This window comes from Hakea prostrata, chromosome 4, assembly GCF_041222555.1.
Source record: "Hakea prostrata isolate BN-2017 chromosome 4, UWA_Hpros_2, whole genome shotgun sequence".
NCBI lineage: Eukaryota > Viridiplantae > Streptophyta > Magnoliopsida > Proteales > Proteaceae > Hakea > Hakea prostrata.
The window spans coordinates 5,741,176-6,014,467 of record NC_142603.1 but is presented as its reverse complement, the minus strand read 5'-3'; the positions used below and the strand labels follow the sequence as shown (position 1 = coordinate 6,014,467).

Sequence of the window (273,292 nt, the reverse complement as noted above, 5' to 3'; positions counted from 1 at the left end):
AGACTATCAACTGACAAAGCAAGGAAGAACTAGAGCTGTGACGCTCAGTTATACCACCAGTACCTATATGAAAACTATAGACGCATCCTATGGTGTATGAGTTGGTTATTGAAAATTAGGCCCCAATAGGCTCATCAAGTAGATTTAACACTTGCTATACCACGGCAGAACACATTTGGTCGTGCTCAACAGCAAAGAATACATGAGATCTTCCAAGAACTCGTATGATAACTTGAACAGAAGCTGATAATACAAAGCAATATGAAAATAGAACCTTTCTACAATGTTTAGTCATTTTTGTCCTCCATATGGAAAGTATCCATTCGATGTCATTGCCAATCTATTGCTGCGGTGACTCTTCCGGCGATGACAATGAGAAATGATGCTCCAGGAAACAGCGCATGCAATTGACCAGAGGATAGAAATCATTAATGGAATGAAACTATTTGTGAGGGGAAATACAAGCCAGGACAGGACAGAATACCCCCCATCCCCCTTTCCTCGTCCCTCAAGAACTTCAAGACCCATACAGAGATGCTTGAAATGAGGTATATCATAGAAGGAGCATAAGAAGAGTAAGAGAGTGGTTCTAGCAACAGTCTTTATTCTTTTGTGTTCTCCATATAAAGAGAATAACATCCACTGGGCAAACCCCTCAAAAACACCCCAGAGACCATCTAATCTAGGCAATCTTGTCAACCGACTTTTCCCAGAGATCGGAATGACTGGAAGTGATGATCTAGAGAAACACCGACGGACATGAGCCAGTAAACTACAAGACTGGGAGATGGACCAATCATACACTGATGATACACTTGTAAAAAAAAAAAGAACAAGTGGTGTTGAACCCTATTTCATTTTAAGACGCAACATCTAGTGAAATGCTAAATGTCGATACACAAGAGACCTTTCTAGCAGACATCTTGAATTACACACTGAAAGGAGCTACTTCACCTAGTTTGCAATCTTAGGGGTCTCAATGTAAAATCATCAAAAAATAAATAAAATAAATTCCAAGTAACATACCAGGGAAACCACCATGCCTCATGTATTGGAATGTACATCCACATTGGAGCACACACAGGACACAGCTGAGCTGGTATCCTCATTGTCACTCAGTATCTAGGGCTCACATACGCTCAGAAATCCATAAACCGGTTCTCTTAAGTTCAAAAATAAAAAATTGAAGACGATCATTATATATCCTTCGAATTTCGACAATGGTCTTCTAATTCTTACAGACAAATACTCGACACACTCTTTTCAAGGCTTGAAGCTTGCTTCTTCGAAGCCTCTTGGGAGCATTATTCTACAGTGCCAAATGAACACAGTGACCTATATGATTGACATGTAATGGACTGCTGATCCATCAGGTACCGAGTGTAACCCTGCTTTCCCCTTAGCATGTCCAGTGGTCTCCATGGTGCACTAGCACCTCAATCACCCCATATGAGAACAGGCACACCCTTCCTTTACAGTAAGTTATAGACAATGAACCAAATGTGCATCCATACAGAAACAACAAATAAATAGTCATGTGGGAGGCAACAAGAACCCTTTCTTCTTTCCAAAGTGAAATTATCTTCATCCTCTCTGCCACAGTGCGGCTCCCAAGTGAAATTATCTTCATCCTCTCTGCCACAGTGCGGCTCCCATTCTACGCATAAACAATATAAACCTAAGTAATGTTACAGAAAATTAGATGAGTCTTCTTTAAAGATACAATACGGAAAGAAAGTGTTTGACTCTCACCATTCAGGCAAGTCAGGAGAATTCATGAAACTAGATGGCAAAGTTGATGCACTCACGGTGGAAGATGATTAGACTGGCACCAAAAAGATCAACCCAGATTCAACAAACATGCTCAAGAACATCATCAGATTTGCAATCAAGTCCATTGCCTGTCCCATTTGAATATAGCATAACGTTCCACATTACTTGATGCAACAATAAAAAAATCTAGGAAGATCAACTGAGAACCCGAGATACTATCATTATAATATCTTTCAGCAACCTAGCTCAACTACAAGTATTTTCCTTTTAATGCAAGCAAGAAGCAAGACCGATAAATATTCTAATGTAACTAACAATGTGATACTTCGTAGACTACAACATTTAATTCCCACCGATGAAAGAAGATCCCCAGCACTCCACTCTTGTTCCTACCAAGTTTCTGGATAAAATTATGATTCCAAGTGGTATCAGATCTTACAAAGAATTAAGTGCAAATTTAATTGGCAGTGCATATCATCTTCTAGATCTAATAAAACATACTTGATTTACCAGACAGAAAGCTCTAAAAGAAAATGCAAAAACCAGAAGGAAGAATGATTTGAGTAGAGCAAGGAAAATTAATCATACTTGAGACAGAAAGAACTTGTAAAAATGAGTGAGCTAAAGTATTTAATTTTATTCAAAATACTTGGTGAAACATTATTGAAACAGGACGTCCTATTATATGACTAAAGATGAATAAGTGAAGCTGTCAACCAACATATTAAGATAATACCAACAAAAAAAATGGTAGAGTGAGACCATGCAAAGAAAGAGCTATAGATGCAACTACTGATGCAGGCATCAAAAATTCATTATTAACTTTAAAAAATAAAAATAATAATACCTTGCAACATGAAGAAAACTTTGTCCTATCTCATCTTTTAAAAGAAGGCCACAGAGAACAACACTCCAGGAGAATCACAAGTAGGGCCAAGGGAGCAGCTAAACCATCCTCTTGTGAAATCCAGCAGATTATGTATTACTCAAACATGTACCAGGGGAAGGCAAAGTCAGTCATCTGTTATGATTTGTCCTGCCATAAAAACTGCATTCCATGATTACAGCAGGTCTTTCGCTTCTATGGCCCTCGGAGAAGGTTCAATCCTATACATGGGTTGAAGCTTTACTTCCAGCTAGTACAAAACTGTGACCCTCCATGCCAAACTCGAGCATGTATTCTAGAGAACAAAATTGTTACCCAGTATCTTCCCAGTAGTCAGGCAAGTCATTTTTCGGGGATTTTAAACTTGATATATTTCCTTGACCCCAGCCCTTCTGTACCCTTTTAAGAACTTTCAATGCTATTCCACTCCCATCATCTCTGCAAAAATAAAGTAGATATTCAAGAATTTAGGAGTGAAAAAAGAACCTACAACCATTCTTTTAAAGTAGAGAATGTGGATATATCCAATATATAAATGATAAGAAATGCTTGAAATAGCATAAGTATCTTCATTATCACAAATGCAAGGTTCTCCTTCCTAGAAAGATCATAAGCATAATTGTCCTTAAATGCCAATGTTGGATGATCAGAAAAGAATATGATGAGTTTCTGAAATGAAGTTACCTATGAATGGACATTTAGTCTAATTTAAGGAGGTCCATTTTTGGCTTTGGAGATACGCTAGGCATAAATCTTCCCGCAATGGGCCATGATAAATACTACCAAAGTTGTGTGTCATTCTTTGGTTCCATATTATAGGAACCTTAATATTCCTCTCAACTTTATTAAAACAAGACGTCTGAATGCCTATGGGAACCAATTAACAGAAAAGCTTAAATTTCCAAGAGAATAAGTGATTCAAAAAATGCAAGGAAACTACAAAATGCATCAAAAGAAATATAAATATGCAAAGAAACCTAGAATTAGTAATACCAAAACAGGAAAAACAAATGGAAATAATCATAAGAACATTCAAACAGCTGTACCTGTGTAAAATAGTACGCCAATCACTTCCAGAAAAACTGCCTTCTTTTGTTTTCCAACGGTTAAATTTCCTCTCATTAAATCCTTTTCTATTAACCTTGTTTGCCACTCTTCCTTCTGTGGCCAACTCCATCATCCTCTCTGCAAGTACATCAGCTTCATGTTTGTTCCCATCTCTACCCATACCGTCAATCACTGGCATGAATGATGCAGGGTCAAACCCATATCCTTTATCAATCATCTGATGAAGAATGTGACAAGCTTCCTCTAACTTCTCTTCCTTGCAGAGCTCCTCGATCAGATCTTTGTATGAGAAAGTTTCAACATCAAAACCTTTATCTATTGAAACATCAAACAGTTTCCTAGCCTCTGAAATTTTCCCTCCAATAAGAAATTCATTAAACAGTAAGCTATATAGCTCTCCCTTATGGCCACATACGCTTACAGCAATTTCAAACACCTCTTGAGCTGAAGCAAAGTCAGAGGACTTGCAAAAAGATTTTATCAACAACCTGAATGAAGAAATATTAGGGAAGATACCCTCCCGCAACATTTCATCCAACAGAGAAGTAGCATCCTTTGTCCTCCCTCCTTCACAAAGAGAACTAATCAGGTTATTATAAGTGAAAACATTGGGAGGAACCCCTCGTTCTCTCATATCATTCATCAGAGTGTAGATTTCATCAATTTGTTGTTTTCTCCCAAGGGCCCATATCAGTGAATTGTATGTCCGGATACTCAAATTGCAACCAGTTTTTTCCATGTCTTGAAGAACCCGAAATGCAGATGACAGCTTACCGTGCTGACAAAAGCCATGTATAAAAGTATTGTAGATAACCGAATCAGGCTGCATGTTTTTCCCTATCATCTCTTTGAATTTCCTTTTAGCTTCATCTAGTCTCCCAGCCTTGCATAAACCATCAATTATGATTGAGTACGTAACTAAATCAGGGACACATTTTTTCCTACTATTGGTATCATCTACAAGACCGAGAAACGAGTTTCCTAGATCACCAAGGGCGGCACTTCCATGCATCCACATTCCACTCACAATCTCAATTGCCTTATCTAATCTCCCATTCTTGCAGAGACCATCAATCACAATATTACAGGTCACAATATCTAACTCGTATCCTTTCTTGTTCATCTTCTGCAGCAACTTTTCTGCTTCCAAGATATTCCCCTCTTTCCATAAACTCTGCAACAAGATATTGCTAGTACAAGTGTTTGGATAACACCCATTCCTCATCATCTCGTGGAGTATGTTATTGGCTTCAGAAACCTTACCTTTACTGCAATATCCATGGAGCAAAGTACTATAAGTTACTGTATCTGGTGAAATCTCATTTCTAATCATGAAGCCCATAACCATTCTAGCATCCAGCATCATTCCATTCTTGCACAACCCATCAATCATGATGTTGTATGAATAAATATTTGGGGTTATGCCTTCCACCAACATCTCTTTAAACACTAACTGTGATTCTAATAGTTTTCCATTTCTCACTAGACCCATCAACCATATATTGTAACTCTCCACTTGTGTAAAGGAATTATTTCTTTTCATAGATTCGATCAGGACTTCAGCCTCTTGCAGCATTCCTTCCTTGTAGAACCCTTGCAGCATTAAATTGAAGGTAATTATATTAGGCCTAGGCAAACCCAAACTGTCATCTGTCTGCATGTCTCTGAAAATTCTAGCAGCTTCTAGAATCTTCCCTGCACCACAGAGAGCTGAAATCCTGGCATTGAAAGTAACAACATTGGGAAAGAGACCTTCCTCTCTCATCTTCTCTACCAATTTCTCAGCTTCATCAACCTTACCCTCCTTGCAGAAACTGGAAATCAGAGTGTTGTAAATCACACTATTAGGAGAACACCCATAACTCGGCATCGCATTAAAGAGCTCCAAACCACTGAGACCAAGTCCATCTCTGCAATACCCACGAACCAGAATACCAAAACTGAACTCATTAGGTTCACATCCTTTGTCACGCATTTTATCGAACACCTTTTGAGCTTCCTTCACACGACCAGAATCACAAAGGGCCGAGATCAAAAGGTTGAAAGTGTAAGTTTCCGGCCTGGCCCCAGCAAGAAGCATGTCTTTGTACAACATAGATACACATTCGAGCCTATTTTCACGAAGGGAGGATTCGAGCAGCACGTTGTATAGGCGAACTGGTGGAGTTTCCGCCGGAAAGTGATTCCGAAGGAATTGAAATTCTGAAATAGCCTGGTCAAGGAGACCACATTTGACAAGCGCTTGAGACAGAGATATAAGAGAAAGGCGGGCTGTTTCAGGAGGCTGAACGAGGAGAAGTTTATGGAGTTGATCGATTTCTGTGATCATTTTGGCGCGAACAAGAGCGCCTGCAATGGCGGGAATAAACTGAAGTATAGAGGATGTGGAAGAAGAAGGAGATGAGAGGAAATCTTTGAATTGGTTCCATGAGAGGAGAGGATTGTGAGTGTTCCTGATGAAGGCTTTGGCCAGAATGGAGATTTGGTCCATTAATTCAACTGAAAAAATACAAATAACGGTTCTCGGTTTGAATTGTTTGAACGGTTTGAATGATTATAATTCTCATCTTGGAGATCAGGCTTTTTTTATTTGGCGGGAGAAGGCACGATGAGTGCACATTGGAGAGTCCCACGTCAAACCCACACGAATCAAAAGTCCCCAGTAAAAACGACGCTACTACGAGGCATACACTAGGGCATGGCTTCTAGAGCATCCCGTGCATGTAAATCACGGTGGGATTTTTTTTTTTTTTTTTTTGATACAAAGGCGCTTTTAATATATAAGGATGGGGATATGTCCCCGGAAGGAGTTGAATTACCTCTCCACTGAAAAGTAGGTTCTTAACCATCCTACTACTCCTCCATTGGCTGCGACTGGAGCTGCTGGCAGTAGGGATTCTGCCACATGTAAATATCAATCGAACGATGTGAGATCAAAGACAGGGGTTTAATTGTAAATATAATTATTTTTTTAATTTTACATTTAAGGATTTTATAAGTTCTTAAATTTACAAAATGAGCCCCTCACCCTACCGGACTGATCCCTTTAATCGTTTCACCCTAGTTGGAGCGTGTCGGGTTCGGAGTCAACGATTCTCCAAATGAAGCAACTTCGAAAATAATAAGGAAATGCATAGAAATGATATCCACCCTTTTTTTTTATATCACACCTTCATTCACGGGATTGACAGGGTCCTCCTTGCAAGAGCATCCGCAACTGCATTTATCGCTTTTGGAACAAAACAAAATGAACATGAGAGAAAAAATGAGCATAACTCCCTAATATCCTCCACCAGAGGAGCTAAGCATAGGGGAGGGGAGCTGGAAGCACTGTTTATGTATTGGACCAGTATTTTACAATCTGACTCTACGAGAAGATGATTACAATCTTCTGAAAGTGCAAATATCAATCCAGCTCTCATGGCGAGAGGCCGAGAGCCCTCGTACATTCAAACCTACTTAAACGGATGCAAATAGTTTTGAAACACAAAACCTGAATTTGTCTAGTCCTGTAATTTCGAGTGGATCATGCGGTTTTTTTATTTCTACTGACAACAAAATTCAAGGTTTGATTTACCAAATCACTTAGTCAATTATTTTTTTTAAGTAAACCATCTCTTCTCCCTCTTCCTATCCTAGGGCCAACGACCCCGTCCAAACCAACAAAAAAAAAAAAATAAAAATAAAATTAAAAAAAAATAATCACAAACATTATTGAGAGCTACAAGATTCCTTTAGAAGCAAAGAACCCAATACAAATTAAGCATTGTCACACAATGCTAAGGCATGTAATATGGCCAACTATAATTTCCAATTTGAAAAAGAAAAAAAAAAACATGGCCAACTACAAAGCCCAAGCTTACCATGAGGGCCAAATCAACTACCCAGGGTTCTAAAATTGAATTATTGGAAGTCAAAATTTCGAATTACTTTTATGCACACTGGGTTTATTGTTGGAATGAAAAATATGATCTTAGCTCGATGGTTCACTTTTGATTCAATCCTTGCTCTCGATACCAAAACAAAGTGAAAGTAGGCCACCTCTAAGGACAAGAAGCCACCTCTGACGATCGAGTTAGTTCAGACCAGTAAATCAAAAACTCTATTGAAAAGTAAAACCCAAAGAGATGAAGAAGATCATGCTCTTCAAGGGTTAGAAAGCAATAGAATGGTGTTTGAAGTGTTTAGAGCTTATTTCATTCAAGGCTTCAAGCATGATGATGGGTTTATATATTTGATCCATGCCTAAAAGATAGTGGATGCTTCACAGCCATCAGATGCTTACTTGATGAGATGGAGGGTGGAGATGACCTATTTGAGTGACTTGTTCAACAAGCTAGCTTGTTTGACCTTCGTGTCAATTAAGGGCGGCCCGCCAGGCGGCCACGGAAAGAAACAAGGGAAAACAAAAAGGATAAAAGAAAAAAAAAGAAACAACAACGCAGCGAAACAAACCAAAGCGCCAGGGCCCCACCACCAAAGGGGGACCAAGACGAACGGAGTGGAACCCCCCCACGCCCGCAACACCACCGGCAACACGGAACCGAAAAAGAAAACGACGAACAGAGAACCCAAAAGGGCAAGAGGCGGAAAAGAGGGAGGGGGGGGGGGGGACGGGAAGAGGGGGGAGGGGAACGAACAACGAGAGGGAAGGGAGGGACGGGGAGGGGGAGGGGAACAGTACCGAAAAGAAGGGGGGGAGAGGAGGGAGGGCGAGGGGGAACAGCACAACCGACCCAACACCGGACAAGGGGGTAAACAGTTTATGAGCCCAACACCCGACAAAGAGGAATAGGCGGTGAGAAAGGACAACACGCGGGAAGGAAGAAACGGGGTTATTTGAAATTTATAAAAGAACCATGAAGTAAAAAGAAAATTTTGCACCACTCCCCAACCGTGGATTTTCTTCGTGGCAAGTCCCGTTGGTGGGCTGCTCCCGCAGCAATAAAACCTTAAAAGCTTTGTTGGTGAATTGAAATGTCAACATCAGCTTTAGCTTTGATGTGACATGTGTCCATAATTGAAGGGACAATATAATGAATGCAATATTAAAGACAAGCTTAGGCTATATGAAGAGCTCATTTGTCAATAAGAGCATTTAATATTATCGGGACCTTTAATGTTGAGTTGAGAGCCTTGTCAGGGCATTCAATGTTGAGTGGACAATTTGGGCAGAGATATGTTGAGTATCATATTTGTTCTACTTTCTGCTGATAAGTCATATGAAGCCAACAGAAGTGGCAAGTCTGAGAAGTGCCGGACGGATCCTCTTGGCCTAGATTTTAGATTGGTCTTAGCCCAATAATCTGGTCTGATCCTTGGTTTGAACCATCGGTTTTTACCACAAACTTTATAAAATCTTACTTCTAGGCGTCTTTTATTTTATTTTTCTATTATATTTACGCTCTTATATTTTAGAATTTTTATATTATTCTCCTCTACTTATTTTATAAATAAAATTAAAATTATAGATTTTTACCCAGTTCATTTATGATATGGAAATGGACTATCCATTATTTGTGGATGAAGTACACTTATGATTAGATTTAAGAGTTGAGGTCAAATTTTGAATTGTTATAGCAGCTGCAACCTGTAGCTAACAGTGTCGATTATGCCAAATGTCCGGAAAATATTCCAGTTGTCTTAAATAAACTGACAGGGATACATATGTAAATATAATTTTTTTTTGTTTAACATTTAAATATTTAATATTTTGCAAATTCACAAAACGAAACCCCTACTCTACTCAATCCTAAACCACCTAAACTTCAAAGTCCCCTGAAAAACTAAGCCCTCTCCTTTTGCTCCCCTTCCTCTCTCTCTTTCTCTCTCCCTGTGGCTCCTTGATGGTGTGATTGTCTATCATAATTCCAAAACTCCATCGACCTTTATAATAGAGAATGATAAAAACCACAATTTTTTCTTGGGTTCTGCTCTATCTAAATCCGCCCGATTGGTAGCAAGTAACATTTCTTCTACTTTTTTCACTCCATAGCTTATTCACTAAAAATGCATAAATTCAACTAGAAATAATGTCACACATTTATCCATTCCTTTTATATTTTGTGTCTTATGTAGCAACACCCTTTTTTTTTTTTTTGGGTACGAGCAAAAGCCCATATCACCAACATGGAATCATCAACAATAATCATTAGCTTCCCACCTCCATTGCCATAAGCTATTGGGGTAGCACAATTTGATGATAGATCGCACACTAGTGGCAAAATTACCACAGCCTGAGACTGCACTACAGTGTTTAAGATGCGAATCAACTAACACAAAATTTTGCTACTTCAATTGTTAAAATTTCTCAAAGCCTCGCCACTTGTACATTACTTGTTTACGAACTTGCGTAGTTGAGAATCAGGGGTTTCATTTGTGAATTTTAAAAATATTAAAAACTATAATATAAATATATAAAGTTAAATTTATATATGTATCATTGTTGATACTATTGAATTGGTTTTCATACATGTAGCATAATTGTCACCATTAGCTGTAGACTGCATCAAATAAAAATAAAAAATCATTCAATTTAAAAGATAAAAAGTGAATTTAATTTAATTTTAATAGGATGGCGATTTCCATATCGGAAATAGACAAAATAAAAATACGTAAAAAAAATTTACAGCCTCTAACTCTAATTGAAAAAAAGAAAATAAAAAAAAATCGAATATCAGTGTATAATAGGACAAACCAAATCTCACACTTTTCCACGCGGACTACCCAAACGGCAACATGCTTTGTTTATTCATTTCGTACACCACGCGACAGTAAAAAACGAAGAAATAAAAAAAAAAAAAAAAAAAAGGAGAAAACACACAGAAGCAAAACCGCTTCGGTTACCATTTCCCGCTCATTCCCCCAAATATTATAATCGGGGAAAACCAATCAAATCAAACACACTACTTCAGAAAAGCAGTTGCAGACTTGCATTTCTTTCTTATTGGAACACATCCGTAGAAAAGATCTGCTACTCAACTTTGCTTCTTCCCAAGCTCGCAGCGCCTGCAACAGGTATCCATTTTCTATTTTTGGTTCCCACTCTCTTCCTCTCTCGAGACCATGCTCGATGACTGTAGTAATCATATATGGTGAGTATCATTAACTTATTGATCGCCTTCTTTGATCGTTGGACTTCGAAAGTGGCTTAACATTGTTGCGAAGGAGATCTGAAGATGAGCCGGTGGTTGGAGACTTATGAATAATGTGGTGTTGTACTGAAACACCATTCTTCTAAGTCTTGATTTCTCCGTGGATCAGCTGTTATTACCGCATCTGTAACCCTATCTCTATAGAGTTTGTATCTTAGGAAACGAGTTCACAGCCTCATTTAGCGTTTCCGTCTGGAAAGTGTTGATAACAGAACTCTCAGGCAGATTTAGTAAAACTTCGACGAAGTTTTAAGGTTTTCAGTTACGAACTATGTTGTTTATCCCCATCATCTATTTTCTTTGCGGTTTAGTTGAACGAGGCCTTATGTGGTTGGATATCTTTTCAAACTGCAACACCTGAAATTGGAAAATGGAGAGCCAGGTTAGCCTTATTCATGTGACATGGCCGAAGATCTCTGGCCACAGAAGTCCTTTGTTACCTACAGCAGAAGGATAAGCATAGTGTGGGTGTTCCGTCATTTTTTTTTTTTTTTTGGCCAAATGGTGTGGTTGTGGGTGTGGGTGCTCCGTCATTTCACCTATGGCAGAGTTACATCCCGCACTGGTTGGCAGGCACGATGCCGGGATGGTAATAAAGATGAAATATGAAATGAAAGATGCAAAGAAACAATTTATGTGGTTTGGCACGGTAGCCTACATCCATGAGGCAATCACACAAACTGTTTTAGTAATCAGGGAAAAATACCCTCACTGCCCTTAGCACAATTGTAGAAAATACAAGGAGGTGATACACCGAGGAGACCCTACTAGCAATAATCCGCCTAAGTCAGAAAATCCACTCAGCCTGAGATCCCGTTTTCTAACTATACCTTACACCCTTTGACACTTTAGTTTAGGGAGATGTGTGTGTTGTATTTTGGAAGCCAAATTCCTCCTCTATTTATAGGTGTAGAGGTTGAGGAGTGGTGAATCTTATCTCATGTTTTGGCACATTTTTTTCCCCGGTAACAGCACCATGGAAGGTGCTGTCTGTGAATGATGTAGTCCATGAGTACCATTTGTTAAACACAGTGGAAGTGTGAGTTGCTGTGTAATTACTACTTTCATATTTTCAACAAGCCATTTTCACGTCACCTTCTTCTCAAAACTCAAAAAGTTGTCTGGTCATTATGAAATGAAGGGATGTGATATCTGCAGTTTAACACCCATATACTCTTCCTAGATCATTGACACAAACCTTAGGAGGAGAATTGATGTGGAATTGGCACCATATGACTGACACGGGGTTATATGCAGTGGCAGAGGCTATACTGTGTGGTATTGACAGTTGACACCCACATACTGAACTACTTCAATATTACGATGTGGACTTTGGGAGAAGTTGCCACTTAAAAATTGGCTTCTAAAGGGAGGAAACCCAATAGCATGTCAATCCCCCCCCCCCCCCCCCCCCCCCCCAAAAAAAAAAAAAAAAAATCCTTTACTGAACGACTTGGAGTTAGTCCCCATGTGATTGATAGGGAATCACTACATCATGGTTTTAATGGATTCGGAAAAAAAAAATTCTCTTTCTTGTTTTGCTTCTTACATTTGCAATAGTCATTCTATTATCTCTTAATTTGACAAGCTATTGTTTGTGGGAATTAGTTGAAGAAAACTGGTATATGTCCAAAGCTCTTGTTTCAGGTTCCTTCATTTATATGTGCAATTTTTCCATGTCATTATTGCAGTGTTCTAAATCCTTCTTTTATTTGTTTTGTTGATGTCGTTCTTTAATAAGTAGTTTTTAAGCTGGACATAGAAACTCTTAAAACTTTAGTTATGATATAGTCTGTCAAAAATATGCATGACTGTCAGTCTGTCATCTTAATCTCTATTTGCAGTTTCTGCCTCCGTTTATCAAGGAAAAGGCCATGATGAATGAAGAATTAGATGAGGTTTATTCTTATATTTTATCATCATGCTTTTAAGTTTCCTTTATTTTTTTCTTATTACTGCTTCTCTTGTTGAATCCTCATTCTTTATCTCAATTAAAATGTTGTTGTTGCAGGATCTTCTGCTTGATTTTGATGAGACAGAATTTAAGATTGATGAAGACATGGGCCTGTTTGACCATGTTTGTGCCTTCTGTGACAATGGCGGAGAAGTTCTATGGTATGTTATTTATAATCTTATGCTGAATACAATGTAGGGAACAACGAACTCACAATATTCTAAATTTTCATTGACATAAGTAACAAAATGTCCCCATTTACAAATACTTCTATTTACTTTTGCTTCTCAATACAGTTGTGAAGGGCCTTGCATGAGGTCTTTTCATCCAACAAAAGCTTCAGGTGCTGAATCATTCTGTGAATCTTTAGATTTTTCTGATGCTGAAGTAGAGGTGTGCTGGTTATTTCTTATACTTCCTTGTCCTTCCGCTTGCATAGTTAGATTTTGGTTCATACTGTTTTGCTCTTGTATTCTATTGTTGTATGTGCAGGCAATGCCCATCTTTTTGTGTGACAATTGTAAATATAAGCAGCATCAATGCTTTGCTTGTGGGAGGTTGGGCTCTTCGGATAAATCTTCTGCTTCTGAGGTATTTATGTTTTATCGACCCATTGCCTTTCTTGTGGAGGAAAGGGAAAGGGTTGTGTTGTATATTACTGCTTGAGCAGTACAATTTTTTTGAGATAAATAGTTGTGAAGCATGTGGGTCCTAAGTTTGATTCTGTGTGCACTTGGGGCCACTCACATGGGTTTTTAGTGCTCTTCATTGCTTTTGAGGAAAGTTGAACGGTTCTCATTTTACCTCGATATGACCATTGGTGCGGGTGTGGGGTCAGTATGGACCTGCAGGAGTAGTCTGACAAAGGCTTGGACAACCATATTGCCAAAAACAATGTCATGAGGGTAAAATGCACTTTAATGTAGGGAATTTGGGCAGAATTCATTGTTCAACTTAACTTCTTTTTATTTGAAAAATACTGCTTGTATCTCTTCTACTTTGGTTACGATGATACATTACAACTCCAAGGATTGAAGATAGACTGGTATTTGTTGCATATGTAAATCTGCTAATCTCAAAGCAGTGAGATCCAAAGGGTGATCAGCTTGCAATGGGAGTTGTGTTGAGTTTGAACCATATCAGGAGAAAAATTAACTATTAAACAGAAGAAATCTTATGCGCATAAATTGTGGTGAATTGCTCTAGTCAGTCAATAAAATAGTGAGGTAAGTCACAAAACCTACCCCAATAAGAGTCCCAAGGCCTGAAAGAAGTCCTAGGCCTGCTGCCTAGCAGTATAAGAAGCACAATCAATTCCAGGGGTAGTTTGGTAATTTTGACAGTCCTACTTGAGCCCAACTAGGGCATGATTGTAATTAAGAGTTTGTTAGGAGTTGTTTTAAGCTTATTATGTGAGTCAGACTGGGTTTAGATAAGGAGTCTTAAGAATAAAAGCAGAAGTCCTACTTGACATAGAAATCCTATTTGAATTCTAATTGGATCTTTGGTACAGTTTGGCGTCATTACTAAAGGCTATAAATAGACAGCCTATGCCTGTAAGGAGACATAGATTTGAGAGTACAATAACTGAGAACTTTGTTGGAACCAGGATCAAGGTGTTGAGCATCCTGGGTTTCAGATTGAAGGAATTCCCTTTGGAATGCATAGTTTTGCCTCATAACAGCCCTAAAATGGTCGCAAACATACGAAAAAGGTGGAAATCATTTGACATGCGGAAATAAATAGATTACGTTGTACGTAGTAAACAAATTTCTATTACCCCTAATCCATAAAGTTCCTGCAATGACAAACCCTTCAGGCTAAAGGACTCCCCATCTGAAATGAGCACAATAGGCTGTAGTGGAATACAAACGCAAGTAACCAAATCATAAAAAAGAAAAGAAAACAGGAATCTTTCCTGTACTTCCATTTGCGTAGCTGAACTGAAAAATAAATAAATAAATAAATAAATAAACAAATATATACTTATATATATATGTATATATTTGTTTATTTATTTATTTTTTCCCCAAAGAAAATATGTCTTTGATAGTTAAGAGTTCTATTAGACTAGTGAAAAAACACCTGAAGTGTAAAATTTGGGACCATTTGCATGAACTTTTTTTTTCCCCACTATTTTATGAATTTGCAAATATCTTCCAGATTTGATACTCTCTATTATATTTGATTGAGTTTTATGTAATTTATCAAAAAAAAAAAAAAAAAAAAAAAAAAAAGAAGAAGAAGAAGAAGAAGAAGAAGAAGAAGAAGAAGAAGAAAGAAAGAAAAGAAAAGAAAGAGAGGATGAAATCTGGTACTTTTTCTTATGATTGACATCCAGTGAATTTATCCTTTTTATGCACATGTTTTGTTGCAGGACTCTCTTCCTGTATGCTCCAAATAGTCATGTCTCTTTTATTCCAAAATGATAATTTGGCATAAAACTTGTGTCTTTTGGACTAGCAATTTCACTGTTATCACATGCTTTATCCATGAATGAAGCAAATATAGGTATTTCAAGTAATAGTTTTAAATCTTGTTTTGTCTTGGTATCTCGATCGATACCACCAAGATATCAAAATTTCGGCTGAAACTGAAATCTCGTACAATTTCTGCCAGGTTTCAGTGGGTTTATGCATTTTTTGGTCTGGTTCTTCTTGGACAACATACTTTTAAGGCCTGTAAACATATACCCATGGTTAGTTTGACCAAAAACAATTCATAATGTTCTTCTGGGGTTTACACTCTTACTTGGCTCTCAGCAGTCAAAACTTAATTTTTTTTTATTTTTCACACATAAACATGGTTGAAATGTAAATTGACATAAATGGTAACTAGTTTCAATTATAATAAAGTAAAATGCTAAACCTACACTAAAATCTGCATAAGATATAAATAAAACATGCACACCTTCTGCATCAATGGTCAATACAAAATACAACTTTGATTAATTGATTCATAGGAAATACAAAACCAAAGAAATTCCTCTAGAGTATAGACAAAAATAAAAAAATAATACATTTATAAAAAATTAATGCATTGAATTCATATATTGGCCCTTGGTGTTCAACATATATTAATTTCTACATTATGAAACAACTTTTGAACATCCATTTTCTAAGATAGTAGTTTACAGAAAAATGCACCTCAAATTAAAGAAATCACTTTAATCTTGATGTTAGGAGCTTCAAGCCACTGCAGTCATGAGTCTGCAGCGTTTTTCGAGTTTTCCCCTTGATTTGAAAGTATATTTTGCTTAAAATGGTCAAAAACCGTACTTGAGGGGTTTTCTATCAAAACCAGAGACAAAATGAGGTCTATGTCGAGATCTTGGTTAAGATTTCAATGAGACCTGGTTTTGTTTTTGTTAAAAAACAAGCTTTAAACGATCTAAACAGTAGCTGAACGTGAAAAGAAAATAGAGAAGAAGAATAAAGAGGAAGTGAAGAACCAACAGGAATGTCTTGCGATTCTAGCTAAATAACCTAGAATCGCAGGATGTCTCTATTTATAGCTTTAAAGAGTGCATATACAACTTAAGAGACAAGAAAACTGTCCTCTAGAAAAAGGAATACAACTTAAGGACAAAACTTACTAATTTTCTTTGCAAGCATGTAAACACGAACAGTTTGTGACCAAAGCAAATAATTTTAACTACCTTTGAGTTTAATGGAGGTAATCTGAACATTCACTGGATCAGCTTGTGATCCCTTGGAATCAACAGTGCTAGTAATCGAAGCACCAGTAATTGAAGGCATAATTTGTAGAAGTGGAGGTCACACGATCACAATCCAGCAGCCCAGAACTTGAAGATAAGTGATAAAAAAAACTGCAGTGTAGAATCGAAACTGAAATTTTAGACTAGAAAGTCAGAGGAATAAATTTCGGAGAATGCAGAAAAATAACGTTGGAAAAAAATCTATCAAATTCTGGGATATAAGGGATTAAAAAGTATAGAAGATCAGCTTAGATTATCATCTGATCTAATTGTAGATTAAGTGCAGCAGTAGGTGGCTGTGCACCAAAGAAAGGAGCACTGAAAGAGAACACTAAGAACAACACTGTTTTGATTAAAAAAAGCTTTGATGCCATGTTAGAAAACAAGCTTTAAACAATCAAATCAGTAGCTGAACTTGAAAAGAAAATAGAGAAGAAGAAGAAAGAGAAGAGAAGAGAAGAGAAGTGAAGAACCAGCAGCAATGCCTTGCAATTCTAGCTAAAGAACCTAGAATCACAGGGTTTCTCTATTTACAGCTTTAAAGGGTGCAAATACAACTTGAGAGACAAGAAAACTGTCCTCTAGAAAAAGGAAATAAAAAGTACAACTTAAGGACAGAACTTGCTAATTTTCTAACTTTTAAAATCTGTCCAAAATAGAAAGCGTTCTAAAAATAGTTAGTTCTGAAAATAGTAACTTATAGAAAAATAGAAATATCCACTCTAACTCTTCTAAGCTTTGTGTACCAAGATTCCTTCACCAAAAGATAGAAAGGCAGCACCAAAATAGAAGGTAAAGTAAAAAGGAAATTGCTGCCAAGGCTTGTGCACTAGAGTCTCTGCACAACTTTCAAGATTTTTTTTACACTAGTTCGTCGAATTTTTAAAATCTAAATGAAGGACCAAAATTTTGAGACACTTGAGATATAAATTTGGTATAATTTCGTTTTGAACTCCCATCTGGTCTCGAGGGGGTTGAGATTCTCAAAATAAAGATTTTGTGGGATTTCTTGCCATGTTTCTGGTTCTATGCTTAATCTGCTATTGTATCTTCTATTTATTTGATGATTATATCTGCATCTCAGTGTTCTGTGGTCAAATATTTCAGGTCTTTCTATGTTCTTCTGGAACTTGTGGCCATTTCTATCATCCCACCTGTGTTGTAGAAATGCTCCATTTGGAGGATAGAACTCATGGGAAGGAGCTTCAGAGACGGATTGCTGCGGGTGAATCATTTACATGTCCTATTCATAAATGCATTATTTGTGGACAGGTAGAAAATAAGGAGGTGGATGACCTGCAGTTTGCAATTTGTAGACGTTGTCCAACTGCTTACCATAGGAAATGCTTGCCTAGGTACTCCTCAAATCTTATTTACCCCCTGTATTTTGTTTTTGAGAAATTTGAGTAGAAAAAAAAGTTTGATTTACAGGAAAATAGGGGTTTAGTGCCTTGTGATATATTTGATATTTAGATTTTCATGGACATGGGAATTTTAGCAAAGGGGTACTATTTTAGGGATTGTTGGTTGTGCATCTAATTTAAGAAGAATGTAAGGTCGGTAATAGAGTAAATATTGTAAACATTGAAACGAAACAATGTGATGCAGATAACTCATAGTTTATGAATCTCGCATGCAAAGTGTTTCCCTAATTACGTACATAACTAAAAAAATGGCGAACCCAGTGCCGAACGCTTTTGAACAAGCAAAGTTGTGGAGAGGGGGGGGGGCAATTTTCCTACATGGCTAATAACGAATCTTAACAGTTGGGTAGTCTGAATGGAGCCTTGAAATTTTATTTTCTTCATCCAACCATAAGTTACTCTATGGATAAGATTGCTCTATTTGACCAAGTGATCATGGGTTTTGCTCTGCGAAAAGCCTCTTCATGAAAGGATAAGGTGTCAGACATTGTAGCATAAAATGAAATATAAAAGGTAAGAAGCATAGATTTTAGGATCAGTAAAAGGGGGAAGTAGGGAAGGTGCATGAGCTGGATATGCTCTATAATACTAACATTGATCTTCAAAATTGTACTTACTCTATAATTCTACTTCAAGCTCCAAATTCTGGTGGTTCAATAAACTTTATTGCTTTATTGGGCTAAACAGAGGATATCTCAACCGGTAAGGGATAATTGGTAAATTCCCATATGAACAAATATGCCAAGCAAGTTGTGATGTATGTCCAACACCCTATAGAAAATTTGCAATATATGTCAACTCAAATTCCATCTTCTCCTCCAGTAGTACGAAAAGGGACTTTTGTAAGACTAATAGGCATTAAATGAAATAAAAGGGGGCTGATTCTTATACTTCACTTTGATACAGAAATGTAAGAATATATTGCCTTTAGAGTATTGCCGTTCAGTGTTATTTGTCCATAGATTGCAAAGTTCGTGGAGAGGAGACCGAATGAAGAAAGGATATTCTTTTGAATAGGTTATTCAAATGATGAGCAAGTATCGACGCATTTTCTCATAGAGAGAGGGCCAACTACAATATGTATTGGTCCTTACGGATCATAACAGATCAGCTTCTTGTTTTCCCTGCCTGTTCCATTAATACCAAAGGAATGGGATAAATATTGATCCTGCTCCAAAATAATTCAGTGAAAAGTGAGGTCCATGGCATTGGTCTTTACCAGTGCTACAGAATTGCATGGTGTCTACTTTCTTTTTTTTCCTTTTTGATAAGGGGGTATTTACATGGGGTTTATGCTGGTAGTTCCCTTATTTACTGTTCATATAACAGATACCGATTTAGTTTCTGGTTGCATCAGTTCAGTGGCTGTATCTGAGTTAGCAACTTCTTCTTCTTTTTTTCTTTTTCTTCTATACACCCATTATGCTTTTCATGGCTTGGTTAGGAATAACCTATGCATTTGGGAGGGGACATGGTGTAGCATACCATTTAATTAGAACAAAAAAAATTTAAACATGGAGAAACAATTTGGCTGAAGAACTGATGTGAACCAGATCCTAGGGTTTAATTGTTTGAATATTGCCCTAGAACCAAACTTACTTTAGGATCCTCTTCCCTGAGAATCCAGCAGACTTCTAGGGCTTAAAGTACATACTGTGGATGGGTTTTGGGTGGATTTAGGGTAGGGCTAGGGTAGTTTTGGCAGTGCTAAGGGGTCTAAGGTTTTAGGTTTTCAAGCTTTACACCTTGCTATAAATGAAATTTCAGAACTGAATTTTATAGCTTAGGATTTTGAAATATAGCGTTTTGGATCAAGCTAGGGCTAAGGTCGAGTGTCATTTAGGGTTTAATAAACCTAATTCTAAAAGGGTTTAAGATTTGGGTGAAAGGTTGAAGAGATTTAAGAAATTGAAAAATTCTAGGATTAGGATTTCTAATGAAGGTCTAATTTGCAGAAAATTCTAGAGCTCGAGTGGAAGAATGGTCTTGTCTTTTTGGTTGAAAGTAGGGTAAGGGAAGGGATTCTAGTTCCTATTAGGGGTAGGTAAGGGGTAAGGGTATCCTAAGGTTTTAGGTTAAGTTTATCTTCTGGTTTTGAAATTTCTGGAAAAATATTTAACTGGCGCAGGTTAGCGTAGAAGAAAAGGGTAAGGGGGTGGGGGCTGTGAGCATGGTTTAGGGTTAGGGAAGGGCTGGGGTTAACTGACAGAGAAGTGGAAGGGATCCTGAAGCTGCTGCAGGTTTGGAAAGGGGTTGGGGGATGTCCGCGATGGGGGAGGTTGCTGGAATTGCAGAAAACTAGGTTTGGGAGGTAGGGGAAGCTTTTGGGTGGACTAGAAGAAGGGGGAATGGGTTTGGATGAAGGGTAGGGAGCTGGTAGTTACTTGGAGTTGAAGAAAGCTTGCTGGAATTCAAAACCTTCTGCAAATATCACGCTTTTAGAAGCTGCAGCAGGCTTTCACTAGGGAAACCACGGCTACTGGATGTCTTCAGCACTCAATTGCAATTTCATTTATCAGTTTAACTTGCTGACTACAAAGTATGAAGGCTTATCTAGCCTGAAAAAGGAAAACACAACAGGAGTCAACTTAATAAACTAACTGGGATTCTTGTCTGCAATCCAATTCTAATTTAAACTCCTACTGACAAAAGACTCTTACTTATTCAAGGATTCTATCATATCTCACTCTAGATGGATCCAAATTGGAATCTAAGAGTAGATATGGAATCCCTGCAAGAAGTGGACAACTTAGGAATCCTGACTTAACAAGGAAAATACAAGAGCACAAGGGGACAAAGCCCTGACAAAGTGAGAAAGAGGCCTCAACTAACAAGCAACTAAGAATTATTTAATCATCGCCCCCCCCAAAAAAAAAGGGACTCTTCAATAACTCAGCAAGTAATGACTCGATTTCAAAGATAAACGTAGATCTAAGGTCCCATATACATGCTGGACCTTATGAAAACCTAAGTGGACTTAACTGAAAAATAGTAAAATTTCCAAAATACCTCTATACTTGGACTAATTGCCTGGGTTACTGGTAGGGCTGCAAGATGCTGGTACACCCCCTTGGGCCCTCATAAGGTGGTCCTGGATATAGTTCACATCAAGAAAAAAGCACAAAATTGATATTAAGTTACATATGAGACAGTGGAAAAGAAGAAAATGGATTGAAGAGATGCTGGCCTTATGCTACTGTGAAAATTACAAGTGAAAAGTAAAAAGGGTGGGAGAGAAAAGCTCAGCTCAACTGTATAATCTGGTATGGTCTGTCTGAAAAAGGTATACAACCACCAAGTAACACATGGGGTTTAATCAATAATATGGATTAGGTTAGCATTAAGTAGACAACTCTGAATAAACTACTGGACCAAAACTTTTTTGTCTCCAACACTAAGAAGTTCCACATATTAGAATACTAGTTTAAAATACTGAATTCATTTACTCATTATGGATCTATTTAAATCTTAAATTGCAGCCATTGTAAATAAAAGCATTTAAACAAATGCCCTAAGAAGTACTTTAAAATCCTAGTTGCACCATAACTTACATGCCAAAAAGAAGGCGACCATGTGGCTAGGTTTCATTAACATTAAAGAAAGAGATTGAAAGATAATTAGTAAAATGACCTTAATGGTTGCAAAAGATGAAATATCATTAATGAGCTAATAGAAACGCCCCAGCTCTGTAATTGCTATGGTACCATGGACAGTGACACTACAATACAATTAACTGGATTAGATGTAATGGAAGTTCAAGGGGTGGGTTTCTTGACAGCATGTGATGTTCTGACTGGTTCTCTTCATTCTGGAAAATAGCTTGTAATTCACTTGCAGTACAATTCCCCCCCCCCCCAAAAAAAAAAAAAAAAAAAAAAAAGGTGAAAAATTCTTCTTTTCCACAGGGATCGATCTTCACGTCAAGAATCCACATTGCAAAAACATCAAACTGGAAAACCCTTTGTTTTTGGGTGCTTGCCTTCTATGGACTTTCCTATTATCTTTTCTATTATTCTTTTTCAGCTTTTCTTTGTTAGCAAGCTCTACGTCCGTTGGTTGTATTCCTATGTTTTACAATGAAAATTAACAAAAGCAGTGGTTTATAAGACAATGATTAGGTTCCCAACGATTTATAAGGCTTCAACCTATAGCATCATCACTGATATACCAGTGACCATCAGTCAATTCTGAAAATTATTGAGAAGAAAGCATTTGGTAACCTATTTTGTCAGCCAAGCACTCCACTCTGACATTTATTGGACCTGAAATAAAACCAGAAGTCAACTCTTTCCCCTTCTCTCCTTTGGAAGTCATTTTTCTTCTCAAATTTTGGTTTCTCCCCGTGTTCCTGATCCCAGCATTTTGTCAGGGAAATATCTTTTGAAGCTATGGAGGAAGAAAACATCATGCAAAGGGCTTGGGAAGATCTGCTTCCATATCGCATTCTGATATACTGTTTGTAAGTATTAACTTCCATATGTAGGTCTATATAGCCTTTTTTACCCCCTCCGGAACTTTTGATTGCTTACTTGCAACTGTCTTGACTAGGAAGCATGAAATCCAGCATGACATTCTTACTCCAAATAGAAACCACCTTTTATTTCCTCACTCTGAAGAAAGGGATAGAAAATGTTCACAAAACTTTCATTTAAGTAAAGGGAAAGTTGTGGCAGTGGAAGGAAATGTGGCTTTTGAGGTCCCGGCAGAAGGAAGAATTTCTGGAATGAAACGAAAACATGTTGGTAATGTCTACTCTGCCTTAAATAAAGGATTTGTCAAAGAGGGTGAGAAATTATCTTATGGACGATGGATTGATTGCTTGAAGAAAACTGAAGTAGCTGATGCCTCTCGAATAATGTCCTTGGGAGAAAAAAATAAGTGTGTCCCAACAGTCCCAGTGAGTGTTGGCAAAAAAATTTCAGATGTTCAAAGCAGTATCTCAAGAGAAAAGCAGTCAAATTTATTGTTGAAGAGGAAGTCAGAATCAGCAAAGCAAATGCAGCAAGAATTACCAAGGGGTTTACTTGGGGATCATTTTACTACTGAGCCTGTAATCAGAAATTACAGTACTTCTAAGTTAAATTTATTGCCAAAGAAGCAGTCAAAAGAAATTAAGGGAAAGATGCAAGGAGTAAGCTTTTGTGAACTTGGAAAACCAAGTCCCAGATCCAGTAGCTCAATGCCATTAGTTGATGATGACATGAAAAAAAGGTAAAGCTACTTGCTTTGATCATGATTTGACAGTAATCTTCTTTTTCCTTAACGGAAATCCGCAAGAAACGGTGCTTAGATCTTATAGTTGGAAAAAGCCGGGTACACTGCCTGCCTACAGCAAGCTAGTGCTTCCTGTATGTATATCTCTTCCCCCATTTGAAATAACCCCATGCTTCATCCTGCACCCCATATTGGTGCCTGCCCATGAGCAGTGTTCCGGTCCCTCTTCCTTACTTTTTAATGCTTATGATGTCGGTGTCCTTTTTATATTCTGAATATATGTGTTTTAATGCAGAATTATGGCCATAAAACTACAAGCAACAGCCTCTGTAACACCCAGTATAATCAGGGGAAAGCTTAAATGTCTAACTTCTACTTACACCTCAAGCTATGACGCTTGCAAGTTAATTACACAGGGAAGGGTGGAGGCTTTGGTTCGGGTACATCATTCTTATTTCTAGTGGGAACTACAAGTATTACTAAATACTCTCTTATTGTGGATTTATAGTATTCTATCTGTTGCAGGCTGTTCAACATGGTGTAGAGACATTAGAAAAGGGTGGCAGTATTGAAGATGCAAAAGCTGTTTGTGGCCCACAGATTATTGGCCAGCTAATTAAGTGGAAGGTATTCGCTAACTTTCAATTGTTTCATAGTTGTCAAGGCAACCCAAATCAGAAGGGTACTTGAGCAACAAGGCACCCTAAGCGTGCAGTAATGCCTATATGTATTATAACAATGATCAATTTATATTATAAAAGCTTTATGCAACCGAAAAATCGTATAAATGAAATATGATACTGTTAGAATGAACACCAAGAAATCACGAACATAAAACAGAGACCACATTGAAGGAAGACAGAGATTTAACGTGGTTCACACCAATTTGGTGTGCTCTGCTTGTGGGTGAGGAAGGGACTTTCACTATGTAGGAATAAGATTATAGTTGAGATCTCTTAATCAATTGCCAAAAATGGCGTTACGGAACTCTAGCCCAAAATCCTAAGACAAAAATCTCAAATCTCACAACTCTGTAGGAGAATAGAGGATATATATTTATAGTGTTTAATCAGGAAAATGGTCGACCTTCGTAAGTCCTTTGCTTCTATCATAGATCTCACAAATCAAGTCATCAGATAGCCCACCAAAATATGTCAGTGCGGGTCAATCTTCGCCAGGAACAAGAATTCAGGTAAGACACAACAAATACTCTGGGCCTTATATGAGAAAACCCACGTGTAATAAGCAAATTGTTGGATATTGATCAAGCATAAACTCATGGAGTGCCAAAAAATCATGTTATCACCTTGGACCCAAGAAAGAGCCCTGATGTGGGCAACACCTCCTTTATGTTCCATCTGTCCAAATGAGTCATCAATGTCAAATTTATTTCACATTAGGTAGTCTTTTTCTCAAGTGTCTGTTGCTGCTCAAGAAACTTCAATTGTCTCGATAGCTAGACATCATTTTGTTCTATTGAGAGGTAGAGCCTTTAACTCGTGCTGATGAGGCCAATTTGTAAAAATGGTGTTATACCATATGGAGAAGACTGCATCTCCTAGATGATACCTCATGTTTTAGCCGTGTAAAGTAATGAGTTTCCGAATTTGGATATCCCGTCTAATTGATCACGTCTTGGACTAAGCATGCCAATAAATTTTTTTTTTGGATGAATAAAAAATTATATTAAAGAACCCGAATCAAAGAGGAATACAAAGAGCGGAGAGAAAGGAGGGGGGGGGGGGCAAAGCAAACAATCAAGTGGATGACTGAAGTGTGGATCTAAGACTCCAAGAACTAACAATCAACCTATTCCTTGGAGAGTCAGAAATAGAGGGGTGGAGAAAAGTAGAGAGCCTAGTGAAAACATCAAAATAGATGGCATTATCAAGCTTCGGGATCTAGATTTGGAGGACCATCTTCTCATGTTGCGTTCCCACCACAAGTGATGGACAGTAGCAGCAAAGACTAGTTTCCCTACTTGGTCACAAGTCGAGGAGCCAGAGAAAGTTCTTAGGATCCAGTTTCAATCTCTAGCAAAACCATAAGCACGTCTTGATCTAGGCCAAATAGAAGCAAGGGCTAAACTCTAGATAGATCTAGAGAGGGGACAAGGAGAAAAAAGGTGGCCGAGATCTTCAACACCATTCCAACAGAGGGTACAATTTGGATTGGCAAGGATATGGCAACTGATAAGGAAAGACTGGGTGGGGAGGGCTAGGTTGAGGAGTCTCCAAAGGGTGAGGGAGTGGCGGGGGGTGTGGCCTTTAAACCAAACTAGAGGGGGCCAAGGGACAGGGGGAGGTGGATCTGAGGAGGTTCCAAGCGGAGGAGGTGGTGAAGGTATTGGTAATTGGTATGGGACGGAGACCAAATAGGGGTGTTTGAGTTAGCAGATGAGAGGGGAAGGAGGGAGTTCCAAACTTGTGTGAGACTAGGATGGGGGGAGGGGGACCAAGTGTCCTTAGAGATGAAAGAGGAGAGAAGGATAGTTTTGGGAATGCGGGAGTCATAAACAGCTCAGGGACCAATAAAGGAGAACAAAATATCCATCGGATGCTAAGGATCAAGCCAAAAAGAAGTGGAGGATCCAGAAGAGATTTGATTAGAGATAGCAGAAAGAGCACGCGGTTGCAGAGATAGAGCTTTTTCCAAATCCAAGACAAGGTGGAAAGGGTTGGGACAGTCCAGTAGGAATCCGATTTGAGGAGGTATGAGTGGATCTAGGAGACCCAAATGGAATCATGCTTGGAGGCAATTTTCCAAATGAGCTTGAGGAGACAAGCCAAGTTCACATCATAAATCCTACTGAGTCCTGAGCCCTCCTTCAGATTTAGGGCGGCAAATGGGGGACCAACTAATAGGGCGGAGAAAACGAGAGGTTTCTTGGCCCTTCCAAAGAAAAGTAGAGAAGAGGGATTCCATAGAGAGGATGGTGGATTTGGGAAGAGGCAAGATACCACACCAATAGAGATAGGAAGATTGGAGAATAGAGCGAATAAGGACCACACGACCCGCAAAGGAGAGGAGCTTGTCTTTCCAAAGTTGAAGTTTTTTCCAAATGTGGTCAAGCATAGCGAAACAATGATGACGGGTGAGCCTATTAGGGATGAGGGGGAGGCCTAGGTAGGTCACAGGAAAGGAGCCAAGTTTAAAACCTGAGAGCTGCAAGAGGGAAGCTCGGGAAGAATCAGAGATGCTTGAGAGAAAGATAGTGGATTTCTCTAAGTTGACCTTAAGGCCAAATAGGGATTCAAAGAAAGAGAGAGTGGAGAGAATGTTAGAGATAGAGGTATGGTCAGCTTTCGAGAAGATTATGAGATCATTAGCAAAAGCAAGGTGGGTGAGGTTGAGAGCTTTACAGTTGGGGATGGGAGCAATGAGAAGCTGATCAGTTTTGGATTGGAGGAGACGGGATAAGACTTCCAAAACAAGGGTGAAAATATAGGGGGAGAGCGGGCATCCTTGATGTATTCCCACTCGAGAAGGAAAATAGCCAGTGGGAGAGCCATTAGTGATAGTGGAGAAATGGGGAGAAGAGATGCAAATCTCAATCCAACGGACAAAGGAAGGGGGGAATCCCATAGAGGAGAGAACTTCACTAATAAAATTCCAGTGGATAGAATCTAAGGCTTTATGAAGGTCAACCTTAAGGAAAGCGGTCAGGGAGTGCAAAGAATTATTAAAACCCTTAACAATTTTCACATAGAGGAGAATATTGTCAGAGATACTACGGCCAGAAATAAAGGCTGATTGATTTGGGCTCACAAGAGAAGGCAAGACGACGAGCTTGATCTGATTGGCAAGGATTTTGAAGATGAATGTGTAGAGAAGATTACAAAGGGAGATGGGGTGGAAGTCAGAAATAGAGGAAGCTCCAGGCTTTTGGGGATGAGGCAAATGAAAGTTTGGCTAATGGAGGTAAGCTGAGAGGGATTGAGAAAGAAGCTACGGATGGCATGAACAAGATTGTTCTCAATGTAGTTCTAGGCAGCTAGGAAGAAGCCCATACTAAATCCATCAGGGCCAGGGGCACGATTAGATTTATGGGAGTGGATGGCAGAGATGATTTCCTCCGATGAGGGGATAGAGTGAAGGGAATCAAGGAAAGAGGGATCAATGAATTTATTTAAAGTGAGAAGGGGAAGGGAGGGCCTAGAGGGGAGGGAGGAGGGAGAGAGGATCCTAGAGAAATAGGAGACAACTTCAGTCTTAATACTAGGAGGGTCGTAGATCCAGGAGCTAGTACTAGTAAGAAGACAAGGAAAGGAGTTGAAATTGAGACAAACTTTGAGGGATCGATGAAAGTAAGCAGTATTCTTCTTGGGAAGCAAGGTTGAGAGAGAGGGATTTTTCTTCCTCCATCAGAGACGAGCTAAGAGGGTCATCTTGGAGGAGAGTCTGGGTCCTAGAGAGGTTCGCATGACAAGAGGAAACTCGGGATGAGATGTTGCCGAAAGTGGAGGAATTCCAAGATCGGAGGGCAATAGTTGATAGTTCCATCTTCAAAGTTAGATTTGCACCCCATGATGTATTAGACGGTATAGCTTAGAGTTTAGGGTTTAATGGAATTCAAGTCTGAACCATGCTGGAGTTAGATATTAGAACTGATTTTCCAGTCTAGGTCTAGGGAAAAGCTAGGTTTTATGTTTTTTTTTTTTTTGGGGGGGGGCATTTCTAGGGTCTAGAGGTGTTTTAGGGTCGAGAGTAGGGGAAGGGAAGACTATACTAAAGTGGATTCGGGTTTGGATGTAGGGTGTGAGAGTTAAGAATGAAAGTGCCAAGCTGCCACAAGAAGCAAGAAGACAAGGAGAAAAAGAAGAAGAAACTTTAAAGAGGGGCTGGGAATGAAGCGATTAGAACTGAGAATGGAAGGGGACTAAAGGAATCGGGGTGTGGGGTGAAGGAAAGGTTGCTTAGGGTTGGGGAAAGGGGAGGGCGGTGCTGGGTTTGGAGATGATCTAGGGTTTGGGGGATGGGGAAGGGTGCTGTCACAGCCAAAGGAGAAGGGGGAAGAGTGCTGCGAGTGAGAGAAAAAGAGGGGAGAGGGTAGAGCTGGGTGGGGCTTCTTGTACTTGTAGAAGAAGATGGGGGCTTAAGAACGTTCAAATCTGCAGGATTCGTAAACACAAAGCAACCACAAGCCTTCCCTCCTAGGGAAAACCCATGACTCCACTCCCTGCACCTTTAGTCTCAGATTTACTATTCATCAAACCTGTCTTTTACTGTTTTACAAGCTAGAGAGGCTTTATTTATAGCCTGACATGTGTGTTATCACATTAGGACTCAACATAAGAAGGTGACTCAAACTTGGACTCCAACTAGACTTAAGACACATTCAGACAAGAACTCTGTCAAAACTCATCCTAGGATGATCCAAATTGCAAATAAGATCTCGTGGAAACCGGGAAATTTAAGTTAAAGGATGGACCATCTGGTCGATAGCAGTAAGTTGGTTCAATTTGACCAAGACAAACTGTGTTTTGGCTCAAATTGTTCGCACAGGCAGTTTCGTCTTGGTATTCTAGCCAGCGGCGAAATTTTGGTCAAAATCGAAATATGAACAGTGGTAACTAGTAAGTAGAGAAAACAGCACCAAAAACTACGTAGGACTCTCAAATTTGCTAGAGAAAAATAGCAACCCAGTAATCAGATTAAGGCTTTGATACCATATGACTGTAACATAGTTTAGAAAACCAGAATCGAAGAGACAAGAAGAGAGGAATGAGAGAGAAGATGGAGAGGAGAATGAGGAAGGGGAGATTTCACAAGTGAAGCTCCCACTCACCCACAATATTCTTATCTCAAAGCAACCAAATACGGTCTAGGAAAACTTTCCTAAACTGGGTATATAGAAATAGAAACTGAATATTGCCCTCGAAACTAGAAAACATCCTAGTGACGGGATTGGTTGTCAACCAAGCTAAAAGGGGAAGGGGTAAAAAGTATCTATAGACTACAACTAATGTGTACATCACTCAAGTGTACCTCCAGGGTTCACTTGGTCATGTTTTCTTACACAGCATAATTATTAACATACTCTTAGTAGGGTGTAACTAAGAGTAACTTTAGTAATCTGTATAAAATGCTGCTTATGATAGAGGGGTTATTCCTCATTCGTCCTTTTTTCTCATCTGTCTTTGGTGATCTCAGATTTTGTTAGTATTTTACTGTTCACATTGTTTTTTTGGGAAGAGAACTGCTGAAAGTTACAACTTACAAGTGGAAATAGAATTAATGGAGTATCCATTTTAGGCTTCAATGTTCAATCTGACCTTTTGGTAGATTTCTCGGATAATTAATAGAAATTTCCTGGAGAAGTAGATACTTACAGGTAGCATAAAATTGGCACATATATATATATATATATATATATATATATATATATATATATATATATATATATGAGGGCGGCCGGCGCAGGGGAGCTCTCCAGGCGCTGGAGGCGCGGGTTCTCAGCCTCTTTGCAAAAGCGGGGTAGGCTGCCTGGTCCCTTCCCCGCCCCCCCACAGGGGGGGCCCCACTGGCGCCCTTTTTTATATATATATATATATATATATATATATTACTCAACCGCCTCTGTTCTGGTATGTTTACTCAATCCAGCTACCTGTAGTTGGATTCTTGTGCCAAGTCCCTGTAGTAATCTTGTTATTTGCTTTCTTGGAATCATTTAGTGATAGCTATTGCTTTCTTAAACATGATGAATGCAGCACGTTCTGCTGGTTGTTTGTTCATGTTGCTGTAGGCGATGCTCAACACATACATTGCTCCTTTTCTCCATGGTAGGCGCTATACATCATTTGGTCGTCATTTCACAAAATTGGACAAGCTTAAGCAGGTGCAGAGAGTATATTCTATTTGGAATTAAAAAAAAAAAAAGTTGACCACAGTTTTCCATTTATTCAGTACATGATTTTTGGTCAACTTGGTTACTACAGTTTTATGGTGTTCATTCCCAAAGAATTCCGCATAATCATTTTTTCCCCACTGGTTTTAGGGCTTTTATGATTTTTTAATTTTCTGTTTTATTCCTAGTTTAAGGTGTTATTGCATAGATATTCCAGCTGTTATTCTTTTCATACTGTAATTGATATCATGGTTTTGTATTTTCTCTTCCTATTTTTTCTTTATTGTATTTGAATGATCAGCTTAGTGTGGAACCGAGGGGTCTTAGTGACACTTTTCTTCTTAGCAGATTGTTGATAAGCTTCATTGGTATGTAGAAGGTGGTGACACGGTAAGAACTTATTCTCACTTTGCTTGTCTAGCCTCATCACCAATTCTGTTAATCAGTATTAAGCATATACCAGTTTTCTTCAATTCATTCTACAGAGAATCATTACTAGAAATGACAGTTTTCCCATTTTTTTCAAACCCCTAATTGTTAGTGTGCTAGGGAACTGATTGTTGGTTTATATTACTTTTATTGTTACAGTAATTTAGTTGATATTAATTTGATGTCATATTCTTTGTTATCATTTTGTCATTGTTTCCATCTAACTTTCAGAATTCTGAGTATGATTGGTCTCTTTTAAACAGGTTGTTGATTTTTGTTGTGGTGCTAATGATTTTAGTTGCTTAATGAGAGATAAGCTTGAAGCCTCTGGGAAAATTTGCTCTTTCCAAAACTATGATATTATACCACCTAAGGTAAAGTTTACCATTTCTTTTTACCTCTGAGCTTGTTGAGCACAGTTGCTTAAGTCTGTTGATCTAGTATTGTTACTTGGTAATTTGTTAGTTTGAGAAGTAGTCCTTTAGGATACTGGAAGGATAATAACTCTGCATTCAAGTGCATAAAATTATTTTTCTTTGGGAGGTTTGAGCTATGGATCCGTAATGACATCCTAAGCTGCAATGTTGATGCAACTTCACTGATGAAGTTATCTGGTTCTTTATTTTTGTTATTATGTATTTGTATTTTTTAGCAGCTCAGAGATAGTAGAAGATACCCGAAATATGAACACTTTGATTCAATTAATATAAAAAGCCTGGTCCCAAATTATTTGTCGGCAACATGATCCTGCCTTCTATTCTATAGCATATGGGTCCTGTCTTATGTAGAAGCAGACAAACAACTAGGTTTTCCTAACTGAAAACACCATAAAAGAGCACAGAAATCGGGAGAGGATTCAAGCAAAGATTAATTGTTTTACTAAAATTTGTGGACTAGAAAACTTAAAATCTTTACTCTTACAGGATTATAATTAGAAGGGCTAGTTTCTGTTGTTATTAAATGTCTATGAGCACACGGAGTTGCATAACAAACTACCTGAAACAATTAGGAACTGACCCTAATTACCAGCAATTGTTGAAGGTGCTACTTCTTGGCTGAATTTGGACTTGTCAACAGTTTTCATAGTCAAGGGTTCTGCTTTAGCACTGTTTCACATTGGCAGTTGTGGAGGTCTTGACAGAGCCTTCCCATTTTCCAGTGAAACCCTGGGTTGATCTCCTCTAAATTGGACTATCTGACCTGGCTTCTGTCTGGGATGGATAGAAGCAGATATCACAGCATACCCTCTGATCAACTCTTCTTGTTCTACAATCTCTTCTGGTTTTAAAAGTTTAGTGCCCCTCCTGTCTGTCTTCCCTTCACAAAATTCTAATCAGAGGGCCTCCTTGAAGCTTGACCAATTAAATTCTGGCCAACTTTTCTGGCAAATGCAATCCAATGTGTCTCCCTTCAGGTGTTGGAGAGCCAATCCCAGTAGGTGTTCATACTCAATCTGGTGTGTCCAACAAAAGCATATTACTTCAGCAATCCACTCCTGTGCATCCCCTTCACCGGAAAATGTGGACAATCCAGTCTCCAATCTCCATCTCTTCCCGTGGATCGAAATGCGCTCTGATAGCAGTTAATAAGAATCCGCGAATTGAACACAAAAATTATTAATATTTGATTACTGTAATAATGGAGAACAAACACAAATGAAAGATAGACTGGTTACAATAGTGTCAGTCACCCCCATAGAACATGTTGTCCCTCAGTCATAGGCTGCCCAAAACCTCTCTCATAAAATATTTTATACCCATTCCTTACACTTTCCCCTCTATTTATAGTCCTCCAATCACCTCTAACCCTCTCTCTCCTCCACACGGCATAATCTCGTGATCCTAGTGCCAACTTTTGCATACTACCTATTTCAAGCTAATAAAAACAATGGAACTAATATTTTGCTTAAAAAAAAAACCATTGAAAATTTATCATTCAAGTATACTAACAATTGACTGGTTCCGACAAATGCAAATTGTATTGCATACAGGTATAAAATCATTAGCATACATGAATTGTTTGGTAGAATGGTTACATATATAACAAGTCAACAAAATAAAATGACCGACTAGATCAAGTGATGGTGTCTCACATATATTAAGTTGAAGCCTATATATCATATATACATAAAATAAAAATACATAATTTTAGAAAATAATTATTAAATTTAGAAAATAAAAAAATGGTAGCAAATAATATAAAGATAAGTTTAACAAAACACAATTGTAGATCATAGTCCTAGGCTAAACATATATTAATTTCAAGGCAATACAAGATCATTTAAGGCATGAACAAATCAAAAATAAAAAAAGGGGAAGTTTGGAATTGTTGGGTATGGCTCATGCTTCACATTCTATTGTTGCCGGAGTTTCCTTTGTAGTTTTTGTGGCTTAGGAGGTGTTTGGAGGCAAAAAATGAGCAAAAGAGGTGTTTGAAGGCAAAGGGGTTGTGGAAATTAGGTGAAAATGGGTTAGTAATCAACAAAAACTGAGGAAAAACAAGTTGAAATTGTCGAAAATTCAGTCGAAACCTCCGAAATGGTCGAAAACTCCAAAAATTTCGGTCGAAATTTGACACTTCTGAAATAATTGGAATTTCATTTCGTTTTCGAAAAAATGCAGACAATATAAGGTTTGATGATTAATAAAATAGATTGAGAGAGAGATATCAAGTGGAGAGTTTGTGGGTTTCCAAAACTTTGCGGTAGCCTTGTGTGGTGTTCTTCAGCAAAGCTTTCATACCCCTATCCCTACAACCACTAAGTGATCACAACCCCCCCCCCCCCCCCAACTCCTCTATTTCCCCCTCCCCAAGCCTGTGGTCATCCCTTTCTTTCCCCAAGACCCTGATCCTCTTATTTCTCCCATCCCCTTCTCCCTCTAGGACCATAACCCCTTTCCCCCATCTAGCACTCAACTCCTACCCCTGCCCTAATCACCCCCCCCCCCCCCCAAAAAAAAAAAAAAAAAATCTAGAACCTGAAATCCCATTTCTTTCCCCAAAACGTTAGTTTCTAGATCTCCGAATTTATTCCACCAAAATACCTCCTCTCTTAGGATTATCTTCCCCTCCCTCCCCCTTGCTCTCGATCCCTAGTAGCAACTCTAACTTCCTCTAGAAACCCTAAAATCTGAAACCATAAATTTAACACTTATAAACCCTAGAAATTGAATCTGAATTTGAAGATGAATAGGTTCAGATTTATTTTCCTTCAACCCTAAGTTTGAAAACCCTAGTTGCACCTAATCCACCCTCTGTCTAAACTACCTCTAGAAACCCTAAAATCTGAAACCGTAAATTTAACACTTGTAAACCCTAGAAATTGAATCTGAATTTGAAGATGAATAGGTTCAGATTTATTTTACTTCAACCCTAAGTTTGAAAACCCGAGCCGCACCTAATCCACCCTCTGTCTACAAGCCCTAGGACCCCTCTTCAACCCCTAAAACACCAACTGCAGGGTCTAGAAACCCTAAATGCCTGCCGATTTCCTTTACTAGATCCTGGTTATTGGCCCCATCCTTTGGGGTTGCATCATTTTAGATATAAAATATACTACAGAAGCCTAGACTAAAATAGGATTTGAACCCAGTGCTTGTCCTAAGAAATTTCAAAATGAACCTGACTTGTCATGAACAAGCCCAAGTTGTATCCCGATCTCCTCTGGAGATCAGCTATTGATGGTTAATCTGGAGTATCTGAGAAAATTTTAATGTTATGGTTATTTCAGCTGGGACACTTAACTTTTTGATTAGTCTATAGTCTATGAGCTATAATTCTTTTCATCCAATGATGTACATGACTGATACATTGTGGATGTATCTTTGAAAGAGGAACCACAATGAAATGCATATAATATTTTTATTGCCTCTTCGTGATACATTGAATTAAAATGTAACGGAAGTCTGGGTTCATGTGTCTTTTCGGCTTTTTTTCTGATGTTCTATGTTCTTCAGATAATGCCTAGGAGATTGACTTTTTTAACAAATTTTAAAGTGTCATCAACCTTGGTAAAAGTCAAATTGGTGTCAAAACTATGTCCACAAAATTTGTGCTCCAAGGATTAATGCCATGAGGCAAAATATGTTGTTCATGTCAATGGTTTTACAGTTCTCAGAAATGCACTCCCTGTTTCAAATGCAACCAAAATCCAACGTAGTCTGCTTTAAGCTGGACCCCATCCCTACTTGGTTGGGATCTAAGAAATCTGAATTTTCCTTAGCCTTGGGTTGGTACCTTGGATTCAATGCCAGGGTTTGGTTTTGGCGCTGCTCCGTTCTGATCTTGTGAAGCTTCCCATCTACATTGCTGCAATTATGGCTACTGGCTGGTAGTAGATCAAAGTAGGTAGCTGATTCATTTTTGTTGTTATATTCCTGCTACTAAACCTTCAAGTCACCATTTGGGGGTTCCACGCCTCGGGGAGGGTGCGCTGTCAAAAATGACGTAAAATCTAGTTCATGAATTGAAGAGTTTAACTAATTACTTCTCAACAGAGATAGTTTTTGCCTTTCTTTGAATTTCTCAATTTCTCTGTTTTTTTTTCTCTCTTTGTTAATTTAATCTCTTATTGCCATCAACATTTTATACAGCGAATTGCCTTTGGTTCCCATGATTGGTTGAGAACCAATCATGATTAGGGTCCTCTGAACCAATCATGATTTTAATAATAAGTTGTTGTCAATATTCCATTGGCTTTTGACGTGGCATTGGATGTGTTTTCGTTTGCAATATTTGAATACTGAGTAAAAATCTTTGGGTTGTTTAGTCTGTATTTCTTCCCAAATAAAAATCATGGTTTCTCACCAACTTTACTGTGTCCATGTAGAACGCTTGAAAAAATACAGTTGTCTTTGCATGTTTGCTGTGATTAAAGAATGTGTGTTTGTAATTTTGTGGTAATTTCTATGATGCAAATTTATTTCTTCCCAGAATGATTTTTGTTTTGAAAGAAGAGATTGGTTTACAGTGAGCCCAGCAGATCTACCTACAGGGTCTAAGTTGGTAAGAAACTTTTTGACTGAGCTAGTTATCGTTGACAGAAGCAGTGCATGTACAGTTAGGTTATGTATTGCCAAAAAGAACTTAGTAGGTTCTTTTTTTATTACTATTTGACATTTTGAGTAGATCATGGGGCTTAATCCTCCTTTTGGGTTCAAAGCGACCCTGGCAAACAAGTTTATTGTCAAGGCTCTCAAGTTCAAGCCGAAGCTCCTCATTCTCATTGTTCCAAAGGAAACAAGAAGGTATGTTCTCACATCCATATAAGGTGTCTCTTGTCATTGACAATGGTCAGTGGACTAAAGTTGTAGCCTGAGGTAAAACGCATCAAGACAGCCTCTCAACATAACTTGCTGTGGTAAAGGCTGCTTAGGTAGTTGCCTCAGGACTTGCCTGTGCAGAAGCCCTGGCCATCAGGTTCGCCCTTTTCTGTTTATCATGACTAGTGTATATCTTCTCATTTCATATTGACCAGGTTGGATGAGAGAGGATTGGGATATGATCTGATATGGGAGGATAAGAAAGAGCTCTCAGGCAAGGTATGACCACAGTTGGAGCAATTCGCGTAATTTATATTATATGAAATGATGTGCTTTGCAGCTAAAACAATAAAAAAATCTTCCTTTGAAGTCCTTTTATCTACCTGGGTCCATCGATGTGAATGATAAGCAAATGGACCAATGGAACTTGAAGCCACCACCGCTTTATCTTTGGAGCCACCCTAAGTGGACTCAGAAGCATCGCATTATTGCTCATAGACATGGACATACATGTAACATGGATCCTGAGGTACGAGGGCCCAGGCCTGGATTCAATGCTGATGCAGTTGGCAACATGAATAGACCAGAACACCCTCTTGGCCCTGAATGGACAAAGCAGCAACAGGTTCTAGCTCTGCAGGGAGGCCATAGATATAAAATACATCCTGAGGTGCAAGGACCTAGCCCTGGATTCCATGACAATACATTGGACTTCATGTTCGGATCAGGATATCCTATCCACTCTGATTGGACTGATGAGAATCAGGTTTTAGCTCATGGAGGGGATCCATGTCACATGAATCCTGAGATGTGGAATCCTGATGCAGTTGGCTTCATGAGTAGATCAGAACACTCTCTCTGCCCTGACTGGACTAAGCAGCAAGAGATTGTAGCTCAGGGAGGCCACACATATAACATACATCATGATACTGATGGGATTCCTGAGGTTGAAGGATCTAGTACTGGATTCCGTGCTAATACAATGGGCTTCATGAGAGGATCAGGACACCCTATTCGCTCTGATTGGACCAATGAGAGTCAGGTTTTAGCTCATGGAGGTGATGCATATAACATGAATCCTGATGTGCAAGGACCCAGGCCTGGATTCGATTTTGATTCAATGGGCCCCATGGTTGGATCTGTATACCAAAACTATACTCACAATGGTACTTAGTCGAGGATAGTGAATGGACCATGTCAGCAGAGAAGCCAGAGTCGACAAGGTAAATTCCTGATTTGTGTTTCTTATATGGTGAACCAGCGTTGGCATAAAATCCCCTTGGAACCCCTTCTTTTCAGCCCCGGAAGGCTAATTCCTCATTTTGAACTATGACGGTGATAGTTAATTGTATATCTTATAGCTTGCTATGATCATTTGAAGTTGTCAAGTGTAACTAAATTTAAGCAACAAGCTACAACCTAGGAGAGCTATTAAGGTAGATGCTCAAAAACCGTTAACATGCATAAACCTCGCTTAGATTTTCCTGTTGCTGTCTGGTCTCCCGAGACAGCGTTCGTAATCCTTTTTATCCTTGAGCACAATAGTTGAATAGGTCACATTTGGTCTGAATAAGTTTTGAGTTGAATCGTTTATCCTCAGAGCTCAATGGTTGAACGGGTCAAACCAGTTTTTTTTTTTGTTTTTTTTTTGTTATTGTTTCCTACCAAGAAACAGAACACATTTGGTTTATGAACCTTATTCATTTGTGTCATGTGGTCTACGGTCAACCTAGCCCAATCCATTATTCTACTGAGTCAGGAGTCGGTGACTACTGACCACCCAGTAATCACGCTACTGCAGACTTCAAGCCCAAGTCCACCTGCCACTTGACTGTGCAGATGCTTTCAACATTTGGACCTGGCCTTGTTTGTGAGAGACAAGAAAAAAGAAAAACCTGAACAAAATGATAAAAGAATATAATAGTGATTTCTTTCAACTACCAGCTCATCTTTCAATTTATTATTCCGCACCAACCAAGTCCAAGAAAGATGATGAGATTGATAACCCATCACACAAAGATCACGCAACCAGATGTTTCTCCTTTCTTCCCCTCTAGACATTTATAAGCCCCTTCATCCCTCTTTGTTTCCATCTTGTTTTACTTCACTAAAAAAAAGGAAGGGAAAAAAGAATAAAAAAAGTAATGACGACCATCACAAGTAGTAGCAGTGGAATACTGGAAAATTTAGGGAGCTTCTTCACAAAATGCATTTTCCGGATACTATCTGTGGGTCAAATCCCCAAACACGTAGCCTTCATCATGGATGGCAACCGCAGGTGAGAATGTCCACTGGTATGATCTAGTCTAGAATTTGACAATGCGCAAATTATCCACCTTGCTTCAATCCTGCGTTTTGTTTTAAATACACGAGACGGTCATGTTTTTCATGTTGGCTATCTCGATCTTGATCGAAATTTCAACATCCGATGGCTGGCTGTACCATTCTGAGCTATTATGGTGCTAGTCTAAAGCAAATTTGGCAAATTATACCCAACCAAGTCAAAGATGAAGCACACGACATGACCTAACCTCCTCTTTGTTGGTCATCCTTTCCTCCGGTTCGCTAAGCATTAATATCTTTTGTGACATTTGGGTCTTGTCTGAGACTTCTAGGCGCCAATAAAAGGTGTGTTCATTGTCAACTAAGTCAATCTTTCGCCAATCTTTTCTCTCATTTGAATTGTTTTTTTTTTTTTTTCTTTCTCCTGAGAGTACAAGCGAGCTTCTACTTAAAAAGAGGGGTGGGACCACTATTATAAAGTTGAAAGTTAAACCCATGCCATGACGTCTTCATTAAAAAGTGTAAAAAATATCAAACCCATGACCTCTTCATAAGGGGAATTGAACAGCTGAACCAACCTTTTAGTGGGTTTTCTTTTCTTTCATTTTTGGGTATAACTCGGTTCGATTCATCGATTTGGCTTCACTGCTGCTAATGATCAGATTTAAAATGGTAGTTGAGATAAAAAATAAAAATTAAAAAAACTAAAAATTAAATCTCTGACCACCAGAATTCATCCACACCATTAGCAGCTCAGTGCTGAAGCAAAATTAATGCAGAACACTGAAGCAATTTCGTCAATTCAGTCCAAAGTAAAGTGTGAAGCTCCATTTTGACAACCTTAACCGCAGGTATGCAAAGAAGCAGAATCTGAGCCTCGAGGCGGGTTACAGAGCAGGTTACATGGCTCTCACGTCCATCCTCAAGTACTGTTACGAGCTCGGCATCAACCATGTCTCCATCTACGCCTTCAGCATCGACAATTTCAAACGTTCCCCACTTGAGGTCAAGCTCGTCATGGGCTTAATGCAAGACAAGCTTCAAGCTGTACTCCATGAACAGACAATCCTCTGCAGCTATGGCATCAGGGTTCTTGTCCTTGGAGACCTCAAGCTTCTCGATGAACCTCTCCGAGTTCTTGCACTAGAAGCCATGGCAGCCACTGCAAATAACAAAAAGTTCTTTCTCTACGTCTGGGTTGCCTATACTTCCACCAATGACATAGTTCATGCTGTTTATCAGTCTTGCAGAGAGAAGAAGAAGAATATGGAAAAAGATCCACCAGATGATGATGGTGATGAAATCATGAGTAGTTGTAGTGTTAGCATGGAAGATCTAGAGAGGCACATGTATTCGGTTGTGTGTCCTGAACCAGATATCTTGGTCCGCACTTCTGGAGAGTCTCGGCTCAGCAATTTTTTACTTTGGGAGACTAGCTACTGCTACTTGTATTCTCCAGCCGCACTTTGGCCTGAAATCTCTCTATGGCATCTCGTGTGGGTGGTGTTGAATTTCCAGCGCGTCTACCCTTATTTGGAGAATCAGAAGAAGAAGAAGCAACAGCAGCAGAAGATGAATAAAGAAGACTAATTTGCTGTGTAACTGCAAAATCAGAATTCTGGTATGCAAAATCCAACACCATGAAACAACAGCAAAAGGTGTGAACCGGATGACATGGTTATGAATTAGTTTTGACTGATCAATTCAAATCCCAGATTGCGGGTTAACGACTGGCATTAGGGTTTTTTCCCCAAAAGATTCATAAGACTTAAATATAAATACAGAAGACTTTCAGGATAGTTTGCTCAAGTCATCCTCCCTTCTTCAAGCTATTGTTTGGAATTAACATTTCATCAAGAAATAAATGTTCAAAAAATAATCTCCCTTTTTGATGGACTATAATACAGTCAGACTATTACGGTTCACCACGAAGGTACTGAGTATAAAACCATGTACTACTTCAAGGTGCAACTATGAGGGGGAGAAAAAAATGGAGATCCTTCTAATATTGGGAAACAATTTCACAGATGTGAGCGTCCGTGGGTGGTTGGAGAATGTGATCTTGGGCTCATGTGCATGCGACCTCTACCAATGCCATCATGCTTCTGGTGAAGCGGGGAACGATGCTGCTGACCTGCATGGTGATGAGCAGTACTAGTTTGTCTGGAGCTGGTTCTGGACTCTGGCCTGGGTTTCAACTTAACAGCTTCAACCTGTTCTAATTTCTCCACAACTTCTTTCATGGATGGGCGATTTCTAGGATCATTTTCAAGACAATGGAGACTCAGTTTTGCAGCTATTAATGCACCTTTGACTGGGTATTGATCTTCCATCCGAGAATCCATTATCGCTTTTAACTTTCTTCTGTCAGACAGTTGTGGCTTTGCCCACTCAATCAAATTTTGCTGCCCATTAGGACGGCTTGGATCAAGTGCTCGTAGCCCCGTTAACATCTCAAGAAGCACCACGCCAAAGCCATAAACATCGCTCTTAACATAAAGATGACCTGCTCATAAGTGCACATGTTTGTCTTTTGTTTAGGTCAAAAGCATCTTGATTAATTGAAGAATACATCATAACATTTGAGCTTCATATTCTGCAACCAAAAGTGATAGATTTCTGACAGTTTATTACTTCATAATTTACGTAGTCTATGTTCAATTTCACAGGGGTACACACCTAGATGGACCAGAAAAGCTTGAATTCCATCTTTTAACGTTTTATTTATTGAATGAATTCAACAATTCTATCAACTGAATTACTATTGAAAGCATATACAGACTCACTTGTTGGAATTACAGTTTATAATCAACAGCTTTTCTTTTATGTCCAAAAGAATGAATTACTTTTGAAACTAGTTTTACCTGATACAACTAGAAATTAGCCCATCTAGCCACAGAAAAGTCAAGCAGGCTGAGAGAGATGTGCTTCATTTTCATTTCATAAGCCAAATGATCAACCTTTGGATAACTTAAGAGCCACAAAACTTGATATTGTTGTCCATTAAGATTATAAATTGGGAGTTGTCTAACTTGTCTTAGTCAAGTTCGTTCAGTCTATTCCATTGGAATTTGATTTTACAAGTTTGCCTACAGCATGTCTTACTTCATTGGTCTATTCATGTTATGTGAAGGAAAGCTTAGCAAGACTGGGGAAAAAGAAGGTCCAAAGACAAGTCATGGTATTACCTGTGGCAACGTACTCAGGTGCAGCGTAGCCAAACGTGCCGATAATCCTTGTTGTCACATGTGATTCACCTGCCGAGGGCCCAAGTTTTGCCAACCCAAAATCTGAAAGTTTTGCATCATAATTCTGAACAAAAAGAAGAAAAAGATGAAGATCACAGTTTAACACTGTTCCTCATTCATAAGTAAAATCAACCCCCATAACTAATAGTTATACATTTTGAAGCACGAGGTTTTACCCCATCAAGTAGTATATTGGATGCCTTGAAGTCTCTATAAATGACTTGTCTCTCTGAAGCATGCAAGAAAGCCAAGCCTCGAGCAGCCCCTAGTACTATTTTAAGCCTTATACTCCAAGAAAGAGGCTGGACAGCTGAACGACCTGCATCAGAATCGTGTAACTTTTAGTTAGTCTAACGGGATAAGTTTGCTAGTGAAGGAATTCCCTGCATTTACAGCTCCCCAGCAACCAAATTTAGATCTACGATCAAAGAATAGTCCAAAAGCTTGACTGGTTTCTGGATCAATAAATAAAGATAGTGTGACCCAAAAGAGGACCAGGGATCAGAAGGGCTTCTTACTTCTGAAGAGGTGGTTCTCCAAGCTCCCCTTTTGCATGAACTCGTAAACAAGCAAGAGTTCTTTATCTTCCACACAGTAGCCCAGAAGCTTTACGAGGTTAGGATGAGAAAGGCCCCCCAAAAAATTCACTTCTGACTGAACAATCAAAAGCATATCAATAAACACAATGAACAAGATGAATCTCCAAATAAGTACAGTGAAAAGTGATCTGATCTTAATCTCCTCCCCGTTGCCAGTGCATGTGTCAACCAAAACTTCAAATAGTAATGATGGTAAACATTCAAACTGAATTGATGCTAAAAGTATTGACACTGCCAAGGAAATGGATATTAAACAAACTTATAACATACTAGAAGGGATTGATTTCTCTACTCCAAAAGCCTTGGAACATCAGAAGGTTAATGCATTTTAAGTGCCAATATGTTATTTTCCTTTTTCTAAAGGGCATACCAATGCACAATGCTCCCATCACTATGGGGTCGGAGGAGGATCATAATGTATAAAGCCTTGCCTCAGCTTTCACATAGAGGCTATTTCAGGGTCGAACCTATGACCACTTGGTCTCAAGGGATCAACCTTTACCACTGCACCAAATAACAAACATATCCCTAGGAAAAGTGAGAAAAGGTGAAAGAAGAAACTAGCAGGTTTGATAATCCAGATGCAATACATTCACAGGAAATCTAAGTTTGAAAATCAGGGGAACCATATTCCTGCTAGGATGTTGAATTTGTCATTTATGCAACTAATGGATGACCTTCTAATCACAGAAACACCTTCATAAACGAATCCTAACATTGGATTTCCAAGTTTTTTTTAGTTAGTATTCCTTTCTCCAATCGGGCTATGTGAGTTCTTAGAAGAGTGTAGCTCTCTCAAAGGATGTTTCCATTAAATAACTATTCAGACACAAGTTTCTTTCCGAATGGCTGATCCAACTGGGGTAGCTTGATATGGAACTGCCCATTGAATACCGTATGTTTTACCAAGTGAAGCAGCCACCTGTACATTCATCCTGCTCCAACGATAATCAAGTGTAGTTTGGTGTGAGAACACTCCCATTTTCAATCTTTTACCCTTAGGCCGTCTACAATTTAAGACTCAATTCCTGAAGGAAAAAGTTACCTATAATATTATTCTGAAGGGGCTATAAAGCTTAAGCAAAAGAAATAAACTTTGAAAGATCAAACACACAGGTAAGAGAAAGGACTCTTGAACTTTGATTCTATGAAAAAAAGTGTTAAGCAGAGAAATTGTCCCAATAGGGGAATGCTAAATAATTAAGAAGCCTAGATAAGCACATCTCATCAACATGAACAAATATGCACATTAGATTAAAATTTGAGAACAAAACATCATAATAGTAAATTTTAATTAGAATGGAGAATGAAATGAGAGAATCTGCAATGGCCGGTTGAATTACAAGAAGATGACTGAAGTTCTGAAAATAGTTGGGGGGGGAAGGCTTACCTGCCATTCTTGCAATCCTTGCATGCTCTCCGGATTCAATTTCTTTACTGCCACAACCATTCCACTACCAATCCTAGAAGGCGTGTAGGTCTTCTCATCAAGCCAACCCTTGAAAACTCTCCCAAAACCACCCTCTCCAAGCATCGAATCAGGTTTGAAGTTTCTTGTGGCGGACTTGAGCTCAGCATAGCTGAAAATTCTCAAGTTATGTGTGTTTGGAATGGGCAAGACATGACCAAACGATTCATCCAGGCTTGCGGACGGAGATAGTCGGCCCTGATTAGCAGTGCTGCCCGAAAACCCAATATCGCTGTTGCTGTTATTGTTTGATGTAACTGTTCCAGAAAACAAGAAAAGAGAAACCCAGAATCAATTTAAACTGCAAACCACAAATAGAAATTGTTTTTGCCGAATTGGGTCTGTGAAATTTGAGCAGAGAAGCAACCCATTTGAGACAGGAATCAAATTTTAAACACTCAAAATTGAGGAAACCCAGTTTTGGAGCTCAAAAGTTTTCAAGACCTCGAGAAACACGAATAATTCATGAGCTTACAAGGGGTAAAAGTTCCGATTGTGCTTGAGCATCGGTTATCAACCTGAGCTTGAATTTTTGCTTGATCTGCCCAGCAATTCCCCATAATATCAACAATCTAGATCCCCTCTGAATGGGTTAAGAGAGAAAGCAACAAAGGTGACGAGAGAGAGAAAGAGAACGGGAGAGGAAGGGACGAGGAGACAAAGACACAATATATAGCTTGGATTGTCTTCTTAATGATGTAGTTTTGGTTCTGAATTACATTTTCTTTTTCCTGTTTTCTGATCTTCCATTGATTTAATTTTACTTCAGTAGTTGCAGTTAACAAGATTTAAAAATAACATTTTGAAGACTTTTCGTTGGTTTTCTAGTCAACACCCATGGAACACACATGAGTCTCTCCACCTCTACTGTTCAAGAAAACAGCATCACCCATTCAACCCCTCTCTGAGAGAGAGAGAGAGAGAGAGAGAGAGAGAGAGTTAACTAAAAAATAAAAGTGAAGAAAGAGTCTAAAAACCTGAGAGTTAACTAAAATAAAAGTGACGAAAGAGTCTAAAAGGTAAAACCTGACCTCGTCTTCTGCCTTCTAGTCGTATCCAGAAATCGTATCTCGTAGTCCCATTTTTCCACAAGTCGCAAGTCCTAAACCATTTCTACCTTTTAATACCGCAAGTGGAAGTGGGAACTGTGGAAGTAAGCGGGACCCACTTGAATACCATTTGTGGCTTCCCCTGAATTTCTTAACATGGCAATAATTCTCGTTAGCAACAAAATGAGAATGACCCAAAAAAAAAAAAAAAAAAAAAAAAACACTCCCAAATTGCTGGGATATATTTCTACCAAAAAAAGAAGTTGGAGGGATATTTGATTTGATTATTTTTCATGGTGAACATTCGAAAAACAAATGTGGGTATTCATAATTATGTATATCAAATTTGATCTCTTGAAGCTTTAGAATGGATTATTGTCGGAAAAAAGAACATATTAATATTAGTGAACAATTGAAACGTCAAGCAATCATAGACTCACGACACTGACAATTAGTTTAGGCCAAGAAGAATTTGTTGTGTTTACCAAGTCATATGATAATTATTTGGTCAATTACATTCTAGTAATAAGAAAAATTAATTGAAAACAAAAGTCAAAAGACACAATTGAATTTTTGTAAATAGCAATCTTAATTCGAAAAGGCTTTAATAATAATTTGATCTGTATTAATTCAGGTGAGTAGTTAAATATCATATAATTTTATCTTTGTTTTTTTGCGATGATAGACAAAATTGGTCATATGTTCTTGTGGTTGTTATTATATGTGTTAATGGAAATGATGATTCTAGACATTAATAGAGTCTTATTAAATGCATTGAAAATAATATTCTAATTAATGATTTACGATATGAATCCCCAAGATCAGAGATTTGGTTTACTAAAAGTAGAGTCTTCATTGAGTATATACTAATGTATTTCATTTCCAAGCTTTATAATAGTAATACATGTACTCTAGTAGGAAGAGTTTGTTAGGCATGCTTGGCTGGTCTCGGAGATTAGAGGAAGGTTGCGATCAGTGAATCATCCAGTGTTACATCATGTATTTAAATATGTTAATTTTGCTTTCTGAAATGTCAAGACTCTAACTTGATAAACAGTAGGAAGTTGTGTTTTTTTAAGATCTTTGAGTTAATCTTATGGATAAGGTAAAATTGTGTCTGAGACTGGAATAGTAGTTGCTAGTTATTTTCTTTGAACCTTTCACTCTGTCCATGGGCCTAGAAATAAAGTTAATTGTAAGTAAAACATACGTTGAGTAAAAAATACAGAGAACATTTTTTCCCTCATAAGTAATATAAGGTTCAAACAATCTAATCAAGTGTTTTTCCATAGGAGTGGCAAAATGATGGAAAATTTAAAATTTTCCTTCTTCTCTATTTGTATGATAGGAATAAAAAAGGAATTCTTGACTTGATAAAATAAACTAAACTAAACTGATGGACAATGGTGGGTGCCACGTATACATAAAATTGGAATTATGATTGCTCCACTTTTATGGCCCACATATCCTTAAAAGTCCATTTACCTTTTGAAAAGGGGGAGTTGTTTAAAAGTGAGGATTTTATATCCATGTGTTTGGTAGGAAAAAGAAGTATAAATTTAACATTAAGAATGGGTTCAAGATTAATATCTTAGATTTTTTTAGCATTAAGACAAAAAATTTACTATATATTTGGATAAATATATAGTTACTTTTGACACATTTCCCTATAAAGATGTTTTTGATACATTTGGGGCGGTAACTCTTTTTGTCATATTTTTTAGTGTAACTTGTCAATTTAGTTTACCCGAAACATGGGGGAAGAAAAACTCAAATCATCTTTTCGGCAAAAGCATTTTGCCGAAAAATAATAACACTTAATTTTGCCGAAAAATAATAACACTTATAGAATAAAAGTTAGAAATCTTTTATGTATTAAAGAAACAAAACATAAAAGCTAAAAAGTGACACCCACTAGGATTAATTAAGTAAAAAGTCTTAGTCACTAAAATCAACTAACCAAATTCATTGGTCAAGGGTTTAAGGAGAAGAGTTTGTGAGCCATAAAATCTTAGCCCTAAGAGTGTTTAGTTGATAAAAAAAATTAATACTTCTCTTAGGTAAGGAGGTCAGGGTTCGAAACCCCTCGTGCCGGCCGGGGCCGGGGTTGAACCCCGCCTTATATGATGTTATATTATAGGGATAATTATTGTTGCTCCATTGTACTATGATTTTATTACTACTTTATCCCCTCTACTATTTAAAATTGTTAATCAAAACCTTTAACTTTGTTTAAAATTACTAATGCCCCTTTCCGTTAAGCTCAGTTAGTTTACTGATGATGTGGCATCTATATATTTTTTTAAAAACCTAAAAATAACTCTACAATTATCTCTTTACTTATTTACTCTTTTGCAAGTTATAATACTATCCTTAATTAACTATGGAGAAAAATTAACTTTAAATTATTTTTTAAAAATAAACTACCGAATTAAAAATAAACTACCGAATAAAGAAAATACTTGATTTTTCTTCTCTAAAAAGAATTCGCCGACTAAAGGAAATATGTGATTAAATAAAATTTAAAATAGAAACTAGAATATTAAGAAATATCAAATGTAATTTAAAGTTGAAAATTGAAAATCTCCTAATATGCTAACTATTGTACAAAGTGTGTGGTCCCACAAAGCCAAAATTTATTGTAAAATATAAGATTTTAAGGATATAATTGATATTCATTATAGTTTCTAAAAATGGAGGTAATATAATATTTTTAATTTCTTAATTTTAATGAAGGGCAAAATAGACATTACATATTTGATGTTAACAACCACTTAACACCATTAGAAGTGAGGGAGGCAACAGTAATTTCATAAAAAAAGAGGTTTGATTAGTAATAAAACCAAAGTATAAGAGGGCAATAGTAATTATCCTTATGTTATATTATTATATAATAACAAAAGAAAAAAAAAAATCCGTATATGATTGGATTCCGTTGAAAATTATTTTAGTCATAGTGGTTTGGAAATGAGATTTGACTTTTGGGTGTTTGGAGGAATAGAAAAGGAAAAAATAAAAACGAAGAGAGAAATTCACGAAATCCATGCTGCTTGGTCGCCTTCAAACAGGGGAGAAGAAGAGACAGAGAGACCGAGACCCACCTGACTTACGATATGGGCAACATCCAAACACACTCGAATCCAAATTCCCATTGGAATTTGAATTTTTTCTTTCTTTCCTTTCTTTCTTCGAATGTCCTATTCTATAACCAATTAACGATCAGAGTCAACCCGGAATCTGATTGTGAAAATTCCAATTTTGAAAATTTATTACAAATTTGGTAATGGAACACAAAACATCTCGGCTCGTCTCCGTTCGGCTAAGGATAAGATTACGTTTACGCCCAAGGTCAAGGCCAACTCGTGAATTGTGTTGAGAAAAACTCAATTGAATCTTTACTCCATGTAAACAGAGTCCAACTTTAGAGTCCGGATCAGCTATCCGTCACTGTCCCGACGGCTTTACTACCATAAATACAGGGGGACCAGGGGTTGGGAGATGGAAGGGTTTTTTTATTTTTTATTTTATTATTTTTTACAGGTGGGTCCTACTGAATTTGTGGTGGTAAATCCATCGGAGAGCACAGAGTGCTTCCCGTCAGGGGTGATGATTCGGATTCCCAACTTCACTGCACCACATTCAATGCGCAGTACTGAAGTGTGCATAGTCATCATCAAATCAAGGTCAAAATTTCAACCATATAGATAGATATATCCCTGGTATCAGAGCCATGAACATTAAGTCCTTGATGAGGGTCAAGATTTTGATCTCGACCACTCATTCCGCTCTCATCATGGGCAGTACTAAAGCTCTATCCATATAAACATGTTCCCTTTCACTCACAGGTGAATCATGGGTTTTTATGAATCATGATTCTAGTGTTGTCCATTGATATCAAATGAATTGGTGATATCAAACAGATTTATCTTTAATTTCATTTTTAAGAAGAAAAAAATAATATTTTATTTTATCTTTAATCTCATATAAATTTGTTATCGCATTTCTTGTATATTTTGTTTAGATTCGTCGAAATACATGATCTAGTTTTGACTGTATTGGTTGAGTTACACCTTCAACGAGCTTGTCAGTAAACAAGAGAAGACCTTGTTGATCAAGAAAACCTCACACAGACTTTTTCCTCAGAGTGAATCACCTTAGAAAGCTTACCTTGTGGTAATACAATATGTGTTTTTTATAGTCGAGGGGATGTGGTGATTGATTTCCACTGGAATACTTTCATTAGATCCTCGTTTGGATGCAAGGAAAGAATTGTATTCGAATTGTGATGATTGAGTTTTGCTAGAAGTCTATTACAAGTTTGGCTAGTTTATCTTGACTGAAATACTTACTCCTTATTCTGAGGAAAGTAGTCATTGCTTAAGGTTGCTATTCCAACCGTGGTTCGACCATGTTTGGTTTGGTTTTATCTTGGTTTTGGTCAGTCCAAGTATATTCGCTAGATTCCATCCACATCAGCCTGCATATAGTCGGGCATGTCTAATATAAGAATATAGCTGGTGCTAGGTTTTAATTAAAAAATAAATAAATAAAAGTATCATTATATTTATTAGTTTCATTTTAAATTGTACACAAAAAAATCTGACTTAAAAACCATCTAAACATGATACACCATTTTACCATGTTTCGTCAAAATTTCAAGCAATGTCTTACTGTTTCGACCAGACGAGATTTTAAGCTTTGATTAAAAGATAGGGCCATCATCATCATTACAAATGTGGAAGCTCTTCTCATTCATTTGAATGCTATTTAGGGTTTACTATTTTTTGGTTCTCTAGTTTCTTTATGGGGCTTTACCAAACAAAAAGTCTCCTTAAGGGGAACAAAAAGTTGAATTGAATTGGTTTTTTGGATGTTTAGTTGAAAAAGGATCACCTTCCACACATAATGTGAGACATGTGATACTTGGCTTCTAAGAATTTGAGTGTCTATTTTTCAACACCCCATGCGCGTTCCCTTTTCTTACTCCTACTTGTCTTGTGCTTTTCTCAAAAGTCCAATTAATCGACTCAACATTCTTAAATATACAAACCAGTTTATGCATATTGGCATATCATATTAGATACAGTGATACATATCGATACGTCTTTGTATTGAATTGCACTTAAATATATTAGTCAGTATGATGTATTCGCTACGAGACAATACGTTCTTTAAAATCACCTAATCAGTAGGATATTCAATACCGATACGTTAAACCTTGAAAATGGGTCTAACAGTCACTCATCAAATCTACCTGGTGACAAAAAGTTTAAGCCAACATTTCTAGCAGAAAGCTTCTACCACTCCAAAAGACAGAAATCCTAAAACCTCAAGGTGACTTCAGTGCAATTATTTTGTATGAGTTGCAGGAACTTGAGAAATGGGTAGGTATTTATTTATCGCCTAGGTCAATAGCCTAAAGGAAGGGCATTCAATATATAAAAAGATCCATGGCCCAGATGACTTCAGAGACTCACTCAGAAGATCATGAAAGAGGAAAAGAAGAACTAGTCGTCAATTTTTAAGCTATGAGAGAAAAGCTTCATGACCTTGCAGTTGGGCTACATATGTCAACTATTGGGTTACTTGTGCAATATGATTTAAATTCTTGTCCACTTTGCAGTTTGTTCAGGACATACTGGGACAATTCCACATCTAACAGGATCATGAGCTATAATGTTGCAGACCTGCAGCTTATATCTCAGTAGTTCATTTTTCCAACATAGCAGAAAGAGTATCAGAGTTATAAATGACTTCAACCTTTCAAGGCAAAGCATTATACTGATACAGGCCAAATTTTCTCTCTACCTGCTTCTCTCCATTACAAGTAATAGTTTGATAAAGGAAATATTATGAATGTCCCTGTACCTAATTGAGAAATAAAAGATGTTCTTCTTGTTTCCCTCAAAAAGAAAAAAGCACTTTGAAACCACAGATTCATGCAGTGAGATAGCTAAATCTTTTGAACATGCACAACATTTTTTTTTTTTTTTTTTTTTTTTTTTGGGGGGGGTGGTGGTGGAGGTGATTGTCATTGTTGTAAGATCTCAATCAAACTTTAATAAATGTTGATCATGAGGAAAAAGTTTCTCTGCATGGCACTGACATGCTGTCCACCCTCATGGACATCACAGTCCATCGAAATACGAATAAGATGTCAAGTATTCACCTTTGGTAGAGTTAAAAATGGTAAGAAGTAACAGGACCAAAGCACAAAATCCTACTAAATTATATTAGTGCCTCAAAATCAGTTACATAGAGGTGTGTATTCTCACTTTACTTCTCCTTTCCTTTCTTGTCTATCCCTTCTCCCACCTTACCCTTTCCAGTCTCTCTCTTGCAATGATAATCAATGCATGAATACAAGCATATAGGATGACAGGAACTCTTATTACCTTATACTTATGCATCCTTTGAACAGCAACAGGGCTACATTCTCTGCTTCATCTTAATGTAGGAAGACCATCCTGTACAAACTGAAGCGGAAAAGAAAAATATTATATATATTACATGGCACCCCCAGATAAGATCTCTCATTCTTCTGCTTCATGACCTTCAACAAGACTTTCTAAGATCTGATCCCCGAGAAAACCTTCTAGTCGCTTGCCGTGGAGGTGATGGAGGACTGTATTTCACATTGCTGTTTGCCTCTTGTTTTTCAGGTTGAGAGGCCAAGTATTCCAAAGCAACAACGATATCCCCCATCAGAGGTCGAAATTTTGGCAGCTCTTGAAGGCACATCGCAGTCATGGAAATTGCATGGTGCAAAGAGCGAATGGGAAAACAGCCTTGCAGCAAGGGATCAACCAACTTAACAAACTTCTTTGGGTCTTTGAGGTAGGGACGAGACTGACGGAGGATTCAGATAACAGTAAGCAGATAAGAGTTAGGAAGTATATACCAAGTAGATGCAATTATATTCAATAATCTATCTTCCTGATGTCATTTGACATTTATAACTAACTCCATGGAGGTTTAAGTATTACAATCGGCAATCCTGAGGAGATCATGGACTGCTCAAGATTCAAAGGGGTTAGGCCTAATTGGAACTTATTATACATGAGGATATTGACATCTTATTTTATTCAATCCCTTAAGGTTCAAGTAAAATGACTGATCGGTCTTGAGAAAGTTGCTGACTATACTTCTGGTCCAGTTTCCTGAATAGGAAGTGGAAACATGCCCTAGATGAAGCATATTATCATAACAAAAGTTAAATAAAACATTAATAGTTTTAAAAGGATGAAAAGCCCACTAATTCAGAAGATAGCTGAAAAATCCATCCATCAGTACATATCAATTCCCTTGTTTGAGTATCTCTACAAGAGTACTGTTATAGAAATAGCAAATAAGCATTTAAAAGACATAGTTCCTGTAAGAAGGAACAAATTTGTGCAAGCTAAGAAGGGTAAGTTCTTTCTTACCAAAAAAAGAAGAAGGGTAATTCAATATATACCCATTTTGAGTTAGTTCTCATTCTACTTTGTGGACACATTATGTCACATTCTTTTGCAGGTCTCTGATTATATAGAAATGGATACTCACTTTGAAAAGATGAAGTGAAAGTGCAAGATAAAATACAAGAAGGTGCTTAGAACCGATGATCATGTATGGCCTAAACAGAGAAAGCCATATAGACTGTATAACCTTTTCTTTTCAGGGACGAAGTGTATAAATCTCACTGGCCATAAGTGTGGTCTCCAACCAGACCTAAAATCATATTTTTTATTGCCATTAGAGTAGAAGCTGTAGAACTGAAATCTAAAGAGGAATATTATACATATTCACACTTTCCCAGTGGCAGTTCGAGATTTACTACATATGTTAACCATTGATAAATTTTAGAACTTGGGCTGATATACAATCGCTCAAATATAACTAGTCCAACAACTAATAATTCCCCACACATTCTAATAAGGATATAATGAAAAAGGAAGAAAAAAAAGGTGGGGTAACTCACCCATGCAATCAGGTTCTGCTCTCCATGTGCCTTGGTGCTGTCAATTGCCTTCCTTCCTGTGATCAACTCCAACATAACCACACCAAACCCATAAACATCAGACTTGAGTGTTAGCTTCCCACTCATGGCATATTCTGGGGCACAGTAGCCATATGTCCCCATCACCCTTGTTGTAACATGACTTTTGTCACCGACAGGACCCAATTTGGCAAGACCAAAATCAGACAGCTTGGGGTTAAAGTCATCATCCAATAAAATATTTGAAGACTTCAAATCACGGTATATAACAGGTGGATTTGCCTTGCAGTGCAGATACTCAAGGCCCCGAGCAGCTCCATAGGCAATCTTCATTCTTGTATTCCAATCCAGTGCCTTTTCACCAGGTTCCAGATCTGAAATCAAAGCAGAAGTGGTTGTTTGATGGAAGGATATGATAGAGGCACCATTTCATCAAAAGAAAAGCTTAAAAACTCATACCACCAGAACTTCTTTCTCTGAAGTGATTCTATGAGCACATCAAGCTATGTTCTAACCACGATTTTTCAACACAAGGCAGTTTACAGGACACTTTAAAACCTTTTGCACATTATTGTACTTTCATTTTTATCTTTACCCAACTTCAAAACATGGGAATATCCCTGTTGATAGAACCTAGAAGTAAACTACAATGATTTAAATTGCCCAACTTAATCAAGGTATAAAGCAATGATTTTGGTCTTCCATTTGGTTTTGTACATACACCAAGCATATGACCACCAAAAAATAATCATTAAAAGAATTAAAGCAAAAAATAAATAGACATAACCACAAGTAAGTTCATATATAGGGAAATATTAAAGCATAAGAATAGAATAATGCTGTGTTTTACAGTTATAATACCTATCCATATATCTTCCATGAAAATATATACATACTTTTTTAGTCTTTTGAGCAAAGTGGTTGTGAAGAGCTAAAAGCTTCAATATAACTTGAATATACACCAAGATTGAGTTGATTTCCCTCGTGGATAGTTTTATTACCAGAATTCAGAACTTCCGTAGATAAGTGCTTTCTAGCCATAGGAAGAAGGCCTTCAATTAGAAATTGAGTATAAAGGTCCAATCAAACCCTTGTTATAATCCATAACAGTCTGTTTGTAACCCAAAAACACAGTTTGTAAATAAAGTGAAGGCATGGACCAAGTGCTTACAGGAAGACAAGGAAAAAGAGCATCCCAGCACATAAGGCTCCCATTACTGCAGGGTGTGGAAGGGACTAATGTATTCAGACTTAACCCATACTTTGCAGGAAAGGCTAAAGGCTGTTTAGAACCCACAACCTACGGCTCAACTACAAATTATAAAGAGAAAGATACAACCACAGTAGATTTAGGGACTGGAAAGATATGCCAGGTGACAGCTCAAATGGAGCCAAATTCTGGGGACAAAAGGTAAAAGCTAAGAGTCAAAATAGCAAAGAAATTTGCTGTTTTGCCCCCTCTGACCATCTAATGACTCTTAAAGTGTCTGATTAAGCACTTGACTGGGTTGCAGTGATATTTTATATCTAACAACTCTGTGCGTGTCTCTTATGTATGTGCATGTATTTGTGCATGTGTGAGCTTTTTTTCTTTGGGGGTGGGGTAGGGTCTGTAGAAGTGGAAAGCAAGGAGAGAACCACAATTCTTTGACTCTGAACGGAATCAATCAAGAACATCAAATGAAGAATAAATGAATACATCAATCTAGGATTTCACAAAGTTGGATACATAATTCGACGGATTTTCTTCACTTGAATGTTTAATGTATGAGAGTAAAGACTGCTCAACAAACACAACAGTTATAAATCCAGTAATATAAAGAAGAAATTTAGCAAAAGTGGAAGTCTATTTGCGCTTACCGAACAGATGATATTCTAAACTTCCCATTGACATGTACTCATAAACTAAGAGCCTTTGATCTCCATCTGTACAATAACCAATCAAGTTGACAAGATTGGGATGGTGCAGAAGACTCAACATAAGAACCTCCACAATGAATTCCTGATTCCCTTGAAGGCCATCTTGATCAAGTTGCTTGACAGCAACAATCTGCTCAACACATACTGGACTCAGAATAACATCCATTACCCATAAATTCCAAAAAAGAAAGAATCAATTTCAATCTCAAAGCGTCACGAGAATCTGCATTTCTAAGGATTGCATTCATTTAAATAAATTGTCTCCAAACTTTCCAGTGATGAAAAATGAAGAATGAAGGATGAAGAAGTGGCATAAAGTTGATAAACTTGCCTGTCCTGTATCTAAGCGTCCCTTATAAACCCTTCCGAATCCCCCTTCCCCGAGAAAATTATTAGGCTTGAAGTTACGCGTCGCGGTTGCAAGTTCACGAAATGTGAAGCTACGAGCATTTGAATGTAAGTTGTTGTCTTTACCACTTGAGTAGCTTCCTTCTCTGCTACCTTCTGCATATGCAAGAAGAATCAAGATAAATGAAATCTCCAAAAAACATGTTTTCGGAAACAATGTGGCACGAGAAGAGAACACAGATACCAGAAAAATCAACCGAAGAGCGAGATTTGGGTCGAAGGCCGTTACTATCTTGAAGTTTGTTAAGAAGCTTCCGGCTAGGACTCATGCAAGAAAAGCAACTCATTTGTGTAGCAGAAATTCCAATAAAAATTCAAAAACCCAATATGCTGCTGCTGCTGCAAGGACAATGAGAAGCTCTGGTAATCCAAACCGGACAAAATAGAGTCTCTATTTTGTCCGTGGAAACCAGAGATCGAAAAACAAAGAGGAAAGGAAATTCATATTTCAAATTTGATATTTCCTAACCCTGTATAAGAAGAATTAAGTATGAGAAAATAGATAATCACCCCAGAAAAAAAGGAGAAAAAAAAACCAATCTTTTAAAGTGAAATTTTACAGAAATCAAACTGAAATAGCGCAGAAGGAGAAACCGCGTTTGTTAGATTCTAAGTTAACACACATTCAGATTCAGAAATGGCGGTAATAAAGGGTGAATGACGGTTTTCCACGCATGGCTTTGTACTATTTTTGGGGACGGTTTCAAACTCCATTTTTTATGCCAGATTCATCAACAATCTCTATCTCTCTCTTTCCTCCTCCTCCTCCTCCTCCTTCTTCTTCTTCTTCTTCTTCTTCTTCTTCTCTTTCTATGGTTCTCTCATCTTTCTTTTGTGGGCCTTTTTTCCTAACTAACATGATTGTTGCAGGTCGCTCTCCATCACCCTCTCTCTCTCTCTCTTTCTGTCTCGTTTTCTCTTTCCCTTCTCATCAGAAATTTAAACATTTCCGTTTGACGTTTCCAAATTACCTTGTTGCCCTCTGTTCATCATTTTTGCTGGTCCAATCTCACACAAACCCTCAAAACTCTGGCCGGTTCTAGACCAAACCTAGACATAAATTTTCATGAATCAAAGAGTTTAAGGAGTAACTCCTCGACCCAAAAGAGAAGAGCCAATAAGAAATTATTTAAAAAATTCGACAACAAAGAAAAGGCTAAGTGTGGATATTTCACACTGAAAAAAAGACGGTTTTAAAAAAAGAAGCAGGAAGGGGGGCATGGCCGCCCTTAGCCCTCAAGGTGTGTGGACTCCCCTGACAGCCTTAAAACCACAAATTATGTGGGGCCCACAAGTAAAAAATAATAAAATAAAATAAAAACTCCATCACCCTAATCATGTGGTGCTCTCTATTATTCGCAGTCAGATCCCCCAGAATCTCATCGCTCTGCTTTATTAAGTAGGAGGTCATTTCATCCCTCACACTCTTTCGCGAGAAACTTTTTCTCCATTTTTCACCCACAATGATGTTGGCACATATTCTCACTTAAGGAATGATGATATCACATTAATATAATTATTTTATAATGATAATAGTGACTTTAATTTGTAAAAGTAAAATATGGCAACTATACAAAATTCTAATGGGTAGCCAAAAAATTTCTTTTAGATCCAAGCTTAAAAGGTGGAGGGACCATTGGACCTAGGGAATCATTATTTCTTCCAATCCAAACCAATAATTTAGTTTTAAAAATTTATTATCAAAAATTCTCTACGTATCTCTCTTGTTTTGTATACGAAAATAACCTTCCAAAACAGTTCTAAAAATTAGAAACAGAACCAAATGGTGCCTGGGAGAAATTCTATTTTCTACCTACCCATTTGAGGCATTAATAGTATAACTGAATCTTTTTCCTTCCTGCGCTTCATGTTTCAAAGGAATTATATGCCAAGATGTGACTATCTCTTCCTAGTACAAACCTTGAAATAGATGAAGTAGTGAATGTGATGTAGTTGTGGGCCCAATTTGATTGACAGGCCCACACTGGGTCCACTTCCTGATGTATAGACATTGACATGGGCTTTTTATCTGCCAATGCCAGCTCTAACTGGGCCACCTTTGGACCTATAAAGGGTGGGTTGTTCAAACGAATCATTTCCAATGGTAAGTGTCAAGATCAATTTGGGGCCCATGGTTCTCGGCATCAGAATCTGGTATGGAATCCGCTCTGGATCTCTCGTATCGGTCTTCTTAGTGTCAGTTTATCCTAAACCCAAGCAATTGGGGATCCGCTGAGAATCGGGTGTCGGGGATTGCCGAAACGCACCACCCGATCCACTACCGATCACTAAAATTGTAGATGGACTTAGAGTTTCATGAAATGGGCCCTAGTATTCACTTTCTCGTCACGTTATGGTTCAAGACCTGATTCCTGAAGAGTGACTTTCATGTATGGGCCTCCTCTCGAGTTGGCCCAAAAGTTTTATTCCTGCTTTACGTGTCACGTGCTGATTCGTTTGATCTAAATTTGTATGGTGCAAAGTCTATCAGGTAGGACTTTTGCTTATTGGCTTGAGGAGTCAGATCTCTCTCAAGCCTTTTTATGGTGACAAATAGGTCAATGTGGGCCCGCGTGATGGAGGTAGCACATGTGAGATGGCCCTCTTATACTAATTTTATCTTCAATCTAAGATTTGCTAAAAATATTCCTGAGAGGTAAATGTATATTTTGTAGTTTTCAGTAAAATAAATTTACCAAAAACATAAGAGACTCATGATGTAATAATTTTTTGTTGTTATGGGCTTTCGGGGTGCTAGGAAATGGGCCTGTCCAATCCAAATGTTATCCACCAGATAGGGATGTCAAAATCTAACCCAATAACTTACGTTATGGGCCTGTGAAATCCAAGTCTCTGAATTGCACAACTTGATCAAGATAAATTTTTTCAGAAATTTCTCCCTAATCTAGATTTTTTGTTTTTTTTGGGGGTCAATGTCTAGATTCTCAATGGTCTATAATCTATATTTAATATATTTAACAGATGCTAAGAAAATATTTAATAATATGTCATCATCCTTATAGAACTACTTTTCCATTTTTAGAGCTGGAGGTCCAAATTAAAACCCAATAAGAGGTTTAGGTTTGTGTTCTAATTTGTCAATTTGGATATTGTTAGAAATTTTATATTAAATATAGGCATAAATATAGCTGAACAGATGTGTAAATAAATTTTACCATTAAATCTATTGAATTAAAGATGATCTAGATTTAATCATACTAAATTTAATGGTAAAATTTTTAGAACCGTTCAACTAAGCAATTTACATGGCGTTCAGCCACCGTTTTTTCCGCCCATTTCAGATTTAGCAAACCAACAAATGTTTGATAGTCTATAAATGTGAAAACTCACTAAAATAGGGTCCAAGATCCAATTGGATCAGACCCAACAGGAATAAACTAAACAATAATGGGGTTAACACCAACACCATGTATGCTTTTAGAATATCTGGAAGGAATGTCAAATGATTCATCAATCACAACGGCATATTTGACATGCAGTCACTAGAATGATTTATTTAATTTTGTTAATGCAGGGTTGGTAGAGTGGTAAGATCCATACTTCTCAGTGGAGAGGTCATGGGTTTGACTCGTGCGGACGATAAGCATCTGCTGAGGATGTAATCAAGGTGCGCGCAAGCTGTCCCGAATGAACCTCAGATACCCAAAAAAAAATTTATTTAATTTTTAAAAACACATAAATTTTCCCTTTGGGAGACTCAACAAAAGGCATTTTCTAGACTTGCATTTAGGAAAAATATATTAGATAGAATGTTATAAGTCTATTATATGAATTTATCACTGGTTTTGTTTCAAATCATTTCCACTTAATTTATACATATTTATAAATCTATGTTCAGGAAAACGGCAAGGAACTTGTTTCAACAATAGTCAATAATTATATAAATCATCACCAAAGGATTGGCTCAATTGGTAATAATTAATGCCTTTCAGTGAAAATGTTAGGATTTGATTCGTCCTTGTAGTATATGCAGTGGTCCACACCCTCAATATTATATAGCAGGGTGTCTCTCCTGCATCAACACCCCTCCAATTGCAAAGTCCGATGCATCTGTGTGCACCTCGAAGGGCTTGCTATAGTCTGGCAAGGCAAGCACCGCTTCCTCCATTACCGCCTTCTTGAGGTCCTCAAAGACTTGTTGGCACCACTCTTTGACTTTTAAAATAGCTCCGGGGACCGGTTACAACACTTTTAATACAGGTTAAGTGGAAGACCATTGCCGCACCTTAGTAATGTATATGTATATGGTATAAAAAAATGTCTTCATTGGCCATTATTAATGCAATACTTGAAATCATTTCTTCTAACTTATTATCTTTATTTGTTAGAATGAGATTTATCTGGCCAGTTTACATGTGTCTTGACTGCACTTCAAGAATAATCTTAGAATTATTTAAAGGGATAATTATTATTGCATTTATGTACTTTGGTTTTATTACTAATCAAACCCTATTATTAATGGATTAATTACTTTTGCCCCTCTCACTTCTAACTGTGTTAGTAGTTGAAGTAGTTGTTAACATTGAATATGTAATGTCTATTTTGCCCTTCATTAAAATTAAGAACTCAAAAATATGACATTATCTTCATTTATAGAAACCATATTGAATGTCAATTATATCCTTAAAATCTTATATTTTAAAATCAATTTTAGATTTAAAAGAGTATATCCAGATCATCCCTAACTTCATCAAAATGTGCATCAAATTGATGGAAGTTTTACAGACAAAAGGGACCCAACATTAGTTAATAATCCACTAAAGGAATTCACACATAAAAAACTCTGATACTAAATTAGAATTTCTTTTGATAGTTAGAATTTCGTTTGAGAGATAATTCAATTGAGAGTGAATTCTTCCACACTCAAATCATGAGTAGGAGATGTATATTAATATTATTTGAATTACAATTCAAATATTTGAAGTTGCGTTACAACGTGTTTACAATCTTAAATATATTCCACTCTAATTCCAAATAAATTAAAAGTCTTAAACTCTTTTTTTTTTTTACAAAATAGGGTCAAAACAAAGCACAACTCTTGTGAAAAGTCATTTCATGTGGGGATTATTGAAAAAGACCACTCTCTCCTCCAATTAGCCCCTTCTTAGACAACCAATCAGCAGCCATGTAATTTTGACAACTCAAATGACCAAATCTAACATGGCCTTGAGAAGCATATAGACAATAAATTTCAGCAACTAATCTTCCCATCAATCCTTGCTCGTTAACTTCTGGGTCCACTAACCTTATCGCCTTCAGTGAGTCTATTTCTATTTGGAGTGACCATGCTCCCATATCCAGCATATCCAACGCTACCTTTACCCTTTCTTTGAAGGGGTGCATTTCCGCCTCTACTACATCGCATAGAGGAATCTTGATAGCAAATCCTCCTCTGGACAAGCCTACTTGATCCCGGATCACCCCAACTAATTGAGCATAGCACTCCTTCACATTCACAGCACATCCGTGTTGCACTTAAACCATCATCTTCTAAGGCATGTCCACCCTAAAACTTTCAACTCTTTACTCGGTTCAAGAACAAAACTTCGGCATGCTGTCCAAACTTCCTTATAAGAGGGCTTCGGCATGTTGTCCAAGTTTCCTTATAAGAAATTGTAGGGTACATACAAATCGGCCAATCTTTGCTCCATTTGGCAGCAAACCCGCAGATATTGATATTGGCATAAATCCATTCCACCTTTGTACCTAAAAAATCATATTTAAACTCTCTTTACTTATTTTCAATTTGTACATTTCTTCCAAAATAAAACAAATTAAACTAAATAAATAAAATCAACTCTACACATGTTGTGTTATGATTGAAACTTGAAAGCAACAACAATTATATTCCAAAAACATCATCTCTCTTAATAAGGGGAAAAAAAAACAAACCTGCCACGAACCACATAAATTTTTTTTTCTTCCAATTTTTGGGGTCAACAGGTCGAACCATATTAACGTGTGAGGCACGAAGCGTACCTGGTATTACGTTTTCTCCATTTTACTGATTCTCCAACGCCGCCTACACGCCCCGGGGCCCCGTGGGGGCCCCCCGCAGCCCACCCAACCCCCCCCCCCCCCCCCCCCCCCCCCCCCCCCCCCCCCCCCCCCCCTTCCCCCCCCCTTTCTCCTTTTTTTTCCCTCCCCCCCCCCCCCCCCCCCCCCCCCCCCCCCCCCCCCCCCCCCCCCGCCCGGAGGCGTTGGTGCGTGAGGTCGGCAGCCGGACCGGAAAAAATCTAGCCAGAACCTCCTTTCTGGCTTCGACCTTGAAAGCAGCGGGCGCCGACAAGAAGGGGCCACAGGCCGGGGGGATAGGGGCAAGGGGCAGGGGCCCCGAGCGACGACGCGCGCACGGGCCGGAGGGGAAGAGGCAAGGGCCGCGCGGGACGGGGGGAAGAAGCGCCAAAGCAAGGAAGATGGCACGGAACAGGACTCTAACGGTAAGAGCTTGAATGATAGATGTTATGAGGAGAAGAAGGATAAGAGCTGCACAGAGACAGATGGAGGGGTAAAAGCCAAAGAGTTGGATGACTTTAACGGACGGGAAACAAAAAAATGGAGTGGGTAAAAGTGGATAAAGTTTAAAAATGATGTGGTGGATGTTAAAGAGGGGTGATAGGATTATGCTACAAGCTTGTAAGGAGAAAGAGTGAAATAAGGCAAGCACCCAAGGGACAGATGAAAGCAAGCAGAATTTGGGAAAAAGGGTGGAGGAAATGCAAGGAGAAAGATACAAGGAGGTGATTAATGGACATATTGGAAAAGACAAGAGGATATGAGAGTGTCATGGAGGTATGGTTTGGAGAAAGGAATGGAGGGATTTCAGTTTTGGTTCTGCTACTGCTTTTGATCTATCTATCTATAAATACTCCTACTTCAAAGGAGATGAGCATTAATTACTCAAAGTGGGTGAAGCCAAAAGATTCTCCAACGAAGGAGTGATTGGGCAAGGATGCAGGTGATACGGGGAAAGCACGCCAACATGACTTGTGGTCTTGGATATGTGCTTAGTCCCAAGAACACATAAAAGGTCTAAGGTAAACATCCGAATAAGATGGTGGAATTTGAAAGGAGAGTACCTAAACCCGAATGAAGTAGTCAAACAGGAAATGGGATTTTAAGGGGTACCAATGCAATGTGGAATGAGATGGCATGTGTTTAGAAGGTGGCTAAGGATGTTCTAGGTGAACAAAGGAAGATCCATCTTATGAGAGACGTGGGGTGGGATAGTGAGGCAAGCGCCATTAGGAATAAAGGCTAGTTTTAGACATGGCAAGAACTAAGGATGTTGAGGATCTTCAAAGGTATAGGTTGATAGAAATGAAGCTAGAAAACGGGAAGCAGGGAAAGAAAGTTGAAGAGTTTACAATAGTTGGGCACAAAGGAGGGGAAAACTATTTAAAGATGCTAAGATGAGGGATAGGCAGAGTAGAGATCTTGACCATGTTAGATGTATTAAAAATGGAGATGGTAAAGTATTAGTTTGTGAGGAGGATATTAGAAAGATGGGAAACCTATTCTCTAGTTTACAAATGAGCATTCTCAAGCACTATGTTTGGACGATTACACTTCCCAAGGCACGGTGCCGAACAATACGAGAATTTCGATGTCCGAGGTAAGAAGCTAGGAGGATGAAACGCAAGACACAAGGTCCCGATGAAACCCAATTGAAGTATGGAAGAGCTTGGAACCCATGGACTAGTTTGGTTGACTAAGTTGTTTAATAAGATTATGAGCACGGGGAAAGCGGATGATTGGAGGAGAAGTGTTGTGGTTCCAATTTACAAAATAAAGGAGATATTCAAAGTTGTAATAACTATAGAGGCATTAAATGATGAGCCATACGATGAAATTTGGGAGAGAATAATTGAAACCCGGGAGACACAACTCGCGGAGAACCAATGGGTAGCGGGAGACCAACGGAGGCTATTTACTTAATTAGGAGACTTATGGAAAGGTATAGAAAATGTAGGAAAGACCTTCATATGGTATTTATTGACCTAGAAAAAGCATGATAGAGTCCCAGGCGTTAATTTGCAAGTACTAGAGAAAGAAGTGTTGCAAGTAAATATGTAGATATAGTTAAGGATATGTATGATGGTTCGGTGACTGTGTTGACGTGGGGGGACAAAGTAAGGAATTCCGATAACGGGGCCATCAAGGGTCAACTTTAGCCCATATCTATTTGCACGGTAATGGATGAATTAACCAAAGACATCAAGATGAGGTCCCGGTGTATGCTTTTTGCGGATGATATTGTGTTGATTGATGAGACCCAAGTGGGGATTAATACCAAATTAGAATCATGGAGAGTAGCTGGAATCAAAGGCTTAAACTAGTAGATCGAAGACGAATATCTAGTTTGTAACTTAGCATGATCGGGATGATGAAGTGGTGATACTGACGATAAAGAGATTCCTCGAGTGATTGTTTTAGGTACCAGGTTCAATCATAAGTAAAGAGGTGATTTGAAGATGAGGTTTCCCAAAGAATTAAATAGGGTGGATGAAGTGGAGAGGTGCACCGGGTCTTATGTGATCGGATTCCATTAAAGCAAGGAAAATTATAGGACCGGACCGTATGATGTACGGTGCGAGTGGGGAAAGACAATAGATAAACGAGGAATGAGAGCTAAGATGGATGAGTGGCAAAACTGGATGGATAGATAAGAAACGATCATATTAGAGTTGGTCGGGAGTTGCCCCATAAGTGATAAGCTAGAGAAAGTCGTTGGTGGCACGGCCACGTCAACGGAGACCTATAAAGCTCGTGAGAGTGATATAATCCAATGAGGACGAAGAGCGGGTGACCAGATAACCGGAGAGTGGTGAAAGGATATGTTAGCTGCCGTCTGCTGGCCGACACCGATTGGAGGGCAAGAATCCATGTGCCGACCCCATTAGTCGGGAAAAGCTTATTGTTGTTGTTGTTTGTTGTTGATCTCAAAATTCTCCACTTTGGGGGGGGGGGGGGGGGGGGGACATTTTTTTGTGTTTTTTTAAAAAAAAAAAAAAAAAAAAAAATTTTTTTTTTTTTTGTAGAGAAAAAAAAAAAAAAAAAAAAGAAGAAGGGGTGGATAAAATCACAAGCAAATTAGTAGCAACAAACAAAGACTGGGTAAATCAGAGACTCAATGTTTCTCCAAAAGCCTGAAGTGAAAACTCAAGAATACTTACTTTATTTACCATGATCTGAGTTGGGTATATATAATAGGTGAATTAGGATGGAGTTTGATTTGAAATCTATATTCCAATATGTTTAAGAAAAAATGTTTGATTTGTATTGTAACTAATGAGTCTGTTTTGGACTCTCAATGAAGTAATTCGACGATATCTTGGTTTGTTAGTGGTTCGACCAAATGAAGGTTGACCACCTTCGACCGAGTCGTGATTATCGATCTGATTTGGTTCTAACAATATCAAATATATTAGTCACGTCTATACATTATAAAATGTGACATTGATCAGTGATTTTAAGAGAATTATTGTACCGTACTTGTTAATGTAATTTAGTACAATCTAGTAGATAAACAGTTGTATTCACTATAGATATGTATTGACTAGTATCATATGGTATTATATTTTAAACCATTTTGTGAGAAAATAAAAAGGCGAATACTGATTATTTACTAATCAGATTCAAATCTTTATTAGATATTTTATGGGTAGGTTAAATGTTTAATCTGACACCGACATAGTCTTCCAAGCTTTCTTGGCATAATATGATTCGTTAACAGCAAATCACTGATCTCCAAATCTGAGTTAACCTGTATAGATTACACGTTTTCATCAAGGTGAAGACCAAACAACACAAATCCTTCCTTAATAAATCCTTCATTTATGATCTTTGTTTAAATACAAATTCAGTTTTATATGCCATACGTTTTGTTTTCCATTTATGTTTTCTTAATTACTGAGTTCCAATTCGTCTTCGTTTCCTGAATTGGAGACTCTGTTTTTGTAATTTCTGATTTCTTCAGTTCTGTAGAACTCCGATGGAAGATCACTGAATCTGACTCGAATTCTATTGGAGTCATATCATCACCAACACATACACTACCTAAGGATTACAATTCATTTCCTTCATTCTCTAAAATTTCTCTGAAAACAATGATTCGCCGGCAGACCAGAACGGCTGTTCTGTTCATGCTGATTACCATTGTTCTGTCTGCTTCTTTTCTATTCTCTATACACTATTCATTACCCATTAAAGAAATTCGTCCAAACTCGGTGGTGATCCGCAGGAACCACCATTCTTCAAAGAATACCCACTTGGCAATCTCTACAGAAAACGAAATAAACAGAGTTCGCCCGTCCATTTCTGATCCCATTACTGTCTCTGTTCTCTTACCAGACTGGGAAGTCCTCCTCGCTCATTTCGCCGGATAGTTCGTCATCGTTTCAGGCGGCCGGCGGCGGGCACTATTGCCTCTTCCACAACAACGAGACTTCTCCGGCGAAACCAGCCGGAATATTACCTTCCACCAAACTCGCCACCTTCCAGTGTCATCTCCCCAGAAACGTCCGCCGTAACCGTTCCCTGTTGCAACCGATTCTAACGAAGCAGCGAGAGGTTTCGCGAGTGAACTCGTCGGAATCGCCCAAGTTGCTTCGATGGAGTTCACTTGCATACGAATCGATCTCGACGGAAAAAGACGTCATCTTGTTCGCCAAAGGCGTTAACTACCGTCAGGGCTCAAGCCGTTCTCCGGCGGAGCTCCGCTGCCTATTCGGCGGCGATGACTTCGGCAACGGCGGCGTGTTAACCAACGTCACCAGCTCCTTGCAAGAAGTGTTTCGGTGTCACCACCCTGACGAAAATGCCCTCGCTTACTTGTCCAATGGCGGGAACCAGAAAGAGATTAAAGTTTCTCTCCAGTTCCAGTCAGAGGAGAAGGAGAAGGTGTTAGTGTTACCATCCGTGGCGTACTACACACACTGGCGCAAGCCAGCAGAAGCAGCTCTTCGAGAGAAGTCGCTAATTTGCGCATGTACGATGGTGTACAACGTGGGCAAGTTTTTGAAAGAGTGGGTTCTGTATCATTCCAAGCTCGGCGTCGAGAAGTTCTTCTTGTACGACAACGGGAGCGGCGACGCTTTAGAAGAAGTGGTTGCAGAGCTTCTCCTCCGCCGTGAATCATACAATAACGTGACGATCGAGATATTATCATGGCCATGGCCGAAGACACAAGAAGCTGGATTTTCACATTGTGCATTGCATGCTAGAGACTCGTGTTCATGGATGGCTTACATCGATGTGGATGAATTCATCTTCTCTCCTTCATGGATCAATTCTTCAGAACCATCCACTAAAATGCTGAAATCCTTGTTGCCTTCTCCATCACCATCGTTTTCAAACTCTTCAGACCTGCAAGTAGGGCAAATAGGAATACAGTGCCTTGAGTTCGGTCCATCGAACCAGATATCGAACCCGGTTCAAGGAGTGACCCAGGGTTATACCTGTCGGAGAAGGGCGGACCAGAGACATAAATCCATGGTTCTATTAGAAGCGGTGGATGAATCCTTAATGACCGTGATCCACCATTTCCGGTTGAAGGAAGGTTATGGATCGAAGTGGTTGAGTTTGAGAGAAGGAGTGGTGAACCACTATAAGTACCAGGTGTGGCCGGAATTTAAGAATAAGTTCCGGCGGCGGGTTTCGGCTTATGTGGCGGATTGGAGAGACGAGACCAACCCTAATTCTAAGGATAGGACACCCGGATTGGGTTTTCTACCGGTCCAACCAGATGGGTGGGCCAACAAGTTCTGTGAGGTGAATGATACGAGATTAAAGGAGCTTACAAAGAGATGGTTTGGGTTGAAGTCGAGAACCGGGTTCAAGATGGCTTGGCAGGATGGGTGAGAAACAGTAGGGAGGTCTAGCTGGGTAACGTAGACATACTGCACATACAAAGATGAATAGAAGTAATTGGAATTGTTTTTTTAACCCATTTTTTACACCCTTTATGTCATAATTATCAGGATTAGATTTGGGTTCATTGTATTAGATCGTAGTTGATATATGTCAATTTGCATTAGATCCTAGGATTAGGAAATATATCAGCCGATTTTGTCAATGTTCCTCTATTCTTAATATCATCTCTTTAGTTGTAAAAGAAGGGATACTTATGGGGATAATAATTGAAAGAAATAGATTTTTTTTTCCTCTTGGAAGAAACATTTTGGTCCGTAAATTTAGGAAACACATCCTATGCACGGTTGTGTAGTGCACATATATGCTAAATAACTGGCTAAGAAAACAAAGAAACTACAAGGCTATTATGGACATCTTAAATTTGAAATCAAGTTATAAATCTCATCTAGTTATTTGGTACATATGTGCACTTTGTGCACAACACAACAAAGAACTTTGTGTCTCATAAAAGATGGAAAATCCACTTAGTTATGGTCTGATCCTTGGTTGGATGGAGGGACGCACATGATAGTATGCCAATTACCCAAGCTTTGGGAGGAAGGATCTGTAGACCCTATGATTATGGAGCATTGGGATGAAATTACGAGCATTTGTCTCTATCCTCGCCTTCTTGTGACTCAGTGGTGTGGACGCCTAGTCCAAATGGTATTTTCTCTCTACAAACGACCTGGAACAGCATTAGAAAGAGGGCAATGAAAGTGGCATGGGCATCATTAGTTTGGTCCAAGAAAAATCATCCACAATTCTCCTTTCTGACCTAGATGGCTTGTCGTGGCCATCTCTCAACCAGGGCTCAATTGAGAAGCTAGGGTTGATTCCTCCTTTGTACTTTGCAATAATGGGGATGAAGATATGGATCATTTATTTTTTTCTTGCACTTTTTCAGCAGAATTATGGCACCAAGTTTTGTGGCTTAATGGTTTCTCACGTGGGCCTCTAAACTCCTGGAATGCTGAGCTTGAATGGGCATGTTCTCATATGACAGGATCTTCACCAAGAGCAAACGTTCGTTGCTTTGCTGTAACAGCAATAATTTATAGAATATGGGAAGAGTGCAACAATCGTATCTTCAAAGGAACCACTTTTGGAGCACAAGCAGTTTATGAGAAGATTCGAACCGACACATGGTCTCGCTTTGTGCACCCGCCCCTTAGGGTCATAGATACAGAGGGGAACAAGAACTTCTTTGCTCAATGGCACCTTCTAGTCACTTTCCACATATCTAAGGTCGTGTGTCTTAGATGGCCAAGGTCGGCACTGAACTGGATTGCTCTCAATTGTGATGGATCTTGTAGAGAAAATATTGGTGGATATGGATCCATAGCTCGGAATCAACATGGCATGATTCTTTTTGCACTGGCAGGTAGGATTCTTGAGGATAATATTACCCATTTGGAACTATTTGCTATCAAGCGTGGGTTGGAGACCACAATAAAAATGAGCTTCGACCGAATTCGGTTAGATTCGATGGTGGCAATCCAATCAATCCAATCAATACAAGGACATTTCTCTACATCTTGAAAGATCATTGACTTGATCATGGAGATTGGGAAGCTTAAGAGGAATTTTAATATTTTGTTATTTTGTCCATCATGTTCGAGAGATTAATACATGTGTTGATTTCCTAGCTAGATATGTAAATTCCTCCCATGAAATATTATTTTCTATAGATGTTATCCCGTCGATGTTGTCCTCCCTTGCTAAGAACAATATCAACGGTAAGAAGTTCTACAAACTGTAATTTTTTTTTCTTTCTTTTTTCCCTTCTTCAATAAAAAGCTCCATTTTCTTCGTAAAAATATATACATTTATATATATAAATGTACATGAGTACTGTAATTTATTGCATCTTCTTTTGAAAAACAAGTGGAATAGCATTTTCTTCATAAAAGTTACCTAATGGTACCTATTAATGAACTAATACAAGGACAAAACATGGCTCTAATAACACGAAACCCATCAGTGAATCAGCCAGCTAGATAAAAATCGATGGTAACTTGGCAACCAATCAACCAATGACCGATCACAATTCAAACCAAAAGTGGGAAGATAAACCTTGAAAGGGAAAATATATACTTATTTCTATACCACCAGAACAATGATACATACATTGAAATTCCATCACATATATTATGTATTAGGATTAGTCAATATGTCAATCGGTCAGAAGCAAAAACCTTGATTCAACATGAACTCTGTAAAATGTGAAAATAATACAATGGAACTTCTCTTTTGGGGGCTTTACTCCTAAATTAGAACCCATAAAAATTAGAATACATTAATCTGTACAAAACCTCCCCTACTCTTCTACAACACAATTTGGTGTGACTATGCCTACCAGCTTTTCCAGAGAGACCTGCTATGCCTCTCTCCTATTCCCAGGAGCATTCAACTCCCGACTAATTGCCGAACGAAGAATTAACTAAATGATCCTCAGAGCTGTAATGCTAAATCTGGCTGAGGTGAATCAACCGGCACACTGGAACTTGGAGATCCTGGTGATTGAAATCTAACATTTAGGTCTGGTGGAACTGAATCTGTTTTCTGGTGCAATGACAATCCACCCCATGATGTTTTACAGTGTGCTACTCCAGGTACCAACTGCGAGTGCTTGCTGGAATCTGGCAATGCACCCCCTGGATTCATTGTATTTGAACTCACTGACAACTTGTGATCCTCTGAGTTTGAATGGCCAACCGGTGTTGAATGGGAAAAGTTATTGCTTCTGGCAACCATGCCAAGCATTCCTGGAGTAACAGTAGCCTCTGAACCAAAGGTACCTGCTGGCGTGCCTGGCCTTACCAGCTTCCCCATTTGAGCTGAACCATTAAGCCCAATTCCACCAATAAAACCATTCATAGTGTTCATTGGAGGACTCTGATGAATCTGGAAGGGAGGCCTAGGCTTGATTGTATTATTCAATAAACTGAACCCACTGTCAAAATTTAATCCTCCAGCAGCTTCTGCTACTGTAGTTGGCTCAGGAGTTTTAATATGGACCGCAGAAGAGACAGCAGCAGATGGTGGAGGCGACTTGCTATGGATGCCATCTGATGGAGACTTATTTGAAGAGTCTATTTCTGGAGTTCTTTCTGCTTTAGGCTCAACTGCATGAGAGGCTGCAGTTGATGTTAAGATATTTGGCAGGGAAGAGGGCTGTGGTGGCAGCTGTAACAATGGAGGTGGCACTTGTACTTGTGGCTGTGACTGTGGCTGTGGCTGTGGTGCGTCATTTTCTACTACCCAACCAGGACCAAACTTCACTCCAGAAGGCAATGCCCTTTCAATCTTCCGGGAGGCAACCTCCCAAGCAACAGGCCCAAGATTTGCAGCAAAACGAGCCAGACTCCTCGCATAACCAAATTCCACATGAAGTCCCACCTGACTCAGATGAAGCAAAGGCCACAATTCAGACATTCAGGTCATAATGAAATGTAAACTAGGAGATAGTGTAGAGCTGCACTAACAGGTACAGCTGTGAAATCTCATGTTTCAATAGGTCCTCTAACACAGTGTAACCAAGTTTTACAGTAACTAAAAGATCTAAAAACTCCCAAAACGAACAATCAGGTCTTTCCTGTAACTGTTTGTAATATCACTCTTAGTAATAGCAGTCCCAAGTGGTGCAGACTGGAGACACCAAATGTGATAAAATTTACATACGAAATCATCTGAGTGAGACCATGGCAGCTCCAAATACTCCACATAATGCCATGTGCACCGTGAACAACAATCTTATCAGTACTGGTGGATAGCCTTCATTTTTCATTTTGGAAAAAGTTTTTGACCAAAAAGGGAAACACTTACAGTCATTAGCTGCTTTGGCTCCCCATCAAAGACTGCAAATACTGATGGCTTGCATCCAACAGTTGATGGATGGAACTGCGTGTAGGTGTTGCGCCTGTTTTCATCCAGAACAAACTGCTTCTTCCCATACTTCACTGACATACCTTTCAACCCAGACCCTGCAAACAGAGAGAAACACATCAAGAGGTGTCTCCAGAAAGAAACTGGGACAAGACTGTACAAGAGGTTCAAAAGCTTCACACCTGGAAATTCAGCATTCTTCTCATATTTCCGCTCATTTAACCCACTAGTATAAGCATCACTTTTGTGGGATCCATGAAAAGCCCTCGCTGATGCATCAGAAAGCCCCATCCTGTCTGAAGGAAACCCTTTTCTTTGATTATTATAATTGTTCTGCCAGTTGGAATTGTCTCCCAAAGTAGCAAGAGTACCATCCGACAAAAATTCAGAGCCAGCACGCTCTAATGGTGGTCTTCCTAGTGGTTTTTTCAGGTGTTTGGTTGGTGGTCTACCTCTTCTCACTACTTTTGGTTCTGGATCATTATCTTCACTATCTTGCCTTAAATTTTCAAAATCCTTTTGTGCCAGCTCTAGCATTGATCGTGCCTGGAAAGGGAAACAATTTGGATATAAGGCTTTTAAATATATACATATTTAATTCCGTTCCACTAAGTTTTAGAGTTATACCTGTCGGTAGTAAATGGTATCCCGTGCATTATATGTCATTGCATTTGTACAGATCAAGAAGACATCCTTCTGCATGATAACATTCACAAGAAAAAAATATATGCCACATCAACTCGCTTTCTACACTTCACCAAAGAAAAGGAACTCATGCCCTTCAGCAGGGATTGGAAGGAAAATTATTAAAATAAACATTGAGCTCAACCTCAAAAAGTAAAATATTAAGACATCACAGTGAATATCATCCATTTCAAAGTAGCTGCAATCCATGCAAAACATCATCCAAAACATACCAGCGAGACACATCAACATTTTTATTATTAAATCACTGAACAAAACCCCAGAGGTGTATTTATACTGGAATATAACCAACTAAAGTCACAAAATACCCCCACAAAAGCACTCCCACCAATGAGAGTTTCATGGGTTGACCTCCATTGAAGCTCGTGGAGAATCATATCCAGGTAAAAGAAAACAAGCATCATAAATGGTTCAAGTTTCTAATCAACGTGCTAAATGGAAAAAGGAGAATGAAAGTAAAGCACTAATATACAGCCACTCTCCTGAATGTAACAACTTAGTATCAGATTTATGGTACATTAGCTAATCATAGTGTACAAGCTCAACCAAAGTTTCTAATTCAGTTATGAGGGAAACTTAAGGAAACAAAACTGGAGTACCTACAGGAAGTCAGATAAATCAGGCACAACAAATACACCAGGCAATTGTGTTTTACAAATCAAACATAAACACAACAGTTTGGTGCACAGTTTTCACTGGCCACAAACTAACAGTGGAAGAAAAGCTATTTCAAATTAATTCAAGTAGGGTTGATTTCATGAGCAAAATGCCAACAAGATATCAAGAACACTATGTATCCCCATCTTGCACTGCAGTCATTTCAAATCCCAAAAAATAAGGAACAACCCTAAACTACATTAAATAAAGGATCACACTTAAACAAAACGACCAAGAACTTAATATCTATATTCTTTGAACCAAGATGCAACAATATAGAACAACAATGACATAGAAGGGAAACAACAGAAAGTACACAAAGAAAAAAAGGAAAGGGAGGGGGGAAAAAGGCTATACAAGCATAATGGTATAAATGCATAATATATAATTGTTCGCAAAAAAAATCTTTATTCCCATATCCTCATAGCAGAAAAGATTATTATTGTTAATTAAAAAACACACACTCACTGATTGAAAAATATCTCTATGCAGACATGCAGAGACAATTATAAGTATTCGTTTGGTGGAGGTCTATCTCCAGAACTAAGTACAAAATCAAGAAATGAACAAACCCAAAACAGGATTATGTTCACAATCTCGCACAGTCGGAACTCATTTACTTGTTTAACCAGTTTCAATTTCCTCTGAATTTGCTGCCAGGGGGGTTCCAACTATATCATGGTCACTGTTAGTTCGAAGACTAAGTTTTCTATATGGGGATAGCCTTCAAATCCCTTCACATCTTCAGGTGAGTCAGAAAACTTTAAATTGGTTATAGAGAGCCTTTAGTTCCATCAAAGAGGAATACAACAGACCATAAACAATAAAAAGTGCAATGGTCTTCCAATCATATATTCAAGTGCAGCACGTAAATAGTGTTCTCCCTGAGTCCTTTACTAGGAATCTACTTGAGAGCAATAGCTGAGATTATCAATTGTAGAGAATCGAACAACTGTGCGAAGACAAAATGTACACACTCTGAATGATAGTCCAGTTAAGACACCTGTGCAAGGAGAGTGACCTCTCTCTCACACTCAAAACACACACAAACACACCCACACAGACATCTGCATATAGCATACACACGAAATGAAGGAAAGAAATAGTGGAGCACAGAGCTTCAGAAAAATTACCAGAAGAAAAGAAGGATTATACATTTGGATGCCAGTGAGGCGCATAACATAAACATAAAACCCAAAAATAAAAAGAAAATAAAAAAGCAGCAGAGCCAGGTTTCAGAGCAATTACTGAAGAAAGGATGGAAATAGCAGGAGTTATTCAAATCCCACCCTCCACAACCCCCCCCCTTTTTTTATCTTGGTCTTATAATGAAATTCACATTCTGTGCAATTTAAAACGTTCAGCAGCTGGCTACAATACTGCAAGGAGATGTTAACCTACCTCAAATTGTTCCAAGCACGCAAAGGCTCCTCCAGCCAATTTCTTCCTCAGAGTCCCAAAATCCATTGGATGCTGAATGATTTCATGGTAGTCTGGCAGCTGCAACCAGAATTCCCCGGTCATACAAAAGAACAAGAAAAACATACAGATGTGAAACAAATGCCATTTCTAGAACGCACTTCATCTGGGTTCACCGGTTCAGAGAACACTCCATAAGTGTCCTTCCTGCATGTAGGATGGCAAGCCTCAGTACATACAGAATCAACTGTCAAACGAGGATTGGTGAAAAAGAAGAAAATATCTGAGAAGCTACAACGCACTTTTGAAGCCTGTCAAGGATGAACAACAGCAACTTTTTGTCCGGTAAAGGTGTTGTGGGTCCGGATTCCAACGGTGACCCTGTTCACAAAATTAAATAAAAATAATAAATTGGAATTTCCAGCTTCCAATAACGTCCTTTTTTTTTTTTCTTAGGCGACGAAAACGAGATTGATACTTGATAGCGAACCTGACTCTTCCTCTTTTGAGGCAGACTTCGGATTTTCTCCCTGAAAGAATCAATCAACAATCAGGTAAAGAAATTAACAGAATATTTCTCTGCTAGTTGAATAATAGACCAGTAGCAAGATGAAAATATGTGGAGAAAAGACGAAGTCGAACTTTTTATGACAAGACAGTCAAATATTATCCAGTCTAGCAAGAAAAGTCGATTAAATGCAATCCACAATAAAATAAGAAGCAAAACACAGAGATTATAATAGGAAACACTGAAAGAGCTTATCACTCACCAGAGACTTCGAAAAAGGCAAAAAGAAACAAATTTTAAATCCACTACTTGACCTAGTCAGAAAAAAAGAAGTTCCGCCAGTTATGAAAACCAATGAAAGAAAAAAGGAGAAGTTTCAAACTAAATTCCCAAGTGAGTTTCAAATCCCATCGACTAAAATTCTACGGAAACGGGAATTTCAAAGTAATAAAAACAAATTCCACCAGATTTTACGGGATAAAAATGGAGCCTTCAAAATCGGAGACACTCGATCCCTAAAACCCACGAAACTCTAAATCCCCAAATCCAATTCAAACAAAACATATAATGAATTCGTCACCTTTTGGATATTTCCGGGACCAGATCCGTCCCCAACGGCATTAATCTTCCGCTTCTTATGAGGCGCTCCAGAGTCTTCATCTTCAGCATTGGAATCAGAAGCATAAGAACCAGAATTCAGTGAAGAATTCAAAGAAGATCTGGGTTGTTGACCCGTAGGCAGTCGAAGGACGAATTTGAGTTTCTTCTCTTTACGCTTACCGTTTGATTCTTCGTCGTCTTCGTCCTCTTCGTCGTCTTCCCCATTAACGGCAACTGCTCCATCTGAATCTGCGGCAGGAATTCCGTCAGGGTAGGGGTTACGGCGAGTTATTCGACGGTTAGGGTTAGGGTTAGTATTGGGGACTATTGGTTTTCTGTAAGTAGAATTGGAATATGGATTAGATCTAGGGTTTTCCTTTTGCTGCTCTTCTTCTTGTTGTTGTTGTTGTCTGAGATTTCGCTTTTGGAGATCTAAAAGAGATGGTCGTCCTTTCTTCTTCTTCTTCTTCTCCACTACCTTACCCATTGTGGCCTCTCTCTCTCTCTCTATCTCCCCTCTCTCCCCCTCTCTCTTCCCTCTCTCTCCTCTCTCTTCAAACAGGGGTCATTTTTTTACTTTTATTTTATTTTATTATTTTATTTTAATTCTACTTCGGATCCCTTTAGAAGTGAGCTTCGCACGAGTGAATCACACGAGTTTGGAAGCGTGACACCGGAGTATCTCACGCGCTTTGGACTATGGTTTTGAAATTCCTTGCCTCTTCTATTCTTCATATGCTAAGGGCTAAGGCTATGTTTGGTTGGCGGGAAATTAACCTTTTCGCTTTTCGAATTCCTTACTTTAATACTTCATATGCTAAGTATATGTTTGGTTGGTAAGAAATTTAATTTGATCAAGGTTTACGTCAGGGTTTTTTATCTAAGTTTTCTTTTTCTTTTGTTTTTTAATCAAGTTTGATGCAATCCATTTTAAATTTTATCTCTATAGTTAGGAAATCATTGGGAAATTTACAGATGATGATGGTTCAATTTGGTGCCATGTTTGGATGCCAACAAAATGAGAAAAAAAGTTGTCATTAATTTATTTAACTATGTATTTTGACTTGCTGCGAGGATTTCAATACATAGGTTGATTCTTTCTTACGATTTTGTGGAAACGTTATCAAAGTGTAATACATATGCATTGAGGATATAACTTAGCTCAATGACCCAAAATATAAGACTAACAAAGTTGCAAACCATACGTGTGATTGTGATTGTTCGATTCAATTTTGGTCCTATTTTTTTCTACCTAACTATAATCAAAGGCTAAAATTGTCCAATTTGGTTCATCTCATTCAATCCAATTATGATTTCAATTGTTACTTTCATTTATATTCCAATCAAGACTTTAGTTTTATTAAAGACGAGATTCATAAGAGCGATTTTCGTATCGATGGTTGAGAAGATACCAGATATTTCAATGGTTCAATAACTTATTTGAATCAAATAATATGGCCGACTAACTCAAAAGAAAGAAATCGACTGAGTTAAAAAAATTGGAGTAACTTAGAAATTTAAGAATTCTAAGAGAGAAGGAAAAGAAAGTTCGAATTTTTGGGGAATCAAATGCAAAAGTTTGATAGAAAAAATTTACTAAGTAAAACCTGAAATTTGCTCTAATAAAAAATATATAAAAAGAAACTATTCTAAACCTGAATCTTGAACATGTCACTTGCAATAATATTAATTGTTTTGAACAGGAAAATCCCTCCCTGAATAACCTGATTTTCTATTATGAACTTGATGCAAAGGAGTTCTAATTATACCAACACTAATGCACATAGATTCCCTTGGAATCTCATAAAGAACTTCCTTAGGCTTTATCAGTTGACTTAGAATATCTTTCTCCAGAAGAAATTTACGTCACAAATGTAAATTATTAACTTTCTACCATAAGAAAACCAGCATTAGAACATTTTTCAACTAATGAAATTTTACACATTGACTTTTTAAGAGTAAATTTTTTGTGGAAATTTTTCCGATAAAATTTTGCCACACAAAGACAACCCATCTGAAAATGTTAATTTATATTTTTTTTCTTCTATTTTATAGGTATAAATCCATTTATTTATCTCTCATCACATGCTTGTTTTTCTTTCCTTCTTAACATATTAAAGAATAGTAGTCGATAAAAATTTTATTATTCTTAGTTTCTTCAAAAATATAAATCTTCTTGTGGTTACAAGGAAGCTAAAGGAAAAAAGTAAGCTTTTTTTTTTTTTTTGGGAGGGGTGGGGAGAGAGTGTAATGAATTAAAAAACAACATTTACCCTCATGGTTTTACAAGTGCAATAAAAAATCACATGAGTGCATAACTTTCTTCCTGCCATGGTTTTCTCAACTTTGTATATTGACCACATTGACCCATCAAAACCAACAACTAGCAAAGATGTGGACTGGCAATTGAATTGAAAGTTAAGAAACATTGCTAAACTAGATTAGAACTACTATATCAAACTGTTTGAATAGCCAAATCAGTTAGAAAGTTAACAGCATCCCCACCCACAATCAACTCTAAAGTTTCTACCCAGATAGAAACCTCTCCACCTTGCACAATAAGTACTTCACCGCTTGATAAAGACTTCCAAAATGTCCAATGCATGGCCTCACAAACCTGTTAGGAGGACGAACGAGTGATGGTCACACAATTTGTAATGCTAACCACAATGCATGGACTCTAACTTGCCTTGCCTCGCCGGCAGTTGAAGGTAACAACTCAATATACCATGACCCAATTGTCATCATGTCATTGCACATTGCTTTCTTAGCCTCTGCAGCTGAAGCAAACTCCACATAGGCATCACCAGTTGCCTTACCATCTGGCCTGCAAGCAATGCGTATCTTGTTTTCTGTCAGCCCGAACTCACCAAAGAAGTCCAGGATCTGAGCTTTGGTTGCCGAGAAGGGGAGTCCTCTGAGCTTAAGGATTTCAGTGTACTTCAACTGGCCCTTGTCAACAGACCTCTTCACTCGAGAAGGAGCTGGGCTAACATGGTAACCACCATCATTAATGCCTTCAGAATTTACTGCTGCAGCTATAGCATTCTAGTAGTCTTGCTTCTTGTAGCTAAAGACTTCCACATATTGGTGCCTCTGAAGTGCAAGCTCGGCTTGCATGGGGCCTGCAAAGACAACAAATGCCTCTCCAGAGAAAAATCCACTCTAGTTCACCAGTAGCACGTCCTCAATATCCAACCCCAAGAAAAAATTAAAGATGTCAAAGTCGGCACAGTTGAAAGGGAGATCTCTGAGAAGGACCACCAGAAAAGGTGGGCGAAACCCACCACCATAACTGTAAGGCTGGAAGCTTGCAGAAGTAGTACTCACTGTCAAGTAAGGATTTGATTCCATCATTCTCAGTCTCTTTGAGCTACCAGTCCAAAATTCCCCCTGCTCCCTGACATTGCCCTTCAATTATTCAAACCCAAGAAAAGAAACAATCCCCACTCAACCCCGTTAAAAAAATTCAGACCCAACCCACAACTTCCTAAATTCAAGTTGTTTCCTCTCATAACATTGCAAGCATATCGAGTACTTTACCATCCAACATAATTATTTATACAAAACAAATCCATTACTGAGAAAGAATGAGGAACAGAGGAGACACACCATAGCCCATAGGCAGCACTCTGAGAATGATCAGTGTTGCAGATTCAAAGCTACAACCCAAGCATGAGAAGAACCAGACCAGAGAACAGAACCCCAATTACCCCTCCCTTCTCCCTTCTATTGCAATTCTGGCTCAAACTAAGCCAGGATCAGTGTGAGGACTATTCTCTTTATTTATCTAATCAATTAATTTCCTTAAATTAAAATCCTGGTAATAAACACCAGTCATTTTTCTGTTCTTTTCTATTTTGGTAAGTCCTAGAGCAATAGGAATACTCCGTTATATGGATTTCTGTTTCATGGTCAATTTGGGAGTTCTAGACAGTCTTCACTTCTATTTTCAGTTCATGTTCTGATGGAGATTGGCTCCAGCATTTCTTTTTCCGAGTTCACCTTTTAACCACTCTCTACAGAAGTCAGAAGGAGCTCCAGCATTGTGCACATCCCAGGGTGAGAATTGGGTTCAATTTTTGTTTATTATGTCAGTTTTTTCATTCCAGACTTACTCTAGTGATTTAGGGGCAGTTTGGTAACATGAATCCAGACATTTCAAATCTCTGGATTCATGAATGCGAGATTTAAACTTGTTTGCTTTTGAAAATCCCTAGATTCATGAATGCAAAATTTATACTTGTTTGCTTTTGAAAATCCCTGGATTCATGAAATCTAGAGATTCATCTTTTTACGCTAAAAACATGAATCTGTAGATTTATGGGTTTGGTGAAATCCAGAGATTTCACCTGTACTATAAAAGCATTAAACATTTGCGCATTCACAAAAATCACATCAACCAAACAGTTTTTCATAATGAAATTTTCACAAATTCAAGTTAACCAAACAGTTAATTTTATGAATTATGACTCCATACAACATTTGAAATCTCTAGATATTTAAAATCTCCAGACTTGTGTAACCAAACAGGCCCTCAGTAAATTAATTGGATTTTAGTAGTAGATCCAATCCAGGCTTTCTTCTTAATTCCAAAGACAATTCCAGTTTCTGATCTATACGTAATTGTTTGCTTTGGTTATTTTCTGGTCAGCACTTCCACTTATTCTTATTCATATGTTTGAATCAGCTCAGTAAAGTAACTGGATTCTGTTCTCTTATTCATATGTTTGAATCAGCTCGGCAAAGTAACTGGATTCTGTTCTATTGGGCTTCTTTGTTCAACTAGGACTCTAGGACTCAAAGGTATCATTAAATCTACCAATCAAAAATCTGCTGAAAATTCTGTTATATTCCTGTAACCTGAAGCACCCTTCAACCAGCCATTGATCTTCACCAAATTGTGCCTCGAAAGTTGTTCTCTCCCATTCTGATCATACAACTCTCAAGTGAATTTTGTTATCTTGTTTTCCACACTGAATAATCTCTCATCATTCTGAAAATCAGTATCTTGTTCTCCTGAAAATCAGTATCTTGTTCTCCTAGGACTCAAAGGTATCATTAAATCTACCAATCAAAAATCTGCTGAAAATTCTGTTATATTCCTGTAACCTGAAGCACCCTTCAACCAGCCATTGATCTTCACCAAATTGTGCCTCGAAAGTTGTTCTCTCCCATTCTGATCATACAACTCTCAAGTGAATTTTGTTATCTTGTTTTCCACACTGAATAATCTCTCATCATTCTGAAAATCAGTATCTTGTTCTCCTGTAATGAAATATCCTACTATCAGTGTCAGCCACATCTATGCTAAACCTACTTGGATTCAGTATCTATTGTCAAACTCATACTTGGGATCCCCTCCTTGTTAGCATTTCGGTGCAAATGCATCACAGGCCCAGCACATGTTCAAATCTAATAACTGCCCTACGCAAGTGAGCCTTAAGATGAAAAGGAAACCATCTCTCTTGAATATCGGGACAGAGGAAAATATCTACACCTATACCCAAATGAGTATACGTGGTTCCTTATACGTGCAAAGATATATTAATGCTCCTTAACAACTTCACAGACCGAATTTAATGATGGCCAAACTCATCTTCCACTTTGCCTCAATCACAACTCTTGAGTTCTTTTTCTCTTTTAAGACCTGAAATCTAAGCTCAATTTCTCAAAGCTCACAAGCACCATTTTCACAAGCACACTCAATAATGCATGTATGACGCCATTTCTTAAACCTGAAATGGATGAAGATGTTCCTGGTATGCAAGCAATGATGTCATACATGCATTATTGAGTGTACTTTTGATTTGCATTGATTTGAGTTTGTATTTGCCTTTATGGCATTTCATTTGAATTTTATATAAGTTATTGCCTATAAAAGGATGTAATGCGATAAATGAAACCACGGAATGTTATCTAACAATTTCATTCTGCTATTTGGTATCAGAGCCATACACTTCTTTCTCTTTGTTGGTTTATTTTGGTTCTTAATACTTCCGAAGTACATAACTGTGGTGGATGGATACAATCGTGCCTCTCCACTTGGTAACGGGTGCTATTTTCAGGTTTATTTTTATGTTCTAAGTTTCTCTTGCAGCTCTTAGGGTTGTGTTAGCAGCGTTCAGGCCTGTAGCATGCGATGATCTCTTTGGTTGTTGAAGTTACTCAATATACTCCTTAATAATCCCAATGGCTGATCCTATACCTCAAGAAATTAATGACAGGTCCTTGAGCGTTGATGGGCTTGTGTCGAGATCACTAGTAGCCCTGTATGAGCTTGGATGAATTGCCTTCCTTAAGCTATGAGTAGAAAACACACCGGGAACACCATAGTAGCATATTTTGGAACACCACCAGTCATGAGAGATCATACATTGCTCTAGATCTGACTCATTCAGCACAACCTTTCGACTGCCCCTTCTCTCCACCTCATCTTCATTCTCATCAACTACAATACCCCTTTCCTCTACCCAAAGCTCTAAGATTGATCTCCTCTACGAATTCAACTATGTTCCAGATCAGGAAATGATCCCTTCAGCAAATCAGATGCACCTTACCAATTTCCCTTTGCTGAACCCTTCCTCTGTTTCCCTAAACTTTCTGCATCTCAGACCATCCGGTCCTTTTGCTCAAACCCAAAAAGGCCCCCAACTATCAAGGAAATCCTCCAATTTAGTAGTTTCACAATTCCATGTGGACTCCTCCGGAAAAGAACAACATTTTGTCATCGACTTGGCCCACGAGCTCATCGATCAATGGATCATCCAAGGTTACACCCATCTCTATCAAGGTGCAATCAGGCTCTCCCTCACTTATCATGATAGAAGAGGAATACTTGCAGTCTACAGAATAGATCTGCTTGATTCACGGTTCCTTACATACCAACATGCTACCATTAGCCATCTCCAAACTACTTTGAATGCTGCTACCGTGTTCTAAACAAACCAGTTAAAACTACTTAAAATTAAAATATCATAAACTTAAACCCATGATTTTAGCTGCTCGCGTAGAGCCTTCCCCTTTAACTGACCTAGACCTAATGATGTGTAAGGAGGAATCCCTACACCTGAGGCTGTTTTTAGACAACCAAGCTGCACCATGTACTCAAGCAACTCCATTCGAGTGGTACAACTGTCCAAGGATATAATTCCAATGCCACTAAAGGGTAGAGAAGATTCTTAGATAAGACTGATCTGGGTGTCAAGTAGAAAAATGCCAGTATGGGAATTTGCAGCTCAACTGAGTGTGTTACATTTGTCCAGTTGTGGGATGTTGATTCAGTCAAGAATGCAAGTGTAATCCTATAAAATCAGGCTAAGTTCCTTCTCTGTCTTTCTGAATCAATTTTTTCCCTATTGTTTACACAATTTGCCTCAATCTGTAGGGGTGTCAATGGGCCAGGTTGTGTGGGCCTGGGCAGAACCCTAGCCCTACCCTAGGGTCTTAACCTAAAAGAAGCCATCACAACCCAATTTTCAGCCCGAAGGTAGGCTAGAAGTTTTAGTTGTTTTATATTTCCCTAAAGAATGGTGGGCAGATGGTTAGGGAGTAGGTAGGGTTTATTTCCTTTTCTGGTTCAGAATTTGTTACCAAGTAGTTAGTTAGGAGAGCTTTAATCATAATATGCTCATAAGTATTTTAAGCCATATAAGGTGCTCCATCATGGAAGACACCAAATGCAGTTCAATCATTCATAAAATTTTACAGACAAGATTCAGTTTTGAACTTATCCAAGCAATTAATCTAGGTGCTTCATGTCCAAGTACCCTAGGTTGTGGAATCAGTCTGTCATCTCCATAACTACTTCATTCCTGGTTCACAGAAAAGTAAGTTGCAAACGGATCATCTCTCACCCCCCTCTTTCCTTATTTTGACTTGCTTTGAGTCAAGGTGATACCTCAATTGATCCCTACATGCAGCCCTTCCGAACACATCCCCACAAAAACCCCATTAACCTTCCAAATAGAGCAGCCTGCAATTGCAGATTTTGGGGCCACTGAGACTTAGATTTGGATTCTTTTTCAGGGAGCTTCCACCCTCAAGACACCTCCCTTCAGTCCAAGTTACAGCCCAATAGTCCCCCTCTAATCCCTTTGACCTAGGATCCTAGACTCCCACAACCACCCCCTATTTTTTAAGAAACTTCCTAAACATCTGAAATTCACATCAACTGCAGACTAAACCCTTAAAGCCGCACCTCAATCTGCCTCGGCAAAACCTGGCAAAAATCTCTCACATGTCGCCAGCCCTTACCCAAAAGACCTATTTTTTATTCAGCTTTATTATAGCCTCGTATTCATGTTGCCTTGCTATTTTCCTACAACCACGGCTGCATCGCAAGGAATACATCAGCGGGCATAGGAAGAGTGACAGCCAAGCTGCCCAGGCTAAGAAACAAGTTAACTCAGTTCATTCTTCAACCAGTTCAATATGTCAAGAAGGCTGACAGTAATGGAAATATGGAATGTCATTGCGGATTGTAGTTCACACTAGGGCTGTTGGAGCTCGGACCCAGGAAACAACAAGTAGAGGGACCTCAAAAAAAAAAAAAGATCGAGAAGAAAAGAAAGCAGATGGAGGACATCAGACCTACAACAGCAGGCACTGCCGGAATTACTAAAACAGAGGTGAACCAGAAGCAGAGAAGTAGAAGGAAAATAGCGAGGAAAGAAAAGAATATGAAACTGCAGCTGAAAAGGTAGAGAGAGCAGAGACTAAAAAACAGCCTCAAGTCATTCTTCAAGAACAATTACATTTGGTCTTAAACATTTTTGGGCAGAGGGGAGAGAAAGAAATAAAGTCTCCTAATCAAACTCAAATTGACATAGAATCAAAATAAATTTCTTTCTCCTAATTGCTATGTACATATCCAACTTCCTGCCAAGAGAAAACAGGATAAACAAAATAATACATTAAAATATCAACTCAATTTAATGCCTAAACACCCAACTGACTCAAATCAGACTTTATCCCAGTTTTAATCTGGGATTTCAGAGAGATTCATCCTGGTCCCACATGAATGATACTGCATCACAGTAGCGATCACACTCCCTAGTCTCTACTGCAGTCCCATAAGCAAACAATTATCAAACCCCTAGAAACATCAACAATAGCAACTTTCCATGTTAAAAAAAGTAGTAATAAAAAATAATCTACCAGACATGCGTGAAAGACTACCAAAACATACAAGATGTGTAATGGACTGGGACTTTAGTTTAGTATACCATAGATGGGGAACCTGCTCAGTCAGCAATTTCTCCTCACTGCCCATTGGATACGAATCCATAACCAAATTAGATTCCATCAATCCAAGATAAATATCAATTAAGTTTCAAATGTTAGTCTCCATAACTCCTTAATCACAGTATGACAGACAAGATTTTAAAATCTTAAATCCAACAACCTTGAACTTCATCAATAAGAAAAACCTCAATATCTTCTAGGATATTGCCTAATCAATGTACACCATCTAATTTTAGTAGTGTTTTTCCAATGAACCCCTTAGAAAAACTGGCCATATCAAACAATCACCTTTAGGTCCTCTTTCTATAATGAGTTATAAAGCTAATTAGAAGCCTACGTATAACCCCCCCCCCAGAGAAAATAATAATATTGAGCCTGAATATTTGATTATTTCTCAGCTTATGCAGCTGCTCTTATAAATGTTTTGCTAATCCAGGCACAGACTAGTGTCAGCCTCAAGAAACCTCCAAGGTGAGATTATTCATAGGTTCTTGGCGAAGACAAGTCAAGACTCAAGATCATGATTTGGTTCGGGATTCAACCTACACTGATCTACACCAGGCTCCTCCACAGCACATAGAAGCCCCCCAAAACGTAAAAGGAAAGACAAGTGATCTTCAGCCCAGCATCCATTCCCCCCACCTTAGTAGCTTTTTTTATTTGCCTAAATTTTTTTGGATTCCCTAAAACCCGTTAAGCAAGAAACTTGATATCTTTCAATTTAGTGATCCAAATCCAACCAAACTTAGAAAATCATATCCTTATATCCTTACTTACATTCCCTCCAAGTTTCAGACTATTCTGACATCCCTAACTCCAGAAACCAGCAAGCTTCTTCAATTCCGTACTCCCTAAAACCCTAAAAGCGAGAACACATATCTAGCCCAATTTCCCATTAGAATGTCGCCAAAGTTGGAGAATCATCTCCTTACATCATTAACTACTTTCCCTCCAAGTTTCATCTCATCCTGAAACCTAGAAGTCCCCCAAATCCATCACTTACATATATATCAAGAATCTCCCCATAATCCTTTCGTTGTCCTAATCCTTCACCAACCCACTAAAAGTCACCTTTCTCAACAAAATAACTGCTACCCATTCCATCTAAGTTCGATAGACCCCATTTGGGATCACCCAATAAAAACACACCACACACCCTAACCAAAATACTCAAGAAACCCCTGGCTGTACCTATTTAAATTGGTTTTGATTAAGATCTTGGACAAAGAGGCTCTCAGTTGATATCTAGCAATCTAGGACTATATCAGAACCCTAATCCATCCTACCAAATACTTGACCCAGTTTTATAAAACTAAAATACGAACTGAAACTGAGTTGGCATAACATTTTTTATATCAATCATATCATAAGGAATAAGAAGTTCTAATTACTAATCCCATTAACAGTCCAAAAGCTCCTTCACTCATTCTCAAAAAACCAAGCTTCACCACCCAAAAATCCAATTCCTTCTGTGTCCAGATCAAGAATAGCTAGACCACTTGAATATGTCCAAGAATCAATTATTTTACATTTAAAAGAAAGTTACCCAACACATGACTCTCAAATCTCAATAAATCAGATATATGATGAATAAATGAGAAGGTGCCAACACAATGGGATTGATGAGTGGAAGGGTATGATAGTAGAAGGACTTGCATGAGCTTGAAACTTGGAAAGGATATGGAATTCTTCTAATTTTCTCAAACCTTTCTTTTGGGTGGTTGGTGAGGTGGGAAAGCATGTGGCTTTTAGATTCAGTAGAGAATAAAACTCCAAAGTCATGGTAATTAAAATTGATAATAATTTACCAAAAAAAAAAGTTAGGAAAGCAGAAATATCATGTGAAGGGATATGATACTATTTGGAAATTTTAATACTCGATCATAACCCTTGGATGATCAAAACCATTGGTTTAAACAATAAAAACCATAAAGGATAAGAAAACCACTATAATACTTCTTTCCTGCTCCTTATTTTCTTATTGTGGTGGAGGAAGAAGTAGATAATAACATTCTCATACAATGGTTTGCCCTTTCATTAGGGCATTGAAACAAAACAGCAGAAATATTTTATTCAAAACTCAACAACAAAGTAAAAGCATCAGTAACCTAAAATTGTCTACATGAACTTACCTGAAGTTCAGAGATCAAGTGTAAGACATCATTTGCTGATACTTTGAACTAATTGAAAAAATTAAAGCCAAAATAGGGAAGTAAATCAAGTAGTGCAAAAGAGAGAGCAGAAGAAACAATAGGTTTGCTTACCGCATTTGGGGAAAATAAAGTACTCCTTCATGTAGTCATTAAGAAGAACAGAAGAAAAATCTATTATTAATAAAAATATCAGAAGGTCAAATCAACTTTCTATTAAAATTAAAAATAAATAAATAACAACTGGGCATCACTGATTGACACCTTAATGGACTGAGATTCAAGTTTTAGCCAATCTGTCTTTAAGTATTCGCTGGAAACCTAAATTCGATACAAGCTACTAGACTTAAAACCCACGCGGGCGCTCAAGCAAGTGATAATACCGCATAATCAGCAACCTAAATCAATAATACATACAACCTCATCCTTTCATGATGAAAGAAGGTCAAGATGAGGAAGAGAGCCTTTTACCATTAATTGAACCTTTCCCCATTTTCCTCCTCTTCGAACAATATTCTGGTAGGACTAGAGGAATTCTCAACAGCAGCAGCAGCATACAGTATCACAAATCTAAAACCTAGCGACACCATTAACAGGACCCCTAAACGACGCCGACTCCAGAATCGTACAGCATAAAATAAAACCTTCCACGAGGACAAAGCATAATGATTCAAAACCTAATGTGACCATCTCTTCTCTTCCCTCCTCGAACCAACCCCCTCCCAGACCAAAAAAAAAAGGGGGATAACTATGGGAAGAACTCGGGATACTAAAATGTAATCACATATAAAGTATTCAGTCGAGAGTAACAATTATTCACAAGAGAAGAAGGGGGGGGGGGGGGGAATACATTCTGTTCCCCATTGACCATAATAAACCCACAAAAATTTGACAAAACCCAAATATATCCAGACATTTGTTCTACCAACAAAACTGAGATGATTAAAACTAACAAACTGATACTGTCTTTTTGTGAGAATTTAATAGAAACGTAGTTATGCAGAGATTGATACTTACTCTCTGGATGCGTACATGATGTAGATATTGGAAAGCTCCTTGTAAATCTCAGCAGGAATGACACAAGAACATACAAAATCGAAATTTCAAGGCTCGAAACAAATAAACCCTAACCCGCTGGCTCACAAAACCAAAATGAGACGACGATAACCAGAAACACTAGCTGCAGACACGGAGCTGAGCATATACTCGCGTTTTACAAGGATTTGGAAACAATGAGAAATTTTAAGCGCCACCCCAAGTTAACCCTTAAACCCTAATTTTTATTTTTATTTTTTTTTTTTGGTGGGGTTGAGGGGAGAATCCGGATCATCACCCCCAGGAGCACAGAATGCTCCCGGACCGTTTTACCACCACAAAATCGATGGTCCCACAGCTGAAAAATATTAAAAAATAAAAATTCCCATCACTCACCGGGTGGAAAAGCTATCAGTGCTTCCATTGTATGACACTTAGTGAATCCTTTGGCTAGAAAATACAAATATTAAAAATAGATAAATCAAAATTAATAGAGATTAATGGTAGTAGTATTAGGGGTTTGATTGAAATTTTTGGGTAATTCAGGGGATGATATTAATTGAGAGTGAATCAGGGAGTGTGAGTAAAAAGTTTCTCTTTATAGTAATATTTCATATGAACGTGAACTGCATACAAACATCCCAGGGGAGATAAAATTTTAGGTAATTTTAGAGATGATATTAATTTTGGAGATTGAATCAAGGAGTGTGAGTAAAAAGTTTCTCTTTATAGTAATATTTCATATGAACGTGAACAGGGGCGGACCTACTAAGGGGCCGGAGGGGGCCATGGCCCCCCCCCGGATTTTTCAAAATTTTGATTAATTTCCTTAAATTTTGAATTTTTTATATTAATCTTCTTCATTTTTTCACTTTTTTCTCTTGTTACATGTGAAATGTCACTATTTGGCCCCCCCCCAAAATATTGAGAATAACTTTAAATGTAAAATAATGGGTATAAAAGTCATCTCTAGTTAAAAACTAATTCCTCAATTCCTAACTATTCTCCCCACTTCTCTCTCACATCTTTTCTTCCTATTTATTCTCATCTCTTTCTATAAACGTGGATTAAAGGAAATTTTTGAAGAAAAAAATCTTATTAGATATTCAAAATATCATTTATAATTAGAAACTAACTCTTCAATTCTTATATTCTCTCATATCTCCTCTCTCCTCTCTCCTCTTTTTTCCTATTTATTCTCTTATGTTTCTTTCTTCCTATTTATTCTTCCTTTTTATAAGCGTAGGTTAAAGAAAATTTGAGAAAAAATCTTCCCCACAATTAAGTACTCTTTTATTTCTCAATTTATTTATTGTTTCTTTATATATATATATATATATATATATATATATATATATATATATATATATTATTTAATTTTATATTCTTTGTTTCTTTATTTTGTCTACAATTTTTGCTATTTGATTTTATATTATAAATAAAATGTCTATAGTTAGTAAAGTAACTAAGTACCATTGGTTGCATTCTTACCCTAAAAATTTTTTGGTTTGCATCGACATTTAGGGTTGAAGCCATGTTTTTTTTTTTTTTTTTGGGTATTGGTGGTTTAATTTATCACATCTTGTTGAAAAAAATCAAATAATTTACCTATTTCTATCAAATATGCAGGGCCCCACAAAAACATGGAGTTATCCTTAATATAATAAAATAATCATCGTGGGACCCCAATGGGTCTTAAGGACCCATATAATATGTGTGCGAAACCATTGGTGCTTTCCCAATCTGGACATCCAATCTTCGGTCCCCCCCATATTGAATCCTGGTTCCGCCCCTGAACGTGAACTGCACCGAACACCCCAGGGGAGATAAAATTACCTTGTTAATCCTTTTAACAAAACAAAATAAAAATAAACACACATTCACACATTATTGTATGATATTGTTATGTATATTCCCATTTATCTCGTTTATATAGTTGTCTATGCCTCATACACTAAACCACAACATATTTTTGATACGTAAGTGTTATTACACCCTACAACAATGACGCAAATGACCATTTCCCAACCAAAAAATGCATATTGGATCAGGATGGTAAATTGTTGCTAAGATGTGGGACCCATAAATAGGTTGGAGTCAATAATAAAACGCGTAAGAGTATCAACACGAATATTTATATTTTTAATTCGAAACTTATAATCTATTAATTTTACCAAACTTTTATTTTTTTTATGTAAAGGGGACATCTCATATGTAATGAATTGGAACATTATATATACCATCAACAAGGGAGGAAGAAGCTGCATTCTTTGGGACACTAATGGAACTTTTATTGCTGCTCACTGCAACCATGGCTTTGGACCTTCAACTTATTTGATGGAACTTCTTGTTGTGAGAGATGGCCTACTTCTTGCACTATCTTTAGGAATATCTCACATACAAGTGAACTTTGATTGCCTACCAGTCGTTTTCGCTCTCCAAGGCTTTAGCTCTTCTTTAGATTGGTTTAGTCTTAGTTTAGTTTCTGAAATTTTTAAGATTGTCATAGACTTTAATGTGGTTCTGTTTCATTTTGTTCCTAGGACTATCAATGTTTTTGCTGATTTTCTTGCTAGGGGGACTCATTGTCTTTCCCTCTATCGATCTTGGTGGAATATCCCACCTTTATTCATGGTTGATGTTTCTTTGTTGGCGTTCAGGTTTCCTAGCTTACACTATTTTTCTTAATGTTATGATTTATTTGTTGACCAAAAAAAAAAAAAGAGTTGAACCACGACCTATTATATTTAGTTGTACGATTTAGTCAACATGGCTAGTGTTTTTATGGTGCAACTCTCTTTAGCACTCTCCCCAACCCCGCTTCAATAACCATATATAGGGTTTCCCCTTAGATCTGCTGGTTCTGGTTTTTTTTTTTTTTTTTTACATAACAACTCCTTTGGTGATAGCGGTTCTTCGGTGCACATCGCAGAACAACTCCAACTTTGGGTACAAGTTCTTTTGTATCGAGCTTAACAAATAAGCCTATACAGCAGAGCCGGATGGCAAGTCCGAACCTGCTCCGCACTTTCGTTGCTACCATCGCTACAACTGTAGGAGTTTTGTATCCGCCCTTGAGGCGTGCTGTATGTCCCCCTTTGTAGGATGTTATCTGTATGTCCCCCTTTGTGGGTGTGGTGTTTTTGTACTAAGGGTTTTGTGGACGTGATCCATTTTGGGCTTGACCCAACCCTTACCCTGGATGACCCTGTCTATTGCATGCACGATAGTTTGGTCTTTTTCCATTCCTTGGTTCGTTTTGAGCCTTGTGTACTCATGCAATTGTGTTTGTACTTTTTTTAAATTTCTGAATGAAGTATTGTTTACCAAAAAAAAAAAAAAAACTCTCTTTAGCAACTTAATGGGCCATATTAGGTCGATTTATTGAGGTATCATTTTCACCCTGACCAAAGAAAATCACTTAAATTTATGTCACTCTGTTGGTTTATGCCAAACTTTTCACTTAACTATTATGTCCTTCATTAAAAATAAAAATTAATAAAAAACTAAAAAAAACTAAACTGTTATGTCCTTCACTTCTTTTAATTATTTTTCCTTTCACCTATCAAACTTTCGCTTCTTGTTTTCGAGCATTCTTTATATATTATTAGTTATTGTATTTACCATGCTCTAGATAGTTTAATTACCTTTACAAAAAAAAAAACTATTTTATGCCACCACACAATTTCAATTTCGTTTTCTTTTATGTAAATTGAAATTTAATCCTCTCCACCATGTAACTCAAAAAAATCCACATTGAGATTTTTAATTAACTTTACATAATTTCACATAGGAGTTCTTATATTTTAATACGTAGATTAAAGACCCTACGATTTACAATAATGGATATAATTAAAAGTATTTACCAATGTACACACATACGTGTACTTATATTTAAAGCATACTCCTATTGTAACTATGCATAACAAAATGTGACAACTATATGATAAGGGTTACATAGATCCAATTCATAGTCATTACTATCAATTTAGTAGCTTCTACCAACAAAATTTTATCATTTTAGTGGTTGTACATGAATATACATCACTTACAATGTTCAAATGGATTTATTAGATAAAAGAACATAAAATGTATAATTGCACATTATGGATAATGCAGAGACATATATTCATCAGAGTCATGTATTAATGTATTTCATTAGTATTTCACTATAATAATCATAACCATATTAATTAATATTGTAAGATATTCAGACTAGGTAGGATATCTATCGGGAGTCTACTTCTTATGTCTTTTTAAAGCGACACTCGCGTCATTCAGTTTTTGTAGAAAACCAAATTATTCAGCAATAACAAAATTTATGGAAAAGATAAAAGACTTCCACTATGGAGATAAATGGGGCCAATCTGTCGTGCATCCCATTGACAGAACCCTTTGAGCTAGACTGCCAGCACCTAGGTTAATCGATTTAGAAACATAAATAAATACACAGTAGGAGAAATATAACTCATAAGATATATCAAACTCACCATTATAACAAAAGCTGAGAGGAAGGGGAAATGCATACATTTGTTTTGTGTTTCGAATTCCTTCCTTGTCCATGCAATGCTAACATAGCAACCATTGTTTTTGTGGCTGTGCGTGTGTGCATGGGTGAGTGGCTGGACTCAAGTATGTATGTTTGAGTGTGTGAGCATTTGCGTATGCATTTGTGCCTGCATTTACGCATGGAATGGCGTAATCATGTGCCTTTTTATGCGCAAGTGCGTGTAGTTCGTTGAGTGAAAATATTTTTGATAGTCTTGTAATTATAATAAATTGAATGTTATTAGAATATCATAATATGAGCATTACTATTTTTCTCGTGTGTATTATCCTCTCCTTTTTTTTTTTTTTGCCAACCCGGTTTCCAAGGGCTTTGCCCTGACTAATCCGGTGTTCTACCCGGGTCGCACACCTGGCTGTAGTGGGTGAGTCTCCTAGTGATGATTTTTTGCATCCACAAGATTTTGATACTGGAACCTTGCTTAAGCGAACCAAGCTGCTTACCACTTAAACCAACCCCCGTTGGTTTTTATCCTCTCATTTTTGAACATTGAATATTCATCTTTCCTTCCATTCACATGGATCCACGTAATCAAGTCCACCAAGGTGAGGCAAGGCACAATAAGAATAATATAATTAGTAGTTTGCCCATTCCTTTAATATGTTTGACTTGTAAGTTTTATATGCATTTGGCTTGTTAGAGATGACTAGAAGATTTAGCATCCAAAATTTGAAATTGCATTGAGATTAGCTTATTTATTTGTTTATCTATTTCTTTGTGATGGGATACCACCAAAATTGATATACTTTAACTTTATTTTTTATAATGAAAATTCATACATTTTGTAATATCGAATATGACAAACATTTTCTAGTTGGATAGGAATATTTTACATTTATTTGATGACCATCATGTTTATACACAATTTTTATATAGCAAATTGTAAATGTAATATTATCACATTTGCCAACGTAGAACTGTTATAGTGGTTGAAACCAACATCTCTTAATGAATAGGTTGTGGGTTCGACTATCACTGAGGTATATTGATATCCTCATACCCCGGGTTAATAAAGCCCAATTTGTAAAAAAAAAAAATTACATTTTTTTTCTATAGTTATTTGGGAGGTAAGTCATTAAAGGAAGCAAGCAAAATAAGATAAAGTTTGGCAGACGAATGTGATAATGTTACCCTCTGCTAAAATCTGCTTCCATGGACCGTTATAGTTGCATGTTTAATGTCTATTTTGTCATTCTAAAATTAAGAAGTCAAAACACAATACTATATTTATTTAGGGAAAAAAAATAAAATCTTACCAATTATCAATTTTAGACTTGTATTATTATGATTTTAGATTTAAAAAAAAGAATATCTAAATTATTTTTTTCTTCTAAGAAAATAAATTTATTAAAATTGATAATGCAAATTAAATAGTAAAAAGATGTCATACAAAAAGAGAATTATAATGGAAGTAGGAACTTCTTAAAATTGATAATATCAAATTGAAAAAAAAAAAAAAAAAAAGAATACTAAATTGAAAGTAGGTATAAAAATAACAAATTAGCAGACTAGTGTTAAATTTTTTATAATTACTAAGCTAATAATGTAATTTAATATAAAATACAAATAAGTAAAATAAAATCTCAGGATTATTTTATAATTTTTAAATAAATAAAAATTACCACATCATTACTTAATTAATAACAAAATGTAGTGGTAGAAGTAATTACAGATAAAGCCGCCTAAGGTTAGATTAATAATTTTAAAAAATATAAAGGATAACATAGTAATTAAGTAATAAACAACAATAATTATTAGAAAAAGAAAAACATGTTAAAAGTAAGACCTGGACTTTTTGGCCCAAATTTGCACGTGGGTATATCCTTTAGCAATTTGACCTCATTGACCTTGCTAGCTTGACCCGGCGAGGATAAAACCGTCATTTGGAACAAAGAAGAGTACAAGAAAAGGGGAAAAAATGAAATAAAAAATGCTAAAGGGCTAGGGCCAGCAGGCAGCAAGGAGAAAGGGAGTAAAATGAAATAAAAGGCCAGTGGTAAAAACCAACCAGGCAGTGGGCCCAGCATTAGATGGGCCACGGGCCCACGGCTCCTTCAATTCTGAATTGCATGAGAGAGCGAGAGAGAGAGCCATAGATTGAAAACAAACACAACACAAAGCACAGAAGGCAAAGCCAAGCAAATAACTAGCAACGTGAGCCAACAGAACGAGAGCACAAGGATAGGTGACGTGGATAAAGATTTTTCAAATCCCGCCCAAACCCGGATTTCATTTCAATTTATGATTCAATTTTAATTTTTGGTTCTCTCGTTATCACCCCCCTCAACCCCTTTCCACATACACACCACTCCACCAAACGAGAGCATATCGCTTCTCTTTGCTTCCCTTCTTTCACTCGCTTTCTCCGCTTCCCTTTCGTTGGGAAACCCTAACCCTAGAGGTAAGAAACGCCTTCGGATTCCCTAACCCTAGCCGATTTCTACCGATTTGCATCGATTTCCGGTCGATTCTGCATTATTATCCGCTGATCTGCTCGTTTGTTTGCAGGATTCACCATGAAAGGAACAAAATCTAAGACCGATACCAGGAAAGCTGATAACAAGTGAGTTTTAATGCTCCATTCGCTTTTATTCTTTGTTCCTTTTTGATTATCTAGGGTTTCCGATGTTTTTATTGAAAAGATGTTTGGATCGAAGAGTTTTAGCTGGTGAATATAACTCCAAAGTCAATTTGATTTTTTCGTTTTTTATACCTTGTGATGTGATCGTTGGTGTTTCATTGTTCAAGGCTTTCGGTGAAGAGGAAAGCTGCCGCTAGTGAGAAACCTAGCAAAAAAACATCCAAGAAGGATAAGTTAGCGAAGGATCCTAACAAGCCAAAAAGGCCTGCGAGTGCCTTTTTCGTGTTCATGTAAAAAGCCTTCTCCTTTATTACTGTATATTTTCGTTTCGATGGATCTAGGTTTTTCGTTACTTTCAATGTATGTATATATTTTTAATTACTGGAGCTAACTTGCGAATTTTTCGTTCATTCTCTTCTGTATCTGTCGATTTCGTCCCTCTCTTGTCCACCATCTCTTCCGGAATGAAGGGAAGAGTTCAGGAAAACTTTCAAGGAAAAACATCCCAACAACAAATCCGTCTCTGTCGTAAGCTCCACTTCGTAGATCCATCACATATTTTTGTCCTTATAATTTTTTTTACCATCGTTAGTCTCATTATGGTGCGTTGTTTTTGTTTCTTTTGAAATAAAAATCTAGGTCGGCAAAGCTGGTGGAGATAAGTGGAAGTCAATGTCAGATGCTGTGAGTATTTTTTGGAATGTTATTCTAAGAATATCGTGTCATCGAAGACGCCAATAGGTTATTCCAAATGGTAAATAATTTTAACCTAATTTTGTTTTCAGGAGAAAGCTCCTTATGTAGCCAAAGCAGAGAAAAGGAAGGTTGAATACAACAAAAACATGCAGGCCTACAATAAGAAACAGGTTTGTTTGATCACAGTGTCTGATTTGATTTCTGGATTTTTACAGTTCTGCTCAAGTGTCGTGATTAATCTTTGTGTTAATTTTTTATTAATTGTCAATAACAGGCTGAAGGAGCAAATGCAGCTGACGATGAGGAAGAATCCTCTGATAAATCCAAGTCTGAAGTGAATGACGATGATGAAGACGAGGATGAAAGCGGAGAGGTTTGTTTTCCACCAATTTATTAGATTGTTTCTTAAATTTTGGGTTTTATTGTTAATGTTTATTCATTTGTTTCTCTCTTACAGGAAGAGGAAGATGACGAGTAGAAGTGAATAGGCGATGGAAGATTAGAAAAAGGTGGAACTTTTTTAGTTGCGTAGGGCTGTTCTAGGATTATCTTCCATTTCTTCTTAACTACTCTTCGGTTGAAAATAGATGCCCCTCCCACCTTTTTTTTTTGTATTAACTTTTGGACTATCAAGAAAGAAAAAGCCATGGTTACGATAACCTTTGTACTTAAATTTTCTTGTTCTAATGATTCCAGTTAGGGCCTTTAATCAATGGGTGTTGCTCTCCCATCTTTTTCTTTTGATCCATAAATTCAATTTGATCTTAGTGCATTGGTTATTATCTTTCCCATCTATCGACTTCCCTGGTTGGAGCTCAGTTTTGAAGCTGGGTATCCGACTGAGTTCTCAAATTGTTGGATAACTGGTCCATCGCTCTAAGTTTGGTGGATCCAGTGCGTGAGATATTGGATTAAGAACACATTTCTTTGAGGTTACATCTCAAGACTTAAATGCTAGGGTATCGAACACTTGGAGGAGCAAGGTGAATGCTATGGAGAGATCGAGTATCTGCAAGGAGGAATGTACATATAGTCCATGTTTTAATTTTTGGGTAGAGAGCAGGCCATTGTTCAGATCCTCGACACTCAAAAAGTTTCACGCGTTTGTGAGTTTGTATTATTACTGGCAGAGAAGGAAAAAAGCAGTGGTCGTTAGGCCTCCGAGTGGCCTACAGCAATATAATCCTCTGAGACTTTTGATTCATGGAAGTCGTTATGTTAAGCAATTATTTTTATAAATTGGTTTTGCGAAGTAATATTTGCATCTGTTGGAGTGAGTGATTTTGAGTAGCTAATTGTTCATTAAAGCAATATGGTGTTCGCAAATCAATCATATTCCCAACTGGCAAACGTTGGTTGCGTTTTTTTGGAAGTTTCTAAACATGGGTTCATAGCTTTTCGATGACTTGTTTTGAAGGGGAGGGATGCGAATTACTGTTTTCGTTCATTTTGTTTTTAGCTCTCTGTATATACCTCCTGCAATAGCATCTTTGGTTACTTTTCGCTGTGTATATATCTTCTGCAATCGCTAAATAATTACTTTGTGCGCCTTGTGTCCTTGTTGGTATACCAGAATTGGCTTTGAAAACCTAACGTAGATGCAGATATTGAGGCTTTGGTATATAAGCATATCCTAACATATAGCAAATGACTATATAAGCAACATGTCAATTCTGCATGAGAAGTCTCATATCTACATTTCTTGTAGAAGTGGCATGTAATATGCATGATCTAGAGCTTTCAAACCAGCGTTTTCGCAAAACCCAGTTCTCTGCTCATTGTATTCAGCATGACGGTGTTGGACACCATACGGGTCATGCCGATACTGATATTGATATAGACTGGCTATACAGTGTTGTGTAACAGTCCAATTCCAGGTTAAACTTGCAGCTATTGATTGAAAAAATATTTACTAGTATTTGGTCTACCCATTTTTTAATTTTGCTTTTGGTATAGAGTCTATCTATTATGATACAATAGGCCGCTATGCTGACATGCTACCTTGTTTTAGAATACTACGATTACCATATAAGGGGTGGTGGGGGTGGTGATTTCCAATGGGTCCTAACTAATCACTGCCAGACTTTGGTGTTGGTCAGTTGCCAAGAGGGTGATATTGGATTCCAGAACTATAGGACCATAGTAAAGAATGAGAAAACAGAATAATCAAATGTTGCCAACGTCAGTTGTGTTCACCAATAGTGACTGCTTACATATGGCACGACGCAGAAGTCAATGACTTGTGATACAGCTTCATTGATTTCAATCGAACACAACTGCAGTGGCATAGATGGCTCTGGCCTGAGATTTGAATGCATTGCAAGAGATGATTCTTACAAGACCTTTGGTTCTCATTACTTGTTTCTTCACAATTAATTCAGCTCTAGTAAACAATCAAAAGTTTCAGAAAAGACGACCTGCAGTTCTGCCAGTGACATGTAACTCCACACATCACATTATTCCGTCGTGAAAAATCCTTTAGATGGATAGCATAGCATATAGCATACAAACTTACTGAAGTAGGGAGAAAATGCAAATATTAATAGGAACTACACTTATTGTCATATATGGTTAAAATATTTGGCGTCCAAGACATTGAACAAAAAGCCTACCCAACAGAAATATTTTTTCTGGCCGTGATAAACACTAGAATTTGACTGAAGGTCAACCCAAAATATTGTGGCATATTCGCACGTGTTTATAGATAACTTTGGCGAAAGTCTTACCAAAAAGATCAATTCTCACCACTTTTTATATATAAATGCAACTATCCTCCAATGAGAGCCCCATCAACCATTTAGAGAGGCCCTTGTCAGCACAATCATTGCAGATTGCACAAAAATAGCTACACTAACTGAACTGAACAAAGACTTCTTTCTTCAACCAACAGGAATAACCCCAAAATATATGATGAAGCTCTGTTGAGAAACTTGTCCAAAGACTGAATTATTTGTTGAAAAGCATGTCTTTGGGCCTGACAAAAATAATACAACCTCATCATATATTGAAAGCAAGAGTTGTAAAAGTGTGAATGCAGCAATCAGGATCTACCTAATGATGAAGGGCTACAAAATTCTTTTCCCTATGGATTAGGTGATGCAGAAACATAACTGTAAAAGCATGCAAAAGGGAAGAAAGCTACTTCTGCAAGACAGCCAATTTGGCACCAAGATGGCAACCACAAGATAGCTGTTTTGATACCTCGTGCTATAGCTCATGTTTACTGCTCATATCCTGTTCTTATTTCCTAAATTTTGTTGTTTACTCAGGCTGGATGAAGTTATTTGATTCCAGTCGTACTTGATCATTGTTACTTTACAAGTTCAAGTTGGTTTGGTCAAATTACAACTCTTCCTTTGATGGTTAATTGGAAGAGTTAAGAGTCAGTTTGTGTTCTCTTTCTTTCCTTCTTGGTTTCATGATTGACTTTGTCTTTCCTTGTATTGGTCAGACTCGGAGTCTGCCGTACTCAAACTTTATAAATCTATGTAGGGTGCTAAAGCCTCAAAAGTAAAATCTGATGAATTAATGAAACTGATACTTTGTTTTTCTCTGGATTTTGAGCTTAGGCATGTGTGGCTCAGTGGATTCCACACCTGCTGGTTGATTATCTTTCCTTTATTCTCTAACCTCTGAATCTTGTATCAGGTCATGTTTTCTGGATTTACGCTCCCTGTGATTACTAATTCTGTTAGCATTTTCTACTTCATTGTCCAGATTAATTGTGGACCTTGCAATTTCAGTTTTAAGTTAACCATTGGTTAGTCTCTGCTGATTCTTGCTACCAATTTGATTATCTACTCGTTTCTGTCAATTTTCCAATTTGACCTTAAGGAACTTACGTCAACTATGATTCTTCATTTCATGATAATGATTCAGTTTCTGTTTTTTGATTTCAGTTCTTTGTTTGGATACCTACTTAACCATCGAATGAGTTTTGTTTGGCCTAAATTGTCCATCTATTCTACAGGTCATGAGCTTTCCTTTTTCCAGATCTCAAATTAGAATCTATCCACCACTTTTAATCAACTTTACAGCACTGTTGTCCTTAATGAATATCCAAGGTTTTGGTCTGATCAGAATTGTTCTCACTAAGTTATCAATTTTCTCTTATATCTGGCTTTTCCACAGTTATGCAACTCTGGGCTAATGCATGTTGCTTTTTAACCCTAGTCTTGTATGTGCTTGGAAACCCAATTAATAGGTTCCAGTGACCTGATTTAGATCCTAAAGAATGTGGATCACAGAAACCATGTTTTCACAAAATTCAGCAGGCAGGTGTGGTTTAATACAATTTGAGATTTCACTTCTCTGGCTTGACTCTGTAAAAGAGAGTTAAATTGAAAGGTGATTTAATGCAATGGAGACCCAAGTTACAATTTACCTAATCCAAGAACAGAACTGATCAAGGAGTAAGAAAAAGAATATCTCTAATGAAGGTGATACTTCTAGTTCACAAGAGAACGGTAATCATTGATTCACTTCAGCATTTCTTCATGACAATAACCAACTAATAAATCAATTCTGTGAGTCACAGATAACATCTAAAAGGACCTAAGACAGAACAATAAATGGATATTGATCGGGTGAGCTTTGCGAGGCAATATATGATATGATCTATTCACACAGATAGATCAACGAAAGAGAGTGAAAACAAACAAAAATCATTTACACCAGTAGATGATTCAGAGGAGAATTCAGGGAGTTTCCTCTTTTATATAGAGGACATGCATGCCCTCTTGCTTACCTAGCCCTATAAAGAAATCGCCTATAGTAGGTATGGAGAATGGAGACTATCTGATACTATGCCCTCGGGATTTGGTTACTTGTTGGACTAAACTGGGGTAGGTGCTCGTACATGAAAGGAATGGACCTTCTATTTCTATTTAATTTAGAGCCAATGCCCGTGTTAGCTTTCATGGAAAGAAACTTTTCATCAGGTAAGGAGTTAGAACAGGCTGAGGCCAAGCCTTCATATCCCTTTAGTAAAGCAAAAATTATTTGCTCTAAAAAGGCTAAATCTCATCCAAAGAACAGTGGGTTTTTAAGTGTCATACTTGGGACTGAAAGAAGTCAAGAAACATAAGCAATGGTGAGTAGGGGGCAGGGCTAAAAAGACAACAGTATTAAGAATTTAAAATACGCAAAGAGATCAAGAGGAAGAAAAGACAGACCTTACATTGGTCATAGATGTAAGAGGAATCCTTTGGCCATCAAAGATCGCCACTTCATACTCTTATGCTTTCATACCTTTACCAGGAATTTGGGAAACAAAGCAGCAGGATATTAGTAAAGCAGTTAATACTGAATGAATGAGTGAATATTTAAACAAGAGAATAAGAAACTAAACGTGAATTAAGTAAACAGAATAGGAAGAAAGAAGAAATAGAAAAGGCCCTTTTAGAGTGAAGAAACCATGATTCTTCATAAAGGGAAAAAATATTTGGAGCATTCAAATGACATCACCAAAGTACACTTCCAGACACCCTGATAATGGAGTTCAGTAACCAAAAATAAAGAAAAGAAATTTTTTGAAATGCATATATGATTTACAAAAAAAGAATTACCCTGTATTAAAAGTAAAGACGGTGCTCTCAATATAATTACAAACTCAATTCAATCAATCATGGTTACACAAGAGTAAGACACTTTGATTGGGAAACCTTTGGAAACTTCAAGTTCACCCTAAATTTGAAAAAAAGTTCTTTCAAAGATCAATAAAGATTACTACAATCCCTTTCGGATTATGAGCTGGTAGCATTGTGTCATCTGAGTGATTTGTTAAATGATAAGTGAGCAAAATGAAGTTGACTCTCAAAGGAAACTGGATGTGTAAAAGATCTAATTACCTCCAGTACTCTCTGTGTCCCCTATGGTTCCGGGTATGCAGCATCTACAAAGGAAAAAGAGTGTTGGGCTTCACCAACGAATACGTGGCTGGCCCTCGAAGGAAAGATTGATGTTTCTAGTTCATGAGGAATTGATGTGTTTTGCAAAGATATGAATAATTTTTGACCATGTAACTATTAATAAACAAAGTAGGGTAGTAGTTACTAGCAAATGAGAAAGCTAAAGTGCTTGAAATTTGAAACACAATGGCAAGGCAATCTCTCTGAGAACATTTTAGATGTAGAATCCAATCCAAGAACCTAAAACCCAATGACAAGCTTAAACACCTGAAAAGGCACCTAACCCAACATAGGCCAATTCACATTTTAACTTTGGATACCTGGAAGAACATCTAATTTGTTGGCTATTTCAACCAGATGGACCTTTCAATTGGATGAATGACTTGTAAGAGTTGAAATTAGTATCAATATGATCCCACTTATCATGTCGATTCTAGTTGCCTCCGCAGGCTATCTCATCCGAAAATATGAAAAAAGACAGCTACAAACTAATTTCTTTGTTAAGCTTATCACAACTAAATATGGCTGTTCACTACCAAGTCTCTCAATCTCACTCATCTCGCTTTTGTTGACGATCTTATAATCTTTTCCAAAGCTGACCATAGCCCTATATCTTCCATCATTTCAGCCCTTTCCCTCTTTGAATCTATCTCTGGTCTCAAGGTTAACCTTGACAAATGTACTTTCTTTCTGAGGTGTCTAAGCCTCTGCGCTCCAACCTCCTAAATCTCCCTAGGTTCAAACCTGATTCCTTTCCTGTCGTTTACCTTGGTCTTCCTCTCATCCCTGGTAGGCTCTCTCGGCATCACTGCTTCCCTATGCTTGATCATATCCGTAATAGTCTTTGCTTATGGAAAAGTAGACTCCTCTCTTTTGCTCCCCTATGCTTGATCATATCCCCAAGTCTATCTCTTCTGCAATGGAATCCCTCTTCGGTGCCTTTCTTTGGAAGGGCCAAGAATCCTCTCGATTCCTTCGCCCCATTAGTTGGTCTAACATCTGTTGACCTAAATCCGCTGGATCCAAGAGGTTAACTCCGTTGCTCTGCTCAAACTCATTTGGAAGATTGTCTCCAAACATGACTCCATTCGGGTTGATTGGGTCCACTCTTATCTCCTCAAATCCAATTCCTTTTGGGCTGCCCCTATCCCTCCTAACCCTTCTTGGATCTGGAGGAAGCTCTCCTGCCATCACCACCCATGTTTCCTCTGGTTCCTTAACTTCCTTTTGACTTGATCCGCGGCATTTGATGGGTATTCTCCTTTATCTTTTCCCTCCCTGCACTATCTATGAAACCCGCATTCCCAAATTCACCTCTCTCTCGACTTTCATCTCTAATGGTTCCTGGGCCCATCTCCCCCACCATAGTCTCACACATGTCTGGAACTCCATTCCCCTTATTTTACCATCCACCCATGATTCATTAGTTTGGCTCCCGTCGCCAACCAAATCCTTCTCCACTTCTTCGACTTGGAACCTTGTTCGCACCCCTTCTCCCGCCTTCCTTGGCCTCCCTTAGTTTGGTTCAAAGGTGATATTCCCCGTCATTCCCTTACCCTTTGGCATGCCCTAAACCTAGCCCTCCCCACCCAAGCTTTGGTTCCTCGACAAATCACTTATTAATATATTGTTGTGTCTTTAATTTGACCAACATCCAAACCGAAAGACTAGTATCCCATCCACACCCCAATTGATAGAAGAATGGCTCCTGCAAAAGAAGTTAGACTCGGGCCGACAAGGATGCCGGGCAACCGCCTCCGATGGCTAAGTCAGTCGGGGAGTAGACTAGGATTCCGAGCTAGTCATGCTTTAGAGATTATCCGAAAAAAGTTTGTGTCCTTACCTAAGGATGGGGACCTTGATAAATACTGTGTGGGTTACCATTCTTAGAGCCAACAGAATCTCGCATACTTGCTTGCCCAATTGTTTTGGGATGGACACCCGATTTGGAGTTCCCATTCATGGTTGATAATCCTTTTTTGCCTTTGCGCCAATGCGGCATTCATTATTGGTTTTATTTAACTAGGGTATTTCCCGACCTATCAGTCGAGTGATAAGCCAAGTGGTCTGCCGACCTTGTACTCATGTGTGTCCGCCTGTGTGTATCTTATTCGTAACACTAGCCCCCTAGCTTGCTTGATGAAGGTTACCATAAGGCAGGTGAGTCCTTATCGGGACATGAATCGGTATGATGTTCCTCTGATTACTTGCGCTTCTCGAGCCACTTAATGGGTGTGGTTACATGCCACCTGACGGGATAGTTAGGTGTGGTTACACTTCATCTCGTAACACAAAACATTGGCCATGTCACTTTTTATTTGTCCGATTAAGATCGTTTCCACTTCTTCCAGAGGTATAAGTAACCCCAACGTTTCCCTATTAGAAGCACTTTGCACATCGTTTTCACTGCTCTTGACTAAGCTCCCGGTCTTTCTTTGCCTTCATTTGCCTTCGCCCTTTTTCATCATATGGTTAAGAAGCGTGACTTAGGTCCTAAAGTATATTTAATTTTGATTTGCCCAAGAACCCGAAGAAGAAAACTCGTCCCGCCCAGGAGGGCTATGCAAGTGAGGGTGATAGTGACCAAATAGGAGCTGTCAGCGTTGTGAAGGATCATCTTAAGGAATTTTATGAGCAATCCTTTGAGGACTTATCCAAGCGATCTCCCGGATACAGTCCTGCTGATGACAATCCATCAGAATTTGATGAGGTCATTAAGTGCAATCCTTCGCCAAGTTTGGTAATCAAGCGGGTCCCTTGTTTGCTCTGGTCGAGGAGGACCCTGATGTAGTTTGTTGGGCTGCCATTGATCCCGAAGACCAGTCCTTGCTTCCTTCCAACTCTCGTGCTGGTCCTTCTTCCCAAACCAAAACCTTTGTTCTTCTTTTCTTGTTCCAAAGTCCGAGTGGGTCTCGTGGCCCTTCCCTCCTAAACTTAATAGGAAGAGGTGGAGTGCTGCTGCCTTAGCTTGGGCCCAGAACAAGCCCTATACTCCCTGGCACGTTGATTATATCCAGAGTACTTCGGGTCCCGACATTTATCCGTGTACCCTTGCACCCATGGATTTGAGTTAGCTAGCTTCTTACTAAGTTCAACATTCCCAAGGGGTATGAGGTCCACCTTTCGATTAAGGTTGATAAGGCCAACTGTCCACCCGAGGGATTCTTTTCTATGTATATTGATGCTTTCATCGGGGGGCAACGACACCCCCTCCATCCTTTCTTCGTGCAAGTTCTTAACCATTTTCTCATTTGCATGGCCAACCTCAGCCCTAATAGTTAGCGTAATGTCATAGGGTTTGTAGGTTTTTCTAATAATCTGGTTGTTGTCTCGACCTTCTGTCTTTTCCATCCCTTCTTTATGCTTTGCCCTCACTCACAGCAAGGTTGGATGCAAAAAGCCCTTCCTGGCTACTCGAGTTCCAGGGCAATTTCGTCGAGCACGAAACCCTCCCGTCCTCTTCTATTCCTTTTGTTAGTGATTTCCAAGAGAGGACAAGGGAGGAGCTTGATAGGTTAAACACCCAGTTAGACCTAACTCCCGAAGAGATGGAGATCATCCGGGAGATGAATCAGGTCGAGGGAGATTCTTGTTGTTCATAGATACACCAAGGAAATCTTCTCTGGTTTTTTTATTATGATTTCAGCCATTGAATTTTGCACTCTGCCCTATGCACATGAGTCCATCATGCATCTCTTATAGAAATTTTCAAGATTTATGTGAAGTGTGTTTTCTTATACTTGATATCATCTTGATTGGCAGCTCATCATGCCTCGCCTCAAGCATCCGTCAGTTCGCGGTGGAGCCTCCGCCTCAAGAAACCCCCCTCCTCCTCGCACTACCCGAACCTAACCTCCTGAGAGTCCACCTAAACTAGACAAATGGTTTAGGGATGCCAAGGCTCAACAGATGTTCCCTATGGTTTCTGCCCGAAGCATCGAGCAAGGTTTCACTGTCGACCTTGATGCCTTCTCCAAATTTCCCATCAAGGAAATGTTCGAAGCTATGGGTTGGGAATCCATGCTTCATGCGGAGGAAGTCACCTACACCCGCCTGGTGAATCATATATATGCAAATCTACGCCATGAGGGAACCAAGGAAAACCTGACAGTCACCTCCTATGTGAAAGGAGTCGACATCATTCTCACCATCCCCTCTTTTTATCCTATCTGTAACATTTCCACAGTGGGTGATCTTCGTTTCTAGACCTACAAAGGTAACCCACCCGAGGATGTTCCTTTAGATGATGTCTATCAAAGTCTCCTCCCCCCTGGTACCCCTCTTCGCTACCACGTGGATATTAAAGAAACAATGTTCCCTGAACATGCCAAGGTTGTCAGCAAAATTACTCAACGGAACCTCATTCCTAAAAAGGGGCATCGGTCTGATATTACCTCTTTGTAAACCTATGTCACTTACTGTATTATTCATCATCAACCTCTCGTCTCCTGTATGCCATACTCAACTACATGATTCAGTCTGTTGTGACTGGAAACAAATGTCTACCATATGGCAATCTCCTCACCAAGGTCTTCAAGCACTTTAAAGTCAATCTGAAGAATGAAGACTCTACCCAACCCCCACCAAGAATAGGCGCCAAAGGCCTCGCTCTCTCCCGCAAGTGAACAACGGCACAAGCCCGTCAAAGAGGTGCCCCTCAGCCCATGGATGTAGAAGGCACCTCAGCTGGGCCACAACAGCCATCTGCCTCGAGATTTCAGGCTCTTGATTCTCGACTAACCAACATGCAACAACACTTTGATGCCCGTATTGATTCCATGGGACATCGTGTGGATACTGTTGAAGGGATGATTGCTCATCAAACCATCATGATGCAACATATGATGACTCATCTCAAGATTCCTCCTCTACCAGCTTAGGGAGTCGAAGAAGCAGACGGTGATGACGCCGAAGATGAGGATGAAGAAGGAGATGACGAAGATATTGAGGTCAGTGGCAGTGGCAGTGGCGATGATGGAGAGGGCAGCGAAGATGATGACTAGTTTCCATAGCTTCTCTTTATGTTTCTGTTTTGTGGAAGTGTTTTGTTTTGTTTAAGTTGATGACTCGTTTCAGTGGCTCTGTTTTTATGGTTATGATATTTATGATGTTATAGCTCTTGCATTTTTATTCAAACACTTGTCTTTACATCTTTCTTTTATTCTTATTTGATGTAAATGACATATAATGCAATGCAAGTTCATGTTTTTATCTTATCCATTGTTCTCTTGTTTTTTGGTACAAGGGAGAAGCTCATATTTAGGGGGAGCCTGCCATACTTTTCCTCCTTTTTGTTTCTGACAAAGGGGGAGAAACTAAGGAGTCAGTTAAAACTCTCCTTAGACTGTAGATCATAGCATGAAGGTTGGAAACATATATGATGGTTTAGATACTGCTTAATAGGAGTAATAAGTATACTTCATGGCTATATGATCATTCAAGTGCATAAATGGTAATGTTTACAATTTTCTATCATTTTATCACTTGCATGTTTGTCATCATCAAAAAGGGGGAGATTGCAGGGAAATGCCATGTCAGCATTTGCCACATCGGTCTCTAATCAGTTTTGATGATGACAAACACTCTACTAATGATTCCATGTAGATGTGTTTTGTCCAGCTCATCACTACAGTGAATCTCGTTGAAAAATAACCAGATCAAAGAATTACCGGAGAGTCCAGCTCAACTCAAATCATTTTAGAAAAGAACCAAAGTCAACATGAGTATCAAGACCGTTGCTCAAGATCAAGCCAAAGATCAAGTCAACGATCAAGACTTAGGCTGAATTAAGGCTTAGGACACTCTCGCATACACATTAATGTAAATGCATCAATCATATGTAATTCATGTTACTAGAGTGACTTAGGACATGTTAATGAGGTGTACAATGCTTAAGGTTGACCAAAAAGTCCAAAAACCCAAGCCATGTCCCAGCCCCAAAGTTGTTTAGCAGAACAGAGCTCAGACGGTCGACCGTCCGTAATGTGTTCTCTAAGTTTCTCCGAAACAGAAGGCCAGATGGAATTTCTGTCTGGGCTAGTTCAAGCCAGACGAACGACCGTCTGGGCAGACGGCTGACCCTAACTTGAGTATAACGGCTAGTTTTAAATAGATATTCTCAACAGCTGTGTTTCAACGGATAGTATTGAGACAGCTGACCGTCTGGGCAGATGGACGACCGTCTAGAGTAAAATCTCGCTGAGATTTTATATCCGTTGGGGAAATGGGGAGGGCATTGAATTGAGGTCTATAAAAGCCCAACCACCCCCATTTGAGAATTATTCCTCTCCCCCATCAAGCAGATACTCACTCACAAGTGAAAGAGCCAATCCTTGGTGTTTTAGCACCATTACTGTCTTCCCAACTCCATTCAACTTTGAGGGATATTCCAAAGTTAATAAACAAGTTCGCTGAAGCAAAGCTTGGAGTTATTGAAGGTCATTGAAGTCTTTATTGATGCACTGTTGTTCTTGATTCATTCATTCATTGCATCACTCACACACAAGGGGTAAAGTGTCACTCTCCTTGTTAGGTAATATCTAACACTTCTTGTATTATTGAATTCTAGTATAGGTTGATTAGAATTTGTTGTTTGGGTGCTCTTGTCCGTGAACGAAGATTACTTAGGTGCTCTTGCCCGTGAACAAAGATTGTAAAGGGTACTCTTGCCCCGTAACAAAGATTGTAAGGGTTTGACTCTCTACCCATCGTATTGAAAGAGATTCATTAGTGGAATACTCTCTTGAGGCTAAGAGAGGAGTGGACGTAGACTCGTAGAGTCAAACCACTATAAATTCTGTGTTGTGATTGCTTGTCTTATTAGATTTCGTTTAAATTGTCAATTTACCTTGAAATTGCAATCAAACCGAGAATTTAGTATAATCCACGAGGTACAACCTAATCACCCCCCCTCTAGGTTGCACCAACAAACTTGATTTTTTATCCTACTGGCTTATTAGGACAAGAATTGTGTGTAACAGCTGGTGACAGATCATTCCTTTTTTATTTTATTGCAGCCTCCCAAGTCCCACCTTCTTTCTCAATCCCGCTTCTCTTCTATAGTCATTCCACATCATGTTAGTCTCCCCCTCACACTCCCACTTTCCTTGTTTGACAACTTCATTAGTAAAAGATTTCAAGCAATCTCCTTTTTAAGCTCACCAACCTATCCAAATATACTCAATCCCACACTTTTTATGAGTCTGTGGAGTGAGGCAAACATCCAAGACAACAAATCTATATGCTTTCTAGTTAGACTCTCCCTAGAATCCCCTTGTAGTCCTTACATAAAAATCTATTAGATCCTCTTGTTATGAAGAAATCTATTTGCCTACTACAATGTCCACTTTTAGAGGTAATCAAATGCTATTCTCTTGCCAAATTATGGATGGCAACTAAACCAAAAGCAACAACAAAGTCTAAAAAACATAGATCCCCTCCTTTTCTCTCTTCCCAAAACCATATCTATGTATGCCTCCGTAACCTCTTTCATGTTCCAAGATATGTCAATTTGGATCAACCCCTTCAATAATTTTCTCCCAGACAAATTCCTTGCACCAGTCCATCCATTTGTACTATATACGCACTATATATTTACAATCTCTACACCCAACACAAGCTTGATGGATATACTCTTACCGCCAAATCATTAACATCCACCACACGATTCTTTAAATCTTCATTCATTAGTATACCTACTCAACTTTTATCTGAATTCAACCCTAAAAGGGTAGGGGAAAAGTCAATTGTGTCCTCCTTAATATCCTTGGGGTCTTCAATAGATCACCCCTTTGTGCCCTTCATCTCTAAGATGTGATTTTGATTCTACCTACAATTAACCTTTATAAAAAAAACTATTATTCCCATCTCCAAGCTATAACTAGTAACAATTGCTCCCTAAATATCTCCTTCAGATTTCTTTTTCTCTTCATGGGTAAACTACTAAGTAGTTATCAAATACTCCTTTCAGCTTCCTTCGATGCTAGAGAGTGCCAGATTCTTGTTTATTCCATGATTTCAACTCAATTTAAACATTTCACAGTGAGGCAGCAATGCCCATTAAAGGTTTTGAACAATAGTTGACTAGCTTGCCCCATCCTCTTCTTACAGCGTGATCATAGTCAAGAGATCCAAGCCTCAAAGAATCACTCTCATCAATATTCACTATTTCTTATCCTTATATAATAGACTAGAAGTTACAATCCCTATAGTCTTCAATAAACCTATCTCCGAGCTTCTTTATTCGAAGTTTTTCACAACTCCAACAACACATTAATCATTGTTGTTATCTCATCAAACAAAGCAATATATCCTCACTAAAAAGCATACACCACATAACCTCCACCTAAGTGTTCCTAGTTAAGTTATTAACAATAGAATCAAACAAATATCAGAATAGAGTGATCCTTGATGTAACTCCTTAAAATTTAAAAATTAAAACCTTGAATTTATCTTTCCTTTTTTTTTTTTCTTTTTTTTTTTTTTTTTTTTTTTTTTTTTTTTTTTTATTATAAATTATTTTTTTTTTTTTTTTTTTTTTTTTTTTAAAAAAAAAATATTATAAAAAATTCTTTCTTTTTTTTTTTTTTTTTTTTTTTTTTTTTATTTAATAAATAAAAAAAATATAAATTTTTTTTTTTTTTTTTTTTTTTTTTTTTTTATTTTTAAAATATTTTCATTTTTTTTTTTCTTTTTTTTTTTTTCTTTTTTTTTTTTTTTTTTTTTTTTTTTTTTTTTTTTTTTTTTTTTTTTTTTTTTTTTTTTTTTTTTTTTTTTTTTTTTTTTTTTTTTTTTTTTTTTTTTTTGCTTCGCCATGTCCATTAGCGTCCCCCCTTCATCCTCCCATCCCCCCCCCCTCCTAGTTACCCATCGCTAGCCTCTGCCTCTTCCTCTCTTCCTCCTGAAATTGCCTCCTCCAGCATCCATGAGCAGCCACCCAAACCTTGGTCATCTCTCTTCTCCCCTTCCCACTCCCCTATCCCTTCTCTCCCCTCTCTTGACTGCAATCTCTCGTTCATTCCTCCCTCCCCTTCCACGGATCTCCCCCCCTTGGTTCATTGTCCTGCTGAAGCCACTTTTGATAGCATCCGGCACTGGGGTCTTGCGGTTCTTGGCCATTTTATGGGCCCTTGCCCTCCTCTTGGAATCATCAAAGCCTCCCTGTCCAAGCAATGGAAGGCCCAAGACTCCATGGGTACTTTCATGATTGATTCCAACACCTTCCTGTTCAAACTCTCCTCTCCTTCTTGCAAAACCAAAGCGATCGAAGGTTCCCCCTGGTTTGTTGGCAAATCGCCCATTTTCATTAAATCTTGGGAACCTTCTATGCCTCTTTGCAGGGTTGATTTCAATACGATCCCCCTGTGGCTCAACCTCCCTGGCCTTCCCCTGGATTTCTGGAATCAGGAGTGCCTTAGCCGTATTGGTTCAGCGATTGGTCGACCTCTCCGCACTGACCTGAAGACTATTAGACTTGAACGTCTCTCGTATGCTAGGATCTGTGTTGAAATCTCAGCAGCCAAACCCCTTCCCCCTTATATCACCATTGAAGACGACAACGGTTTGCACTATAACCAAACCATTGCCTACGATTGGATTCCGACGAGGTGTGACGCTTGCGCTTCTTTTGGTCACGACGGTTCTTCCCGCTCTTGATCGTCTCGGTGATTAACTCATCTCAAGGTATTTTGCCCCTGCCAGTTTCATCGAATGCTCCGCCAGCCTCCAAAGCTCATGCTCCCTCTCAAGACGAAGGAAACTTGGTCGATGCCCCACTTGCCATCAGAGCCCAAGTTCCCTTGCCTGCTGAAGAAAGAATGGACAATACTTTGTGTAATCTTGTTCAGACCCCTTTAATTGACCGCCTCGAGTTGATTTCTACGACTGTTGCTCCTGCGGATGTGCCTCCGACTCTCCCGGCGACGACGAAGACCTACCGGAGGAATCGGAAAAAGAAAGAAAAGAAAAAAAAATCCCGATATTCCTCTGGTACTGTTCCTCCATCTTTTCAGGACCCTGCAAACCCTGCTTCTCAGGGATTAGGCACTGCCACTTCTGACGGTGATCTGATAGAAGCTTCCCCCTCTCACATCAATGGTATCGTGGACGAAACCTCCGCCTGCTGGTTGTCGCAAGAGCAGAATTTCTCTGATCCTGACCATCTCGATAGCCTGCCTTCGTCCTACCTTGTTGCTGGTCAAACTGCTCCGGCTTTACCGCTGCAAACCTCTGCCAAGCTTTTGAGCCTCCACCAACCCTTATCACCTGCTTTGGCTCCGACTTTGCCTCGAGACCATCCATCTCCTCTGAAGATTCCCCTAGCCCTTTTCAATGATGACGTTGAGCTCTCTGCCTCTAACCCTCTTATCCCTCTCCTTAACCCTTGTGCTTCTGGGCCGTCTCCAAGCCCACCTGACCTTTTTTCCCGCCAGCCCTCTTCTAAAGCGCCTAACACCCTTGGTCCAGCCCAATCCCAAAATCATAAACATGTTAGCCCACCTCTGAACCCTCTCTCTCGTCAGCCCATCTCTAAACCACCTAAAGCCCCTGGTCCAACCCAATTCCAAAATCAAAAACAGTTTAGCCCACCACTGAACCCTCTCTCTCGCCAGCCCATCTCTAAACCTTTTAAACCCTCTGGCCCAACCCATACCCTAACCCATGAACCTACTAACATTCCAACCCATTCTTCTTTATCCAACGACCTGGACCCATCCCATTGTCCTCCTTCTCCGCCCATCAGTCTCACGCCAATCAACCCTCTTTGTCCCCAGAACTCACCTCCCGCTACATCTGTCCCGGTTAGCCCTTCTACCTCTTTCTCCCCTGGCTCTGGTTCCACCATTGACCCGAGTATTTTTGAAACCCCATCTCCTTTGCACTCCCCATCGTGTGAAGCCCCTGACCTATCTCCTCTTCCCATCCCAACTGCTGCTTCGCTCCTTTCTAGCCAGTTAGAGGCCCTCTCCCCATCTCAGCAGTAGCTATGTCCAGTATTCTCATTTGGAATGTTAGAGGGCTGAGTGCCCTTTCTAAGCAAGCTGAAGTCAAGCATTCCATTCGTGATTTGAAGGCTTCTTTTTGTGCCATCATTGAAACCCATATTCACATAGACAATGCCCTTCGGATTGCCAAATCAATAGCCCCCTCTTGGTCTTTCCTTTCTAATTCTAATCTCGCCCCTAATGGTCGCATCTGGATTCTCTGGGACCCCTCAAAATTCCAGGTTTCCCTCATTTCCTCGTCCCCTCAATTCATGCACCTCCAGCTTTCTTCTCCTTCTTCTCCCCTCTCTTCCTTACCATTATTTATGGCTTCAATAGGCCTCTCGAGCGCTCCCCCTTTGGTCCGATCTCCGTTCCCTGGCTTCTTCCCCCGGGGGCTCCTGGGGGATCGGTGGCGATTTTAATATTGTCCGGTTTTCGCATGAGAGGGTGGGGGTTCCCGCCCGGACCCTGTGGCTGTGGATGATTTCAATTCCTGCCTTGAGGATTCGGGTCTCTCTGATCTCCGCTGGTCTGGCCACCTCCTTACGTGGCATAATAGGAGATCTGGAGATGCTCGCATTGCCTCTAAGTTGGATCGCTTTCTGGTCAATGAACCCTGGCTCTCCTCCTTCCCTGCCTCCCATGTCAATTTCTCCTCTCCTGGCCTCTCTGATCATTCTCCCTGTATCCTTCACCTCCTTGACCCGCCCTCCTTTGGCCCTAAGCCCTTCAAATTCTTTGACATGTGGACTTCCAACCCCTCCTTTCTCCCCACCGTCGCTGAAGCTCCGGAGCCAGCCGGTGCATTGCAATTCCCTCCCTCTTATTGCTTTGGCCCGCAAGCTCAAAAATACCAAGATCGCCTTGCGATCCTGGAACTCCTCCACCTTTGGAAATATCTCTTCTCAAGTCTCCACTTGCCGTTCTAATCTCTCTAGGGTCCAGCTCCTCCTCCAGGACCACCCTTCGGACCCTTCTCTTGCAGAGGAAGAGCGAGTGCTTTCCGCTTCTCTTTCCTCTCTCTCCTCCCAGGAGGAAAGTTTCCTTCGGCAAAAGGCGAGAATTAAATGGCTTGACCTTGGGGATGCCAATACAGCCTATTTCCATCGCTCCCTTAAAGGTCGGCTCAACTTCAATTCCATTCCCTGTCTCCTCTCAAGAGACGGTTCGTGGATCTCGGATCCATCTAGCATTAGGAATGAGGTTGTCTCCTTCTTCTCCACACTTCTCTCCCCTCCCACTCTCCCAGCCCGCCCTTCTCTTCCCCCTCATTTGATCAACAAACTCGTCTCTCCTCAAGACCAAGTTTTTCTCCGATCCATCCCCTCCCCCGATGAAATCATCTCTGCCGTCCGCTCCCACAAAGCCAACCGGGCCCCTGGCCCTGATGGTTTTAGTATGGGATTCTTTCTGTCTACCTGGGATTTCATCGTCAACGACCTTGTCCTTGCCATTCGCAGCTTCTTCTTCAATCCTTCTCAGCTTTCCTCCATTAACCAAACTTTTATTTGTCTCATTCCCAAAAAGCCTGGGGCTTCCTCCCTCATTGATTTTCGCCCCATCTCTCTCTGCAATGTCATTTACAAATTCATCTCAAAGATTCTTGCTAACCGAATTAAGAAGGTCATCCCGTCTCTGGTGAGTTCCAACCAATCTGCATTCATTTCTGGTCGCAGTATCTCGGATAATATTCTCCTCTGTGCTGAAATTGTCCGGGGCTTCGATAGGTCGTCCCACTCTCCGGCCGCTCTCCTGAAAGTTGATCTCCATAAGGCCTTCGATTCTATCCGTTGGGATTTCATTAGCGAGGTCCTTTCTGCTATGAGATTCCCTCCGACTTTTGTCCATTGGATTGAGATTTGCATCTCTTCCCCCCTTTTCTCCATCATCACCAATGGTTCCCCTGCTGGCTATTTCCCTTCTAGAGTGGGAATCCGCCAAGGTTGCCCTCTCTCCCCCTATCTTTTCTCCCTTGCCCTTGAGGTTCTCTCCCGCACCCTTCAATCTAACACGGACCTGCACCTAATCTCTCCCATCCCTAAGTGCAGATCCTCAAATCTTACTCATCTTGCCTTTGCGGACGACCTTATGATATTCTCCAAGGCTGACCACCAATCTATCTCCACCATTGTCTCCTCTCTTTCCTCCTTCGAATCTCTCTCTGGCCTCCGTGTCAATCTCAGTAAATCTACTATTTTCCTCTCTGGAGTCTCGGACTCCACTCGGGCTTCCCTCCTTCAGCTCTCTGGTTTTAGCCCTGGCTCCCTCCCGGTGACCTATCTTGGCCTCCCCCTCATCCCTGGTAGGCTCACCCGCCACCACTGTGCTCCTATGCTTGACCATATTAGGAAAAAGCTTCAACTTTGGAAAGGAAAGCTTTTATCCTTTGCGGGTCGAGTCGTGCTCATCCAATCCGTTCTCCAATCTTCATACCTGTACTGGAGCGGTATTTTCTCTATCCCGAAATCCATTATCCATTCCATGGAATCCCTCTTGTGCATTCCTTTGGAAAGGCCAAGAATCTTCCCGATTCCTTCACCCCCATCGCTTGGGACTCTGTTTGTCGTCCCAAATCTGAGGGAGGCCTCGGGATCCGCCGCATTCTCGATGTTAATATGGCCTGTCTTTTGAAACTCATTTGGAAGATTGTATCTAAGCAAGACTCTATCTGGGTCTCGTGGGTATACTCTTACCTTCTCAAGCAAGACTCCTTTTGGACAGTTTCATGTCCCTCCAATCCGTCTTGGATTTGGAGGAAGCTCCTTCTCCTCCGTCCCCGAGCTCTCACAAGCAATATCGGTCCAAATCTCGCTTGGAAATTCCATCCTTTTTTGGCTCGACCCCTGGCATCCGTTGGGCGTTCTCTATTCCCTCCTCGGCCCTCGCGCTGTCTATGAGACTCGTATCCCCAAATTGGCCACCCTTGATGCCTTCATCTCCAATGGGTCATGGTCCCCTCTTCCCCACCCCAGTCTAGCCCCTGTTTGGAATGCCCTCCCCCCCATCCTTAGTCAGTCGTGTGACGCCACCATTTGGTCCCCTTCCACCACTAAGTCTTTTACCACAGCCTCTGCCTGGAACCTGCTTCGCCCACACCACGACCCTGTCCCTTGGTCCCGGTTGGTTTGGTTCAAAGGTAACATTCCCCGCCATTCCCTTACCCTATGGAGAGCCCTTAACCTTGCCCTTCCTACCCAATCATTCCTTATCAGCCGCCATATCCAAGCCACCCCAAACTGTTCTCTTTGTTGGAACGCTTCAGAGGACATTGACCACCTTTTTTTCTCCTGCCCCCTTTCCCGATCCCTCTGGATCAGAGCCATTGCATCCATCTGGCCCCGCTCGAGACGTTCTCATGGTTTTGCTCGGGATTGGTCATGGTTCTTGAGAAATTTTGCTGGTCAAACTATTTGCGATCGCATTGGCAAGTTAGTTTTCGGTGCCACCATCCATCATCTCTGGTGGGAGCGAAACATTAGAAGATGGACTTCCAAATCTCGCTCTATTGACTTGATTTGGAGTGCCATCTACTTTGATGTATCATCTAGAGTGATGTCCATCCCCCATCCCCCGGTGTTTGACTCTCCCAGAAATAGGCTTATTGTTAGCTTCTGGGGTCTCAGCTCTACCTTTTCCACCCCAGATATAGGTTAACTGTTAGTCTCTGGGGTCTCTGTTCTTTGCTCTTGAGCTCCTTGCTCCTTTTGTGCTTGTATATTGCTAGTTGTTCTTTTATATAATTATTTATTCATCCAAAAAAAAAAAAAAAAAAAAAAAAAAAAAAATTTTCTTTTAGCTCAAACTTAACCCGCACCCCATAAAAAAGGGACTACTCCCTCCCCTTCAATAAAAAAAAAATTGGGTGGTTGTTTCCCAAACACAAAGAAGTTAAAATTAATTTATTTAAATTAAAATTATAAAAAAAAAAAAAAAAAAAAATAATTAAATTTAATAAATATAAACACATAGAATTAGAAGCATTCATCTGTCGCACCAAGCCTTGTCTATCATAAGGGTTTTCCTTGTATACTTGATAAAGCCATCTTCATCAGTTGTTAAACGATCAGTTTAACTCTTAATGACCTATCAGTTTCAATGGTATATGTCCCTCAATTTAGCAAGAAGAACAAGTACAAATGTAAACCGTCATTTTTGCAATTATATTTCTTTCCAATACCAAGCATTACACCTTGCATCCAAAATTATGAAGTTGCAGCAACTTAAATTAAGGCAACAAAATATCCATGTAACTTAGACTCACCCAACTACCAATTGTCTATACAAAATAAACTCAAAAGCTGTATAAGGCCAGATTACCTAGCAGTCTAGAGAAGGGGTAGAGCCCTTTGAGCACCATCAATCCTCCTATGTTTTTGTTCCGACATTTTTTGTGCTTTACTGAAAAAGGAAGATAGAAACCTGTCACGACAAATAGAGAAAGAAAGTATAAAGATTAGGCACATCAAAATGCAGATATGCATACCTTATAGGTAGCCCCATCTTTCCTTCTTTTACTAAGACTTTTGCATGGGTTACCATACTTCTTCTCTTGTAATTTCATGATTAGTTTCATGGAAAATCCAATAATCAAACAACCTTTTTAACTCCTCCAATGATATTTCATGACCTGATGGAAAATGTTGAATAGCAGCAATTAACAGAAATTCATGAAATTGTAATCTTAAACCGCTTTTAAAAATTATCAAAAAATCCAGCAATATGATTGAAAAATTAAAAGAAAAAGGAAATAGAAGTATAAAAGTGTATGCAATCTCTTTGGCAGCAAATCAAAATGAAATGAAGTGAACTAATCTAAAAAGAAAATGGGAACTTATACATGTTGTGCAAAATTATCTTAAGTCTTACATCTGTCACCAATGCAAAGTAATTAGATGCAAATTGAGGGGATCTCAAAGGACAGAAATAAACTTGGAAGGAGGTAAAAGTTGACATCTCAAAGCAAATCACATAGCTAAACGACCAAACATAGGACACAACCCTCAATGAAGTGAAGGAGCAGAAGGAACATAGCAATAAAGCCCCAAAAAAAAAAAAAGAACTGCAAGACACATTAGAAGGGGGCAAATTGCATTTAACCCATATAAAAAACACAGGTAAAGCAGGAATAAATAAAAACAGATTGACATAAGAGATGAAAAAATATGAAAAAATAGAATAGCAAATTAGCAAACCCTAGAAAAGAGGGATTTCAGAGAAGATATAGAAGCAGGGACGGCCGAAGAAACGGGGTCCCAGAAGAACTTCGAACAGAACTTAACAGCCGATATCAGGGCAGCGATCGAACAGAGAAGCAGAGTTAGATTCTTATCCCCAAGTAGCAACGAATAGCAGAGAAATGGACTGGGGTTTGGGGTTTGGGCCTTGGGGGTTGAGGATTGGGAGTCGCGGTATAACAAGTTTTTGAAAAATTTTGCGCGGGACTAGATCGGCGAGCATATTTAGGTTTTCCTTTTCATCTTTAAAGGAAAAAACAACAATGGGACAATAGAAGATATGCAAGGTAACCAAAAATTTCATTTGAAGAGCAAACTAGAAAACCGTATAAAATAGGGTTGGCAGAGAAGCCGACGCTTCCCAACGAATATCAGAGAAAGGTTTTGCAAGTTGGGGGTTGGGGATTAGAAGTCGGGGTCGGATGTCGTTGAGAGATAGATCATCGTTTCAGCAACACCAACCCGTATGACAAATTTGAAATATTTTGCCCGGAACTGGGTGGGCGGGCTATTTTTTTTTCATATTCAAAGCAGAAAAAAACAATGAAGAAACAATTGAAACAATCGACAACATATAGAATAACCCTAAGTTTTATTTGAATATCAAATAGAAAACCCTAGACAAATAGGGGTTGCAGACAAGAAACGAACCAGAGAGAACCGAAGAAACTCCAACGCACAAGAATCCCGAACACAGAGCTTAACAGCCGATATCGGAACTCCGATCGAAGAGAAAATAGGAATTAGATTCTTATTCCCAACTCGCAGCCAGTAGCAGACCAAGGGGTTGGGAGCCCGGAATTTGAAGTGGGGGATCGGAAGTCCCCGCCCCCGCGACACCAAACGGTATAAATAACATTTTTGAAATAGTATGGGCGGGAACCAAGTCGGTGAGGGCCCCCGGCAAGGCGCCCGCGACCCCACCCGCGGGCGGGGGCAGCGGGGGGGGGCATCATATTCAAAGCGAAAAAACAAGAAACAAACAAACAACGAAACCAGTTAAATATCAAAGCCGACAAAGGGGGCAAAACGACCGGGCCGAGACACCGACCGACGACGCCACGCGAAAAGGAAGACCCAACCGCGGGGCCAGGGGGGGGCGGAGAAGGGGGACGGCCCCCCGGAAACCGAAAAAGGGCGGGACCAAGCGGGTGGGAACCCGGCAGGGCCCCGGGCGCCGCGGGGGGGCCGGGGTCCGGGTCGCCGGCCTGCTTCCCCCCCCGTGGTACCAAGTCGGTGATTTTATTTATATTTTTTATATTTTTATTTATTTAACATAAAAGGATCGGACTCAATTTAAATACTGACAAAATAGATCATATATGAGACCCCTGTGGATCTCTCTTTGTTATATAGTTGAAAAGCATTACGGAAGCACATTGTTCTTACCGGGATCTCTCCCTTGTTATATAGTTGAAAAACATTGGTGTTTGAGTAGCCCGTCCATCATCACATCCCCGCTATAACGACTACTGGAAAAAGCCACCTTACTCTCTCCAATATAGACTTTCTCTCTTCTCTTCCATCATTCCCCTACCAATGGTACATTCCAAATTGTGTCGCTTGAAGATGAAACTTGGGATTCCATCGGGAATGGAAGGATCCCAAGTCTCAATTGTTTAAACAATAGAAAAAGAACTAAAAGTGAGTAGAGTAAACAAGATTGGAATAATAAGGATTGGATAAAACATAGGCGCATTGAGAATGGATGGAGTTCACAAATAAAAAAGTTATATAAAATTACTATAAATAATATTGATTATGGATGTCCATCATTCCCATAGAGTTGATACAAAAAAAGTGTAGCTTCTAACTAGAGAACTCAACCACCTTAGCAAACAATAATGGCGATCCACATTTCTATTCTATGCACCTTTTATCATTTGCAGAAATCTATCATTTCATATAAAGAGCATTCTATTGTGTGCTATAATCAATTTTAACATCATAAATTGTAATTCCTTATAGACTTTGATATTTCATAGCAAAGATATATGTACTTGTACTATAAATATGTAACGCACTTACAAAAAAAAAATGTGACGCACAACTCAATAAAGTGAGAGTTTTATCTTGTCCTAAATGTTTTTACTTGTCTTTAATAAAATTTTAAAAAACATTTACTTAATAAGATATTTATAATTTTGTTTTAATCAAATAGATTTATAATTTTAAAAATAATTATTAAATCTCAAATTTTGTGACAATTTTTTTCGCCCAATTAATATTCTACCATGATCTACCAAAACCCTTAAGTCTATCATTGCAAATAAGAAGATTGAGAAATAAAAAGTCAAGATGTTGTCCATCCTAAAATTGCCAAGAGATTGAAGGAAATGATAACCTTTTTTTACAAGTTTTTATACAAGACACTTGAGGGTAATTTGTGTACGTAGTTCATGTCAAAATATTAGTTGGGCTGATAAAAGTATCAAGAAATTTGAATTTGATAATTATTTAAAAAAATAAGACCCATCTGAATATATTAAAAAAAAAACATATCTTATTGAATAATTTTTGGAAACTTTGTCCTTTGACATATCTCCTCTAATTATCATTAAATTTTGTAATAATAATTTTTTTTATTGAAACCATATATGATGTACCGTTTCATCATGAAACACACAATTTTATGCTCTCAAGGTGTATGACATATACATTATCATCGGATTCACATCCTCTTTAATTTATTTCCTTATAATTACTTTTTAGGATTGTGCCATGTGGCATTAAGTAATCCAATAGTTATCAAATTCAAACTTTAATTTGAATTGGGTGACCGTTGGATTACTTAATGCCACATGGTACAATCCTAAGAGGGAATTATAGGAAAAAGAATTACAGAGGATGTGGATTTCATTCTCATATCCGTTAATTGCTCTCATTTAAATCATGTATTGTAAACCTACATTTCTAGGGCAATTAATAGGGCTGTCAATGCCTTAGCTCGAAGGGCCACTTATCTCTTGTGAGTGAGAAGGTCTGATAAAAAAGAAAGAGAACCTCGCTGTTCATATTAGGTCCACTTTAGTTCTATTATTAAGGGACAAGATTCCATGTTAACCCCACCACAATCCACTAGCACCTGGACTCCTGGAGTGTTAGGTGAAATGAATAAGAAGAAGAAGATGATGATGATGATGGGTGGTGCAGGTGCATGCAACTGTTCAAGCTCTGCGGCGTGTAATGTTTGTTTTCACAATTAAAGCATTGAAAGCTCCACTTAGTTTTCAGAGCCTCGCTAAGTAGACCAGAAGCAATGTGAAAAGCTCCATTAAACTAACCTTTTCTTATAAGAATTAATCAAGAAAACTGCAAAAGATAGTGAAAGCACTGAAAACTGTGTGAGCCCAGCACGGCAACAACGCACATGACACACGCTCTCAACATCATTTGCAGAGAAGGTCTTTTCAAGCTGAGAACCCCACGAAGGTCATAAAGCTGAGGGTCTACTGTCTTCATCATCACCACCAGCATCGTTTGTATGAGTTGTAAGGATAAGGTGGTGGTGGCTGGTGGGTTCTTCTTCCTCTTTCTTCTTAAGAGAACCATTACTACAATGTGAGCAAATTATATTTACACGTCTCCTACCTAAAAGGAAATTGTGTGGGTGTTGCACAATACCTGCAGCGAACTTTTGAGATCGTCAATTTACACTTTTGAAAAATGGATGGTCAAGATCATTTACAGCACAATGCTACGCATTAATTGCACAGCACAATAATACGTCGAGCTCATCTAAAAGCGATTATATTTGTACCTCCTAACATTTATTCTATTAGAAGTATTATTTTTAATTTAATATATATATATATATATATATATATATATATATATATATATATATATATATATATATATATATATATATATATATATATATATATATTATATATATATAATTTTATGTATTTATTTAACCCTATTAGATCTTAATTTAAGTTTTAAAGAATATAAAATATGTATAGCAATCCAACCATTTTTAGGGTAAAACAACTTTTTATTATTATTTTTAATGAGATTTTGTAGGAAATTTTGCTTTATTTGGTTTCAAGATGTCGTGTGTGAACATGAAAAGCTTTAAAGTTTTACAGGTAATTTAACCTTGTTATATATAAGAGTGCCATTCAATACGGTTTAAGTAATTCAAGACGATATCAAATTTGCATACTGAAATCAGAGTGTAATGTATCAAATTTATACGGTAAGGTATAGTTTCGATATTTGCAAAAACGGTTTGGTACGGTATTAAATTAGTGTGAAAAATGGTTTAAACACAATATCTAGTGTAGTACAATTTTGATATGAACGACCCCATGCCATTTTTGTTATTAGTTTATTAAGATTATAATGAAATTGCGATCAAATAATCAATAGAACATGATATTAACAGAGACAAACAAAGCAAGTTAATCTAAAAAGATGAGTGAAAGACGAAATGAAAAACTGAAACATGGAATTAGGGATAGAATAAAGGTAAAATGTTTTAATTGTAACATTATATTTATATCATTTAATTTGATACGGTACAGCTTTAGTACATACCGAAAGCATGAGTACCTGAAATCGATACTGTATCATACCGAAATTCAAAATTTAGTTTTGGTACAATACGATGAGGGTAAACAGTTTGGATATGCAATTAACACCTTTAGTTATATGGTTTGAATATGTTTATTTTATCTATTTATTTTTTGACAAAAATTGAAAAATGGTGAAAAAGAAGTAATATTTTTCCAAAATTATAAAATCTAGATTGTTTCATGGGATGGGAAAATGACAAAAGTTTGTCTGCGACATGGCATTCCACTTTTTGCACCCAGTCTTAATATAACTTTCATTTTCTTTGTTTGTATGCCACTTTTTTTTTTTTTTTTTTCCCTTAATTTTGGATTTAAAATAAAGAAGCTTAATATTGGGAGTTTTGAAGATGTAATAAATATTGATTCATCAGTTAACTCTATTATTTTAATATTGTTATATAATTCAAAACACAGGGAGTGTAATGTAATAAAATAAATATGAAGGGGGTGTAAACATAATTACTTACAAAGGGAATATAAACATTAATTATCCAAAAATATATTCTGTAATCTGTACCATCCAAAGCGGTTAGAGCCGTAATTGAGCTGTACGCATATGCAAAACAAACACCTGAGCTGGCATTCCGATTTCCTAATATTCTTCAGCAAAAATTCACTTTGAAGAAAATCCCCGCTAAAAGTAACTGTCCTTGCCGGAAAAAATAACGGAAATTTAAGGTAGGACCGAAACTGTCCTACTGATAATAAAGGATGTAAACATGGATACATCAACGATGATTTCAACACGTTGAGGCAGACAATGATAGCAACGACGAGTTTCACCAGAACAGTCTCGTCCCATCATAACCGTCCAAATCAAGATGTGGGCCCCCATCATAAAATCTGTCAGCATAGGAGGACGGTTTCCTTCCGTCCTACGAATAATGTGAATCGCGAATAACCTGAGCGCAGTAAAGATGACAAAACGGGATGGGAGACTAAAAAGAAAACAGAAAATTGAAGAGAGGTTTCGCTTTCTGGTCGTTTTTTTTCCCCCAGTCATGGATTCTTCTTCTACTACTACAAGTGTAGCTTTTCCGGCATTTCCAGGGTCCCAACACGAAACAAGTGTTCTTCGAATCTTTAAATTTCAACTTTGCAGCCACTCTCACCTTCTCGACGATGTATCAACCTCTATGAATTCGATCTTTCTTCTTGTTCAATTCTGCGGAGGCTAAGTTCCCCGCTGATGGGTTTCTCTGGATGGTAGGTAGCTGTGCTTGGTTTTATAACTGGTTCTTGAGATATTACTCTGTTATGAATCCAGTGAAGATTCATTGAAATAATTTATTGTTTGGGGTCAGAATCTAAGCTCACAAGACGGTGTAATTGTCCGAAAGGCGTTCAGATTTAATTGTGGTTCAAACATTTTAGGGAGAACTAAGTTGCAGTATGATGTTTGAAATTTGATTGCCCCTGTGGTAGACAGTCTGAGACCAGAGCCCTGTTGGTTTTTCTTTTTCCTATTCGGAAATCAGGCAAAGTCAATAAGATCAGGTGCTTAACACTTCATGGTTATTTCGCTTCCGGTATAGACGTGATCCTGGTTGAATTTGAGTTCATTGAATTTCTATTAGTAGTGAAATTTGCTTGTTTCCTATTTCGTTTGTGTTTGATATTTTCATTTTTCTCTTAATTTGGAATCCTCACTCCCTTAATCTTGGATGGTGCGTCAGCAATAGGAAATTGGAACTAGCCATTTGAATTGGCTGCTAAAAGTTTAAACCTAACTAGTTTCAGATGAGAAATAAATTGTGAATCATGTTTCCTTTTAAAAATGTTCCAGGTTGATATTATCCCCCCATGAGTTTGGTGAATTGGACTACTGGCTTTGAATTTTATTGATCACATTGTTTTGTTAGGTTTGTTTCAGTATGCGTGTTTGAAATACAATCTGGGTCTGTACCTCATTCTGGAACCCAGTTCTCTATTTTCTTTCTCCTAAAATGTTTTCCTAGAAAGCGATGCATAGAAAGTACAACTAACTTAACATATCCTTGATACAACAATTGCCAAACTTCTGTTTTAGCTTTTCCCTCATTCATTTTATTTAGTATCCATCTATCGCAAAAGTCCATCAGCACTGTATGATACATGTGTCACGGATGCACATTGAATGTCCAAATTCCCTGCTGAAAGTAAAGATAGAAAATTTAGATGTAAATCTGGAACCTTGCTTTACTATGTGATTATTAAACGATGAAATTTATTATTGATAGGTTTGTTCCTTAAGTTGGACTTCTATGATCTTGTTCCATGATTTGGGTACTGGAGAGAGAAATCCAGTTGTCTTTTGTTGACCATTTTACTTAATTTAAATATTAATACGTATCACTGATATAAGCATTTTGGTAGTGGATCTGTAGGGTATAAGTTGGCATTTAGCAGCATTTACATTGCAGAAGGAGGAATACTAAAGTTACAGTGGGATAAATGATAGCTGTGCTGCCAATAAAATCGAGCTTAAAGGGGACTGATCTGGCTACATTGGAGGCCTAATGCACCTATTTGAGTGTAGCCAGCCCAGCATGTTGTGGGCACAAAATAGACATCTTGATGGTAGGGTGATTATGTCTTATACCTTTCATGGGTGTAAACTTTTGGTATTATCTGTGTTTTGTTTGTTATTTTGACTGAGTGATGATATTTGATGGTGGCCTAATACACAATGTGGGATGAACATTTATTTTAGAAAGCACTAGGCGTTATGAATCTACAAATTTCAACCTCTGGGAGGCTAACGCAGTTCTATCTAGTAGTTTATAGCCTTGTTTGAGTAGAACCTTTTTCCAAGTCTTATGTAACTAATGTTTCCTTTCTGGTTCTGAACATAACAAACGTCGATGGTTGTACAGCCTTCCACTTTTAGGCTAGAAGAAAGTGGAGATTTACCTTTCATAGATGTTAAAAAGCAAAATTAATGTTGTTATGTTTGGCAATTGGGTCTTAATGGATCCACGATATTACAAGTCTTTCATCAGGAAGACCCCCTCAAACATCTGTTCCACCCTAAGGATAGCTGCCTGAAAAATAAATTAGATGGGATTTTATTAGTCTAATTTATTCCTTGGTTATGTTATTAGGAAATGAATGTTGTTGATTGCCTCTTCCTCAGGTTTTGAAGCCCCTCGGAATAGCTTGGATCTACCAACAGAAACTTCTCAGAACATTTGTGATATGGGAAGTGAAATCCTGGTAATTTTTCCTTTATATTCCATCTAATGTTTTTCTGGCAAATAAAAATATAGTCTTTCATGGTTTTCAAGAAGCCTGCTTGATGCATATCAATTTCTGATTCTGTGCATGAGTTTTTAAAGTATGGAAACTTTTATTTTCTTCACACTATTGTTTCTAAATGTCAATTTTTGATGTATTGTTATTTCTTATTATCTTTCATATGAAGAACCAATCTACAGGTTCTCATTTAATAATCCATGCAATATAATCTAGCTTTAGCATAGCTTTTCAGGAGGCATGCAGAAAGTGGCTGTATCCACAGTTTATGGCAGGGACTTCCTATTTCCATTCTTCTTCTGCATAGACAGCACAATGTTCTTATTAGTGGCCAGTGGCTTGTATTTTGTCTTGTCAATCATGGCATCCGGTTTATTCCATAGTTTTCAAGGTTTTGTGGAGTTACCTAGGCCTCTTGGTCCTTGATATTATTATCCTTAGTGCATTGAGACCACCTAGCACTCCTAATTGTCTGCATTAAATACCAGACAAATCCCTCTTTATATGCTTCTCTGAAGGTCATAGCTTGGCGAGCTGTTTCTTCCAGCAGTTTCTTCTATAAATTTTGTTCTTAGATATTTAATCTCTTTCTTTGTGTTACGACTAATACTGAACAATGATGAACACTTTAAACTTTCAGTATTCATTTCAAGAGAAGCAGAATTTCTCTGAAAGGAACTGCTATCCAAAAGAGGCTTCCATGAAGAAGTTGATTGCTGGGGAGATATCTAAAGGACCAGAGACCAGATGCAGTGCACCAAGTGTTGTTGCTCGTTTAATGGGATTGGATACATTACCATCAGATCCAAAACTGGCAGTACACGAAAAGGAGAAAAGGAATGAAAAAAGAGGAAAGAAAATCCAAAGAGAGGAACAAACAAAAAATGTCTTGGTGAAGCAGAGGGAAGTAAAATTAGAATCCAATCATACAATAAGAGATTTTGACCAGTGCAATTGTGTCTCAGCGTTTGAAAAACCACGACCTCGAGAACATCCTCAAGAAGAGGAACTGCAGAAGTTCAAGAGAGAATTTGAAACATGGCAAGCAATGATGGTCTGGGAGCGTGCGAGGTGCGTTGAACTTGGCAGAATTCCTAGTCAGCGGCTTTCTCAAGAGAATCTCAACATGGAAAAGATGGCTTTATATGCAGATTCTAGGAGATCAACAGCAAAAGAAAAACCTATAGAAAGAAGGCATCACAATTCACTGCCAATGAAAGAATCAAATTCACAAAGAAGTTATGCTTTAAAACATCACGGTTTTAAGAAGGAAGCTCTTCAAACTAATGAAATGGTACCTGAAATTTTGAGATATAGAGACCGAGGTGGTGAACTGGAGCAGGAACCCTTAATTGATTCTGATCCAAAACTGGGAAAATCTTCTGCACCCTCAAAGATAGTTATATTGAAGCCAAGCACAGATAGAATTGGAAGTAGTGAAGACTCTTGGGCTGCTTCACCAGAGAGCATTCAACGGGGAGGGAGTATTGAAGATTTTCTAGAGGAGGTGAAGGAAAGGCTGAGATGTGAAATACAGGGAAAGAGTGCTAAAAGGGAGATGGTGGTGAGAGGGGGTGGAATCGAAACCCCTTTCAGAGAGAAGTTGTCAGATCCCAGAGAAATTGCGAGGAATATAGCAAAGCAGGCAAGAGAAAGTGTTACAAAGGACTTTGGTGCGGCTTTGCTCCGATCAGAATCAACCAGCTCATATAGAAGTGAGATCCAAATCAATGAATCAAGTTCCCCAGAGTTTATCAACAGAGACACCAGGAAATTATTGTCAGAGAGGCTGAAGAATGTACTGAAACGAGAAAGTAATGTGGATGTCCTGAAAATGGGGTTTGGAGGCTCAGGAGCTTCTGTTTTGGATAATGCGGGTGGGAAGTTAAGACCAAGCAGTGATGTCTTAGAAACTGAGAACAAGGCGAGCTGGTTGAGAAATATGAAAGATGAAGCTGAAATGCAAACAAAACCCTTTAGGCATGTTCAAAACAAAAACAAGATGCTCTATGCCGAGGAAGTCTCCCCGAGGAACCTAGTAAGATCTTTGTCAGCTCCTGTTTCAGGAACTTCATTTGGTAAGCTTCTTTTAGAAGATCGGCACATTTTAACTGGAGCTCACATCAGGAGGAAGCATGAAGCTGCTGAAAATGTTTCAATTGAAGTAAGAAAACTGAGGAAGGAGAGGTTCAGTCTCAGAGGGAGGGTTTCAAATCTCAAATCCAGTTTCACTCTACGGGGTAAACTGTTTGGCAGGAAGACCCAGTCAGAGGAGGAAGCAGGAAGCAGTGGATCTGATTCCATAAAAGATATCATTAGTGGACCTACTATTGAGATGAATTTTGGCTACCCCCATGTAAGAGTTGCACTGTAATTTAGTTAATTTTCTTTTCCTTATTATATATTAGCAATAAAGGTCATCTGGAGTTGAAGTGTTCATGGTATACAATTTTTTCTCTGATTTATGACTTTATGCTCTGGGGTTCAGGAGAACTCAACTGAGGTGCCACCAAGCCCTGCATCAGTCTGTAGCAGTGCTTATGAAGTGTTGTGTATGCCAGCAGACCATTCAAGCCCAATCTCCACTTTAGATGTGCCCTTGATAGAAGATTGCCCTGTACCACAGGTTTTCCAAGAGATCAGCTCTAACCTTCATGGTATGAATGATCAGAGCTTGGATTTATTGTGTTCATTGCATTCACTTTTATGTCATTCTTTTCATGCTAGCTGGTTTTATCTCTGATCCTGCCACATTTTCACATGTGTTGCTTGATGTACATTTTCTCATGGTCATCTGTTGCATGTATCTTTGTTATGCTGATCTCATTGGTTCAAACTTTTCTTGGGCAATGTACCATGCCTGCATATATTTGGCCAATGTGATAAAGGAAGTTGTACATGGAAGAATAAAAAATAAAATAATTAAATGATATTCAAATGTAGGATTATGTGCAATGGCAAGGAGGAAGGAATAATTAAATCTTAAATGATTTTGGCATGTTATATTGCTTGAGCTGTGTAGAATACAGGGTGAAATAAGCTCATCAATGTTATAGATATGATGCTGCATTTAAAATTGTCCACTTGGGTCCCAAAAGAGTTTTACCTTGTCCCATGATTGGGTTCTATGGACCTTGGGCTTCTTATATTTTTTTTGGCTTACTAATGTAATGAATCTAATTCTCTAGTTTATAAAATGGAATTAAAGTTAATATGGAGGACTAGTATTTAAGTTGAATCTTAATAGCTGAGAAAATTTTGGTTTTGTTTTTCTTTCCTTTTTTGGGGGGGGGGGGGGTGGTGGGGGGGGGGGGGTGTTCCCCCCCCCCCCCCCCCCCCCCCCCCTTTTTTTTTCCCCCGCGACCCTGTCCTTGTCCCTCTTTCCCTTTCTCCCCCCCCCCCCCCTTCACTTCATATACATCCACCCACACCCCACCCCCCCCCCCCCCCCCCCCCCCCCCCCACCCACCACACAAAACAGTGGGGTGTAGTTTGTTTCTTCCCTCCCTCCTCCCTCAATCACAACATTTAAAGGGGGGGGGGGGGGGAAAACCATAAAAACAACCCCCACAACCCCCCCCCCCCCCCCCCCCCCCACCTACACAATTTTATGTCTATACATAATCTATTTCGTTTGTGAATTTTAAAAGTAACCGCAAGCGCACGGTATCGTGGGCACCGGCGGCCCCCCCGGGATATGCCACTTAGAATTTGAACTTCTTAATAGTAATGCGAGAGTGGAATGATTCAATTTTTTTGTTAACTAATTAACTAAACTAAACGATCCTAATCTATATATCTAATGCAATCGAATTGAAACGAACAATAAATTAAACACAATCAATGCATAAATAAAGACGGAAAATGCGATGCAACACCACCCGCACCGAGCGGAGGCACGACGTAGGCTGCTCCGGTTAGGGCGGAGGGCCGAGATTATGAATGAATAGGCGAGAAAGTAAATAACAGAAAGTAAATAACAAAGCAATAAACAAAGCAATAAAAGGAAAAGGAAATAACTAAAATGCAGATGCAACACCACCCGTCACCGAAGCGGAGAGGCACGATCGTAGGCTTGCTCCGGTTATGTGGTCCGAGATTATGAATGAATAGGCAGAACAATAAATAATGATAATGCTGAAAGTAAATCCTAAATTAAGAATATAGAGGGGTAGATAGAAGCGGGAATGGAGGGAGGAGAGAAGATTAATAAAGAAAAATTACTTACTTGCGAATTGAACAAATGATTCGAATCTCAACCAACCCTAACAACCAGATCTAGATCTAGAATGATCTAAATCTGCAATTGCTAGACCCAGAGAGAAACGAATCTAAAAACTTGAAACTTGAACTTGGAACTTGAACTTGAATTGCATTACATAAAAAATTAAACCTAAACATTGAATCTAGAAATTTAAAATCTCACAATGCAAGCAAAGAAAACTAGAGAAAACCTAATAAACTAAAGAGAGAAGAAAGAATGCTTCTACTAAGCTCTAAGACACGTCCTCCTTTGATGGAATATGATCTCCTTTTATAGAGTTTACATGAGATATGAAGTACGGCTGAATTTGAATAAAACTCAGGGTTTCTATCTGACTCATCCAATTAGGGTTTTGACGTACTAATCGCGCAGACTTAGAGAGATCAGATGCATAATCCCACCGTTGGATTTGAGGTTTAAGTAGTCGTGAAGCTCTCCTCCAAAAATCAGCACGATCGGACATCGGATGACCGTTCGATGAAGGGTTTGATCGAAACTGGACAGAGGCATTCAAAAACGGGATTTTTGCTTCATCCTTATCTGAATATAATTCTTTTTCCTCTTTTTCTTTCTTTAATCAAATCCTAAATAGAAAATAAGATATTGAGGTATGCAATGACTCTTTTCCATCTGGACTCTCTCAATAATATCTCTGTAGATTTGATTTAAAATCTCAGCCGTAGATCAAATTTGCCTTCTTTATCTCTTCAATATTTCGGAGTTGGCCCGTAATCACACATCTCTAGCCCATCATGCTCCAGATCAGGCCCATTTTCGCATTTGTGAATTTGAATGGACTTCTTGACGAGTAAAATAGCATGATTCAAGCCCAAAACTCCAAATATTTGCTTAAATCTTGAAAAGTCCTAAAATCTGCAAAAACAACATAAAACCCAAGGTAACTCCATTCTAAGTGTATAAAATGCATGCTTTATGCCTTAAGATTTCACACATAAATGTGTTCATCAGATTCCCCCACACTTAGACTAAGCTTGTCCTCAAGCAAAAATTAAAGAAAAATACAAATGCAGGTAAGAAACTAGTGCAACAAAATAAATCTTAACTCACTTTCGTAGGAATCACGGTTACACTTAGCATGTGCAACAGGCCTTTAAACCACTAGGTTACCCCTAGAGGACGAGTTTTGTCTCGTGGATGTTTGCAGTGAATGTACATCCAAAATTCCAATTTTAGCTCAAAATAAAACATTGCAAATTCCAACTCTAACAATTGGTAAGTACTCATACAAGATCAATAGCTATGACAATTTTTCTCACCATTGATTTAAGATCCCCCACACTTGAACTTTATTACCCCATATTGATTCTTGAGACTTAGCATATATCTCAATCAAGGACTCACCTTATATCTTTCAAGTACACCTCTCCTTTAAGCAAAACCACTCATAAAGTAAGGGGACCAATGACTAAGGTTTTGAAGTATTTTTGACCAAACAATTTTACCAAGGCATTGATGACACTTGTATTTATTTCTCTTTTTTTTCTTCTTTTGAGTAGTGAACCCATACCACACGTGGCGAATGACATGGTGGGGGAAGAAAAAGTTACTTGTAGCTTTGCTTGAATGCAAAGGGATGAGAGTTCTTTTAAAATCCCTCCTAAGAGTGAAGAGAGAGTGGAGTGGCAGTTAAGGAATCAAACTTTTTTTCCTTTCTTTTTTGCAGAACAAAATGATTCAACTAGCAAAGAAACAAGGACCCACAAAACCAGATGGTGAGCTAAGTTAAGGGTTATTTTCTAAGGAAAGTCTCATCTCAACAATATACAAGTTACCTTCCTCTCAAGGGTTTTATGTGTTCACAATGGGTACCAAAATCACCATTACACACATAGAATTGAAAGAATATGTATACTAACCAAAAGTCAAAGTTAAAATCTACAAGAAGATACCCACACAGAATGAATGTCCCAAGCAGATGAAACAAAGAAGACAAATGAGGGAACCTCAGTCAAGATGTGCTTATCATGGGAAGCTTTAGTCTTATCTTCAATATCAATGTATGATGGGAAGGCACCCAAATAAGAAAAACGTGAATGAAAAACACTCTAAAGATCTCAAGAAAAACATTCACAATGTTAAAAAAATCCACATAGTTGAGGTTTTCTAGAAGGTTTTGCATCTTTCATAAGATGAATATGATGTTGTAAAATGGAAGAGTTAGACTTTGATATTTGTGAAGAAAAAAGTCCATATATTCAACAGGGACAACCGGGAAGTTAAATCGAGACAACAATAACAGAAAGAGTATTATCTTGTTCCAATAAAGATACTCAAATTAGAAAGCAACTTTCAATGAGCGGGGGTTCAATATTGAGGGCTTGGGGATAGAGATGGAGATGGATAGAGGTTCAATAGGCTCTAAAGGTGTGTGAAAATTTGAGACTTGAGAAAAGAAAGTATATCATCATAACAATCCAACATCGAAAGAATCAAAATCAATCTCAAAGTTGGTAATCACATCATTAGGAAAATCAAAAGATTCCTCAAGATAGACTTCTATTTGTGGTTGTTTTCCATCCAAAAAAAACCCAGTCGATTCCAAAAGACAACGTAAAAGACCATTTCGACAATGATTAATGCATTACTAGTAGCCAAAAAGGCTCAGAATATTGGGATTTCATCTTTGATTGAAAATGGTTTAGTATCTAGCAAATAAAAAATGGAAAAATAAATCTCCACTTAGTAAAACATCTTAACCATCCTTTGGGAATCTTAATTGACTTATCGAACCGAAGAGTAGTTCTAGTTGCTTTTAATTCTCCAACCCTAATGCTTATAAACATGGTAAGGCAAAAGATTCACACTGCACCAAGATCAAGTAAAGCATGTTCAATGTGTGTATGCCATGACACAAGCTATGGTGGGGCCGGATCCTATACTTGGGCACAGGTTGAGTAATTATGGAACTAAGTTAGCAAGAAGCCTTTTGGGAAGCTAGTGATTCTTTTATGAGTGCAAAATCTTTCAACACTTTTGCAAGGGGGGATCCGAGATATGACATCCAAAAGAGGGATATTCACTCTATCTTTTGAAGACATCAAAAATTTCTCAAGTGGCCTTCTAACTAGACGACTAGGATAAGGAGCCTAGGAACATAAGGACCTCATTTGAAATGCTCTTTTCATAGTTTCGATAGTGGTTCACCAAACAGGTACTGTAAAGAACTAGCTCATCCTCAACCAGGGTTTCGACAAACCCTCATTAAGAGATACTTGAACATTCTCCCACAGGGGTCACAACTCGCTCTTTTCATTAATATGTGACTCAGTTAAAACCCTTTCCACTCTCAATGCGACACGAATTAATTGAAGCTAAAGAAGAATGGGAGGATTCAACTTGGTTGACTTGATTTTGTGGTCTTTGTTGAATCGAATCCAGGATTTAACTCGGGTTGGCTAGGCATTTACCTTTTTCTCGTTCGGATAAAGCACTTGCAAGAGTGGAAATTTGTTTTTCCATATTATGCATAGAAGTCATGAAGGTGCTGGAAAGTACTTCCATATTCTCTCTAAGGAAGAGAGACGAGAAAACTCGGATTGTTACCCGTGAAACCAGGTGATGATTGATTTTGTGCAATGAGGCATATGAGGCACAATAGGTGGATTGATAGGTCTAGCTAAATTGGCATTCGAAAATTTGGGGCTTGAGGGAACTGGACATTTGGATAATGAGAAAATTGGGCATTGTTTTTGAAGGGCACCAAATTGATTTTGTGTGGAATAATTGTTTAATCCATTTGGTTTTGCCCTTGAGACCATGAAAAGTTAGGATGATTCTTCCACCGAGATTGTACGTGTTCGACGGGTTTGGAAACATTGACCGACATTCTCATGTTGGTCTCCAGAATAGCTAGGACATTCTCAATTACATGTGTAGGAGACGACACCATGCACACATAGCAATAGATTTGTCAATAAAATGTGCTTGACTTGGTGGTGCAGCTTTAACTACCAAAGTCTCTAACTTTTTCAAAATGTTATCTATTTGTACTTCCTTATGAACTTGACTATCAACAAAATATCCCCACTAGTCCTTTGGACTCTTGGGTTGACTCCCATTCTCTAGTTCTATCTCGCTAGGTCTAAAAGAAAATTCCAAGCTTCGGAATCATCGGTGAATGATGTAAATCGTGGGGCACATTGATTCCAAAAGTTGCTTTGTTTGGTAATCGATACCCTCATAAATTATTTGGCATAAATGCACAATTCTATACCATGGTGAGGGCATTCTTGGAGAAGGCTTTGAAACCTCTCCATTACCTTAGCAAAGGACTCATTGGGTTTGACGAAATTGAAGAATATCATTTCTTATTTTGTTCGTCTTAGAGAAAGGAAAGAATTTCTTCAAGAATAAGACAGTAAATTGTTCCCATGTGATAATGCTATCCCTAGGTAAGCTATAAAGCCACTTTTGGCTTGGTCTTTTAATGCAAATGTAATGAATCGTAGTCTTACAGGCATCATCGGTGAGATGTTGTACCTTCATAGGACACAAACCTCCTCAAACTCTCTAAGGAACAAATATGCATCTTGATCGGGTAGCCCATGAAATTGGGGTAACATAGATAGATAATGAGATTTGAGCTCAAAATTATTACCCTCACTTAGGTAAACGATACAAGAAGGTTGTGAGATCGGGTAGGATAAAATCTATCCCTAAGACTCTTAGGTGGAGGTGGTGGAGGTAGACCTTCCATGGTCAAGTTAGATACTCGGACAATTCTATTTGTAGAATCACGAGTCCGACACACATGCACTAACCACTTAATGCAATTAATGACTCTTATGAAAGAAAATAAATAAAGTAACTAAAGAATAAAAGAAAAGAAAAGAACAAAAATGAAGGGAAAGTAGTGAATTTCCCACCACAAAGATTGAAACAATGATCCCAAAGCTGTAAGGTTGCCGTATAGCCGAGCGCTTATAGGTTTGACAGAAGGGAATCCGTATAGTCTTGGAGCCACCTACAATCGAATCTGGGGATTCGCAGAGAGTGGGGACTACTATACGTTTTTGTTTCTACTCAAGTTAAGAGTAATATCTTTGAATTTTTTTTTTAAATCACTTCGATTTACCTAAGAATGAGAAAAACAAAGTGGACTAATACCTCGGAAGGCGCAAAAACTTGTTTGTGAATTTTAAAAGTAAGCAAGCGCACGGTATCGTGTAGCTAACGGGTCGATCTCGAGGAGATATGCCACTTAGAATTTGAACTTCTTAATAGTAATGCGAGAGTGGAATGATTCAATTTTTTGTTAACTAATTAACTAAACTAAACGATCCTAATCTATATATCTAATGCAATCGAATTGAAACGAACAATAAATTAAACACAATCAATGCATAAATAAAAGACAGGAAAATGCGATGAACACCACCCGCACCGAACAGAGGCAGACCGTAGGCGCCGTAGTGGTCCGAGATTATGAATGAAAGAAAAAAAAGAAAGAGAAAGAAAAAGAAAGTAAATAACAAAGCAATAAACAAAGCAATAAAAGGAAAAGGAAATAACTAAAATGCAGCAAACCACGCACAGAGAAGGAGGCACGATCGAGGCTGCTCCGTAGTGGTCCGAGATTATGAATGAATAGGCAGAACAATAAATAATGATAATGCTGAAAGTAAATCCTAAATTAAGAATATAGAGGGGTAGATAGAAGCGGGAATGGAGGGAGGAGAGAAGATTAATAAAGAAAATTACTTACTGGAATTGAACAAATGATTCGAATCCAACCAACCCTAACAACAGATCTAGATCTAGAATGATCTAAATCGCAATTGCTAGACCCAGAGAAAAACGAATCTAAAAACTTGAAACTTGAACTTGGAACTTGAACTTGAATTGCATTACATAAAAATTAAATCTAAACATTGAATCTAGAAATTTAAAATCTCACAATGCAAGCAAAGAAAACTAGAGAAAACCTAATAAACTAAAGAGAGAAGAAAGAAGCCTACTAAGCCTAAGACAGCCTCCTTTGATGGAATATGACTCCTTTATAGAGTTACATGAGATATGAAGCACGGCTGAATTTGAATAAAACTCGGGTTTATCGACTCATCCAATTAGGGTTTTGACGACTAACCGCAGACTAGAGAGATCAGATGAAACCCACCGTTGGATTTGAGGTTTAAGAGTGTGAAGCTCTCCTCCAAAAATCAGCACGATCGGACATCGGATGACCGTCGATGAAGGGTTTGATCGAAACTGGAAGAGGATCAAAAACGGGATTTTTGCTTCATCCTTATCTGAATATAATTCTTTTCTCTTTTCTTTCTTTAATCAAATCCAAATAGAAAATAAGATATTGAGGTATGCAATGACTCTTTCCATCTGGACCTCTCAATAATATCTCTGAGATTTGATTTAAAATCTCAGCCGAGATCAAATTTGCCTCTTTATCTCTTCAATATTTCGGAGTTGGCCCGAATCACACATCTCAGCCCATCAGCCCAGATCAGGCCCATTTGCATTTGAGAATTTGAATGGACTCTTGACGAGTAAAATAGCATGATTCAAGCCCAAAACTCCAAATATTTGCTAAATCTTGAAAAGTCCTAAAACGCAAAAACAACAAAAACCCAAGGAACTCCATTCAAGTGATAAAATGCATGTTATGCTTAAGATTCACACATAAATGTGTTATAAAAGGGGCGGGCCGGGGCCGCCCCCCCCCCCCCCCAAAAAAAACGGGGGGGGGGGGGGGGGGGGGGGGGGGCAGTCTTACAGCTTATGAACACTATGCCCAACAGAGCTTCGTATATGGCATGTTTTTTTTGGATGAGTTCTTATATTTTACTTTAACCTGGTTTGATAATTGTAACCTTCCACAGAATTATCCTTCCTCTAAGCAGTCAAATTAAGATGATTGAACTAGAGAAGAAGATAAATTGATTTTGGAGATGATATGAGACCGATGTTGTTGCCAGTGGGCTGAAGTGTGTTGGCCCACTTCCTAGCTTGAACCACTGTTACTTGGTATCTTTTTTGGTGTTCAGGAATCTTTTGTTGTAATCTTTGAATATTAAAATGGCAGTAATCCACATCTCTAACTCTTACATTTGGAATTTATTTCCATCCCCTACTAATTCTACTGGACCTTTGATATTAGTTCTTCTTTTGCTTAAGATTTCTAGACTTACGGGCTCAACTATGTCCCCCCCCCCCCAAGGGATGACTTCTTGATGCATGTATGCATGTAGAACATCTGGCCTTCCTTTCTAGCTGTGAGGACAAGGTTTAGGTTGTACTTATTTTCCATCTATTAAGGATTTTGGAGAATATAGTTGGCCATGAAAGCCTAATGGGTTTGAACCCTTCCAGTTCACTTGCAAGAGGTCCTAGGTTGTACTTATTTTCCATCTATTAAGGATTTTGGAGAATATAGTTGGCCATGAAAGCCTAATGGGTTTGAACCCTTCCCGTTCACTTGCAAGAGGTCCTTGTGGTGTGTGTGTGTGTGTGTTTGTGTGTACTTCAGTTTCAATGATTGTGACTTCTCATTTGCAACACTGTAGCATCTATAGACCATCACAAATTAGAATCTATCTTATACCATAGCACAAAAGTCCTTGAGAATATGATGTTTTTTTCTCATTGAAAATGCAATGGAATTGCATTGGCTTTGTGCATATGTCGTCATTTGATAACTATTTCTGTCGGTGGCCACAGAGCTGCAAAGACAGTTGAATGAACTCGAGAGCGATTATTCCCAAGAGATGGTGATTAAGGAGGAGCCTTTGGAGGCCAAGAAGGCGGAGATAGAATGCCCAGCAGAAGCTTACATTCGAGATCTCCTCCTTGCTTCTGGTGTGTATAATGGTCCATTCGATGGTGGTTCTTCAAGATGGGACCCAATTGGAAGACCCATCAGCAACTGGGTTTTCAAGGAAGTGGAAGAATCTTACAGAAGAAGGGACAAGGAAGAAAGCTCCAAAGCTCCTCATGAGAGAGAGGTGAGCCACAAGCTATTGTATGATTTGACAAATGAAGCTCTCTCATCCATATTTGTACCTTCTTCAATAACCTCGAGATTAAAAAGCAATGTTGTTGGTACTAGCATGTTTCCACCACCTTGTGGACCTCGTGGGCAGATATTGTTAGACAGTGTTTTGGAGAAGATCCGCGGATATTCATGTCGCCCGATGAATGATTCATGTTATTCAATTGATTACATGGTGGCCCGAGATCTGGGGATGACACCATGGTTGTACATGATGGATTGTGATGTTGAGGCATTAGCAAGAGAGCTAGAGAAAACAATCTTTTGTGAATTGATTGGGGAAACTGTGAGTACAATGTGTGTAAAGAGTGTTGGCAATGGTGTATGCATGAAAGCAGTTCAAGCCTGAAAGTGACTTTGACTGCAAATTCATGCTTTATAGTCTGTAGTTTGTAAATTCATGCTCTGTAGTTTCTGAAGATTGGAGCTTGGTTCTTTGTTAGCATTAGTTTGGGGGGCTTATATACAAAATGTAAACAAGGACTTGGGATTATATATTTTCCATAGAGACACCAAGCTGTTTTCACAAATGATTCTAAAATTTGCTCACTTACTCAAGCTGTCTTCTGTGCCAAGGATGTCAGCTGGTTCAGTTCTGGTTTTTGGCTCTAAATCTGATTGGGTTTACATGGTGAAGTTATAATCTAACAGATAAAATCAGCCAAAAATAGAATCTTTTGGGTTTTTTTTTTATTTATTTTTATTGAATCTTGTTGGTTCACAAAAATTCTTTCTGGTGAAGGACTTCCCCTCATAAACTCAGAAAATCTTATAAGATCCATAAAGTGTAATTGTATGCTAACCTAACTAGTAATATTCAAACACGTGTTAAATAAATACATGATGTCTTTCTTTAGGGGTTGATGGCATGTTAGGTACACCAACTGGGTCAGATCATTAGAAGGATCCAAAGATAAGTTGTCGTATTTTCACTTTTTTAAGGTTTGGCTCATTTTATTTATTCCAAGTCTTCATAAAAATGCCTAAACAAAAGGAGTACTTACTTCCATGGACCCAATTTTATTTTTAAAAAAAAGACTAATTATTATTGTCACAAAACTTGTTACTTTTTTAAGTGTCACAACCTCAACCAATAAAAGATCTAAAATTGATTGTAAAATAAAAATCATTAGAGAGTAATATTTAAAAACTTTGAAAATAAAATATCTACATGCCATTAATTTTGGATTTATACCCAATCAATTGCAAATAGTAAAAAAAAAAAATTATAAATGTCATTAAAGTGTAGATTTCTTACTTTTCCCTTAAATCCCAAAATAGTAGATTGTTTGGTTGTTTTAGGGTGAGAAAGTGAGAGACAATTTTTCTTGAATCAAGGAAACTTGTCTGGTGATGTGGCAACTCAACTTTCCACCCTAAGCCATTTTAAAACTCCACATATTTGGTGGGACTTTGTGAGAAAATTGGAAAAATTAAAAAGTGAGACCCACCACTATCACTTTTGCACAAAACCCTTTCCTTCTCTCTCACCCACTACACATGGGACCCACATATTTTTTTTCCACCTATTTTTTCCCACCCCAGCTTTGTAAACAAATGCAGAGACCCATGTCAACTAGAATTCAACACAACTGCTTAAGAGAAGATCAAGGCCAACATAAATCTTCTAGCAGATGTCTAACCTCAACTTACTTTAAACAACCCTTCTACTTACCTCACTCAAAGGTAACTTATAACAACTCTTACATGTTCATTGTTTTCCCTTTAGGGTTCCTCCATCCATCATGCTACCAAGTTCCAACCTTGGACATATTTCTTATCAGCCACACCAATCACAACATCGGAAAGGGAATACCCACATCACTATCTACCTGTTTCCCTATCCAAGCTTCCCCAAAGCAAAGAGTAGCACTTGGTTCTCCAACCAGAAAAAAACTTACAAAAAAATAAAATAAAAATGAATGATCTAGAAGAAGAAGCAGAAAAACGAAAGGCATGGTTAGTAATAGATTTCGACCTAATCCCACTTCTAAACATGATCTAATAACCCAAAACAAGACCTAATAACCCAAAACTAAGTGTGTGAATATCATCAAATAACTTAAACTAAGTGTTTAAACACGATTAGATGCCCTAAATCAAGTGTCTCCATCAAACCATTGACAAGATGGAGGAGAATATGATGGGGGCAGCACATCATATGTTGGCTGAAGGTAGGCACCTATCAACAACTCTTGAATTCCATAAGAATAAAAAGACGCTCAAATGCAACCAACATGACCGTGTCCCTATGTCCCCACACTCATACAAATGTGGGATTCACATTGCCTGACTTAATATGAACAGACCTGATACAGTACAAACCCCACACTCGTGAGTATAAAGACATGGGAGCTAGCACGGTCAGGTTAGGGTGCACGTGATTTGTTTCCGCAACCAAGAACTAACCCTAATCCCATTAAAATCCTAGATCGACATGAAATATATTGAAGTACTAACCCTAATTAGGGGGGAAAATAGATATCAAATAAAAACCACAACTAAGTAACTAGGTCATAACATCACATTATCAATACAAAAGAAATTTGGAGAAGAAAACCTTGTTGGAAGAGTAAAATAAGAGTAAGAGAACAAAAATTCAAAGTCCACCTAGTTGTGTCAAAGTCAAACCGTGATAAAGGTTGTTAAAGTGAATAATAACATGCAAGGAAAACGGTGCATGAACATGGAAGCTGAAATCTAATTATTTCAAATCCCTCTACACACGTCTCTATATTGCGTTGCTTCATGCTATTCTCTAAAGTATAGTTTCACATTCCCATGTGAAGGTTATAAGACAAAACTTGTTATCCGCTATGCAGTGTAATTTTTTTTTTTGGGTATCTGAGGTTCATTCGGGTCAGCTTGTGCACACCTTGATTACATTCTCGGGGGATGCTTGTCGTCCGCAAGGGTCAAACCCATGACCTCTCCACTGAGAAGTATGAATCTTTGCACTATACCAACTATGTAGTGTAATTTTTTTGTTGTACATATCTTTCTGCTATGCACAATAGTGTACTCTTTATACCAAATAATAGGTTGAGATTACAAGTTTAATTTTAAATTTGAAAAAGTCCAATGCACAACCTGTACATAGCAGAGACTGGTGCACAACAGATAATGTTTACTCATTCAATTTAGGGTGCGCTGTATTTTATAGAGTGGAATATTCCCTAAGCAAATCTAGCAATTCTTAATGAGAGATGTAATGTTCTAAATCTGTGAAATTGTGAAAACATGATTGGGGTTAGCATGATCCCCAAATTCAATTTAAACTTAAAAAATAACAAAAGATTATTATTTAAGTTTGATTAATCATGGGTACATCTTCAATACTTCATGGTTGCAAACAAAAATGGTATTATATTGGCATTGTCAACAACGTTAGTTCCTCATACAAATGTAAAGGCATATATTTATTTATGTTTTTATAAGAAATATTATTTACTTATGTATATTAACTTGAAAGTACATGAATAGAGTAATGTAAATTAATAAATTAAATAAGAAGAGCTGCATCTAGTCTTAAGAGGGTGGGATTTCACACAAAAAAAAGGTCTTATAGGGTGCGAGGGGTGTAATGAAGCCAATAATTCAGAATAACAAATGTTTTATTATTCATAATTGAAAAAATAAGCTTAAAATAGTGAAATGTTATAAATAATATTTATTATGGATGTCCATTACCCCAAAGAGATTGTACTTCCAATTGAAGATCTCAATTACCTCAGGATGCAATATTGGTGAAGATCACAACCATCTCATTATACAATATTGGCAGTCAATATTTCCATTCTATGCACCTTCTATCTTGGGCGGCAATCTATATTTCCATAGCAAGAATATCTTATTGTGTGCAAGAATCATATATTGTATTTCTATATCAGAGTAGATGCTCTTTCTACTATAAATATGTAATGCACTCAACTGAATGAATTAGTTCTGATTGAACTCATCTTGTCTTTCTTCTTTGTATCTAATATATTTTCTCTTTATTTTATAACACGTTATCGGCACGATTTCGCTCGAAGAACGATTCCGCTCGAAGTATTGCGTTTTGAGAAGAAAGACAGCAGACTATGTATCATTATGTTTTCTATTCCAAAGTGAAAAGAATGATCGACCTCCTCGCACGTTTTTGTAAACAATGGAGTTTACCTTGTCCATCTTGAAAAGTAAGTGCATCATGATAAAAAGGTATGTGTTTTATTGAATCTAAGAATCAATCAAATAATAAGATATTATGTTGCTTTAACGATTGTGGTTTTATTTATTGTGTATAGTGGGTGCTAGCTTTGTACCACAAATATTGTTAAATGCACCTGAAGTTGCAAGATTTGAAACTGTAAATAAGTACAGTTCTGCAGATGCACATGAAGTTGCAAGATTTGAAACTGTAAATGAGTACGATTCTGAGATGCACATGAAGTTGCAAGATTTGAAAGCGAAATGAGTCTGATTCTGAGATGCACATGAAGTTGCAAGATTTGAAACTGTAAATGAGTACAGTTCTGCAGATGCACATGAAGTTGCAAGATTTGAAACTGCAAAATTTGAGACTGTAAATAAATACAGTTTTGTAGTTTTTGAAATTAATTCTCTTTTGAAATTATAAGGAGAAAATATTATTCATGAAAATATCCCAGCAAATTTTCAAGTTTCAGATTTGTTGTTACAATAGTAATATTGTAAAAGGAGTTTTAAGAAATACTCTGAATGATATCATGCCTATTTGTGGCTGAGTAAAATAATGGACTATTAATGAAAAGTCATGAAGCTCGTCTTATTGGTTCTGTTCCATTCCCTGAAGTGAATGCAACAATTCATGATATGCCTGAAAGAAGGCAAAATTAAAATTATGATCATGACTGTAGAAGAGGATGAGGCAAAAGACGGAATAATTACCGTCATTATTATGGAAGTAAATAAGAGAATAATAAGGATTCTCAATATAACAATTCAAGAAGTGAAGATAATATTTTTTACCGATTTGGTATGAAAGCTATTAGACATGTATCTATCATACTCCACAATATTTAATTAAGCTTTGTCAAGCCTTAATTAAATAAATAAAAATAATGTGGAGATAAATTAGATTTTCCAAAATCATGATACTTGAGCAATTTTTGCCTATAAAAGGAATGATTTTGATGGCCTCACAGATACCACATATCTAGATGCTGCAAACTTCTTTGAAGATAATAGTTGAAGATTTGATTATGTAATTATTTTCTCTTCAAATCTCATCTCATATGTTAGTTTATCTTAAATTTAATCTTTTTCTTCTATAATTTTTTTATTGACTTTCTATATATCTTTTAATATATTTTGTTTCATTTTGATGAATAATGTGAATATTCTCTTATATCTTGTGACGCATATTATACCGAGAGAAAAATATACATATTCTCTTATTTGATGATGCGGAAGTCAATGTTCATATAAAATCGGTAGTACAACATTGATTGGAAGCTCCGAAAGAGCTAATCTATTATTATCTGGGAGATAAAATTGGCTATGAATAATTCATTATTTTGTAGTAAGTCTCAAAGAAACTTATTAAGTTTCAAAGCTATTTGCCAAAATGATTATCAGATTGAGACTACAAATAATGATATAAGTAAATATCTATACAAATGTATTAGATATTTCTCCCAATTTGTACTACACGAATATCGCATGGTTGAAACACATGCTTGGGTAAATCAAATGAATATTGATTCCAATAATTTTATTATTTGGCATTACCGGTTGAACCATACCGGATCAAGTATGATGCGAAAAATTATTGAAAATTCAATTGTCATCCATTGAAGAACCAGAAGATTCTTCAATTAAGTGAATTTTCTTGTATTGTTTGTTCTCAAGAAATATTTATTATTAAATATTCACCAGCTAAAGTTGAGATTGAACATTCTACGTTTTTGAAACGTATAGAGGGTGAAATGTATGGGCCCATTCACCCATTGTATGGGCCCATTCACCCATCATGTGGACCATTCATATAATATATGATTTTAATAAATGCATCTATAAAGTGGTCACATGTATGTTCATTATGAACTCGCAATTTGGTGTTTGCGAGATTGTTTGCTCAAATAATGAGATTAAGAGCATAATTTATGAATTATAAGATAAAGACAGTTTGTCTTGATAATGCCGGTAAATTTACATCTCAGGCTTTATGATTATTATGTAACAACTGAGATCACTGTTGAATAGCATGTTACTCATGTTTATATTCAAAATGGTTTGGTAAAATTATTTATTAATTGTTTCCAATTAATTGCTAAACCATTGTTTATGAGAACAAATCATCATTTGTATGCATCAGGCCAAAAGGTTGTCATAAATTCTCCCTATTACAATTGGCATATGGTCAGAAGCCAAATATTTCTCATCTTAAAATTTTTGGATGTACGGCTTACGTTCCAATTGCTCCACCACAGACGTACAAAGATGAGTCCCAAAATAAAGTGGGAATATATGTTGGATATAAATCTCCTTATATAATTCAATATATTGCTAAGGATAGGAGATTTATATAATGCAATACTTGCTAAGTATTATTTTGATGAATTAGTTTTTCCAACATGAGGGGGAGAGAATAAACAGTTGGAAAAAGAGATTGATTGTATGCATTATCATTATCTCATTAGATCCTCGCACTGAGCACTGTGAACTTGAAGTTCAAAGGATAATGTAATAAATATTATAAATCAACTGCCAGAGACCGCTAAGAGTTACTAAATCTCATATTCCAGATGCTCCAATTAGAATTAATGTCCCAGCAGGACAATCTATCAGTGCAAATGAAATTAAACCACGTTTAAAACGTGGAAGATCAATCGGTTCCAAGGATAAAATCCTAGAAAATGAAAGGAGCAAATGATCAAGATGGTCATAATATGGAGACAATTGATTATGAAGATCCCGAAGACATAACTTTCTATAAAACCCCGAGAAGAGGTTAGTACACGAAAATAATGAAGAGATCTCGATTAGTTATGTCATTGCGGGAAAAAGATGGAACCGAAAAGATAAAGTTGTCGACAACATTTTTGCATATTATGTTATTGTTGAAATAATACATCAAGACGAGGATCTTGAACATAAATTTGTTGATAAATAAAAATCAATAAATGATTGGCCAAAATGTAAAGACGCAATTCAAGCAGAATTGAATTTGCTTGCAAAATAAAGTTTTTGGACATGTAGTCCAACATCTGAAGGTATAAAGCCAGTGGGGTACAATTGAGTTTTCTGCGAAAAAATGAAATGAGAAAAAGAATGAAATCGTGATATATAAATCATGAATTATGGCACAAGAATTTTCGCAGATGCACGGCATTGATTACATGGAAACATGTTCTCTTGTGGTGGATGCAATCACCTTGAGATATCTTATTAATCGGCAATATATGAAAATTTTGACATGCGTCTAATGGATATTATTAAAGCCTATTTATATGGCTCACTCGAGTATAAAATATATATATATGAAAATCCTTGAAAGATTCAAAATGACTGAAGCATATAAAAATTCCTAGGAAGTTTGCTCAATAAGGATTCAAAGATTATCAAGGCATATATGATAATCTCCTTAGTGGATATTTACTAAATGAAAAGCATAAAATGATCAATTTATTACCCGTGCCTTTATTAAAGGATATGGATCTAATTTTAGTAAGTATATATGATGATGATTTAAATATCACCGAAACTCTGAAGAGTTTCCAAAATCGATAGATTATTTTAAGAAAGTTGAAATGAAAATCTTGAAAAGACAATGTTTTGTCTTGATTTGTAAATTGAGCATTTGACGAATGAAATATTCGTTCATCAATCAACTTATATAGAGAATATTTTGGAGAGATTTTATCTAGATAAAATACATCAATTGAGTACCCCAATGGTTGTGAGATCGCTTAATATAAAGAAAGATTCATTTCGACCCCAAGAAAACAGTGGAGAATTTCTTGGTCTTGAAATACCATATCTTAGTGCTATTGGGGCATTAATGTATCTTACTGATAATACACAATCGGATGTAGCATTTTCTATAAGTGTATTAACAAGATTTATTTATTCTCCAATACGAAGACACTGAAATGTTATAAAACATATATTTTAGTATATTTGAGAAATTATTGACATAATATTATTTTATGAATGTGGATATCAACTTACTAGTTTTGCAGATGCGGGATATTTATCCGATCTACATAAAACTAGATCTCAAACATGCTATTTATTTTCAAGTGAATGTTAGCTATTTTATATTTGGTTAAGATCAATGATACAACACATTCATGAAGTATGCAGTCTTCTAGTAGAAGAAGGAATTTCAACAATATTATATGAAGATTATGCTGCATGCAAAGCTCAATTGAAGGGATGATACATCAAAGAATATAGAACGAAGCATATTTCACCGAAATTCTTCTTCACTCTTGATCTTCAATGAAATGGTGAAATATATGTTCATTGAATTCGCTCAAGTGATAACTGACAGGTATATTATTGAGGCGTGCCTACTTTAAATGTTGAGAAGTTGGTATATGATAATGGAATGTACGTATTCAAAGATACTCAATGATGTTATCATCGGGGGAGTAAAATACGTCGCACTCTTTCCCTTAACCAAGGTTTTGTCCCCCGGGTTTTCCGGTAAGGTTTTAATGAGGCGACTACCAATACGTATTATTTAGATATGTATACTCTTTTCCTTCACTAAGATTTTTCCCACGGGGTTTTTCTTAGTAAGGTTTTAACGAGGTACATTATCTATTGATGAACATCCAAGGGGAGTGTTATAAATAATATTTATTATGGATGTCCATTACCCCAAAGAGATTGTACTTCCAATTGAAGACCAATACCTCAGGATGCAATATTGGTGAAGATCACAACCATCTCATTATACAATATTGGCATCAATATTCCATCTATCACCTTCTATCTTGCGGCAATCTATATTTCCATAGCAAGAATATCTTATTGTGTGCAAGAATCATATATTGTATTTCTATATCAGAGTAGATGCTCTTTCTACTATAAATATGTAATGCACTCAACTGAATGAATTAGTTCTGATTGAACTCATCTTATCTTTCTTCTTTGTATCTAATATATTTTCTCTTTATTTTATAACATGAAAGACATTTTAGTTTTTGAGAAGTGCAAAATAGCATGGATATGATTTTTTTACCAACTATATGGATTCATTGTGAGTTACTATACAAAGTTTTTGTACATGGGTTCCTATATATTCATTTATTATTTTGTTCAACAGGATAGTTCTTCTAATTTTATAAATTTTTATCCTTACCAACTGCAGGACATTTAAGTCTAGATTACGTCTCTGTCAGGTGATAACGATATACACCTGATGGTCTTATCTCTGATCTATTTTGTCAGTTGTCAAGAGTAGGTATGTGAATGAAAAGGATCAAGGAGTACATTGTTCTTCTTGACAAAAAGGTGATCAAAGCTCATTTTATGTCATGTAATGTCTCTTATATTCTTAAATTGATGAACTAACCCGAAAGGCCGAGTTTATTGTGTCATTGATCTCATGGTCTATTTGCACTTTCTTGATTCAGGATCTATGTAACTGTAATTCCTTAGCGGAGTCCCACTGGAGGCCTAGTATAGTCCACTGAAGTCGATAGCACTCATGCTCAGGCCAAATAGCACACAATTGTCCAATGCAAGAAACAGAGAAGCAGAGGAGATTCGAACCTGGGCCATGAGATTTACCAAATCACTTGAGAGTGATCTTGGGTTCGAATGAAATTTTGATTTTTAGCAATACAAATGCACAACATCCAAGCAATTTCAAATTAGCCCATTTTTTTGATTTTTTTGGGTAGAAAGAAAGGCTATTCAAGTGGCAAAACTGAAGCTCCGGAGCAAAAATCTCTAAGCAAAGGAAAGGATTGGACCTACAAACTGAGCCTTCCGGTGGGCCCATTCTAAACCTAGATTATAATATAAGTAATTTGGACAAGAGTGAGAGGAAATGATCTTTTCAAAATCATTACCGGAAAAATAAAATAAAAATAAAATATTCTTTTCAAAATCCCGTTCAAAATCCAGAGAGGAGTGAGGAAAGGAAAGTGAAAGAAAGCGCGTTGTGAGTGTCTTGTCTGACCAAAGTCTCTACCGTTCCGTTCTCGTCACTTCTTACCTTATTAGTCCACACCACTCACGATTAATTGTCTATTATATCGCAAATCCCCGATATCTCTGCTACTTCCTCAAAAATTACTTCTTGTGGAATGCGGTTTATAGTTAACAAAGATCTCCCCAATTTCCAAGTGTATCTCATTATCTCGGTTGGCGATAAATCGTGAACCACAATAAAAGCTAACCTACGCCAGTGTGAGCACGGTGACACGTTTCTGCAGTTCTCTCCTCTTTTTTGCTTTGTGCATGTTTTCATCTTTCCTTACCTTCCCTTTTCTTCTGCTTTTTGTACTTTCTGATACCAAGACTGAGAGAGAGAGAGAGAGAGAGAGAGAGAGAGATGAAGGCATTGAATTGAATTGAATTGAAGTGATGATGGAAACGGTTGGAAATGGTGGAGAAAGAGGAGAGGTGAGGATTATGGAGTGGGAGAAACAAGAACAACAGCACCTGCAACACCAACGACACCAACAACAACAGGAAGTAGAAAATGGTGGTTCCCTGTATGTGAAGGTTATGACAGATGAGCAGATGGAACTTCTTCGACGCCAAATTTCTGTTTATGCTTCCATTTGCGAGCAACTCGTTGAGATGCACAAAGCCATTACTGCCCAACAAGATCTTGCAGGTTTCCTCTTGCTCTCTCTGTTTATGTGTTAAGTTTTAGTAATGGTGAAGGTTTTGATGCGTAAGCTATTTTAATCTTAAGTTTGCTTTTATTGACCGAGTCATGGTCTGTTTCTGTTGTCATTCTTTTAATGGGTCTTGGTGAAATTTCTTCTTTTTCTCCTTTTGCTACGTAGTTTTATTGATTTCTATTTTACATGTCTAATTCTGAATTTTTCTGTCACCTTTTGGCTTTTTGGTTTTTAGTTTCTCCTGTTTATGGGGGAGAAATTTGTTGTGTTCTTGTAACTTACTCAATAATGTTGCACATATTTCAGAGGAATAATTATTTTCCTCCAGTGGTTTATCTCATTGTTTTGGGATCTGAATAGAGTGAGGTTTGATCGAATTGGGTCTTCTGTGAAGAAACTAGGAGCTTGGCGCGAATGGTTTTTGGTTCATATCTTGCTATCTGATTGTTATTCTTTCATTAATTCCAAACTATGTGTTTGATTTAGCTTGGAACTATTTAAAATGATGTAGTGACCTATTATTTAAATCGTTTGCCTCTGGTGACAGAGTTTTGGATTTTGAAATAAAATCTGGTCATTCATTTATCTTTGCTGTTAAGATCTTAATCTTCTATTTCAGTTATTTTTTCTACCGAGAGATCAGCATCGATCTAGGCTTGGCATGAATTTGATTCATAGTTGTGGAAAGTTGCAAATAAGTTGAGCAATATTGCTCTCTCCAGGAAATACTGCACTGTAGTGGGTAACCTGTGTTTTTCCCAATGCTTTTGTGTATGTTTTTTACTTGCATACATTTGGGATAATACTACATGTCTACAAAAGTTGTATGTTTGTCATTGAAGAAGAACAATGTGCTATATCAATACTGTGATCAATCTTTGTGGAAATTTTCTGGGGATCCTCAAGGAGAGATCTCTGTATCTCTGTATTGTCTTCCAGGTTAACCCAAGTTATTCAAAAATCTATGCATGTCTGCTTTAGATAAATGTACAAAGAGACTAACCTTATAGGCCATAATCAGCTGGATTCATAATTAGGGCTGAAACCACTTTGCAAGGTGTAACGATCCGGACTCTACATAAGACTGTAAGTCAGATTTTACCTGGCAGAAGGGATCAAAATGTTTACGTGACAAATTGGAAGACATGAGAGCATTATCAAGATTTGATTGGAAACAAGGGAGTAGTTTCTTTCATGACAAAGAACTAACTTTTAACATGCACACTCAAGATCCATTTGCCTACCTCTGAGTGTCTTTTGCCTTATGAAGAGGTCATATGACAAGTTCCCCCCCCCCCCCCCCAGTTTACTAGTGAGATGATTGGGAGGAAGTTTGTTAGTCTGCATGGAGAAAGGCATAATTTATTGATCCTTGTTTCCTGCAGTCTGATCTTCTTTTCATGCCTTTATGAGTTAGTCTATAACCAAGCATTTTGACCTGAGATTTAGTATTTATAGTCTAATGCTACTTTTGGCATGCTTGTGCAGCCATTTTTTTAATCTTATGTTAACTATAATGTATCTGTACTGAAACCTGCTGTTATGCTTGGCTTCCCTGACACCCCTCCATAAAGAAGAAAACCTTTGTAGTTCCTCCTCTCCCTCTGCCTTATATCCTGATTATTCACGCTTGCTCATTTCTTTCTCTTGGACAATAGAGTTTATCAAGTGTCCTAATAGTTGCAATTGATTTGCTTCATTTTTTAATGACACTATGTCTACCAAATTTGTTAGAGAACTTATGTTCATGGATTTGATATGCTGTTACAACCAGCAATTTTATTCTTGTTCCTCCCTTGATATTATTAGATAGAAAAAGAAAAGGAATGGTTTCATTTAGTATTACGTTAGAATTTCTATTGAGTTGTATATCCCAAAATTTTCCTTGTGTGAGGGCCAAAAAGCTAAAGCAGTCTCTTCTTCGGAGATCTCTATTGATGCTTCAATCATCTGAAAAATTGAACTGGTAGAGAAGTGTAAAAGCGGAGAAAATGATAATGGTGTGCATGTGTATATATTGTTTACCTGAAGGAATGGCTTGCTCTTCAATAACTGCCACAGTTCAGTCTGGAATTGTGTGTATTGGATTCCAAAGTCCTCACTTCATCCTCATGTTTCAGCCTGATCCCTATTTCTCAAGTGGCAACTCATGATATGAAAAAATCAAGAACTTCCAAGAAAGTACAGTTGGGTGCATGGACATACATTAGAGGGTAGTCCTACATAAGAATGGATAACATTGTATCTGTTGAAATTTGACATGTTGACCATTCTGCATCTTTTGCTAAATGACCAATGGTCTGAACTTCTAGATCCACCCTTTCGCATGGCAAAAATACAGAGTATGCTGATCCACATAGGGGTGATGTTTTACTGGAACTATTTATATATGATGGAATGTTGTCTTGAAATATTTAGTGATACCTCAATTTTCCTTCAAACAGAAAATAATACCATTGTTTTTACAGGAATGAGGCTTGGAAATCTATACTGTGATCCCTTATTGTCATCTTCCGGCCACAAGATCACTGCCAGGCAGCGGTGGACTCCGACACCAATGCAGCTTCAAATTCTTGAGCATATCTTTGATCAAGGCAATGGGACCCCAAGCAAGCAGAAAATTAAAGAGATAACTTCTGAGCTAACACAACATGGCCAAATTTCTGAAACAAATGTTTATAACTGGTTCCAGAACAGGCGAGCTCGATCAAAAAGAAAGCAACTGGTTCCAGGGTCAAATAATCCAGAATCGGAAGTAGAGACAGAGGTTGAGTCTCCAAAGGAAAAGAAAGCAAAACCTGAGGATGTTGATTCGCATGAGAACCCAAATCCTTGGATGGAGGATCAATTTTTCCGAAGTTCAGAGATAAGCTCTGATCTTCATGCCTTTGATTCACAGCCAAACAAGGATGAGTCCATGTTTCCATCGGATGGTAGCTCAAAATCTCAAGGGAGTTTGGGCCACTTATCTTTCTATGATAGTGTCCTATCAAATCCAAGTAAGCATACCTTTAACCTCTATTCTTTACTTCTGTCAGGTATATTGGGCACTGCAAAGATAACTTTAAGCTGTAACTATTTAAAGGTGTGTAGGAATATGGTTAAAAACTATTCCCTGGCAAAAATAATGCACCATGGATGATAACAAAATCAATTTAGGGTCGCATAAGGTTATCCAATCGTAATTACCTGTTGTTTTACCTCTCCCAGGTAGACCCCTTCAAGAACAGTTTCAGTTTTACCCAGTTCACAACAATATGTAATGGAAATATATGGGTTATATTTTAGATGACAACATTTGTTCATCCTTGTTACATGTCCTATGATTTTCAAACCTGCCATACCCTTTTTCTTATCACTGTAAATCTCTCCGAATGCAGGAATTGACCACCTGATGGGAAAAATGGAAATGCCTGGTGTTTCAAATTCTTACCGGCAAGGAGAAGGCTACGACATGATTGGCTAATGTGCTCCACATGTTTATGCTCTCTGGAATCCTAGCTGCTGATGGCATCTTGAGATTGATAGACTAGTTAACAGTTAGAGAGTAGCATTTATGTATTCAAATATATGGATCACACAACATAGTAAAAGTTTAAATATAAACACAGGTAGCTAGTTTAAGCAGGACTTTCTAGATGACTGGGTATCTTGGATCTGAAGTTTCTTTATTTTTGGATATGGAAAGGATATATACATACTTGCCCATTTTCTGGAGCATATTAATTAGCTTTTGGTTGTTGTGCTTTGATTTCTTTGGTGAGGCTTGGTTGGGTCTGCCTGATGTGATGGTTATGGATTCTGGGAGTGGTGAGGTAGGAAACTGAAAACCGTCAGGCTGTAAGGGAGGTGATAGGAAATGATTGGGAGCCTGAGTTTGTAGTATTGATTTGATGTAAATTGGCTCACCCTTTAATGTAAGTAAGGTGTATTTCTCTTTTCTCATTGTGTTCTAGTGTTGTCCATTTTTCTTGATCGAAATTGGAATTGAATTCAAATTCTCTGGTGAGACGGGTTGATTGGTGGCCTTTTTTCTCCGTTCTGAACTGAGATTTTCGTGATATTATTGACCAATATTAGAATCAGTTTTTCATTCAATAGCATGTTGTATGTATTCGTTCATACTCTGAAAATAGAAATTAGAACCTCGGGGCATTTTGCATGATAGCCTGACACAACGGAAATCTCAAGGTAACACTTGAATGAAACCCCTACTAATACATGAAAAACGAGTTGGGGAAAAAATAAAAATCATAGGGAAGAAGTTATAATTAAAAAAAAAATTTCTTGTATGAGCGCTCCGTTATTATTGAAAACATGGTGCAACCCTCTCTAAAATCAAAATTTTACAAAACCACCATCATATCACACCTTTACGGCTGCGTTTGTTTGCAAAGGTGGGGTGGGAAAAAAAATATGTAGGTCCCATGTGTAGTGGGTTGAGGGAAAAGAAAAGGAAAGTTTTATGGAAAAGTGAATAGTGGTGGGTCTCACTTTTTACTTTTCCCAACTTTTCCCACAAAATCCCATCAAATATGTGGGATTTTAAAATGGCTTGGGGTGGAAAAGTTGAGCTGCCACATCAGCAAACAAGTTCTCTCACTTTCTCACCCAAATCAATAAAACAACCAAACAATCTATCATTTTGGGATTTAAAGGAAAAGTAAAAAATCTGCACTCTTTTCAAGAATTTTTCCACCCCACCTTTATTCTAACAAACAAACACAGCCTAGTGAAAGTACATTGTGAATTGTTTAAAATCAAATTAATTCATAAATATGATATATTTGCCATAAGTGATAAGCTAATCATGCAAGAAATTTTTTTTTTAATTGGAGGAAAACTTATTCATTTTTTTTAAGAAGAGTTTGGTCATCTTATCAAAGGTATTATGGTAATATTAAAAATATTATTCAAGAATTTAAAATGAATATTAAAAATATTATCAAAGATTTATATATAAAATTAATAAATGTGGGTAAAAAAAATCATATTTATGGTTAAAAAAACTGATGGTGTGAAATATGGAGGGGGTTTTTATAAGATTTTGATTTTGGGAGTTGTGCAAAGTGTTTTTGATGAAAATGGAAGCTCGTGTAAAGAACTTTAAAAAAATAAAAATCCTCCGCTGTAGATATTTTGAGATCTTATCACATGACCTACCATATTCACGTTGAAAACCCTAAGAACTAGAGGCAAGAGCAACATACCAACATCTTGTATTCAAAATCTTCATTTCTTTCCCCAACCCCTGAAAATGAAAACATAAACAGGGTTACATAAAAGAATACCATATGAAAGAATGCTTCACTTAGTCTAGTAATTAATCAACAAATTTACCTTTGCACGTGGAAAAAAATTCCGTCTCTATCAACCGGCCAAAAAGCACAAGTTACTGATAATGCAAATATAGTACTGTTTGGTACCATTTATTATAGTTTGCACCTGTTTCCAATGTGGTATTAGCAGCAATATGTATACTATAAATATGTTAGTCATTTCCCTTTGATAACAGGGCTCTCAGTTTGCACAAACTATTCGGAGGGAAGGGAAGAAAAAAAAAAAAAAAAGGAAGGAAAAAAAGAGAGAAAGAAATGTGCCAAGAAAATGAAGAAAAATGCACATGCTCTCTAACATAAAACCTATAAGGACTTGTTCAATCTAGATATATACAGCTGAGGTTTAAATACAAAATATCACCGGGAAAACCCTTCTCCAGATCTCCAATATACCAGCTCTTAAGCATTGAGAGTAATCAGTGATGTTGCAAATTCTCCACCCCCCCCCCCCTCCCTAAACATACTAGAGTAGGGGCCTAAATGCAGCCCCGGAATCTTGTGCATCGTTAGTTGTGGAAGAAATGGCCACTCAAAAGCACAAAGTGAGCTTTGAATATGGGAAGAACCTTCCCACTCTGGAAATATGAAGTGGTGTAGCATTATTTCTACCCACAATCAACCCTGAGCATAGCAAGTATTGATGGGGAAGGATCACCAAGTTTGATAAGACAGCCTCCAATCCAGACACGAGTTTCTTTAAGCTCCAATATGATCCTCTGACTTCAAAGGCAGATCTCTTCTTGGTAGTCTCAGCTGCAAAATTGAACAAAACAGTAGAGCAAACTGTCACCAGGGCAAAGGAAACTCCCCAAAAGGAACAATGCACCAAAAGATACCGACCTTAGCTATGTTAGTCGTCTTCTGTGGTAGTACAGAGGAAACTTGTTCATTTGAAGTTGACTCCAAAACCTGGAAAGTGGCGAGTTATGATGAACAGCCAAACTTTTTTTTTTCTCTTTGACCAAGCAACAGTAAATACTTTAATCATTCCTCAGATTTACAAGAAACTTCATAACAATAAAATAAATAAATAAATAAAAAAGGGGGAAAGAAAAATATAGTTTTACATCTTGTTTCTGACTCAAACTAATGGCATCTCACCACTCTCATGGAGCAAAGCATAAAGCTATGCTTTTCCCTCCCTTCAAAATCACTAATCAAGTCCATGTACTGAATAGTAGCCCCTTACAAACTGCCATATTACTCAAAAAAGACACAGAACACTTAAAAGAAAGGCCCAAGGATGCAGCAATAGTTTAATGAGCCAAAATCTTTAAGAGAACCAACTAAAAAATGGGACCAAGAAAGGGTTTCTTGGAATTTCAGATCAGACTATGAGATGGATTATATGACCTCAACTGGGTTTGGACTAGTGAAGTTTGAATTCCCTGGTTACGATAATTGAGATAAAGTGGTCTCAGCGACAACGAGGTGTTAAGTTTGGAGAGAATTGGAATGGTGGTGCTGTACCAATTTTGGCTTGGTCCTGAGCCGGTGGTCCAACCGGCTAAACAAAAGCAAGGAGCCCTGGAGACTCAACCCTGTGTTGTCGGCAAAATATAGTGCGAGGAACGAGGTCAGGAAAGAACCTGCATGAATAACCCTGGCACTCCCACGCAAGAGAGGAATGAAAGGACTAGAGGTCAGGGACACCAGTGCCATAATAGGAAAAGACTAGAGAGTATGTCGAGATTAGCCAGTGTGGATGACATGTCCACCATGGAGAGTACAAATCAGTTAAGGAAACTGAAAATCAGGCCAAGTATTACTCTTCACTGGGACTCTGATGTGTCAGGCGGGGAGGGAATCATAGAAGATCCAACAAATGACCCTTGACAGGTTAATCTATATAATCCTTAAACCTAATTCAACCAAAGGTAACTGAATTCTACGGACTGTCACATGCAGATTCATCTTCTTTGGCACTGCAACTCTAGAGTTCAGGACTAACCTTTCTTGCAACCCCAAACCTTATCTACGGCTGTGAATTTTAGCTTAAAACCATTGAAGTTCATTTAACCATAATAAAGAATAAAAAGGAAGAGTGCTGCAAATTCTTTTCCCCCTATAGTTAAACGCATTTCTGTGTGCAAGCAATGCTGCAATACCAAGTAATCTTAGTGCCATCAAGCATAACAATCTCATAATCCCACCTCATCTTTTGATTCTTCAGGATTCCTGATTTCCAGGCGATCAAGATAGAATAAGATCTGCAGATACAACAAAGAGTCAATGGATCATTAGCTTAAACCTCAACAAAAGCAGTTGTGTAAGCACCAAAGTAGAGACAGCAAGAATTTGCCAAGAAAATCATTACCTTGTTAAGTAAGTGAGCATTTGATGAATCAGTTGCCATAATCCGTACACCAAGGCAATTGTCAACGTTGGAACAGAAGGGGCAGAAAACAGTAGCAAAAACACAACCATCTTCTTCACACCAGACACCATGCTTTTCAGCACAATCAAAGACAAGCCTATTATGAAGCCGCTGATCAACAGACGAGACTTCAGAAACTAGAACTGGTACAGTTATTGGTCCATTTCTGGGTGGAGATGCACCTCGATTTTCCATGAGGGATGACAAATACACTTTTGAAGACAAAACTAAGCAGCATGAAACAAGGAAACGATTTTGGGGCAACCCCAATGGGTTTTTGCAGATAGAGCAACAAATGTATAATATCTCATCCAAGACAACACTGGAAGATGCATTTAAGGAACCATAGTGGTTCACTGGGAGCATTTGCGAAAGATTCAGCTTCTTGTGTTTGCACGAATGGTTGACCTCAAAAGTGATTTCAGTTTTGCGACTTGCATCTGTAGATGAACCCACACTCCTGATACACTCAACATGGCTAGGAAACTTGGCATCAGGTGTATCAAATTGTTTATCTTGAATTAAGTCTACGAATGCAGAACTTGTCTTCCTTTGCCATTTCTGTCTATAAGAATTTACAGATCCATTTTCTGAGCATTTATCACGGATGTTCATAGTAGAATTCCTTTCAGGAGTAGCCATTAAAAAGCACTTGCCTAGTGAATTTGCTCCACTTGGACTTCCTAGGTGTGTTGAATGCAATGAAAATTGGTCTGATAACTCATCGGAGGCCTGAAAGATGGTAATGTTTGAGCTTTCATCCTTGGGAAAGTCCAGAGGACTACCAAAGGTTCCATTCTTACCGAAATCAGGTGTTTCCTTGACTAGGACATTTTCCTGACTATCATTATAGGATGGCAGGAGTATACCCTTTGACCACCTGGAAAGTTATGAAATCAATATCAGCTAAAATGATCTTTACAAAAAAGTAGATGCTTGCAGAGGAAAACTGATCAAAGATGAGCATTCCAAGTAATCCAAATCGACTACTTCATCAGTTGTTGATGACTAACACTACTATATATAGCTGTAAAAAATACACAATTACATATCAACTTACCTTGACTCAGCTTTAGAATAGGAATCTAAGTCAATATATTCTTTGCAGCAACCCAACTCCTTACCAACCAGTTTAGCACATGCATCATCTTCAACATGACATTGTACTTTCACTTCAGGAAGAGTAGGGACATCCTCAATCATCGACAACTGAGAACGTCGGTATTCATTTTCAGTTGTTATATTGCTGTAACTTACTCCATGTTCATCACCATCATGCTTGTACATTTTTTGATCATTTTTTCTTCCTTTGCTTAAAGACTTCTGTCTTTTACCCAGGACATTTGAATCTCTAATGTTTGGAGTAACCAACACATTCGTGTCACCAGGCCCATACCTCTCCTACAAATCAGTAAGATTAACTAACACTAAAGTTAAAGAGACTCAACAACCAAAGCTTGTCCAAAAAACAGAAAATAAATGAAACCTTTGCATCTCGGAGAAATGACTGTAATCCTTCTATAGACATGTCAAAATCATCATACTGTTTGATGGATTTCCTAATCCACTTCGAAATGTGTGCTACATTCCTCTCATCCTTATATCGCTCATCTGCTTGCAAAGTAAGATATATTGAAAGTTAAACATGATAATTAAATGGATATCCAATGATGACAATTCATCGGGTCTGAAATTAAACCAAGCCGAAGACAGTGGATGAGACTCTTTTTGGATGGGCAACAATACCTATAAATATAATGGCTCCATAGTCAAATCTATGACGGATGCAACGGCCTACAGAAAGCAAAAAGGCATTAACATTGATAACACAACAATGGATTTTCAGTATTTTATTATAATAACATTTTCCACCCATGTTTACCAAAACGCATATACATGTGTCTGTGCTTGAGAAAGAGTGGTGAATTCATGCATGCTGGCACAGAAATTCCAAAGGGAAAGAAATTGAGTGATGAGAAAGGAAAAGAGCAAAAAGTAATTGTGGGGTAAAAAAAAAGTCAGATTCATTATTCAAATAATTATACAGGACATGCACCCAGCACTAAAAAGTTGATACTCACCAATTAGCTTCAACTGAGATTTTAGAACGTAAAAAGTACTTGTCCGAAGTTTATACTATTACAGACACTAGAAAAACATAATGATTGGGAACCATAGCTATCAACGTACGAGGCAATGTCACCCGGTTTGAGCCAGTTGAAGTGGTAAGGCAGCGAGGCACTTCCGAGGTGGTCAAGGTGTTAAGTGACATTTTTAATGTACATCCCCCACAATCTTGTTCATCGTAAATATATCATATCTTATATGTTGGTGCAACCTAGAGGGGGGTGATTAGGTTGCAACTAGTGGATTGTCTCAATTTTTCGGTTTGTGAGGAAATACAAGATAAATTGAGAATTCAAATGAATTTAAACAATGACAAGCAATCACAACACAAGATTTATAGTGGTTCGACTTTACAAGTCTACATCCACTCCTCTCTTGGCCTCAAGAGAAATTTCCACTAATGATTCTCTTTCAATACAATGGGTAGAGATCAAACCTTTACAATAATCTTTGTTTAGCAAGTAGGGCAAGAGCACTCCTTAACAATCTTTGCTTACGGGCAAGAGCACCCAAGCAATCTTTGTTCACGGGCAAGAGCACTCAAAGACCAATTCTAATCTACCTAGACTAGAATTGAAACAATTACAAAGGAAGGATGTTACCTTACAAGAGGTGTGACACTTTACCTCTTGTGTGAATGTGATGCAATGTGAGTTGTATGATCAAATAGAGATGTATGCACCACCTACGCCTTCAATCACTTCAAGCTTGACTTTCACAAGCTTACTTTGTACCTTGGTATTGTTCTTCAAGGTTGGGAGAGGGTGAGAGGCAAAGCACAAGGCTTTCTTGCAATTTGAGAGCTTAGGATCTGTTGAAGTATATACACTTGAGCTATTTACTGTTCACGACACTATTCACGTGAACAGTAAAAAAACTGTTTTTACTATTCGCGGTACTGTTCACGTGAACAGTATATGCTAGTGATGTTACCGTACTTTCTATTTCTGATGTAGGAGTCTTGCTACATAAGTTTGGGAGTTTTTAGAAAGCATAGTTTCTATTTTGGTGTTAGTTTCTATTTTCAGAACTTTCTATTTTAGGAGTTAGGAAGTTAGTAAAGCTGTGATATTTTGTTTCCTTTTTCTAGAGGACAATTACTTGTCTCTCAAGTTGTATTAGATTCATTAGAAGCTATAAATAAAAGTGCTCTGTGATTCTAGACTCTTAAGCAAGAATCACAAGCCTCTTCCACTAGTTCTTCATCTCTCTTCTCTTCTTCTTCTTCTCTCTTTTCTTTGTTCAAGTTCAGCTGCTGTTTTGATTATTTAATATTTGTTTTCTAACATGGTATCAGAGCCAGTTTAATCAACTTAGGGACCGTTTTCTCTCTCTTGGCTGCCCAGTTTTTTTCTTCTTCTTTTCTTTTCCTTTTTCTTATCTAGGGCAGCCCCAACCTTCGCTGCAGTAATTGTGCATGGCTGTCCTTCTTTAACTTTTGAAGCACCAAGTATCTATGTATTAATACTACAAAAAGGCCCTAAGCTTTTTGGGGATATGTCTACCTATTTGATTCAACTGAGGCTACTACTACTTTTTTTTTGTGTGCAAATCTGAAGTTCAAGCTGCACTATACTGATGTCTTGGGATTCCTCTTGATTTTTGCAAAGATATGCCCATAATTCGGATTGCAAGACCTAAGTATTGTCTTCCATTGTTTGTGCTATAAGTTTAGTTGCAAGTCGTATACTAGTACCTCTGTTTCATTGAATTTCTCTCTTCTGAAAAATTCTGCTGCTACCTTCTTGCTTTACTACTTCTTCCGTTGTTTATTTCAGAATCAAGTTTAGCATTCTTTTTATCTAATACTTCTACAAAGACTTAAAGAACTTCTTTTCCTTCATATTAAGATCTATTAGAGTTTCACATCTAGCAAAAGTTTGTTGCTATGGTCCAAGATCTGATATTATCTGCTACTGCAACTACTGTTATTGCACTTCTTCTGAGTGGATTGTTGTAACGACTACTGCAATTTTGAGATTCCAAGTTGGTTCAGTAATTTTCACCGATCTAATTTGCTCCTGCCTAAAGGTTAGCGGTGGTCCAGAATTTTTTTCCCCCTTGGTGCACAAGACTTTGTCCTGTGAGACGATTTTCTGCTGCTTGATCAACTTTATTGGTAATACACTGCTCATCATTAATTGTCCATGTGTAATGCTACACGTGAGGGGGAGAATGGTACCTTATTCTATATCTACTCAAGATGTGCTGATGGATATTATTTGTGAAGATCTTTGTCCTCAACCTATGGCATTCTACAACGATATCATTACATATCTTTACCTATATTGTCTTTTACCTTACCTACTCGGTCCGTAATAACCCATACTACCTTACCTACTTGGTCCGCAGTAACCCATACTGTCTTTTACCTTACCTACTTGGTCCGTAGTAACCCATACTGTTTTTTACCTTACCTACTTGGTCCGCAGTAACCCATATTGTCCTTTACCTTACCTACTTGGTTCACAATAACTCATATTGTCTTTTACCTACCTACTTGGTCCACAGTAACCTATACTGTCTTTTACCTACCTATTTGGTCCGTAGTAACCCATACTACCTTACCTACTTGGTCCACAGTAACCTATACTGTTTTTTACCTCCTTACTTGGTCCACAGTATTTAATATTGCCTTATACCTACCCATATTTTACCTGTTACTTGCCTTCTTGTGAAGCGTTTATATGGACTTTGGAGTTACAATTTTGAAGATCTAGTGTGGATATTTCTCCCTACTACCGGCATTATATGGATAGTGTCTTTGATCCTGCTATACTTATGGACTTTGTTCGTCTTCAACATCGTCGATTGTTCTCGATATTGGATGGTTCTATTGACATGAAGAATTAAAGTTTTTTTTTAAGTTGGTGTTGATTATCTCCTAGTGAAGTTTTCTCAGTGTTTATCGACATCTGCCATTGCTACACGATTCAAGATTGGTGCTACTTTTCAAGTTTATTCTTATTGTGCAAGCTGAAGTTTTCTTTGTTTACACTCCAGCTTGAGGGGGAGTGTTGAAGTATATACACTTGGGCTATTTACTGTTCACGACACTATTCACGTGAACAGTAAAAAAACTGTTTTTACTATTCACGGGAACAGTATATGCTAGTGATGTTACCGTACTTTCTATTTCTGATGTAGGAGTCTTGCTACATAAGTTTGGGAGTTTATAGAAAGCATAGTTTCTATTTTGGTGTTAGTTTCTATTTTCAGAACTTTCTATTTTAGGAGTTAGGAAGTTACTAAAGCTGTAATATTTTGTTTCCTTTTTCTAGAGGACAATTACTTGTCTCTCAAGTTGTATTAGATTCATTAGAAGCTATAAATAAAAGTGGTATGTGATTCTAAACTCTTAAGCAAGAATCACAAGCCTCTTCTACTAGTTCTTCATCTCTCTTCTCTTCTTCTTCTTCTCTCCTTTTTTTGTTCAAGTTCAGCTGTTGTTTTGATTATTTAATGCTTGTTTTCTAACAAGATCACTTGGGGAGTGGGTGATCAAGTGTGAGTGTTCTTCCTCTCAAATGAGGTGAATTGGGTTTATATAGAGCACCTTTGAGTGCCAAAACCCAATCCCCAACGAATAAAAAACGAACACATTTTAAGTCCACTTTTCAGCCCAGACGATTGTCCGTCTGAAAAGAGCAGTTAAACTAGCCGTTATAGGCTGTTTTTACACCAGACGGTCATCCGTCTCAGAAAAGAGCCGTTATTAGCTAAGTCAGGGCCAGACGGTCAGCCGTCTGGCCATCTATGATTGAAAACACAGAAATGCTAAACCAAACGGTCATTCGTCTGAGCCCTGTTTTGCTGAATTAAGTTGGGGCTGGGACATGGCTTGGGTTTTTGGACTTTTTGGTCAACCCTAAGTATTGTACACCTCACTAACATGTCCTAGGTCACTCTAGTAATTTAAATTACATATAATTGATGCATTTACATGAATGTGTATGCGAGAGTGTCCTAAGCCCTAATTCAGCCTAAGTCTTGATCTTTGACTTGATTTTGTGCAACGATCTTCATGTCCATCTTGGCATGGTCATCTTGACTTCATGTCCATCTTCATGTCTATCTTGGCATGATCTTGGCTTTGACTTGAGCATATGGCTTTGACTTGGAGTTGGTCCAATTGTTCTCATCTTGAACTAAAACATCATAACTCAATATAGCCATTAGTAATTCATGCTTATTATCATCAAAACCAATAGAGGTTGATGTGGCAAATGCTGACATGGCATTTCCCAACAATCTCCCCCTTTTTGATGATGACAAACACATGAATGAGGGAAAATATGAATGATCATTAATAGCAGTCGATGCTCATTCATATGCATGTTATGACATGTTTTCCCTATGAATTATTATCTAATTCATTCATGCTTATTATCATCAAAACCAATAGAGGCTGATGTGGCAAATGCTGACATGGCATTTCCCAACATTATACAATAAGAAAAACAAACATTAGGCTACTTACGTCATCCAACATTGATTTCAATGACAAAAGATGTAACGAATGGAGAGAAAGCATTAGACAAAGAGAAGAAATGCTGAAAATAAGAAAAAAAAACTGGAAAAAAAAGTATATGATTGTTGCCTATAGAACCTTGGTTGGAGAATGTGACGATGCTACTATGCCTCACAAAAGCACCAAATAGAAAAGAAGTTCCCTGGTGTTTTATAGATTATTTTTATTATATTTTTTTATTAAACTAAAAATATTTTTCATTGATTTAGTGTTTTTAGATGTTGAATATGTTATTCTATTAGTGCAATAGTTTAGAGCTGAATATATTTTAGTTGTTTACTTTGATTATTCTAGTGACATGTGGGTATGTATATTTATGTTGTGTAATGTGTATCAGTTTAAATGGCTGATCTTGGAGCTAGTAATGGGAGTGGCACATACATTGGGGCACAAGACATCGCTTGGCAACAGGTGAGGCCCTAACCGCTGATAAAAAGTCATAATGTAAATATTGCTTGTGAAGGTGTTGAATTGGTAGTGCAACCATATTGAAACAACACTTGGCAGGGGGATACAAGGATGTGGCCAAGTGTGCTAAGGTGCCTTATGAAGAACAGCAAGCCATTGCAGCCAATCTAAAAAGAGGGAGACAGAAGAAGGTAGAGAGGGTAAGATGGCAGAGGGAGTTTGAGGAGGCAGTCTTACAGAGACCTTTCATGGATGTCGATGAGTGATGATGAGGTTGCCAGGAGGAGGATGGGTGTAAATTTGGGAGCTGAGCAGAGGCAGATGAAGGCTGCATTTGAATCTAGCAGAAAGTCCTTTCATTTTAAAAATTTGAGGCAATATTGAGCAAGCTAGAGGAGCACATGCATCTCGGTCATGGTTAGCAGCTCCATCTAGATTTCAGGAGGGATGCAAGAAGGGAGCAGTATGCTCACAGTACAGTGGATCATATACTTGAGCAAGACCCCCACCACCTTCAAACAGCAGGACTTTGATTAACCAACAATCCCTCACATGTTTGGTGGAGGCAGTATGGAGGATCAGGCTAGGGATGCAATCGGAAAATTCATGTTCCACAACAACATTGCACCTAATGTAGGCGGAAGTCCTTATTACCAGCAATGCAAACCCAATTTTAGGGTTGGGGTTTCTTGGAAGGATTCCCTAAAATTTAGGGTTTGCCTAGAATCTTCCAGCAATTAATCTTCAAAGGTCAACAGGATGATCTAAGGTGCCAAGGGTGACCTTAAAATTATGGAAAGCTCAATTAAGTCAAACCTATAATGGTTGGGATATTTTTATTGAAAAAGAGAAAATTAGAGTTTTTGTCAAATCCCTATGGGATAGCTTTGAGATATCTAGAATCACCCAAGGGTTGAAAGAAAAAAATGCAAATGCAATCTAGTTTCCTAATGGAGCATAACAAAAAAAAAATCATTCCCACCTCAAGATCGCTTTTTCAGAGCAAAAGTGCAACCAAATGCAGCCTAGCTAAATGGTCCCCTAATAAAGCAAGAAAGGATTCATATATAGACAACAACTCAGGCTTATCTTAGCTAAATGGGATTGGCTACATGGATCCTTGCTCCCCAATCACCTCTATTCGAGGTCATAACATAATTGAAGCTCATGACCCCAGTCCTTCTAGACACACACACACACACTAAAGGGAAAAAAGAAAAAGGAAAAAAGTATAGAAGTTCGATCAACTGCTGATAACATTATTAAAGCATGTTTCTACTAGCAGAAAAAGACTAGTTGAACGCTTTAGCAAAAAGATACAGAAAAACCAGCAACCGTAAAGAATAAATAAGCTCTACCATTAAAAATAATAATAATAATAATAATAATTACAACAACAGTAAAAGATAGAAATACTTATTGCAACTTTTTAAGAAATATATGAACATGCACATATATGGGCCATCTGGTATCTTTCTTCCTCATCTTTTTGGGTGTGGTGGGGGAGGGGGGGGGTCACAGGGTTACAAGTTAACCAAAGAGATTACATTAAAAAAATACATAGGAAAGACATGCATCTCAACAGGAAAATTAGACAAAATAGAAAAGTAGGTTTTATGCCTAATAATGCAGATACAGAGAATGGAAAGCGGATAGCTCAATCTGACAATGAAACAAGGGATGTTCTTGAAGAAGAAGGAAAAGGAAGGAAAAAAAATGTGGATACTATATAGTTTACGGGAAACAAAATTGGTTGGCTGTCTACATTGGTGAAACAGAAACCAAAGACAAAGTATACCTGCAGCCTGGTTCAGAGCACGGAATGCTTGGTGGCAATACCACTGGCTTCCACTTAGAATATTTTTGGATGACTTGTAAGTGTCATTATATTTCTTTTTCTGTGCCACTTTAATATCATGTCTGCCAGAAGTTTGAACAAATCAGCATGAATGCACCTAAATCAGTAGGTAGTCTTGCACAACAAGTTTCTAGAAGATACTTACGTGTTTGGAAATGGAATGCCGACAATTATCTAGAATAGTCAAGAATAACTCAAAATAACATTTAAAATGACATATCACACTTCAGAAAGAATGGTGTTGTATTAGTATTAACTCACATTAAATGAAAGAACAAAGCACCATCAGGGAACTAGAAGTCAGATCATCTGTGGACCTTCTTTTGGTTTTATTTCTTTATTTAATAGTTAGTTGTCAGGCTGGATCAAGTTTCCATAAATTAGATCTGGTTTGGCTTTTTCTCTTTTTCCTTTAACTCAGTCAATATAGAATTCTACATCTGAGCCTGCAACTGGGGAGTTTTATCTGGTCATTGCTTTGGTCTTTTATTCCTTTTCTGCACAGCAGGCTCACAACCCACAATTTAATAGAATAAAATACTTTGTTGCTTTGCTGCTCTGTGGATTTCAAACTATTCTCTAGTGAATACAAGGAGGATCACTCGGTAGATTCCAGACCCTCAGTTTAGGTGGATTTTTGGACTAGTACAAAGTTTCTTTCTTCCACCTGCTCTTCATTAAACAGGTTAAAATTATGTGCCTTTTCGATATTGCAACTTCGATTCTTTCAAACTCAAAAGCAAGTTGCTCCAGAAATATCAGTTGCAACTCTGATTATGGTGATTCTCTATTCTATTTCTGTTGGAACTTGGAAGTATGATTGAGGTTTCCTAATTGGAGTAGACTCCTCTTTTAGTTATATCTTTTGTTTTCTTATATTCTTTATATTAGTTTCATATTTTGTGTTAGACTAAGTTTCCTAATATCTAGGATTGGTTTATCTATTCTATTTGCTTTGTATTTCCTTATCCTACTCATAATAAGATTTGCTCAGGTTGTAAGTATAAATACCCCATTGGAGCCTATGAATGAAAAATATCATTTGATCAATAATTTCTTCAAATTCCAACATATGGTATCAGAGCCTAATTTCGATTAGGGAAGAAAGAGGGAACTAGAGGAATCAAGTCCCTCTCTTTTCCCTCACATTGCAGCTGTCTCACTGTTGTTGCCACTGCCACTCCGTTGCTACTGCTGCTGCTACTTCACAACCACCGTCCCCAAAGAGAGAATTTTATTCTCTCTCTCGATTCTTTCCCCCTAAACCCACCACCACCGCTGTCGCTGCTCCCTAAACCCACCACTGTCACCTGCAATCAGTCTTTCTTCCATCGCCAAGACCTGCAACTACCCATTCCAGGTTCCTCCACCACTGCTGCTCTGCCTCCATCGCAGCAACCAGAGAAAGAAAAAAAAAATTCTCTTCCACCTTCACCATCGAATTGCTGCAATCAATCCTCTGCACCCATCGCCTCAAGATCTGCAACTACAATCCTCTACACCCTTCGCCTCTATCCGAAACCCAGCAGCCATCATCCAAACCTATTGCCATCGAGCACCATACCCCATCAAACCCTAGCAACCATCACCCAAGCTTGACACTCAAAGGCTGTTGAAGGAAGAAGAGGGTTATTTAAGAACCTAGAGAGGTATTTCATGAAACCATTGAACCCAACCATTAAACCAAAATAGACCAAACCTGAACCACTGAACCGATGAACCCATTGACCCAACCCAACCTGATCCTTTAAGTCTTATAATTTCTATTTTTTGCCTTATAAGCCCTTCTGTGAACCTAAAATAACACATTTGCCCCACAAATTCTGTTTTTTTCCTTCCGGGGAGTCATTTTGTAAATTTAAGTATATCTTGGGGGCTTTATTTTATTGAGAATTCAAATATTTATAGGGAATTTCCATGGGTCTAATTGTGAATTTCCATATTTCTAGGGGGCTAATTGTAATTTTCTATACTTTTGGAGGTCATTTTGTGAATTTCTATATATTCAAAGGTTTGTCTGTGTTTCTCATATATCCAGGGGTCTCTTTCATAAATTAAAACAAAGATGAGAGTGTTAGTTGGACCTTTCAGATTTTGTCCTTTTTTCTAGATTTGTTCCACTATGCTTTATTTCATCCTATTTACCCACTATTTTTTGCTTTATTTTTTTTTCTTGCCCTGATTTCTATCCATACATTTTCATGCTAGTTTCATCTTACCATTACAATTTCTTCCTTCCCAAGTTTCCCCATTGGCTTGAATTTTATGTTCTAAAAATTCTCCTAACTATATTCAAGCCATTATCTTACCTTGGGGCACCATGGACCATATTATTTAGGGATTTCCTTTGTCATTGTTTTACCCACTTGTACAGCTACACGTGAGGGGGAGATTGAAGATGTCCACAGTTCAATGTTAACTACAAGAGTAATTGTCTACATTTTTTTAGGTCATTGTTTGAATGCCTTCTTTCATATTTCCTTATGTAGAATTTGATCTGTCACTTTTAGACTTCTTTGTGCAGAATTTGATCTCTGTTACCCTTCGAAAATTTGTCCCTTACCTTGGCAATCTTCCACTTTGGAGATCTAACATTGCTATAGATCTGACTTTTTTGACCCATGCAGAACCTGATCTCTGGTACCCCTGGCGATTTGCCCTTACCTTGACTTCTTCCCCTTGGAGATCTAACCTTGCAGAAGATTTGGTGTTTGAACTATGCAAAACTTGATCTCTGTTACCTTTGGAGATTGTCACTTATCTTGGCATTTTTTTCCCTTTACTTGGCAACTTTTCCCTTTAGAGATCTAACATTGCTACAAATCTAAAGCTTCACTTTTCCTGTTGTACCCTAGCAGTTGTTACCCCAAAAATGTAATTTCCCTCAGAGTTGCGCAAAAATTTGGTCTTCTCAACATTTGAAGATTATACCTTTTTATTGGGCTTTCTTCCTTGGAGACCTAAAGTTGGTAGTAGAGACAAGCACAAAGGAAATGGAAGTCTATAAGGCAGGCGTAATCTATAAGCTATTAATGAAGTTTGAAGATCAAGTTGCAAATGTTTACCTAGACAGATGTTTATACCATTTTAACCAAGTTGGGCATGTGTGATATCCATGCCTCAACTTGATGGGGAGTGTTGGACGTATAATTGAGGTTTCCTAATTGGAGTAGACTCCTCTTTTAGTTATATCTTTTGTTTTCTTATATTCTTTATATTAGTTTAATATTTTGTGTTAGACTAAGTTTCCTAATATCTAGGAGGTTTTTCTATTCTATTTATTTTGTATTTCCTTATCCTACTCAGAGTAGGACTTACTCAAGTTGTAACTATAAATGCCCCATTTGAGACTATGAATGAAAAATACCATCTGATAAATAGTTTCTTCAAATTCCAACAATTTCCTTCAACAAATTTTTGTCCTAGAAATTCAGGTTTTAGGTGTCCTTTATTTTTTGCACACGTTGAAATTTAGGTTGGTTGGTGAAGAGTTGGAGTGATGGAACCCTTAAGAAAGTGGAGCCTTTACCTGGTTAGGTCTTCCAAGTGAATGTGGAAGGGTGAGCAACAGAATGAGTTTTCAAAGGAGATGGAAGTCACTTGGGAATTGAAGACAATTAAGCAAGGTAGATTATCATTGACAAAGTTATTGGAAGGAAAAAATCAAGTTGCGAGGAATGAAAAACAAAAAATTGAAAGTGAAAAATGGTTGAGTGAGTGCCCAAGTCAGAAAAGGGAAGAGAGGAAGGATGTACAAGTAGCATGGGTTTGGTTTTCAAATTCCAAAAATTGTACTATTTTCTGTTTCTTCCTTCTTTTTTTTAATGGAAGGATGTAGGTGGTTTTGTCAAACCACGTATATCTCTTTTCTTTATTGTGTCTGTTGCTTAATTTTCATTTTCTTTTTCCACACATGTTTTAGTTGTTCTTGTAAATTTGATTCTGTGGTGCTCACATCGGAAGTAGAACGTTGCTTCCAATACCAATAGTTAGAATCCTGACTTCTTCCTAGATTTTAGATTTCCTAACTAAAATCTATTTATCCAAAATTCTTACATTTTCAACTTCTAGTTTTCTGCTCCAATTCTGGTTTCAGTTTACTATTAACTTTCTGCTCTTCCATAATATAAAACCAGGTTCAAACCCATCAAACTGGGCATCCGATATGTAAGTTGAGCAACAGTACTAACCAGCAGTAGGATTCCTTTTTACTGACATCTGATTATCTAACTTTATTCCAACTTTACAGTCATCTGACTATAAAACTGAACATTCAACCATATACAATTTTTTTATTCTGAACTTGGTCCCTGTCCTTGTGTTTCTAGGATTTTTTTTATAACGGATTTCTAAGGCTAAGCTAAGATGCACAGAATCTCCATTAAAGAACATGAAGCTGTAATACAAAAGACGAAAAAAAATTAGTCAGCAAATCAAAGCAAACTTGTAAGCTCAATTCAAAAAGGATACAACAACCCGAGCATTTTCATCAGCAAAGTCAATCCCTTCTGATACCTGCAGAGTTAATTAACATTTCATAGTACCTTAATGCCATGAAAAAGAATAGTCTTTTACCTTAGTTTGCGTAAATAACAAGAGACGTTAGACATTCGAGCTGGCTGAATTGTAACCTATCTGGTTGTATATTGTGGATTAAAGTAGTTTTATAGTAACCAGTCAATGATACGCATGAATATGTAGATATAGATACGAACATAGAAATATAAATTTACTTACTCAAAAGTTTAAATTTTCAAAGGGCTAAGAGACTGGGAAGTCCTACCAGGAGGGGAAAAAGAAAAAAGAAAAAAAGAGAAAGAAAGAAAAAGAGAGAGAGAGAGAGACTGACTGAGACTGACTGGGAAGTAGACAGAATTTCTAATTTGAGTGTCTCTCATTTGATTTTGTTTGGGTGATTCTATATGGCACGATGTGCACGTATCCTGTACTTTGCTTACAAAACTAATTCTAAAAAATAGAAAGAAGAAAGAAAGAAAGATTATATGTCATTATTCCTTTTACTTTAATTATTCAGTGCATCACAGTATAAAAGCATATAAACAAAACCAAAAAAAATTAATAATATAATAAAAAAGCACATCCATAATAAAGCACTTGCATGCATTGACACTTGAAAAATGCCTAGATGCCTTGGTAATGCTTTGATAACTATGTTAAATCTTAATCCTATCCTTAACGACCAAGAAATAATAGTCACTTAATGAAACAACAAATATCAAATGAATCTATATAAAGTCAATCTCGTATTCTTACCTCCTACCATAGATCCGACCCATTAACTAGCCTAATACAAAGAAATCTGGTTGGACTAAAAGCCGAACACATTTGTAACCCTGCCCAAGGATGATTTCACTAAAAAAATCTTAATTCTGTGCTTTAACTGCATCAAAAGTTCAGATAAATTCTGAAGGGGCCTTATACTTGGATCAATCAAACCCATGTGAAAACCTTAATTCAATTATATGTGAATAACAAGATACAGTTGCTGAGGAATTTGATAACCATAGACAGTCAAAATAAACATCAAAGGATCATCAATACTTGCATACCTTTCCTCTGCACACAGCAAGTAAAGCAGCACCCTGCATTGAAGAATTTTTAGGAGACTTTGCATCAAGCTGTTTGAAGTCCCTATTTTTCCCCCTTCGTTTCTTTAAAGCAGGCCCATTGCCTTGACGAATTGAATGAAAATAACCCTTCAAAACGAGCTCAAAATTATCCTGACTTCCTCTTGGCTCTACAAAAACCTTTAATATATTAGAACCTTGTGCAAAAAAAAATTTCCCAGGAAGATCAGAAGTCTAATACAAAAAGTGTGCAGATTAAGAAGGCACTAAGCAATAAGACTCTCCATAACCCATTTCTTTCTTCTGCATTTTTTATTCCTTCCCCCACATTCATTCTTCATGAAAGGGCTTTGTTACTTGCTTGATAGGCTACCTTTAACTATGGTTTGCTTAGCTCTTGCTTCATACCAAGAGTAAAATGCAACAAGCATAAAATAACAGATGATGATGCTCATTAACATTAGTCAGAATAAAAAGAGAACTCACCAACAAAAAGTGGTTTTTGTGCATATAACCGAGACCATTGTCCTGTTTCACGCCAACGGTTGCATAGCTTTTCCATCAAATTATAGCTGGGGAAGAAAATTAGAGCACCATCTGGAACACTCCTACATATTTCCTCTAAAGTGGCACCAAGTGCATCCTTCACAACCAGTTTCAGTAATTATTATCATAAAACCAGTATCATTTCATGGGAAGTGAAAATTCACAGGAATATAATTGACTAAACCTGAAAAGCATAACAGTCTGCTGTTCTGTAGCTTGCATTCAATGGATAGTTTCCACGACTAGTAGAAATGGTAGCAGCCCATAGCTTCAAGAAATGAAGAGAGTAATAATGAACAGAGTAACAAACAATAGAAAACTAGCAGCATCCAATGAACATGAAAGACGTAGTAGGGGAACAGTGAGTCAAACCTGTGTATCAACATCTATTACATGTGGAGCTTCAATACAAGTTTCAAACTGGACTCCAAGTTCAGACGAAAATGAGCTCATTGGAGATAATGTCCTAGTTTGTTAAGAACCCCAAAAGCCATAAGCAGACATCAAATGCAAAAGACTGATTATGCTACAAGCAGTAACACTAAGCAGATAAGTATTCAAGAATAACCCAAAAGTTAGATCCAAAATTCTCCTTAAGAATACCTTGGGAACTGGAATATCGATCCAACCCTTGCTTAATACTTACAGGTCAACACAGCAATTCCAAAACCAATCCAGGTGAATCAGAATTGCCAAGACTGATCAAGATCCGGATTCCATGTTTTCTAAACCCCAGTTGGATGTCAAAAGAAACAGCATGATCTCAATTCCTATAACTACTCAGCATAAAAACTCACTCAACTCTTTCTCTCCTCTAATGTTCTGCAATGCCAGATTTAATTGTGCCCATTACCTTTTTGCTATTCAAATGTCATATACTAGCTGAAGCAGAAACACACCCCTTGCCATAAAGTATGTACAGCCAATCTGAATAAAAGATTAGCTCCATGCTGGTTAATAATTTAAAGAGTTGTTGTTGTTACCATGCTTAGAATGTTTATAAAAGTGGTTCAGGTAGGGGTGTCAATCAGGGACAGGAGACATCCAATCCATCGGAATGTAAGATCAGTTTTTTTATTTAAGTAAAAAACCAATTATTTAGTCAGAACAGCTTTGGTCCAAGCCCCAAAACGTGGAACTGATTAGGACTCGTTCTATTTTTAAATTCTGGGTTTGGGCAACGTGGCTAGGGGATAAAAGTTTGGTTCTTGATTTCTTCAATAGGGATTGATGAAGAAAAGACAGTGTCCAGTCTTAATAATTAACATGTTCTTCCCATCTCTCCAACTTCAGCCACAGGCAGCCAAACCTAATAGTGATGAAATTGCCAGGACATTGCAACATGCATGGCTAATGGAGAACTAATTAGGAACTAGAACTAGATCATCCCACAATTAATTGGAATATGTTTAGGTAATCAAGGTAGTTCTGGTCCTGCCCCAAAAAAGGTAGAACTAATTACAACCTGTCCTAATTACCTGGAGCCAACTCAATTGACAAGTATCAGCTGGCTGCAATCATGGAAAAACAATGAAAGTCCATTTACTTAAAAGTTTGTCTATTCCTTGTATGGACTGCCTAAAGCAATAACCATAAAAATCGATTGCTTTCAACATCCAGAAAAAGGCATCAGTTTAGCATATGGTTGACCATTCGTATGTCAGGAAACACATTTTTAGAGGAGAAAACAGATCATTAAATAGTTCTTCTCTGATGGGAAAGGTTCTTCCATTAAATCCCCCAAGCTGCAATAGTTTTGTCAAATCAATAAAGTTTCACAATCAATTCTCACAGAGAGGAGGAACAGGAGTTGGAACAAACCCAAATAACAAGCTAGATACTTACCCGGATGTAAGAATCACAGACATAGAAAGATTTGCAATTTCTTTGAAAACGACTGCAGGATTCAGACACCATAGACTGAAAGAATGTTTCCAGCTTCCACCATGTTCTGATTGCAACATGATACAAGAGTAAGACGTCAAAAAGTATGCCATCACCATCACAATAATAATAAAAGAAATTTCTTAATAACTTAAAGAGGCAATTTTAATTTTGCTTTTAGAAATCCATTAATCCAGTAAAAAGAAGGTCAGGTCCATGAAACCCTTGATTCTGCCACATGGCAGGAAGATGAGGTAATTTCAACCTTAGTATAAACAAGTGAAATAGTTATACAAAGGAAATGACATTAGAAAAAAAAAATAGATGATTCAATAAAATAGTTTTACTCTACTGTAAATCTTTGCATCACCAAATAATAACCACTACTGTTGCTATACTGGGTTCAATCATGTTGCAACCTTGAACGGAATGCTTCACTTTCAATTATCACAAGCACGTACCTCTTTCGTACATATGTTGATGTTTCAAAATGAAACCACAAGTATAAATATGATCATCTTAGACTTCTATAAAATAAAGGTATGGAAAATTGTTCATCTATGCCTGTGGTAACAATCTTTCCTGCACAACATTGGCATGTGGACAAATGAAGCAGTAATTATGACTGTTGTATAAAGAGGTCATGTCCTGACTAGCCATTTTTCAGGTTTCAAACCCGAATTCAAAAAATAATTAATAAATATATAAATAACCTCTTGAGTGATGCATGCATCAGAGCCTGCAGATGCATGCTTATGATACTCACAGAAGACCAATACGGTGCTCCTTTCTGCAACCTTGGGTTTCCAAAGAGCTTTGTTGGCCAAATTGCAAATGCCAACATGGCTGAAACATGGCATGTGAATAAAGAATCATGGTCTACCAGTCCGCATGATGTAGAGCCTGGGTAGCCATAATCAACTTCAATTGGGCCAACTGAATCAAGTCAAATCAGCCCAGCTGATCTCCTAGAAGGGCCAAGGAGAGGCCAAGACACTGTTCATGTGAACAGTGTCACGTATCTCTCTGGGGACCCTAATCAGAATATTAAAGGAAACCTTGTTTGGCCCATGTCCAGATAAGTAGATCATCTTTTACGAAGACTGAAAAACCTTATTAGATTTTTCAGAATATGTTATTTCTTTAGTTGCTAATTCAGATTAGGAAGTTTCTATTTTGTTGTTGCTACGAATATTACATACATGATTCAAATTAGTTTCTAACTTCCAAAATGATTAGTTTTTTATTTTTGCCCAATCTGAGCTCTATATTTATGTAAGGCTGTACTCAGCCACCCAGCTTCTAATGAATTATCGATTAATGAAGGTTTGCATTCAGTTTGTTTTCTTGTCCTTGCAAGAGTGATATAAGAAGGCTAGGACCTTGCTGTGAGAGCTAAATACCTAAGGTTTAGGGAACCTTACTGTCAAACTACAAAATCCTTGGACTGGAGGAACCTTCCGTTGAAAGATAAATCCATCTATCCTTCTCTTTCTCTTGCTTGAAGCTGACCCCTACCATTCCTGAGTTGTTGCTGCTATTGAGACCATCAAACTATAAAATATTTCACTCCCAAGTCACTTAGAAGCCTGTCGCTGCTCTGCCAATCAAACTAGGTGTGCAACTGAAAACTTGATTGATTGAATAATTTGAAGGGAAATTTTCAGTCCCATCCCCTGAGTTACAGATTTATCAGTCAGTCTCAGACCACCTATTACCAACACAATTAGTCTCAATAAATGTTTATTTATCCATTTCGAATATTACCCTCACATCCTAAGTTTAAAAACACTACCCATGATCATGTCTCCCAAACTCTGTGAGGATTTATGTTTGGGAGAGGAGTAACTCACAAACGGTAAAGCAAGATGAAGAAATGAGTCAAGCGTAAGGTCTTCAGTTCAAGGATATTCTTGCCTTTTGAAAAAGTTTAACTTTATTACATCAGCATTTAACCATGATTTTTTAATGGCAGGGGTGTCATTGATATATTTTCACACTATAAAGGCTTTGATTGATAAGTTGTGATGCAGGTTGATCTTCCAACTTTGGTGGCACAAGTGCTAACTCTAAATAAAATTGTGCACCAAGGGCGAGTGCCGAATCAATTGCCTTCTGCCCCTGCCTTAAATGCTGATGAATTTGGTCTATAGCCATGGATATCGCTAGAAGACTTAAGAGACTGGAGCAAGAAATATGTCACGTGGAAAATGAGAAGCTCCAACGAGAGCAAATTGGGTGTGTTCCCTCCCCCTTCCTAGATTTTGCGCTATTGTCTATAGCATGGTTTGGGATCCTGCAAGATCTTGGCAAAACAAAATGAAGGGCAAGACAAGATAACGGGCGAGATTCCTACAACTCGCTCGAGATCTCACCTATGTTGCTAGAACTCTCAACTGTTGCCCCATTTTTTGCTGATTTCGGCCGGATTTTCACTTGGAACTACTATTAACACATCTACAACACCAAAAGGAAGACCAATCATTTTATGCTTGTCTCATTAACTTATGAGTTATGACTCATATAAAACTTCTAGTGGTTGTATAATTTTATTATTCTATTCTTGAGAATCGAGATTGTGATAATCATATGGATGGAATTCTGATGGCATTTAAGTTATTTGAAGCATTTGATACCCAAGCTTTTCAATTATATGCCTTAAGGTTCTATATTACATGTTATATAACCTTGCAATCCCCAATCCTACAGCATTTCGGTTTCACCCTTAGGGTCAACTTAACTCACACTAAGGGTTGTTTTCTCACAAATCCAAGGCCACCAAGATTAAGCCCAACTTTGCCCTAAAACCCATCAAGATGGGCCATTGAGTTGGAAAGAAAGAAAAAAAACTATATCTCGATCGAGATCTCGATTTTTTGAAGGGACGAGATCCCTGGAGAAAGCGAGTTCTTGAACCATGGTTTGTATTCCTATATTTTTATTAACAATACACCTCTTCTCTTATGCCTCCTTATGCCCGAGAGAACTCCTTATTTTCCACTACCGGTAGCGAAGAGTACTGATGCTATTCGAGTCCCTTATCAGGTGGGTAGCAGACTTGGCAAGGAGAATAATGCATTTCATAGGTCAAGTGCCCACCTTGGGCAACTTAGGGGGTGGCATTAATTTTAAAGGGTAACTCGGGGTGGTGCTGAAAAATTCCCAAATTTGAATCTTCCTTTTTGACCTCCATCCCACAAACTCTACTAGGTTTACCAGCCCTCCATTCCATCTCACATTCCCCATCATTCAATCCAACACTTTATTCCATCATTAAACCATAAGTTCCTTCTTTCAAAACTCCATATCTTTCAATCCAACGGTTGGAATTAAGTGGAACTTGCAAGAATTTTTTCATCACCACACAAGGTTCATTCCAAAACCAGTCTGGTCATATTTTTGTTGACTGGTTTGTTTCAGAAATTAAGCTGCTAACTTCTGTCTCTTTTTCTAAGTCTCTGATTTATGGATTAAATGAATCTATGTCATCCTAGATCTTGCTTATATTACCACAATAAGTGGACCTCATCTGACCTGCCAATTGCCATGTTGCATTTGTTGGAATTTCAAAAAAAATGAGATATTATTTGTATTACATAATGTACCAAATCACAAGTTCACATTGATCAATGTGCTTACAGGAATGGAACAGACAAAGAAAAACGCAGGACAGGATCATTTGAGACAATGTTTGTCACAAATTTTGTTAAGCTGTGAGCAAATAAAGCAGCATTAGCATGTTTACCAACAACTCCTTTTTTCATAATTGATATCTGAATAGATTGATTTAAAAGATGGTATTCCTGTCGGCACAATAACAATGTTCTTGAATACAGCTTAAAGTTTAAAAGTCTTTTATCTCACAGTGGACTAAGAAGAATTGAGACACTGACCTTCATCTCCTTTAGCCAATCGTTGGAGAACAAGCTGATAGTCATGGATATGAGTCCCATTTCCAGAGAAAAAATAACTTAACGAAGAGAAAATCCCTGCATGATATGCGAAGGGTTGTGTTAAGTGAATAACTGTAGCAGCCAAATTTATCATGAATGGATATAAATCTGTGGCAAATACCTTCCAGTACTGCTGCAGACATGCCAGTTAGACTAACTACATCACCATCAAAATTGGATGCATCTTTGATTGCCTTACGAAAAGAAATTAAGAGTAATAATTTAAGATTTATTTGATAGATAAGTAATCATTATGGACTTAGCCCAAGCTAACAACTACAAATACCTTTGATGCACACTCTTCCAAGATTGGGAAGCACTGTTTAGATATACTGGCCTCTTGAAGCTCTCTTAAGGCCTTTTCACCAGTCCAACTGAAATAGACAATATAAATAAATTTGCAGATAGTTGAGTTTTATTTCTGGTTCACTTCTCTCTTTTATATTTCTTCAGATAAAATATTAATGAACTTTTTTCCATTACCAAGTGAAATAATGCTGAAATTCATGCTTTTGCAAGGTATTTTTTCGCTGTCCAATCCAACTTATAAGTCCCTGCACAAGCTTAAGAGTTCATGTTGACAATATAGTTCTGAATAACCACTACTGTTTGTAAGCCAATAAAAAAATACCTCAATTGTCTCGTGTAGGGGTTGGTAAGTTGTTGAATCAGATAAGCACAGTTGCCCCAATTCTGTCTGCAATGCTTTCAAAACAATTTACAATTCAAAGGAAGGATATCAGACCCAACATGGATAGAACAGCGATTAATTTTGCCAGCTTGAATGCTGAGAATGACAGTATACTACAACCAAACCGACCTGAACTCAGAAAGACCAGAACACAAAACCAAGTAAATAAGCTACATTGCTTGAAAAGAGGAGTAAATCTTCAACCAAAAGAGCAAAGAGGAAAATGATTGTAGTCTCTAAGAGTGGGATAAAGTTGGGTGGATGTCAGCTGGTGGCTATCAGGTCAAGACTTGCCACCCATACATATAACATAACAAAAGTAGCAATGGATGCAATACTTACCATCCAAAACATCTTCTTCAACATCCACACTGCCAGCTTCACGAGCCATGTCTTCTATGTTGCTGTAATACACTTGAACGTAATTAGAAATTGCAATAACCAGAAATGACCTCAATTATTCTAAATCTAGAAGAGAAAGAAGACCTATCTAAAACTTGTCTCATGCTCAATATGCAATGAAACAATCTTTTGAAATCTACATTGCTACAAATAATCATTTTACTAGTGTTGTAATGTACTAATGTGAGGAATTGCTCCTCAAAAGTTTATTATTCACAAGACCCCAATAGGGTATTTATAGTTACAACCTAGTTAAGCCCTATACTAAGTAGGAAAAGGAAATATAAAACAAATAGAAATAAAACTCTAGACTTACTAGGAAACATAATCCTATTCTAATTAGAAAACCTCAGTCCATGTTTCCAACAACTAGTTTATTTGATAACGAGCAAGGAAGGCCATGGGCTTTTGTGGATTCACACGGATATAGCTGTATCCCAATTGCCAAGGGATGCAAAGTTCTACAAAACAGATTCTTCCTTCTAAAATCTAGTCCCATCAAACACAGTCATGAACAACACCAATATGAAATATCAAAGATGCAGTAGACATTAAAAGATTAATGCTTAAGATCAAAGCAGTATTTATGCCCTAAAATATATCCTCTTGGAAGGGATGCACCTACTTCAAGTAGGCCCATAAACAGATCAGATTCGGCTCAGATACACCACTATCCGAATCCAAATCCAATAAGCAAAACCGCCATCCAAATCCAATCTAATATCTGGCAGAAATTACAGAAGGTGTCGGAATTCGAATCCGGGACTTTATCGAATATCTGATAATAATCTGATCCAATAAACTATCCGATTGTTGATTGCTGATTGTCATCTTTTATTTCTGATTACCAATTGCCGGTTTTCAAATCCGATTATCAACCCTTTTTAGAGAAAAAAAAAATGTTTAATACTTTACTCTGACCAGATAAATTTTTATTCGGATATTATTCAATCCAATAAGCAATTATTCGAATCCAAATCCGGTTGCTTATCGAACAGATATAGATATTTTCCGGTAAGAGAAGTTACGGATGCAGACACCCTTAAAAGAATACGAATGCGAATTCGGAGGCGGATTTCAACTATCCATTTACAGGTCTAATTTCAAGTTGCTTCTGGACACCCTATAAAGTCCCACCAAGCACCTATGTTGTTTCAAAAAAGTAAATTTACAAAAAAGGGGTAAAGGAGGGAGAGAAGGGGAGAAGCCCAAAATGAAAAATCGGAGGTAAAAAACAACCTGTTCAAGAACCCTGAAAGCCATCAATAAGAGCTGAGGTGGACAATTAATGAACATGAGACAAACAACCGGAATCACCAAGTCAAACATAATGTATGACAACAACAATTCGAGCACCCCAAAGTATAGGAAGAAACCAAAGGCCACATACCATAGCAAAGCCAGGACAAACAAATAAGGCGACAGTAAAATATAAGAACTGAAAGCCCTGCATGGTGGAGAACCCAAATGGGGATTCTCCCCCTCAGGATTGATTTGTAGGTCATCTGAAATAAATCAAATTATTGAGTCCCTTAGAAGTGGAAGAAAATAAGTGTTGAAGATGTGAATGGTGATGGATATAGTGTAGAGGTGGTGATGGTAGACTTGCGTAGATAGCTACAAGAGATAGGTTTGGCATCCCAAAGTCCACTAGTTCCCCACCTATACACACTGAGGAGTCCCTTGATGCAGCTGATCTCCAGCTACACGGTATAAAAGAAAGCTTCATTTGAAATTTGATTCTTGGTTGCTTCTGAGAGCAGCCAAAACTTGCATTGTATAGAGAGAGAAATCTAGATTATTGGATCAAAGCAATAAAGACGCTGTTTTGAAATCCAAACCCCCTTTGGAATTCCTCACATATTGTTAATAATTCCTGGGTATGGAAGGTACTTAACGCTGCCTCGGAATATGTCAAGAAAAAGAAGAATCTGCAAGAAAATGGAACCTGTTGACCTGAATTTTGACTTTTGCTGCGAAAGACTAGACCAGAACAGGACATGCTAGCTGTGAGTCTAGTCTTGAACCAACATGTGGACCAGATTTCAGAAAAGAACCTTGTGAGCTAATCTCTCCCTGCATCAGAGCACACCCAGCAAAGAAAGATTCACTGTAGAGCACCGCAAGGAGAAAGCAGAAATCCTCAACCCCAAACTCCTACCTTGCAACTTCAATTAACTTCTTGATCCTCATCTACTTCTTTTCACTTTTCTTCCCTTCAAATCTGGGGCATCTTGCAAATTTTCTTGAAATCCTTTCCACCGCTATAGTCATTAAAAATACCATCACATACTTCACATGGAGAAGAGAATTAAATTTCTGTCCAATCTCAATAAAAGAAATCAGGAGAAATTTAATCAACATTGGGGACAGTATTGGCTATTCAATCAGTAAGACAATCAGCGCATTGACAAAGATCAGACTGTCAATTCTCCACCCCAGCAAATTGAAGCTCTTCCCTATCTTGGTTCAAAGCCAAAAGGCCCAAAACCACAGATTGATGAACTAATGTGCTTGGCACCAAACTGACCAGGCATGGGACATGGGAATAAGCTAAGGAGGAAAATAGTTTGATTCTAAATATGCACATTATCCTCCATTAATCATTTATTTGGTTCATTTAGTACCAAGTCTTTTCCTTCATTCTTTTTCCCCATCAGTCTATTTCAAGTTCTTTCCGACAAGAAAAATTGAACACTCAAAGAAGAGTTAGCAATCAGCCCTTCAGTTATATAAACAAAACTAACAGTGTAACCTTAACATAGAAATAAATGTACAATGACTAGTGACATTAGAAGAAACCTTTTTTTTCTTTTTGGGTGGGGGGGGGGGTTTGGAACGTAACTAACAAGAAGAGTCCAATGACTAAAGTATATAAATTTTAATTTCAGTTAGTGTGTTATAGACAACCTTTGACATGTACTTTAAAAAAAATGGAAAGGACAATAATTATGTCCACAAAGAAATGACAAATATGGTTCTTTCTAAAAATTGATGTACATTAAATCTATACGGACCAAAAGAGAGAAGATAAAATTGCATTTTTAGATATTAATAATTGTCAAAGAAATTCAAGTTCTACCTCTTAGATCGTTTGATTCCTATTTCTATTTGTGAGAATCCCCCTTTATAATTCTAACCAGCATTACCAAAATAAAAATAACCTTAGGAGAAGTGGAGAGAAGAAATATGCATGGCTTAGGCCTAGTATCTAGAATGGCCTCAAATAGAGCTGATTGGAAGGCGAGATTCCATGTAGCAGAACCAATTAGTTGGGAACTTGGGATAAGGCTTGTTATCATTGCTGCTGTTTTTGTTGTGTTGGATATATTATCCAAATAAAGGGGGTAAGAAGGGGACAGCTATGTTCGACAGTCCTTGTTTCCGTCTTGACCTCTTCTTTGCTTCTAAATTTTGTGTGTCCAAGGTTTTAATCTGCAACAATAATAAACGGAATCTTATGAGGGTAGGCCTTGATGCATGGTAAACGTTGCCCCACTGTGACCAACCAGTCATGGGTTCAAGTCTGGAAGCAGACTTTCTGTCAAAATAGGGGTAAGGCTGCATATACTATGACCCTCCCAGACCTCGCCGCAATGGGAGCCTCATGCATTGGGACACCCTTTTACAGTAAATCACATTTTAATTAAAAAATTAAAAACATCATTAATAATTCAAGAGTTAAACATTAGTTAAAAAAAATGTTGAAATAATCCAAAGCATCTAATGAAAATCATACTGGAACTACAAAAACAAACTCCAAAGAGACATACTGTGCTTCATCTAGAATGAGAATTGATCCTCCAAGATCTATTTCCATTGCTCTTCGATATATTGGACTAATTATGTAGTTGTATGGACAAAAAACAAGCTGAGCCACTTCTGCCATGGAACGAGCTGCGAAGTAAGAACAACCTACAACAAAATGTGTTCGCATAAAAGCTTTCAATACAAACTGCAGTCATTTAACTTAAAACCAAGAGAAATTTGAGCTCAAAATAATAATGTAATAACAATAAAATATATCTAAACCATTGATAGATTGCCCGAGTTTCACAAGGTCTTCAATATCATGGACTTCAAGGCAGCCGCCTCTTTGTAGTGATGGATGAGAGCTAAGTTTGTGCATATTTCTGATTGGTTAAAGAGATCAGACATCAGTTATTCAGGGACAAAAGAAATTGAGAAATATTTATGCTAATATATAGATATATGGAAGGCAAGGAAAAAATTAAAAAAACTACAACAACTCACTTGAATTCAACACATCCCGCATCCTTCAGAAGCTTCTTGCTGGAAAATTTACAGGAACCTCATATTAGCACAAGATAAAGGTAACACAAGCACATTAAACATGCCTTCAAGGTTAAGACAAGCACCATTCTACATCAATATTATCTTGTCCACGTAAGTGCTTGTTGGTACAGTAGTGTTTCCGTGATCCCTGAAAAGATTGGACGGTCAGTACTGGAACATCAGTTGCTACAAAAACTTATTAGTCTGAATAAGAAAATGAAGAACAAGAGAGAGTTACAAAAACAATGGCTTGCGTCATCGAGAGTGTGTTCTATTTATAATAAGAGAAGGAAATTACAAGTAGACCCCTATAACTAAACATAATTTACAGGTAAGCCAGAAAGATTGAAATCTACACCAAATGAAGTTAGAATATTTAAAAAGATTTATGATATAAGGACCTACCATTACTGCCATTTTAACTCGATACGATGTTTTGCGGTATTCCCGGATCAATTGACTGATCTGTGAATGTGTCCTCCTTATATAACCAGTGGAAAACAAGTTATAACTTCAAATAATAATGACAATACTAGCATCTGGCACAAAAAATAAATACTAATTTCAAACTAATCCCCACTAAGAATATACTAGGCTTCCCAAGTAAGACTACCATATTTCTCACTGTAGCTACATTAAGACAATAGCTGTGCCTAGTAACTGTAGCTGCATGAAGGCAATAGCTGTGCCTACTATTAATGCAGAAGAAAATAAAACTCACGAGGCATAGAAGATGGTAGGCCTGTTCGTTTTTGTTTTCTTTTTACTTCTACTGTTTGTTGCAGGTGCTGGTAGAGTCCCTGGTATTGAATTACCTGAAGTGATTTAATATGAATTATTAGGACCATCAAACTATGCATAGAAACCTACAAGGTTGATATGAAGTTGAATGGATGAGAAGAACGAACATGTAGCCACTGTCAGTTATTCTCTATTTATGGTACAATAAACATAGAAATCTGGCGTAATTGGGTACAAGTGGACAACTGATAATGATGAGAAGCAGCAAGGAAATGAATACAATAATGAATAGTCAATAAATTAATTAAGTTTTTACGTCAATTATAAAATGAGAAGGGAAAAAAGGAAGAAAAAAAAACCAGCAACTACTTATGAGGCTAAACATGGTGGAACTAATGATTCTAATCTCAGAACTTTCACATCCTATGTTGCAGTAATTCAAGTGAGCCATCACAGTACAACATCGTCCCCCCATTTTCACAAAGTGATTGTGTTTTCTAACTATTTTATACCCCATAGAAACATCTACAGTAAGGAAAAACAACCGTATGGGACCCCTTAAACAGTGCATGAATTCGGAAGCTTGAAGGGATAGGTTTAAAGTCCAAGATGGTTCCTGATATTACGCTTTAGGTATTTTCATTTTACTTGTGAATACCAAATGACGGAAATTGAAAAAACAAAAATCAACAGTATGAACCCTGGAATGATCAACTAGCAGATATTTCTAGCCAGATCATCATAGAACATGTAGCAATATTACCGGAAGGTTCTGGTTCAATAATAAATCCACCACCATGGGCAAGGGGATCAGATACAGCTTCGGGAGCTGGATTGGATTGAGACAGAATCTTCCTTCCGTAGTTTTGCTGCCATGCGAGGGTGGAGCAGAGGAGCGACAACGATTTCCCAGTACCAGTTGGTGATTCAAGTAATGCATGAGAATGACCTTGAATCTGAGCTCGATCTAGGGCTGATATTACCCTTCCCATGAATGCCAGCTGACTACCATAGGGTTTGTATGGGAACTCGACCGGAATCCCGCCGATGTGGTAGACACCGCTAGGGTTTTTAGGGTTCGTGTCTGAGGTTGGTACCATTGAAACCATTTTCACTCGTTTTCCCTAATATTTTCAAGGGATTTTTTCTTCGTCTTGTTCCGAAACACTGAAACTGAAATCTTGGTAAGATGTGGAATGGAGGGAAGAGGACGGACATGGAAGATAATCTGACTTTTTGGCGCGCAACAATTTAAAATTTGGGAGAAGAGCAACGAATGGATCATTCGGCTCTAGAACTTGGCCAAACCAGGACCCCCGGGCTACAACACCGACACAAAATTCAAGGGGTAAATATGACCAACCTCCTTCTTTTTTCTTTTTTTTTTTTGGTGTGAACCTCCTTCTTACTTAATCAAATAATATTTTAATCCCCTCTTAAGTAGATCACTTACTTCACCTCTTACCTTATCAGATACCTTATTTCTATTAATTATTTTTTTTAAGCCTTTTTTAAGTAAACAAATATTTTAATTTAAAACTTCAATTATTCTCAATTATTTTATTAATTATCTTAAATTTGTAAATTAATATTATTATTAAAACCTCAATATACCATTAATTATTTTAATGCTTAAAACCTTAAATTACTCTCAGTTACTTTTTATTCCAAAACCCTACAATACCCTTGTTTCTTTTAATTTAGGGTTTTTTTTTTTCGAAAAAAAAAAAAAAAAAAAACCTAACAAAGACATTATATTTTTGTAATAGAATAATTACTGTTGCTCCGTATACTATAGTTTAATTACTATTTTATCTCTTATATTTTGTTAAATTACTAATCTAACTTTAAATTTCACCTATAATTATTGTTGGCCTTTCTTCTTCTTCTTCTTTTTTTTTTTTTTTTTTTTTTTTTTTTTGCAAACCTTGGTTTCCAAGGCTTTGCCCTGACTAATCCGGTGTTCGACCCGGGTCGCACACCTAGCTATGGTGGGTGAGTCTTTCCCAACAGAGATTGTTTACATCCACAAAGTTTCAATACCGGTTGCTTAAGCGGATCAAGTTGCTTACCACTTGAACCAACCCCTGTTGGTAATTATTGTTGGCCTTTTACCATTAACCAATATTAGTTAGGTGATGATGTGGCAAAATTTATTTTAAAATTCAAAACAATCCTAAAATTTACCTTGGTAATTATGGAAAAATTAACCCTAATTAGGGTTTCTTTTTTTTCCTTTTTTATATTTACTTTTCAAATTGGTGTCCCCTTTTAGTTTTTGTTATTCACTTTCCAAAATTGATGTTATCAAATTTTTTTTTTTTCATTAATTTTTTATCTAGTTACTATCAAATTTGATATTATCAAATTTAAAAAGTTCATTTTATTGGCAGAAGAAGAATAAAAAAAGTATATAATATTTCTTATGGAATTCAAAATAATAAAAATACAATTATAAAATTAGTATTTGACATTTTTTTTTTCTTTCTTCTAAACAATGATAGTATTGTATTTTGACTTTAATCTTAGAATGACAAAATAAAAATTAGACATTAAACTGTAATGGTGTTATAGTTGAAGGGGACAACAAGAAAATATTGGACCAAATTGAATTGTAATTCAATTAAAGCAAACAAATAGTAATTACTAGATTACAATGTACCCATTGCAATAGAGGGGGACAGTAGTAATTATCTTTGGGATAATTATTATTGGCATCCCTTCTACTATAACTTAATTATTACTTCATCCTGTATACTTTTTAAAATTATTAATTAAACTTGACACTTTACTTATAATTATTGTTGCTCTCAACCATTAAACTCCATTAGTTAAATGATGATATGACAGCTTTTTTATTTATTTAAAATTTATAAATAACCTCAAGGTTTTATTATACTTATTTATTATTTATATTCAATTACACTATTACCTTAGTAATTAAGAAAAATTTAACCATTTATTTTATTTATTTGTTTATTTATTTAATTAAATTTTGATTTAGTATTATTTTTAATTTGTTATTATTTACTTTTTAAATTGATGTTATCAAATTTAAAAAGTTCGTACCTCCATTAGGTTTTTAATATTTAGTATATAATTTGATGTTATGGATTTTATGAACTTTTTTAATAAAAAACAATCATTTTAGATTTTTTTTTAATTCAAAATGATAAGAATACAAGTGCAAAATTGGTACTTGATATGTTTTTTTTGAATGGGGATAGTATTGTATTTTGATTTATTAATTTAAGAAGGACAAAATAGGCATTAACATTCAAATTTAACAGTTTTTTTGTTAAAATTGAGATGGAAAATAGGAATTTAATAAAGAGCAATATCATTTTAATAATTAAACTATAATACTAGAGTCAATAGTAATTATTCCTACTAAAATTAGTAATTTTTTTAAACATAAATATTTATTAAGAGGACCGTGTTATACACCTAGTTGAGGAAGAACTGCAATCAGGGAGTGGAATTGGCCAAAATGTCTTACACGGCCTTCCGAGCCAGGGCATCAGCACAAGAATTTTAAGCCGTTGGAATTTTTACAAAAGTGCAAATATCAATTGTAGAACTTAAAGCAAATACATCATATAGGATATCCTTTGTAGCTTGAGATTGAGAGCTGTCCAACCCTAAGAGGTAAGAGATACAAGCTGTCTTACCAAAAAAAAAAAGAGATGCAAGCCATTATCAAGTAATCTGAATACGTCGAAAACCATGATCGAGGGTAGCAAGAACGCTCTGACGAATAGCTATCGCTTCACCAATTTGGATATCCCTGAACTTCCAAGGTATGGAGCATGCACAAACCAAACCATCTGTTTCCATAATTAAGTAACCAACACCACCATTAATTGAACCCGAACAAAGACTTGCATCACAAAATACATATGCTTGTAAAGGATACGGTTGTGGGGTCCTCTAGTTCAAAAGCACTGATTCCCTTTGTTCCACTGAATTAACTTGTAATACTCTAGAATACCCACAAGCCATTTAGAATTCGTGTGATGCCACTCATGCTTTTTGAATGATAGATGTAGGTTGCATATCCTTTGTGAGAAAAAACTTAATGCACACCTAGCCAACCAAAGACCAAAGGAGGAAATTCATACCAGTCCACCCAAACCGACTAAATATATATACAATACAATTTATTTTTTATTTTTTCGGAAGAAAATTCCCAAACCGAGTAAGTAGTTATTGACATCTGAAGTTCTGAACCCATTAAGAAGAAAATTCGAAATATAGCAAACAAGATCGGCAACGCGACAAGCGGCAAATCCTAAATCATTTTTAATTTTTTTATGCTTTCGGAGAAACCTAAAGCAGCGTCTTCATCTCCTCGTTCTTGTAAATCTCGCTCGTTGCTAATCGAGAAGGTCTTGCTGAGTTGCTGCTGCTGCTGTGGGCGATAATTCGATTTTTTCACCGAATCTCCTTTCTCGATCCATGGGGACATATGGTGAAGCTCCCAATTCTGAATATCATATAGAATCTTATCGGCAGTTATGCTTCGCTGGGAAGCTTCATTAACGAATTCCTGAACTGCTTCACGAACTCGGCGCAGAGAAAGAATTGATTACAATTCTGATTTCTTCATCATACTCAGTAAGCTCTGGATCTCTTCCTCCTACTAAGCTAAAAAGAGAGTTCTGATGGTCGCATTTGGATTCAGATTCGAAATTCAGAATGTTTGGTTATTTGGACTTCATTAAAGCAGAGATATCAATATGCTATCTTTCAGCATTGACGGTAAACGTTTTTTTTTTCTTCTTTTCTTCTCAACTCGAAAACCTCATGTTATCAATTTGACGAAGTTGAACACTCCAACTTTTGCCGGGGACCTTCATTACCGCTGTTGAAGCTGTTAGAGCTTATGACAGCAACGTTCTAAATGCAATGAAGTGATACCATTCTCAACTTCTCTCTTTATTGTAGGAAGAATCTCTCTCTGCCTGCCTTTTGGTTTAGTTCAGACGAGGTCACCTTGCGTTTCCTCAGTCCTATCACCCATTATTGTGTTCATCTATCTCTACATGTTACCTGTTCGATGCTTTTCCAACGAGGCATACAATTTCTTTATGCAAATACAGGCTTGCTCAATAAAGGGCGAATCCAGTGCCTAAGGCTTCCAAACAAGCGGAGTTCAAAATTCCTAGTGATATTTCACTCTGTATTTTACACCATATTTATTACCTTAGGCTTTTTCTTGAATCAAAGTTATATGATTCATGCACATCCCATGCTTCATAAAGGTATTTTGTGGGGGTAAGTTGCTTAAGAAAGGAGTTGGACCGGTATTTAATCTGTTAACAAAGACAACTGACAATTCCGGTGAATTAGAAATGCAGAACTTGTTGCTCAGATTTTTTAACAAAGTGTTGTTGATATGAAAAAACTTCTCTGTGTTATTGGTGTGACTCACATAAGCATCATTTAAACAATTCAGATACAAAATGTAATGTCTTTGAAATGTTTAATCCGTTCATGCTATTTCCAAATGGAGTTCTAATCAAGGATTATTTGAATGATTATTCATTTGCTTCAGTTTAAGAATGACCAAGGTCACCTCTGCCTATGGGAGATACAGTTACATCCATGATAACCATGATGGACCTTTCCAAGTTGTCGATACTCATCATATCACTGTTCAGAGAAGTGGCACAAGGAAGTTTCTAGCATATATTGCTTATCTCCTTCTGCTGGCAAATGCCTGTAATATCATAATGTTCAAGGTAGATATTGGCCTCTTTTTGTTGTATTCCATTTCTTTTTCCTTGTTATGTATAATATTTTCAGTCCTGAATAGATACCTACAGAGATGCTCAACAATTTTGTTTCTGAATACTCTGTCACTGTGTTGATGCTTGAAGTCACCTCAAGCGGCACTTTGAATTTTTTTACCATCTAACTTATCTAGTGTGCAAGAAAATGGTTTATGGGATGTTTTGTTATTACTATCATGATCGCCACCATCATAATATTATTAGAAGAAGTAGTTGGAAAGAGCTCAATATATGGTGGATCACATGATTAGATGGCTAGCTGCATCTTTGGCATGTGACCAATCCCGAGGATAACCCTGTATATCCAAAAATCAAAGTGGCCAGAGCCTCCATGTGGCAGAAATGGGCCTCAGGCAATGAATTTTTCCTCATTATTCTTATCATTATTACTGCCAACAATGACAACATATCATTGATAATAAATGGCTGATGTGGCTGCCTTGCAAATTGCAAAACAGGAAAATTCCTATGCTGTTTTCCTATGGACTACTCTTTTGGGTTTGTTATTTGCCAAATCATTGCATCGGATGCGTGTGGTGAAAGGTGAGTTAAGCAGATACTCAGTTCTTTACTTTTACAGATGAGAAAACTCAGCAACTGAAGCTGTGTCTGTCATGGTAAGCATGCTACCAATTGTCAACATAACGTAGATATTTCAATTTGACAGTGACTTTCGTCTCTCCTGCAAAATAACCAGTAACACAAGAATCCTGTTACCTATAACGCTTAATAAATTCCCAGAAAGTCGGAAAAAGTCTGAAGAACTTTTTAACGAGTACAAATACCAACAAAAATGTTTTGAAGTCAATTTTTATTTATTTATTAGTTTTCTACTAGGAAGAGCTGAGTCACAAAGAATTTGAAATCCATAGGCCAATTGCTTCTTTGTGATCTACTTGACCTATCTTTTAGTTCTAGATAAACAATCTGAGCCAAGACAACAGGAGGAATAGATGTTGATAAAACTTGTCGATAATGTATCCAACAATTAAAGGAAGTTTTAAACAAATAGATCCCATACAGAATACTCTTTAACATCTGTAGATCACATTAAATGACAATCCCGTTGCTTCTTGACTTGCTACCTTCCTTATCTCGAATATTTCTGTCAAGTTGGGCCTGCTGGGGCATAACTTGAGTTTAAGACTCGTCTCTTTTCCATGGTTTTTTTTCTCTCTTATTTCTTTCATATAACCCTGCTGCGTCTTTGTCAATATGTAAGATTAGGATAAATGTAGTTCAACATTTTAAACTTTCCTTGAGCTTCACATCCTAATCTCAAATACGTTCTTAGATACTTACTTTCTCTCCTTAGAATTCAACGTTACATGAGTTATTCTGCTTTACTGCTTGTTTTTTATTACCACTTATGGTTCCAAGAAATCATCACATGTATCTTACCACTTAGTTTATGCTTGAATAAAACAGAGTCAGTGGTGGTTATGCCTACATTTGGTGTGCAACTCGAGACACACTATGGAAGGTATTATTGTATCTCAAAACACAAATTTTCTATCAATTCAGACTGTGGTTAGTTATGAAATAAGCATACCCAGTGCATGAGGCTTCTGCCACTCTGGGGTCTGAGGAATATCAGAACGTAAGCTGCCTTATCCCCACTTCACTAAGATGTGGTTTTCTGACTTGAACCTGCAACCACTAGGTTATGATGGAGCAACCGTACCACTGCACCATGGCCCATCTCAGGGTTGCAGTTGTGGTTAATTATTGTTAACTTGTTATAAAAGATACTCTGGCTGAAGTAGTTTATTGTGTTATTATTTCAGATTTTGGGAAATTTAGGACCATAGTGACTACTTTCACGTCTCTCAATGCGAGTTAGTTCACTGTAGCCCTTGTTTTCTTTAGTAGATACTTATGTACAAGCTGGTCAACCATGAAAAAATTGTTTTAGTCAAGAATAGAGGACAGAATTAGACTAAAGGAGGGCAGGCTGCTGGTCTTTACATAAAGATGTGTCACAGGAAGATTAAATAAGTACTCTACTGATGCAAGCATACACTGAGTCTGTGACAGATTAAATAAGTACTCTACTGATGCAAGCATACATATAATTACCAATTAATGCTTTTATCTCTGAAAATTAATGATGACTGGACTGCTGATCCTGAGGAGTTATTTTTATAACAATTACATCTTAATAAAACCTCATACAAAAGTGACTTGTAAATTTGAAAGGCTGCTAAAAAAATTTAAGTTCTTGCAGCTCAAAGCTACCATAGCCACTTTGTCACAATAAATGCTGGAGGACCAGTGAGAGCTCTGCCATCAAGGGAAATGCTAATGTGTTAGGTGTAAGGGCTAAGGTCAAAGCCCACAATAGTACACCATCGGCTTTTGCAGGCCAAGATTATGGTCTTTTGCTTCATGTGGCAATCAATTATGTTAAGCTTCGTATAGGTTAGGGCTAACTCTTATCGGTGATCCAAAATTAGTGCCTAAATATGGGTTACTTCCTGAGAACTGGCAGGACGTTGGTCTGGGCCAAAGGTCATTGACTACTTGAGGCAAGAAGATTGGAGTTTGGTAGGCACGAGAGCAAGGCCTCACCTATATGGCTGTAAATTGTGTTCCATGGTTTCTGGTTGGAGATTTAAGGGTGGCAGCAATGAGCTGAGATTTGAATTCATGAGTTTGAAATGTTGGAATAGGTTGGGTTTTGATATGTACATGTGTAGAAGATGGTGGAAGGAAGAAGGAAGTTAATAGTTGCTCTTTTGACTGATATCTGTAAAAAACTGTGTCCTGGATGAGAGTCAACCATCAGATATTCATTCAACTACATAGAATAGGCATGCGCTGAGTTTACAGCATCACTTCTAACTCCCCCCCCCCCCCCCCCACACACACACACACAGAAAAGAAAAGAAAAGAAAAGAAAAGAAAAGAAAAGAAAAGAAAAGAAAAGAAAAGGTTTTCAGCACTAAGAAGGCAGTTGAAATACAGATTGTTGCAGAATCTGGTCTCATGCACATGTTCAAACCTATTCAACCTTGTTGATGCGAGTTTTGAACTCTTCTCACAGATTCATATTCTGGTAAAGTTCTGTTAGATACTTATATTTGTCTTCTTACAGCTCAAGTAAGTCAAATACATACTTATAAAAAGAGGAAGTATCGTATTCTGAAGTAAATCTGTCACACGAGTTGAGACTCGTTTCATGCTACGTGCATTCCAACATCCTTTACCTAGGAGCTAGAGAGGGAAACCACTTGCATATGGAAGAAGTTCAATGTCTGAGTTCTCATTAGTGCCATATCATTTAACTTCTTATGCGTACTATATCAGCACCTTTTAGTAAATAGTAAAATTATATTTTATTTGTTTCCTATTAACACTGATCAGATAACTTGAAATAATAAATCAGAGAAAAATTAGAGTTGACATAGGAGCCAACCAAATGACCCTGCTAGAATTGGTGAAGAAAATAGAAACACAGGCGTGGTTTAAGTTTAAGCCTCGTAATTTTCAAATAGAGCTGATAACAAGACAAGGATTTATGTAGCCTCCCTCATATAATTGGTATAAGGCTGAGTTGATGTTGTGTAGCGGCCAACCAGCAAACAAGGCAACTGGAGTGAATGGGCAGTTGTTAAGTGGGCTAGCTGATGTACGTCACCAAACCCACTCCAAGAAGAGTCCCAAGGCCTGAAAGAAGGCCTAGGGCTGCTGTGCAGCAGCATAAGAAGCAGAATTGATATCAGGGTAGTTTGGTAATTTTGACAGTCCTACTGGAGCCCAAATGAGCCTAATTGAAATTGGGAGTTAGTTAGGAGGCCAATTCTGTTTTCAAATTATTATTTGAATCAGTCTAGGATGAGATAAGTAGAAGAGTCATATTTGAATTCTATTTTGATGTTGGGTACTGTTAGTAGTGATTATTAAAGGCTATAGATAGACAGCCTATGCTTGTAAGAACACAGATTTGAGAATACGATTGGGAGTTTTGTTGCACCCAAGATAAGGTGTCGAGCATCCAGAGTTTCAGATTGAAGGAATTCTCCTTTGGCAGAATCGTTAGTCTGCCTTCACCCTTCCATCTCAATCCCAGCCCCTCATATTTGGTAAGTCACCTTTCAGTTCATCCCAATCATTTCCTTTCATCTTATACTACTGTTTTTCTATTTCCTCACCCATTCGCCCTACCTTCTTCTTCCCCCATGCTCGAACTTCCATATCTCTCAAACCCCCCACCAGAATATCTCCTCCTTATAGATCCACAACCTCCCCCACTCCCATCGACACTCAATCCCAATCTCAATCCTAATTACCTTCTGAAAACCCTAAAACCTTGAAACTGTAAATTCCCAAAACCCTAAAACTTAGAAACTTAAATCTGAGACTGGGAAATAATAAGATTCAGATTTTCGTTTTCAAAATCCTAGGCACTAATTCATACCCTCTACAGCCACAGAAAGACCTCCCAAAAGCCTTAAACAGCCCTAGAGTCCCTTAGCCCCAGGGTTTTGCAAACCTTAATTAGACTGCTGATCACTGAGAGATCTTGGTTTATTTTTCCTCATCCCTGTGAGGCTACATCATTAGCTAATCCCTTGAAGAACTGCACTGCTTTATTAGCCTAGGTGTTCCCTGTAAACCCGAGGATAACAATTAAACAACCTACCATGCTGGAAAAATATAATTAAGCTTGTGGCTTCTTCTATTTACTATAATTATTTTATTATGTTCTCACTATGGTTGTTTTCCTAATGCAGTGGGAGAATTGTTCACCGCTTTGTTCCTTTGGGAAAAATTTTGAGACCTCTTCTGAATGAGTGTGTGACACCTGTTACTTGTTATTGGAGCCTGGCTTTGTTGGTACGCGGTGAATCGGAACTGATGTTAGTTTTTCAGGTAAATGTCTCGTACTTATAACCTTCTGACCTGTTTATGGTTACTGTCTGTAAGCTTTTCCTGTTCTACTTATAACCTTCTGACCTATTTATGGTTACTGTCTGTATGATTTTCCCGTTCTTCCAAAGAGGGAAATTAATAAGTGCATACTGAAAAAAAGAAAAGGATATATTCCCAAATCATAATTGACCTACCTTAGGCCATATAAAATGCTGTGGGGTTGGTGGTGATGGTGCGTACTGAAAAAAGAGAAGGATATATGTTCCCAAAACATAATTGAACCTATGATAGGCCATATAAACGCTGTTGAATTGTTGGTGATGATGGCATTGGACTTATTCACCATGAGCTTTTTTGTGGGTGAAGAGGTTTGATGATTGCCTGAAAGCTCAGGTCAGAGATTGGCACTTGGCAGTGACTTGTTCACCTTTGACTAGCAACCTCATGATAATACTGCGGAATACAGTCCCCTGCTGAAATCTCAACCTAATGGGTTGAATATAAAGGGAGCCACCAAGATTCAATGTATAGATTCCTCTGAATCACTTTTGACTAATGAAAGTTAGCATTTCTTGCAGAAACTTAGACCACCGGTGAAAATGTTGGTTCCTATTTGGAAGGCTTTGTGTGCTGCCACAGACAGTAACGAAAGTCCACGTGCCAACACAGAAGGTGACGATCATTAATTCTTCAACCGTGGATGCTTTTATCGTAACCAAGGGGAGGCACATGTATCTGAGTGCGATCAGATTGATGTACATTTTCTCGTGACATATTTCTCTGGCTATCTGATTAGCTGACAGTCAATTCGTGCACAAAAATTTTGTAGTTTTTTACTTCAAATGATGGAATGTGCAGCATTTTTGTTCTCAGATAGGTGGAAGCGGTGTTGAATTTGGATTCTAATTTGAACTGAAGCGAGCCAGGCTCTGCATGAGTAGGGTTCAACATGGCTCAAAATAATCAATTTTCAAACTCCGGCTCAGCTTGCATATGTTGTTACTTCCTTGGTATCTTCGTATGGATGATTGTCGCAGACCAGGGAATCTTTTATCAATTTTACTCATGTTAAAGGTAAAGTTTTGTTGCACCTGAAAATTAAAAGGAAATAGCTTCCTTGGAAGTAATTGGAATTTTGATTAATTGCTCGCATTTATCATTCCAAATTGGACACAAGGCTTTTCATGGATAATAGTATATGAAGACCATGGAAATTAATCCAGCATCACAAGGCTTTTCATGTATTTTTTTGTTTAGTTTCCGGATTGGGGATTCAAAAATCTATAACTCTACAAGGAGCCGCAAGATACAAACTCACAAAAGAGGATCGAGGATTCTGAAATTATTGCCACTCTTAAGTGTAAATTGATGAGGCCATAAGCAACTATCATCCGACCCAACTCAGCTAAAATGTGCTGTCACTAATTGTTTTCTCCTATCCCTCTTTCTATTGGACCATATCTGCACTGGCTGTTCTTCATACAAAGGTGAAAGAGGAGGCAATTTCAACCATATTACTATAGAACTTCTCTTATGACAGTCGTAAATGTAATAGACTAGCAGAAGAAATGTACCACACTAGTCTTACACACAGCTACAACCACTGTACAGCTCATGTTCATGTATCCATTGAGGGTTAAGACAAATGATATCTGTTTTGTTTACGAGATCAGCTGTCGGCGTTTATTTGAAGACCCCAGGTGGAACTTTGATAATGGTGTACAAAGAAATTGAAGAATGCATTTTGAAGGAGCAGATTTTACAGGCTTCGAACCCATCTGGAGGGCTAATAAATTGCCAGGGAAGGCAACCTTGCTTGTCATCTTCACCTGAGTGCTTAAATAATGCTTTCCCGTGTATTACGTCAGTGCAAGGCATGCCCCAGGTATTTAAAGGCAAAAATCATAAATGAGGCTCAGTAATCTACTTACACCAGGCCTTCAAAAATGGGCAGCACACACCAGACACCATGAAGACATCCTTGTCATTGCCATCAAACTCTAGATGAGCTTAAACGCTGTTTTGTACGTTCAAGACTGAGCTTATGCCGACGCAGACCATGCCACAATCCATTGGAGTTTTCATTCCACAACTGAAGCTCAGCAATCTGCTTGTGCAAGGCCTCCAAGTTGACGAGAGGGGCAATTGTTGGTCGCCCATGGGCACACTACAACAAAGTTCTTTACAATCAGCCATCCATCTATTTTTTGACTAATAATGATTTTTTAATAAAGAAAAGGGAAAGCATGAGAAGAGCCTTAAAAAAAAAAAAAATACAAATAGCATACTACCTAAATTTGACGTGAGATTTTCCCCCCTTCTAATAATTATATACTCCACTTTCAAAATAGTAGATCCAAATGAAATCGCATATGATGGAATTTGAATTCAACGTGTGCAACATCTGACAGACAGTGTACTTACTTGAAAGCACAGAGATGTCTGCTTCAGTTCTTCGATAATTAATGAACATTCTGATGGCAACAAGGAGTCCCCAAACATAATTGCTCCTTAATTGTAAAGTCAAGAGATCATAGTCAGAAATCTAAATTTAGACACCAAAGCTCTTATCTAGCTGCTAAATACAGACATCAAAATCAGGGATATCAGACATTTCTACCTCTGCATGCTTTAAAATTGAGTACTCGAAGTACTGAAGGTGGCATAGTAGATGATCCATCCGTCTCAGCAAGCTTAGAGAGTGAGAAAAAAATGAAGCCAGATAATCATAATTATGCCTTGAGTAATCATCAATTTTCAGCAAAGCTAAATTGAGACACTTTACTAGCAAAAAGAAGGGTTTTGTACAAAGTGGTCAACGTTACCTGCTCCAGAAACTCCAGAAGATCCTTGTCTGTTAAACTGACACCCAAAATACAAGGTACCTACATAACCAGTTAGATGAACATACATCAAATATAAGGTAACCTAACAGCATAGAACTACAATCTCTCCCTAAGTTTGATAAAAACAAGACACAGCAGGAAATGGATTCTCAAAAATTTTTAACCCTCCTAATTAGGTAACCTAGCAGCGTAGAACTACCATTTTCGAACGTATCCTCTACCTAAATTTGATAAAAACAAGATACTATAGGAAATGGGTTCTCAAGATTTTCTTTACCCTTCTTATAAAGTACGCTAACAGCATAGAGCCTACTACTTTTGAACATATCCTCTCCCTACGTTTGATAAAACCAAGATACTTGAGAAAATGGCTCTCATGATTTTCTTAATCCTTCTATTTTATCCATTTGTTGCTGTTAAAACTGGAAAATAAAATCTAAAAATGGTCGAGCAAACACTCAATATATCAGAATGCAATAGAAATTAAAAAGAAAAAGAAAAAAAAGAAAGCTGAATCTTCACCGCAAGCAGTATGATAGAAGATGGTTGCCTGTTTAGGAGGTTCATGTTCCTGAAGAAGAGAATAAAATTGGTTCATTAACTGAGATAGAAGATTTGTTTTAACATCAAGCATTTCAGAATAAAACGCCTCTAATTGGAAAAACAAACATGCCTCAAACAATTCAGAGAGGAAAGTCAAAACAATTTGAGAACAGACTCTGAACTACTAATATCTAATCAAGTGAAGCATTACTCAAATGAGGTGCAGTTTCTGAGCATCTGATTGGCATGTAGTGTTGTTAAGCAAAAGGCCCCCGACAAGAAGCCAAAAGTTAAAAATACAGCCCTCATGACAGAGTATTCACACTAAGAATGATCTAATACATAATGACTAAGAAAGGTAAACACTTACTTTGTAAAGGAACCTGAAACATTAGCATGGATGTTACAGATCCAACCCCAACTCTTTATTTGTTCTGCATAATTGTGCAGTAACTGATATCCAATCTCAGGAAGTACCTGTGATTTACGCTATTATTAAATAGTGATGATCACTAAATGACATAAAAGGCTAAAATAAGAAACAATAATGTCCAAGATCTGAATCCCAACTATATAGTAAAAGCTTCCAACAACATCAAATTAGATCTTTCATGGTATAATAAATGGACATACCAACTCTTGCTCATCGTTCAGGTAACAAACAGTCTTCCCTTCACCAGATAGCACCTGATAATTCACATAGCTTTGTGACCTATCACATTTTCTTTTTGTGGGGTGAAGCAACAAAATATGATCTATGGTTCACTGCAAGAATTTTTACTGGAAAGACAACACCACCTTGTGACGCAATTCTTCCAGTCGAATCCTTTCATCTGCAGCATGCTGTGAACAAGAAACCCATTGGTATCATAAATACAGCCCAATACTCCCAAATGGAACAGTTTGATTGGAACCAAAAGAGATTGGTAGGTAATGAATGAAGTAATACTAAAATTAAAAGGGTATTATCCAAATGAGAAAGCAAAGGTCTAGTAATGAAAGATTGAAAGAGGAGTTCCTTTCTTCCTTCTGTGAAACCTGAAACACGTGCTGGAGTTGTGCATCTTCAGATCAAACAACAGCCATAATTCACATTCAAACTTCACAAAGTCTCATATTTGGGTTCAGAACTTGTTGCAAGGCAGATTTGGATTTAAATTTAGATATACTTATGATCACTTTCCATAACTCCCAAGTCTGGTAGGAGTCCTAAGTCCAGCAGGTTTTGAGGTCCAATTCTAACAAAGAACCCCTTGTAAGGCTCTTTGGCCATCCATAAATACTTTTTGAATTAGTAACACGAACAAACATTGATTATTTGATTATTTTCTATTCAGCTTTGCTGGTTCTCTATGAGAACTGTCTGATCTGAGCCTAATATTAGATTGGCCCTTTGGATAGTAACATCCAAAGAGTCCTAGCATCCTTGGTGAGTCATATAGGTTCTTGATGTCTCCTATAGGAAATGATCTTCTCTAAGCCAGGCCCAACCACTTGAGGATAGAAGGCTACACTGATGATGATTGGGCTGGTTCAGTTTCAGACAGAGAGTTCACATCAAGTTATCATACATTGTGGGTGGTAATTTAGTCAACTGGAGGAGCGCGAAGCAACCGATGGTAGCCAGATATGGTGCAGAGGCTGAGTTTAGAGCTATGGCTCAAAGAGTGATGGAGGTTGTGAACTCCAGTGGTAGAGGCTTGTCCAAGAGTTGGGGTTTAACACAGAAGCACCTCCAAGATTTTATCATGATAACAAGACTGCTATAAGTGTAGCTAACAATCTTGTGCAACATGACACTATGACAAGAACAAAGGACACTCAACTGGATGCGCACTTTATCCGGGAAAAGACAAAAGACTTTGAATGCCTTTGCGAACCTTTGTGAAACAGGGTGATCAACTAGCAGACTTCTTCACCAAGGGCTTACTTCTCTCTAGCTTGGTACCCTATTCTGAATGCTGGGACTGTACAACATTAATTTTCCTGCTTGAGGAAGTATGCGTGAGTTTATGCAATAAATTAGCTTGGGCACTAGTTTATGGACTGGCTGCCGCATATTAAAGTTTCTCCTTTTAACTTTTACCTTCCTAGGGAGGTGTATGTGATTCCATGTGTATTCTAATCAACCTTCAGATTATGTTGGGGGAAAAAGCAACAACAATTTCATGTAAAGATGAGGAAAACAGAAAGGCCAAGCAGCAAATGAACCTGGTCAATGAGGGTCAATGTCCCATCAGCCAATACAGGGATGAATTTTTTATCCAACTGCAGGAGAATCTTGGTATTCTCAAGAAAATCCTTTTCAATAGATTCAGGAACTAATGAACCAGCAGCAAGTTGCAATATCCCAGAAGAGACATCAAGTATATCATTTAATCTGTGCAAGTTCTCTGGTTCATTTCCATCCTAAACACAAAAATGCATCCGAAGCAATTGGGTTAGTGGACAAGTCAGAACTTGTATATCGAACATGTAAGAAAATGAATGCTAGACTTATCCCTCAAGTCCTTAACTTATTAAATAAAATAACATGAAAATTACTACGTGATTAGCTGTAGTCTGTAGATGGCTATTCCGCCACTTGACTCCAGAAAGTGTTGAATCTTCCAGACAATCAGAAGTGAGGCCTGAAATCATCAAAAGCAGAACTCACACTAATTATGGATCTCCTGTCTCCATGTAGTACAGAAAAGACTTAAATTGCATTTTAGAATTTCCTATGAACTATAAAAGAATTTTGCAGTTCAAGATTCATAAATCTATATTCAGCATTAAAGAAATTCCTTTAGAGTACTAAAACAATGATTTAGAATGGACTTTTTTCCATAATTACAGATAAACTAGCAATCTATAAACTTTAGCTTTTTCTAGCTTCCATATACAATTCATGTCTATATTTTCAATACCAATCAGGAAGATTGACAAGCAGCAAATTCTTTCTAACTTCAACAGAATCTAGATCATTTATATTGTCAATCTCAGGAATAGGCAGCAAATTCTTTCTACCTTCAACAGAATCTGGATCATTTATATTCTCAATCTCAGGAATCTTTTCGATATCATGGATATTCTGTTTTCCATGTTGCATTATCTCCTTGATTGTTCTGCATACAAGAGCAAGTCACATAAACAGAATAAATTCATTTTGCATTTTAATATGGCAGTAAACGATGGAAGGAACAGTGGCAGTACCCCGTGTAGGAGAAAGAACTATCAAAAAGATTACGTTCAGAATATTGCTCAAATAAGGCAGAAGATCGTGATGAAGGCTTAAATTTATAAGCTCCTGTATAAACACAAGAAATAGTCAGTTGCATATTTGCATTATCAATCCACATAAACTAGCACTAGGTTTGGGGATGTCGAATGGCATTCCATGTCCTGAAAAAAAAACCTGGTAATGTAGTGGCATCATGCACAATCCCTGCATCAGGCTCTGCAATAGTTGTCTCATGGTTATAAACAGTGAACTTTCTACGACCCTTGCAAAATGGTGGAGCTGAGTGGCTTCTCCTACAACGTTGTTTATGAACAAGATATTGTTCACAATTTTGAGATCGCAGATCCCTTTGATTGATTTCCTTATTATTATAACTACGAGAAGGAAAGGGCTGTGTGGGTACTGTACAATTATCCGTATTATTTTCCCTTGAAGAGTCTAGACCTAACCAGTCTATTACATCAGTTAATTTGTCAGGAAAGATCTCCCTATAAACAACAGGACAACTTTCTTCAGTTGGATTCCGCATGGTATTGTAACCAAAAACCTCATATTCATCATTCCATTCTCCATTTTCAGAAGGTGCATACATGGCACTCTTGGCAGATCTAAAATTCTTTCTGCTGCATGCATAGTCAACAGAAAAGGTCTTTGTCCTTCCAAGATGTATCCAAAGAAATGGAATCAGAGGATTCATAACACCATTCAGAGTTCATGGATTGATGATTAGAGCCTATTTTTCCAACTTGCAAGGAAGAATCATTTGGAAGGCCACTCCCTTCAGTAAGGTACACACAATCAGGAGGAGGCGGTTTCATGGAGTCCCATGGCAAAACATTTAATTCTGTAGCTGTGCTGCATTTTGTGATGCTGCTGGATGACATCCGAAAACTTTCTGCCTCATCTTGCCAAGCAGATTTCCAGAAGATATCATGACTCTGAAGATCCATCTCAGCTTCTGAGAATTTCATCATCTTATCAGAATTAGAAGCATATCCTTTAAGTAAACCCCTAGACAACATGTCTAAATCTTTAGCAGTGCTGCATTTTCTAATGCTGCCAGACTGTTGACAGGTTTTTGGCCTATCTTGCAACGAAGCTTTCAAACTGAAATCAAAACTCTGGTTACCATAATCAAGATCTGGAACACCCATCATTTCCTCAGAATCAAAGGGTTTTCTTTTGGTCATGAACCTATCATGGTGAACTTCAAATTCTTCAGTGTTTGTATACGATGACCATTTGTATGGTACATTTCTTAGCATCGAGCACTCAAATTCTTCATGGCTTGTATTCAATTCCAACGATCCTTCATTTGGCACATCTCTCAACAATGAGCAATGCCCCAAAAGAGGAAACTTAAGACTGTTCGGAGAGTCTGAAGGAAATGAAACCTGCCTCACACAACTTCTATATTTGAATTCGCTGTTGGTTGGTGAAAGGCAACTTGTGAGTTCTCTAATAATGTTAGCATCAGCTTCAGGAGATTCATTTCCACATCCTGAATTTAAAAAAGAACCTTTCACACACTCCAGTGATGACTCTGCAGCAATGGACACATCCTTCATCAAATTATCGAATGAAGAAAAAATATTGCTGCCAGGACTCCACGTATGGCTGCAATCTGGAGTAAATTTTGAAATATGGTTTGCAGTAGAAGAACTCAATGAAGCTGGAGCCATAACTTGGAAAGCAGACCCTGTGTTCATATTTTGTCCTTCAAAACATGGACTGTTCCCATGAAGTTTCCTTGATGGAGTATCACAGTTCTTATGGTGAAGCTTAAGATGACAATCTTTGGTTCGAACATTTAGAGGGCAAGAGTATGAGCAAATATCAATCAGATCATATTGGGTTTGGCGCTTCTTTTCAATCAGATCATATTGGGTTCGGCGCTTCTTTTTTGCAGCTTCATATTTCACCAACATACCTGCGGTAAAAAGTTTAATGAGAAGAGGGGGGGGGAAGCTTCACAATTTTATCATGAAAACGTAAATTCTTCACTATTATTATTGTCCAACAAAATCCTAGGAAGTTTTATGCAAAATAACACAAGGAAGTGATTTCATCCTTAGTAAATGATTTGGAAATGGCAAAACATGGAACACGATCAGACTTGATGCACATGTTCACCAAAGAGGATTCTTTGAATGACATAACATCCAATTACCATGTCCTGGCAATGCAATTTTGTCATCATCCTTGTATTTTTCATCTCCTCTTAATGGCTCATAAGTTTGGTCAATGTCTTCTCCTACAAAATATCATGAATTAAATTATTTTAACAAAATATCCACAGAAAAAAGTCTAAAATACGGAACTATATCCTTGAAGATAACCTTGGACTGGAACTTGTTGCCAGAATTGCTTGATGGCTTGCTCAACAAAGGCTAGTACAGGAACCCAGTCCTGGAAATCAGGGAGGATGTATAAGACATCTGTGGTCCAAAGAAATGCAAGAAAATTTTCATGACTCCATGAGAACAAAAAATATTCGATAACAAATAAACAGAAAAAAGAAAATGAAGATGAGAGAATGGCAGGGAAGCTAAGTGAATATTGAGTTTCTAAATGCAGTACAATATTACTTTTGTTTAGAACTTGGGAACAACAAATATTTGGCACTTTTAAGTCAATCTTGGGAAACCCACTTCTTTTCAAGTTTAAATAGTATTCTTGAGATGCATGGATTTTATTGAAGAAGCTTGCAATGATATTTTCTTTCATAAAATTTGGTTGTCAACGAAGCAAAATTATTTCATGGAGGAGCCCAACTATTTTCAACAAGATGAGATATCTGGGTATAGCCGTGGAGACTACTTGCGTCAGGGTAAAGCTCCCTTTTGAGTAAGCCCCTAAAGAGATAGGGTCCCGTTCATTTTAATGTAAATCCATTAGATTCCCTGTTTTTTTTTTTTTTTTGAACAAATTACACTGGCACCCCAAAATGGAGGCCTTAAAGCACTGACACCCCACTTTATGTTTAAAAAGCATAGAGACCCAAAATTAGATTTTTATTGGATATATTTGTCAAATTTATCACTTGAAAACAGTTAAATCACTGTTTATTTTAAAAAATATCCTTATAATAAACAGTGTCTGAAAGGTTTTCAGTGACAAATTGGACAAATATATTCAATGAAAATCCAATTTTGGGGTCTCTGTGTTTTTTAAACATAAAGTGGGGTGTCAGTGATTTAAGGCCTCTATTTTGGGGTGCCAGTGCAATTTACTCTTTTTATTTTAATGATAACTAAGATTAAAGAAGTTTTTAAGAAATAAACTATATAGACGAATTTAGGTTGGTCTATGGACAAGGATAATGGAATCATGATACCATTCTTTCGATAGTATTAAGAGTATCATGAAGCTTGATCAAGCATTGGTCTTTTTGAGAGATCTTTGGGAGAAGAATGATTAGTAAGAGCATGGCGCCCTTGTTCACTCATTTCCAAAAAGTAGGTGGGAATATGAGATCAGGAAAGGGGCCTCCTTAACAGGATCATTTTTTCTTGATGGGATTCTCAATACCAATATGGGGGTCAAGGATGTGACTCGGTGATAGAGGGGAAAATTTATACACAGGAACTTAAAAAAACCTAATGATAATTTTAACAAGGATTTCAACATGGGATTTCTTGGTCCTCTGCATGATGATAATTGTCAACTGTATCAAACGCCAATACTTTAAAAGATCCACATGGGTTCCACACTGCAAGGCGTTGGTTGGATCAAACACCAATCCCACCAACTTTGATCAAGTGCAAGACAGATCTTCAAAGGAAGAGACCAGAAAAAAGCCTTTTTCGTAATAAAAATTCGGGTTCAACTACTGACCCCCCAACAAACTTATAGAAGAAACAAAAAATGAAACAATAAACTAAAAAAGAAAGGCTTAAACCAATCCTTAACCTATTAGGTAACTCAAACTTCATTAGGAAACTGAAAGACTCAAAACAGAGTCCCTATCCAGTTCCACTATATGTACTATCAATTACATGCACCCTAATTGGACCACGGAGAACCGGTTTAACTGAAATAATCCAAAATTACATAGAATAAACTGACTAATTCCGCATACAATCTAATTAACCACACAAAAATTCAGCAGCAACAGTAAGTTTACCTCCTCCAAGTCCTTTGAACCATTTACCCTAACATCCCCCATCTCTGGACTTCACCCACAAACCCTAAAACCTCAACGGTGAATAAGCGAACAGAAAAACAATCATTAGAATCCAACCAAATCTGGACTGGCTCTCCTTACACTCTCCATTAAATTCAACCCAAATCTGACACCCTAGACTCCCCAATTATTCTCTTTTCACAAACCCATAGACCTAACTCTAAATTGCTCTCGAATCAAAACAACAATCTTCCACCATCAAAACTCAACCAAAAACTTTACTGATAAACTCCCCCACCTCAATCGAAACAATCCAATCATCAAACCCTGATGCTAAATTGACCAAAAACCATAGTGTTGTTGACCAAACCAAATTACTTGTTCATAGAAGAATCATGATTTTGGCTTCTATTTGGACTCCAACCAATCTAGAACTACATCAGCACCCTCTTTTTGGCATCCTGTATTCCTCTTCCCTTTAGAAGGGGCTCTTGTCCAACAGCCATAGAGACAAAGAATCTTCCACTCACATAGGAATGAATTTGGGCGGACATAACCTTTTTCAATTATTCTTTTTGTGCATTTGGTGCTACTATCAACCATATTTGGATGGAGAGCAATCACAAGAAATGCTCCTCCTCCCTCCAGATCCTTCCAGCAGATCTGGAACTCCACCTCTTGTGATGTAAGGAGCATGTTATCTAAGGCCGCTTCTAATTGTGTTTGATGCGTCTCAGTTAAACTTCTGGATCCGATTGAGCTTCCTCTCGTATTCGGGACGATGAGTCCTGCAAGAAAAGTTAGATGCGGGCCGGCTTGTGTGCCGGGCTGCCGCCTCCGATGGCAAAGTCAGATAATGAACAAAGTGAGGTCTCGTGCAAAAGCTACACAAGATTATACTTAGAGTGTATTGGATGCTTACCGATGAGGTATGTCCCCTATCTTATATTGTCAATGTTACCTTATATGCATTTGGTAAGTTTATCCGACGGGGGCTGTCATATTCCTGAGATCGCGTCTTCCTTTAATTAGTCCCGTGCAATCGTCGATGGAGTTGACTTTCTTCATAGATAAAGGTTGCCGTATTAGCAGAGCATTCATCGCGCCTTGATCAACTCAGTCGGTTCCTATCCCGGCTGAATGTGAAGCCCCAGCCGGGTATAACCCGATTGTCTAAGAGACGAGTGCCATGAGGTAACCGATCGAATGAGGAAACCGGTCCGGGTCTAACCCAGTTTTGTGTAAAACTTCCGTATCAGTGTTGATTCCCAAGAAACAACCATATTTTTGTGTCTTGACTCCTGAGGGACTCCCTCACCCATCTGGAGGCCTCTTCCTCCTTTGTTTGCATTGTAATTTTGTTCTTTTACCCTTATTCCCCTTTATAGAGGGGTTCCTTCTTTGTTAATAACTTTTTATTTACACAAAAAATAATTTGTAGTGCTTAACAATTTCTTCATTAAAAAAAGAATTTAAACAACAGAAAATCTGTAACCACTAAATGTCTACAAAGAAATTTGCTGAATCAATAAAATTTGAACACACACAAGAGAGAAGAGAGAGAGAGAGAGGTATCACCTTGAATTCAACAATTGTTTTTGATGGTTCAAAAGTTAAATCATAGGCAGACTTAGGGCAACACAAGTTCAGGATGTATGCTGGGTAAGCTTGGGGCTTACTCCTTTTCCCACATTGGAACTGAGCTTCTCTCTTCCATGGATCCAAACACTTGTCACTAGAAGCCAAAATTTTTAGCAGTTTATGGATTGGACCCTTGCAAACAAACCGTGAATTGATGTCTAGAAATGTAAAGGTCAATAACAAACTATAGTAAATTGAAGTCATCAAAAGGGAAATGAAAAGGATTGTTAAGACTGAAAACACATCCACAGAAGGGAAAAAGAGATGTGGATACAAACAAATTGTAAAACCTGCAAAAATAATGAAACCTGATTAGGAACAGGAGAATGAGGGATATGATGTGTAAACAAACTATGGTATTACAATTATCTGGTCAATATGAATCATATATACCTTCATGGGGAAAGAGTCACCAGGAGCACTCAAGTACCCAGAAAGCTTCAATGCACCCTCAGATAAACTCAGTTTGTGAAGTGAATTAGAAACCTCATAACCAAAATTTTTTGTCACTAATGACAATGGAGAAAAGGAAGAAGGTGCGCAAAGCCTTTCATCTTCACTGCATTCAAGAAAAATATTGAAGGACACAAAAAAATAATAATAATAATAAGATAAAATAAATCGCAGCATCTATGTTCCAGTTGGGATGAAACGATACCTCTCAATATCGATGACTCTGAATGAAACATGTGGATGCACAAGTGCAATTCTAAGTACACATTTTGTGACTAAATGCATGACTTTCTTGGGGCTGTCAAACACAGATATAAAAATTATTAACAATGCTGAAATCAGCAGAACCAAAATTAATAAATAATATAATAGAAAAAAACAAGAACCATCTTTCGGAACCATTAGAAAATAAGTAAGAAGTGCCAAAATCTCGGGTACATAACCTGCACTGCATATACTTCCGCCGAACTGGCTGGTTGTAAAATAATTCGCGGACAATGACTGCAATGACGGATAATTTCTTAATATTAGCTGTAAAACCTAATAAAAAGGGAAAACAAGGTAATAGTGTCTTTCCTTTGTCAGAACAATAGCAAGAATAGCAAGATGATTATCTGTTTTTGCCTTCATCTTTGTTACTACTATCCTAAATGTTATTTTTGAGTGCTTATTCATTAAGAATGTAAGCAGTATGCGTAGGAAATGTGGTACAAAGTTTGTTTTCTGAAAATTAACAGTTCAAAGGGCTAAAACCTAGAGCTTACAAAAAAAATTCAAGTAAAGTCAGTTTTGCAACCATAAAATGATCAAATCAACATGGAGACCTTACCTGTTGTACCTGTATCTTGCCTACAGTTATCAATTCCAAGATACAAACACTTGCATCCCTAGCAATATTAAGAATAAGAAAAACAAATCATTTTCTCAGAAAAGCAGTACGTAAACAGAAGACATAAATAGACAAATTACAGGAACTAATTAGAAACCATGCCTTAATGACCTTGCGATATCCACATGGCCGTCCATGAACTTTTGTTATGATTTCTACCAAAGAGATATCAGACAGGGAACACAATGCTTCTCCTTGGAAACCGAAGCTTTGACTAGCAACATCCATTTCAGCCAAATGGTGCAGCTTTGATGTTGCTGTTCACATATCAAACAAACAACCCTCATCAGATGGACAACACTAAATATCTCTACAGTCAATCACAGACTAACTAGTAGATTGTTGTGTGCAGTATGATGGATTAAACATATAACTGTCCATCAAGAAAATCTTGGATAATTTATTATGCTAAACAAAGAGGACATTCATGACTTTCTTATCATGAGGACCAATATAAGCAAGGTCTCAAGAACAATTGCCACCAGCAAGCTTTAGGTTTACAAAGAAAAGGAGTACAATTCAATCAGATGCAGTTCATTAACCTAATTAATTCAATTGAAACCAGAAAGCAAACGTGTAAATATAAAAGAATAAAGCAGCAAGATTAACACTAGAAGAAATAGGAAAAAGAAGAACAATAAAATGGGGGGTAAATCAACATAAATACCATATCTTTCTCCCAGCAAAACCAATCCATCCCGAGTAATACCAGATCCTGAAGATAGGCATGTCAGCTTAAGAAAGATTGAACAGTAAAGTATTTGACTTTTTACATGATATAGAGAAGATGCTGTTACCAACCATCATCCTCTACTTTCACAAAGCATGTCCCAACACCTATGGCAACGGATACCTGAAACAGTAAATAATAGAAATATTTTCTGTCACTCATTGAAGCATGAAGAAACTGGTGAGTAGCTTCATAATTCAACATCTTGCTAAAAAGCATTCCTGATCCAAAAAAATGTGAGCATTTAACAAAAGATGATTGAAATAAGTAAAACATAGGATTTGCTGCATGAGACAACAAATCAATGTTAAGGGATTATATATTATGCGTTCAGCATTCAGTGTTAATAGTCATGGGATGTAATGCCACATTTTTAAAGAAATTTATTTGGTATACTCAACTCCTGTAAGCATTGATTTTCATGGATGTCCATTTCATATGATCTATAAGCAATCTAAAGACATCTACAAGACTTCTATACTCATACTACGACTTCTATACTCATACTAAGACCCTCTAGTATTGGATCCTGACAAATTGCTGGAAAAATAACTTTCAACATGAATAGGTGAGTTCACGTCAGCATCTGTGTTTGTTGAGATGGGTTATTGTGATTAGTTTCAAGCTCTATTGTTAAGTGCCCACTTCTTGTAAAAGTTACTATATTATCAAATTCAGATTTTCTATGAAGGAATTTGAACTGATCTTCAAGCATACAAGCTGAATCTAACACGGTCTCCCTGATCTTAGGTTTCTTCACCAAAAGTTCTAGAAAATTGCCTTTGCATCAAGCAACGTGTCATGGCTCCGTCAAACATACGGATTCATTCCAACAATACTCAGGAGTTTAGACATTCATATCACAAATCAACTGGACTGTTGTCAGCTTTTGAGTCTCATCCATAATTAATAAAATAACCAATAACCCAATTTTACAAATATTATGCTAACAAAATGTGATATGAATAAAAAGAACTACTATTCTTCTCATAAATGTGAAACCCAATTTTAGGGTTAGGTTTTTCTTGAATTGATTCCCTAAAATTAATGTTTGCCTAGAATCTTCCAGCAAGTAAATCAATCACAATTTAATGAGATGTCTATGGGTAGCTAAGAAAGTTGTTGGAAGCTCTTAGGAGTGACATGGGTTGATAGGAAAAGATAAGAGTCAATCTAAATTGATAAGGAAAACTCAATTAGGTCAAACCTAGTAGATGGTTGGAATATAATCCCTAAGGGATGGTTTTGAGATGTCCAAAGTCACCCAAGGGTTGAAAGGAAATAGAGGGGATTGGTCTTGGGAGGGTTTGGGTAACTACGGGCTGGATCTCCGAAGGAAAGAAAGGGATTTGTAAATATCATGGGCAATCTTTAATCTTTTCTTTTCCTCATTTCTTTTTTCTTTTCTCCTTTCTTTCTTCTCGTTTCTTTCTTTTCTATTTTTTGTCCTGCCACAAGTCAGTAGAGAGAAGGGGGGTCAAAGAGAAAAAAAAGGGGGAAGGGAGGGAGCTGAAAGGTAGGCAGGGGCTGGGGGAGGGTTTACTTGCTGTAGCAACTAGCAAGGAAGATTGGATGCTGAGGAAGGCCTCCAGGGGTGAGGGGAGGGGCTGCAATGGGAAAGGAAGGGTTTCTAGGGCTTGCGCAAGAAGGGGAAGGAGCTGGGGTTGCTGAAACAGCAGGGGAGGGGGAGGGAAAAAGTTGAAATGGAGCTAGGGTAGTGGGGAAGGGCTGTGTGTACCTGATTTGAAGAGGGAGCTGCTGTAGTGTAGCTGGATTGCTTGCTGGATCACATGAAAGAGAGTGGAATTTGAGAGAACTAGACAAACGCAAAGTCCTACCCAAATAGGACCCAGCTGCACCTTCCTTGGCTGCAATTATTAGTAATTTTTATTCATCTGGACTTAACTTTTACAAAGAAAGGATAGGCTATCTATAGCCTACTAAAAACCTAAAATAAATACTAAAAGATCTAATGGGCTCCAATTGACGCATGCTGAAATAAAATCCTAATTAACTGAAGACTCTAATTGAGACATGCTAAACTCTATTTAACTAAAGACTCTGCTTGACATATGCTGGAGTTAAAAGAAACTAAAGACTCAAGAACTCTTATTTAACTCAAACTTGACTTCCTAATTGACTGAAACTCTTTAGAAAATAAATTAAAAAAAAACAGCACTATTTAGGGCTGGTTTTGACCAAAATACCCTCTTTAGGGTTCGGCCAGCCCTCTATGGGCCCACTTTAGGGTTTTGACCAACGGGGATCAACCCTATTCACATTACGTTCTTCTCATAAAGGTCATAAATGTATTCTTATGTATGAATAGACGTAAGTATTCCCTTTCTCATAATCATCCACTTCAATGTTTGCCATGAAGTAGAGAACCATTCTGTTCTCTTAATTTCTAGGGCTGTTTTCTCCACTCTCCCTTCTCTGTCTATTTTCTTCCTTTTTTTCTCCATGTGCTGTACTGATTTCAAGTTCTAGTACTATCACACAGAAAATCCCAGCTTGTTCCATGTAACTTTTGTAGCTTTAGAGTTATTGTTTCTAAGGTCCTCAGCCAAGCTCTTAGCCTCCAGAAGATTTGTAGATAGAGCTACTTGATATTTCATTTTCCAATGACGATAAATGTGTTATAAGCCTAAATCATCCCTTCGAAAGCAACTGACCACCATCACTGTCAAAGAATTAACAACCATAACTACCTGGACTCATGTTTGAAAAGCTTAGGCTCATTGATACTGTTACTTTGAGAAAGAATAAGGTGAGGAATGGGGGAGAGGAGAGGATGAAAGCCACGACTTAGTTGTGGAGGCTCTTATATCTTGTGAGCAGTCCTCAAAGTAACTTTTCTATATATAGGCTAATTTACAAGTCTATTCTATATAGGAAAGCATAAACCTATTTCAATTGGTATAAAACTCTTAATTCCTACCACTCTTTCCTATCGAGAGTTAGCGCAAAGTACTAACTCTCGATGGATCAATCCCTTCCTAAATTGCCCTTTTCTAACACTCCCCCTCAAGCTGGAGCATATATATTACTCATGCCCAGCTTGTTACAAATATAGGTAACCCTTGTATTCCCTAGAGCTTTGGTGAACAAATCTGCAAGTTGTTCTCCAGTCCTCACATGCTTGGGGGATATTATGCCTTGCAGTAATTTCTCACGAACAAAGTGGCAATCTACTTCAATATGCTTGGTACGTTCATGAAAGACTGGATTTGATGCTATATGAACCGCAGCTTGATTATCACACCATAACTTCATTGGTGTGTCATCAATAATTCATAATTCCTGGAGTAATTGTTTTATCCATACCATCTCGCATGTTACCTGTGCCATAGCACGATACTCAGATTTTGCGCTTGATCTTGCTACCACAGTTTGTTTCTTACTCTTCCATGATACAAGATTTCCTCCAATGAATGTGCAGTAGCCTGTAGTCGATCTTCTATCAATAGGTGATCCAGCCCAATCAACATCAGAGAATCCTTCTACATTTCTATGTCCATGATTAGTGTAAAGAAGCCCGTGTCCTGGTGCTTTCTTAAGATACCTCAGAATTCGTATAACTGCATCCCAGTGTGATGTTCGTGGGGCAGACAAAAATTAACTCACAACACTGACAAGAAAGGCAATGTCAGGTCTAGTCACAGTCAAGATAATTTAGCTTCCCAACAAGCCTTTTGTACTTCTCTAGATCATCAAGAATGGTTCCATCTTCTGGCATTAACTTTAAGTTACATTCCATGGGAGTGTCTATAGGTTTTGATCCCAACATTCCTGTTTCGGAAAGCAAATCCAGTACATACTTCCGTTGAGATAAGAAGATGCCCTTTGTTGATTGGGCAACTTCAACTCCTAGAAAATACTTTAACTTGCCCAAGTCTTTGGTCTGAAATTTCTCTTGTAAGTAGGTCTTTAACCTATCAATTCCTGAAATGTCATCTCCTATAATGACAATATCATCAACATAAACTACAAGAAAGATCTTGCCTGCATCAGAGTTTTTAAAGAATACAGAGTGATCACTTTCACAATGAGTCATCCCAAATTCTATTACAACGGTAGTGAATCGTCCAAACCATGCTCGAGGTGACTACTTGAGACCATATAATGATTTGCGGAGGCGACAAACCTTATTCTTCTCCCCCTGAGCAACAAACCCAAGTGGTTGCTCCATATACACTTCTTCATGTAGATCTCCATGAAGGAAGGCATTCTTCACATCCAACTGAAACAAGGGCCACTTGTATGTAGCGGCAAGAGAGATTTAAATACGGATGGAAGTAAGCTTGGCAACAGGAAAAAAAAGTATCAACATAATCTATGCCATAAACTTGAGCATAGCCCTTGGCAATGAGACGAGCTTTCAAGCGAGCTAACGAACCATCAGGATTAACTTTCACAATGAATATCCACCTACAACCAATAGCTGTCTTTCCTGAGGGTAAAGGCATAAGATCCCAAGTTTGATTGTCTTCTAAGGCTTGTAATTCTTCGTTCATTGCACTGACCCACTCAGGATTAGACAAGGCTTCAAGAACATTCTTAGGAATAGGATAATTCTTGATATTAGATAAAGCAGTAGAGAACCCAGGTGATAAATTAGAATATGAAATAAAGTTAGAGATGGGATACTAAACACAAGAACGAGTACCCTTCCGAAGAGCAATGGGAATATCAAGGTTAGATTTGGCAGGAACGTCCGCAGGATCAAATGACGAAGTCGGCACGAGGGGGGGTGCTGGTGGTTTTGGCCGGCGCATGTACACTTTGGTGATGTCTGGCAGAGGTGGAGGGGAAGGAACTGTACCCTGTGGAGACACACTTTGAAAAATACATAGATCATCATTTAGGTCAGTTAAACTATGAGATTCAGTGGAAAAAGAAGTTGACTCAAAAAATGACACATCTGCAGTAACAAAATATCTTCGTAAGTCAGAAGAATAACAAAGATATCCCTTTTGAGTGCGAGAGTACCCCACAAAAATACACTTAAGTGCACGAGGATCAAGTTTAGAGATCCCTGGGCGACGATTACGAATGTAACACACACAACCAAATACGCGAGGAGGTAAAGTAAATAAGGGAGATGAAGGAAATAAGAGAGAATGAGGAATGCCACCTTTTAAGACAAATGAAGGCATCCCGTTAATAAGATAACAAGCGAGTTGAAACGCATCAGCCCAAAAGGATTTAGGAACCTTCATCTCAAATAAGAGAGAACGGGTGACCTCCAATAAGTGTCTATTTTTTCTTTCTGCAACCCCATTTTGTTGAAGAGTATCGACACAGGAGGATTGGTGAAGAATCCCATTAGAAGCCATAAAATTACAAAACGGATCAGAGAAATATTCTTTGGCATTATCACTACGAAAAGTCCGAATAGGAACACCAAATTGAGTACGAATTTCAATAACAAAATTGTAAAATATATCAAATAATTTTGAACGATTTTTCATTAAATAAAGCCAAGTGACTCTTGAAAAATCATCCACAAATGTAACAAAGTATCTGTAACCTGAAGTAGAACTAACAAGACAGGGTCCCCACACATCAGAATGAACTAGAGAGAAAGGGTGGTCTGATCTGGTGTTTATACGAGGAGGAAAACTCACACGATGAAGTTTTCCAAATTGACAAGACTCACAATCCAACTTTGAAAGAGAATGAAAACTTTTATCTACCAATTTTAGGGTTTCCAGAGAGGGATGCCCTAACCGACAATGTATTTGATGGGGGATGGAAATACTAGAACAAGGAGTAGAGGATATCTCCTCGAATAGATACAACCCCCCAGACATACGGCCTCTACCAAGCATCTTCTTCGTCGTAAGATCCTGAAACAAACAATATCCAGGAAATAATTTCACCAAACAGTTATTAGTGGAAGTAAATTTATGAACAGATAATAGGTTAAATGGCAAATTAGGTACGTAAAGAACTGAGGGTAGGGTAATGGATGGAGTGAGTTGAATTGTACCCACTCCTTTAACATTGATATGAGAGCCATCAGCAAGTGTAACCAAAGAGGATGATGGAACAAAAGAGGAAAATATACCTGTAGCCCCGGTCATATGATCAGAAGCTCCTGAATCAATGATCCATGGGGAGATGTGGTTGAAAGGCAACTAGTAGCATTACATGTCTGAACAAGGGTGGCAGTGGCTGATTGTGGTTGAGTGGCCTGAAACTGAGTGAAACGAATATAATCTTCCTCAGTCATCTTTACAATGTTACCCTCAGGATGAACTTTAGTAGTTGTAGACGCTGATTCAGAAGTGATAATTGCATTCGCCATGTGTGGAGGCTTCCCATGAAGCTTCCAACAGGATCGTTGAATATGTCCTGGACGACCACAATGATGACAAGTCTTAACTTGTCTTGGACTGTCAGTAGAGTTGTGTGAACCTGGATATTTTCCAGTATTATTTCCTTAAGTTCGTCCTATATTTTGTCCACCAAGGACCTGTCCTCCAGAAGTGCCTCGAGAAACTGTTGCCAAAAGCTGAATTTTCTGTAGAGTTATTGGTACTCTCCCTTGCAACACGAAGACCTCTTGAAAATGTGTCGGCTAACGTGGGTACATGATCACTACCAAGAATATGTGCTCTAACTGCCTCAAACTCCTTTCCAAGACCTCCCAAGAAACCCATAACAACTAATTGCTCTATTTGATTTTGCATAGTTTTGACATCAGAGGAGATAGGTAGAATAGAGTTTAGTTCTTCATACATTCTTTTAAAATCTGCAAAATATTGGGTAATATCTCTACCTTTTCTATCTACTCGATAAAATTCCTGGGACAATTCGTAGATTCTAGCAAGATTATTCTGACCAGAATACAACACATTCAAATACTCCCATAATTCCTTCACAGTTTGTAAGTGAGTCACCAAATCTATAATGTTATCGGCCAAGGAATTAAACATCTGCCCAAGTATTTGTGCATCAACAATTGCCCAAGTATCATCATCTATGGGTACAATCTTAGTCAAATGATCTATCTGTCCCCGTCCAGTAAGAACAATTTTAACTATAGCCCTCCATTGGTGGAAATTTGATCCACCCTCCAATTTCTTCTCAATTAACCGATGAGAGGATGAAGAAATAATTTCAGTCATAGTATTTTTATTTGAAGTTTCTCCCATATCAAACAATTTTAAAATCAAATCCCGTAAATCGAAATCAGAATCAAAGAACCGAATCAGAATTATTCCCAGATTCAGATTAATCTCATAAACATAAATAAACCAACTTAAAATCAAACCAAACCAGAAAACTTGAATCAACTTAAAATCAAACCAAATCAAAAAACTTATCTCAGTCTTTCAACACGATCGATGTCCCCTTAAAACCACCGAAACTCAAGACCAAACAAGAAAACAAATCGCAGGTCTTTCAACACGATCGATCTCTCTTAATCGATCGCAGCTTTCTTTCTTGAAGTCTCGAAGTCTCAACAAAATCTTTCAACATGATCGATCTCTCTCACTCTTTAACAATCGATCGCAGCTTTCTTTCTCGAAGTCGAAGTCTCGAAATCTCAACACAATCGATGCTTTTTCTCCACAAGGGGGACCCAACGATGCAGCAAAAGCAGCCGAGCACAGAACGGCCGACGATTGCAAACGAAGAAACGACCGGCTTCTTCTTATCGATTGCTTCTTCTCCTAGTGAAACAAAAAAAAAAAAAAAAAAAAAAAAAAAAATCCCAATTGATTTACCACACAACCACGGGGGGAATAACCAACGTAAGTTAATATCAAAAGCTAGACGAGGAGGTTAGACACACTCCGCACCCGAGAACCAACGCGAGCGACCGCCGCCAGCCCACCATAAGATGCAAACGATAGAAACCCGGGCTCTGGGGTCTTCTTCTTCCTCCACAAACAAAAGGGCACGGGAAGGGGAGGAAACAAACCCGAGAATATGCTCCAAATAAGAACGGCGGATTGGGGCCGATTGGGATTGTGTTTAATTTGAACGAACGGTGATAATCGTTAAAATCGTATTTCGAGTGCGAGATACGCAGAAAATCTTGTTCGCCCCCCCCCGGGGGGGGAAAATATTTTTCGTGCGTTCTCGATTGCTTCTTCTCCAAGTACAATTTCTTTCCTTCCTATAAAATCGAAAGGAATAAGAGGACCTACAGCTCTAATACCATGTTACTTTGAGAAAGAATAAGGTGAGGAATGGGGGAGAGGAGAGGATGAAAGCCACGACTTAGTTGCGGAGGCTCTTATATCTTGTGAGCACTCCTCAAAGTAACTTTTCTATATATAGGCTAATTTACAAGTCTATTCTATATAGGAAAGCATAAACCTATTTCAATTGGTATAAAACTCTTAATTCCTACCACTCTTTCCTATCGAGAGTTAGCGCAAAGTACTAACTCTCGATGGATCAATCCCTTCCTAAATTGCCCTTTTCTAACAGATACAAACGGAAAACTGTTAAGCTTCCACTTTCTATCAGTCAAAATTCATGTTCGGGAAGTTCGGTGACCACACTCTGGATGCAATTATCAATCTAATTTTGAATTTATTGATACATAATGGAACTGCTTTTTGATTTTCTAATGAAAAGATAAGTATTACTCAAATCTTACCAACGTCCATGGCATAGTCCCAGAAGCAACATTACAATTCACAAGAATGAAAACAAGGAGCCATTACAAATTTACAATTGGTGTACAAGATTCACCAAAGGATTCTAAGAGATAGCATTCATAACCAATTAGAATACATTGACACTTTCTAGAGTAGATTCCAGGGTAATCAATGAATCACCAGTGGAACATGAATTGACTGACTCATGCATAAGTTGGCTGCTTAGGGGTTCTAGTCAATTGCTTTTAAAGGGCACAACACTGGTACTGGACAAGGCTCCCGCCACTGTTGGGTCTGGGAATGTTCACTATGTTTGCAGTCTTAACCCCACTGTATGGAAGGCTGTTTCCTGCCATCAAACCATGACCACTTAATGCAGATCCACCACCAAAATAGGGCCTATTTGCCCAAAAAATAAGCCTAGGGTTGGGTTCCCTAGGTCATGGGCCTCTGATCCTTTAGTTTAGAAGTGTAATGGGCCTCTTAATCAGCCTATAATGTGGGCATCTAGATTAACTACGAAAATAAATTATTAACTTAAGTTTATTTCAGCATTTTTCTGGGATTATAATCAGACTGTGGTTCAATTGGTTTAATTGGTGTAGGAGGGTATTATGTAGGAACAATTTAAATTAGGACAATGGATCAATTTAAGTTAGGACAAGTACGCCTATTAGCATGAAACTAGGTCTATTCATGCTCATGCCAATAGCTAAAACTATGCTCCACGTTGGTTACTCAGTTTCAAGTCCTATGAGTCACATCCAAGTTGGAGCTTTTTAGGTAGTCATATCCAAGTTGCTGTTAGGGTTCTCAGTATTAGCATTCAAGACCTGGCTTTGACTCTGAATGCAGCCTTCACTATCATCATCCAAGCTTCCCTAATGAAGAACAGGTTCTATGACAGACTAGTTGCAGAACAAGTGCTTCCCCACCCCATTTTCTCCTTTTTCTTAAACCCTAATACAGCCCCATTAAGTACCCAAGCCCTAGTTTTCCAGGAAATTTTGTTTCTCCCACATCCACCATTAGAAATTGCACCAAAATTGATGCCCATCATCTCCATAACCTCCTGGCTTAGATCCAAACTCCAACCAATACACCTAAGCCCCAGAACCACTCAGTTCTTGAAATTCAAATTCTCTAAACCCTAAAATCAAGAATTTGAGTATCTCCTAATCTACCCAAACAGACCCATGACCCAACTAGACATTAAGGACAACTCCTATGTCTACCCAGCTAGACTCGAAGCATGTCAAATCCCCCTCCCAATGTTAAAAATCTCATATTCTGCATCTCAACAATTTCACCGAATAACCAACCCATAAGCTATTTTGTCCCTAAATATTGGTTTCCCTCCTACTTTCAGCTTCTTTGATGATTTGATCCCTCATTATGACACCATCTAAATCGTGTAGCTAAAAAAACCATCCAAGACCCCATTCGAGATCCCCCAACTTTGACCCCATAGAACCCCAAAACCGAGCTCTCATGAAACCCTTTCTTGAAACAATTTTAGTTGGTTCAAACTTCTACACTAACATCTTGGTGTTGGCCCTCATTCAATTGAAGGTACATCACCAGTAAGTCATAATGGAAGAATCTCACCGTTGTACCAAGAGTAGTCGGTTGCTCTTAGGGGGGTTGAAAACTAGAGTTATTGACCATGTTAAGTATTCAGCCACCAAAAAGATCCTACGGTTATTCAGCTTTTTCTTTTCTTTTCTTTTTTCTTTCCTTTTAAAAGCCAGTTCTTTAGTATCCTACCTTGTAGATGGCTTATGTTGTCATCAAAGCAGCCATCTGGCTCGACTTAGGTATTCTAGAAGCTTACTCAATTCTCTCTACAAAAAATGGCAAACTCAATGCTGAAGGCTTCCACACAAGCAAGGCCGGGGGCAATTTTCTATGCAATCTTATCCTATCAATTTTTGCTAAGAGGCTATTTCAATACCTTGACCTCAGGCTACAACCATGGTCCGTCGACCACTGCGTGAAGCCTCTACTTAGTTCTCTCTCCAAGTCCACAATAATTATGAAACTAGATTTGTTAAGGAGAGTGCTAAACCCAAATGAGGTTGCCAGTTTATGAGAACAACTATTATCTTGGAACTAGTTTTATTTCATTACGATAGGATTTTCTTTAGGTATGTAGCCAACCCATTTAGCTGGGATAAGGTCTGTCTAGTTGTCTTTTACTTTAGATAATTTCTCTAGGGTTACGGTTTGCCTATAATTAGTAATAGAATTTAGCCTACTAATATTGAGAAACAAAAAGTATAAAATAAAGATTTCCTTATTTCAGCAGTCCACAAAGTGCAAATAAATTAAAGCATCCATTAAAGCAACTTTGGCAATTCAAAGCTGAATTATTAGTTTCTCACAAATCATACATAGCAAAATTGCATAAATACCATAAATTGGAGATACTGTACAACCATAATAAATTTTTAACCCTTACGCAAGCACGGCCATTACATAGTGAAAATGGCGACTTATGCAGCCCTCTCAGTTTTATTTATTTACTACCTTGGCTGCGCCTGCATCGAGACTGTTGAATATCAATTCTTCTACAACCCTCGTCAAGTCAAACAAAATAACACTTGAGCGCAAGGAACTATGAACATGACTTCGCAGGTGCTTAATGCTCGTCATTTATACCATATCTGAGAGAGTATCAACACTTAGACTAAATACAGAAAGAAGAAAGTCAGGACAGGGCACATAAATCACAAAATCCGGTCTGAAAAAAAGCAAAACCGTCATAGTTATTCATGGATTGGCAGAGAACGAATAAAAAAAGGATAAGATCGGAGCAGACATACATCTATTTATCTCAAAAGAATTGTCAGTATGCTCCAACCAAGAACTTCTGTTTCAATGTGGATTTTGAAATCCATTCGCGAACTTTTTCACAAGAAGACGAACGTATCGGAGATCTATCTATCTAACAACGAAAAGAAAGTAAAAGAGTTATGGAATAACAGTTCAGAATTAAACCAAGAAGAATACTAACTAAATTAAACCCTACAAAACTTTAAAAGTAGTCTTGACTGAGAGATTGTCCTCCAAGCAATTAAATCTCGACGATTTCATAAGTTTAGAAATAACGCGTAAGGAGAAAATGAGAAGAGCGAAAGATGGAAGGAAGCTATGGTCGATCAACTCACCTGGTGAGGAGTGAAAAAACCCTAAACTGGCGGGAAATATTTGTTCTGGATTTCAAGTTCTCCAACGACCACAGAGAGAGAGAGAGTGAAGACGGTGAATCGCAGTCCTTTTGCTCAAATGTAAATTCGTTTGCACTGAACCGGTGGTCGTTTGGACTGGACCGGAACGAGCCCACGACGAACCACCCAATTAGAATAGTAGTCGGGTTGGACCAACATGAAAGAAGGCCTACGGTAAGTCTGGACCGTGGACATAGGATTCCCAATAAACTCGGCCCAATACCCAAACCTAACCCATGAGTGTGTTTGTTTGCTGGAATAAAGGTGGGGTGGAAAAATTCTTTAAAAAAATGTATATTTTTTACTTTTCCCTTAAATCCCAAAATAGTAGATTGTTTGGTTGCTTGTGGTGGGAAAGTGAGAGACAATATTTCTTCTCACTTTCCCACCGCAAGCCATTTTAAAACCCCACAAGCCCACATATTTGGTGGGATTTTGTGGGAAAGTTGGGAAAAGTAAAAAGTGGAACCCAACACTATTACTTTTCCACAAAACCCTTTCATTTTATTTCCTTCTTCCTCACCCCACTACACATGGAGCCAACGTATTTTTTTTTCCCACCTCACCTTTGCAAACAAACACAGCTTGAATGAAGAAATATTTATACTGGCAATGCCATCTAGGGATTTTGTTTTCCCATAAAGAAAATGAAGTATGTATTCTATTTTTGAGTTTTTTACTAGTAGATTCCTTTAGTGGATCATAAACCTTTGAAATTTGAATATACTTAACGGCAACTAATGGAGTTAGTCTAACTAGGACCCATAAGCAATATATTGCATTAAGAGGACCCAATATTAGTTTGTAGTCCACTAAGGAGACCCACACATAAAAAACTCTATATTTTTTTTTCCTCTAAAATATATTACCAATTACCAATATGTTTAAAAGTGAAGCCTCCGCTAAATTTATCCACTAATTCTAGTTTGATTTAAAACCTAGTTTCTTTCTTGTTTCAATGTTTATCCCTCAGATTGCCTAGGCTACAAAAGATTGTTGGAGAGGCAACAGAGTTGGCCTTCGTGGAATTATACTAACCAACGCTTCAAACAAGAAGAATGATAACATTTTCTTGGACTTTCTCCTAGTAATATGTTTTGAGACAATGAAATACCAAATGAAAAATCTCATACCTGTTGATGCTCGTTAAATAAGGGGGAAAGAAGCAACAACTCCAACACAGGGGCAAATTACACCATTCACTAGTGCAATGACATCAAACATAGTATTCTAAAGGAACCTTTTTCACTATTTAGGCTCTTTTTTTATCAATTATCATTATCTATTATGAGGTTTTTTCATTATTTTAAGTTGTTTGGCATCTATTATCAGTTTTATTTTTATTTAAAATAATAAAAAATCTTTCAAAATCCATAATGAACTTTTTGTCAATTATGAATTATGGTGAAAATTTTATTATCTTCATTTATGCACAAGTTTACTTAAAATTTTATAGTTAAGATGAGGGTAAAATAGTCAATACACATATTTTTATAAAATCATACTTTTTCCCTCTTTTATCACTTGCTCACTATTATTTACTAATAATTTTTTTTATTTTGATACCAAACTTATTTTTCATTCCATAATTTATTTTTGACATAATTCACCAAACTATTTTTCATTCTTAACCAATAATGAATTATTGTACTTATTTATTTTAAATATGCATAATAGATATTGAGAATTGATACAAAAAATAGCCTAAATCAAATGTATGATAATAATTTTTTTGGTATGGAATGTGAGCTTACATCAAAATTGTTTCATCAAGAGCATAAATATACAAGATAGCATTCTTTTTGCTAATTAAGTGATGCACTTATTTCATCATTAAAAAAAAATTAAAAAAATATAATAAAAAAATATGCTAAAGTTAGGGGTTTTTTTATTTATTTTAGAGAACTTTATTTATATAAAAACATTGCGAGCTAAAACCGATGAGTCCAATTATATAAAATAAATGATCTAAGGAGTGGAATTAGGCCAAACTATCTTGCTCGAAGAAGATAGTGCTTTCCGGGATAGGGCGTCCGCACATGCATTACTATCCTTAAAAACATGTTGGGCTTTACATTCAATAAACTTGGATTTTAGATAGAGAATATCATCCAAGACCGTGAGGTTGCTCAATGGGCCCTGAGTGTCTTGTGCCTTAATCGCCTTGATCAACATGGCATAGTCAGATTTTAGGATCACAAAATAATATCCTTCTCCTAGTGTGTAGAGCATTTCATCTCTTAATGCCATGGCTAAAATTAGGTTTATGACTGTCAAATTAGACATGAGCAAAATGTACAATCGCTTAAAACGGAGCTTCATTAAAAAAACTTTAACAACTTAAGGATTTACGAAACGGAGCTTCATTAAAAAAACTTTAACAACACGTTTGGAGATTGGGTATGGTTGTTTTTTGGTGAATCCGGAGTTTATAAAGGGGAGGGGAAAAAAACCCCCTTGGAGTGGGCCCCCCCATTGGGTCATGTTTTGTATCACTACCACTCAACTCTCGATTCTTGTCAATGGATCAATGGCTTCAGAGGATATGAGATTTTTCACCCCCATCATATATGGATGACTATTAGGATTAAGAGGAGGCGTAGTCTGAATTGGTTGGGGCCATAGGATACATTGACTCTAAATAGGGAAGGATACTGAACCAAGTTGGTTGGTGCCATAAGGGAGGTATCTTAACTTATAACGATATGAATAAGTACATGAGTTGCATTGGGCTAGATATTATCCTGACATGTGCCAGTTCTCATGCCAATGGATGTGGGGAGAGAGTGTGGCCCTAAACCATAGCTATGGTCGATGAGAGAAATGGTATCCCTCTACCCTTGGTCATGGTGCTCAGTTTGGTGGAGTTGTTAGGTTGCTTGTGAGACTAACCAGAAGAGGTTAGTGTCATATCCTAATGCGTTTATATCTAGATAGAGACTTGCATTGGTTAGAGTATAAGAGCATCACTTCATTACAACATTCATGTATCATATCATCATACTTGTATTTTCTAATGCTTTGATTTTGTGTTTACTCATATATTATTGAATTACTCGCTGAGTTCTTTAGAAATCATCCCTCGTGGAAATATTGTTTTAGCCCTTTGTCGCATAATAGGATGCCTCCATGTTCCAATAGTACGAGACGCCGACAACCGATGCTTAAGACATACTAGATTATTAAAGTGACGACGTGCACAATGACACGTGTGCATATCTGGATTATTCATATGAAGCTTAATCCATATGCTTAGGAAAACGGAGGTCATTAGAGAGACTGAAATATTTGGGTATTTATCACTTAATTAAGGACACATACTTAATGTAAGCCTTAGGATAATTAAAAACATTTTTCTTTCCTAGTTTGACTTGCCAGTTTTAGACAAACAATTTATCAGTTTTGATTAAGCTTCCGCATTATTTGAGATCCTTTCGAGATCTTTTATTTTATTTTTAATTATTAATATTAATTAATTATTGAATTTGATTATTTTCTTGTTCATGATTTTGTCATGACGTGAAATGGTATGTGCTTGTACTTGAACATGATATTGTGATGGTGAATCACTCCCTCGAATATTTGAGTGGATTTGATACCGATTGGGCGGATGTGACAATTTTAATAGTAAGAGATTTTATGAGGGACTGCTGGCGCGCGCGGCGCGGCGGACGAACCGACGGATTTCATCTCGACATCGAGAGCGATTATGACAATTTTAATGCGAGTAAGCAACGACCCGATTTTATGAGAGAATGGATTTTTAAACTCATTGGGAATGGAAAAAAACATCAACCCCGAGAACTACTAGTGAATTCCAAATATTCCAAGGATCAACTTTAAGGGCAGAGACTCTAGATAGACTCAATATTGAAGCTTTTATTTTATTTGATAGTAAAACCTAAGAAAAAGCTTTTGCTTGAACAGTGGCCATCAGACTATATCTTTTTTTTTTTTTGTGGTAATGACCATCAGACTATATCTACAGCTTATAAGCTCCTACAGCTTGGAATCTTGTTTTGGGCAAAAAAAAAAAAAACTTGATCTTTTATCCCGTGTAATTGTACCACGTGTTGCTGGTAACGATCGTCTTCAACAAATAAACCAGGTTTAGAACTAACGGCCAGTAAGGGCATTTTAGTCATAATGAAATAAGGGTATATCTGTAGTTTGCATGCAAAGTGGGGTTATTTTATTAATTATTCATGGTGGTAGTATACGATTCTCGCTGTGTTGTGTAATCTCAGAAATTCTTTTGCAGTAAGATTTTTCCTTCAAATCCGAAATTGGTATCGCTGTCGGAATTCGTCTATTTTGATGTCATATTAAAACCCTAATATTCGTCGACGATCTCTCTGTTACTCATTTTTGGATTCAGGTACTCTTCATTTTCCTATCATTTCAATTTCATAACATGCTTAATTGAAGTTGAAAATCCATGAATGGTGTGAATCTTGAGTTCATTGAAATCGTAATTGGCCTGCGTTAACTGGATTCATTACGATGATTATCCTCTCTTTTGGGTAGTTTTTCCATTATTTCTACGGATTTTTCCATTCCTGAGGAGAAATTTGCAGCCTTATAGGATATGGAATTCTGATTGTTTGCATGATGTACTCTTTAAATTGCGATCGAAGAAATGATGAATTAGGACAGCTTACGCTGTTTGATAATGGTGACTGAATCCGGTTATGTTTGGATATATGCTTGATTTTGCTGTTTCCTTTGCTTGTATGTTTGAAATGCTTGTTTCGGAAATTCTAATTTGGTCAAGTTCGTTCTCGCCGATGAATTTACTGCTTATGTTTTGGGATTCTAGGTTCTGATTACTTTCAGATTTAGCAATAACATAGTTTAGTTGTTTTCAGCAGCATGTAAGGGATCGTTTACTGTATCTGCCGGAGGGAGGAGAAGAAATGGAAGAAGTTAATTACTGTGATTTCAATCATTTGGATGCCGATGTCCGGTTGCCTCCACGGAAGCGTCTCCTAGCCGGACTGAAGAAGCAGAGTTGTAATTACCCTTCTCCTTCATCACCTCTTTCTTCCATGGCGAGCGATTATACTTCCGATCTTCGGAATTTACTGAGCTCTGATTCTAAGAGCATTGGTCTTTCGGCTGAGGAGATCGTGGATGCATCTAGATCAGCAGCTATTGCAGCTGCCAAGGTTGCGGCTGCAGCCAGAGCTACAGCAGAAGAGAAGGCAGCCGTGGCAGTGAGGGCTGCAGCTGCTGCTAAGAGCGCCCTGGAGCTAGTTGCTTCAGTTTCTGAAAAGACATATTGCAACGAAAGATATATTAGAAAGAGCAAACCAAAGAAACATGTTCCAGTCCAGCTCTTATATAAGAAGCGCCGACCAGTAGAGAATTGTAACACGGATGAAGAATTGGCACGTAGTCTGCACCGAGCCATGAATAGCTCTCCCAGAATTTCAAAGAGTTCCGATGGTCCTGCCTGTAAGATTCACAGGAATGGCAGCCATAAAAATCTTCATGAGTTGGCAAGTGAGGTCAACTCCGGAGGGTCATTCCCGAAGGTTGGAAACACTGGTAAAATAGGTAAGAGAGGTCTGGAGTCCAAACCTTCAGACAGCATTAGTGCTGATTTGCTGGAAATGGGTAAGTTTCCATCATCTAGAGACTTAGTAGCTACTTATCCAAAGAAAAATCATGGACAGATATCTGAGGATATTGGTACTAGTGGTAGAAAGAGGGGAAGAATCAAACAGAAAAAGCTATCTTTAACACTTTGTACCATTAAGGATCGTGAAAATCTTAAAGAAGATTCAGAATCTGTAGTCGGCTCAACAATGGGAGAGCCAAGTGGCTCAACAATGGGAGAGCCAAGTGGTGAATCTGTTCCAAGGAATTTGAGATTATTTTCTGTGAATACTCCATCTGAAGTGGAGGAGCCAATCAAGTGTGTGCCAATGCCGAAGAGCAAGAAATTTAAACCCACCCCATGCTTTATTGAGAATAAAATCATCCAACCTTTATGTTCGAGTCCAACAGTTACTTCAGGATCTCTGCCATGATGGAAGTTGATCTATGAGGTAGGATCGATTATCTCTATTTCTGATAATGGTGTTTTCTCTTTTTATTCATTGATATTCAATGGCATTCTCAAATGGGACTTTCTAGTAACATTTGTTTCTGGTTACTCCGAAGTGTCACTGTCAGTTACCATATTGACTTCCATTCTATATCAATTGGTTGAAGGCAAACCATTCCTGTAGTTTGCAATGCCATTTGTTTAAAGTGTAGGTATATGAAACAGTGTTAAGAAAATTTAATGTTGTTTTCCTTTTGGTTATTGCAGTTGTTCTTTTTCTTCTTCTTACATACATAATACTACTATAAAAACTCTGTGAACAAATCTGGTGTTATTGACTGTCTTCGTTTTATAAATGGTGGCCAAAATCAAAGATGTGGGAAGAGAATCCCAGGGAAAGATCTCTGATATTCTAGATTCATATCTATTCTGAGCAAGTGATCACGGGTTTGTGTCTCTGGTAACAGCCTTCCCACAAAGCGGGAGTAAGGCTGCATACATTTTTAGACCCTACAGTGGTAGGAGCCTTGTGCATTGGGTAGGGTCTTTTTTTTTTCTCAGGAAGCAGCACTAAATTGAAATGTTAACATTGAGAATCAAATGACACCTCCTTCCTTTCTGGTTTTCACTCTGTGGCAGTCACTCTTGTGAATTTTGTGTTAATACGAGTACTGATGTCTAGTTCTGTTTGCATTTCAAATGCTTCTGGATTTAAATACATTTCTTGAAAATTGAGGTGCTTTGTAATTGCTTCATTGATGGTTTCCGTCTTGCGTTCTGTATTATTGGTTTACCGTATTGGCACAAGAGTCACCCAAGTATAAGCAGGCTGTGTATGGAATGCAAATGCTTCTGGATTTAAATTTATTTCTTAAAAAGTGAAATATTGTTTCTTTGTAGTTGCCTCATTGTATCTCACGATGTATGTTGGTGGTGTGCTGGTATAGGCATGAGTGTTATAAAAGTACATTTAGCAGGCTGTGTATTGAAAGACATGGACAGGAGGAAAACTTGATCTCATTTTGAAATTTTTTACAAGCTGATGAAAACTGTGCAGATATGCAATAATATTTGTTTTAATTCATTTCTTAAAGGTGAAACATTGTTGCTCTCATATTGCTTCATTGGTGGTACTTAGCTTGATATCTATTGTTTTTGTCCCAATATTGGTGCAAGTGTCCAGTAAAGCACGTTTAGCAGGCAATGTATGGAAAGAAATGGATGGGAGGAAAGGTTGGTTTCATTGTGAAAATTTGAAGGAACAGAATGCAAATCACGTAGATATGCAGGGATGTTTCTTCCAATGCTAAAATTACTAGAACTAGTGAAGATTGAATGCATATGGTTATGCTCTACATGCATATTAAAAAAAGAAGTGTAACACACTTTTCAAGAATTTAAAAAAAAAATGCATAATGTGACAATTTTATCAATCTTGTAAACAAATCTTATTCTTGTATGTAAAAATATAAAACAAGCATAAACCTGGCTATGCAACCTATAGTATGTCTGTGCAAGAGCCAATCTTGTTCTTTGTAATGTACTTCTTTAGTACGAGTGTGCATGTGGGGGGGGAGATGGATCTCCTGGTATTATAATTGAAATGTTCCTTTAATATTTTCAAGGCTTTTCTTTAGATGTTAATGTCACTTAATATTGTAATAGCATGTCCGTACAATCTTTTAGGATTTTATAAGATGCTGATGTCATAAGCATACAGTGTATCGATCATATTGAAATGACTGGTACCAACATAGCCAACAACTTGTGGTTTATATGTTATCTAGGTGATATGTAATATTATGGTATAATGTATCCACATTTTTAGTCGTGGATATTGACTTCTTCTTGGTCCTCTGTTTCAGGTTGCTGTCCCAAAAAATATTCTGAGAATCGATTTCCTCAAAAGGAGAGAGTTCTTTGAGCAAGCATCATAGAGAAGTGCACCAACGAAGTGTGGCAAAGTGGTTTTATATATAGAGTAAGGCAGCAAGTTCATTTCATCTGAGGAGGAGAGAGATATAGAGAGTAAGAGAGACCCTCACCTGGCGTCTCAGTGAACCTTTTGCTTTGGTGTCTGGGTTAGAGGCCGGATCAATTATCATGCTTTGTAGTCTCCTCCTTTCTGGTTTTTAACTACTTACTTTTTCATCTACCAAAAACTTTGAGATATATAATGGTTTTGACAAACTAAGTGTATAGTAGAAGTCAACTTCAATATACCTTGGAGCTCATAATATTCCTGGAAATAATACGGGTGGTGAAGGGTTGCTAGTATTGGAGGATGCTTGAGAGCTTTCCTGAGTTTTTCTTGTATAAAATCCTTAGAAGCAGCCAGCTGAAACAAGATCTGTATGAGACCATATGGTTCTGTTGCCTTTATATGAGTAATTCGTAGTTGAAGACGTTATTCCCTCCCTGCACTGGAGCAGAGGAGATCGTTTATCCTATGTTTTTGAACTCCTTGCTAACTGTAAATTCTTGTTTTTGTCTCTGCTAGTATGTTCTGGAGTTCTTTCCCTTGCGTAGGAGCTTCTGTTGGTGGACTTTGTTAAGATTAATGTTTATTATGATTTATGATGCATAAATTACAAATCCATTATTTCCAAAACATCCCCCAACCAAAAGAAATGAAAGAAAGAAAGAGATGATTCTGTATACAACATCTTCAGGATCCAATATGAATCAGATCAAGGATTAGTCCTTGACAAGGGAAGAGCAGAACGGTGAGCATCAATTTCTACTGGCATGCTACCTTTTCTTTGATGTGCAATTCCGTTATTAACATCTTTATGTTTCTTGTTCATCTTATTACTGTCAGTGGTTCACTAATTCTGTTCTTTTACATAAATTAACATATACATATTGATTTGAAGGATTTTTCATTATTCCTTACTGTGGATTGTACCTTGTATAGCTCTTTGAATGGTATGTCTTTCTCAATCTGTTTGATATGGAGATTTTAATGCGTTATGGTTGGAAATTCAACACAGCAGGTGAAGCAAGCGGGTCAGTCTATGGTCTCTGTCCTCTTGATGGTGGAAAATGATAAAAGAGTCACGTGAACCGCGTCAGCGTTTGATCAAGATCATATGTTGACAAGACGAGGTATCCAAAATATCTAGTGGTTTGTCTTCTAAAAGCAGAACCCATAATTTTTGCCCCCTTACTCCTTGATGGAAATTGTTCAGTCCTGCTCATTTAATGTGCAGGACTGTCAAGCCGAACTTCGGATCGTTGAATCTGAAATTTTAGTCAAGATTTCAATCCAGCGGCCGAACGTGTTCTGCTTGATTGAAGCAAGGTCCGTCCTTGACCTTCCTTTTAGACTTTAGTTGTTTGTGCTTTATGAGGAATGGTCTACTGATGGATCATTGAAACCATTCCACTCTCAAATGTCAAGCTTGGGTCCCACTCTGGTGTTCATAATGCAAATAACTACTTCCCTGCCATGTGGAGCCACTGTAGATTATCTCAAGTCTCAACTGGAAGGATTGGTAAGCGATGGTAACAGTTATTCCCTCCCCCACACCCCCTTCTCTTCTTAACCACGTTAATATATAGTTTCTTTTCTGGACTGGCAACATAAATATATAGTTCTACATCTTAGTAATAAACGAACTAGTGATGAACCATAATGGTGCTTTTGTGCCATCCCTGATTATGCCTTGCCTAAATGAAGCTAAAGAAGCCTTGGGTGATCATTTTCAAGGTTTAAAGGATTCAATGATACGACACGATACTAGCTGATATGTATCTATATTTGGTATAGTCGATACGATACCTATCGATACGTCTCTTTGTTCCCTTGCACTATAATACATTGGTCAGTATGATACAAGACAATATGTCTCTTGAAATTACTTGACTGATATGATGCTTACTATCGATGCTTTAAACTTTGTTTATTTTAATTGAGAATTTAGAAATTTCAGATGCTTTTAGGGTCTAAATTTAGTTGTCTTTGATTGGTCTTTAGAAGATTTGGCTGAAAATATTTTGCTTATCGAGTGATGCAATCCACAAATACATTGTTCGATTTGCTTATAAATCAAAAGTCTATAAAGGAAAAACATGAACAAAAGTTCCTAATTAATCTCTCTAATCAATCTTAAGACATGCCTAGTCAAGATTCAGGAGAGCTGGGATTGTCATTCAAAGCGTTCACCACTGGTTGACAATCTGAGTAGATGACAAGCTTTGAAGCATTCGTCGAGTGAGCTAACTAGACTGTATCTCAGACAACTTCAATTTCCGTGATAACAGTAGATAAACCAAGTCCTGATTTGGTTTGTGCTACAATGAAATTGCTTTAGGGCTTGTTTGGTTACTTGAGTTTGAAGATTTTAAAAATCTAGAGATTTCAAATCTATGAAGTCATGGTTCATAAAATTAACTGTTTGGTTAGCCTGAATCTTTAGAATGAAATCTATAGATTCATCTTAAAAAAATATTTATGAATCATGGTTCAAATGTTCACCTTATATCCATAAATCTACAGATTCATGTTTTTAGTGTAAAAAGGTGAATCTCTAGATTTCATGAATTCAGAGATTCACACAACCAAACAAGTATAAATCTCCCATTTGTGAATCCAGACTCATGTAACCAAACAGGCCCTTAGTGAATCCCACAACCACGGACTCCCTAGATGGAATTCATGGCCAATGCACCATACTTGTCTAAAATATCAAACCCTCTTTTGTTAATTTTTTCAATTAAATTGCACTTTTTGTATTAAATATTTCTTCTAAACTCCAAATCATTCTTAACTAGAAATCTTTTTTAGTATAAACTTCAAATGACCTTACTAATTAAAAGCTTATTATAATTTAAATATATGATGGAACATCTCTGATTCTAAGAGGATTAAAACTTCTTAACCTCTTATTATGAACTGTTGGTCTCTTGACAACTGGCTCAACCCTTTGAATTGATAGTTATCCTCTTTAACCGTCTAATCTACTTATCATTCACCTTTTCTTTTACGAAGGTATATATAGAATTTTTATTTTTTCTTTTGTTTAAGTATTTTCGGTTGTTTCGAGGGAAAAAATAAATCTCTCTTTTAGTGATTCCTTTTTACTTTTTCCCTTCGAACAGTCTTGAGTTCACAAGAAATTGCTGCCACGCGTATATCATTTGTCAATGTCAACGGATGTGGGATCTCGCATGTAAAGTTAACCAGTTGAGTGGTGTACGTGTCACTTGCAATCGGCTTCGTCCTTTGGGGACTTTGTTTCATTTATGTTCATTAAATGTACAGGACTGTTGCGCAAAATAATTTGAGCCATCGGATTAAAGTTTTGGTCAAGATTTTGATTTCGACTATCAATATTTAATGACCGATATCAAAATTTTGACTAGAATTTTGGATCCGACGATCCAAAATTCTGCATGACGTTAATGCGTGGGATTGAAGCAATTTCGCTATAAGAGAGACTTTGCTTCAGTCTTGCCATTAAATGTGTAGGACCGTCATGCAGTTCTGCGAATCAAGATCTTGGTCGAGATTTCGATCTCCACTATTGAAATTCAATAGTCGAGATTGAAAATTTGGGATTATTTTAATTCTTGACATCGAAATTTCGAAACAGACGGTCCATAATTTCGCTTGACCGTAAATGACTGAAGCAATTTCGTTATTAAAGCATTTTTGCCTTAAAAAAACTTTCTAATTATGTAATAGTAGTTGAGAGTTTTGAGACTTTTTCTGCGAATCAGATAAAACACGATCGATATTCGATAGTGGAGTTTTGGGGCCGACCTAATAGTCGGCGATGATCCATCTTCATCTTCTCGGAATCTCAGGTTCCAGTCTTTTCAATATTCAGTATTGTTTGCTCGGCCCAACCGAGTTCTTTATAATGGTGTGTTGGGTTCACGTCAACCAACCACCCAAAGTAGATGATAAACTCGTAGCATGAATTAGTAGTTTAGTACCTTTCACTGTATGTCTAAAGTCAAATAGGAACTGTTCTTTTTAGTCCTAATAATGTAAGTTGAACTTTTTTTTTTTTTAAAATGCTTAGCCAATTTATTATATTCAGGTTTGGTTGGAATGATTTAGTGATATTGGTATTTTTACTTAATAATTGACTTCACATGAACAATGGTTTATCTTCTTTCTTATTCTTTTTATATTTTATTTTCTATTTTTTATGAAGGAGCTTTTTATTATAATATTACACATGCTTTTAGTAAAGTTTAAGAATGACCAAATTCTTGTTCCAACCATAATTTTTGATCTTGACCGTAAGCTAAATGCAGAGCACCCAAGTAGAGCCCTTGGACTAATTTCCATGGAACATGTATGGCACAAAAACCAAGAGTACGCATTGACGTGGGTTAGGAACCAGAATTCATGTGCATGCGGATAGTTTGGGACTGGTCAACTTAGAGTGTGGATCATTTTTCTTCGACCCACAAGTAAAAAAATAAAAAAATTATAAAAAATAGTCCGCATCACCAATATCCTGTGGGCTCCCTATAATTTGTGGTCGATAACTGTCTGAAAAGCACAAACTACTCCCCGAGGATCTAGACTCGTCAACTTAGTCTATGCCAACAGCCCATCAAACCCATTAGAGGTGGAAAACATCATTTATGATATTCATGTGTTAACTCATTATCATCCACAAAGTAGAAGAGTTAGATTGTGATGCTTAGTATTTTATTATTTCACAATTAAAATTACCGTTAGTGAATGTTTACTGTTAAATGGCATTTAAGAGATTAATTATCATAATTCGTGATGGTAACTACTAAGTACTAACTACTCTGGAAGGTAAAAATCCAGAAAACTAGTGACCCTCAATTTCAACAACAACCGTTCACACCATTTTGATGATCTTCTCCAGCAAACCTGTGAACACCAAATACGTACCTGCAGAGTTAACTAATCAGTCACATGAAGAAAGACAAAGAGAATGACTTTAGGAATCAAAGAAACAGATGTCCAAGTTGTTCTAGATGTGGACAAATTCTACTCTTTTGCCACGTGGAAAAATGGAAATGAAACTTGTCTTGTGTAAAGTGAACGACAGATTCTATTTTTTGCCGCATGAAAAATTAGAAAAACATTTTTTGCTCAACTGTGCACGCCATTTACACTTGTATGCGAAACACGTAACTAAGAAACCTTAAAAATTAAATATATATATATATATATATATATATTAAAAAAATTTTCATTTAAAATTAAATTTTAATCACAATTTTTAATTTAGTATATAAGTAGTCTGTTTTATAGCAAAGAGATATGTATACAAGGGAGGATTTTTTTTCCATGAAAATTTTAAAACGTTTTTTTGTTTTTATGAAACAACACTTCATTTCTCTTAAAAATAGAAGGCCAAATGGTTTAAGTACTTACTCATCCTATAAAATTAATTATGTCAGCTTAGAAAATTGTGGTACATCGGATCATCTTATTGTTGAGGGAGCAAATATTATTTTTTAATGCTATTTCATCACACAATAAAAATGGAGTCTAAATAAAATTTATTGAAAATTTCACATCTAGATTATATTTTCAATACTATACCCACAATGCCGGTGAAAAAACTTCAAAAAACATAATGTACTATTCAACAGGAAAGTGATTCAGACTAGAAAGTCTTTCTTGTATAACATTAAAAAAAAAAATACAACAAGATATAGTAATCCTCTTGAAGTATGAATAACAATCTCTTAATGAAAAAGTAATAGATTCAACCCTCCTTGAGCTATATATATTAATCTCCAATCTCAAATTGAAGTAGAAAAAACGAGAGAAAAATCTAATGAAAAATAGGAAAATCAAACCAGTTTGCTTTTTCATTTACATCAGATTAAATAAATAAAACAAAATAAAATAAATCACCATCTGGGAAAAAAATAAATAATTCCCAAGAATCCATCCTTCTCTGCTTTCTTCCTCCTTCAAGCAACCCCTAACTCTCTGAGCTTCAGATATACAAGTGCAGGAGGAGATGCCTAAACAAGGAAACAAAAGGGGGGAACAAAAAATGGAGATTAACTGTGTTCTTGATCAACCCTTTTTAGCTTTCAATGCTTAACATGAGGCCCTGTACACGTTTTCAAAATGGGATTAAATATCCACTGAACCATAAACTTTCTCCTTCCCCTTCCATAGAGGTTATATGTGGTTCCTCTTCTATCCTTCATGACTTGACCAATATACCCACTTCCTGCACCAGTTCCATACAATCCCTGACACAAATCAGCGATCTCTGTAGGTGCAGTTGGATCATCTCCTTCATACCAAGCATTGATCAGAGGATTAGTAGACATTTCTGCCAATTCATGCCCTATTATGTTCACCATTCCATCTAAACCAACATTACCATTCGGTGGCAACAGCTTTCCCGGCCCTCCACCATTCATGTAAGCAGGCACTGCAAATGGGTATGCACATTGATCAGGACACTGTTTGCCTGAGTTTCCGATCCACGCGTATGGCACAGTGTGACCCACAATGGAACGGAAGGTGAAATAATGAAACCCACAAACTGCTCGACAAAAGTCCTGAACGGTGACATCGTCTGAACTGAAAATTAAAAAGATCGCGTTCTTGTCATCGACCCTGTTGGGTGCGGCTTTAATTGCATTAGCGATGACATGGTTCATTGAGATCCGTGTGAGATGTTTACTCTGGGAGTAACGATTGTCGTCGAATTCGTGGGTGATGATGATGGAGCGAGAGACGTTGGCGCCGGATTGATCGTTATAGAGGGTGGCGGTGCTCCACCAATCGGATACAGAGGGAAATGGAGCTGCACGGTGGGAGGCGGAGAGGGAGAGGATGAAATCCTTGAGAACTTGCTTCTGGGGAAGTGTCCAGACACCGTACCAGATGATGTTGACGTTGATTGAGGAAGAAAGAACAGGACCCATATGGTAACGAACGTCGACGGAGCTTTGAACGCCGACCTGTTGTTTGCTGATGACTGATGAGGGGTTACCCACTTTTGGGTTGAAGTACTCCGGCTGTTCGGCGTTTAAGGCTTCAGAGGTTGGGGGAGGAGCTGCACCGATTTGGAGGCAACATGATAGGTGGAGCGATAAGACAATAAGAAGAAGATGGGTGGCGGTCGCCGTCATTTTGAGAAACGCCGGCGACGGAGGTGGTGGTGGTGATGGTGGTGAGGTTTGGAATTGGGACAAAGGGGGTTTATAAAGCAGAGGAAAAAACCTAGAGCTTTGGATGGTTGAAGGGAATGAAAAAATGGAGCTGGTGACAGCTGACATGTGGGTCAGTGGGCGCCTCTGGATTCTCTCTCTGCGTGTGAAAACAAAATGCAGGTACTCACCTATGGTTAGAAATTAATTGAAAAAATAAAAATCATTTGTTTTCTTTTTAATTTTAGAATAACTAATATTAAATATATTTTCCACCAAGAAATCTTTATCTTTAAGTTCATACCTCATTAACTGTTTAGTCAATCAAAAGAGGGGAAAATCAGGTTAGGGTCAAAGCTGCTTTTTTTTTCTTTCTTTTCCTTTCTTGTTTTGGAATCTTCAATTGATTTGAATTGATATTAAAAAGATTGTAAAAATTGGATAAAATTTAATAAAAATTTAAGAAAAAAATAAAAATGCAAACATTCACCGAGACCTTCCCTAGCTAAGCAATGTCTTATTCAAGAGAAAAACACCCAAAAGAATAAGAAAAAAAATTAGCTAGCTTGAAAATCAACACGGAAAATATTTTTTCAATTTCGGCAGAAGTTTCTGAATGAAAGACTAGGAATTTCCCAGCGAACCAATCTATAGCTTGATTATCATCTTTTTCCATATGATTGAAACAAACATGTCCTCTCAAGATGAATAGATGTTAAATTCCACTAAGGCCTTGTTTAAATACAATGAGACTTAGTTCACCAATTGTATGATAAAATACGGAAGAGATGAGAACACAAAGGCATAATTTAATATTCTTATTTAAAAATATAATTTATTTAAGGTTATGGGTAAAGATAAGATTATCATTTAAATGTAAAATTTTTTGTTGTATTGATCCTCCTTTATAATAGATAAAGAGTTCGATCCTCTATTAGTTTAGGTAGAAGTTTGTGATATTTCTCATACTTCTTCATCACACATTGAAAATAAGAACTTATCTATGAATTTTGCGAAGAAAAATCAAAAGTAAGCTCCATCTTAATGTGTAATGACGGAATATGAAAAAAGTAGATGGACTGAAGATCTAGAGACGAAGACTTAACAAACATTTTATATTTATATGGAAAGAGCCTCTCAAACATTTTGTTTTCCACTAGGTCTTGTACCTAACATTTCCCTATTCATTTAATAGTCTATTTATACATAAAAAAACATCTTAATATATATTTAGGATTAGGAAATGAGATTTGGATCATCTGGCTATGTTGCATCCATTTCATTAAAGTGTATTGTGGTTCATGCAGCCAAGGGGACCAGTTAATGGTGACTTCATCAGATGAAGACGAAATGAAGTGAATTGTATTGAAAGAATTTGAAAAAGTTATTCATTAAAACCTCCTACCTAGCCTTTCCAGTTTCCCCTCAATGGAAGGAAATTCTAGGTTGTCTTCTTCTAAGATTCTTGCTTTGGATGACCCAAGAAGACATCTCTTGGGTTAAGATTGGAACCTGAACTTGTTCTATACGTGGCATTTTGTTGAATGGCAATGAAGTTATGGTTCAACCAATAAGAGTAATTTATTCTAATCCAACGGTGCTGATCTGTTTGCAACATTAGAATTTCAGCTTTGAATTTTCTAATGTTTGTGTATGTTCGTCTTTAGATATTTATGGAGAACTTCCCTTGAAAGAAGGGTGGGCCTGAGGGTGGACCTGGTGGACGAGAGGAGGGGCTTCATCAGGCCCAACTGTCCCACAACTGTCATCTTCTTGAAGATATTTTGGATCTCCTTAATAAGCGGCAAACCGGATTTAACTTACCGAGTTACGGTTCAAATCACTATATCAGACCGGTATTCACTGGAAAACCGGTCCGCCTAGGCTATTTGACGCGTATGCTACCGTGCCAAACAATAAGATCATGAACAACATTGACTAAGCCCTACATTAGTATGACCTCAAAACTCATTGCAAGGTGTTGTGGCCAACTGTGTGGCAATGTCAATGGTAGGTTACACCATCGACATAGCAACATATTGTGATATGTCGAGCGACATTTGGAGGAGTGTCGACGAAAAATCGGACTATTAGTTTCAAAAGGTATTTGAGATCATTTTAGTTTAAATTTTGTTATGTAACCTAATTGAACTCAATAAATACATTTGGAGTGTTATTTTGACCTAAAACATCATATAAACTAATGTTCTTAATCGACATATGTTTAGTTGTATTCTGGCAAAACTGGAAGTCTGCAAACCTCATGGATTTGTATGAAATCCCGCTTGATCGATACAAATAATATACTAATCGGCAATAACAAAGCAAGATGTACTCTTACACATTGAAGATCAGAACAAACTAGAGTTAAAATACAACAAACAGGAGAGAGAAGCGATATTGGCTACATAACGGCGACATATTAGCTACATTGGCGATGTAACGGCGACATATTAGCTACATTGGCGATGTAGCGACGACATATCGTCAATTTCTTGTTGACCTTGTATCGAAGAGGGGTGTCTTATCGCCCTACTCCAACATGACGATTTTAAACGCCGAGACTTCGAACCATGGTTGTGGCACTTAAAACATAGCATGTAAATCTGAAAGTTTACTTCAAAGGGTGGGTTGATCCTGTTCAGGTGGGATTATGCTTTTTTATTTTCAGTAACAAAAATTTCAATGGTCAAACATTTCATTGCCATTTTCTATTTCAACCGACACAACTCATTTTAGTATTCAATCCTTTATAAAGAAGAGTGCAGTAATTGAAACTTAAATCACTTATCACAAACAAGTGTGACATTTATGATCAAGCCTGTTCTGTAATTTTTCATGACTTGTTCCCTCAGTAGATCTGTCAGAAAGTTAGAAAACTCCAAACCCTTTGTTGGGCGGGGGAAAAGAGATCTTAAAATCATTTCTTAACCTTAGTTGGTTTGGCATTCAAATGTTGGTAGTTGAAATTTTTACTCTTTTCTGTTTATAAAACAAAAGTAACAAGTTTGCACCGACCCACGAAAGCATGAAATCTAGGAGCAGAAGAAGACAATCGAGTATAAAAAGGAAGAATAGGTAGCGTTCGCTCATCAACTTCGAGGCATTGAAAAGTTTCCTCTCTTTCTTCTTTATCAATTAGAAAGTTTTCAACCACCACCACCACTACTGTTGGAGTGAGAGAAAACCTGAAAATGCACGCCAAGTTCAACGCGTCGAACTTGAATGCTGTGTTAACTGTTTATTTTAAAGGTGATGAAAATCGAAATGGACTGGCTGAGATCGAAATTTCAACAATGTCTAATATTTATATTTATTAAAATTTAATTCAAATCCAACGGTCCAAGACTTCATCATGGTGGAGTCCACGTTGTAATCATTAAAGCTGCGTTATTTTGTAAAGGTGGAATAGGGAAAAAGGGGAGGGAAAAATAAACATGTGGGTCCCATGTGTAGTGGGGTGAGGGAGAAGGAAAGAAAAGGGTTTTGTGAAAAAGTGATGGGGTGGGTTCCACTTTTTACTTTTCCTAACTTTCCCTCAAAGTCCCACCAAATATGTGAAATTTTAAAATGGTATGGGATGGGAAAGTTGGGCTGTCACATTAGTAGACAAGTTTTCTTGAATCTCCCACTTTCCCACCCCAAGCAACCAAACAATTTACCATTTTGGGATTTAAAGGAAAAGTAAAAAATCTACACTGTTTTCAAGAATTTTTCCACCCCTTTTTTTCCCACCCAACTTTTATTCCTAGCAAACAAACTCAGCCTAAGTCCACTTATTCTGTTTTAGCTGATGAGGAAATTCTCATCCACGAACGTTTCAATTTTTTGGTTTCTTTTTATAAACGCAATGGTTCAAAATGGATAGAAGGCAATTAGGTCAATGACAGAGGAAGAGCACTGGCGCAAGGAACTTGCTTCTGTTTTTGGTAGTAAAAGATCTTATTGAATTGGAGAGTTTTTATTAGCATTGGCATCAATATTACACAATTAGTTGAGCTCAAGATTGGTAGAAGACTTACACTATTAGAAGTTCTATTGCCATGTCACAGTATTGGCATATTTAGGGATATAGAAAAAATCACATGAATATCTCCTAATTGACACATTTTTTAACCATAAAAATATGATATTGAGAAAAATTATAAGAAAATTTTTAAAAGTAGGATCTACTTTGTGTCTTATTTTTATTTTTGTGGTTAAAAAATATCGGCCTGTGCTCCTAGTCAGTAAAGCTGATATAGACTCATCAGGTTCAATTTCAAAATATGGAAAAATAGAAAGCATATGCTTGATTAACTCTTAGACAATCTTATTCCACAATTAAATTCTTCACTTCAATCCTAGTGGCTTGAAGAAATCCTGACCAAATAGCTCAGGCTTCAACACTGAGGGCCAAAGCACAAGAGACACAACACAAGAATGCCGAGACAGATTATCCTTTGAAATTTCTTACAAGTAACTCGATGCCTCATGAGCTTGAATCCCTAATCCTAGTGTTAATGACTAAAATGGTCATTCTATATCCCCGGTCTGAACCGGCGGTTGCACGATCCGACCAGGTTCGCAACCCAATAGGGTCCGACCATGAGGTTCATGGTAGGACCGACCACACTAATAAATCCATCCGAATAGCAGTATGAGATGGTCTCATGAAGGTAGACTCCTACCACCCAACAACTGGAGAAGAGAGTTAGTTAGGTAAAAGGACTCTTCTAAAGAGTTACTCTCCTACAATAACTCAAAGCAGGGTTATTTCGAATATAACTCTATCACCATACACTATATAAAGACCTATGGTAAACACTAGAGGGCAGGTAATCATACTTCTTGTGATCAATTACTTGAATTCTCTATTGAGTAGTTGAGATCATATTATTGGTACTGACTTGTTTGTCGGAGACGTACCTCGACCCTCCAAGGTCGAGCTCGTATCTTGCAGGTTCTTGACAGGGAAGGACGAGCAAGATTCCGTATCAACACCTAACTGCATCATAATTCAGCTTTTAGCAATCCTTAAGAGGATTCCATCCTTGATAAGCTACACTATTATCTTTCTTTCTCTCCAACCCATCCGCAATGTGTTTTCCCTTCCTTTCTTTAGCAACCATGAATTCATTGAAAGCGGTTTACCAAAAAAAAAAATGAATTCATTGAAAGCTGATTCAGTATTTTCAGCCACATCAATGGAAGACCAGGTTTCAGTTTTAAGAGAGGATCTTTCTGCTGCAAGGTTCTTGCTTCTTTTAAATAAATCATCCCATTAAACAAACCATTGCTGTAAAGAAAGTGAATCTAATATAAATAAAGAACCTTATTCATTTGAGTCATAGATATTTAAGTTGTTGTATGTATATCATAGTGCACTCTTATTTTCATGAAAAATCTCTTTCTTAATTTTCGATAATGTTGGATTTTATCATTTGGAAAAAGAGAAAAAAAACAAAATTTCTAATAATCGATTATAAGGAAAATTGTTTGAGATTAAAGAATATATATAAAATTGTTTGAAATTTCTTATATTTTCCTTTGTCCAAGGACAAAACTGTCATTTAAATCTCAAAGTTAAGGGTAATTTGTAATATTTCAAGTTCACCAGAATGGACAACATATGATATTAACTACTTCAGTAGATAAACAAGAATTTGTGACTTTTTTTTTTTTCGTTTTTGGTAAAGGAGTTTGAGCCTAACTAGGTGGACAAAATATATTAAAAAAAAAAACCTCTTTGATTTATCTCTATTAATTTATCTATATTAAAATAAATAGATATTACATTAAAATAGAGAGAGGGAGGGGGGGGGGGGGAGGAGGGACAGTAGAGAGGTAAGTCGAAAGCTTAATGATTTAAGATCAATGTTGACCCATTACAATTAAAAAAAAAAAATCTTTTAGCAAGAGAATAATCAAACAAAATTCCAAAAGAAAACAACATGCATACACACTTCAGAAAAAGATGGGAACATGGCATGAATCCGGGTTTTTCTATCCTGAACAATAGAGTTTATATTTTCTTCACGTTTCTATGTCATATATTAAGACGATTAGTCAAATGTGGTCAACGATATAGGAGGTTATTTCCAAATTTATCCTATGACTCCATAATAATAAAACAATTTCACGAGAAAGAAATTTTTTTTTTTGATAAAATTTGTAATTTTTTTTAACTAAATCTGATGCAAAGGGGCAATCATCTAGTCCTATATAAACATGATTAGTAGGGGTTATACGCAAGGAAAGAAATCTCGCTAGGTTCACCTGGTCGGCGAGATTTTCGCCGACGCCGTAGTAGCACTTGCAACCTTGCAATGTCAAACCCAAATCAATAGCCGTAATCGGACTCAACTATGCTATATAGGCATATATAACTCATCGCCAGAGCAATCGATCTGATGTGAGCAAACCCACCTCTGCTATATAGCCCATCGCTCGAATAATCAATCACTTTGCTCCGTTCGTTCAATCCCAATCTGGGTTTAGCAAAGCAACGTCACTCCTATGCCAAATCCACCAACAAACTCCGTTAGCAACGTTTCTCCAAACCAAAAACTCAATTCCACCACCTTCAAATTGAATTCTCTCTGTTCATCTGTTTTCTGTATGGGTAGATGTTCAAAGACGACTGATGTAGTAGTAGAGCCCACTTGCAATTCTAGAAGTTCAAGACTTTCCAAATGTTCCTCCACCATGTCTCGATTATAGGACTATCCCATATCTCCTTCGACTTCAAGCGCCGAGCAATCCATCGGCAGGAGCAAGAGCAAGAGCAAAAGCAACAATTTAGGCAGCACCGATTCTATCAACAGGGGTTCATCTAGATCTTTTTTTCTTTTCTGTTTTTTCCTCTTCCGCTGCTAATACTTCTCTTTTCTTTCTCTTTCTTTCTTCTTCTTCTCCTTCAACCATTTTTGTTTGATTCGCCTCGATTTTTCGGCTATTTTAACTGATTTGCTGGAAAATCGTCGATTTTCCGACAATATTTAAAGATTTTCGTTTCGATCAGTTTTTTGTTTTGCTGGTCGGCAAAATAATGTTCCATGGTTATACATGAGATATAAATTGATGCAACGTGTTGACTGCATTTTTTTTCTGATTATGTTGTAAGTTTCAGATGAGGATGTAGATACATGTGATTTTTTTTTAAAGACTAAATAGATGTAATGTGGTTGTATTTTTCTTCTTCTTCTTCTTCTTATGATTAATATAACTAAACTTTTACCTAAAAAATAAAAATAAACAATCTTTGTTGTAACAACTCGCTTCCACGAAAAATACAATCCAATGGCCTCAAAAAAAAAAAAAAAAAATAAAAAGGAAAAAGGAAAAAAGAAAAAAGAATGGTTGATTTCATGTACTCATTAGTTTTTTTTCTTCCATTAATTGTTCACCTAGACATCCTGTGCATTGCTTTTCGATGTTACGATGATGTACTAGAGATTAAGTTTACATAATGAAACAGTAAGTTTTACCTTGCAAATGAAAGTTTTATTGCCACAAGCCAAACTTGGCCGGAGAAAGCTTGGGCAGATAATTCTACCATGAAGGCTATAGCATTATATTCTGTGGTATTGCAGGCATAAGATTCCTCTCACCCTTTGGCAGCTCATGCACTCCCTACTTATGGGCTTGAGTTAAAAGTTAAGAAAAACATATCAAGAAAAAAGAGTAGAATCTCTTGCACAATTCATGGAATACTTGGAGCACATCAAGAAAATATTAACAGAATCTTGCGCTCATAAACCTGATCAAAATTTGATTATGGAATACTTGGCCTATGCATGCACATGTTCTTCATTATTGGATACCACATGGGAATGTTGATACCGTGATTTGTTGGGCACTAGTAACAAACTCCGTTAGCAACGTTTCTCCAAACCTAAAACCCAATTCCACCACCTTCAAATTGAATTTTCACTGTTCCTCTATTTTTGTATGGGTAGATGTTCAAAGATGACTGATGCAGCAATAGAACCCACTCACAGTTCTAGAAGTTCACGACTTTCCAAATGTTCTTCCTCCATGTCTCCGTTACAGGATTATCCCAAATCTCCTTCGACTTCAAGCGCCAAGCAATCCATTGGTAAGAGCAAGAGCAAAAGTAGCAATTTAAGCAACATCGATTCTATCAACAGGGGTTCATCCAGATCTTTTTTTCTTTTCTGTTTTTTCCTCTTCCGCTGCTACTACTTCTCTTTTCTTTTTTTCTTTTTCTTCTTCTCCTTCAACCATTTTCGTTTGATTCGCCTAGATTTTCCGGCTATTTTAACTGATTCGCCGGAAAATTGACGATTTTCTGACAATATTTAAAGATTTTCGTTTCGATCAGTTTTTTGTTTTACTGGTCGGCGAAATAATGTTCCATAGTTATATGTGAGATAGAAATTGATGTAATGTGTTGACCGCATTTTGAATTTTCTGATTAGGTTGAAAGTTTCAGATGAGGATGTAGATACATGTGATTTCTTTTTCTCAGACTAAATAGATGTAATGTGGTTGTATTTTTTTCTTTCTTCTTATGATTAATATAGCTAAACTTTTACCTAAAAAAATAAAAATAAAACAATCTTTGTTATAATAACACGCTTCCACTAAAAATACAATCCAATGGCCTTGAAAAAAAGAAAAAAGAATGGTTGATTTCATGTACTAATTGGTTTTTTTTCTTCTTTCCCATTAATTGTTCACCTAAATTTTGCTTTCTCTGTTAAAAAGTTAATTTAATTTGTAAAATTATAAATACTTTGGTTTTTGTTAAAAAAAGAAAAGAAAAAAAAGAGAGTTTAATACACCCGTTCAAAAATTCGAATTCAAAAACATCCTTTATTTTATATTATTATTTTATTTACTTGCGTAAATTGCAAGCAACTTTAAACTACCGCGTTATCCCGCCTTATAAATACCCATTTATACAGTTGCAGCGATCATTTCAGTTCATTTGGCTCTGAGTGTTTCGTCTAAAGTTTAGAGCGATCTTCAGTTTAACCTATATCAATGTGGCTCTGAGATTTCGTCGCCTACTGACTGATCAGGAGAATTTGAATCGCGGATTCTTGGTTTATGGCTCGTTCTTTCTACTCGCTCGCGGGCTCGTTCTCTCCACGATAAGGATTTTGCTCTCGCTCCTCTCGTCGCTCGACTTGGATTCAGTCATGACTCGCTGTAGACAATTTTGGGCTTTCCGCAGATTCTTTACTTGAATCCCTGTCCTACTCACTTCCTTGCTGCTTTATCGCTTGCAAAGGTTAATCGGTGAATGTGGCTCTTTCGTCAAAAGTTTGAGCGATCGCTTCAGTTTCCGTCTATCCTAAATCGGTGAATGTGGCTGAGGGTTTCGTCAAAAGTTTGAGCGATCGTTTCACAACAGCATCGAGCACGGTATGAAGCTTACGACTTCTTGAAGTTTGCTGGTGGCTTATTCAATGCGGAGTTGGCTAACAATGACATTGTCGCCGGATGGAGTAGAGGTAAGTCGAAAGCTTATTGATTCGAGATTTCTGCTGATATTTTTAGGGTTACGAATGAACATGGGGATGGTGATGAGTTGGTGCAGATATGTTATATTATAATTATATATTTCCTGTTTTTGGTAGGATCAGAGATGCTCTTTGCCCATTATCGACTTTGTTGTATTATATGCCCGATTTGATTTACGGTTATTAAGTTTTCCATTTTTAGAAAACAGGAACGTCATCCCGTGCAAATTTCTTACACATCTTATTGGTAATTATCTTCTATAATTGGGGAATTTCTTAGATAATATGGACATTTCTGAGAGAATATAATAATTCCATGTTTTTTATTTAATTCATATCTGCATATCTGAGTGTTGGAAGCATCCGTAGAGTTGGGAGCAGGCCAGTGATGGATCTCATTGGGTTGTGTTCAACGGCTAAAGAATCTTCACTGTGGTTGGTGAAGTTATGGTGTAAACCATCTTTTATGACGGTGTTTCTCATCTCTATTGATTTGAGTATCACCATGGCTTGTCAAGAAGTTTGAGGAGGCAACTTTGGCAAGTGTAGGAACATTTTAGGCTAAAGGGTCCTGACTTAGCTTTATGTTATGGAAACCCTTTTACAGGGCAAGATAGTGGGTATTAATAATGACCAGAATAGGGAAGTTAAATGCCAACAACTCAGAAGATAAAAAAAATATTCCCAAATGCAGTTACAATATGTGGCTGTATAGTGGAAGTCTGAACAACCCTTTTAGAACCTTCCAGTGGTTCAATGTCTGTATAGATAGGTAGCTGGATAAAAAATTATTCCTTAGAAATTCCAGATATAGTTGCCATTAGGAATAAGGAAAGTAGAGACCTTGACAAGGCAGGATATGGCACATAAGTGTCAAGTTGCTAGGTAAGAACACAAAAGTACCCTAGAGATTCAATGATTAAATGCATAAACATTTCCACTTTATAGATTCAACAATACTCAGATCCAATGTCTTATATGCTTGTTTTCATTCTATAAGGTTAAAGGTGTAGTTCCGCCATGAGTGTTGCCCTTCTCGATTTCGACACTTGATTTTAATCAAAATTCTATTCTTGTGCTTATGGTTGTATTAATTTATAAGGTTGAGGGTGTGTCTTCACCTTGAGATTCACCCTCCTATATATTGACACTTAATATCAATCATAGTTTTGTTCTTTCCCTCGGGATTATACTTATGAGGTTGAGGGGCTTCTCCATCTTTTGATTAGCTGTCTCAAATTTTGACACATGGGTTTTATCATAATTTTGTTTTTCCTTTAAATTGTTCTTGTCCCATAAGGTTGAGGATGCATCTCTACCTTTAGATTCCCCCTCTTGATTTTGACACTTGATTTCAATGATAATTTTATTTTTCCCTTGTGATTGTACTATACTATAAAGTTGAGATGCTTTTCCAGATTGAGAGGTGCCCTTATCAATTTTAACAGAAGATTTCAATAATAATACTATTTCTAGCCCTATGATTGTACTTCTTCTATACAGTTAAAGGTGCATCTTTCCTTTGAGTGTTGCCCACCTTGATTTTAACATTTGATTATATTATTTTTAGGTTGAAGATGCGTTTCCACATTTTGATTATCCCTCTCAATTTTGAAGCTAGATTTCATTGATAATTTCATTCTTTCCCCCGTGATTGTAGTATACTATAAGGTTGAGGGTGCTTCTCCACCTTGAGAGTTCACTCGCTTTTAACATTGGATTTCAATTGTAGTTCTATTCCTGACCTTCTGATTGTGGTTATTCTATGTGATTGAATATGCATCTCCGCCTTAAGTGTTGCCTTCCTCGATTCTAACATTTGTTTTGAATCATAATTATAATTCCTTAGTTGTCGATTATTTTATCCTATAAGTATGAGGTTGCATCTCCTCCTTGTGATTCGTAGTCCTCAATTTTGATAACTCTTGTCAGTTACGATTCGTTCCTCTCCTTGTGCTTATCCTATATGGTTGAAGGTGCATCTCCACAATGAGATTCTCCCTCCTTAATTTTTACATCTAATTTCAATCATAATTCTATTTCTATCCTTGTGATTATACTTGTTCTATAGGGTTAAGGATGTTTCTCAACCTTGAGATTTTCCTTCGTTGATTTTGACACATATGATTTCAATAATAATTCTAATCGTGTCATTGTGATTATACTAAATTTATAAGGTTGAGGGTGCCTCCACCTTCATATTCGCCCTTGTCGATTTTTACACTTGATTTAAATCATAATTCTAGTCCTATTCATGTAATTTATACTTACAGTATTCTTGCCCTTATGATTGTACTTATCCTATATGGTTAAAGTTATGTCTCCACCTAGATATTCCCCCAACTAGATTTTATGGGTGCGTCTCCACCATGAGATTCACCTCTTTTGATTTTGACAAATGATTTCCATCATAATTTTGTTCGTGCCCTCATCATTACACCGATAAGGTTTTAGGGTGCATCTCCATCTTCTGATTAGCCCTCTTCAATTCTTACACATGATTTCTATCATAATTTATGCCTTCGCTTGTGATTGTACCTGTCTTATATGGTTGAAGGTGTGTATCCGCCTTGAGATTCTCCCTGTTGATTTTGACACTTGATACTAATGATAATTCTATTCCTGCCCTCCTGATTATAATGTCCTATAAAGTTGATGTTTCTTCTTCACTTTGTGAGTTGCCTTGCACGATTTTAACACTTGATTTCAATGATTATTCCATTCCTTGCCTTGTGATTGTACGTCTATAAGTTGAAAGTGCACCTTCGCCTTGACTGTCACCCTCCTTGATTTTGACATTTGATTTTAATGATGATTCTATTCTTGTGCTTATGATTAATCATAATTTTATTATTGCCCTCATGATTATACTTATAAGGTTATGGTGTGTCTCCATCTCGTGCGTTTCCATCTCGTGCGTTTCCATCTTCAATTTTGACACATGATTTCTGTTATAATTTATGCCTTTCTTTGTGGTTGTAGTTGTTCTATAAAGTTGAGGGTGTGTCTCTACCTTGGGATTTGGCTCTCGATTTTGACATTTGATTTCAATGATAATTCTATTTCTGCCGTCTTGATTGTATTATCCTATAAAGGTTAGGTTGCTCTCCTCCTTAAGAGTTGCCTTGCTTGATTTTAATACTTGATTTTAATCTTAATTCTATTCCTTGCCTCGTGATTTAAAGTTATTCTATATGGTTGAAGGTGCATCTCTTCCTTTTGTGTTGGCCTCCTTGATTTTAACTCTTGATTTCAATCATAATTCTATTCTTGTCTTATGATTCTAACTTTTTATAAGGTCGACGCTATGCCTCCACCTTGAAGATTATTCCTCCCCAATTTTGACACCTGACCTCAGACGCAATTTTATTGTTGTCCTTTTGCTTATACTTATCCTATATGGTTGAGGTTGCGTTTCCACCGTGAGATTTGCTCTCCTTAATTTTGACATATGATTTCAATAATAATTCTAATCATGTCATTGTGATTATACTAAATTTATAAGGTTGAGGGTGCCTCCACCTTCATATTTGCCCTCCTCGATTTTTACACTTGATTTGAATCATAATTCTAGTCATATCCATGTAATTTATACTTACAATATTCTTTCCCTTATGATTGTACTTATCCTATATGCTTAAAGTTATGTCTCCACCTTGATATTCGCCCAACTAGATTTTGGCACTTCATTTCAAACATAAGGTTTATGGGTGCGTCTCCACCATGAGATTCACTTCTTTTGATTTTGACAAATGATTTCCATCATAATTTGTTCATGCCCTCATGATTATACTGATAAGGTTTTAGGGTGCATCTCCATCTTCTGAATAGCCCTATTCAATTCCAACACATGATTTCTATAATAATTTAAGCATTCGCTTGTGATTGTACCTGTCCTATATGGTTGAAGGTGTGTATCCACCTTGAGATTCTCCTTGTTGATTTTGACACTTGATTTTAATGATAATTCTATTCTTGCCCTCGTGATTTTACTATCCTATGAAGTTGATGTTTCTTCTCCACTTTGTGAGTTGCCTTGCACGATTTTAACACTTGATTTCAATCATTATTCCATTCCTTGCCTTGTTATTGTATGTATTCTATAAGTTTAAAGTGCACCTTTGCCCTGTGTGTCACCCTCCTCGATTTTGACACTTGATTTTCATCATGATTCTATTCTTGTGCTTATGATTAATCATAATTTTATTCTTGCCCTCATGATTGTACTTCTAAGGTTATGTTGTGTCTCCATCTCGTGCGTCTCCATCTTCAATTATGACACATGATTTATGTTATAATTTTTGCCTTTCTTTGTGATTGTACTTGTTCTATAAAGTTGAGGGTGCATCTCTACCTTGAGATTTGGGCTCTCGATTTTGACACTTTGATTTCAATGGTAATTCTATTACTGCTCTCTTGATTGTATTATCCTATAAAGGTTAGGTTGCTCTCCTCCTTAAGAGTTGCCTTGCTTGATTTTAATACTTGATTTTAATCATAATTCGATTCCTTGCCTCGTGATTTTAAGTTATTCTATATGGTTGAAGGTGCATCTCTTCCTTTTGTGTTGGCCTCCTTGATTTTAACTCTTGATTTCAATCATAATTCTATTCTTGTCTTATGATTTTAACTTTTAATATGGTCGATGATGTGCCTCCACCTTGAGATTATTCCTCCCCAATTTTGACACCTGACCTCAGACGCAATTTTATTGTTGTCCTTTTGCTTATACTTATCCTATATTGTTGAGGGTGCATTTCCGCCGTGAGATTCACTCTCCTTAATTTTCACATATGATTTCAATAATAATTCTAATCTTGTCATTGTGATTATACTAAATTTATAAGGTTGAGGGTGCCTTCGCCTTCATATCGCCCTCCTTGATTTTTACACTTGATTTGAATCATATTCTAGTCCTATCCATGTAATTTGTACTTACAGTATTCTTTCCCTTATGATTGTACTTATCCTATATGCTTAAAGTTATGTCTCCACCTTGATATTCGCCCAACTAGATTTTGGCACTTCATTTCAAACATAAGGAGGTTTAAGGGTGCGTCTCCACCATAAGATTCACCTTCTTTGATTTTGACAAATGATTTCCATCATATTTTTGTTCATGGCCTCATGATTATACCGATAAGGTTCTAGGGTGCATCTCCATCTTCTAATTAGCCCTCTTCAATTTTGACACTTGATTTCTATCATAATTTATGCTTTCGCTTATGATTGTACCTGTCCTATATGGTTGAAGGTGTGTATCTGCCTTGAGATTCTCTTTGTTGATTTTGACACTTGATTTTAATGATAATTCTATTCCTGCCCTCATGATTATACTATCCAATAAAGTTGACGTTTCTTCTCCACTTTGTGAGTTGCCTTGCACGATTTTAACACTTGATTTCAATCATTATTCCATTCCTTGCCTTGTGATTGTATGTATTCTATAAGTTGAAAGTGCACCTTCGCCTTGAGTGTCACCCTCCTCAATTTTGACACTTGATTTTCATCACGATTCTATTCTTGTGCTTATGAGTCTATTATTGTACAAGGTTAAGTGTGTGTCTCCACGTTGAGAGTTGTCCTCCTAAATATTAACTCCTAGTATCAATCATAATTCTATTATTGTCTTTGTGATTATACTTATAAGGTTGATGGTGCATGTCAATCTTTGTGATTAGCCGTGTTCAATTTTGAGACATGAGACATAATTTTTGCCTTTCCTTATGATTATACTTGTCCTATATGGTTTAGGGTGCATCTCCACTTTGAGATCATTCCGCTTGATGTTGACATTTGATTTCAATGACAATTTTATTCTTGCCCTAATGATTGTACTGTCATATAAGATTGAGGGTGGTGCTCCACCTTTAGAGTTGGCCAACTTGATTTTAAATTTTGGTTTTAATCATAATTCTATTTCTCGCCATGTTGTTATATTATTCAATATGGTTGAGGGTGTGGCTCCACCTTGTGATTCGCCCTACTCAATTTTGATACTTGATTTCCATCATAATTCTGTTTTTGTCTTAGTGCTTATACTTATCATATATGGTTGACGGTGTGTCGGCACCTTAAGATTCACCCTCTTCAACTTTGACACCTAAGATCAATCATAATTCTATTATTTTACTTGTGATTATATTTATTCTATAAGGTTGAGGTTGTGTTTACACCTTCAGATTTGCCTTCCTTGATTTTGACACTTGAATTTCTTTATTATTCTATTCCTACCCTTGTATTTTATACTTATAATTTTCTTGCCCTTCTGATTGTACTTAACTTATATGATTAAATGGGTGGTCTCCACCTTGAGATTCTCCCTTCTCCATTTTGACACTTGATTTCAAACATAATTCTACTTTTGCTATTATGATGGTACTTATCCTATAAGGTTAAAGGTTGTGTCTCCACATTGAGATTTATATTCATCAATTTTCACAAAAGATGTCAATCTTAATTTTATTCTTGCCCTCTTGATTATACCTATATGGTTGATGGTGCATCTCCATCTTGTGATTAGCCATCTTATATTTTGGCACATGATTTATGTCATAACGTATGCCTTTCCTTGTGATTGTACTTGTCTTATAAGGTTGAGTGTTGCCCTCCTTGTTTTTGACACTTGATTAAAATCATAATTCTATTCTTTCCTTATGATTGTACTATTTTATAAGGCTGAGGGCGTCTCAACCTTGAGATTCACCCTATTAGTAATGACACGTAATATCAACTATAATTCTATTTCTGTTATTACAATTACTTATTTTATAAGGGTTAGGGTGTGTCTCCACCTTGAGGTTCACCCTCCTCAATTTTTACACGTGATTTTTACCTTGACACGTGATTTTAATCAGAATTCTATTTTTACCTTCGTAATTTATACTTGTGGTATTCATCTCTTTGTGATTGTACTCATACTTTCAAACATAATTATATTTTTGCTGTTGTGCTACTTATCCTATAGGGGTAGAGGTTGGTCTCCACAATGAGATTCATATTCATCAATTTTTGTAAATGATTTCAATCATAATTCTATTCCTTCCCTTATGATTATTTATAAAGTTGTGGTGGGTCTTGTTCTTGTGATTAGTCATCTTAAATTTTTTCAGATGATTTTTGTCATAATTTATGCCTTTCCTTGTGATTGTACTTCTCCTATAAGGTTGAGGGTGCGTCTCCAACTTGTGATTTTCCCTCTCCATTTTGATTTCATTGATAATTCTATTCCTCGCACGTGATTGTACTATCCTATAAGCTTAACGGATCTTCTCCTCTTTGAGAGGTACCCTCTTAATTTGTAACACTTTATTTCAGTCGAAATTATATTCCTGGCCTTGTGATTGTATTTATTTTATGCGATTGGTGGTGGATCATCTGCTTTTTGAATCACCCTTCTAAATTTTGATACCTGATTACGGTCGTAATTCTGTTTTTGTGCTTTTCCTTGTACTTATCCTATACGGTTGAGGGCCTGTCTCCACCTTGAGATTTGCCCTCCTTAACTTTGACACCTGAATTCATTCATAATTCTATTCATGGCCTCATGATTGTACTTATTCTATAAGGTTGTGGGTGTGTATGCATCTTGAGATTTGTCCTACTTGATTTTGACACTTGATTTTTATCACAATTCTACTCATACCCTTGTAATATATACTTATAGGATTCTCGCTCTTCTGATTGTACTTATCCTATGCGGTTAAAGGCGTGGTCTCCACCTTGAGATTCTCTCTCCTCAACTTTGACATTTGATTCAAATATAATTTTATCTTTGCTATTATGATAGCACTTACCATATAATGTTATAGGGTTCATTTCCACTTTAAAATTCGTCTTCATTGATTTTGACAAATGATTTCAATCATAATTCTATTCTTGCCCTCTTGATTATGCTTATTATTTTAGGGTGCATCTCCATCTTATGATAAGTTGTTTTATATTTTGGCACATTATTTGTGTCATAATATATGTTTCTCTTTGTGATTGTACTTGTCCTACATGGTTGAGTGGTTCTTCCGTGATTTTGAAACTTGATCCATATAAGGTTGAGTGGTTCTTCCCTTATTCACACAATTATCCGAGTAGCTGCCTGATCCATAGACAAAAGCTTGTCAGCTGGGTCAAGGAGTTACCCTATTTAACAAAAGCACTTCTGGTAAGATGGCTCTAATTGTTCGAATAAGGGAATGAATCTAGATGAAAGGGAGCCTTCCAGTAAGGAGCCCAATCCCATAGACATTAGGCAAATGCGCAAGATCTCGTTGATAATAAAATAGGTGAGTCACACGGTATAAATGTGGTGTCACACCCACGAGGTAAGGAGAGAAAAACTTACTTTTATTCTTAATCTTTTGAGCAAGCTTCTCTCGGTGCCTTCGTCTGATCCTCAACTGACTTAATCTTCAGAGGCAGCTTACTGGCGTTTTAGCCGGCCCTTTGCTGACTATTCAAATGTTGGATTAGCCTTTTGGAAGGCTGGGAAATTGGTCGAACTCAACAGTTTGGCACTGTCTAAGGGAAACGACAAATAATGGCAAGACGAGCAACCAGCCAGGGACCAAATAATTTTGATGACTTTTTGTAAAACTAGCTTTGAAAAGAGATTTATTTAATTTCTTCGAGGGTGGGCTTCTTAGTATCCAAATTTGTTTGTCTATTTTTTTTAACGAGAATGTCCAATAGAATTTCATATTTGAGCTACAAGGTGATATTTGGGGTGTGGCTATAGACAAAGCATAGACTATTGATTCTTATACACCTCTTCCCACAGGCTCATAAAAACTGCGACGTTAAGTACCCAAAGATAAAGAGGTGGAGGACAAAAGGAGATTGCTTGGAATCATTTACGAAGGAAGTAGTCGAACAAAGAATAGTGGAGTTTGAGGGTGACATTGATGTGATGGAGAATTGGAGGCCTAAGTGTTTAGGAAGGTTTTAGGGACGGACAAGGTGAATTGAAAAGAAAACACCATTCCTCTAGAGAGAGTAAAGAGTTGGATTATGAGCTAAAATCATGGTGCAAATAAAGCTTTGGTAATGTTTATCTAATAGAGAGGAAAACCTAATAGGAGGTGTGGAATATGTAACAACTTAGTTGTCCGCCCCTTGTTTGATTCTATACTAAATTGGGAGAAACATAGCTGAAGATGTGAGAAGCACTGCATAAAAGAGGAAAAAATCTTAAAGAAATTCTTGGGAGCAGTAGTTACAGGTTGGAGATGGGAATAGTAGTAGTTCTAACATATTGTGGTCAGCTATAGGAATCATTGTAATCACATCTTAGAGATTAAGGAACCAAGGGTAATCTATTATAGATCCCAAGGTATAAAGGAGAAGGTGGTAGGACTGTATCGATGGGCAATTACAGTGTATATGGATTTAAAGAATAATTTTTTGGCAGGATTAAGAGATGTATGATAGATTGGATAAGGTGGTGGAGCTTAGGAGATACATTTGGGATTCACCCTTAAATGTTGCGTTGCCGGAGTGAGAGAAGTATTGGGAGCGGTAACTACATAGTGAGTTGGACATCGGTTGGATGCCAAATGAGATGATTACTAGTATTTTTAAGCTTTTAAGGATGTACAACGGGATTTGAAAGGAAAACCACATTCCTTTTGAGAGATATCAAGGTGAGACGATGAGCTGAAATCTTGGATCAAACAAGGAGTTGGTTATGTGATACAAATTAAATTGACCCGGCTTATTATCCGAGCAACAGCCTGATCCATAGACAAAAGCTTGTCAGTTGGGACAAGGAGTTACCCTATTTAACAGAAGCACTTCTAGGAAGATTCCTCTAATTGTGCGAATAAGGGAAGGAATCTACATGAAAAGGAACCTTTCAGTGAGGAGCCTAATCACGAAGACATTAGGCACATGCGCAAGATCTCGTTGATAACAGAATAGGGGAGTCACACGGTATAAATGTGGAGTCACAACCGCGAGGTAAGGAGAGAAAAACTTACTTTTATTCTGAATCTTTTGAGCAAGCTTCGCTCGGTGCCTTATTCTGATCCTCAACTGACTTAATCTTCCGAGGTAGCTTACTGACGTTTTAGCCGGCCCTTTGCTGACAATTCAATTTTTGGATTAGCCTTCTTGAAGGTTGGGACATTTGTCAAACTCAATAGTTTGGCACTGTTTAAGGGAAACGAGAAGTAATGGCAAAACGAGCAACCAACCAGGGAACAAAGTCAGAAAAACTAGCTTTGAAAAGAGATTTTTTTTTTTTTCTTCGAGGGTGGGCTTCTTAGTATCCAAATTTGTGTGTCTATTTTTTTTTTCGAGATTGTCCAATAGAATTTTATATTTGAAATACAAGGTGATATTTGGGGTGTGCCTATAGACATAGCATAGACTATTGATTCTTATACGCCTCATCCCACAGACTCACAAAAACTGCGAGGTTAAGTACCCAAAGATAAATAGGTGGTGGGTAAAAGGAGATTTCTTGGAATCATTTACGAAGGAAGTTGTCGAACAAAGAATGGTGGAGTTTGAGGGTGACACTGATGTGATGGAGAATTGGAGGCCTAAGTGTGTAGGAAGGTTTTAGGGACGGACAAGGTGAATCGAAATGAAAACACTATTCCTCTAGAGAGAGTAAAGAGTTGGATTATGAAAATCATGGTGCAAATAAAGCTTTGGCAATGTTTATTTAATAGATAGGAAAGCCTAATAGGAGGTGTGGAATATGTAACAACTTAGTTGTCCGCCCCTTGTTTGATTTTATACTAAATTGGGAGAAACATAGTTGAAGATGTGAGAAGCATTACATAAAAGAGGACAAAATCTTAAAAAATAATTCTTGGGAGCAGTTGTTACAGGTTGGAGATGGGACTTGTAGTTCTCACATATTGTGGTCAGCTGTAGGAATCATTGTAATCATATCTTAGAGATTAAGGACCCAAGGGTAATCTATTATAGACCCCAAGGTTTAAAGGGGGAGGTGGTAGGACTGTATCGATGGGCAATTACAGTGTGTACGGATTTAAAGAATGTTTTGGTAGTAGGATTAAGAGATGTTTGATAGATTTGATATGGTGGTGGAGCTTAAATGGAGATTATGTGGGTTCTTTTACCAATGAAATAGTCGAACAAGGAATAAGGGCGTTTGAGGGTGACATTTCTTTGATTCTAAATGAGATGGGTAGTTGTATTGGGAAGGTTGGTAAGGATGTACAAGGTGATTCGACAGGGAACCTCTTGCGAGACTTAGAAATGGGAAAATGGGCTAAAATTTTTTATCATACACTGCTGGATTTAGATATGCAAATGTGATGGTAAGGGCAGCCCTGCTGAAGAGCAAAAAGATTACAAAGACTTGGGGGCAGTAGCTTTAGGCAGGACATAGGAATAACAATTTTTCCATGAGGTGGTCAAATGTGGGCAACATTGAACGCAGATTATTGAGATATAAGGACATCGATCGGTCATTTGCTGAATACTTCAAAGTATAAAGGCGGTAGTAGGGTTTATTTCCACCCTATTTGGATCAAACGCAAATAGAAGTGGGGTTTTTAATAACAACGGACAGAGATTAAAGAAAGATTTGGTGGATGTCAAAATATTTGGCAATAGGATTATATCCATCATGGATGTGTTGGAGAAAGAGGTGATGAGCACAATTAGTGCACATGGACCTTAAGTTGGACAAGATTAAATCACTAAGTTATGTTTTTGGGTACAGATGGAAGGACTGGTGGTGGTAATTCATGAAATGGGTAAGATTATCATAGGTGGTGATCTAAATGGATGCATAAAAAAAGATCAATCAGATAAATAAAGCATAGACTAGTGATACTAGATGATTTTCTCCCTCCAACAACTATTAAAATTTGTGAGGTTAGGTACGTTAGATAAGGTTTGGAGCTTAAACCATGTTGGTTGATATCTTGGATTATTAATTGAATAGATCTCTGTAAAGATCCTGAAGGAGCTGGCAACTTTTGTTAGGATGGTTGCCAAAGATGCAAGATGAATCAAAAGGGAAACATCATTCATCTATAATGATTTGAGGATGGGATGGTGAGCTAAATTCTTGGAACAAATGAGGCTTGACATTACTTATCAAGCAGCAAAGGAAGTTAGGTATGGGGAGTACTTAGGAGATACATTTGTGGTTCACCCTTCAATGTTGCGTTGCCGGAGTGAGTGAAGTATTGGGAGCGGTAACTACATAATGTGTTGGACATCGATTCGATGCTAAATGAGATGATTACTTGTATTTTTAAGCATTTTAAGGATGTGCAAAGGGATTTAAAAGGAAAACCCCATTCCTCTTAAGAGATTTCTAGGTTAGACGATGAGCTGAAATCTTGGATCAAACATGGCTTTGGTTATGTGATTGAAATTAAATCGACCCGGCTTATTATCCAAGCAGCAGCGTGATCCATAGACAAAAGCTTGTCAGCTGGGTCAAGGTGTTACCCTATTTAACGAAAGCACTTTTGGTAAGATGCCTCTAATTGTGCGAATAAGGGAACGAATGTGTACGAAAAGTAACCTTCCAATATGGAGCCCAATCCTGAAGACATTAGGCACATGCGCAAGATCTCGTTGATAACAAAATAGGTGAGTCACACTGTATAAATGTGGAGTCACCCGCTTGAGGTATGGAGAGAAAAACTTACTTTTATTCTGATCTTTTGAGCAAGCTTTGCTTGTTGCTTTTGTCTGATCCTCAACTGACTTAATCTTCCGAAGCAGCTTACTGACGTTTTAGCCGGCCCTTTCTTGACAATTCAATTGTTGGATTAGCCTTTTGGACGGTTGGGAGTTGGGACATTGGTCAAACTCAACAGTTTGGGACTCTCTAAGGGAAACGAGAAGTAATGGCAAGATGAGCAACCCGCTAGGGACCAAACAGTTTTTTTGACTTTCAGAAAAACTAGCTTTGAAAAGTTTTTTTTTTTTTTTTTTTTTTTTTTTTTTTAATAATTTCTTCGAGTGTGGGCTTCTTAGTTTCCAAATTTGTTTCTATTTTTTTTTTTCGAGAATGTCCAATAGAATTTCATATTTGAACTACAAGGTGATATTTGGGGTGTGCCTATAGACATAGCATAGACTATTGATTCTTATACGCGTCCTCCCACAGGCTCATAAACACTGCGAGGTTAAGTACCCAAAGATAAAGAGGTGGAGGGTAAAAGGAGATTTCTTGGAATCATTTACAAGGGAAGTAGTCGAACAAAGAATGGTGGAGTTTGTGGGTGACACTGATGTGATGAAAATTTGGTGGCCTAAGTGTTTAGGAAGGTTTTAGGGACGAACAAGGTGAATCGAAATGAAAACACCGTTCCTTTAGAGAGACTAAAGAGTTGGATTATGTGCTAAAATCATGGTGCAGATAAAGCTTTGGCAATGTTTATCTAATAGAGAAGTAAGCCTAATAGGAGGTGTGTAATATGTAACAACTTAGTTGTCCACCCCTTGTTTGATTCTATACTAAATTGGGAGAAACATAGGTGAAGATGTGAGAAGCACTACATAAAAGAGGAAAAAATCTTAAAGAAATTCTTGGGAGCAGTAGTCACAGTTTTGAGATGGGAATAGTAGTTCTCACATATTGTGGTCAGTTGTAGGAATCATTGTATTCACATCTTAGAGATTAAGGACCCAAGGCTAATCTATTATATACCCCATGGTATAAAGGAGGAGGTGGTAGGACTGTATTGATGGACAATTACAGTGTATACAGATTTAAAGAATGATTTGGTGGTAGGATTAAGAGATGTTTGATAGATTGGATATGGTGGTGGAGCTTAAATGGAGATTATTTGGGTTCTTTTACCAATGAAATCGTTGAACATGGAATAAGGGCGTTTGAGGGTGACACTTCTTTGATTTCAAATGAGATGGCTAGTTGTATTGGGAAGGTTGGTAAGGATGTACAAGGTGATTCGACAGGGAACCTCTTGAGAGACTTAGAATTGGGAAAATGGGCTAAAATTTTGGATCATACACTGTTGGATTTAGAGATGCAAATGTGATGGTAAGGGCAAAGAAGTCTAGGAACAGTAGCTTTAGGCAGGACATAGGAATAACAATTTTTCCATGAAGTGGTCAAATGTGGGCAAAATTGAATGCACATTATTGACATATGAGGACATTGATTGGCCATTTGCTGAAGACTTCAAAGTATAAAGGAGGCAGTAGGGTTTATTTCCATCCTATTTGGATCAAACGCAAATGGAAGTGGGGTTTTCATTAATAATGGACAGAGATTAAAGAAATATTTGGTGGATGTTAAAATATTTGGCAGTAGGATTATATCCATCAAGGATTGTGTTGGAGGAAGAGGTGATGAGCACAATTAGTGCACATGGACCTTAAGTTGGACAGGATTAAATCGCTAAGTTATGTTTTTGGGTACGGATGGAAGGACTGGTGGTGGTAATTCATGAAGGGGATAAGATTATCATAGGTGGTGATCTAAATGGATGCATCAAAAAAGATCAATGAGATAAATAAAGCATAGACTAGTGATCATAGATGATTTTCTCACTCCAACAACTATTAAAATTTGTGAGGTTAGGTACCCTAGATAAGGTTTGGGGCTTAAAGTATGTTGGTTGATATCTTGTATTATTTATCGAAACGATCTCTGTAATGATCCTGAATGAGCTGGCAACTTTTGTTAGGATGGTTGCCAAAGATGCAAGATGAATCAAAAGGGAAACATCATTCATCTAAAATGATTTGAGGATGGGATGGTGAGCTAAATTTTTGGGACAAATGAGGCTTGACTTTACTTATCGAGCAGCGAAGAAAGTTAGGTATGGGGAGTACTTAGGAGATACATTTGTGGCTCACCCTTCAATGTTGCGTTGCCGGAGTGAGAGAAGTATTGGGAGCGGTAACTACATAGTGAGTTGGATATCGGTTCGATGCCAAATGAGATGATTACTTGTATTTTTAAGCTTTTAAAGGATGTACAAAGGGATTTGAAAGGATAGCCCCATTCCTCTTAAGAGATTTCATGGTGAGACGATGAGCTGAAATCTTGGATCAAACATGGCTTTGGTTATGTGATACAAATTAAATCAACCTGGCTTATTAGCCGAGCAGCAACCTGACCCATAGACAAAAGCTTGTTAACTGGGTCAAAGAGTTACCCTATTTAACGAAAGCACTTCTGGGAAGATGCCTCTAATTGTGTGAATAAGGGAACAAATGTATACGAAAAGGAATCTTCTAGTGAGGAGCCCAATCTCGAAGACATTAGGCACATGCACAAGATCTCGTTGATAACAAAATAGGTCAGTCACACTGTATCTATATGGAGTCTCACCCGTGAGGTAAGGAGAGAAAAACTTGCTTTAATTCTGAATCTTTTGAGCAAGCTTCGCTAGTTGCCTTCCTTTGATCTTCAACTGACTTAATCTTCCGAAGCAGGTTACTGACGTTTTAGTCGGCCCTTTGCTGACTATTCAATTGTTGGATCTACCTTCTGGATGGTTGGGACATTGGTCAAACTCAACAGTTTGGCACTCTTTAGGGGAAACGAGAAGTAATGGCAAGACGAGCAACCAGCTAGGGACCAAACAGTTTTTCTGACTTTCAGAAAAGCTATCTGTGGAAAGAGATTTTTTTTTTTTAATTTCTTCGAGGGTGGGCTTCTTTGTATCCAAATTTGTGTGTTTATTTGTTTAACGAGAATGTCTAATAGAATTTCATTTTTGAACTACAAGGTGATATTTGGGGTGTGCCTATAGACATAGCATTGACTATTGATTCTTGTACACCTCATCCCACAGGCTCATAAAAACTGCAAGGTTAAGTACCCAAAGATAACGAGGTGGAGGGTTAAAGGAGATTTCCTGGAATCATTTACGAAGGAAGTAATCGAACAAAGAATGGTGGAGTTTGAGGGTGACACTGATGTGATGGAGAATTGGAGGCCTAAGTGTTTAGGAAGGTTTTGGGACGGACAATGTGAATCGAAATGAAAACACCATTCCTCTAGAGAGAGTAAAGAGTTGGATTATGAGCTAAATTCATGGTGCAAATAAAGCTTTGGCAATGTTTATCTAATAGAGAGGAATGCCTAATAGGAGGTGTGGAATATGTAACAACTTAGTTGTCCACCCCTTGTTTGATTCTATACTAAATTGGGAGAAACATAGGTGAAGATGTGAGAAGCACTACATAAAAAAGGACAAAATCTTAAAGAATAATTCTTGGGAGCAGTAGTTACAGGTTGGAGATGGGAATAGTAGTTCTCACATATTGTGGTCAGCTGTAGGATCATTGTAATCACATCTTAGAGATTAAGGACCCAAGGGTAATCTATTATAGACCCCAAGGTTTAAAGGAGGAGGTGGTAGGACTGTATCGATGGGCAATTACAGTGTATACGGATTTAAAGAATGATTTGGTGGTAGGATTAAGAGATGTTTGATAGGTTGGATAAGGTGGTGGAGCTTAAATGGAGATTATTTGGGTTCTTTTACCAATGAAATAGTCAAACAAGGCATAAGGGCGTTTGAGGGTGACACTTCTTTGTTTCCAAATGAGATGGCTAGTTGTATTGGGAAGGTTGGTGAGGATTTACTAGGTGATTCGACAGGGAACCTCTTGAGAGACTTAGAATTGAGAAAATGGGCTGAAGTTTTTGATCATACACTGCTGGATTTAGAGATGCAAATGTGATGGTAAGGGCCGCCCTGCTGAAGAGGCAAAAGATTACAAAGAAGTCTTGGGAGCAGTAGCTTTAGGCAGGACATAGGAATAACTATTTTTCCATGAGGTGGTCAAATGTGGGCAAAATTGAACGCACATTATTGAGATATAAGGACATTGATTGGTCATTTGCTGAAAACTTAAAAGTATAAAGGAGGCAGTAGGGTTTATTTCCACCCTATTTTGATCCAACGCAAATAGAAGTGGGGTTTTCAATAACAATGGATAGAGATTAAAGGAAGATTTGTCGTTTTGACTGTTTTTATCTTATGTGGTGGAGGGAGCATTTCCTCCTTGATATTCGCACATTATAATTTTGACGCTGGATTTCATCATAATTCTATTTTGTAATTATTCTTATTCTAAGGTTGAGGATGTATCTCCACCTTTTGCCATTATCTATTTGCACTTATAATGGAGGACTTAACCATAGACATTCAAGATGAGGTTCCTTGGCTTATGTTGTCGGCTGATGATATTGTGTTGACAAATGAGACTCAATTAGGGATTAATACCAAGTTAGAAACATTGAATCGTGGGGATACGGGAAGATCCTACTCGATTGGGTCTGGACCCGACTAGGGGTAACTAGGTTTAGACCGACCATGGGTTGCCGGGTTCTGGACCCGACCATGGCAACATCGCCATGAACGGAAGGTCAACTCATGGACTGATTAGGGGGGACAATAGTCGGGGGAGCATGTCTAGAGCTGATTTGGTGGAACCACCTTTGGGCAAGCCTATCAAGGGCTGATTGTGCGGGACCACCGTTAGGATAGCCTGTCTGTAACTAGAAAGGTAACCTGCTTACTATATAAACAAAGACTCATCCCTCTGGTATGAGGATGAACACTTTTCTAAGTAAATCCTTGTCTCACACTCGCACAGGGCCTTGATCTAATACCGACTGACTTTACCATTGGAGTCGGCTGCCCGGCATCCTAGTAGGCCCACGTCTAACCTTTCTTGCAGGACTCATTGTCTTTGGATGCGAGATGGCAATTGTGGTCAGTCGGAACCTAAATTGGAATTGAGACATCAGTTTGGTGCCGTCTGTGGAAAAGAAAACAATTTAAAGTTATGGGAAGACGAACAATCAACAATGGAAGAACTCGGAAGGAAACTGCAATAGGTGACCTGAATCTGGATGATCAAATTGTCCCGGGTGACGGGGGCGAACATTCAACTCGAGGAACATAGCTAGGTCTCGAGGCTGACTAAAGACAGGAGAATGGTGCAAAAGTCAGTGCCTTAGACCGGATCTCAGAACCTGCACGAACTGGAGACCTTCCTCAAAGAAGCAGCCGGATTGAGAACAACCAGGAGGTAGACAGTCATCCCCAAGGAGCCCGATCCCGAATGTCAGCTGGTCCAACGCAATCAAGGCGAGCCAGCACTGTTGAATCTAACGAGAACCGATAGAGGCAAAACCGACTCCGAAGAAGGGTGGTTGAAGTGGAACGAAGATTGGAGGATCAAGATCATGACAAGGATTTTGACGTGGTAGATCGAGAACCATTCTCAAATGAAATCATGAACATGCCCCTTCCTCAGAATTTCATCATGCCAACCTTCACTCCGTTTGAAGGAAAAACGAACCCGAAGGAGCACATCAGCTACTTCCAGTCCGTAATGAGATGAAAGGAGCACATCAGCTCTGTTGTACATTCCCAGCCACTCTGAAACGACCGGCCATAAAATGTTTCAGTAGCCTAAGGCCAGGTTCCATCCATAACTTCAGTGAACTAGCTCGAAAACTGATAGCCTGATTCAGAAGTGCAATCGGGAGCAAGAAAATATCTGACTGCCTATTTGCTATCAAGCAAGGTCGGAACGAATCAATACGGGATTATTTCAAGCGTTTCGATGAAGTTGCCATTGAGATTGAGGAGTTGGATGACCAAGTTGCATACAACACTTTGTGGAGTGGCATTACACACTAAATGCTTTTGGAGTTCTTGTTGTCAGATAAACCCAAAACTTATGGGACTCTGCTACGCCAGTGCCAAAAACAAGCCAGCGTGATGAAGTAATAAATGCTTGAGCGAAGGCAGACAGAGAGCGTAGGCCGGACAGCGAAAGAAGTCATCCCAGCGATTGGTAAAGAGGATCAAAAGGCAAATGGAAAAGAGAGCAGGGTTGGGAAAGCTACACCCTGCTGAACACTAAAGCGTCTGAAATCCTAATGTAGATACGGGATAAAAAGTCTTTGAAATGGCCCGGAAAAATACATTCCCGTTCGGAGGATCGAGAGATGAATAAATATTGCCCATAATGGCCACAAAACTGATGATTGCCGAAGCCTAAAATCAGAAATTGAAAAGTTTATACAAGATGGTAAGCTCGGTCAGTATGTCAGAGGGTCGGGACGATCCGAAGACAAGTCACCCGAACTCAAGAAAAGTGCCCGATCGCCAAGTCCGGGAGAAGCAGCAAAGAAAGCCGACAAAGGGAAAGAACGAGAGGAGAATCCCGTCTACGTCATAAAGGGGGACCCGGCCGTAGAGTCAATCAAAAAAGCCAAGCAAAAGGCTCGGTTCGTGGGAGTAGTACACCTGCCTAAAAAGAGGAAAAATTCGGCCTGTCCCGAACCCATTACCTTCACGGATGAAGGTTTTTGCGAGCAATGGGCCTAATCCTGAGGCGAAGCATATGACCAAGACTCCTAGTAAAATGTTTGAATGGTAACCCGGGTCTAATGGCATCTCACCTCGGCCTGTGGATTGAGATATGAACTATTATTGCCTGTTCCACAGATTTTAGTCATCACACTAATGATTGCCAAAATGTCAAAAATATAGAAGGTAATCTCGGAAGGCAGGTGTGGCAATATGTCAAAACACTTGAGATTGTGCCTGGGAAATCGCCTCTTAAGGAACGGAAAAAGCCTAGATCTTCAAGCCCTGCGGAATCAGTAGAAAGAAGCAGATCAGGAGAGATAGCCTGTCTATGTTATGTTTGGCTCGATTTGCAAAGGTAGTGCATTTGCCAAGGATAAGAAGAAACAAATCTTGTCTTGAACCAATAACATTTACAAATAAACATTTAAAAGGTCTCTCGGCCCCATAAAATGATGCAATCGTTATAAAAATCAAGTTGGCCAACTGGGAGGTTCATCGGGTTCTTATGGATACTAGGTCCTCACTGACCTTTTGTCATACGAAGGATTTCAAAAGCATAATCTTGTGGATGACATGATGTCCGCTTACGGAATGCACTTATGGGATAGACATTTATGGTGATGCCAGATTTGACAGCATACAACGTGAATCTCACGAGACCATTGCTTAACATATCCAGAGCGATAGTCTCGCCCAGACATACGAAATTGAAGTTCTCGACTGAGGCTAGAGTTGGCGAAGGCATGTTTGCCAATACCATATGGTTCAAGTAGTTTCTTGGTTTTATGGTTCAGTAGTTGGTACCGTTCGAAAAAAATTTATGCCTTGGTAGAAATGCGGCCCCCTAAAACTACACGAGAGATCCAATGCCTTACTGGATGTGTAGCTGTCTTGACTCGTGTCTTTGCCTAGGTGGATGAAAAATGCAATTCGTCGTTTACAGCCCTCTCAACAATGGGGAAGCAAGGTGTGAATCTATGGACCGATGAATGCCAATGGACCTTTGAAAAGCTTAGAAAGGCACTTGGGACTCCCCTATTGTTGGCAAGGCCGTTGCTGGGGGTGGAGTTGGTCATATACCTATCAGTTTCCCCATAGTTTTGGAGAAGGACACAGTGCCCCGGAAGCCAATCTACTAGGTAGGCCACATGCTTATTGATACATAGACATGATATCCAGGGGTTGACATGCAAGCGCTAGCCTTATTAATGGCCTCTCGGAAGTTGAGACCTTACTTCTAAGCGCACCCGATCGTGGTAATGACCAATTTCCCTTTAAAGAAAATTTTCCACCAGCCAGATGTGGCCAGGAGATTGGGCAGCTAGTCGTATTGAGGCCTTGACCAGCTATATAGGCACAAGTATTGGCTGACTTTGTTGCTAAAAGTAGTGTCCGTCAACTTGTTTTACTAAGAAGAAGACTGGAGAGAAGAATTAAACCCCAGGAGACAACGATGAGCTTGTTCCTTAGGGTATCATCGACCGGGGGATGGGGGATAGCTACAAATCTAGAGGAAACGTCAAAGTAGATGCATTCCAAATCTGATCAATCGAGCGAGATTTGGAAGTCCTTCTCCGGAGATTGCGCTCCCACCAAAGGTGATGGACTAGTGCACAAAACACTAGCTTACCAATCCGATCACAAATGGAAGTGCCTGAAAAGTTTCTCAAAATTCAAGACCAATCTCGACAAAATCCAAAGGAATGTCTTGAACGGGGCCATATGAAGGAGAAGGCTTTTTCCCAAATAGAGGTGCTACCAGCAAAGGATGCAATTTGGGTTAACAAGGATGTGATGGTCATAGAGGAATGCCTGGGTGGGAAGGGCTTGGTTGAGGGCTCTCCAAAGGGTAAGGGAATGGCGGGGAATGAAGCCTTTGAACCAGACCAAAGGGGGCCTTGGAGGTTTGGGTTATGGGTTCTAAGGAGGTTCCAGGCCGAAGAAGTGGAAAAGGATTTGGTGGGGGACGGAAGCCAAATGGTGAGGTCGCGGGAAAAGTTGGAGAGAAGGGGAAGAGAACCCCAAACTTGCGTGAGAATGGGAAGGGGATCCAAGACCCATTAAAGATGAAAGCTGACAAAGGGATTTTTTGGGCATATGGGTGTCATAGACAGTGCGGGGACCAAAGTTATTGTTGAGAATGGCCATTGGATGCCACGGGTCAAGCCAAAAGGATGTGGAAGATCCATTAAAGGTAGGGATGGAAAAAGAGATGGTAGAGATAGCCTGGGGGCGGAGAAGAAGGATTTTCCCTCAAACCTGAAGGATTGGAGGGCATAGGAACAATTCAGAAGGAATCCGACTGGAGAAGGAAAGAATAGTCCCACCTAACCCGAATAAAATCATGCTTTGAGGCAATTTTCCAGATTAGTTTGAGGAGATAATCCAAGTTTACATCGGAGATCTGGCGGATACCAAGGCCCCCTTTGGAGGTTGGGCGGCATATGAAGGACCAACTGGAGGCACAAAATAAGGATTCCATTGCATGGTTGGCGGCTTTGGGGAAGGAAAATATATTGCACCAGTTGAGATAGGTGGACTAGAGAACAGAACGGATGAGGATCACTTGGCCAGCAACGGATAAGAGTTTGTCCTTCCAAAGTTGCAATTTCTTGCAGATGTTGTCAAGCATTGGAAGGCAGTGGTGGGGAGTGAGCCTACCCAGGATTAGAGGGAGACCAAGATTGACCATAAGGAAGGAACCAGGCAAGAAGCCTGAGAGATGGAGGAGAGAGGCATGAAGCTGATTAGAGATACCGGAAAGTAATATGGTGGATTTGCCGAGATTGACCTTAAGGCCAGAAAGGGATTCAAAGAGTCAAAGGGCTAAGAGGATGAAGGAGATGGAAAGGTGGTTTGCTTTAGAGAATATAATGAGATCGTCCGCAAAAGCAAGATGAGTGACGTTTGGAGACCTACACTTAGGGATGGGAGAAATGAGGATTTGGTCGGTTTTGGATTGGAGGATGCGGGAGAGGGCCTTTAAAGCAAGAGAAAAGAGGAAGGCAGATAGGGGCAGCCTCGGCGGATGCCAACACAGGAGGAGAAGAATCCATCCAGGGATCCGTTGGCCAAGACGGAGAATCGGGCGAGTGGAAATGCAAGCTTCAATACAACAGATAAAAGTGGGAGGGAAGTAAAAAGGACATCTTTGATGAAGTCCCATCAAATGGAATCAAAAGCTTTGTGAAGATCAACTTTAAGAAGGGCGGCCGAGGAATGGGAAGATCTCTCAATGCCCCGAGTAATCTCCGCACAAAGGAGAATGTTGTTCGTTATGCTGCGTTCTGAGATGAAGGCTGATTGATTACTGCTCACAGGGGAAGGACGGACCCTTTTGAGCCTATTCGCCAGGACTTTAAAGATGAATTTATAGATGAGATTACAGAGGGAGATGGGATAGAAATCGGGGAGGGAAGATGCTCCTGGCTTTTTGAGGATGACACAGAGGAAAATTGGATTGATGGAAAAGATTTCGGAGGGGTTGAAGAAGAAGCTACAGATGGCATGGACAAGATCAGTCCCAATGAAATCCCAAGTGGCAATGATGAAACCCATGCTAAAGCCATCATGGCTTAGGGCTTTATTTGACTTGTGGGAACACATAGCAAAAAGGATTTCTTCCTTTGAGGGGATAGCACAAAGAGAGGTGACAGAGGAAGGGTCAATGACTTTATTGATGAGGTTGGGGGGAAGGGGGAAGGGGGGAGTGGGGAGGAAGAGAGGGAGGAGAGAGATGGGTGGAGAAAAAGGAGACAATCTCAGCTTTGATGCTAGTGGGGTTAGTAATGCAGATGCCATTATTTGTGATGTGGTATGAGGACGAACACTTTTCTAAGTAAGTCCTTGTCTCACACTCGCACAGGGCCTTGATCTAATCACCGACTGACTTTACCATCGGAGGCGGCTGCCGGCATCTTAGTAGGCCCGCGTCTAACCTTTCTTGCAGGACTCATCGTCTCTGGATGCGAGATGGCAATTGTGTTCAGTCGGAACCTAAATTGGAATTGAGACATCAGTTTGGCGCCGTCTGTGGAAAAGAAAAACAATTTAAAGTTATGGGAAGACAAACAATCAACAATGGAAGAACTCGGAAGGAAACTGAAATAGGTGACCTGAATCCGGATGATCAAATTGTCCCAGGTGACGGGGGAGAACATTCAACTCGAGTTGTGGAAAATCCTCCCGAGGATAATCAAAGACTCCAGGACCCTCATGGAGAAGGCACATCGGCCAGACCCCTAGGGCTTGCCGCCGCAGCTTATATAGATGAAATCCGAAGAGGAATGCTCGAGATGCAAGGTGTATTGCGGGGTTTGGTCCATTAGGTTCGAATCCAACAAGGCCCCACACCCAATACCCGAGCGAGAAGGTTGCACAAAGCTTCCTGAGCGGCAAGGGGAATCCACCTGCAAGGCGGGAACTTGAGAGGAGGTCAAACCGACGGTTTTCGAGCAACATAGCTCGGTCTCGAGGCTGACTAAAGACAGGAGAATGGTGCAAAAGTCTGTGCCTTCGACCGGATCTCAGAACCTACACAAAGTGGAGACCTTCCTCAAAGAAGCCGCCGGATTGAGAACAACCAGGAGGTAGACAGTCATCCCCAAGGAGCCCGATCCCAAATGTCAGTTGGTCCAACGCAATCAAGGTGAGCCAGCACTGTTGAATCTAACGGGAACCGGTAGAGGCAAAACCGACTCCGAAGAAGGGTGGCTGAACTGGAACAAAGGTTGGAGGATCAAGATCATGACGAGGATTTTGACGTGGTAGATCAAGAACCATTCTCAAATGAAATCATGAACATGCCTCTTCCTCAGAATTTCATCATGCCAACCTTCACTCCGCCTGCACATCAGCTACTTCCCAGTCTGTAATGAGTTGAAAGGAGCACATCAGCTCTGTCGTACATTCCCAGTCTCTCTGAAAGGACCGGCCATAAAATGTTTCAGTAGCCTAAGGCCAGGTTCCATCCATAACTTCCGAGAACCAGCTTGAAAACTGATAGCCAAATTCAAAAGTGCAATCGGGAGCAAGAAAACGTCTGACTGCCAATTTGCTATCAAGCAAGGTCGGAACGAATCAATACGGGATTATTCGAAGCGTTTCGATGAAGTTGCCATCGAGATTGAGGAGTTGGATGACCAAGTTGCATACAACGCTTTGTGGAGTGGCATCACACACTAAATGCTTTTGGAGTTCTTGTTGTCAGATAAACCCAAAACTTATGGGACTCTACTACGCCAGTGCCAAAAACAAGCCAGCGTAATGAAGTAATAAATGCCCAAATGAAGCCGACAGAGAGCGTAGGCCGGACAGCGAAAGAAGTCATCCCAGCGATTGGTAAAGAGGATCGAAAGGCAAATGGAAAAGAGAGCCGGGTTAGGAAAGCTACACCCTGCTGAACACTAAAGCGTCGGAAATCCTAATGCAGATACGGGATAAAAAGTCTTTGAAATGACTCGGAAAAATACATTCCCGTTCAGAGGATCGAGAGATGAATAAATATTGCCCATAATGGCCACAAATCTGATGATTGCCGAAGCCTAAAATCAGAAATTGAAAAGTTTATACAAGATGGTAAGCTCGGTCAGTATGTCAGAGGGTCGGGACGTTACCAAGACAAGTCACCCGAACCCAAGAAAAGTGCCCGATCGCCAAGTTCGGGAGAAGCAGCAAAGAAAGCCGACAAAGGGAAAGAACGAGAGGAGAATCCCGTCTACGTCCTAAAGGGGGCCCCGGCCGTAGAGTCAATCAAAAAAGCCAAGCAAAAGGCTCGGTTCGTGGGAGTATTACACCTGCCTAAAAAGAGGAAAAATTCGGTCTGTCCCAAACCCATTACCTTCATGGATGAGGGTTTTTGCGAGCAATGGGCCTAATCCTGAAGCGGACCATATGACCAAGACTCCTAGTAAAATGTTTGAATGGTAACCCGGGTCTAATGGCATCTCACCTCGGCCTGGGGATTGAGATATGAACTATTATTGCCTGTTCCACATATTTTAGTCATCACACTAATGACTGCCAAAATGTCAAAAATATAGAAGGTAATCTCGGAAGGCAGGTGTGGCAATATGTCAAAACACTTGAGATTGTGCCTGGGAAATCGCCTCCCAAGGAACGGAAAAAGCCTAGATCTTCAAGCCGTGCAGAATCAGGAGAAAGAAGCAGATCGGGAGAGATAGCCTGTCTATGTTATGTTTGGCTCGATTTGCAAAGGTAATTCATTTGCCCAGGATAAGAAGAAACAAATCCTTTCTTGAACCAATAACATTTACAGATAACATCTAAAAGGTCTCCCGGCCCCATAAAAATGATGCAATCGTTATAAAAATCAAGTTGGCCAACTGGGAGGTTCATTAGGTTCTTATGGATGCTAGGTCCTCACTGACCTTTTGTCATACGAAGGATTTCAAAAGCATAATCTTGTGGATGACATAATGTCCGCTTACGGAATGCACTTATGGGATAGACATTTATGGTGATGCCAGATTTGACAGCATACAACGTGAATCTCACGAGACCATTGCTTAACATATCCAGAGCGATAGTCTCGCCCAGACATACACAATTGAAGTTCTCGACTGAGGCTAGAGTTGGCGAAGGCATGTTTGACCTGGCCATTTCAAAATGATTGCGTTAACTACCTAACATATATGCATAGGTCAGAAGGATTGGGTTGAAAAGGCCTCACTAGGTCAGAACATGTGGCAGACTTAGAGGAAGTGTTTGATGTACTGTGGACTTACTAGATGAGGTTAAATTCATAAAAATGTTCGTTCTGGGTATCGTTCAAGTAGTTTTTGGTTTTATGGTTCAGTAGTTGGTATCGTTCGAAAAAAATTTAAGCCTTGGTAGAAATGCGGCCCCCTAAAACTACACGAGAGATCCAATGCCTTACTGGATGTGTAGCTGTCTTGACTCGTGTCTTTGCCTAGGTGGATGAAAAATGCAATTCGTTGTTTATAACCCTCTAAACAATGGGGAAGCGAGGTGTGAATCTATGGACCGATGAGTGCCAATGGGCCTTTGAAAAGCTTAGAATGGCACTTGGGACTCCCCTATTGTTGGCAAGGTCGTTGCTGGGGGTGGAGTTGGTCATATACCTAGTAGTTTCCCCATAGTTTTGGAGAAGGACACAGTGCCCGGAATCCGATTTACTAGGTAGGCCACATGCTTATTGATACATAGACATGATATCCGGGGGTTGACAAGCAAGCGCTAGCCTTATTAATGGCCTCTCGAAAGTTGAGACCTTACTTCTAAGCGCACCCGATCGTGGTAATGACCAATTTCGCTTTAAAGAAAAATTTCCACCAGCCAGATGTGGCCAGGAGATTGGGCATCTAGTTGTATTGAGGCCTTGACCAGCTATATAGGCACAAGTATTGGCTGACTTTCTTGCTAAAAGTAGTGTCCGTCAACTTTTTTTTTATGAAGAAGACCGGAGAGAAGAACTAAACCCTAGGAGACAATGATGAGCTTGTTCCTTGGGGTATCATCGACCGGGGGATGGGGGATAGCTACAAATCTAGAGGAAACGTCAAAGTAGATGCATTCCAAATTTGATCAATCGAGCGAGATTTGGAAGTCATTCTCCGGAGATTGCGCTCCCACCAAAGGTGATGGACTAGCGCACAAAACACTAGCTTACCAATCCGATCGCAAATGGAAGAGCCTGAAAAGTTTCTCAAAATTCAAGACCAATCTCGACAAAATCCAAAGGAATGTCTTGAACGGGGCCATATGAAGGAGAGGGCTTTTTCCCAAATAGAGGTGCTACAAGCAGAGGATGCAATTGGGGTTAACAGGGATGTGATGGTCATAGAGGAATGCTTGGGTGGGAAGGGCTTGGTTGAGGGCTCTCCTAAGGGTAAGGGAATGGCGGAGAATGAAGCCTTTGAACCAGACTAAAGGGGGCCTGGGAGGATTGGGTTATTGGTTCTAAGGAGGTTCCAGGCCGAAGAAGTGGAAAAGAATTTGGTGGGGGACGGAAGCCAAATGGTGAGGTCGCGGGAAAAGTTGGAGAGAAGGGGAAGAGAACCCCAAACTTGCGTGAGAATGGGAAGGGGGGAGGGGATCCAAGACCCATTAGAGATGAAAGCTTCAATACAACAGATGAAAGTGGGAGAGAACCAAAAAGGACATCTTTGATGAAGTCCCATCGAATGGAATCAAAAGCTTTGTGGAGATCAACTTTAAGAAGGGCGGCCGAGGAATGGGAAGATCTCTCAATGCCCCGAGTAATCTCCGCACAAAGGAGAATGTTGTCCGTTATGCTGCGTTCTGAGATGAAGGTTGATTGATTACGGCTCACAGGGGAAGGAAGGACCCTTTTGAGCCTATTCGCCAGGACTTTAAAGATAAATTTATAGATGAGATTACAGAGGGAGATGGGACAGAAATCGGGGAGGGAAGATGCTCCTTGCTTTTTGAGGATGAGACAGAGGAAAGTTGGATTGATGGAAAAGATTTCGGAGGGGTTGAAGAAGAAGCTACAGATGGCATGGACAAGATCATTCCCAATGAAATCCCAAGTGGCAATGATGAAACCCATGCTAAAGCCATCAGGGCCTGTGGCTTTATTTGACTTGTGGGAACACATAGCAAAAAGGATTTCTTCCTTTGAGGGGATAGCACAGAGAGAGGTGACAGAGGAAGGGTCAATGACTTTATTGATGAGGTTGGGGGGAAGGGGGGAGTGGGGAGGAAGAGAGGGAGGAGAGAGATGGGTGGAGAAAAAGGAGACAATCTCAGCTTTGATGCTAGTGGGGTTAGTAATGCAGGTGCCATTATTTGTGATGTGGGAGGGGATGGAATTGAAGTTGTTTCAGGCCTTGAGGGAATGGTGGAAAAGCCGTATTCAAGTCCCCTAGATCAACCCTTTGATTCTTGCTTTTTGACACAGAAAACTCTCCTTAGAGGTGAAAAGGGAAGAGAGCTCAGAAGAGTGAGAATGCTCATTCTCAGCATGGGTGGAATTGAAAGGGTCATCTTACAGAAGGGATTGAATGACCTGGAGATTTGAACGGCAAGTGGAAACCCTACAATTGGTATTGCCGAAAGAGGAGGAGTTCCCATAACGGAGGGCTTCCTTACTATTGTGAAGCTTTCAAGCAAAAGCGACAAGAGGGAGGGAGTGACATTGGACTGGCTTGGCCCAAGCTTGAAGAACAATAGGGTAGAAAGAAGGTTTAGAAGCCCACATGTCAAAGAATTTGAACGGTTTAGGACCAAAGGAGCAAGGGGGCAAGAGTTGGACCAAACAAGGAGAGTGATCAGAAAGATTGGAATTAGAGAAGGAGGCGAATTAGTGTCCCTCAACTTGCAAATTAGCAGACTAAAGTTTATGTCTGGATCCATTATATCGCACCACTAGTAATAACACAAGATCTAGGGCATGATTAACATTAAGAAGTCAGCTATTGATGCCGAATGTGAAGCGGTATTGGCAAGTCCTTGAGGTTACCAAGCATTAAGAGTTAAGGAGCTGGAAGTGAGAATTCATTCACAGTTGGTGGTAAATCAAATCAAAGGAGAATATTGGCAGATCCTTGAGGTTACCAAGCATTAAGAGTAATGGAGGTGGAGATGAGAAGCGATTCACAACTAGTGGTAAATCAAATGAATGGAGAATATGAGGCTAAAGGGAGTTGGATGGCCAAGTATCTATCAAAGGTGGAACATACCGAGCCAATTTTGATCGTGCAGTTGTGAAACAAATCCTTTGGAAAGAAAATGAGGAAGCAAACAAGCTATCTCTGTTGGTCTCCGTGAACTATAAAATGCTCGACTGTGCAATATATATGGAAGAGGTTCGAAGAGGTGCCTTGCCTGAGCATAATGGAAATCGAGTCAATGGAAATAAAGCGGTAGTGAAGCTGGAT

At 37.9% G+C, this 273,292-nt stretch overlaps 12 protein-coding genes, 1 long non-coding RNA gene, 1 other non-coding gene and 4 pseudogenes across 27 annotated transcripts; 8 read left to right on the top strand and 10 right to left on the bottom strand.

The window, feature by feature from the left end:
• Positions 1-1,049: 1,049 nt before the first annotated feature.
• On the bottom strand, positions 1,050-6,394 carry LOC149017371 (Pentatricopeptide repeat (PPR) superfamily protein). Of its 2 annotated transcripts, XM_089151709.1 has the most exons (4): positions 3,706-6,394; positions 2,621-3,097; positions 1,753-1,901; positions 1,050-1,657 (listed from the first exon to the last, which is right to left on the bottom strand). In XM_089151709.1, exons 1-2 carry the CDS (start codon positions 6,216-6,218, stop codon positions 2,971-2,973), a joined length of 2,640 nt encoding a protein of 879 aa, XP_089007835.1. In that variant the 5' UTR covers positions 6,219-6,394; the 3' UTR covers positions 1,050-1,657; positions 1,753-1,901; positions 2,621-2,970. The 2 variants fall into 2 exon arrangements, with proteins under 2 accessions (XP_089007835.1, XP_089007836.1); XM_089151710.1 differs by having other exon boundaries at positions 1,050-1,825.
• Positions 6,395-13,144: 6,750 nt separating this feature from the next.
• LOC149017370 (protein ENHANCED DOWNY MILDEW 2-like) lies at positions 13,145-37,063 on the top strand. Its single transcript, XM_089154162.1, has 14 exons — positions 13,145-13,228; positions 13,328-13,426; positions 17,661-17,908; positions 22,347-22,436; positions 22,526-23,188; positions 23,487-23,631; positions 23,717-23,818; positions 29,940-30,032; positions 30,390-30,431; positions 30,734-30,844; positions 35,403-35,474; positions 35,598-35,716; positions 35,947-36,010; positions 36,102-37,063. The coding sequence occupies exons 1-14, from the start codon at positions 13,148-13,150 to the stop codon at positions 36,903-36,905; spliced, it is 2,733 nt and encodes a 910-aa protein (XP_089010288.1). The 5' UTR covers positions 13,145-13,147; the 3' UTR covers positions 36,906-37,063.
• Positions 37,064-37,875: 812 nt separating this feature from the next.
• LOC149017369 (dehydrodolichyl diphosphate synthase CPT3 pseudogene) lies at positions 37,876-39,604 on the top strand (annotated as a pseudogene).
• On the bottom strand, positions 39,516-44,065 carry LOC149017368 (putative serine/threonine-protein kinase PIX13). Its single transcript, XM_089151708.1, has 6 exons — positions 43,805-44,065; positions 43,252-43,586; positions 41,781-41,916; positions 41,439-41,581; positions 41,203-41,326; positions 39,516-40,520 (listed from the first exon to the last, which is right to left on the bottom strand). The coding sequence occupies exons 1-6, from the start codon at positions 43,887-43,889 to the stop codon at positions 40,036-40,038; spliced, it is 1,308 nt and encodes a 435-aa protein (XP_089007834.1). The 5' UTR covers positions 43,890-44,065; the 3' UTR covers positions 39,516-40,035.
• Positions 44,066-50,527: 6,462 nt separating this feature from the next.
• Positions 50,528-55,587, bottom strand: LOC149017367 (putative serine/threonine-protein kinase PBL21). 3 transcript variants are annotated; one of them, XM_089151706.1, is made up of 6 exons: positions 55,308-55,587; positions 54,869-55,075; positions 54,608-54,780; positions 54,217-54,406; positions 52,339-52,730; positions 50,529-51,227 (listed from the first exon to the last, which is right to left on the bottom strand). In XM_089151706.1, exons 2-6 carry the CDS (start codon positions 54,969-54,971, stop codon positions 50,934-50,936), a joined length of 1,152 nt encoding a protein of 383 aa, XP_089007832.1. In that variant the 5' UTR covers positions 54,972-55,075; positions 55,308-55,587; the 3' UTR covers positions 50,529-50,933. The 3 variants fall into 3 exon arrangements, with proteins under 3 accessions (XP_089007833.1, XP_089007832.1, XP_089007831.1); XM_089151707.1 differs by having other exon boundaries at positions 50,528-51,227; positions 54,608-54,777; positions 54,869-55,587; XM_089151705.1 differs by having other exon boundaries at positions 54,869-55,587.
• Positions 55,588-64,531: 8,944 nt separating this feature from the next.
• On the top strand, positions 64,532-66,567 carry LOC149017366 (glycosyltransferase family 92 protein RCOM_0530710-like; annotated as a pseudogene).
• A 2,177-nt stretch (positions 66,568-68,744) lies between these two features.
• Positions 68,745-74,905, bottom strand: LOC149017365 (uncharacterized). 2 transcript variants are annotated; one of them, XM_089151704.1, is made up of 10 exons: positions 74,576-74,905; positions 74,376-74,455; positions 73,778-73,817; positions 73,590-73,668; positions 73,449-73,494; positions 73,270-73,368; positions 71,134-71,202; positions 70,689-71,052; positions 70,447-70,604; positions 68,745-70,020 (listed from the first exon to the last, which is right to left on the bottom strand). In XM_089151704.1, exons 1-10 carry the CDS (start codon positions 74,880-74,882, stop codon positions 69,073-69,075), a joined length of 2,190 nt encoding a protein of 729 aa, XP_089007830.1. In that variant the 5' UTR covers positions 74,883-74,905; the 3' UTR covers positions 68,745-69,072. The 2 variants fall into 2 exon arrangements, with proteins under 2 accessions (XP_089007830.1, XP_089007829.1); XM_089151703.1 differs by having other exon boundaries at positions 74,376-74,905.
• A 1,499-nt stretch (positions 74,906-76,404) lies between these two features.
• LOC149017363 (uncharacterized) lies at positions 76,405-87,032 on the bottom strand (annotated as a pseudogene). Its single transcript, XR_016172800.1, has 2 exons — positions 86,809-87,032; positions 76,405-77,788 (listed from the first exon to the last, which is right to left on the bottom strand). The product of XR_016172800.1 is annotated as an uncharacterized LOC149017363 (transcript).
• Positions 85,738-85,800, bottom strand: LOC149017364 (small nucleolar RNA snoR101). Its single transcript, XR_016173279.1, has one exon. It is a non-coding gene; the product is annotated as a small nucleolar RNA snoR101 (small nucleolar RNA).
• Positions 87,033-93,652: 6,620 nt separating the features above from the next.
• On the top strand, positions 93,653-95,460 carry LOC149017362 (HMG1/2-like protein). The gene is made up of 8 exons (XM_089151701.1): positions 93,653-93,794; positions 93,902-93,956; positions 94,142-94,264; positions 94,445-94,502; positions 94,614-94,658; positions 94,760-94,840; positions 94,945-95,043; positions 95,128-95,460. Exons 2-8 carry the CDS (start codon positions 93,910-93,912, stop codon positions 95,146-95,148), a joined length of 474 nt encoding a protein of 157 aa, XP_089007827.1. The 5' UTR covers positions 93,653-93,794; positions 93,902-93,909; the 3' UTR covers positions 95,149-95,460.
• Positions 95,461-97,316: 1,856 nt separating this feature from the next.
• On the bottom strand, positions 97,317-117,600 carry LOC149017361 (uncharacterized). The gene is made up of 5 exons (XR_016173164.1): positions 117,450-117,600; positions 116,048-116,191; positions 115,882-115,962; positions 99,845-99,920; positions 97,317-97,644 (listed from the first exon to the last, which is right to left on the bottom strand). It is a non-coding gene; the product is annotated as an uncharacterized LOC149017361 (long non-coding RNA).
• Positions 117,601-122,330: 4,730 nt separating this feature from the next.
• LOC149017360 (uncharacterized) lies at positions 122,331-137,469 on the top strand. Of its 5 annotated transcripts, none has more exons than XM_089151699.1 (6): positions 122,331-122,587; positions 123,748-123,940; positions 124,497-124,576; positions 125,256-126,971; positions 127,104-127,272; positions 136,572-137,468. In XM_089151699.1, exons 2-6 carry the CDS (start codon positions 123,880-123,882, stop codon positions 137,249-137,251), a joined length of 2,706 nt encoding a protein of 901 aa, XP_089007825.1. In that variant the 5' UTR covers positions 122,331-122,587; positions 123,748-123,879; the 3' UTR covers positions 137,252-137,468. The 5 variants fall into 5 exon arrangements, with proteins under 5 accessions (XP_089007825.1, XP_089007822.1, XP_089007824.1 ...); XM_089151696.1 differs by having other exon boundaries at positions 123,737-123,940; XM_089151698.1 differs by having other exon boundaries at positions 122,331-122,878.
• Positions 137,470-147,097: 9,628 nt separating this feature from the next.
• LOC149017359 (WUSCHEL-related homeobox 8-like) lies at positions 147,098-151,966 on the top strand. Its single transcript, XM_089151695.1, has 3 exons — positions 147,098-147,724; positions 150,203-150,733; positions 151,115-151,966. Exons 1-3 carry the CDS (start codon positions 147,469-147,471, stop codon positions 151,198-151,200), a joined length of 873 nt encoding a protein of 290 aa, XP_089007821.1. The 5' UTR covers positions 147,098-147,468; the 3' UTR covers positions 151,201-151,966.
• A 1,376-nt stretch (positions 151,967-153,342) lies between these two features.
• LOC149017358 (RAD3-like DNA-binding helicase protein) lies at positions 153,343-183,758 on the bottom strand. Its single transcript, XM_089151694.1, has 28 exons — positions 183,239-183,758; positions 182,456-182,549; positions 182,140-182,215; positions 181,818-181,882; positions 181,693-181,731; positions 181,471-181,571; positions 181,212-181,353; positions 177,379-177,440; positions 176,977-177,050; positions 176,829-176,899; positions 176,632-176,719; positions 176,467-176,539; positions 176,286-176,381; positions 172,354-172,459; positions 170,881-170,974; positions 170,693-170,776; positions 170,449-170,605; positions 169,945-170,132; positions 168,845-168,889; positions 164,520-164,548; positions 164,315-164,436; positions 157,197-157,244; positions 156,937-157,061; positions 156,511-156,851; positions 155,391-156,330; positions 155,227-155,283; positions 153,914-153,982; positions 153,343-153,826 (listed from the first exon to the last, which is right to left on the bottom strand). Exons 1-28 carry the CDS (start codon positions 183,582-183,584, stop codon positions 153,770-153,772), a joined length of 3,789 nt encoding a protein of 1,262 aa, XP_089007820.1. The 5' UTR covers positions 183,585-183,758; the 3' UTR covers positions 153,343-153,769.
• A 2,921-nt stretch (positions 183,759-186,679) lies between these two features.
• LOC149017357 (phosphatidylinositolglycan-like protein) lies at positions 186,680-194,422 on the top strand. 3 transcript variants are annotated; one of them, XM_089151693.1, is made up of 6 exons: positions 186,680-187,092; positions 188,033-188,219; positions 188,729-188,813; positions 189,699-189,753; positions 193,007-193,145; positions 193,724-194,422. In XM_089151693.1, the coding sequence occupies exons 2-6, from the start codon at positions 188,040-188,042 to the stop codon at positions 193,829-193,831; spliced, it is 567 nt and encodes a 188-aa protein (XP_089007819.1). In that variant the 5' UTR covers positions 186,680-187,092; positions 188,033-188,039; the 3' UTR covers positions 193,832-194,422. The 3 variants fall into 3 exon arrangements, with proteins under 3 accessions (XP_089007819.1, XP_089007817.1, XP_089007818.1); XM_089151691.1 differs by having other exon boundaries at positions 186,680-187,236; XM_089151692.1 differs by having other exon boundaries at positions 186,680-187,236; positions 187,423-188,219.
• Positions 194,423-194,428: 6 nt separating this feature from the next.
• Positions 194,429-219,474, bottom strand: MLH3 (MUTL protein homolog 3). The gene is given in 28 exon segments (XM_089151690.1): positions 194,429-195,312; positions 195,570-195,655; positions 195,766-195,838; positions 195,971-196,030; positions 196,514-196,562; positions 196,905-197,011; positions 197,168-197,221; positions 197,333-197,377; positions 198,746-198,943; positions 199,079-199,164; positions 199,544-199,641; positions 199,730-199,823; positions 199,932-200,403; positions 200,405-201,687; positions 201,928-202,011; positions 202,097-202,166; positions 205,462-205,682; positions 205,799-205,814; positions 205,918-206,083; positions 206,183-206,275; positions 206,421-206,478; positions 206,807-206,864; positions 206,969-207,123; positions 207,534-207,581; positions 207,668-207,719; positions 218,750-218,909; positions 219,046-219,167; positions 219,391-219,474. Coding segments are annotated over 26 exon segments (4,026 nt in total). The 5' UTR covers positions 218,876-218,909; positions 219,046-219,167; positions 219,391-219,474; the 3' UTR covers positions 194,429-195,138.
• A 4,201-nt stretch (positions 219,475-223,675) lies between these two features.
• Positions 223,676-230,452, top strand: LOC149017355 (PHD finger-like protein). Of its 3 annotated transcripts, XR_016172799.1 has the most exons (4): positions 223,676-223,828; positions 224,319-225,503; positions 227,368-228,806; positions 228,906-230,452. XR_016172799.1 is itself a non-coding variant. In XM_089151688.1 (3 exons), exon 2 carries the CDS (start codon positions 224,367-224,369, stop codon positions 225,483-225,485), a length of 1,119 nt encoding a protein of 372 aa, XP_089007814.1. In that variant the 5' UTR covers positions 223,676-223,828; positions 224,322-224,366; the 3' UTR covers positions 225,486-225,503; positions 227,368-230,452. The 3 variants fall into 3 exon arrangements, 2 of the variants coding, with proteins under 2 accessions (XP_089007814.1, XP_089007813.1); XM_089151688.1 differs by having other exon boundaries at positions 224,322-225,503; positions 227,368-230,452; XM_089151687.1 differs by having other exon boundaries at positions 227,368-230,452.
• A 2,757-nt stretch (positions 230,453-233,209) lies between these two features.
• LOC149017354 (protein EXORDIUM-like 5 pseudogene) lies at positions 233,210-234,693 on the bottom strand (annotated as a pseudogene).
• Between the last annotated feature and the right edge of the window lie 38,599 nt (positions 234,694-273,292).

Excerpts from the sequence above, each read along its gene's own strand:
- LOC149017371 (XM_089151709.1), bottom strand. The coding sequence starts at position 6,218 with ATGGACCAAATCTCCATTCTGGCCAAAGCCTTCATCAGGAACACTCAC. Across the intron at positions 3,098-3,705 it reads TGGCGTACTATTTTACACAG|AGATGATGGGAGTGGAATAG; the intron begins GTACAGCTGTTT and ends TTATTTTTGCAG.
- LOC149017370 (XM_089154162.1), top strand. The coding sequence starts at position 13,148 with ATGAGGTCTTTTCATCCAACAAAAGCTTCAGGTGCTGAATCATTCTGT. Across the intron at positions 30,432-30,733 it reads ATGTAGAAGGTGGTGACACG|GTTGTTGATTTTTGTTGTGG; the intron begins GTAAGAACTTAT and ends TCTTTTAAACAG. Across the intron at positions 36,011-36,101 it reads AGAAAGAGCTCTCAGGCAAG|TCCTTTTATCTACCTGGGTC; the intron begins GTATGACCACAG and ends CTTCCTTTGAAG.
- LOC149017368 (XM_089151708.1), bottom strand. The coding sequence starts at position 43,889 with ATGGGGAATTGCTGGGCAGATCAAGCAAAAATTCAAGCTCAGGTTGAT. Across the intron at positions 41,917-43,251 it reads AAGGATTGCAAGAATGGCAG|TCAGAAGTGAATTTTTTGGG; the intron begins GTAAGCCTTCCC and ends TTGATTGTTCAG. Across the intron at positions 41,582-41,780 it reads GGAGAACCACCTCTTCAGAA|GTCGTTCAGCTGTCCAGCCT; the intron begins GTAAGAAGCCCT and ends ATTCTGATGCAG.
- LOC149017367 (XM_089151705.1), bottom strand. The coding sequence starts at position 54,971 with ATGAGTTGCTTTTCTTGCATGAGTCCTAGCCGGAAGCTTCTTAACAAA. Across the intron at positions 52,731-54,216 it reads TTTAGAATATCATCTGTTCG|ATCTGGAACCTGGTGAAAAG; the intron begins GTAAGCGCAAAT and ends CTTTGATTTCAG. Across the intron at positions 51,228-52,338 it reads AGCAGAACCTGATTGCATGG|TCTCGTCCCTACCTCAAAGA; the intron begins GTGAGTTACCCC and ends ATCCTCCGTCAG.
- LOC149017365 (XM_089151703.1), bottom strand. The coding sequence starts at position 74,882 with ATGGGTAAGGTAGTGGAGAAGAAGAAGAAGAAGAAAGGACGACCATCT. Across the intron at positions 73,818-74,375 it reads GTCCCGGAAATATCCAAAAG|GGAGAAAATCCGAAGTCTGC; the intron begins GTGACGAATTCA and ends TGATTCTTTCAG. Across the intron at positions 71,053-71,133 it reads ATACCATTTACTACCGACAG|GCACGATCAATGCTAGAGCT; the intron begins GTATAACTCTAA and ends TTCCCTTTCCAG.
- LOC149017362 (XM_089151701.1), top strand. The coding sequence starts at position 93,910 with ATGAAAGGAACAAAATCTAAGACCGATACCAGGAAAGCTGATAACAA. Across the intron at positions 94,841-94,944 it reads AGGCCTACAATAAGAAACAG|GCTGAAGGAGCAAATGCAGC; the intron begins GTTTGTTTGATC and ends TGTCAATAACAG. Across the intron at positions 95,044-95,127 it reads ACGAGGATGAAAGCGGAGAG|GAAGAGGAAGATGACGAGTA; the intron begins GTTTGTTTTCCA and ends TCTCTCTTACAG.
- LOC149017360 (XM_089151699.1), top strand. The coding sequence starts at position 123,880 with ATGCACCTATTTGAGTGTAGCCAGCCCAGCATGTTGTGGGCACAAAAT. Across the intron at positions 124,577-125,255 it reads ATATGGGAAGTGAAATCCTG|TATTCATTTCAAGAGAAGCA; the intron begins GTAATTTTTCCT and ends TTAAACTTTCAG. Across the intron at positions 127,273-136,571 it reads GATCAGCTCTAACCTTCATG|AGCTGCAAAGACAGTTGAAT; the intron begins GTATGAATGATC and ends CGGTGGCCACAG.
- LOC149017359 (XM_089151695.1), top strand. The coding sequence starts at position 147,469 with ATGATGGAAACGGTTGGAAATGGTGGAGAAAGAGGAGAGGTGAGGATT. Across the intron at positions 147,725-150,202 it reads TGCCCAACAAGATCTTGCAG|GAATGAGGCTTGGAAATCTA; the intron begins GTTTCCTCTTGC and ends TTGTTTTTACAG. Across the intron at positions 150,734-151,114 it reads TAGTGTCCTATCAAATCCAA|GAATTGACCACCTGATGGGA; the intron begins GTAAGCATACCT and ends CTCCGAATGCAG.
- LOC149017358 (XM_089151694.1), bottom strand. The coding sequence starts at position 183,584 with ATGGTTTCAATGGTACCAACCTCAGACACGAACCCTAAAAACCCTAGC. Across the intron at positions 181,883-182,139 it reads GAGTTAAAATGGCAGTAATG|GGATCACGGAAACACTACTG; the intron begins GTAGGTCCTTAT and ends CAATCTTTTCAG. Across the intron at positions 153,827-153,913 it reads AGACGACTAACATAGCTAAG|CTGAGACTACCAAGAAGAGA; the intron begins GTCGGTATCTTT and ends TCAATTTTGCAG.
- LOC149017357 (XM_089151693.1), top strand. The coding sequence starts at position 188,040 with ATGACCAAGGTCACCTCTGCCTATGGGAGATACAGTTACATCCATGAT. Across the intron at positions 188,220-188,728 it reads GTAATATCATAATGTTCAAG|GAAAATTCCTATGCTGTTTT; the intron begins GTAGATATTGGC and ends ATTGCAAAACAG. Across the intron at positions 193,146-193,723 it reads AACTGATGTTAGTTTTTCAG|AAACTTAGACCACCGGTGAA; the intron begins GTAAATGTCTCG and ends CATTTCTTGCAG.
- LOC149017355 (XM_089151688.1), top strand. The coding sequence starts at position 224,367 with ATGGAAGAAGTTAATTACTGTGATTTCAATCATTTGGATGCCGATGTC.